Below are 261,484 nucleotides of genomic sequence, written 5' to 3'. Positions count from 1 at the left end.
TGAGCTAGTCTAAAGGTCCTCTGGGCCTCTGTCACCACACCTGCAAAATAGGATAATTACTAAAACCCACGGTAGGCTGTTGGCAGGACGCGGAGGGTCAAGGCGCATGAATGCTTGGCACAGTGTGTGCGTTTAGTAAAGAAAAATGAAAAAAAAAAAGGCCAAAAAACCCAGTCAAGCTTCCTGCCCAGCTCCTCAGGCCAAGGGCTGTCTTCAGGTGGAGGCCCAGGTGACAGAAATAGTGTCTTCCTGCAGCTGTGACAAGCTAACACACACTCTCCTACCTGCTTTGGCAGCTCCTGCCTCTCTGTGTAAGTTTTGCAGGTGGGCAGCTGGGCCCTGTGCCAGCTGGGTCAGAGGTATCTGGAGCCACACCTCACCCACAGCCCTAGGGCAGGCTGGGGCGGGCCCCCACTCATGCCCGGCCCCACTGCCTCATCACCTGGAACCAGGGGACCAGCAGCACTGGCTCCCACACTCACAACACCTGAGTTGAAGGAGCTCAGGGGATGTTGAGTCCTGTGCCTGCCAGGCCCAAGAAGGAAGGTGAGCGCCCCGTGGCAGCCGGACGTCCCAGGCACGCCCTCCACTGTAAGTCCTCAGTGGGGTTCTCTGGGCTGGGAGTCAGGAACCTCGAGAGAGATGCCAGGGGCCTGATGTTTGAGGTGAGCAGTAAGGGGTGGGGGTCGGCCGTGCAGGGGAGTGGGAAGGCCAGTGAGCGAGCAGCGCTGTAGACCAGTTCACTGCTGTTAAGAGTCCCAGGCTGCACAGAGGGACCAGCCCATGCAGCCAGGACCGTGGGGTGTGGAGGAGGCACTGCTCTTCTCCCTGCTTGGAGGTTTCAGATTTGGGGATGTATTGGGGCAATTCCTTCCACTGAAAATGACCTACAGTGTGTAGAAGAGTTCTCCCTTTCCCCCAGGGCAGAGAGAGGGGAGAACCAGAACAAGTAACAGGGAGGGTTATCAGTAAAGATCAGGAGTCTTTGCAAAGGAATCTGACTTATTTGCTCATCCTGATAATCGATTGGCCCTGGAGACTAGAGAGCCCGGAGCCCACAGGCAGCCACCTCCTGCGAGGCCGTGTTGTTCTTGATGCGATCAGAGCGTGTGGGCTTAGGAGGCAGTAAATTACAGGTACCCAGGCCAGGAGCTGTGAGTCATGCCCAGGAAGGATGGAAGCTGCCCTCACGCCCAGCCAGGTGTGACTCACGCTGTGTCTCTGTTGCAGGGCAGATTGGTGGCACTGGGCATCTCTGGGGCGGATGCCGCTCCACCAGGGGACATTGGGACACGCTGTCTGAGGTTCTCATTCTCTCCCAGGCGAGCTCGTGGGGTGTGGCTGCCCCTCAAGGACCATGCTGGAGTTGCTTCTGCTCAGGTCTGCCAGCTCCATCCTGAGGACCGTGTAAGGAACCAGGATCCCACACTCCTCCCACCTCCTGGCCCCCACGCTGCCTCGCAGGGAGAGTACCTGGGCTTGGCAGAGCACCTGGACCCCCACACTTGGGACTGGGACTTGTCACCCTGCTTAGTCACCCTCCTAATCTCATCAGAGAATTTTCTTCTGCTTATTCTCCAAAAGCTCCATGACAGTCCACCAGTAACAGTGATGAGAGCGGACTATGTACTAAGCACTTTATATATATCATCTTATCCTCATAACATCCATAGGATTTAGGCAGAAAACTGAGGCTCAGAGAGGTACAGTGGCTTGTCCACGGTAACACAGCTAGTAAAGTAAGTTGAACCAGGCAGGCCAACTCTGGTGAATCTTGATATGCTACTGTTTCAGGGAGGCATTTATTTTTATTGAAGTCTAGTTGTTTTACAAAGAAAATATTTATTGAGCACCTACTGCATTCAGTGGCCTGGCTGCTGAGGGCTGAATGGGAAGAAAGTTCAACAGAAATAAATAGGAGTTTTATCCCCATCCATGAGGGGTTCACATGAAAAACAAAGTCTCCCGCTTAACTTATGCATCACACACAGTGACAACTTGAGAAGAATTAGATCCAGTCAACATTTACTGAGCTCCAACTGTCTGCTAGCCAGTACTCAGGGCCAGAGGACAGAGTTGAATCAGGTGTGACCCCTGCTTTCAAGAAATCTTCCCAGGCTACCATCAAAGCCCAAACCTGAGTGTCTGAGGGCCACAAAGGGTGAGAGGGTGTTTGGGGATAATCCAGAAGGACTTCCTGAAGGAGGAGCTGAAGGAGGCTTTTGGCAGGCTCTGTCTTCCAAAGGCTCCCATCAGCTCCTCTGGCAAGATGAGAAGTGGAAGGAGAGACAGTTAAGAGAAAGGGGGCGTGCAGGCTCTCCCAGACTCCTCTGCCTGCACCCTACACACCTCACAATATATTCACTCATACATGCCCTTCAGGTATCTCCTTGCTCCCCATGCTGCTGGTCAGGTGCTGAAGAAGTTTGTTGTTTATAGCACGCGCGCGCGTGTGTGTGTGTGTGTGTGTATGAGCTGGGGGTGAGAGCAGACACTGTCCTCATCAAGGGATCCTTTCCAATCTTCCTCCTTGGAGTTGAGGAAAGCAGACAGAGGCAAGTCAGCCTCCGAGGGCCAGTCTCCCAGCATTACTGTCATTCTGCTGCTTAGGAACTTCTGCCATGGGCTCTGAGCCAGCTTCCAGACTGCTGGTTCCAGGAGGAGGCTAAAATTCCAGAATGACGGGGATACTGTTTTAATCACTTTGGACAGGCTCACTGTGTTCAGGACAGGAGTTGCACCTCACCTGCTGAGGTCATTTACAAACCCTTTGTGCCTTCTGGAAAAGCAGCAAGAATCAGAAGGGGCCCAAAGTGCTTTTGAGGAGTAAGAACAGAAGGGATTTCTCACCCAGATCTCAGGTGCTTTTCTTTGAGGAAATCGTTATAAATTCCACCTTGGAAGCCGTCTCCTCTGATTTTTATCGACAATTCTAACACGCTTGGTTGTCTAGCTTGATTATCTTATTTCTTAACCTGCTACCAAAAAATCCTGTGAAGTAGGAGGGAGATGAGTTGCTGGAGGCCAGCACAGTGGCAGCAGCAAGAAGGAACGGCTAGTAACGCAGGTGAGAATTGAAAGCTAAAACCAACCACTACCAGGAGCAATGATGTATGAGGCAGTGGCCACACTGGGACGGGACAGGCGGCCCTCGACATGATGCACGCTGGCTCCCTTTTGTGTTACAAGCCCGGCCAGTAGAGTCTGTTACTAGTGTGACCCTGAGTGAGCAGGAAAAAGTTATAGGGAGGTCCAGTGAATTCTGTTTCAGATGATGGGCATGGGGGCCATCCCCCTAAAAGGACTAAATCTCAAAAGTTCTAGCAAGGGAAAGAGCACACTTCACTCTTTTGGAAAATTAGGTTATGGCATTCTCTTAATCAGGCATCCAATATTTGGCAGGCACAGGGCATAGAAGGTTGGATAAGACCCTCTGTGGGCCATCTACAAGGGTCAGGAATCCATCCTCTCGCTGAAGGAGGGAAAGGACAGAACAGGGGAGTGGACACACCCAATGTCCCAGCCACAAGAGACTTGCTACTGCAGTGGGTGCCAGATGCTTGGGAAAACGCCCCCACGGGGAATTGCTTCCAACAGCTTCTCCTCCCCATAAACAGAAGGTTCTGATCACGATGAGCACGCTTGGCCCTTGGCTTCCTGAGTCATCTTTTCATTTAGTCTTTGTTTAGCTGTTTTAAAGCCAGAACCAGTTTATGCCAATTTTATTAGGTGGCAGAAATGCGGCCCCTACCTTATGATGGTGAGGATTTAAAAACAGGCTTGTTTGTGAGGAAGCAGTGAAGATGGTGGGAGTGTACAACCAAGGATGGCCTCGGCTAATTCGGGGGTGGCTGCCCAGCTGGTGATTTCAAAGGCTGATCAGCTGTAAGTCCTGGGTTGAACCTGCGGGCCACCCCGTCTTTTGAGGACAGGGGCCAAGACAGAGCATGGACATTACACCAAGTTCACAGTCCTCCCCCGGATGCTCACCGCGTGGGACCCTCAGCCTAGTTGTGTGCGTGTCCTCTTGTTTGCCCTGTAATTGTCTGAGCCCAGAGTTCAGGGGCCATTGGTAACATGGCAGTCTTCTTTGTCCCAAAGTGGAGGCAGCTTTTACTCAATGACTCAAGAGAGCAGTGGCAATAACCAATGATCCAAAGTTAGCAGGACAAGTTCCACGGTGTTTGGAACCCTGTGTTTCCCTCTGCCTAGCACAGCAGGCCTCACCCCAGAAGCATGCTTTGTCATTTTTCTGTCCTTCTGTCAGCTCCCCAGAGCAGGTCACCATAGCAACAGAGGGGCTTGCTCCAGCCCTGTGGCCAGGCCTTGTTCACAAAGTTCCCAAGAAGGGGACCAGCCAGCACCCCGCTCATCCCTCTTTTCCCCCTCTCCCTCCCTTCATAACCTCCTGATCTCTTTTGCTTTAAAACCTATCCCAGTTTCTTAAACAGACTGCCGCCAGGTGGGCCTGGGTGCGCTCGCAAACTTAGTTTGAACCTGCGGAACCAGCAAGGAACAAGGCGGAATGTGAAAAGCAGGTAACTGAGGCAGCTGCCTAGGAACTGGGCAGGGGTGGGACCAGCCCCACCCTGACAGACAGGCGGGACTCCCTGGAGCCAGGGTCCTGCTCTCAGGGCTGCCATGACCAGCTGCGCAGGCTGCACAATGCACAACTCCAGTAGGCTCTGTTTATAGAGCCTATGACTGAAATGTGTCCCTGGAGTTGAGTAAGGCTGCTCGGTCCTGATGTGCATACTGCACTCCATCTGCTCATCCACCCGGGAAGTTGAGGTCTGGCCAGTTGAGTCCTGAGGAGGAATCATGCCGAGGAGCAGTGAGGCTGAGTTAATAATGGAGGCCTAATAACCCCTTGGACTGGGTTGGCCAGAGGAGGAGATTCATTGTCCAGGGCCACCGTGCCTAGGAGACAAGGGGGTCTGAGCCAGGGGTGCAGGCAGATGACATGAGTCCTGGGTCTCCCTGGTCCCATGCCTGTTCTCTCCACGGGGAAATAGATACAGGACACACTCACAGGTACCACTGAAGAGGAGAGGTCCTCACTTGGGGACTGCCTAGGACCCTTAAGAGCCGTAGGAATGACCTCCACTCTGAGTTTCTAAGCACAGCCATTCTCAGTACCTAAGGGCTGGTAGGTGTGGGGAGTGAGGGGGTGGGGGCACTTCCCAACCCTTAGAGCCTGCATGCTGCTGGAGTGGTGCTCAGAATCCTCCCATGCCAGACCCCAAGCCTTTCCTTGTCCAGAGGAGGACACTGAGCCCAGAGAGAGGCATGCACTTGCCCAGAGTCACACAGCAAATTACAGCAGAGCAGGACTTGCTTTTTCTTTCTACTGAGCCTTTAGAACCTGCAAGGAGAGGCTGGGGTAGGGGTGAGTTTAGCTCCTGCAACTACTGAGGTCTTCCCCCTGGGTATCCCACACCCTGCCCTGAGAGGGAGGCAGAGATGTCAGGGTCACCCCCAGGGTTCCGGGCCAGCATGGGGAGCCCAGGTCAGTCTACCATGTTCTGACAATTGTTTTCCCCCTCCGCTGCCAGCTTCCTGACTGACGGGCAGACACGCTCCAAAGAGCCCCTAAGCCGTGCTCTCAAGCTCTTGTCCCCAGAGAAGGTGAAGGATCCCCAGCTGGATTCTCCAGGTGAGCCAGCCGGAGACTGCCAGGCAGGACGGGGTGGGGCAGGGCTTGAACGGAGCACTGAGCTGTGCTGGGTGTGCTTGAGGCGGTTGAGGGGACACTGCAAGTCCAGGCTGACACAAGCCCGGGACACACAGAGCAGAACTTTGGGACGGGGAGGGTAGAAATCTCCATGCGCCCAGGGACCCCACCACACCTCTTCTCTCATTGCTGCTATCAGGCCAAGGGTGATGGAAGGTAGTGGGAGGAAGATTTCTTCTTCAGGAAGTTTGCAAAGGAAAGAGGTCAAAGATAGGGAGACCTTGGGGCCTCATCCAGGGCCAGGCTGTGGGTACGAGGGATTCTGCCCAGGGTTGCTAAGGGACAGGAGGCCTAGATAAGCAAGGCCTTGGAGTTTACAAGCGGGTTAACTGGGCTAGGAGGCAGGCAGAGTTCATTTTAAAGGCTTAGGAGGTCACATGCTCTTCTAATGATACTCAGCCCCAGATAAATTGCACCTTAAGGGAAGCAGAGTTATTTACCCTGAAGAGTCATCAGAACAATAATAATAACATAGTTGTGGTTGATTATCATTGGCTGTACAACAATACTGTAGCAACGACTGAAGTTAAAAAAAAAAAAAGTGGAAGCCATAGGTGCCGGGCACAGAGGATCGCTGCCTCCCGTGTTCTGTGCTGTCCTTGGGAAGGTACATTGTAGCCGTCTGGTCGCTGATCTGTGTCACTTCTCAGGGATGAAGAGCTTCCTCTGAGGTGCTGGTTGTCCTGGTTGTGAAGTTTCCCAGCTGCAGCTCCTCAGAGAGGCCAGGCGGTGATGTTGAGACCACCCCCCAACTCCCTCGGGTGTGTGGGTGGGGGCTGGTGGCAGAGATGGCACGCTGACCGCGGGTGGTAGTGTTTGAGCTGGTTGTATGTTCTTTGATTTGGGTGTGCCTCCTCGTGTCCTCCTCGTAACTAGACAGGGATTACGGATTTGGGGAGTGGGTGGCAGCGTTTGAAGTGGGACCAGCCAGGGAGGCCAGTTCCAAGGGTCCCTGGTGGGACAGAAATGAGGGCGGACGTGGGGACAGGAGGAAGGAGGAGAGGCTGGGGCCTTTGTCCTGAGGCCCCTTCCTTCAGAGTTTCTTCTGACTTGGTTTCCTGGTTGGCAGACAGGCCTGGCATGAGGGCAGGAGCAGACTCAGGACCTCTCTGCTCCGTCACAAGCATGCCCTGAGTGGCAGGAGGCAGGGCAAAGGTCACTACGCCCATTGTCCAAGAGGAAGCTGAGGCATAAAGAGGCGTAACTCGGGGAGACACCCGACCAGGGCTCTGGGTGCCCTGCTTCCCAGGCTGCCTGGCTCGTTGGAGACCGAATGCCCGTCCCCTCACCCCGTGGGGTGGGGCTCACCATTGCTGCCAGACAAGCTGCCTCTCTCCCGGGCTGGGTAACTCGGGGTGGCCCTGGCAGGGATCGGGCCTAAGGTGCTGGGGTGCACTTTCCTAGAGTGGACTCTGCCTCTCTGCCCCTGCTCAGAGATAAAGGGACCTGGACCAAGGAGAGGATCTACTGGTTTCTAAGGAGAAGGGTTAGAAAGGCACCAAGCCAGCCAGGAAGGGGGCCAGCTGGGCCCAGGCAGCCTCTCACGTGCTTCCCTGGGAGCAGGGCGCCTCACAGGTGTGCTGTGTTGCCGTGACACCTCTGGCGGGTCCCACCCACTTGCTCAGGCTCACCTTCCTCAGACTGGCTGGTTCCTTCTCCGCAGTGCTCAAAGAGCAGCTGTCAGCACCCAGACATTGTGCACAGCGAGGACCTGGAGGTCACAAGTCCCAGCTGTGGGTGATGGCATTGATGTTTTGTGACTCAGGGGCAGGAAGGGAGCCAGCGTGGGCAAGTTCGGTGTCCTCTGGAGCGGTCGGTGTCCAGAGTGTTTCTGAGGAGGAACAATTAGTCTCCAGCCCTGTGGGCCTCATTGCTTAACCTGAATAGGCATCTGGCAGCCCTACGGCAGTGCGGCACAGAGAGTAGGCAGGTTTCAAACACGCGGGTAGGGAATCCCATGGAGGGTCCCATCAGAGAAGGCTGGCGGCCATGGGCCAGGCCAGGGGCACGGGATGGGGGGGGGGTGGACACTGGCTTTAATGGAGGGGTGGGGAATGGTAAGCAAACGTAGGGAGGCAGCAAGGCCCTTCTGGTTTACCAGGATTTCGGGAAGCTGGTGGGCACAGCCAGGCTGGGGCTGGGGCTTCACCTGGACTCTCCAGCCTATGTGCAGAGTTGGGGCTGCTGGGGACAGTGAGATGGACAGGCTTCTTTTCTGCCCTCAATGAACTCGCAGTCTGAGTGCAGACAGGCTCTGAGGGAAGGGCACACGGAGGCTGAGGGAAGAAGGCCTGCGACCAGGGAGCTGCGTGATCAGGGTGGGCTTCCTGGAAGAGGAGGGCCTCTAGCTGGCCTCAGACTTTTAAGATCCCTCTGGGCTTAGACCTGAGTGGAGCGGTCTGCCCTTGGGAGTTTAACATCTAGAAAGAGTGATCAGGATAAAAGGACAGTCTGGGAGGGGCCGAGGGTACTTCTTGGCACCATCGCTGTCAGTAAACACCCAGAGCAGATGCCACAAGGGACCCCAGGCACTGCCCTGGACAGTGCCAAGCAGGCCTCACTGGCTCCCACAAGCCTGGCTAGTGGGTCACACTCTGCCCAGCCCCACCTCAAGCAGCCTCCAGTGTCCTGAGAGTGGAGGGAGAGGCTCTGGGATGCAGCTGCTGTAAGATCCAGCTTCAGCGTGGCCTGAGTGCCCACTCTGTGCCAGCCTGGCACAGGGGCTTATTTCCATAATTCCCCAGCTGCCACAAGAACCCAAGCTCCAGGCTGTATGGGAGGGGCCTTGAAGCTGCTGTTTCACAAGGCACTTTCCATAAAATTGAGGAAAGGTGACTATCTGTATCAAAGCCTGTTGGGGAGGGGCGATTTGGCGATATATGAAAGGGGTTAAATCCTTCCCTGCACAGCTGCCCCCTTAAAAAGAGCAACTATCACTGAACATTCACCATATGCCAGGCTCTGTGCTAATGGACTGACTTGCATTCCTTCCTTTTATCTTCATAGCAGCAGTAGGGTAGGCACTTTTCTCATTCTCATTCGTTGAAGGAAGCTGAGCCCAGAGAGGTTCAGTGACTTTCTCAGAGTCACACAGCTTGTAAGATGTGGGACTCTTAACTGGCCACACTGCCTCTCTGGGACCTAGATAGCATGTAGGTATAGTCCTCTCTCTTCCAGCCCTGGCCAGCCCCTGCCTTCTAACTGCTGATCTGCAGCCCATCCGGGGAGCTCTTAGAGACTTGCCTTCAGGAATTAGGGTTCACCTGGGTCTCCCTGAGTTCTCAAGAAGCTGGTCCTCAAGCACTTTAAGCTCCCAGATGGCTGCTCTCTCAGGAGGCAGCCCTGCTGAGTCAGGCCACAGAGCTGCCGGGATCTGATCTCCACATAAAGGCAGCCTTGTGCTGGGCTTGGAGATGCATTTCTTTCTAGCCCTTTCTTAGTTGAGCGTGAACCCCAACTGGAGTAAGGCAACATCGAGACCACAAGGAAAGGGAGGGGATCCAGGGAGAGTGGCTGCCAGGGATGGGGCTGGAGGAGGTGCTGGCTGGGCCAGGTCCCCACACCCACTTTCCCTGGGAAATTCTCACACCCAATGGGACGCTTTGAGCTGGAGGTCAGGAGGCTGGGAACTGAGCGCTGCTTGCTCTCCAGCCCAAGGAGGCACCAGGCCTCCTTCTGTCCCACGCTCCTACCCTTCCAAATGTTTCAAGGGCATGCGTGGTGCTTCGACTAGAAGGAGATGGATATGACCCTTGTCCTCCGGGATCTCAGAGCCTGCAGCTAGAGGGTGAGGATAGGCCCTTGGAACACTGGGAGTCAGAGGAACCAATGTCATTTCAGTGTCTGGCAGGAGTGGGGGTCGGGGAAGGTAGGAAGGGCTTCCCAGAAGTCAGATGAAGTTAGTGTTGGGGGGGTCCTCATCTGAGATATGGGAACAGGTGGTAATCCCAGCCCCACCAGTAAAAAAAAAAAAAAAAAAAAAAAAAAAAAAAAAAAAAAGCAGAGTAGGAAAAGTTTCCTGCCTAGTTCTATCAAATCCCAGGTGCGCCACGGGCTGGACAAACTGTTCTGGCCCAGGCAGGCCTTGTCCCTGCCCTTCATCGTGTCCTGAGGCCCCTTAGACACCCCCAGAGTGCCTGGCATGGGGCTGAGCAGGTTCCAAGGACCCTTGTATGAAGAGGGACCCTCCTAGAACTCGTCCTTTCGCAGGGACGACTGACTGTACTGGGCTTTGCAGCAGGGGCTGTGCCCCAAAGAAGAGGGCTCCGTCGCAGGCCTGAGGACGACTTTGCCCAGAACCAGTGTCTCCCTCCGTCTGCATAATAAGCTTCGTTCTGAAGCTGTTCCCACAGATCACAGAAAGCACCCTAGGCTTCTCCTCTCTGCTCTCCGGTTTTTCCCTTTTCCAGCTAATTGAGAGTGACTTCCTCTGCTGTTTAGATGCCTTTATTCCAGAGCCCCAGAGAACACAGCTCCCTGGCTGCCCAGCCATCCCAGCATAATGGGTGATTGATAAGACACAGGCCAGGGTCAGGCCAAGACCAGCTGGGGCAGCGTAAGAGAGGGCGGGGAGGGGGAGCAGAGCTAACCTCCAAGACTCAGTGCTTCGTGGACAAGGGACCCCTCTGCTCTGCCCACCCCACTGATAGCTAAGACTGGCTCTTCTCAGTCACTGTCCAGAGATTTCCCTTCCGGCAGAGATAAGGGTGAGAGAGGGAGCCGCGTAGTAAGGAGCCAGAGGCGGGAATACATGGAGGTGAGAAGGCGAAGACGAGGTGCTGCGGCAGGGAGGCTCCTCTGCCTTCCCTGCTGTCGGTTCCTAAGCCTGAGGTTTGGCTCAGCCGCTGGCACCAGAGGCCAAGGCCACTGAGCTGTGCTGGACTCAGGCCAGAAGGACGCTGAGTGAGGCAAGGTCTTGCCAGGCCCTGCCTGGGGCTCTCAGTGTGCAGGATGGAAGTTCAGCCTGGCATGGCCTACTTGGGCAGACACCTGCTCTGTAGGCCCGTCTCTCTCTGTACTTGGACAGTGATGTGTCCTGCATCACCTTCAGGCCATCCTGGGGGGCAGGAGGGAGGGGAAGGTCCAGGCCCCCTAGATACCCAGTCATTCAGTCCAGGCCTCCTGGGACTGGGATGGGACAGAGGCTGACTGGTGCTTCCTCGAAGGCCCCCTGACCTCTGCTCTGGGCCGGGCTTCTGTGCTCAGGCCCCAGGGAGGAGTCATACCTGCCTTCGAGAGCCTCCAGCCTGGTGGGAGAGGCAGCCCCAACCAGGACTCGGCCCGCAGTGAGGCTCAGGTGCTAAAGTCTTTGATGAGGGGGTAGCACTTGGGACGTGAAGTGCGGGAGAGGTGGGTGTGTGACGGGGAAGGGTGTTCTGGGCAGAAGCACCAGCGGGGGGTGGGGAACTGGGCAGAGCTCAGGCTGGCTGTGAGGAAGGCTGTGTATTGAGGTTGGCAGAGGTTGGGGAGGGCCTTCCTTAGAGGCCATGGTGGGGTCATCACCCTATGGTCAATGGGTGATGTGGGAGGCTTTTCAACAGGTCAAGTCTGGGTTCAGAAAGGTGGCTCCAGAAGCCTCTAGAATGTGGGAAGAGGCAGTGGCCAGGTGTCATGGCTGCCCAAGGTCACCGAGCCTGAGCCCCAGCACAGGACTTGGGCAGGAGGCATGACAGTCCTTTCCCAGAGGAGATGTGTATGTTGGGGTTGGCCTAGAACTCCACCGGGACCCCAGGTGGCCACCTGGAGACGTGTGGAGTTGGGAGTCAGACACTGAGTTGGAATCCCAGCTTTGCCAGCAGCGACTTAGCCTCTGTGAGTCTCAAAGGGTTAGCTAGGTTGTAACATGGACGGCTGTGGGCGTAAAACAAGACAGCACACAGCCGCCCTTGCACAAGGAGAGGCTCAGCGAATGGGAGCTGTGACTATTTTCAATCCCTCACTGAAAGGAGGACAGTTGGGCCTCTAGGAAGGCGGGGACCAAGGGTGGGCCTCTTTCCAGCAAAGTGGCCCACTTCTCTTCTGGCTGGTTTGGGGGCTCAGACAGCTGAGCCTGTGCAGAGAATGTGGAGAGGAAGGGCCGGGCAGGAGCCACACTGCCTGGTCACCTTTCCCGAAGGTCGTGGGTCCTCTGGGGGCCAGGCTCTCATCACTGTCACAAGGCGGCTGGGCTTAGAGGAGACTGAACTCGCAGACCAACTGACTTTCCTTCCCTTGTCAATTCCTTCTTTCCTCCTTTCAAGAAGATTTGAGTTGACAGAATACAGAAGGGTAGACACCATGAGATGAGAATCTAACGGCAGGAAAAGGCAGAGTAGCGAGTGGGAGAGAAGAAATCAGGAGGAAGAACTCTGTCCAAAATATCCCTCCAAATGTTAGAGGCTTTTTTCCTTTGGATGAAGTAAACCCACTTCTAGAAATCTATCCTTTGGAAAGCCTAGAACAGGGCTGAAAGCTGGAAATCATCTGAGTGTCTTTCAGTGGGGCAGTGGTTATGATGTGTACATCATGATGTGGCCAAACAATGGAGTAGTACTCAGCCACATACACACACACACACACACACACACACACACCCCACATGCACACATACACACACAGGCACATGCAACGAGAGAGACATGTTAATGTCACAAAAGTTAAAGACAGATGATTTGGCGAAGGAGGGCATAGCTTATTGGTAGATTGCATGCCCAGCATGCATGAGGTCCAGGATTCAATCCCCAGTACCTCCATGAAAAAATTAATAAACTAACCTAATTACTCCCCCCCAAAAAAAACAAGAACAAAAAAATAAATAAAGACGGATGATTTGGCTATTGGCTGTTTGATTTGGTACACTACTACTTTTTTAAAGTGTGAGTCAACATTTAAAAATCAAGTGATTACACATCAACACTCAGATTTCAGGGAACTCTTAGTTTCCATCCCTACTGGGCCCAAATCCTAGAGCGCAGAGCCCTCTTTAGATGAGGCATGCACTCGCCCACCTCCATGGTCCCAGCCACTCCCCGTTGCCTCCCTGACACAGAAGCCGGGGTTGGCACAGTGATCGTTGCCCCTGTAGCATAGCTTTCCTTAGTGAAATATTGCACTGTTCCTTGTCTCTGTCAAAACAGAGACACAGAAGTTGGCCTGCGAGAGCCATGTGTCTCAAGGCAAGTGAGAGAGAGCCTATTTCTTTGTGGGAATGAAGGCTGTGCCTGTGTGTTTCACATGCAAGTCCTGGGGCACGTCATTCATCCATGATTTACTATTACACATCATTTATCATGATGCTGATACAGAACTACCTGGCCCCTGTGGGTGTTTTGGGTTTGCCACCCTTGATTAATAGAACAGTAACGTGATTCTTTTTTTTCTTTTTTAACTTTGGATAAAAAAATAACAGCAACAAAATAAAACCAAACTCCTTGTGCCTGTATTTGTACAAGCATGACAGACACACACCAAATGTCAACAGTGGCCACCTAGACAGGCAGACTGAGGACGGCCTGTCCCTTTTTATATCATGTCCTTCTAAATCGTTTTCTATTTCTTAGGACAAGTATGTATTGTTTTCTCAGGTTTTTTTGTAAAAAGATGACAGCTTAAAAGATGATAGGTTAAAGTTAGAACTCTTGGCTGAGTGAAGATTTGACAACAGATCATAAGACTTACGTCTGATTTTCTTGGCAATGCTGGGGGGACAGGTGACTGCAGTGGAGCCTGAGCCTCTAAAAATGCGCACAGGAGAAATTTCCCTTTTCTGGTCTAAGCACAAGAGTAATCTGTGCCAGGGGAGGGGCAGGAGCTACCAGGTCCTGGGCAGTGGTGACTCTGCCAGGCTCTGGGCACACTGGCTGGGTAGCCTCACCGAATCCTTGCACCAGTTTGAGGGGAGAGGGGGGCCAGCACTGTTCCTCCCATTTTGAAAGCAGTTTTATTGAGGTGTAATCTATATGCCATCAAATGTACCCATTCTAAGCATAATAACTTTTCACTTTTTCATTGGAAAAAAAACCCACTTTCCCAATGATTTTTAGCAAATTTACAGTTGCACAAACATCACTACAGTCCAATTTTAGGTCATTCCCATCACATCCTAAAGATCCTTAGTGCCTGTCTGTGGTCACACCCCATTCCCACCTCCACCCCCAGCCCCAGGCAACCACTAATCTGCTTTAGCTCATTTCTGCCTTTTCTGGACATTTCGTGCAAACAGAATCAGACAATACGTGGTCCTGGGCTTCTGGCTTCTTTCACCAAACATGGTTCTGAGGTTCATCCATGTTGTTGCTTGTATCAGCACTTTGTTCCTTTTTAGAGCCAAACAGCATTCCATTGTGGGGAGAGCCGCGTGGAGCTTTCAGTCATCAGTTGATGGGTACCTGGCTGTGCCTGCTTTTGGACCACTAGAAATCACGCCGCTATGAACTTTCACATAGAAGTCTTTGTGGAGACGTGTGTTTTCATTTCTCTCGGCTGTCTACCAAAGAGTGGCGTTGCTGGGTTGTACAATAGATTTATATTTAACTTTTTAAAAAGCTGCCAAACTATTTTCCAGTATGGCTGCGCCATCTCAATGCTGCCACCCATGTGAGGGCTCCCGTCTCTCCACAGCCTCGCCAACCCATCACACTTTAAGATGATTAGAATGGAGCTGGGAGGAGGAGAACTTGCCCAGGCCGTGCAGCGCGGAGTGGCAGAGCTGAATTTGAGCCCAGGTTGCCCTGGCTCCACAGCCTCTGTCTTTGCCCCCTGTCTCTGCTCGTGGGAATGAGCTTTCACAAAGTGCAGAGGTGGGAGGCTCTAAAGAGGCTGGTCACTGGGCTCTGCCAGGCTGCAGTCCCAGGATATGGGGAAGGGGCTTGAAGGAGTCTGAGGGGTGATCAGAGAGGGGTCCTTGGTGGCCCCAGCTCACACCTCCACATAAGGGCGCAGGGCTCTGGCAGTGGCTGGTGGCGGGCCTCAGTCTGGGGAGGTGGTGGTGGGAGCCAGCCCGCGTGGCCTTGGCCTCTGTCGGCACACGAGGCCCAGCGCTGGGTAGCCCACTCTCTGCCCGAGCCCACATTCCCTTGGCTGCTGTTCCCTTGCCTTGTACACCCCTTCTCCTGTTGGAGACTAGATCTGCCCCCTCGTCCCTCATCCTTGGCCTCCAGAGGAGGAAAGCTGGGCTCTCTTGTCCCAGCCCCAGGACCTTTACTTCTTTCTGCCAACCTTGGGGTCCACATGAAACCTTAGAGTGTTGGAGGCAGGGAAGAAGCTCACCCAGTCCGTCTGCCTGCCTCGGGGAAGGGCCCATCACAGGGCCCCCTCCTGGTCCTGCCTCAAGATGGACATTTAAGGAGGCGGGGCCTCCCCGCCTCAGCCTGGGCCAAGCCAGCAGGTGCAGGGCACCCCTGTGGTCCTAGTCAGCCCCCACTCCCCCGCCCATGGGCCAGCTTCTTACGATGACTGCCCTGGCCCCAAAAGGCAGCCTCGTAGACAAAAGTTTCCAGAGCAAAGGAAAAGGTTTCCACCCAAACCTCCTTTGCAAACATTCTGGACAACTTGGGAAAAGGAGGTGCATTTATTGAGCACCAACTATATGCCAAGGCTCTTTCACATACACCTTTTTTTGGGACCTTCATATCATGCCTGAGAACTGAACCCTTTACCGTTCCCCTGAGAAAACAGACTCAGAGATTAAACAGCTCACCCCAAATCTCACATATTAAATGGTAAATCTCTGCTTCCACCCACCACAGTAACCTCAAAGGCTAGGTGGTGCCGGGACAGTGTAGCAAGTGTGAGCAGTGGCAGCACGTACCCTTTCCCGCTGTGTGACCTTGGGAAAATGGCTGAGCCTCTCGGAACTGCAGCTGCCCCACCTGTAAAGCAGGGCTACCAGATCCGTGTTGTGCAGACTAGATGAGATCCCTATGTGAAGGATTCACGTGGGGCCTAGCACTAGACAGGAATGAGCAAAGAGATGGTTTGATTATTTCCTGAGGCTGGGAAACTTTCCAGGCTTGTGATCAGTGCCTGCCGGCTTTCAGTCTCCTCCAGCCCCTTGGAAGGGTTGCTCTTTTTGATGCTTTGACCTTCTGTCCAGTTGGGTCTGTCCCCAACCCATTCTCAGGAGGCAGAGGAAAGGTGGAAACCCCAGAGGATGTGACAGTCCTGCTCCCCTGAGGCAGCCCCAAATCCACTGCCAACTGCCCAGCCACTGGGGGCAAACCCCAGCTGTCACAGAGGCAGGAAAAGGTCTAGGGGCCACGGCATCCCCCAGGCCTCCTCCTCCCCTCCAGCCATTCCCTCTCGTCCTTGCTGCATCCCTAAAGCCTTGCCTATCCTTCAAGACTGTTGGGACTCCCTCTCCAGGCAACCTGCATCTACCTCAGTCCTGAGCTTGTCTGCCAGCCCCCATGGCCCAGTGCCCATGGCATTGTAGGGACCAGAGGTCTGGGAGCTCTGCCCAGGGAAGGACCGGGGTTCCCTGGGGACAACCTTGGGCTGGCATGACCCAAGCTGTGGTCTCCTCCACCCTGCAGAGGAGATACTATGGACAACTCGGACCGATGGGCGGGTCCGCCTGCGCAAAGACCCCAGCTGCTCAGAGGTTCCCTACACTGTGCATCAGATGTTCTGCAAGACTCTGGACAAGTACGGGAACCTGAGTGCTATGGTCTACAAGCGCCAGGGCATGTGGGAGCGTATCTCCTATTTCCAGTACTACCTGCTGTCCCGCAAAGTCGCCAAGGGCTTCCTGAAGGTGAGGAGCCCCTTTAAGGTGCGGCCTCTGCTCTCCCTAGTTCTGCCTCCCAGCTCTGGGCCTTCACAGGCCTCCTGATGCCCCACTGGGCAAGCCCTCAGAAAAGATAATGAAAAACCAGCTCATTTACTGAGCTAATGATACGTTCTGGCGTGGTGCTGAGGGTTTATATTCACTGGGCCCTTGCCATGTGCCAGGACTTGCTACAAGCTTTTCCTCTGTCATCCCGTCCAACGTGGGTTGGGAAGCCTGGTGCACTGGGCTGAGGGCCAGACTCCCCAGGAAGGCCCTGGGAGGGTAGCAAGGGCTGTTGAAGGTCTGATCCCCAGGGCACTGTCTGACAAGGGACCTTGGGAGGGTGGTCTCTGAGGTGGGCTGGCAGGGTCCCCCGTGGTCTAGAAGAGGGGCTTGGTGAGAACCAGAGGCCCCTTCCCTGCCGGCTGACCGGCCTGTCTGCCTTTGGCCTGGAGCTCGGACTGGAGCGGGCCCACAGCGTGGCCATCCTCGGCTTCAACTCCCCGGAGTGGTTCTTCTCGGCAGTGGGCACAGTGTTCGCAGGGTGAGTGGCTGAGGGTGGGGCTGAGTCTCCAGGGGGCTGGAGGTGGGCAGAGAGTGGAGAGAGGGCCGTTATCTTTTTTGAGAGGCCCCCACCCCTTCCCCAGCACCCCACCTCTTCCCCGGGGCCCTCTCCAGACCCTCCTTTGGCCCTTCCCTGCCTGGGGTGGCTGTGCTGAGCAGGTGTGGGAGCTCTGCCTGCCCAGTCACAGGAGCTCTCTGGGCCCGGGCACTTTGGGTGTGTCAGGGAGGGGGCTGGGCCGAGGGGGTGGCCGCTGCACCTGCCCACACACGAATCCTCCCGGGTCTCCTGTAGTGGCATCGTCACCGGCCTCTATACCACCAGCTCCCCCAAGGCCTGCCAGTACATCGCCTATGACTCTCGAGCCAACATCATCGTGGTCGACACACAGAAGCAGCTGGAAAAGATCCTCAAGGTTTGGGGGAAAGAGGCAGCGAGCACAGGGGTCAGAGGCTGGGCGTCCTCATAGGTCTCCAGCTTACAAAGGACTTTTCTACCCTCCCTGCCAGAGTCCCCCATCACCCTCAACAGCAGCCCTCCCCCACCACACACACACATAGATCAAGCAGGGCAGTGACCACCAACCCATTTGCCAGGTCTGAAAACTGAGGCCCAGAAAATCCAAGGGACATTCCCCACATCCCCCAGGAAGTAGAGCTTTAAAAAGCCCCCCAACAGATTTTGCCCTGTCCCTCAGGGGGACAACCCCCTCTGCATATAGATGGTTGATCTGATCCAAATGCCCTCCCCCAGCCTCATTTTGCCACTGAAGAAACTGAGGCCCAGACCTACTGAATCAGAAATGTCCACCCTAGGTAATTACTTTAAATTTGTGTAAGGAAACTTTCCAGGCAAACAAAAATAGAAGAGTAGAGTGGACCCTCATATGATGATCATCCAGATTCAATAATCATCCATGTTTTTTCATCACACTCATTTTGTCAGTTTACCTTGTTTTACACTTGAAGGCAAATCTCTGACATCACATCATTTCCTCCCCTGAATATTTCAATGTGCTCCTCTAAAACGTGACATTTTTCTTTAACAGTCACAGTCACTTTGTCACCTCTAACACAAGTCAAATAATTCTCTGATAGCTGCAGTGTCTTTTTACCGTTGGTTCGTTTGAATCAGGATCTAAACCAGGCCCATATGTTGCAATTCGTGGTGTCTCTTAAGAGTCTTTTAATCCAGAACAAAGCCCCCACCTTTTGTTTCCCATGCCATAGGCCAGTGTGGTCCCAGATCAGCAGCCTTACCTGGGTACTTGGTTGCAGAACCCACCCAGACCTCCGATTCCAAACTTCAGGGTGTGGGGCCCAGCACTCTGTTTAACAGGCCTCCTGGTGATTCTAAGACAGGCTCAAGTGTGAGAACCCCTGCCATCAGCGTGCTGCAGAAGCTGGGTCAGCTTGTTTCTGTATCCTCTGCGCCTTCCTATTAGGTCTCGAGGCTTGATACGTTTCAGGTTAAACACTGACTGGCAAGAATGCCCCATAGGTGGCGCTGTGTGCTTCACATTGCACAGCCTGAAGAGGCGCATGTTGGGTGGGACCTCTCGTGGTGATGCAGAGCTTGTCGGTGGATTCCTGTGGCAGCCACCGGCTCGTCCACTGCAATGTTCCCCATCAACCTTTCTCTACTGATGGTCTGTACCTGAATTAATTATTTCATGAGCCGTGGCAAAATGTTGGTTTTCTAATTCATCAGCTGGAATTCTTCTCCAGAGGAAGGATTTTCTCTCATCACCTGGGGCTCTTTGCTACCTGAAGCATCCTATTTATGCAGAGTCTATGTTGGTGAATGTTCCACGCATACTTGAAAGAATGTTCATTCTGCAGTTGCTGGGGAGAATCTTCTACAAATGTTAATAATGCCAACTTGATTGATGGTGTTCCAATGTTTGTCATCTATTTCCCTGTTGATTTTCTGTCTGCTTATTCTAACAAATCCTGAGAAAGGGAGTGATGAAATCTCTGATTATTATTCTGGATTTATCTACTTCTCATTTCATATCAACCAGTTTTTGCTTCGTGTGTTTTGAAGCTCTGTTTTATATATATACGTATTTAGATTGTTGGATCTCTGGATGAATTAAGCCCTTTATCATTAAGAAATGTCCCTCTTTATCTCTGGTCACAGTTCTTGTTCCAAAGCAACTTTGTATTAAGTTAATATAGCCACTCCAGGTTTCTAACGATCAGTGTTTGTACGGTCCACACTTCTGCATTGTTTCACTTTTAACCTGTGTCCTTGTATTTAAAGCAAGTCTTTTATAAACAGCATATAGTTGGGTCTTGCCTTTTATCCAGTCTGACAAAATTGTCTATAAAACTACCAGTTGGCTGTTTCCTGTTTGTCCCATCCATTCTTTGATCCTTTTCTCCTCTTTCCTGGCTTCTTTTGGATGGAGTTTTGTGTTTTTATTTTGTTCTGTTTTTGAGTTTTCCATTCTATCCACAGGCTTATTAGTTCTCCTCTCATGCTTGCCCTGTGGCTTACAATACACGTCTTTAACTCACCACAGTCTACTTTCGAATAACATTAAAATGTAATATTGTACTAATTCACATATAAATGTAGAAATCTTCCAACAGTGTACTTCCATCCCCCTCCCAGCCTTTGTGCTGTCATTCATACTTAAACTAATTTCTGTGTGAGTTATAACCCCTGGGATGCACTATTTTAAACAGTCAGGTATCATTCAAAGAAATTGTAAAAGAAGGAAAAGATGTCTTTTATATTTACCCACATATTTGCCTTCATCTATTTACATAGATCCCAAGTTTTCATCTGGTTCATCTTCTGCCTTAAGCATTTTCTTCAGGAGGGAGGTGCATAGCTCAGTGGTAGAGCACATGACTTGCAAGCATGAGGTCCTGGGTTCAATTCCCAATACCTCCATTAAGAACAAACAAACAAAACAAAAAGATCCCCAAATATAAGAATTTTCTTCAACATGTCTTGCAATACAAAGCAGGAGGGCAAGGCATTCTGTCAGCTTCTCTTTGCCTTAACACATGTTCATTTTTACCTTCATGTTTCAAAAGATATTTTCATTTGGTTTAGAATTCTGGGTTGACAGGGTTTCTTTCTTTCTTTCTTTTTTTTTTCTTTCAGCCCTTTAAAGATTCCATCCCTATGTTTTCTACTTTGCCTTGTCTCTGAGAAGAAGTCTATAATTTCTTATCTTTTCCTCCCCACGTGCTGTATCTCATCTCTCTGGCTGCTTTTAAGATTTTTTTCTTTTATCACTGGTGTTCAGCTGTTTGATTCTGCTGTGTCTTGGTGTGGTTTTTCTTTATGAAATCTTGCTTGGGGTTCATTGGGAGTCTTGAATTTGTGGATTTATAGTTTTAATCAAACTTAGAACTTTCTCAGACTTTTTTCCAGTTAAAAAAAAAAATGTCCTGGGATGCGAATTACATGTATGTTAGGCTTCTTAGTTTTCTCCTGCCAGTTAATTTTTTTTCCAGTTTTTTTTTTCTCTCTCTCTCTCTCTCTCTCTCAATTTCATTTTGAGACGTGTTTAATTAAGCCTATTCGGGGCAAGTTTAGAGAGCCTTTCCTTTATGCCTAATTTAGCCCCACAACTACCCTGACCCTTCTGGGTCCTCTGCTTAATGCCTCCTCAGGTCCCTCCACTCTGGCTAATGGAAACACAAACAGTTCTGGCCATGCACACGCTCTTGTTAGGCTTCTGGCCCCAGTCATTGTTCTTCTGCTGGCTTCATGGGGTTCCCCCTGTACCTGTGCAGATTGGTATTCGGCCAAAGAGATTTCTAGAACCCTTTCTCTGCATAGTTCTCTCCTATCTGGTGTTCTGTCCCACAAACTCTCGGTACCCCAGCTTTCCTGAACTCTGACCTCTATCCCCTCAACTCAGTGAGACACCTGAGTCCTGGTTTCCCTCTGCCCCTCCCTTGCCTCTCTCCTCCACAGGGGCACAGCCCTCTGTTGTGGGGCTAGATCATAGTCCATTCAGCCAGGCCCCAGGTTGTCTGGTTTTCCTTTAATAATAGAGAGTCATCCCCTATCCCCTGCTTATCCCACCTTTGCTGCTACAAAGTTCTCATGATGGGAAACCATGCATGAAGAGTGGCAAGTGTCCTGCTGAGTCAAAGGTCAGAGCTCGGGACCAGCAACCTTTGCCACAAGGTGTTTGCCCAGCCAACTAATACCTGGAGGTGGGGCTCTTCTCAAGGGGTGACTGTTTTTTTAATGAGACCCCTGTATTCTTCCCATCAATACAGATCTGGAAAAACCTGCCACATCTGAAGGCAGTAGTGACATATCGAGAACCTCCTTCCAAGAAGATGCCCAATGTGTACACGGTATGGGTGGAGAGCCTGGGGACAGGTGGGGCCTGTGGGGGCCTGCCCAGCTCACCTGGACTGCCCACGCCCTCCCACCCGGCCACAGATGGAGGAGGTCATGGAACTGGGGAATGAGGTGCCTGAGGAGGCCCTGGACAGCATCATCGAGGCCCAGGAGCCTAACCAGTGCTGCGTGCTGATCTACACATCGGGCACCACTGGGAACCCCAAGGGTGTGATGCTGAGTCAAGACAATGTAGGACAGATGCCCAGATAGGTGGGGGGGTGGGCTGAGGGTGGATCTGGGGAATGGCCCTGCCCCAACAGTCCTAGGAAGGCTCTGTCAGCCCCCCAGCTCAGGACTCTGGGACAAGTAGGACTGCCCTTCAGTCTGGTCCGGACTGAGCCCAGCAAAGTGGAGGGGGACAGGCGGGGAAGACCTGTCCCACGGGGGTTCCTGTAGATTCCCAGGAGGGTGAGCAACCTCGAGGGTATTCAAAGAACACTGCAAAGAAGTAGCCCAAGCCCTGGGTGGCCACAGCGGTGAGCACTCCCAGGGCCGGCCTGTAGCGCTGCTGGGGCTCCTCTGCCTGCCCTCCAGATCACGTGGACAGCACATCACAGCAGCCAGGCTGGTGGCATCAGACCCTCAGAGGTCCAGCAGGAAGTGGTGGTCAGCTACCTGGCCCTCAGCCACATTGCCGCCCAGTTCTATGACTTGTGGACGGGCCTCCAGTGGGGGGCCCAGATCTGCTTTGCCGAGCCTGATGCCCTGAAGGTCAGTCTGCCTCTCTGCCCTTGTCTGTGTCCGAGCAGGTGTGCACGGGCCTGCCCAAGTGTGTGTTCATGTCTGTGGGCCCCAGGTGTGCATTTGGGAGTACATTGATTCCCCGTGCAGTTAGCAGTCAGAATTCTTTCAGCTTCTTTGAGCCCAGCCTGATTCAGATGACCAAACAAGAAAGGAAAGGAAAATCAAGTCAGTGGTTCCATGGGTCCACAGTCCATCAAGGATGGGCCATACTCAGAGAAAGATCACGAGATGGTCACCGATGGCCACAGCCCCGCCCTGCATCCCAGTCTCATAAACTACACCTGTTCTTTGGATCCTTCTTTTAAGCATGAGGAGAGCATCCCCAGAAGCCCCCTTGCAGACCTCCCCCTCCCCCACATTGGCCTGACTGGTGTCCCGTGTCCATTCCTCGACCAGTCACTGTGCAGGGGAATGAGATGACCGTGTTTGAGTTAGACTGATAAAGAGTCCCTGCCCCCAGGACTGGGATGGGACAGAGGTACTTCTGGAGCCTCTGGCCACCCTGGTACCTGAGCAACATCAGATTCCATTAGCAAAGAAGAGCAGGGAGGGGATGGCTGTTGAGGTGCAGCCAACAGCGTGTGACAAGAGTTGCATGCACATGTGTGTGTGCCCCTGAGCAAGCATCTGTGTGCAGGATGCCTGCCGCTTGTGCACGCTGATTCTGGTGACAGGGGCCTCCTGGCCCCCGGCTGGAGCTGAACCACAGGCCTGTCTCTCACTGGTGGCAAACAGGGGAGCCTGCTGGACACACTGCGGGAGGTGGAGCCCACGGCCCACTTCGGGGTGCCTCGGATATGGGAGAAGATCATGGAGCGTATCCAGGAGGTGGTGGCACAGTCTGGCTTCATCCGGCGCAAGATGCTGCTGTGGGCCATGTCGGTGACCTTGGAGCAGAACCTCACCTGCCCGAACAGGTACAGGGGGCGGGGTGGGGGAGGGAGCAGGCCTGGGTCATAACCCAGGACGCAACCTAGGGTCTGATAGGCCAGGCTTGTCTGGGCCCCATAGGCCTGGCAGTTTTGGGGACCCCTATGTGGAGGCCCCATCAGTGGCTGGCCTGAGCCCCTGTGTTCTTCCCAGACCCCACAGGAGAAAGTCACCCATCTTTGGGTTCTGACTGCGAGGACTGACTTGCTCCCTCTGAGGTGGCTTTCGCCTCCCTGGGAGTGGCTCTTGACAGTCTCTTGAGGGGTCTCCTGACCTCAGTATGTGGCTAGAGAAGGGGCCGCAGTGACCGGGGCTTTTCTAGCCTTCCCAGCATCCCAAGGGAGCACTCACCGCTCCCCCAAAGCCTTTTGATTGCTGTGGGAGGGTCAATGGCACAAGTCCGGCCTGTTCCTATGTAGAAATATTTTCCAGTACTAGTGTGTCTGTGAAACTGAATCATGTGTCATGAGACGTGTACCTACGCCTTCATTTGCACAGATATGAATGACCCATTCATGGGCTTCTAATGGGCTCAGACACATGCATGTCCACGCGTGTATACTTCAAGTGTCTGCTCATGTGTATTATGGTGTGTGCAGACTTGCGTGCATTTGTGTTGTTGTCCAGGTACCTGTACACAGCTGAATCTGTCTGATTTCCTGGCTCAAGACATTATTGCACACAACAGCATGTACACCCCTACACATGGGTGCATGTTCATAGGGCTGATATTAAAAATATTTAGCAACGGATTCAGCGTGGGCGCTAACCAATCAGAACAGATAACTGGAATAGCCATTCAGGGCAGGCACTGAACACCCACCCTGTTAATGAGAATGTGTGTGTGTGGTCTTCTGTGAGCCATTCTGCCTCTCCCACCAGCGATCTGAAGCCCTTCACAACACGACTGGCGGATTACCTGGTGCTCGCCAAGGTCCGCCAGGCCCTGGGCTTTGCCAAGTGTCAGAAGTACTTCTACGGAGGCGCGCCCATGACCACAGAATCACAGCACTTCTTCCTGGGCCTCAACATCCGCCTGCTTCCAGCGTACGGCCTCAGCGAGACCTCAGGCCCCCACTTCATAAGCAGCACCTACAACTACCAGCTCTACAGGTGTGCCTCGGTCTCAGTGCCCACCTGCTGATTAGGTCCCTGAGCCTGGGCCACTGGACTATGGATCCCTGAGTTCCACCAGTTCAATCTTGGGCCAAGACCCTTGGCCGGGCCCGATTCTCATGGGTTTGGTCTCTGCTACAGTGTCACATGGGTCCGTGGTTGCAAACAGCCTTGATGCCCAGGGACCACCTCCCCACCCCGGCACCGAGCAGGGTTCTGATGGAGGAATTTCCCTTTGTCTCCTCCCTCCAGTAGGGGGAGCATGTTGGAGAGTGTCCCACCATTGCTGATAGCCTAGGCTCCATTTTGGATGAAAGTTAGGGGCATTGGACCAGTCCTCTGGTGGGTGGGGAGGGCATTCAGTTCTGGGGGGTGAGTTGAGGGATGACCTGCTGTGCTTAAACACTTCCCCTCCTTGCCTGCCTATCACAGTGCTTGAAGTTGTCCCATTAGGACTTCGCCCATTCATTCATTCACTCATTCATTCATTCACCTAAAAACCTTTAATTGGCCCTCCCTCTCAGCTCTGAGTACCCTATTGAAATAGAAAAACCCTGGGAGGGGACATTCCAGCCATCAGTGAAGACTGAGGGTTGGGGACCCCAAGGCTCCCTGTGGGGGCTGATCCAGGTCTTGGAGGAACCTGCACCGTCTGACGACACCTCCCGGCCCCTCTACCCCCAGTGCCGGCAGGTTGGTGCCAGGCTGCCGGGTGAAGCTGGTGAATGAGGACTCAGAGGGCATCGGAGAGATCTGCCTGTGGGGCCGCAACATCTTCATGGGCTACCTGAACATGGAGGACAAGACGCGTGAGGCCGTTGACTCTGACGGCTGGCTGCACACGGGCGACATGGGCCGCATGGATGCCAACGGCTTCCTCTACATCACCGGGCGTCTCAAAGGTGAGCCCCACCAGCTGGGTTCAAGGCTATGGTGAGATGTGGGAGGAATTATACTGCCACCACTATTTATACCCACTGCAAGTGTTGAGCCCTTATTAAGGGCCACGCACCTTGAATGACATCATTTCGCTTGCTATTGTCTCCCATGAGGAAGATACTCTTATTACCCCGACTTACTGATGAGGACACCCAGAGAGTTCAGTAACTCGCCCAAGGTCACCCAGCTAGTAAATGATGGAACTGGGATTCAAACTCCCTAGAAAAACAAGGCAAGTCTTTCCAGAAAATTCAAGGACATATATATGTACTTTTATCCGCCAACGTGGATATGATGTGGAATATGATGTCCACAGATTGGACATAAAATTTAAAATGAAACATGATGTTTCAAAGAAATTTCCCACGAACAACTTGGCTCTCCCAGGGGAGTAAGCTGTGGACACCTCTGTGGAAGAGGAGCTTTGCTGTGTTTGCTTGAGTGGACATAATGCCCACAGCATCCATGTGGGAATCCCACACCCCAGATTCCCAGGGGAAACTGAAGCTCAGTGAGTGAGTACTTTCTGTAAATCATGCAGGCAGGTGTGTGACAGAGCCTGGATTCCACTGGCCACAGAGGGTCAGCTCTCCAGGCAGAGTCTGGGCACACTTGGCCTCAGCACCCAGACTAAAGTCTGTGCTGGGGGGCTGTCCATGCCTCCCCAGAACTGATCATCACGGCCGGCGGGGAGAACGTGCCCCCTGTGCCCATTGAGGATGCTGTGAAGATGGAGCTGCCCATCATCAGCTTCGCCATGCTGATTGGGGACCAAAGGAAGTTCCTGTCCATGCTGCTCACCTTGAAGGTGTGTCTAGGGGGTCTCGCTCGGGAGGAACAGCCGGTGGGTGGTCTGTGGGTCTGGCCCCAGCAGAAGCCATGTTCAGGCAGGACACATCTGGCTCTCATGACTGTTCTGAAATTACTAGTCAGTGCTGCCAGCACTAAGGGGCAGCTGCAGCACATGGAAATTCCTTCTGCGCCCAGTGGTACAATTACTGATATGCTGCTGTGCTGATCTGTTGTGTGTTCCAGCACAGTCCAGGTTACAAAGCGCTGCCCACCTCAGTCCCCTCGGCAGATACTCAGTCTGGTATCTGGTACCAAGATAGTAGACGGGGCTGCAGTTATGGTCCCTGTTTAAATTATGATTTCATTGGCTGAACTCATCTAACTCTCAGGCTGTTGTTCCTTCCACCACACCACGGGGCTTAATACAGTTGGAGGAACGCCCTGCTTATTCCAGAATCGTCCCTTTGAAACAGAGCTCACAGTGATCCACATCCTTAGTGATCAGCAGTGAGACCTCCTCCAAGACCAGGGTGCAGGTCTTGGTGCTGATCTGTCGCTGGCTTTTCAGTGCACTCTGGATCCAGACACCTCTGACCCAACCGACAACCTGACGGAGCAAGCTGTGGAGTTCTGCCAGAGGGTGGGCAGCAGAGCTACCACAGTCTCTGAGATCGTGGACAAGAAGGATGAGGCCGTGTATCAGGCCATCGAAGAGGGGATCCAGAGGGTCAACATGAAGGCAGCAGCCCGACCCTACCACATCCAGAAGTGGACCATTCTCAAGAGGGACTTCTCCATCTCCGGTGAAGAGTTGGGTAGGTGCTTTCTTTCCACTCTTGCAGGAGCTGTGTGGGAGGGCAGAGGCCATGGCAGAGCCTGGGGAGTGCTCATTAGGAAGAAGCCACGGCAAGAAGGGCCCTGATGGATGACACCCACCTCCTTCCTGTGGGAGGATGTTGATTGCTCAGTGCCTGGCCTTAAGGTTGGGTAGAGCCTGTTCAATGTACAAGGTATGTGCTGGAACTCATTAATTTGAATATATAACATTTAACTTTGCTTTGACTAAGGATCTGTTTTCCCTTGAAATCACAACGGGACTGCCAGACACACACCAAGGCCCTGTTAGTGTTTGGGCTGGAGTCACCTGGCTCTAGGGAGTGAGATCACCATAATCTTCTGTAAAGTCAGCTCATGCAACAGGTAAAGGGATGAAGCCCTTCTGGACCATGGTCCACAGAACCAGAAGAGGCATGGCCTCAGTTGGATGGATGCAGCTGCTCTCGGCTGTAGCATCTTGAGGTGTTCATGGCACAGGGGGAGGTGGAAATGGCTTCTTCATTTCAATGAGACTCCCTCCAACCCATCAAGGCTGAACCCAGGTGCAAGTGTCCATAGTAATGCTGAGATGCAGCCTGAAACACTGAGCCTGTCTGGTTGTCTGGTGCTAACAGACTGAATGCAAGGTCATCCAGTTAGAAGATGTCCTCTCTAAGCACTTTATATAAATGACTTTGATTTTGAAGTTTCCAATTACACAGTCAAGTGTGAGTTAGCACCAAACAGAGTTTACACTTCCCAAACCAGAGCCCTTTCAACCTGGCATTAGACGAGGGAACTGAGGCCAGGAAGTGACTTGTGGAAACCTCTCATAAAGACCATGGCAGAGCCCTCCTGCCCAGCCAGGGCTTTCCCCTGTCCCATCGCAGGCAATCAAAGCATAACATCCAACATTGTATGAACTTCCACTGAAATGCAGAGATGATTTGCCTATTAATTAGCATTGTGTAACAAATTATCCCACTTCCTGTTTCTGTGGGTCACTTAGAACAACCCCGGTACAGTGCGGGAAGGGGCTGCACAGAGGGGTGTGACTACCAGGAGCAGGGATTGCTGTGGGCCAACCTGGAGGCTGGCTCCTACTTGGTCGGGCTCAATTCCAGTTACAGGACTCACTGAGTCTCCATCTCTACCACATACCTTCTCAGGCATCTCAGAGTCCGGGCCTCACTCACTTCTTCCAATATCTCTTTTAGGTCCCACAATGAAGCTGAAACGGCACACAGTCCTGGAGAAGTACAAAGATCTCATCGATTCCCTTTATCAAGGGCAAAACAAGTAATCAGGGGTTGTCCTTCCCCGGTTTCTCCTGAAGATGGCAGGCTGAGTGCTTTCCTGACCTCCAGGTCCTCTTCAGTCTGGGTGCGCGGACTCCTGGCCAAGCCTGTTAGGTCTTGGGGTCACGTGCGGTCCTGGCATCTATGTTTGCCAGGTTTTATGCCAACAATAGCTGAGAAGCTTCACGTGTGCATAGTTTTAAAAGTACTCCTTTCTGTTCAGGTGACAAATGAGATCAGCTCTCCTTCCAGAACTAAAGGGCTGACAAGTTTTGGCTTCAGTTCCAGGTAGATTTAACAGGCTGCTTGCTCACTTAACAGTCCAGCCAGCAGCAGGCTGAGCGCTGGGGGGAGGAAGGGGAAGGTGGCTCGTAGAACCAGCGCGTGCTGCCGGGCAGGCGCTCTGTTGTAACTCACCTAGCGGCCCGACTTGCTCAGGAATTGTGCTGGACGTGGCCGACCGTCTCCTCCCATCGCCAGGCGCTCCGCCGTGCACACACCAGCTGCCTTTGATGCTTAATAAACTGTGGCTGCCTTCCTGATTGTATTTAATGTGTGACTTGAAACTAAACTTTCTAACAGAACTGTTAACAAGTACTTGATTTGTCAATTGAGCAGCAGACCAGTCCAGAGCTATGGGTATTTAACCCACAGGATGCTGTGTACTATGCATGAGTGAAGTTCAGGAGGGGGCCAAGTGGAACATTCTAGTGAAAGCAGCCAACTTGTGCTAGTCCGTCACCACACCACCCCTCCCACTCTGAATACTTTAAGCAGCCATTCTTAGGAGTAAGCTGAGCCAAAATGACCAGAGGCATCTAAATGGGAAACAGGTAGAGAATGCGTTCGTCTCCATCAGTTTGGGAATTCTTTATTAGTGTAAACCCAAGAAATACTGATAATTAGCACAATCCAATAAAACAGAAGCAGCCATTTGAACAAAGTAAAATACATATAAGATTGTAAGTCTGGTTACAAGACTAAAAAAGGACCCAGACAGGAATGTTTGTTGTTGTTAAGCCCTTGTGACCAGGGTACGCTATGCAGAGTCACAGGTTTGCAGTGTTACACAAGGGTCAGGGAAGCCAAGAGTCGCCTTTGGTGTGGGGCCAAAGGGTTCATGAAAATAGTGCCTTAGTGTCTGGAGATTAAAGAAAAGACATGCCAGGAGGAGGGAATGGAGAAGGGATGGAGAGGAGATGCCCAAAGGTCAAAAGCTGAGCCAAGCCCCGGTGTGGCAGGATTTTGTGAATCAACTCAGGCTGAATCTGCAACTCATTTCTTACTGGTGCTGAGGCAGAGGGGAGTGACTTGGTGCTTTGGGGAAGGAGTAGCTACTGAAATATAAGATTAATAGCCAGCATCCCAGGTTCCTTAAATGCAGCCAAAATTTATGCGGTCAGGCCTTGTAGCAGTTATCAGCTGGGGTGTGGTCCATTTCCGGACATGCTGCGGAAGTGATCGCACACAGCAGTCAGCTCCCATGTCCAACTCTCTGTCCATACAGGGCTCGAGGGCTGTGTTACACATGATGCTTGATGTACGTCCAGTGAAAAGGAACTACCACCCCTTCACTTCGTTAAAAGCTCTCGCCAAGAATAGTAAATCTCAAGAAAATAATTGAACACCCAATGCATTTGTGTCTTAGTACCCAATATATTGTCCATATCTTATTAACAAAAATTATATCTCTCAGTATATATTCCTCAATTGGGAGTCTTTATTCATACTCAGTAATTCATGTAAAGGACAAATCAGTCTTTACCTTCCATATCACTAAGAAATACACCACATTAACTGTTTTTAATGTAAACTTTCCCAGGAAAGTTGTCTTGTGCCAGTTTAGTTTTATAAGAATATCGTCTTGTGCTATCATGTTAATATTCTGTTTTATTTCCATTATATTTTTCATAAACCAAGGGAATCAAGGTTTTTCTTTAAAAAGTTAGATGTTTTCTCTTATTAACGCTGTATAATGATATTTACAGTTGAAGAAAAACTGTTTTAACTGAAGTGTAAAATGGTTAACAGTGGCAAATGATACAGTCCACATAGAGTTTACAAAAAAAATGTATACCAGATAGATATTTAATAAATAAGCACTTGGAAAAAGTCCTTTGAAAGCAGGTGTTCTAGGGACATTACCTGCATCCTTTGCACAGATTTTGTTAAGAAAAGGCCATGTCTAAAAACGTACTCTGTCAAGAAACAAGCAAAAAATACATACATAATGGGAGGTATCCTAATACAGGCTGATGAGGCGTCCGTTAAAGCGACTGATGCGAATACCGTTTGTAGAAGCCTTAATCTAAATCTTTTACTCGGCGACAGATTTCTTCTGTGAAGTCTGAACATTTTGCATTGCCTCCCAAATCTTTTGTTAAGCTCTAAGAAAAGGAAAAAGCAAAGACAAAAAGGTACCCACGTGTTAAACCCAAGCAAGGATGTTTTTATTTAAAGCCCTCAGTGTGATACCAGCTGAGCGAGTTACCTGGCTGTTCTTTTATTTAGTTTCTCCTTTCAAAGTGAGACCCACCCCACCACCATCTACCCACCCCAGGAGGACCTGGAGAAGCCAGTTCGATCGTGTACCCAAAGACGCTCGGAAAGAGCAAGATGCTCTCGCTACGAAGGGACGCGAGCAGGGGGCAGGGGGGCTTTCTAAAACCTCCCCTCCGCTCATACGACAGACCTTAAGGAAACATTTGATTATGGACATTTAGATGACAGCAAATCTAAACAAGAGGGTTCCTAAATCCCTTGCGGAATTTTTAAAGTTTAAAAAACTTAAGATTTTGACCTATTTTTGGAAGCTGGGAAACAAATACTAAGGAATTATTTAAATCACTAATACTTTTTTCTTTTTTTTAAATTTTAGTATATTCATATCAATTTTCTTTTTTAATTGAAGTACAGTCAATTTGCAATGTTGTATTAATTTCTGGTGTACAGCATAATAGTTCAGTCATATGTACACATACATATATTCCTTTTCATATTCTTTTTCACTATATGTTACTACAAGATATTGAATATAGTTCCCTGTGCTACACAGTATCAACTTGTTGGTTTATCTATTTTATATATAATAGTATCTGCGAATCTAGAACTCCCAATTTATCCCTTCCCACCCACTTCCCCCTGGGTAACCATAAGTTTGTTTTCTATGTCTGTGAGTCTGTTTCTGTTTTGTAAATAAGTTCATTTTGTGGGTTTTTTTTTTTTTTTTTAGATTCCACATCTAAGTTATATCATATGGTATTTTTCTTTCTGGCTTACTTCACTTAGAATGACGATCTCTAGGTCCATCCATGTTGCTGCAAATGGCATTTAAATCAGTAACTCTTAGACTTCCCTCTTTAGGAAAGAAATTCTCCCATTTAGCCACTCTGTTTTCTACCAGCTTATGCTCTCTTTACTCCCAAACAGAACTCAATATATTTAATTCTTTTGTCCCACTGCATCTGACACAATTTAAAGGGCCTACTGTGTAACTTAGGCACCGCTCTGCTGGGCTCTACAGAGTAGCTTCTCAGATACAGCAACAGAATAAAAAAAAATACATAACCATATGCCCTTCAATATGACTATAAGGTTGTTTAAAAAGCAAGCTTAGATTTCTTGTATTTTGTCCATAAGAATTTCAAATTATAGGATTTTTTAGAAAGGAGCCAACCTTGAAGACATTACGCTAAGTGAAATAAGCCAGTTACAAAAGGATAAATATTACATGATTCCATTTATATGGGGTACCTAGAGGAGTCAAATTCACAGAGAAGGATAGTAGAATGATGGTTGCCAGGGGCTGGGAAAATGGGGAATCCTTGAGTGATGGGGACAATTTCAGTTTAGGAAAATGAAAAAGTCTAGGGATGGATGGTGGCGAAGGTTGCATAACAATGTGAAAGTACTGAATACTACTGGACAAGACACTTCCAAATCATTAAAATGGTCGATTTTATATTATGCATTTTACTATAATTTTTTTAAAAAAGGAAGAGACCTCAGATTAGGAATCAGCTTGCAGGCCCAGCCTCATGAAGCCATGACCTCCTCCGATCCCCTCTCACTTTCAGAATAATCCATCACACCCCTTGTGTGGGCCACAACTGCTTATGGTAACAGTGATGCTTGTTGGGTAGGAGCCAGACTGGGTGCGAACCCCAACTTTGCCACTTCGGAGCTGTGAGACCTTGGACAAATTTACTTAATCCCTCTGTGCCTCAACCTCTTCATCTCTAAAGAGGAATTATAGTATCTATTTCACAGAGTAGTAGAGAAGATTTGCTGACATGATATAAAGAACATAAAACCATGTAAGTATTCGATTGCCATCAGTCATTATTGCGTTTATAAAACTCCTGTATTACACCTGTATCACAGATGCACAGTGTCAGCTGTAACACACTGTATGACAGACACATCTGTATCCTCCAGTAGATTCCAAGCTCCTTGAGGCCAGGGACCTTCCTTTATTCCTCATTATACCCTTCATACCTTATAACATACACAACAGATGTCTGTCGGGAGAAAGAGTAATGGACTCGGCGCAGGTCACACGACTGACAGCAGGACGACGAGGCTGGAACTGGTTCTGACGCCCACAGCACTGCCCTTCCGCCCACACTGCTGTGTCTACATCAGCGCTCCCCAACCCTTTTCTGAATAATGTGGTTCCTCCCTTCAGAAAATGGCCACACGCCCCAAGTTCACTCAGGGAGGCCAAGCTCAGAATGCCTGTTTGACATCCAATGCTTCGGCCCCCTTGAGAAGAACCATCATCTGTTCCTTCATAGATAAAACCCAGGAAGGAGCTGCATTTTACCCCACACAAGTATGGCAAGATTACCGATACCTTCCCATCCTTAATCGTAGCAAAACACGCAGTCTCAATCTTTGCCGCATGATCAAAAAGCCCCATGTGGCGCAGCATCATCACAGCGCTGAGCAGCAGGGCCGTGGGGTTGGCCATGTCCTTGCCAGCGATGTCCGGGGCGGTCCCGTGAACCTGCACGGGCGGAGAGCAGAGCGGTCAGGAGGGAGATGGGAACACAGCCATCTTCCAGGGAAGCTGGGGTCTTAATCAGCTTTCCTCACCAATGGAATATACTTAACTTACTGAATAGCTACTAGACACAGATCTTAGGAAAAAAAGCCTCAGAAAAACAAAGAGCTAAAGTAAAAAATTTTTCAAGTGCAAAAATATGGAATAAATCTTATCCAGTCAACTTTCAGTAAAATACTTAAACTGAGAAAGGATACATAATTAATAGTAAGGATACAAAAGAAATAAGAGGAAAATGATTGATTAAACCAAGCTTATATTAAAAAAAAACTCAAAAAAGCATCATTTTCTTTTGACAACTAGAAAACTCAAGAGTCAAAACACGTATCTGCAGATAACCCCTCCTGGAGTCTCAGGCCGTTCTGACTTGAATTCTGCTTCAGGAGTCACGAGGGTCCTTACCGACTCGAAGATCGCAACCCCGTTGGCTCCGATGTTGCCACTTGGTGTCACACCAAGACCTCCAATCAATCCCGCACATAGGTCACTGGGGGCAGAAAAGCATTTTAAAGGACATTTTGAAAAACAAAACACCTCACCTAGCACCAGACGTTCGTCTTTAAATACCATTCTCCACTAAAAGGAACCAGGGCTCCTTGGAGAAGTGGCTGATTCCAGGACTACAGTTAGGAAAATACACGATGAGCCTGAAGCACCGAACGGTGCCAGACAACAAATAGTGGGCTGCATCAAGAGGACACTGAGACAGCTCAGAGGGACCCCGCTGGCCACCTCAGGACATCAATATAATTGTTACATCAATATAAACAGTGATGGATGTAACCACTGAATAAAATAGAAACCACGAATCCAAACTGATACACATAAATAAGTAAACAAGAGAGAAGGGAAAGCTCTTCCTTATAGTGGAATGCCAACTAATAAATTAGAAGGAATGACAGACTTAGAAAAGCACCATCTGGCCACCACCATGTGTATGTGTGTACAGACAGAGAGGAAGATGGACAAAGAAGGAGGGGGAAGCAGGAAGGGAGTGGAAGGGAGAGAAGAGAAAGCAAAAGGGGAATTAAGTGAGTTTAGTAAAATGACACCATCTGGTGAACGTGGGCGCCGAGGACACAGGAATTCTTTGTACTATTCTTGCAACTTTTCTGTAAGTCTGAAATTATGATAAAAGTTATAAAAAATTTGTAAAAATGACCACCCACCTACCTAGTTATACACAACAAACCAGTGAAATCAATCAACCAACCAGTAAAATGGGAAGAGGGAACTAATGGTCAAGAACCAGAGCCAGGTGGGCAAACAGATGAAGGAATAACCCATCCAACACGCAACCATTGGTATCATCATCTGCATTGTTAGAATTCAACTCATACCTTGTAACAAATGCTATATTTTATAACATTTGATTAAAATTCTTAAGCCACAATTTATTTTAGGACATTTGTAAATAACGGGTGCAGCCAGACTGACCTGAGGATGTCTCCATACAAATTTGGCATCACGAGAACATCAAACTGGGATGGATCTTGGACCATCTACAAAAAAAGGCATTTGTGCATTTAGCAATCCAAACCTGTGCCCCACATGTACACACTATACACCACAAAAAGGAGCAGGTGGGTGTGAATATATACTTACATTCAAACATACTGTATCAAGGTACATCTCATTAAATTTAATATCTTTACAGTTTTCTGCAACTTCCCTGCATTTTTGCAGAAAAAGCCCATCTGACATTCGCCTGTATTTAATCAAATAAAAATTATTGAAAGCAAAGACTTGCAGAAAGAAAGGGATCAAATCAGAGAAGTAAAGTCCAAGAAATGTAAGTTCCAGAAGCCAAGACGTCTGATTTCAATTACAGTAAAATTATTTTTTTGGCAGTTAGTAAAATGCAAGTTGAAAATGTTTTAGGATACTCTGGATGCACAAAAGGGTAAAAAAACATAAATAGTTTGATTATAATAAAGACTATATTTTTATAGTGTTATCCAGCAAGAATTAAGAAATACCTCGTAATAAGAAAATGTTAAAATCGCCTTAGAAGGTTAACTTATTCAATTATTTAAGTGGTTTTACTGTTTCACATGCTCAACATTTCTCCCAGGTTGAGAAACCTGCTTCTTTATACATTGAGTTGGCCTTTAATAGATGAAGGAAGAGGAGAATTTAAATCCAGAGTCTCTGGCTTCCTTCTCTCATAATTCTCAGTCCCTCCTCAGACTTCTGGGACCTGAATTCCTGTTCCCTCCAAATTTGCTCCTCACTCACCCAAGTAAAGCACATTAACTAGGAGAAATGCCTGACCCTCTGACTGGCCACAAGGCCATTTTTCAGACCTACCAGGAAACAGTCATTAAGCTGGAGAGAGGAAAGGAAAGCCCTGTCGTTGCGGGCCCCCTACGAAGCCGGACGGCGCGCGCCCCACAGGGACTCACATGATGTTGGCCTTGTGCACGGCCGTGACGTTGCTCCGGTGATTGTTTCGCGCGTACTCGAAGGCAAACTCCGCGATGCGCTTGCTGGCCGCCTCGGTGATGAGCTTGATACTCTGCACAACTCCATCCACGATCTGAAAGACAGGAGTGCTGCCTCGCTGCAAGGGTGTGGCAGCAGCCCGGTCCTACACTACTGGCGGTGTGTAGGCAAATACCAGGCTAGCATGCATCTGGTATGTCAGTGGGGTTAACAGCGTTCCCCTGGGCCCTATGAGCTAGGGATTATAAGTCCCACTGCACTGACGAGGAAAAGCAGGTGCAGAGATGGTCACCTGCCCAAGAGCACACCTGTGAAGCTGAGGATTCAAACTTCAAACAGAGGGCGTGTTCCCAAGCCCGGGTCCTGAACCACCACACTCCTCCCCCTGGGGCCTCTCCATGAGCACTGGCAGCCAGAGCCCGGGACCAGACCAACACCCACAAGTCCTCAGAGTGAATGGGAGACTATCTTTGGGACACATTTTCAACTGGGAATTTGAAGAACTGTCCAAAGTGCACAGAAGGCAACCCAACTAAGAATGAAAAAAAATCTCCAAAATGAACATACCACATGTTCAATTCCACTGTATTCTCCTTCTGTGTTCTCTCGAATGGTGACAATATTTACATCCGTATAAGGGGTTTTATAGCCTTCAATTGAGACACATGGTCGCACATTTGCATAAAGGTCAAATGTTTTACGCAGCAATAAATTCATAGAGGGGTGACCAGCTGCTATTGGGGTCTTTAAAGGGCCTGTAATAAAGAAGGACACCCAGATGACAACAGGATACATTCTGGCCTTTTTTTTTTCTTTATAAACACAAGTAGATAAGGTTTACAGCTGTGCTGAATTTGAATCTGGCACATGCTAGTATTTGTACGAATTAAAATCATAAAAATGTAAAAACTATGCAGAAGATAAATCTAGGTAAAGATAAATATATACACTTTCATTTGACACTGGCCAGTAATACTTTAATGTTTTTTTACTAGAGAAAATATGTCCCAAGATGTAAAACAAAGTATCCTACTATGAGTAAGCTGCTTCATAAAAGGGTGGCTTTTACTTCCATAGTCAGGCCTCATTAAGCTTAAATGCATAAACCTTCAAAACAGATAACACCTGTAGCAGAAATCAGTAAGAACCACCATGCCCCACTTCAGTGCTACCTTTCAAGCCCATCTTGTTCTTATCCATGGACTCTTTGGCTTCTGGAGGGATCATCCACTTTCCTCCTGGTCCTTGAATGGCAGTGACATTCCGCTCCTCCCACTGAATAGGTGCCTAGATGCCACACCACAGAGCACAGTGAACTGGAAAGACTTACACGTGACTGACATTCACACCACAGTTATAAACAAACTTCTTCAACTTTGGATGCAACTGGTGAAAGCATACACAGCACAGGTCCAGAAGGCTCCTGGCACGCAATAAAGAAAGTCATTCTCTAGCATGCCCAGAGGGATTCTCCACACTACCCTGGTCCTAGCCAACACTCCTAGCTGCCACCTGCCCACTTCTTTTCTTCATGACTCTTCATGTTGCTATAATTAGACTATCATAAGGAGCAGAGAAATATTTACAGAGGTGTTACATAGTACTGATACATGGATGAACCTTGAAAATATTTTGCTAAGTGAAAAGAGCCAATCATAAAAGACCACACCACTATTAGATTCTACTTATATGGAATGTCCAGAATAGGCAAATCTACAGAGACAGAAGGGTTAGTGGGTAGGATGAGAGAGATAAGGGCGATGGGGAATGACTGCTAATGAGTACAGGGTTTTTCTTTGGGTGGTGAAAGTGTTCTAAAATTAGACTGTAGTGACGGTTGCACAATCCTGGGAATGTACTACAAACCACTGATTGAAATGTACTTTACATGGGTGAATTGTACAGTATATGAATTAAATCTCAATAAAGCTGTTAAGAAAAAAGACATACATAGCTTATGAAGACAACAGTTTAAAGGTATAAACCAGTGTCATCCTTTCTTTCCACCTCCACCCTACAATGTGTACACACATGCCTGACAGCTGACTGGGCTCGCACTCGGAACAGGCACACAGAGCAAGACTTGGTCCTTGTTCACAAGGAGCCGACAACTGAGTGGGTGATCATATTTCAGTGCACAGGGCAATGCTACTGTCTAAGCATCATTTCCTCTGTAGGGGTTTTAATTAGAAACTCATATAGAAAAGCAATGTATGTTTCATTTAAATAAATTAAATTCCTTGACTTACAGCTGCTGGTATCATAACCACAGCTGATTTGATCTTATGCATTACTTCACCCAGCAGCTAAAAATAGCAACAATAAAGCATCATGTCAAGCAAAATCCAAGTTTCCTAAATTCTCAAAACAAAAGTATTTTAAAATATCTACCTTCATTGAAGGCTGGGCTGTTTGGAAAATAACACCCCATATTTGATATTACTACACCAGAAAAAAAAAAAAGAGAGAGAATCTTTTAAGGTCTCCTATATCATTTCTTGAAATGTCAATTCTATGCTCTTTTTTTGGCAGGAAGGCAGAATGAGGTAGACAGGTGAATTACAAGGGCTTAAAGACCTTAAAACCAAGCAAAGTTCAAATGTTGCCGAAGATCACAGCACTGTTTGGATGACTTTATATCATAACTGATGCCAACACGGTAGCCTAAAAATAGGTCAGACAACGACAGCAGCAAACAGCGCTGTGAACGTCAGGATCTGTGAAGATTAACACCAGACCTTACCAACTTCATGCAAATGTGAACAATGCATCGTAAGAGCTCACAGACTCCAGCTGGCAAAGAAAACTTTCTACAATGATCACAAGTATTTTTTAAGCCCACTTACTTTGGCAGCATCAAAAATCTTCATAACTGCAGCTGAAATTTCTGGGCCAATACCATCTCCTGGAATTAAAGTTACTGTCTTAACCTGAATACAAGAAACCATCAAAGAAGACAGTAAGGATTGATTTTTGAAGGTTAAAAAAAAACATCATAGACAAAGAAATCCAGTTTATGGGGGGTCTCAAGAAGGCCCCAATTCCTTTAAGAAAACAGACCTACCTCCCAAGGGCTCATCAAAGTGGAGGCAAGAAGCAAGAGCCTCCATAACTCTACTCTTTACCTGAGCTCAGAGGTTTTAAAAAGAACTTAAGTGATGCTCTTTAGATAAAACAAAAATAAACTAAGCTACCAAGTACACTTCTGAACTAGTATTTCTTTTCAGATAAACCACAAAGAGACCAACTGATTCAAGTCTGTAAAACCAAAGAGAGCAAAAACCTTCAATAATGTTTTCTTACTAAAATTTAGAGGGTTTCTCGTGAAGGCAAGTGCTTCCTCTCCACCGGCGTCCTGGAGAGTTCGGTTTCTCATGCAACTTGTTCAGTCTTACAAAACACTTTCAGACACTTTCCAGAGTACCACTGAGGTCCGATTTGACACTCAGAGAAAATTAGACTTCATATCAAGGGAGCCTCCATTTTCCTGAGCTCCTCTATAAAACTAGCTGAGTAATGGCAAAAGCGATTTAAATAAGCTCAGTAAAGTTTATTTGGAACCAATAAAAATAGTATTATGTGATCATACCTGCAAAGTCTGAGTCACAGTTAGAATGACAGTACTTACAATGTAATATCAATGATTTATTTCAAATGTTCAAACAAAATTAAGCCAACATTTCAAACAGAAATGAAATGTATAAAGGGAAATGATGAGAGGATTTAAATGAGGACTTCTGTTTGGAAACTACACATGTAATCATTTGGGGACCCTCCCCTACCTAGAAGTTGGGCCCAGACAATGGTCCCTGCACATTTTTAAAAACTCACTGATTCAAGTTTCCCTGGTCCTTCACCTTCCAGCAGTACTCCCTAAGCAGGTGGACTAATTATTTCTGAATTTTTCTGTATGACTGAAGAAATCTTTTTTTTTTTTTAAATGGAGGTACTGGAGATGGAACCCAGGACTTCGTGCATGCTAAGCATGTACTCCACCACTGAGCTATATCCACCCTTCTGAAGAAATATTTTTTGTTTGTTTGTTTGTTTTGGTGGGAGGAGGCAATTAGGTTTACTTATTTATTTATTCTTAGAGGAGGTACTGGGGATTGAACCCAGGACCTCATGCATGCTAAGCACGCACTCTACTACTTGAGCTATACCCTCCCCCCGAAGAAATCTTTTTTAAAATTAGTTTCTCTCCTTATTTCTTTCAAGTATAACCCCCTCCCCACCAGGCTAATATATATATATATATATTTTTTTTTCTAATGGATAGAAAATTAAATAATAGCAGAGAGCAACGATCATCTTGTTAGCTTTCAGAATGTGTTTGAAATGCTAGCTTAATTGTCTTTGAATTTGAAATGCAAGCCTCATTCTGCATCTTCTGCAGCAAAAGCAGAGCCAGAAGAACCTCGTTTGGCTTATTCTTCCTGTCCTCCCAAAATGTAATAACAAATGTCAATCAAGCCACCAGGAAAATCTACTTTACTTTCACAATATAGAAAGTCAATGAAAAATGATGTACTATAGTCTTATAAATCCCTCATAGAATAAGATGTTACATGGGAGTATAGGAATTTTAAAATCCAAATCAGATTCTGTAAGAAGAGGGTAAAATAAAAACATATAGGAAGTCACTGACCCACAGTCTTAGAATGCTCTAACAGTGTGGTATCAGCTTTTAAAGCACAGAACTCTAATGCTGGGAATTCTAAAAGCAGCAGATTTAATGAGAAACACATGATCCGTTAACGTGCCAGCCTACAGACTACGTAAAGAAGGTACAGATAAGCCTACAAGGCTTATAGATGTTTGAGGCGTTCCTAATCGATGATCAATCTACTGTTTTCAGGGAAGCTCACAAAATAAAAATGCAAAGCAGGTTTTGAAGCTTCTCAACAATTTTCTCTCAACTTGTACTACTTTTGAAAAAAACTGTCTTAACCAAATGAGATTGTGAAATAAAGTAACAGGCTCCAGGGTAGTTTCTATCTATTTTTAACAAGTCTCCTTCAAGATATTAATGTGACTGGCTTACTTAGCCAGCTATAACGCAATTCTTTTAAATGTGCAAGCGACCTGGTAGATTTATGCATGTTCACCAATAATTTGAATATACAGTGTAAGTATGGCCAATTTTCCCTAATTTTAAATAAATCTTGATTCAGTGCTATATAATTAATGTGTCAGAGCATCTTTCTTGAGAAACTTCTAAAAGGAAAAATTAAAAGACGTAATTATACTCACACCACCAGCAAAACCTCTGGTCACCTGGTTTTGGTTGTGGAATGCCCCCAGCAGCCGAGAGACCTACATTTAATATCAACAAAGAAATGTTATGCACAGAATTAAGCCACATGTAGTTAAAAGGTAGAACTGAATCCATTTCTGATGGCTGATAACGCTGCAAGCTTGCACAGATGTATTCAGGAACTTCACAGGAATATTTTTCTCGTGTATTAGCTCCATGTAGCAAGCTCTCTCGGATATGAAAACCAAAATATTCAGTTTACCTTTGCTCTGAGAATTGAAGTACTATATATGTACTTTTAAAGTCAGTTTTATGACATCTTTTGACAACTCAAAAGATGTCAAGGTAGAATAAAACTCTACTTTTTTAGTTCAAACACCAGATTTTTCTGAGATGATCTGGAAGGTTTTATGTCAACATTCTTGACCACTAGGTCAATTTGGAAGTAACATACAGTCTAAGAAAACTATCACTAATTTCTTTTAAACTATCACTAATTTTAAGAGCTGGCAGGGTCCTTATAAATCCCAGAGCCCAACTCACTCATTATACTGTGGAGACAGTGGGTCCAAAGAGTAGGGACTTGCCTAAGGTCCAGGGTGACCACACAGAGACCAGAATCCAGGTCTCCTGACTCCTAGTCCAGTGTTCTACAATTACACAGTATGGCCATTCTTCCCCCATGGATATTAAGAAAATACACTTTATAATAAAAATCTAACGAAATTTATTTAATACCATTTTGACACCTGTGTCGTACAAAATGATTTTAAATACATTATCTATTTCTCCCAATAATAGAGGTAACATGGTCATGATTATTAATTGCTGGGACGGGGAAGAAACGTGACCTACTAATCCCACTGCCCCAAGATGTTACCACTGGTAATGTTTTCTTCCCATTTAACACTATCACACACCAGAAATACAAATTTTAAAAGGTTATTTTGAACTTTAATAATTCAGTCCTTGAAAACTGGTACAAAATCATATTACATTATATATAACAAACAGAACATACCAAAGAAATTGGGTACATAGACCAAAGGAATTAAAATTCATCAAAAGTTTTAAAGGTAACTCTTTTTCATGCTAGATACATGAGCAAAGATATACTTGTTATACCCTGTCTTAGTCCTCCTTTTGGGGGACAGTTCTTATAAGTCCGGAACCATTGCTGTAATGCTGGCATCTACTAAAGAGACATCAACCAACAGCCAAGTAGGTATGAACGAAAAGTATCCTTTAACTTGGCATTTAGTCATCTCTCCAAACTGAAAATAAAAGATAGGGCAAGACCCAAAAAAACACACTATGCCAAAAGCACTGGTGAAAAACTTAATCCTAGAATACGATTTATCCACCAGCAAATGGACTATAGGAAGGGAGACCATTTAAGACCACTTAAAGGCTAAGTTATACCCCCCAAAAAAGGGAGAAAAAACATTCACTCAAAACAGGCCCATATCTTTATGACAGAAGACCCAACCAAAATAACTGATTTAAGAAGTAAATCCACAAGGCAAAGATTTTCATGTTTTGTTCATTGTTCTATCTCCAGTACCTAGAACAGTGCCTGGTTCATAGTAGGTGCTCAGAATATTTCTGGAAAAACTGAGAGCAGCCTCAATCATCTCTCTATCAAAGTTCCCACTCCAGCAAATAGCTTTAATCCTTGCAATGATTTTCTCTAACGATCAGTTTTTCCATGTTTGACATCTCTCCTTTGTGATTTTAGAATAAGGTAGTACTGCATCTCAATCACCGGAATGACCCAGAACTTTAAGATTTTTAAAGCACAGATTGTATTCCCCTTTATAATGTATTTGTACATATACTGCATCATTTTATTTTATAAAACCTGTAGAGGTTGTAATAATAGCCCTTTTCAGATAAGGAGATTAAGGCCAGGCTCAGAGAGTAGGGACTGAACTTCTGACTTCAGGTCCTCGGCTGTCTTCATCTATAGCGCCTCATTTCCTTTTTTACCTTCAGACTCCAACTTAAAAACATATAACTACAGTGGTGAATGCATGGCAGGCCCTCATTCAATAAAAGCTTGCTGATGGGGAATTGCCTTATTATAAATATAGTATTTTACAGCCAGAAAGGTCTTTAGAAACCCACTATTTTCTCTAAATGAAGAAATTTTTTTAGGAATTAAAAATTAAGCTGCAGATTTTTTTTTTTTTCAAATAAACCCTTAAATGGAAACCAACAGAGGACGTGCTGTGACTGAAACCCACAGCCAGCCCAGCATTCCCATCATCCTGGGGCCTCAGCCTCAGAAGCACGTTCTGCTCCAGTCCCTAAAAGGAGAAACTAGCCCAGAAGTCAAATGACTGTCAAAGGTCACACAGGGAGTCCATGTCAGAGGAGAACCTCACCCTCTGAATCTACAACCCAACACCTTCTGAATCCCTGCTCGGTGGTTTTTTTTTTTTCTTGTAGACCACATTAAAGGCAAAGAAAATTTACTGGCACATTTGCGAGCTGTTTAATCTCTCATTCTGAAATCTTAATGTACCTACCAAAGATGATTAGGTGTTAAGTGTAAGTTCAGTGATTAAAGTATTGACTTTTGTTTAGACGGTGACACAGACGTTGCTTTACCTTCAGGGGCAAATGTGAAATAAGTTACCATCACACACAAATCCAGATTTAAAGAAGGTAACAAAGCAGAACCCAGTTACTGAATAAAACCCAGCTACTGATGCCCAATTGTCTACTTGAAAAATGCAAGTTAAGTATACCGACAGCTAGGAAAGCTTCCGATTTTTGAGTTCCCTCTGCACGCATTAGATGCTTTCACATTATGTTATTCAATCCTCAAACAACTCTGTGAAGTAAGTATAGTTTACAGATGGGTTTATTAAGGCTCAGCGATGTTAAGTAATTTGCTCAGGGTCACACAACCCATTAGAGGTACAGCCAGGATTTAAACCTAAGACTCCTAAATGCCAGTGTAGAGCTCTTTCCACTAAATAACAGTACGTGTGGACCTTGCTTTAAACTGAAAACAAAGGAGAAATACAGTATCAAGTTTAATAGAAAAAAATCAAATCGCTTATATTAGGTTTCTAGGGGATCATTCTTTAAGAGCAACAGGAGAGCTGAGGGCCTACTTTCCCCTCCGCCTATAATTTGTTGTTTGACCTTGACCACAGAGCAGATAGAATGGGACCTAGAACTGGGAACATCCAGACACCTGGGTTCCTCTTCAGTTTTGGCACCGACTTCCTGTGTGACCTTGAGCAATTACGTTTTCAGGCACTGTTAGTTCCACTGAGGAACCAAGGAATTGCACAGATGGTCTGAAACCCTTTCCAACTTTGGCATCTGAGCTGTCAAGGAAAGCTAAAGCCCCCCAGATCGCAGGATCCTCACCAATAAAAGGTCAAAGGAAGGCGCTGCTGGTCTACCTCTCGGAGGGTTCAAATAGCAATTCCAAGGTGCAAGGGGCCCAGTGTCTTCTGAAGGGGTGACAGCTACAAGAGCAGACTGGGAAGAGCGCCAAGGCGGAAAAAAATCTGGCAGGAAAACGACCTCGGGATTCCCTCACCTGGGTAAACCTCGCAAGCCCAACGCACGTGCCCGACGCCGGGAGGCTTCCCATCCAGGGCCCAAGCTGACCCGGGAGGAGGCGCGGGCCGTGCAGGGGGTACTCTCAGCGCCATCAGCAGGCTGCAGCACCGCAGCCTAGGAAGCGGCCGGGATGGCAGAGCCCGGGCGGCGGCTCCGTGACCTTCCCCAGCTCCGCAAGAGGCCTGGGGTCCGCGGGCGGCAGCACCGAGGTCTCACCGGGAGCAGGACCGGCGCCTGGCGCCTTGACCTTGATGCTATCCCCGCCTCAGGCACGACCTTCCGGGAGCAGGGCTGCCTACACGCAGCACGCGGGCCACGGAGCGAGGCGCACCGGCGGCCAGGACAGGCTCGCTAACTGTCGCAGGCCGGCCGCGCACCGTCGCCTCCCCATCCGGGCCCGCGCGCCTGCCCACCCTCAGCACGCGCGGCCCGCCCGCCACACGCAGGCCTGCGGGGCGCTCACCTTGGAGATCCACGCCGGTCCAGCCATCGCGTCCCCTCCTCTCACCGCGGCGACAGCGACGGCACTAGTGCGCAGCGGCGCGACGGGTGCCCAGAGCCCGCTCCCTCCTGGCCCCGCCCCTCGGAGGCCCCGCCCCGCGGGCCCGCCTAGGGGTTTCTCCCACCTCGCTCCTCCACCGGGCCCTGGACATCCACTGGCTCCGCTGGCCAATCGCCTGGCTCGTCTCGCGGCGGTGGGCGGAGCCCAGCGCAGAGCCGCGACCCGGAAGCCGCCGACCGGGATCTCCGGTAAGGGTCTTTCTTCTCCTCCTTCGTTCATTCATAGAGTCACTGTTCTGGTGGGATGTTTGTCCTGCGCCTACTAGATGTCAATTATTCGTCTGACTTGGGGAACAGAGCTTCTCTCGCGGAGTTTACAGTCTCAGGGCGGGAGATAGGTCATTTACTCGTCCCACAAAGATTTATTTTTTTGAACAGCTTTTTTTATTGAGGTATAACTCATACCATAAAATTAACTCACTAATTTCGATGGTTTAGTTGTACCACCATCACCACAATCCCAGGTCCCAGAGACTACCAATCTGCTTTCCGTCTTTATAGCTCTACAAATATTTTTGAGTGCCAGCTAGGTGCCAGGCACCGTTCTAAGTGCTGGAGCTTACACTCCAGTAGGATAGAAAGGCACCAGTCAAGTATCACATAAACATGTCATTTAAAACTGTGAGAAGTGTCAAGACGCGAAAGTGCAAGGAGCTATGAGAAGGCAAAATCAGGGGACCTGACTCAAATCTAACAGAGAGGCCAGAGAAGGCCTCCCTGAGGAAATAACACCCATTCTCACCTTCCTCCTCATCCTCTCCTCGGCAGCACTGTCCTGAAGCTCTACTGATCACGAGTCCCCTAGCTGAGTTCCAGGGCGATTTAGACCAAGTCTCCCCCACCCCAGCCTGGAAAAGTCTCTGTCCCGAGAGGAGCTATCCCTCCACCCAGAGAGGTGGTGAATTAGGGGCAGAAGTGATGGCTAAGGCTTTCATGAGATAACATAATTAAGTGCAGCTGAGTCTGTGGCCTTGTCAGGATAGAGGGATCTCATCAGTCCCTTCCCCTTGGCCTTTCCTCTCAGTCTCTGGCATTCCCACCCCGAAATGTTCTCCACAGTCCCCCTCCACCCCCTCCCCACTACTGCCCCTTTCCTCCCTCAGGCTTGGCCATTTATTTCGTGCCCAGACATTTGCCTCACCAGCCAACCTGTCCCTTCTAGTCCTTTCTCTACACAGTCCTCTCTGTCACTCACAGCCCTGACCAGGGCCCATCTGGACTCTAAAACCTCCTGGCTCTCTCTTGCATTCATCTCTCACCACTGTCTTTTTTCAGCCATATTTCCTACCTCTCCTTCCAGCCCCAAAGTCCTGGAGCACCAGCCGAATAGGGCTCCTGGCCAGCCCCCAAATGCTCCCCACATGCTGCCCACCCCACACTCATGCCTGAGTGCCCTCTTGCTCCACTTCCACCTGTTGAAATTCCAGCCACTTGTCAAGACTCAGCTCAGATGTTTGTTCCTTTGGGAATCCCCCCAAGACTAATCCTCATGTCCCTTCTCCCTACTCAGAGCCCCCTAGCACCTGGTTCCCACCTCTTCCAGGAACCTTATCATATTTTCTTCTGCTGTGAACCACTGAGATCTCCCTCAAGCCCAGAGACAATCTATTATGTCTTTGTTTCTGGAACATGGACTCATACAACAAGAGTACTTGCTGCTCGGTGATTGCAAAACAAATGCTACGTGGCTTTTTCCAGGGTCCATTTAATCTTCACAAATAACTCCATGAGGAAACTGAGGTACAGCTAGTAAGCAATGATGCCAGCGTTACACTAGGACGCCCCCTAATTACCAGGGCAGTTCTCCCAACTGCTAAGCTTCCCTTGGGGATGGGGGTCAGTCAACTCAAGAAAGGCTTTGCAAGAGGAGTCCCTCTCAGATCCACTGTGCAGATGCACTGTGAGGACAAAGAAATGAGTAAGCCCCAGCCCTGCCCTCCAAGTCTAGTGAGGGAGAAACAAAAGAAAATCAGCCAGTGACAGGTGCTCTAGTTTGGGGTGGGGGTGGTTGGAGGGCACTGATTAGGGAAGATTCCACTATGGAGATGGCATTTGAATCAGTTCTTGAAGAGGTAAAAGAGGGCCATGAGAAGGGACCAGGGCCAGCAAAGACTTTGAGGCAGGGAAGTGTGGAATCCTCAGAAGCTGAAGTTCTTGGGACTGAAAGGATCTCAGAGGTTTCCCAGTCCAACTCCCTCAACAAGGTGCTCCCTGACTCTGGAGCAGCTGGAGGGATGTCAAGGAGAAAGCTACCTTGCCCTCAGCTGGGACCTTTACCCTGAGTCCGTTCACAGGCTCCAGAACCCCCAGGCTCCAGAGTTCCTCCAACATCAGGTCACCCTCCTCTGGAAAGCCTGTTTGTCCTGCCCCTTGCAATTCATAGTGTCCAGAGATCCCATCAGTGAGGGATTTTTGGACCAGATGGTGGGAAGACTTTGCCACTCAGGAGAAGGATCTAGAAGGTAAGCCCTTATTGGTGACTCCAACACTATCCAATCCAGGTGTGCTTCACTCTAAGAAAAAATTTTAATCAAGATGGCAATTTTTAAATTAATGAATCAGCAAAATAGGAATATAATTATTCAGAAACCAAAGGCATTAAAAATTTTTTTACGAAAGAAATACAAATTGATTTCAACAGACGTCCCTTAGTTTATTCCCCTAAATATTAAGACTTTAGTAAATAAATGGGCAAAGGACCTGAACCGTCATTTCACAAAGAAACACAAATACAGAAACTTGTAGAATGTCTAACCTTAACCATTATCAAGTACATGCAAAATTTTTTTAATTATAAGCTTTTACCCCTTTTATTAGAAAGTGTAAATAAAGTGCTAATATCCTATACTATCTAACTTATGGTGAAACTGCCATAGCTTTGACAGACCTTATAAACCGCGACAGTCTTTTTGGAAAGCAGCTTGGCAGCGTTTCTCACAAGCTATTAAACGTTCTTGCTCTTTCACCTAGTAAATCCACTCCTGAGAATCAAATCCCTTGAGAAATCTCCTAAGAAAAATCCACAAAGAAAAAGCCATCCCCACAAAGATATTTATTATAGGATTAGCTATAATTTAAAAAAACAGAAACATAGATAATTAGGAGGAAATGGTTATGTAATTTAGGGTAAATGAATTGAATGGAACACCATAGAATCCTCAAAAGCGATCATGATGAAGACTCTTTAGTATCTTGGTGTTTATGGTTTAATGTTCATGAAACAAATATATCAAAATTTAAAACGTTTTCTATTCTCTGCTATAACTTCTTTCTATATGTGAGCAAAGATTAGCAGGGGAACTACCTCTCGTCATAGTCTTCCTTCACTCAATAAAATCCAGCTCCCATCTCCCAGTTGCTCAGATCACAAGACTTGAAGGTCAGTTTGGTTTTCAAGATAGATAGAGAATTTGAGACTTCTTCCCACCTCCACTGCTTCCACCCTGGTCCAAGCCAGAGGCATCTCTCTGCCTGAATTAATGCAATAACTCTAAACTGGTCTCCCTGCTTCCACCCTTGCCTTCTTACAGTCCACCTCCTCCCTTAGGGATTCTGTTAAAACATAAGACAAATACACCCTCCTTTGCTCAAAATAGTGGTGACATCCCATCTCTCTCCAAGTAAAAGCCAACGTTCTGACACTGGCCCATGAGGCCCTACATCATCTGGTCTTGCTACCCCCTCTCTTTTGCCATCTCTTATCATTGTCCCCTTCATGACTCTCTTCTAGGTACACTTGCCTCCTTGCTGTTCTTTGATCAGACCACACCTGCTCCACCTCAGGGCCTTTGCACTTGCTGTTCCCAATGCTTGGAATGCTCTCCTACATGGCTTTCTCCCTCAGCCACTCCTCTTCCCCCCACCACTCCAGTCCCTGGCAACCACCAATCTACTTTATGTCTCTATGCTTTTGCCTACACTGGGCATTTCATATAAATGGGATTATACAATTTGTGCTCTTTTTGTGACTGGCTTCTTTCACTTCCAAATCAAATGTTTTCAAGATTTATCCATGTGTTTTGGAAAAAGCTCAGTTCTCCTCCTGTGTCTCTCCTTAACTCTCACACTACTACACACTCACAGTACTTCTGACACTTTGGGTCACCAAATTCTCTGTGACATCAGCTAGGGGTCCTACAATTTAACTCAATTCTGATACTATATACGTGGAGATAGCATCAGATCCCACAGGTTAAGGGCTCAGTCCCACAAGACTGCTCCTACCCAACTTGAGATACCAGTCACAAGTCCAGGCGGTCACCTTTGCTTCCGACCCGTGGGCTTTAAATCTCAGGTTCCCACCACCTCCTCCTCAGTTTTAACTAGTTTGCTAGAGCACCTTCTCAGAACTCTGGGAAACACTTCCATACATTTACCACTTTATTAAAGGATACAGGTCCCGAGCACAGGAGATTCTGTCCCTGTGGATTTGGGGTGCTTCATCTTCCTGGTACATGGATGTGGTCACCGACCTGGAAACTGCAAACCCCACACTTTCGGAATTTATATGGAGGCTTCATCACATAGGCATGCTGGATCATAAACTCCTTTTCCAGCCCTTCTCTCTTCCCAAGAGAATGGGGAGCAAGACTGAAAATTCCAAGCTCTAATTTATCATGCCACCAAAATATAAAGTTCAGCTGAGTAAATTTGAAGATCTAGCTGGCTTTCGTCAACGATTCATGAATTGGGCAGCATCCCACCTGGGAAGCAGAAAGGAGTGCCTTGCTGACCACTCTATCAGGTCGGGCCCAGAGATGGGGTCCCATCCCCTACCTCAGAGGAGCCCCACCCTCTGAGCACCCAGGCAGGTACACAAAATCACCCCAAGAGGAGGCACACACTATACTGTGAGGCTCTCGGCCCCTGCTGGTCTGTCCATCCTGCACAGAGACACTTGCAATGTTTACTGACCAAACAGATGAACTGCCACTGACTGTACTTCCCACCCTTCAGTGGCACTGGGAGGGCAGTCTGGGCCTGCAGAGCCACTGCCCCATTCCAGGCCTCTCCAGACTTCCACACTGAAAACCAGACTCATCACTCTCGCCCCTAAACTGCCCTCTCTGCTGTTCCCCACCTTAGCCAAGGGCCCCATCACCTGCCCAGTTGGCTGCCAAAACCTAAACTATGATGTCACCCTCAAAACTCCTTCATCACTCATTCAAAAAAGGTCTTCTGTGCATCTGCTATAGTCCAGGCCCGTGGCTAGGCACAGGGGAGGAAGCAGTGACACAGGGGAGGGGAGGTCCCTGCCCTCTAGGACTTTAGAGTGGTTCTCAACACTGTCAGATAGGAACCGCCCCCCCAACTTTAATAAATATTTTGAATATCCTCTTAGTATTTGAGAGGAAATAATACTCCTCCTTCAAAAAAGATAGACACAGGCTACATATTCATTCATCTACCGAATATTCGTGAAGAATCTATGATACGTAAAATGCTGGAGATATAGGAAAGTTTAAGACAAGCCGTTCAGTGCCAGGACAGAGGCCAGGCCAAATAAGGGGCTGTGAGACATATACATGTGTGTATGAGATGAGGAGACCAGAGTAGAAGCTCCCAGGATATAAACAGCCGCTATGTCAGGGGACAGGCCTAAGATAAGTGCTCTCTAAGCAAAGATAAGACTTCAGGGAGGAATGAGGTTTGAATTGCCCCTAAGATAAGACTCAGATGAGCCAGGAAAGGTAGCAGGTCATACCAGAAGGTGGCCTGAAGCTGAAAAAAAAATAAAGGTAGATTAGCAAAAGATTTGAGGGTGGGACTGGTGAGTGGGCCCGTGGGGCTGCTAGAAGAAAAATTTACTGTAGGAGATGTTCTCGCCCAGGCCTTGGGCCCCGAGCACTACATCTCTACCATCAAGCTTTACTTAGATTCTAAATCCTAGACTAACAACTTGCAGATCAATGACATTTCAGCACAAAGAATAGCAGATAGTGAGGAGGAAGGACCTTGGAAAGAAGGAAAGAAATCAATGTTTTATTATATTTCCTCAGACCCTTTACCTCCTATCCAGTTCACTCCTTGGACATTTTGTAGCATATATCCCTCTTGTTTTCCTTCCAAATTTTGCAAAGTGCCAGGCACCACTGTGGCCTCCTCAAACTACCCCTTGTGATGTTCTGATGTTACATCATTTACAAATCCTGCAACTGACTAGGAGTTGGCCTGCTTTAAACAGTGGTAACCATATGTTCCCTTGCCCCTAGACAGTGTGATCAAAGACAGCCAGGGCCCAGATTTAAATCCGCCCATCACCGTCTGCGTGACGTTGGGCAAGTCACTTTTTCTGAAGCTATTTCTTCATCTGTGAAATGGGACAATAATGTCAAACTCTATTGATATAAGAGGTATTCACGGAATAATCATATTCAGTAAATGTAAAGCATCCCACATAATCCTGGGTGCAGAATGGGTAATCAGTGCTTCTTCTCTGTCTGTCCACTTTCCCCTCAAACAAACACACACCCTGTCTTTCTCAGGGACCACACCCAACATCTGGGAGCAGCAGAAGCATGATTTGGAATCAGAGAATGAAGTGAGAGTCTTGCTTTGCCCCTTCCCAGCTGGGTGGCACTGGGCAAGTCACTTTGCCTCTCTGAGCCCTGGGTTTCTTATCTGAAACTTGGAAATTGCATGCCTATGCTCCTCCTCACAGCACTGTTGTAATAGCGCAAGACAGAAGGCCTCATTTAGGGCAATGACAATAGCGATCAAAGAGGAATTGTTGAGAGAATATTCCAGTCAGGTTGGTTGCTTCTATCTATCACCTGTGAGAGGAGGGACTCCCAGAACTGAAAATCCAGTCCTCTTTGTAGAAGTTCTGGCTTTTCTGCCTGAAACACTTGGCATGCAGATGAGCAGCATGTCAGCATTTGTGAAAGAATGTATCAGAACAGGATCTGAAGGCACAGAACTCTGGCCTGTTCATGGGCAATAGGGGAATCTAAGATGTTTGTTAATAGTGACTATGTGGTTTGGAGAGGATTTCAGTGTCCCCAACTCTAATGTGGGAGAAAGGGGAAGTACACATGGAGAGAATCTTAGAAAGGCCTGTCTCTCCTCTAAAACTCCACATTCTCTGAATTGTCACACATCCTGCATTCTTTCCCATGGCTGTCCACTATAAATGTACAATACAAATGAAGGATGGTGAGGCGGCCTCTGAGGGCTGGTCAGCAGTCCCCTGGGCTTCTGAATTGTTTCCTGCCCATCTGATAGCAATTGATTATGCCTCTGATGACTTGCCGTATCAACAGGGAAGCTTGTCTGTTTAGTTGCTGGCTGCTGTTCTCACCAGAGGGCGGCAGAATGATGTTGGAAAACCCCAGCCAGGAACCTCAGGTACAAAAAAACACCAGGGATCATTTGCCCATTCCTATTGGAACCCCCAACCTCCAGCCTAAGCAACGATTCTCAAAGCATGGCCTGGGGGCCCGCAGCATCAGCATCACTTAGGAACTTGTTGGACATTCACATTCTTGGCCACCCCAAGCCTAAGTCAGAATCTCTGGGGGGTGGAGCCTCCCAAGTGATGGTGATGCACCTCTCAGTGGTTAAATAAACAAACCACCTACTCTAAAGCATGAAGCCCTGGCCTCCTCATCAAAGTCCACGAGTGGGCTGAGCCAGGGCTCAAGTCCAGCTCAGGCTCTTCTCCCTTCCAGCCGTGGAACCCTGGGCAAGTTACTGAAGGACTCTCAGCCTGTTTCCTCCCCCGTAAAATGGAGGTAGTATCTATTGAATCAGCTGTTCTGGGGTTAGAAGCATCAAATGTGTGAGCTGGACCCCTGAGAGGTACTTAGCTGTGGTTCTACTTGCTGCAGTGAATGGCGTTTACTTAAAAGCCCCAGAAAATGCCCTGGCTTTTGTCACAGTTAGTCTCTAGACACAGTGAGTCCTTTAAACCCTCTCAAGTCTCAGTTTGTATCCAAGGGCTCAAAGAAAGGCAAGCAAATCCTGTCCTCCTCCCTAAGAGACCCAGAGGGCTGAGATGCCCTGTCCAGGCCCCAGCCAAAGGCCAGATCATATATAAAACAGATAAGCAAGTTTATACTGTATAGCACAGGCAACTATATTCAGTATCTTGTAGTGATGAAAAAGAATACAAAAAGGAATATGTACGTATATGTATGACTGAACTATTATGTTCTACACCAGAAACTGACACAACACTGTAAACTGACTATACTTCAATTTTTTTTTAAAAAGCAAAGAATGTTGGAGGGGGGAGGCCAGATCAGTTTCCCCGGGGCCTGGCCGGCAGGGGCCTTCAAAGTCATTTCGACTGACCCCACTGCTTGTCCGCCGAGGGACGGGGCCCAACCCAAGGTCCCACGGTGAGAAGCCGGCAGAGCTGGGCACCAGCTGGATCCGCGGTCCAGGGCTCTCCCTCTGCTCCTCGCAGACGTCCCCCGCTCCAAGTCAAGGGGTGCCAATATCACTCCACTCGCCCCGACTACACCCCTCAAATGGATTTGCTCAGGCCCTGAACCCTCACCACCGCGCCACCCGGGCTGCGGGAGGCCGGAAGTTCCTGGGTCCGCCCAGCAGACGCCGGTGCCGGCGCCAGACTGACCGAACAGCGCCTCCCGGGCCAGAGCGCCCCCTGGGGGGCCTGCGGCGCCCTGCAGCTGGGAGCCGAGCGCCCGCCCTCTTCCCGCCGTGGGGCGGAGTCGCCGCTGCTCGGAGTCCGTTCCCCGCCTCCCAGGCCCCCGCCCCGCCCCCTCTGGGTGGGCTGCGGGGCGCGGCAGGGCTGGGCGGCAGGGCTGGGCGGGGCTGCGCGGCCGGCGGCCGTCGGATGCTGCCGGCCGCAGGGCTGGCGAGGGCCGCGGGCTCGGGGCTCCGGCGGCCGCTGATGGGAGGCGGCACCCGAGCGGGCGAGCGACGGCGCCGCGGCCACAATGGGGAACAAGCAGACCATCTTCACCGAAGAGCAGCTGGACAACTACCAGGTGAGCCCGGCCGCCCCGGCCCCCGAAGCGGCGTCTCTCGGCCCCTCCCCTCTTTTTTCCCCACGCTTGCCGAGGCCTCCCGAAAGCCGGTTCACCGGGTTCAACCATGCTTCTGCTTTCAATTCGACCGTGACCTTGGGCCGGTGACTTCTCTGAGCCTCAGTTTCCCCACCCCAGGAATGAGAGCGCTTTCCAGTTAGATTCTCACAGGCATGCCTCGCTCCGGCTTCCCCTTCCTCTAGCTCTCTCATTCAGACTTCTTACTCTTGGCCGCAGACCGGACCCGAACCCTTCCCTAACCACACATCCCAGCGCCCCCTTTGGCGCGGAGAGGGAGTCATTAAACGTGGGCTGGAGGAAGTACCCTCCACCCCCCTAAACCCAAGAAGCAGCTCAGGAGAGTGAGTTTCTGCAAAGCGGAAATGAGCTGGGTATGAGTGAGGTGCTTCAGCCCCCGAATGCGATTGTAGGTTGGGGGTGTCTCGTTATCCACTGAGATCTCTCCCTCCTGCCCCAGCATGGAAATAACTGGAGCAAGAAGACAAGCCAGATACTAGTCTTACGTGGTCACCTCTCCAAGCTCCCTCAGGTTCCCAGCAACCACCCCCTTAGACTGTTCTAGGTCCCTCTGCCTCCAGAGCCAGGGAGCTGTCCACATCAGACCCCAGTGCCCTCCCATCCCTGTACAAACTTTTCCGTGGTTGCAGGATGGAACACAGCCTCCTGTCTTGCCCAGAGCCCTGGCCAGCCTGCACAGGTCCCTTCCCTGCCCTGTGCACTGCAACCACCCCAGAACTACCCGTGTTTGCATGACACCAAGCTCTTTGCTCCCTCTCTCTGCCCATGCTCTGGGGTGCCTAGACTCCAGATGATCTGGCTTATCCTCCCAGGCCCAACTCTGATGCCTCTTTCCCATCTCTGCCAGGCAGAGGGGGCTGGACCGTGTTGTTGCCTGTGTGGAGTGTGCTTGGGAGAGGTGAACACCAGCAGGGCCTCCACAGTCTCCTGTTGCCTTCGTGAATATTTGCTTTAGAATTGAACTTGAAGTGTGGGTTCTCTGATGTGGGCAGAGGTAAAATAAAGTCTCCTTTTCCTCCTAAAATCCCTGATTGTCGATGACACAGATTTCTCAGTTCCGCGTGAGGCCCTGAGAAGGACTGGGGGTGCCATGTAACCTCAGATGCCCTGTGTGCATCAACTCATTGGGTCATCACAGCGAGGTGGATTATTAGCCCCATTTTACAGGAGAGTAAACAAAGGCTGAGGAGCCATTCAGTACCCTGCCCAGGAGGGTTCACATAAGAATTTGGGAATTGTGGATCTAAGTGTCACTCCTTTTGTTGGTGATGGGGCTATGTGTGGTCTTGGTCTCAAAGGCACTCACTGTCTGCGGAGACAGAGGATGAGAGGCAGGCTGTGAGTGTGCCGTAAGGGAGAGCACCAGTGGGCAGTGGGAGGCCAGGAGGGAAGGTGGGCTTGGCTTTGATCAGTTTAGAAATAGTGCCGCACTTGCACAGACCCTTGAAAGATAGAATTTTGCCCATCAGGGCCCAGAAGGCGGCATTCCAAGGCAGAGCGACAGCTTGGGTAAAGGCTTGGAGGTGAGCCCATGCTCAAAAGAGTAGCCCCGTGGGGGTGGGGAGCCTGGGTTCCCACTCAGACCAGCCTGGCATTGGGTTACCCTTCGGAGGCCGGCCCACTGCTGGGTTCTGATCCCTTTGCCAGAAGCAGGGCTCAGTGGGAGAAACAAGAGCTGTGAAACCTAAGAGCCCCACATCTCCCTCCCTGGGACTCTCCAGCTGGTCAGGACCAGCTGGGGGTGACCCCTGAGTAGCAGCTGCCCCTCCCCCAACTGATCCCCAGGGATTCCTGTCCCTTTCCCCGGTCCCCAGGTGCCAGTGATTCCCAAAGTTCAGATTTCTTCCCCGACCACTTCTCTGTCTTCCAGATCCATCCCCCAAACCCCTCAAACTCCCAAGTCCATACCCCAGACCCCTCAAACTCCCCAGGACCCACTGCTGCTCCTCCAGCTGGTCTCTTTGCTTTCGCACAGCCCATGTTTTAGTTAAGAACAAGTCCTGTAACCCGGCCTCTTTGGGGCTCACCTGGGGATCCCCTCCTCCATCTCCACAGCCGGGGCCCTGGGCCTGGCCTCTTCAGTCTCCCTGGGACTGCTGCCTTGCCCACCCCTCTCTCTGCGCCCTCTGGCTACCCGCACGCTTCTGCCACAGTCCCTTAGTTTCCCACTCCGCCCCCTTCCTTCCCTTCTTCCCACTTTCCAGTGTGCATCACCGCTGTGAAGCAACTTTTCCTTTAAAAATAATCCCTGGCCCAGGAATCGCATTGTACGTGTATTAACCAATCCCCTGTTGCTGTGGGTGACCCTGGGGAGTTGCTTGTAAGTAGGTCATGAATGCCCAGGGCAGAAGTGCAGGGTCAAGGATGTGAAGGATCTTTCTCAAACACCGATGTGACCCTCTCCTTTTCCTATAATTCCACGGTGTCTTGGGGTAATAGCCCGAGCGGAGTCCAGAGCAGAGCTCACCCCAGCCTGGTCTGGGCTCAGCCAGCCTCCAGCCTCATTCTTACTCCCCTCCCCTGGCTCCCCTAGTTCCAGGCACACTGAAGGGCTTCTAGCCAAGCATGGCCTCACCTGTGGCCTTGTTCTCCTGACACCCTCCCCTCATCTCTTCACCAGCCCAGTCTGGCCCATTTTTCTGTCCAGGCCAGGCCTCACCTCTTTGGGATAGGCTCTCTGATGCCCTCCTCCCATCCTTCTCGTGGTCACAGAATGGCTTATACCCACTCATCACTGTCTGTTTACACTCCATCCTCCTTCCTGTGTGTCCGTTGTCCAGGCGCAGAAGAGGCAGTGGAGAATATTGTATGAATGAATGGATGAATGAGTATTTATTAAAGCACAGCTCTCAGGAGGGGAAAGAACTCCAGGGATTCTGAAGTCCTGAGTTCAAGTCATGGCTGGGCCATAGATGCTGTAGGCCTCGGTAAGCTCCTGTCCTCTTCTGGTCCTCAGTGTCCCCACCTCCACAATGGGAATCATTACTAGCCCTGCTGTGCTCATGTCACAGGGCTGCTGTGGGGATCAGTTGAGCTGTGTGACAGTCAGCTGGGTGGTGCTGAGGCCTGAGCTGGCAGAGCTGGATGGGGAGTTTACTCCAGCTGGGACTGGCTGTGGCTCAGCTCAGGACCCCTGGCACAGGCACGCCAGGCATGTGGAGATGGGAGGCAGGGTGGCTGCCTGGACAAAGTACTCGAGTTGAGCTCTGGAGCATGGAAAGAATTTGGACCAGGTGGGGAAGGCACTCCAGGTGGAGGATAGGAGGAATACAGGCTTGGAGGAGAAACTCCAGCTTCAACTGGCATAAATCTGAGCTTCTGCTATGAAAGCTCAGCCTGCCCTGTTTTCTGCTGCGAGTCCTGAGGGCCCACGTCTTCTGGACTAGGCTCCCTCCTTCCCTTCTGCCTGCCCCTCGTGACCCTAACCTGAGCCGGGATTCTACCCTCAAGATCTATCCCTGTAAACTGTCAGGGGCCAAGCAGTGACGGGGCATTTGTTCTCGGTGGAGTATAAGAATTCCTACAGACCTATGGCTGTAGCTTCCTGTGCAGCTGAGTATGTGGAGGGGGCTGGGGATTTTGTTTGGTATCAGAGTGGGAGCAGACTCCGAGCTTTGGCCTCTAAAGAGATGCCTTTGGGACATGGGGTAGTGGGTGGAGCTATTGCACACAAGGTGGAGAGAACCCTGCAAGCTGTGGCCCGTAGGCTTCCTGGACGTTATCTCATTTGCTCCTCTCACTGCCCTCTTCAGAGAGGCAGTATCCCCATTTTACAGATGTAGAAACTGAGGCTCCGAAAGGCAAATGATTTGCCTAAGGGTCCAAAACAAGATGAGAATTTGAATCTGACTACTAAACCTTTTCCTCTGCCACACTGCCAGGCTACTCAGAACCCTGAGAAGCTTTTAAGGCACCTGCCATACTCATCTCCCATGAGCTGCCTCCCTGGGGTGAATTCCAGGGAAATAAGTCGACAGAAGAAAAAGCAAAACATCGGTCGATAAGCAGGTTCATGGCAGCTTTATTGGTCATGTTGAAAACTGAGAAACAGCTGTGGCTAAATGTTCAGAAAGAGGAGGAAGGTCAGGTTATGCAGGGCCAATGCTTTCCATGAGATATTCCACAGCCAGTGAAGAGATAATGTAACTGCCTTGGAAGATTTATATGGAAAAATCTGATCACTCATCCCACCAGCCTGTACTGAGCAGGCACCCTCTATCAGATACAGGAATACACAGCGGAAGCAGGACGTGGAGTGGTTGGTGTACAATGGTCCTAGGTGGGCTGTGATTCTGTTTACAGTCAGTGGGCACTGGGCAAGAAGCACGTGGGCCTGAGTTCTAGCCTAGCCCTCTGGTCTGCAAGTGCAACTTAGGGCAAGCTATTCAGCTTTGCTGAACCTCAGTTTTCCCATCTATAAAATGAGGAGATATTGCCTCCCCCCGGCATCTCCCCCGTAGTCTAGTGATGAGAATATTCAGAGCCCCAGTGGACCAGCCCAGTGTAATCATGGACTGGTTGTGGTGTGGTTCTCAACCTGGGCTGCACATTGCAGTCACCTGATGGCTTTAAAACTGCTGATGCCTGGATCCACCTCAGGGATTCTGGTGTAACTGATCTGGGGTCATTTGGAAGAGGGCACAGGGAGTTTAAACAGCTCCCCAGGTGATCTGCTCTAGAGCAGGGCCCTCACACTTTAGCAGGATCAGCATCACCAGCAGTACTTTTAAAATGCAGGTTCCTTGGTCCCACCCTGCAGAGTTTCTGCTTCAGTAGGTCTGGAGAGGAGCTTGAGAATCTGAATTTCCACTGAGTCCCAGGTGATGTTGATGCTGCTGGTCCAGGAACCACACCTTGAGGACCAGTGCTATGGACGGATGTAAGTAACTGTGATAAGGGGCCAGGGTCATGTGAGAAGCTTCTGCATCTGTTGCTGATGGAACCCTCAGTCAGAACCCAGATATTGCCTTTCTAACCCAGGGGATGGGAGAGAGGAGGGGAGAGGGAGGGGGAAGAGGATAGGTCAGTGGAAGGAGAGCAGAAGCCAGACCTCTCCCCATTCCCAGTTACATGCTGGTTGGGAGCGCCGTGGCCCTTCTCGCTGGGCAGCTTCATGCTGTAGAACCGGCCGTGGGGCCGAGAGTGGTCTGTACCTAGAAGGCCCCTGCCTGCTCCAGGTTTCTGGGGTCTGCTGAGAAATCAGCCTACCTGGTCTCCAGCCTGTCTGAGTCTTCGGCCTGCGAGGCAGGGAGTTTTCTGTTTGTGCTGGGTTGAGGGGGTGGCGGGGCACTGCTTGAGCCTCTCCTGGCTCCTACAGAGCAGCTCTCACGGAAGGCAAAGCCTTGCAACCCCAGGAGAAGCCTCTGTGTTTCCAGGAAGGGTAAGGCAGCATGGGGGTCCTCGGTCTAACTCCTGCCCAGCAGCATGTGGCTCCGGACAGACTTGTGCGGCTAACTGGGGCCTGGAAATTGCCATCAATTCTCTCTTCAGCTCTCCCTTGGGGGCCCAGTGGAAATACTGGATGTGCATCCTGCCGGCCTCCTTTCTCGGGTCCTCCTCAGTGTGCAGTCCAGTTGCCCCGGTGCTTGGGGCTCCAGGTCTCATCCAGGGCAAGCCCGGCTGTCTGTGAGCCCAGGCGCAGCCACTAGCCCCTCAGCAGAGCCAGCTCTCGTCCGCACACTGCCCTGGGAGGCCCCACCGGCTCTGGGCTCTGCAGAGCCTCAGGGGCCTCCTCCCTCAGGCTGCCTCCTCCCTCAGGCTGCGACACCAGGCAGACCTCAGGGGATGAGCACAAAAGCCCTTCATGCTCGGGCACTTTCCAGAGTGCTGGGTCCTTTTCCCCTCCCTAATTCCCGTGAAGCTCGGCATAGTAGCCATCGTCACTAGGCAGGCCGAGCTGTGGATGGAGGCGTGACTGTGGGAGGCAGATGAGTTTACAATCTGGGTGGCCTCAGGCTGAGTGCTGCCCCCACCCTGAGTCACACCTGCCTGCGGGCCCCAGCAGCCTCCTCGCTGGCCTCTGTCCAGATGCTGCCAGTCCCCCACTACTCACCTTCCTCCTCCCCTCTCCTCCTCATCTCCTTACTTCCCCCAACCCCAGCCTCTCCACTACCTTCCCCAGGTGACCTCATTGATTCCTGTGGCTTCAGATGCCAGTTAGGCACTGGTGCCTCCTTAGTCTGTGTGCCTGGAATGCTCAGTCTCTGAGCATGGGGCTGCTGCCCGCGGCCACCCAGGACACACACAACTCCAGGAGGCCCCGTTCTCAGGGGCTGTAGCGTGGCCAGAGCCCCCTGCAGCTGGGCAGCACCGTGGCTCTGCCAGTCCTCACTCCTGAGTCTGTCCTCAGTTGTCTGCCAGCCACTTGCCCCTGGTGTCAGTGGCATCCCCCTCTGAACTCTCCATCCGCCTCCCAAATGCCCTCCCTGACACATGCCTCCCAGCTACCCAAGCCACACACTCAGTTCCCTAGGTCAGGCCAAAAGCTTCAGGAGGCAATTTCTAGACCCACTAGACTGCTCCCCGCATTGGGCTGGGGCAAGGAGGGGTGGTGGTGACCCTTCTGCCCCCAGCCCGGGGCTGGCTGTTCGTGTGGCTCTGAGGAAGGGAGGAAGGAGCCCAGGCCCCCTACAAACGACTGTATGTGTGTTTTCCCTCCACAGGACTGCACCTTCTTCAATAAGAAGGACATCCTCAAGTAAGTGTGGTTGGTTCTTCCCTTGGAGCTGGGGCGGGGCTGGGGACCCCCAGGGTGGGAGCTGCTCTAGTGGAGGAAGAGCTTTCGCCTCCATCAGCTGCCATGTGCCGGCTGCTACGTGAACTCAAGAACTTCCCACCTCTCCCTGGCCCAGATCCAGAATTCTGCCAGGAACGGACATCTACTCACTGTGTGCCCGGCTCCGTGGTGGGCGGTTTCAGGAACATTTTCATTTAATCCTCACTGTGCCCTTGTAACAGGAGAACCCTTTTATCCCCACTTTACAGATGGGGCTAGCAACTTGGCCAAAGTCCCCCAGCCAGGGGCTGAAGACCTGGCCTCTGACTCCAGGCTTCATGCTATTTCACTACATCCTGGGACCTGTTAGACTCAGGGTCCCTAAGAGCACTCTGGCTCTGATGTCCTCCCACTCCTGGGAGGTCCAAAAGTCAGGGGCATGGCAGGCAATGCCCCCACTGTCCCTGAGCTGTCCACCAGGGGTCTCTTCCCTTTCCAAGACAGTCCCTATCTTTGGGGAGGGGTGGGCCTAGACAGGAGAGATGAAGGGGGGTGGCAGCCTCAGAGCCCCAGGCCCAGACGGTGAGCAGGATTCACAGAATGCCCGGAAAGCTGCCCCACGGGCCTTGCCACGCCCCCTGCTTGGGCTATCGGGTGGCACTAAAAGCCATGGTCTCAGGATCACTTTCTCTGGAGGTCGATGGCAAGCTGGGGCCAGAGCCTGCTACAGCTTCCCAGGGGAGCTGTGGTTTGTCATTGCCCTTACCACTCTGCTCAGACGGTGTCCCTCAGTCCTTCTTCTCTGTCCAGGCTGCTTGTCCAGCCTGGCCCCTGGGTGAGCAGGGATGCCCGCTTCTACCACCTGGAGAGGCAGGGGGAGGGGCCAGGCCCCAGGCCTTGGCATCAGCAGACCTGGGCTTTACTCCCACTTCCCAGCTCGGGCCTAGGACAAGCTTTAAGCCTCGCTGAGCCTCTGTTTCATCTATGAAATGGAGATAATGATACCTACCCTCATTGCACTGCTGAGAGGCAGCAATGCTGGGGTGTGGTAGCTGATAAATGGGATCTGGTCTATAGCTTGAGTGATGGGCGGGGTAGGGTTCCATTTGGTCAGATGGTCCTCAGAACTGTAATAACGGCCGTCGCCCCCGGCATTCCTGTGGCATCTTACCTTCCAGGGTTCTTGGCACAGATCCTCATTTAAGCCTCACCACACTTACCCTCTGTTGTGGGGAGCTCCCACCCTCCTGACCTCCCACCTTTGTAGATGCCAAGCCCAGGCAGCTTATCCTCTGAGGCCCATGACCACTGCTGTTCTGGCAGCAAAAGCCTGCCCGCAGGCCTTTGCACTGGCTGTCCCGCTGCCCGGAGTGCCCTTTCTCGTCTTCCCACTGCATTGCTGCATGTCCTTCGAGACCCACTCCAGAGTCATCTACCCTGTGAGCCCCTGACTATGCCGTGCCCCCAGCTCTCAGGCAGCTGCTTTTGCAGCCTTTTAGGGGGCTCTGTGGGCTCATGGCTCAAGTGGCCAGCTTCCCCAGAATCGGAGTCAGGCAGGGGGCAGGCTCCCCACGCCTGGCATCGGGCGCGGCACCTGTTAGTCACCAGTGAGCACTCGAAGAGTGTGTGGGCCGAGGGGAGAACATTCCAGGCTAGGAGCAGTGGGTCAAGGGCACAGAGGTGCTTCACCCCTGCCGAGTCCCCAGTGGTCTGACTGAGAGCAGCAGGGTTGCCCATGGGGAAGGAGGGTGGCTCAAAGGCCAGGCCAGGAAGTGGACTCAGGGGGTAACCATGGTCTCTTAGCAAATGGTCATCCCCAGGCAGGGGTGGCGGTCTGTGCGGGGGTAGAGTGATTCCAGCCTCTGTAGTTCAACCCAGGCCTGGGTCCAAAAAGGGGAGAAAGGGCCCCTCCTGGCAACTGGACACCTCTCCTGAGTTGCCCACCGCCTGCTCTGTCACTGGTTCCTCCAGGCCCTACCTCTGTGATGGCACCTACTGGGGACCCAAGGGACTTTGCTTTCTATGCAAAGTGGTCATGTGGAGTGGGGGAGGGGATAAAGCCCCACTGAGAGCAAAGCCCTGAGATCTGCTCCCCACTGTGTAGCACCTGCCACGTCTCAGTTGCCACATCTGCAGCGTGGGGTTACAGTGCTCCCTGGAGCTGCTTTCCCACATCCCAACCCCAATGGTTCTGGGTGAGCTGCACCCTGAGCACTGACCAGATGTCAGGCAGGAAACCTGAGCAGCAGGCTCTTCTTTGCAGCTTGGGGCCCAGCTCTCTGGCCGCCTTAGGGCAGTGAAATCGGGTCACAGACACCCCTTGGGCAGTTCCCCCCTCCCCCTATCCAGTTACTCCCTGAGGCACGGCTCTTCCACCCCCCACGCAGCCCCCATTCAGCCACCTTCTTTTCCAGAGGTAACTCCCCCTGGCCCCCAGTTAGCTTGTGCTCTTCAGAGAGGGGGACTGAAGCCCTTGTCCCTCAGACAGCACCCCCAGGGTGATTAGTGTTTGCCTGTTTGTTACTTTATTGTCTATTTTATTTTCTCAACCATTTAAAACTTACGATCTATTTTAATTACTTCTCATTTTTTATTTTACCTGTGACATGTGATGATTGTAGAAAAGTTAGAAAATAAAGCCAGTCAAGAAAAAACAAAAAATTACCTGTAATCCTACCACCTAGAAATAATAAGCATTCATCTTGCAGTATAACCTTTGGGTATATATCGTGCCAGTATTTTCCCTTTGAGTGTGTTTATTGAAAATTTAGGTCATATTGTTCCGTAATTGGCTTTAAATTGCTTTTTCTTAGGCAGCTTGTAAAAATAGACAAGATTAAATAAACGGTCTCATCACCTCCTCAGTTTATTTAGTTGGATATTTCGGCTTTCATTGTTTCAGTGTTACAGTCAGCACTGCACATCCTCATGACACCATGACACAGAACCCATACCTCTGGGATCATTTCCTTAGAATACATTTCTTACAGAGATTTCTGGATAAAAAGTGTGTACATTTTTAAGGCTTTTCATTTTTATTGCTAAATTGCCCTCCAGGGGTGTTGAGCTGTGTATGAGTCCCCAGCTCCCTACTTTCTCAGTCACACTGGCTGTTATGTCTCTCTTGTCTTCTGTCCCCAAATCAGTTATTGAATTTCTCAAGAGTCTCAAACTCAGCTGCCCGCAGGGGCCAGCATGCACTGCAGCTCAGTGAGGCCACCCAGCCTGGTGGGGGCGCCTCAGGACTGGGATCTGCAGAAGTCCCTGCGCCTGAGCGCCAGCTGCCTGTGTTCTTGGGGAAATCCAGGTTTTCCTTGTAAAATCGTTTAATTTGTAAGTGTTGGCAACTACATTTTAAATCATTATTTTAATTATTTTACATGAAAGTTAGACATGACTCTGGACCACCAACCAGTCTGCGACTTCCAGAAGAATCCATCTTTTCCCCAACGACTTCAGATGCTGCTTGTCATGGATGAATTCTCTTTTAGGTCTGGGTCTGCCTCTTTTACGCCAGTGTCTGTTCCGTATGGTGTTACTTAATAGCTTTAAACTATGTTTTGACATCTGATGGGGCAAACATCTCCCCAGTTACTTTTTTTTCAGGATTTTTACCCCATTCTCCTATATTTACTCTTCCAAACAGACTTCTGAATCTGGTTGGCAAGTTCTCAAATCTTTTGCAGATTTCAATTAAGACTATTCATTTTACAGGAAAATGAAGAGAAGATTGTCATCATTATAGTAATAAGCCTTTCCAATCAGGAAAGTCATCTCCCTCCCTAAATATTTTCCATCCTTTGGTAGAGTTTCATAGTTCTCTCTGTACACATTTCATGTTTTTTATTTATACTTCATTGTTCTGGAGGTTTTGAGGGGAAGGGCTGTATGATGAACTAGATTTAGTTGTATATATTTTTGAATTGACAAATGCTGTATTGTGTAGAAGAGCTCTGTGCTCTTTCTCATTCATACAGTTTTAAAATTGATCATTTTTGGTTTTCTAGCAAATAAAAACTTGCCTCCTCCTTTTTAATATTTAAATACACTGTTTTATTTTCCTGACTAATGACATGGACTGGCACTGACCTTGGGGAGGAAATATTATTTAACGATGGTGACAGTAGGACTTTGGGGGAATGTCTGTAGTATTTTTATCATTTAAGTGTAATGTTGAGTGTTGATTCGAGGAAGAGAGTATCCTTTTGTTACTGTTTTACTAAGGATTTTAAGTTTTTATTGTTTTTTTAAGAATTTTAAGTTTTTAATTGACAAAAATTAGTATATACTTTTAAAATACTTTTTTATTAATAAATACTCTAAAACGTCAAACAATTCAGAGGGAGGTAAAGCAGTAAGTGAAAATTGGCCTCCCTTTTATCACCCCAGTCCCGTCTCACAGGGACCAGCAGTGTAAACATGTGGTGTATACTTTTCAGATATTTTTCTCTGTCCATATAACTACCTAGTCATAAATGGAGCTATCAAGTTGATCAAAAGATTTTTTTCTGCCTATTAATGTGATTTATAGTCATCGATTTCCAAACATTGATCCATCTTTGCATTCCTGGAATAAATCCTGATTGATCCCCATGTGTTACTCTTTCAAATACTATTGGACCTGATTTACTGATGTTATTTTATAAGATTTTTGCGTCTGTCTGTGGAAGTACCTCTGGTCCATTTTGGATGCCACCTACTAGGTTCTGGGGTTCTTACTAACTTCCTAAAATAAACTGGGAGGCTTCGACGTTTTTGCCCCTGCTCTGGAACGATTCAGCTAGCATAGGCATTATTTCTGCTCCTGGAACGCATGATAGGACTAATATGTCAATCTTGAATTCAGTAGTGCCCTTTATTGGGAGAAGAGGATGACAAGAATTCAGTTCTTTGACAGTTTTTGGAGTTTCTACCACGCTGATTCATCTTTCCAAATTCTCCTTGAGTTTTCCTTAAAAAAAAAATTCAGTATCACTTTAGTCATAGAGTCAGAACAGATCTGTGTCCCAGGGCAAGAGCTGGCCTTCCCACCTGTGAAGACACCTCCCCAACTCCACCCGCACCCACGGGCCTTCTCCCAAATCCCCCCTTCCAGTGAGCCCCTGGCCCTGCAGGCGGCACGCTGATAGCTCCCAGCTGAGGGCCAGGTGGTTTACTAGCATCATCCTTTTTAATACTCACGTGTGAGGAGGGTGGGGCAGTCCTCATTCTACTGATAGGGAAATCTATTCTCCAGTGGGTTAGCCCCCTTGCCCAAGGCCACGCAGCTAGTGAGAGGTGTAGACAGGGCTCTAACCTCAGTCTGACTTCAAGCTCCTCCTGCAGCCACCCCACATAATTTTGGAAGTGTAAGCCAGCCACCAGAAACATCCCAACATTACATCCCCATATGTCAAGGTCAAGTGGGAAATGTAACCGTCACAGGTATGATGGGCCTGTCAAAAACACATGAAACCAGATGCACAAATGGTGACACATAGTCCTGGTTCCATGTTTGGGGACAGAAATAAGAAAGGCAAATTTTTCCTCAGTGCCAAAAATGACATCAAACAAAGCCCTCGAATGCCCCCTTGTGGAGAGTCCCGGCGTGATCCCGTCACCCTGGTACCTCCTGACCCACTTCCAACCAAAGGACAGGGTTTGGGTTTTCTCCTTCCAGCTCTGTTTCCAAGCCTTGGAGCTTCCTTGTGGTTTCAGGCCCTTTTACAGGAACACATGACTGGCCAAGTGCGCTCGTGGCATTTGCTCGGCATTTGCCCTGGTGCTCTGAACCAGGTGCTGATGTGCTGGCCTGGGTGGCCTGGCTTGCAAGAGGGGGCCAAGGTTGGAATCCAGAGGGCTGGCTCTGGGAGCTGGGAAGGCCCTTAAGCCCTGAGCTTCAGTTTCCTCACCTGAGAAACAGGGGACTAATAGCTACCTCTTGGGGTGGTTTGGGGATTAAATTGAGAATGGTAATCCACATAGGATTAACCCAAAGCCTGGAGCATACACCAAACGGTGGTGGCAGATGTTACCTGTGTGAGCCGGGCAAGCAGTCACGTGCTCTGCTGGGCAGCTGGGCTTGTGTTCCAGGGCCTCCTGAGCAAGGTGGGAGGGTGGGAGGGAGCTGGGGACCTGACCCATCATCAAGGAGGGCCAGGCCCAGGGCAGCGGGCTGCGTCTGCACCGCTCCCATCTGGAGAGAGGTTATGGATGGCCCATTCTCAGGGGCTTCCCAGGACGTGGGGGCCTCTGGAAGCTCTTCCAGAGACCGAACCCTCAGGCCTACTTTGGGGGCAGGGGCAGCACACTGAGCCAGGGCTTCAACAATGTCAGGAGTGGGGAGTGGCCCAAGCGGCACGGGGAAGAGTGGTTAAGAGTTTCTGCCCTGGGTTTCCAGTGCTAGCTTCCAGCCACGATCCCTGATACTTCCTAGTTGTGCGGTGGTAGGCAAATCAGTCTTAACCTCTTCAGGCCTCAGTTTGCTGAGCTGTGAAGTGGGATCGCAGTGCATCTGTCTGCATAGACCTGAGGAGGAGAATTAAAGAGGTGACATGCCTGGCACATAGAAGACTGTTACGAGAGCCCAAGGAACGACAAATAAGATCTGATTGCAGGCCTTGGAGGGGGAGGGGCAGTGGCGGTGGTGGTGGCAGTGGTGATGGTGGTAAGGACCAGGACACAATCTGGTTATCAGCACTGGAGCCTGGGCAGAACCTGCCTCCCTTACATCCCACCATGCCCTGTGGGCAGAGCAGGTGGGCTCCCCAGGCCTCTGGCCAAAGTGGGTCTATAGTATGGGAGGTGGGGAGCAGGCAGGGCGATTCTGGGCCCCTGGGGGCCTGGGGGTTGTACCCCCACCACCACTTTTTCTCTGTTTCCCTTGCAGGCTCCATGCACGGTTCTATGAGCTGGCCCCCAACCTGGTCCCGATGGACTACAGGAAGAGCCCCATCGTCCACGTGCCCATGAGCCTCATCATCCAGATGCCGGAGCTCCGGGTACGTGAGAGGCCACTGCAGCCGGGCAGAGTAGGGGATGGGCAGAGCAGGGGAAGCAGCTGGAGAAGGCTGGGCAGGTGGGCTGGAGGCTTGGGGAGTCCGCTCCTCTGGATGGGCAGGACCACAGAGGCACCAGACCTGAGTTGAACCCCAGCTCCACCCTTTGTGGCTGTGTTGCCCTGAGCGGATTGCTGAACCTCTCTGTGCCTCAGTTTCCTCATCTGCAGCCTATGAATAAATGAACTGAGTGTGTGGGACTCCGTCAGGGTGCTGTGGTGGGTGCTTCCCCACCGTCTGTGGGGCTGTCGGCCTGTACCCATCTGCTCGCCCCTTTGTGAAGCAGCCAGACTGCTGTCCTTGGCAGACCTTGTTTGTGTCTGCTTTATAAGATAATTTTTCACTCTCCTCCTCGTCTGGCTGTGGCCTCTGACGGTACAGTCATCCATAGCATCACCTCACACTTTAACGGCACAGGAATCACCTGGGGATCTTGCCAACATGACAGTCAGTTTCAGTAGGTCTGGGGCGGGGCCCAAAGCCTGTTTTTCTAACAAGCTCCCAGGTGAGGCTGATGCTGCTGGTCCTCAGACCTCAGACCTCAGACCACACGTGTATGTGATGTGAACGGCCCACTTCACAGCTCCTTACCTACCATACACGTCAGGTGCACGCCAACAGTAAGAAAGCACTTGGGCACTTGGGGCGCAGACCCACATTGCTGTGGGACTTTGCAGACAGTCCCTCGCCAGGCCTCCGACGTGGGACTCTGGGGTCATGGTATCCTCTTGGGATCCACGTGGCCTCCACTTGGGGCCTGAGTCCCGGCGGCGACCTCAGTCCTGAGGGAACCTGCACCCTGGTGACTGCTGGGGTTTTCTTCAGGAGAACCCCTTCAAGGAAAGGATCGTGGAGGCTTTTTCTGAGGATGGGGAGGGGAACCTCACCTTCAACGACTTTGTGGACATGTTTTCCGTGCTCTGCGAGTCGGCTCCCCGCGAGCTCAAGGCAAACTACGCCTTCAAGATCTACGGTAACGAGGGCCTGGAGGAGGGGCAGGGGTGCTGCGGGCGGTGGCGGTCCACAGCCCACCTCGTCACTGCTGGGGACACCAGGAACACCCGGAAGGGTGCCTGTCCAGCGCGGTGGCCAGTGTGGACAAACAGTACATGAGAGACATCTGCAGGGTCCTGAGAGTGGAGGGTGGGTGGTTAATGTGAGAATTCACACGTGGTGACATTCCAGCAGGGCCTGGGTGTCACAAGAGATTGTTGACAGGAGAATGGAGGCAGGCGCACCTGTGAAGACCTCAGGGAGGCACGAAGTGTGGGGCTTGGTGAGAAGGTGGGGAGAGGAAGGTGGTGGGATGAGGGTGGCATGAGTCCGGAGAGGTCACAGGGGCTGGGCTGTGAGGAGCCAGCCAAGGAATTTGGGGTCCACTGCGAGGTGGTGAGGCCGGGTTGGGAGGGAGACTCCCAGACCCCAACCCCTCCCCATGGTGCCAGAGGTCGCGTGGCCTTATTTCACCCCAAGCCCAGGGCCCGCAGTCTCACTGGCCACCAGGGGGCGCCAAGCACCCGCGAAGCCCTTGGTTTCGGCTACAGCAATAGGAGAGACCATCACACAGCGGAGCTCGTATGCTGAGCCCACCGTGAGCCAGGCAGCCGACGGGGACTGTGTCAGACCCTGGGACAGTGCTCAGATGGGAACCCTGAGGCCCAGGGAGGGTCTGGAACTTGTCCTGGACCAGAGGAGCCATGGACAAACCTGTCCCCAGCATCTTTGATCAACCAGGGGATCCAAAGGCAAAAGGGCCTATTGGGCTATTTTTTCATCTTGTAGTTGTCATGTTTATTTCAGGGACTTTGGTCTACATGCAGCTGTACACCCACATTGCGTTTGCACACCAGAAACAGTACCTACCTTGTCTACCCTCCACAAACTGCCCTAAGTTTCAAGTAAAAAGCTTCTTGAATTCCACCCATCACCCCTCTAATCTTGGACCCCATGGCACTGGTCCTGGGAAGGGCTGTAGTCTGCCGGAAAGGGGAGTGCAGACCACACAGCTGGGCAGGCCTGGGGACAAGTGAAGGGAGAAGTGGGGCTCCCCTGCTACCCTGGTTGGGGGTGGAATGGAGAAAGGCACCTGGGACCTGGGGTTTGGTGCTGGGGGTACTGGGGCCTGACCTCTAAGCAGGAATCACCTGTTTCCTGGACCTCAGTTTCCTCTTATAAATTGCGCACAGGAGTCATCTTGCCAACCCAACAGGAATGGAGCCAGCCAGCTAGTCAGCCAGCAGGTCTCTCTAGAGAGCATACTGGGTGCCACTGGGAGGGCAGAGATGAATCCCACCTGGCATTTGCCCGGGGACCTTCACAGGCCAGTGTGAGGATGGGCCCTACGGCGCCATTCAAGAGCTTGGGCTCTGGGGTCCGACAATGACCAGGGATGTGACCTCAGGGCACTTGTTCTTTCCAAGCCTCTGTTTCTTCATCTGTATAGTGGGATTCTGACTGTACCTACCCAACCGGCATGCGTTGAAAATTGAGATGGAGCCTGCAACGCTCACGTTGGCAGTTACGCTCTTCATCACTGCCGTTAATGCCAGGGTTTGACCAGTGGGCAGGGGAAGCCCTTATGTCTACGAAGCACCGCCTTTCCCCCAACCAAGAGGAGATGTTTGAGCCAAAACTTGAAGGATGAATGGACTCTGCTAGACAGATAAATGGGAAGGGCCCTCCTGGCACATGCAAAGATCTGATGTTGGGATGAAAAACAGTCGCATTCCCTGTGATGAGCCTGTTTAGGGCTCGGCCCCCGAACGTCTTGCTGTGCTGTGGGCAGTGGCAGTGCCTTTTGCCAAGTAGAAGGAAACCTTGTTCCCCACTCTTCGTGTATAAAAGCCAGCCCCGGGGCCTCTCTCTAAGGGGCTTCTGAGTCTTCTGACCTGTGTGTCTGGCTTGGGCCAGAGATAATGTGGTACGGTTTAGAAAATGTGAGCCTTGGCATCAAACAGGCCCCGGTCAGAATCCCAGCTTCCCCTCCAAACAGCCGTCTGACCTCCATTCAGTCACGTGGCCCTTCTGGGCCTTGGTTACCTTAGCTGTAGAGGGAACTCAGGGTCCGCCGTGGGGCAAGGCCAGAAGGGCCATTTGGCCTGGGCCTGCAGTTCCCAGGAAGGCCCAGGTCTGAACATCTGAAGTATCTCAGGCTAGGGCTGGGCTTGCTCTCACGCTGGGGGTTTGTGCAGATTGTGAATGTGGATTTGTTGAAGGAGGTGTTTAAGAGGTCCTTGTGGGTGAGCCCCCTGGGTCCCTGTCAGCTGAGGACAAGGGTCCAGTGTCCCCAGAGTGTGTGCATGGAGAGGCCGGCAGGGGTACCTGGTGGGACCAGCTCAGAGGACAGTGGCCTGAGCGTCTCCGCCCCCGCCCCACAGACTTCAACACTGACAATTTCATCTGCAAGGAGGACCTGGAGCTGACGCTGGCCCGGCTCACCAAGTCGGAGCTGGACGAGGACGAGGTGGTGCTCGTGTGCGACAAGGTCATCGAGGAGGCTGACCTGGACGGCGATGGCAAGCTGGGCTTCGCCGACTTTGAGGACATGATCGCCAAGGCCCCTGACTTCCTCAGGTGCCGCCCCTGGGGCCAGCTGGGCAGGGCCGACCTGAGCGGGGGCTGCGGCCGGGAGAACCCGTGGGCACTGGGGCTGTCACCACTCGAGAGCAGTGATGCCTGGCCAGCCTCTGCAGGCCAGGAGGCCATAAGTCACATTCCAGGCCCACTCCCCTCAGTGTGTGACTGGGAAGTCCTCTGTCCTCAGCTGGGCTGGCTCTCACATGAAGGTTAAAGACCTGGGGCCCTTCGGTCATGTTGGGGGTTGGATTCCCTAGGTCCAGCCAGTCCGCCAAGCCTCCCTTCCCTCATGTAGATTTTTGGCGTCCTCTGCATCCTATCCAGGGCCCCTCACCTCCTCTTGCTCTTTCTCTTTTTCCAGCACTTTCCACATCCGGATCTGAGGACAGTGCCAAGGTAGCAGAGGCCCAGAAGCCGACCACCCAGCTCTGCTGCCTACACGAGTGTGACCTCCAGGCTCCCCAGGAGAGGAGCTGTGGCCTCCGGGGTTTACACCCAAGAACATTTCCTTGGCCCTTTGAGCAAAAAATCCTTAACCAGGCAAGGGGGGATGTGAGGAGCAGGGCCCTTCCCAGTCCCCCTGTGGTCCCTTCACAGGCCCTCCCTCTGTCCCCTACCACCTTCCCAACACCCCAGTCCTCTCCCCGTCAGACATGGCCCCACTGGGAGGGAAGGCAGGACACCTAACAGGGCCGGGCTGCTGACTTGCTCAAGTGCTGGGCAGGTGCCCTGGCTGCCCAGGGCAAAGTGAAAAAAGAAAAAGAAGACAAGGGTTTAACGAGCTATGCAATCTTTCTCCAAAACCCACAGCTGGAGTACACCCCGGCCCCTCCTGTCCCTTCTCCCCTGACCCTTCCCAATGTGAAGCTGTGTAAGCAGTCAGTCCAAGGGCTCTGTCCCTGTCTCTGTCCAGGTCCTGAGCATGGTTCATACTCCATATGAACCACTCCATCCACCTTCCCCAGCGACATGGAATCCTCACTGGTGTGTGCTGTCCACAGATTTGTGAATTCCTGGTAGTAAAACACTTTCATGTCACCATGTTCTCTGTGTCTGCCAATGTTAGGAAAGGTCACTGGTCCCTTTTCTCCTTGAAATCCCGCCATTAGCCCTTCACCTCTCTGGGTTAAGCACTGCCTTCCCACTTGAGGCACCAACTTTTATTTCAGTGCTTGTGTCTTAGAAAGGAAGACACACTTGTACTCCAAGTCTTTGAGTGAGCCCCACGAAGAGCAGGTGTTCAGTGAAAATTGTTTCCATTTCCCTCATAACGATAGTCATTCCAGTGAACATTTATGGAGTATCAGCTGGGCATCAGGCACAGCTCGGTGCAGGTTGGCCTGGTAGACAGGGATAGCCAGCAAGCGGCCAGCAGTGCCCAGGCTGCCTTAGGAGGGGTGACTGTGCAACTCTAAGCAGGTTGCTGCTCCTGTCTGGGCCTCAACCACCCTCCCCCTCATCTGCAGCTAAAGAGGTCAAACTAGGGTCTGCCCAGCTTGCATTGTGAGGCTGAGATGAAGGCGGGGGCAGAGAGGCTGAGGTGATGGTCCCTGGGAGCCCAGCTGCCCCAGGGTCAGAACCATCGCCTCTGAGGCTGGGGCTTTGCTGCCATTTCCCTGGTTTCTTGCCCTAACTCCACTGGAGCAGGAGCAGGAGCAGGGATGTGGCCCTGGGCCCTCCCCTCCTTTCTGCTGATAGGGTCACGAGAAGGACTGATTCTGGTCTCAAGGGCAACTGCACGATGTCATTCAGCCACTTAGGAAAATGCCAGGCCTGCCCCATGCTCAGTAAGGGTGGGAGGCTGGCTTGATTCATCTGCCCAGGCCCCAGCTCATTTTGGAAATGGGGATGCTGACCCCTGCCTTTGGCCAGTCCCCACTCCTCTCGGGCCGTGATTTCCTCGGCCTGGGTGGGACGCACTGGGGGAGCGGGACACCACCCTGAGCTGCAGGCAACTCTGTCTCAGCCTGGTTACAGAGCAGGCTGGTTGGATTTTAGGGTTCAGGGGTGCCTTCAGGCAGGCTGAGAGCTGCCCAATAAGTAACCTCTGGTGGCAGGTTCCCAGAAACCCGCTGGTGGGCCGCCGGAAGCCAGGACTCCTCAGGGTTTGTGCTTCTTATCCGTGAAGAAGAGCCTCCGGAGCTTGTCAGGCTGCAAAGAGGAAGAAGATGCTGGAGCCTGGGTCCCTGGATAGGGAGGGGAGAGCCAGGCTCAGATGGTCCCTCAGCAGTGACTGTGGGCTGGGGCCCAAGGCTGGGAAGAGACCAGGTTGGAATAATGACGGCTGCTCCACTGCCCCTCACAGTTCTGGGAATTCCACTCTAGCCTCTGGTTTGGGACAAGGCACTTGCCCTCTCTGGCTCAGGAGGCTAAAGGGGAAGTGGAGACGGAAGGCCGAGCCCCTACTTCCCTCACTGGGTCCCCTGGATCTCCAGACCCCCAGCACTCTCTGTCCCAGCCACGCCCTAAGTAGAATGGGGATGGGGTCATACATGGTGCCACCAGGGACCAGAAGGACTTCGCAGCCAGCGGAAGAGCAGACGTGGGATGTGGCTTCTGTGGTTCTTAGAAGGGCTGTCCGCAGGCAGCATCTGTGGTCTGGGGAGTCAGGACCTAGAGGCTGCCTTGCACCAGTCAAGCTCCCTGTCCCCGGTGCGTGGGCACAGCTCTGCCCTGAGGGAGGAGCTGGCAGAACTTTCGGTGAAGGCCTTTCCGCTGGGAGCTTGGGGTTTCACTGTTCAGGCTTGGGGAGGAGGTTCACATGGGCCCCAATCTGAGGGTGTCCCTTTGGGCAGTTGGCTCTCCCGGCTCATCAGTTCCAGGTATGGGCAAGTGTGCTGGGGCCGAGGGCTCAGGAGGGCTCCTCTGCCTCCCTGAGAACCCCTGACCACCTCCTTCCACCCCCCTGCTCCCTGCTCCCCCTTTTCTCCATTCTTAGCAGAAATCTTCAGGAAGAACAGCTGTTCACTGACAGCCGTCTCTGGGCTGTGTCCTGAGCACGTAAGAATGCCCCGTGTAATCTTTTGGGCTGCTGCCCCTGGACACAGCCATGGGACCAGCCCACTTTACAGATGCGGAAATGGAGATCCTGGGTAAGGTGCTAAATGAGAATACAGGATGCCCAGTTAAATTTGAACTTCAGATAAATAAGGAATAATTATAGTATTGGGGACATACTTACACTAAAAAATATTACTCATTGTTTATCAGAAATTCAAATTAGCTGGATATCCGCTGTTTTATTTTGCTAAATCTGGCAATCTTAGTTGCTGGGGAAACTATATTGCCACATGGCTAGGGAGTGGCTGAGCCATGACAAGGGCCAAGGCAAGTCAGACCTGGTGCCAGGGCCCTTGTCCATCATCTCTCTGAGGCTCTGAGACCCCTGCAGTGGTCAAGAGGGAGGGACAGGAGTCCCAGTCTGCCACAGAGAAAGACCTTAGGAGAGCCTGGAAGCCCCCTTCTTATATCCAACTTAACATCTGCCTCTTCCACCATCTCGAAGCAGAAGTTAGGGCTGAAAAGTTCTGGGCAGTGGTGGTGACCTGCTTTGCCCATGCCTGAGAGCCACAGGTCCCTCTTATCACCAGGTGCCCCCTAAGGGCTGGCCACCACCCCACCCCACCCATAGAGCCTACCTTATGTGTCCGTCCAGGCTCCTTGCTCTTGGCTGCTGGGGTCTGTTCATAGGTGTTCCTGGGCTCTGGGAGCTCCGGGGTCCCTGAGATGCTCTCATAGCCACAGTCTGTGGACCCTGAAAGCCTGCTATATGTGGGACTGGCCCCAGGATAGGGGGGCCTGGCTGGGATCTGCTCGTAGGTACTGCTGCCTTCTTGGTGTGGCACATCCTTGGCTTCCTTTGGGAGGCCTGCTGTCTGGACGAGCTCATAGGTATCTGCACAGCTGCCCAGGGAACAGGGCTGAGCCCTGTGGCTCAGCTTTGGAGACCCCTGGCTCCAGGCAGAGGCTGAGGATCCCAAGGCCTCAGAACTGAGGGGCAGGAGGAGGCCCCGAGAAGTGGGAGACACTCTAGGGCCCTGGTCTGGGCCCACCCCAGACAGGGTAGGTCCTGGGCCATCAGGCTTGCTCTGGCTTCCATCTGAGAGTCTCCTTGGGTCCTCCTTGCCTGAGGAGCAGGCCTGGCTGCCGGCTGGAACTGCGACCAGGCCTAGCCGTGCCTGGTTTATCTTTCTCAGGTCTGCATAGACGATGTCGTTGGGGCCTCCGAAAGACTCGTCCAGAAGGGAGGCCCTCCTCTCCGGGAGGGGAGGCACCCTGATGGGGGCCTGGGGAGAGAGGGACAGACGTCTTAAAGGCTACACTGTGACTAAGCTGCCCTCGGGCAAACTGAAGCTCCCTCACAGAAGCTGAGGCTCTGTGTCTTGGGCTCAGTTTACTTGACTCTTCTGTGCAGGGGTTGGTTGATGTTCAGGGTCCCCGCCAGCTTCATACTCTAGAACCACTGTCTTTATGTCGGCATTCAAGGCCATGAGTCACGAGCTCTACCTCCCACCCAGGATCATCCTGCCCTGCTCCTCTCCCCTCCAGAGTGGTCCGCTGGTCCCTCTGAGCCCCCTGAACCCACTCATTCACTGCTCCCTCCCTCTTCAGAATGGCCCGCCCCCCAAGTCCATCAACTGAGTGTTTATTCAACAAGTATTTAGTAAGGACTGTGTAGACACTGTTCTAGGTGCCAGGGGCTTGATGACAAGACCAACTTTTGGAAGTTTGGATTCTAACCTGGCAACACACTGCTCTGTTACATAACTTAATACAGTTGATGTAACATATCACAAGATAATAATCGGCTCATGATCAGTACTGTGAAGGAGAACAAAGCAGGGTACTGGGACAGGGAGAATGGTAGGTGGCTGAGGAAATATTTTCTATAGTTCAGATGGGCCTTTCTGAGGAGATGACTTTTGAGCAGAGAATGGAATGCAGTGAGAGTATATGCATGCAGATATCTGGTGGGAAGAGCATTCCAGGCAGCAGGTACAGCAAGTGCAAAGGCCCTGGGGTGGGAAGAAGGTTGGTGTGTTCAGGGAAGATCCAAAGACCAATGAGGCTAGAGAAAAGTGAAGAGGGAGAGGTGGCAGGACACCTGGTGAGGCTCCTGGGGACCCTGGTGAAGATTTCAGATTCTATGCTAAGCATGAGGAGACACCCTCAACATTTTGTGACCTGATATATATTAAGAAAAATCTGAGTCTCTCCTGTGAGTCGCTGTGGAGGAGGATAAAGTACTGACTCACAGGCACCCCACTCTGCATGTTACAAAGGGAGTTTTCAGACATTTCACATTCATTCCCTCATTCAAGCCCCAGGAGCCTCAGGATTGATCAACAGAGGCTCAGAGAGGTTATGTGACTTGTCCAAAGTCACTCAGTTAGAAAGGTCAAGCCAAGGTTTGAATCGGATCCAGTTGGCCAGAGGCAGGCCACAGCATGGGTGAAGCCCTGGGTGATTGCCTGCTGGGCTGGCTCCTCCCTAGGCCTGGAGCTCACCCTCTGCAACTGGAGGGGCCAGTCAGTGTGGCTTCTCCAGGCCTGACGGTGGGTGTGGCACCCACATTCCTGGTGTAGCAATCCTGACCCTCAGCAGCCCAGAATCCTCCTCACCTCCATGCTTTCTTCCTTGGAGAGGTCCTGGGGACGTGCATTCAGGCTCTTCTTTTTGTGGAGGAAGGAGACCTGAGGCTTTGGAGAGGGGCGGGGGCTGGCCTTGTCTGGCACCGCTGTGGGGGACACTGCAGCAGGTGGGTTTTCCAGGCCCGGATCGGTCTGATGGAGCCCCACGGTGATGGCGTCATACAGATCATTGTCCTCTGGCTGGGAGGGTGGGGACACAGCAAGTGTGTGGTCATACACCCCTGGCCGGCCTCCAGTTGCCTACCAGGGACTGCTAGCAGGGACTGAAACGTTCCCACCACGTCCCTGACCTCAGGTAGAGTGCTGCCTCAGTCTCCTCTTTTCAAATAGGGACCGTGATGCCGCACTGTGTGCCCCTGGGTGTCAGGAAATAGGGAAGTCAGGGAGAGGCATGTGGCCAAGTGGCGGACGCACCAGGCCCGGGCACACTGCCCGCCGCCCGCCCCCAGGGAAGAGGGAGGGGTGCCTACCCGTGGGCAGGCAGCAGCCAGGGTCTCCCCGAAGGGCTCAAACTGCACCTCCTGGTAATGGCGCACGAGCTCGGCCAGGGTGCCATGGGTCTGGGTGTCCCCTGAGATGAGGTAGCGCCGGTTTTGGAGCTGGTTGATGACAAAGTGCCGGCAGCGATCACTGCCCCTGCAACACAAGCACTTGTGGTCCTGGGGCTGCTGACAGCCGGCAGTCCTGCCCTGGCCCAGGGCTGGAGCTGGCCCGGCCACGCTGCCCACTTGGGCCTTGAAGGGTCCCTCTGTAAAGTGGGACCTGACATCCAATAAGCCCAGCCTTGAAGGTGATGGGGAGCTAGGGAGTGGTTTTCAAACCTGCTGGGGGAGGCAGGGGGCCCCCAGCATCAATCAAGAAGGGCAAGGCCAGGACTGGGGTAGGGGGAGCTCCAAGCTCGGATCCAAAATTTAAGGGGATGCCACAAAACTCAGTAATCAAGATAACTAATAATGCTATATTTTAGAAAATCAAAATTAATACTGAGATATCGACGATGAGCAAAATATCTAAGTCTTAAAGATGAGATTCGACCCCACAGTTGCGCGACTCAGCCTCACTTGCCTCACTCACCTCACTTGCCTCACCTGAATCCTGGCCAGGCTGAAAAGATGGAATTCCAGCTCCAACCTCCCCTCCAGCCTGTAATGTCCCACCCTCTTCATTTTCCTTTTTTATAGAAGAATAACGCAAACACAGTGAATTGCACATGTCCTAAGCGTGCAACTCAATGAATTTCCACATGTGAACACTGCCACGTAACCACCACCTAGGGCAAAACAGAAAATATTGCCGGCTCCCCAGAGGAGTCCCTCATGGCCCCTTCCAGTCTGTGCCCCACAAACGTAGCCACCACTCCGACCCCCATTGCCGCAGCTCAGTTTTGCCTGTTACGGAATTTCATGTAAGAGGATTCATACAGCGTTCCTGTTTTGTGCCTGGCTTGTTCACTCCACTTTATGTCTTTGAGATTGATTCATGTCCATGCAGAATTAGTTTCTTTTCCCTCCCATTGACAGGTAGTATTCCATTTAATAAAAAAAAAAAAAAGTCCACAATTTATCCATTCTGTTGATGGTCATTTAGATTATTTTCAGGTCTGGGTTGTTATAAATAAAGCTGCTGTGAACGTTCTTGTGCGTGGCTTTTGCTGAACGTATGTAGTCATTGCTGTTGAGAATATCCCAAGGAGGAGAATCAGAGGGTCAGGAGCACCCCTATGTTTAGCTTTAGTAGATTATACCAAATAGTTTTCTAAAATTGTTGCCGAGTAGGAGACTTCCCATTGTTCTACGTCCTCACCAACTATTCGGTAGCCACTCGCTAAAGTAGTTTTAGTTTCTATTTCCCTGATTACTAAAGCTACTGAACCCCAACATGCTCACGGTCCTTTTGGACCCTCTTTTATGAAGGGCCTTTATTCTGCCTGTGTCGTCTTTGTCTTATTGATTTGTAGGAGTTCTTTATATATTCTGGAGATGAGTCCTTTATTAGATACATATATTACAGTACAAAACTTATCCAACACTGTGGTTTGTCCATTTAATGGTATCTTTTGATTAACAATTTTTTTTCAAAAATTCTTAATTTTAAGGAAATTCAATTTATCAGTCTTCTCTTTTGTGGTTAGTACTTTTGTGTTTCATTTAAGAAATCTTTGCCTATTTCAAAGTCATGAAAAATGTTTCCTGTGTTTTCTTCGACAAATGTATTGTTTTGCTTTTCTCACTTGGGTCCACGATCCACCTAGAATTAGTGAATTTTTGTGTATAATGTAAGGTGGGGGCTGTTTTTTTCCATTTGAATATCCAATTGCTCCCATACCAGTTATTGAAAAGATCAGCCTTTCTCTCTACTGAATTGCAGTGGCATCTCTGTTGCAAATCTGGTAACCAAATGTGGGGGGCTGTTTCTGGATTCCGTTGGTCTATTTGTGTATCTTTGAGCAGCCCCACTTTGATCTCTTTAATATGCTGGCATTCCACCTAAGATCATGTTTGGGAAAAAAATCTGATGCTGAAAAGACATGAAAACTGCTGAGTTTGTATATTTCAAAGTGCCTAGGACAGTACCTGGCCCATAGACTAACAATACCTTTTAACAACAATAACATTTGTTTAGTCCTTACTATGTTCTGGATACTGTGTCAAGTACTTTTAAAGGTAAAAACTCATCAAAGCCATTCAACAATCATATGAAATAGTCACTGCAGTGTTCCCATTTTACAGATGAGGAAACAGAGGCACAGAGAGGCAAAGTAACTTGCTCAAGGTCAGGATTTGAACTGGGGCAGTCCGAGCAGATGGTCATTTTGAATCTGGCTCTGAGGCCTTTGAGATTTGCCCTGGAGCCCCAACTCCCTCGCTCCCTACCTAACGAGGGGTCAGGGAAACTTCTTCCTTTCTCTGCCTTTCCCCACCCAACCTACTCTGAGGACAGGGCTGACATCACCATCTCTGACTTCACCCTGGCCGTCTTGTCTACACTTCTCTATGCCCACTGCCTTGCCCTGCCCAGACTTCATCATCTAGCCCAGACCTCACCATCTAGCCCAGACCTCACCCCATTGCCTCCATACTCCCAGCATCTGTCTTCCAGTTCCCTCTCCATAGGCTGTCTGAAGGATCCTTGCAAAACCTAAGGCTGACCAGATGACCCTTCACTGTCTGCAGACATAACCAGGCATCCAAGGCCATCCTGAGCTGCTCCCGGCTCTCCTCACCAGGCATTGGAACCGTGGTCCAATGCCTCCAGCAACCTGTGGCTGCCCCAGCACCTTAGTCTGCCAAGCTTCTGTTCCTCTGCACGTGCAGTCCTAACGACTGGAAATACCTTCCTAAACCCCAATCACACCTCCTTTTCTGCCCAGCAAGCTGCTGGTCTTCCTTCTATCCTGGGCTCAAAGTTCACCTCTGTGAAGCCTTCCCCAGCCTCCCATCAGGAGGAGGTTCTCCTCTGCCCCCACTCACCCCTTGAAGGTGGGGGCTTCGTCCTAGCTTACTGATGGTTCTGCCCGGAAAATGTCTGATGGACGTGGACAGATAAGTGAGGGAGTGAGCGAGTCACGGCCCAGGGAAAGCCCAGCAGTGTGGGCTGGTGGGGGTGCCACGTGTATCTGCAAGGCTGGTTTATGGGAGCTGGAGCCTGCCTGCCCTTTGCAGAGGGCTTCCTCTCTTACCTGTAGGACAAGATGTAGCCGGTGGCCCTGTCGCTGAGCCGGATGAGGAAGGAACCAGGAGCTTTGTCCCTGAGCAGCTGCTCTGTCTGCCTGGGCAGAGGACATGCCATTAGCTGGGCCCAGGTCCCCTCAGCAGCAAGAGCAGCCTGACTTAGACCTGCCTCAGAGTCCTGGCCAACCATGCCCTTGGGTGCCAGATCCAGGACGCAGACCTCCAGCCCTTCAGAGAGGACTCCCTCAGACCTTCGGCTGGGTCTGTGCTCTGTCTGGGCCCAGTTAAGCAAGCTCAAGACTCAGTCTGGGGCTGGGTTGGAGTCCTGAGGCCACAGACACCACCCCCCACTACCGCCTCACCAGCAGGCACAACAGCCACTGCCCCTGGTTGCCCACTCCCCACATGAATGGCTCTGTAACAAGAATGAATCCATGTATCTAGAGATTTTTAGGCTTATGGGTTCCTTGCCTCAGGACCACTGTGTACTGTTGTGCAGGATGTGAACTACACAAGAGTGTCTGCAGGGAGAAGTTGCTGTTACGCTTGGAGCCAGACCACAATAGCAACTCATATGTTCTCATCCCCTCCTTGCATATCCCTTTCAGCCCCAGGCAGCCATGAATATTTCTAACTGGTGCCAAGTATTTTGGAGGCATGGTGGAAAACTCCAGCTGTCTTCTGGTTTGGCAGTACATAGATCGGATATTTCCTCACCCATTTCTTCACCAGATACTTACTGGGTGCCTGCTCTATGCAGGATCAACTACAGATTTTGCAGGGCTTGGTACTAAATGAAAACGTGGAGCCCCCTACACAGAAAGTAAGAATTTCAGCATAGTGACAGCAAAGCATTCAGCCAAGAATAGGGCCCTTCTGAGCAGAGGGCCCTGTGTTACAGCACAGGCTGTGGCCCATGAAGCTAGCCTGGGTTCAATGCCAGGTGCTGGGTCAGGAGGACTTAGTGACTGGCTGGGTTTGTCATTCCTTCATCAGTGCTTTGGCAGCTTGGAGATCCAGCCCAGTCAGAGAGCCAACCTCCATATCTTGGCTTTTATTCCTAGAGTAACTGTATATCCAGGTTTGCCTGGGACAGTCCCCACTCAAAACAGTTCTCCCAGCCTATTTACTAACAGCGTTCTGGTTTGGATGACAAATGAAACAGTCCCTCTAGTAATTCATCAAGTTTTTCAGAGCTGGTCTGCACGCATCCTGCTCCTGCCTGCCCCTCACTGTGTTTCTGGCAGCTCAGCAGCCCAGCACCCCCAGCCCTAACCTTAGAGCGGGGGCCGATGCCTTCGCCCACCCTGCCCTCCAAAGCTGCCGCCAGAGAACTTGAACCTTCCCCATCTGTTGCCCTGCCCACCACCTCCCGGGGGCCCTCTCTAGCCCAGGGAGAGGGCAGGAACCAGTCTCGTCCTGGACTGTTTTCCCAGCCTCGGGGGGCTACAGGCCATGCTGGGCATGGGGACAGGAGCAGCCTTACTTGCGGGTGATGAATCCGTGAAACCAGGAGGGCAGGGCTCCATTCTGCAGAATGAGGGGGGCCTGCGTCTCCATGAACCACTTCAGGGCCAGTTCCTGCAACTCAGCCAGGGCCTGGCTGTCCCCAGCCCCCTTGGGCCCCCTGCCCAGGCTGAGCTGCCTTAGGCTGCCCTCCATCCTGGTGAACTCTGAAGTGGAAGCAGCGCCCAGACCACCCGCACGCCTCTATATCTGTGAGCACTCAGGCTCATTTGCCTGAGTTCATGCCCTCTCCAACTGCCCACAGCACACAGGAGCCCTATTGTCACCTCTGAGCTGGTGGCTGGTTCTCCTCTCTGATGCTCTGAGGTGGGGCACCGTGGCTGGCTGGAGACCTCGGGGGAGGGTCACATTAGCAGCCAGAGAGGGACAGGGGAGGGGATCCCTGACTTCCTGGCTGGTAGATGAGCTGCCCCACTGGACTTGGCCCCCCTCCCCCAACCTCCGGTCTTTGTCTCAGCTGAAGAGCAGGATCTGGCTAAAGTCCAGGCACTGCCACTGTTAGCCAAGTGAATTTAAATTCTATTTTTCCTTTCTTTGTGGAGGCCACTTGTATCTTGGTGAAGTTCTGTGCTGATTAGTTCCTCCTTCCACTCAAGATTTATTGAGTGTCGACTGTATGCCATGTACGTCCGAGCCCTGGGAATAAATCAGTGACCAAAACAGCATTTTGCTTCCTGACAAACACAGTCTAGAGGAAGGAGACAGACAATAGACAAATACACGTATAGAATACAGCGTTGGGTGTAATAAGCACTCCAAGAAAAAGGGAGAGGAAGAAGAGTGCGTGGGTTGTGTTGTTGAGATAGGGGTCAGGTCAGAGGTCAGGGCGGGGGAAGCCTTGCCTGGGAGGTGACACTGGAGAAGCAAAGGAGGACGCCAGGCAGGTCCCTGGGGGAAGGGATTCGCTGGCCAGCAGAGGGAACAGCAAGCGCGAGGACCAGGAGGTAGAACTTTGCTGGAGATCCCGAAGAACAACCCGGAAGCTCAAGTGGCTGGAGGAGAGGGCCCTTCGGAGTAGATGGGCTCCCTAGAAAGGCTGCTATAAGGCCTGTGAGAGGAAGTGTTGGGCCAGTTAGGGCCCAGGATATTTGTTCATGCAAACATCCCTGAACCTCTACTGTGTTTCTGAGTTTCAAGCAGAAATCCAGGCTCAACTGACAGTGAGGCAGTGGATGGTGCAGTCAGCCCCCAGGATCTGAGTTAGGATTCCACTTCCATCCCACTGGCATGGGCCTCAGGGAGGTCACCAAGTGGGTGCAGATAGCTCAATTCCTTCATCTGCAAAATAGGAATAATAAGAAAACAGCTACTTTCTAGACCCTAAGGTCATTATGATGACTAAATGAGATAACATAATGGTTGAGAATGAGAAAACAGATATAAACTCAAAAACAGGCAGAACCGATTAATGGCAATAGAAGTTAGGATAATGGTTACCTTGGGGACATAGTGACCAGGGAAGGGTGAGGAGCTCCTGCACGCTGATCACGTTCCATTTCTTGACCTGGGTGGTGGGTTGGATGAGTGCATTCACTTTGTGAAAATTCACTGAGCTCTGCACTCATGATTTACATACGCATTTTTCTATGTATATGTCCCACTTTAACCAAACAGCTCGCTTAAAAAAAAATGAGGAGGCTATTTCCTTGGTACCAATTCCAGCTGACCAGCTATGACCTTGATCAAATGACTTAACTTTTCTGGACTTCACTGACATCATCTTTGAAACAGGGCCAATAACATGACCTGCTGTTTGGAAGATTAAATGGGTTAAGTTTTTAGAACAGTTTGGAATAATGTAAGCTATTAGGATTAGCCATGACTCTGATGGTGATGATGATGATAATGATGATGTCATGCCTCTGAAATACAGTGGGTCCTCCCTGGTGGTAACGATTTTTGTTATTATCATTATAATTTCATCATGGTCACCTCAAATCAAGATAAATATACCAATGGTAGGTGTGTGAGGCATGTGATTCAGAGGAAAGGCAAGGGCATGGGGCAAACCTGCACCCTCAACCTGGACAGCTCACTCCCTGTCTCTGAGACTCATCTTCCACGTCTGGAAAAAGGGTGCAGGGCATTCACTTGCCTCATCTGGCTATGGAGTGAACTACTGAAGGTCATGCTTTTCACACAGGGACAGCCCATGGGCACATTGGAAGTGTTCCCCGGAGGGTCAGCTACTGGGAACACCACTTTTACAAACAATTAACTTCCAGCCGAGACAGGGAGGAGTCAGCTCTGGCCAGGGGACATTGGGAGGGATTCACATACTTGTGAAATGGTCTTCTTGCCACAGATACAAGCCAGGGATATACTTGGGTCAGAATGGAAATCCCAGGCCTAAACTGACAAGGACTAGAATTTCCTAAATTGGGGCGGGGGAGGATGGGGTTGTATTACATCTTCATCCTCCGCAATCTCGAAGTGAAACCCAGCAGTTCTTCCACAGTGAGTGCAGGGAGCAAACCTTATTAGTATTCGTCACACCTGTGACTTTGTCACCAGTAGAAATTGCAGATATTTTCATGTGCAGACATCTTCAGATACCGGTTTTGCTCATCACTTCCTCAGAATTATAATTAGACCCAATGCTGGATCTTGTTATTTAACATGCTAATGAAGAATCACATCGTATTGCTGCATCATAGGTATTTGGATAACCCTATTCCAGTATCACTGATTTCCACTGTAATTCTATGTGTTTTATTTTGTGCTTTTAAAAACACTAGTCTGAGAAGTCCGTGAGTTTCACCAGATACCAAGGAGGTCCATGGCCCAAAAAGAGGCCAGAGAAGCCAGGGTCTAACCCAGAGTTGGTTTGCTGCCAGTGTGAAGTCCTGGAAGTATTCAAATACAAAGAAATGTGTTTCATAATTTTCCATGAAGCATTCTTTCTCCACCTCCCTTTTAGGTGGGGTACTTTTATGAGCAGAACCTGGCCATTTGCATAAGAAGACAAAGGCTTTGTGTACTTGAAGGGGGAGCCCAGGAAGGCTGCGTGCCAGGTGTGAAGATTCCGAAGTCAGGCAAATAAAGGGGAGTCTATATTTATCCTCAGAGGAAATGGTGGGGTGGAGGAAGGGTGAGGTCTGGTCTGGGGGGGGGCATCAGGCGTGTTCTGTGAAAGACCTGGGGTGGGCGGTCTCCGACAGTGCTCTACATCCCACTGTCCAGCTCAGCACTTGTGATCACCTCCTGGGGGCTGGGCCCTGGGACAGAGAGAGGATCCTGGAGCTGCCCTGCCCTCCTTCTCCACTCCAAAGGTGCTCAGAGGTGTAGAGAGAGGAGCTAAGGGGATTCGGGCTCTGCAGTCAGATTAAGTGGCTTGGAATCCTGGTTCCCCCATTTGCTGATTTTGTGACTTTGGGGGTGGTACTTAACCTCATTGTGTCTCAGTTTCTTCATCTGTGAAAATGCAAGGGAGAAAAAGTACTCACCTGGTAGGGTTTGGGATTCAGCGAGCTGCTCCAACGCAGCGAAGTGCCTGGGAGGCAAGGTGCACTAATGTCAGCCTCAGCTCCCAGTCATCGCCGGTCTGGGAAGTCCCCAGAATTCTGTCTCTGCCTGTCTCATCAAAACTTCCCTGTCCTGGGTTCTCGTTCAAGGTCATGCTTCTGTAAGACCAAAAGATGGTAGTGGATTAGCCGATAAATTACTCTCTCCTGAGGGTGCTCAGTCTGGCATGACTTCTTAGGATGAAAGCTCTCAGGTTTCTCCAGAAAGATGCTCAGAGGCAGTGTCCTTTCAGTCACTTTGACTGAGGACCACTGAGGATGGCCAGAACCCCAGCACTAACCCTCCCACTCCTTTCTTGAGCCTGTGCAGTGGGAACCTAGTACGGCCAAGTGCTGCTGGCAGCCAGCCTCCCGGGTAGAATGCCAAAGCGAACTTTTCAGTAAATTCTAGTCATGTGTTCGTTTTAGTTTATGAACACCGCATTTTTGTGCCCCTCAGTTATTCCATTAGAATTTGTTCCACAATAGTAGCGGGTGGAGAATGAATGATCCTATTTCTTTTTTCTCAAATTGTCTGCCTTATTCCCCACTGTATCCTGTGCCTAGAACAGTGCTTGGCACAGTTATATGCTCAATAGGTATATTTAAAATTATCATCCAAATTCATGATATATCCACATGGTTCTTAAAAATAAAAAGTATTAAAAGGTATCTGTAAAAATTCTCTCCCTCCAGGCACTAAACCTCATCTTACCCGGTTCCCATCTCACTCCCACAGGGAACCACTATTACTCATTTCTTGAATGTCCATCCTGGGTTTCTTTGCGCCTGTTCAAGCACATGTGTATATTCTTATTTTCTTCCCTTTTTAATGTAAGTGTAGAATCCTATATAGTGTCTTGCACCTTGCCTTGTAAAACTATTTAATAACATATCTTAGAGTTCCTTGTTAGAGTGCGTGTTTAGATTGCATGAGTTCCTGTGTTCAATCCCCAGTACCTCTAAAAATAAATAAATAAACCAAATTACCTCCCCCACCCCCCAAAAATAAAATAAAACTTTTAAAAAGAGTTCCTTTTGTAGGAGTACATAGAGAGATGCCATTCTGTTTGTTATAGCATGGCTGCACCATAATTTTTGTAACCAGTCCCCTGTTGATGATCATTTGGGTTGTTTCCAGTGTTTTTATGCTTCCAACAATGCAACAATGGATAACCTTATATAGATTTGATTAAGCGTAAGAGTGAGGGCATCCATGGAACACATTCCCAGAAGTGGGATTGCTCAATCAAAAGGGTATTTGCATTTGTCATTTTGATAGATGTTGCCAAATGGCCTTCTTTAGAGGTTGTACTCATTTATGCTCAGTAAATATTGAATGAATGAATAGACAAATGGATAACATATTCAAGCTCAGTCATTTGGAGGCCCCCAGCTTGCAAGAAAAACTGCGAGGGGGCTGATGCTGGTTCAGAGAGGTCACCAATTTTACTGTGACTTTTTTGGCCCCTTGATGTCACTGAGTGAGCTCGTCCTTTCATCTGCAGATCACGGCTATTGGGGAAGGAAGGTCGTACCCCAAGATGCTCCTTACAGTCATCCTCCCACCAGACAGGCAGTTCTGTTTATTCATAGGACAATGGCCAGGTACTGAGACCTTACAAGGGCTGATAAAAATGTCTGAGACCTGAAAAAAGAAAAAAAAAAAAAAAACTTACCAGTATTGGCTCCAAAATTCAAAAGGAGAAAACTGCAAAATTATAACATACATATAAGTAAATGTCCATACAATGTAATATTGCATCAGCTTTATTTAGCATTCATGAAAGTATCATATCTGAAAATGGTTTGGAGGTCAAGTTGTCTTATCTCACAAGAATCCCCAAGTGTGCAGGACAACTGCCAACAACTTGTTATCAATTGTCAATGTAAATGAATTCTCAAAGCAAAATCATAACAGTAATCATTTCCAAAAAGTTCAAAGCAAAGAAAAATTATATACCTATAATATTATGTCACATATAATATACATACATAATCTTAACATTATAATTATATAAGTATAGAATATACATGCATAATATTAATACTATAATTAATATTATATATAATTTTAAAATGTAAAATGTGGCTGTGTCATTAAAATTATTATTTTTTAAATACATTTGCTAGGTAGTGAGATGGGGACTCCAAAGGCAAGAGTGCCTCGGACTTACCAAGGTCTTAAAACACTACCAGCCCCACCTGCTCCACAGAGCAGCCCTGCTCTGGGCCTGTGGACTCCTGACAACCCTGAAGGAAAGGGAAACCACCCTCAGATGAGAGGTGCTCCCTCGCTGGTGTACTTCTTAGTTAGCAGCAAGAAGATGACACACATTTATTTCTCTCTAGATTATCCTGCCTCTCCAGTGAGTAGTTCTGAGTCCCATGTTAAAATGAAAATCTAATTGCATGCCATTTGCTAGTGAGAAATGAAGAAGGAACAGGCACTTAGGGCTCAGTTTAGGGCCTGTTGGGAGGATCAGGGACCCAGGACCCTATGTTGGAACCCCTGTTCTATAGCTTCTTGGAGGCCAGATGGCGGCCATGGTGCCCAGCACACCTGACAACTTGGGCAGCCAGGGCCCCTGGGGTTGCTCCTCACTTAGCCCTGTCCTGGTCTTCCCTCCCGTCACTTCACAGCTGGGAAAATGGAGGCCCACCGTAGATTGCTAATGAAGTTGAGCTCCTACCATGTGACAAGCACTTCAAATACATATTTGTGATTTCCTTTCATCTTTATAGCAGGTTGACAAGGTGGTATGACTGTCTCCACTTGTCCCCATTGTACACAGGGGAAACTGAGACTTAGGACTGGAAGTGGCCTGCTCGAGTCAGAGTAAATGACTGGCAGGGCTGGGACCAGACCCAGGTGTCCCATCCCGCTTCCCCGTGTATATGCTGCATCCGACTTCCATGTCTTTGCTCTTGAGATTTCCCCTACCTGGGGCTCCTTTCCTTGCCACTCAAATTCTTTGAGTATCTTAAAAATGCATTGAATCAAGATAAATAAGTTTTTAGTCAATGTATCCAAACTTCACAATACAAAACAAATCTTAAAACACTCCCCTCTTCACTCTAAGAGCAGCTTTTTCTGGGTCTCCTCACTGTCCATTATCACATCCTGACTGCCTCTGGATCTCCTCCAAGGTCTTGTCCTCTTACTGCTTTGCTTGTGCAAGTACCTTTTAAACTCCTTGAAGACCCCCTTACCCAACCAGAATGATGTCTAAACTTCTACCATTAGAATGGCATCTCTTCAAGCTTTCAGTTAAGGTGCACCCACCTCCCAAACTGGGCTACATACGTTGGAGCGGGTGGCAGGGGGAGCTGCAGTCCTACTGCTTCTGTGAGAAGGCGGGAAGAATGTGAGATCAGGTTTGGCTAAGGGATGGGGTGCTAGGAAGATGATGGCAAGAGGGTCCCTGGGAAAGGTGAGCAGGAAAGGCAGAAGGGCTTATGGTGTCCTAAGCATAGTGCCAGGCCCAGAAACAGGACAGTGGCTGGAAAGGTCAAGGCCTCCACAGCTTCAGCCTCCCCTGCAGCCAGGTCCTCACCTGCTCCCCGGGCCATGTGACTCTCCCTAGCTCCTATGCGGGCCTCACCTGCCTAGTATCCAGCCCCTGCAAACCTCCCACCCTCCAGCAGCTCCTGGAGGCACTCAGGCCTCTAGTCATCTGAACTCTGACTCCCTGGTGCTCAGGGCTGGGAGCTTGGCCAGCACCCCAGATGCCTTCCCTCTAGGAAAGAGAACCATGGGTGTGTGTAGATTTGCCTGCTAGTTTGGTAGGGAAATGAGGCTTCCTGGAAGCCCGAGTCTGCAAATCTAGGCTGAGAGGGTCCCCTGGCGGGACTCTTCTCTCTGAAGCTCCCCAACCCGTGTAGGCTGTGAGCTTCCTGCCGCAGGGGACAGGCCCAGTCCTTCTCAGGAGTTTCAGCATCACTCAACACCAGCGGAGGCAAAGAGCAGACTGGGGATGTTTGTTAAACGAATCAACTGCCATTCTGAGGACTTACCGCCCACACGCATCAGGGGCTGTGCCAAAGCTTTGCGTTTGTTATCTTGTTTAAACCTCACAGCAGCTCTAGGAGGTAAATGCTATTATTATGCCGCATTCTACAGATGAAGAAACTGGGGCACAGGGAGGCTGGGGGACCCGCCCGATGTCACATAGCCCCTCCTTTATTTAGGAGCCCCCCCCCCCCACCGGAACCACTGTTCTCAGCAGCCCCGTCAGTGTGGTGCGGGGCTGTGTGGAAACACATGGACGGCCTTCTCCCTGGCGGTGGTGGGGTCCTCCGTGGGAGCTGTTCATCCTGGTCAATGCAGCCTCTGCTCTGAAGTCGGTCCTGCTCTCCCTCCTCCCTGTCCAACCCTCCAGCACTCAGCCCCCACAGCTCTGGTACTAGCCCCTCTCCGCATGAACTCCATTCCCCTCCCCGTCCAGGCTAACAACCTCCAGATACGTACGCTCCAGGTTTAGCGAGGCCCTACCAAGTTTGCCTTGTGTCCTACACTCCCAAATGTTGGAGCCATCTCTGCTAGCACTCTGCCCCAGGCAGCAGGCCTCCATTTGTGCCGTTTATGGTGGCAGAGTTGGTTAGGGTGGCTTCTCTGGCAGGGCTGGGGAAGATAAAAATATGTTACCCTCAAAATGGTAATGCTTGCACTAACCAGAGTGGGCAGTTAAGCCCACAGGTTGAAATAGAGCCCTGAGGGAAGGGTGAGGTCAGCTGTAATGGCTGGAAAAGTCAAGAGATCTTTGAGTATGGAGCCTGAAAAAAGCAGAGCCTCCACTGGCCTGGGAGCTGTAGGAAGAACCACAGGCCCTCTCAGCTGTGCCTCATGCCGCTGATACACTTCAGAGCAGGCCGGGCAGGGCCTTTGTGTAGATCACCCCACCATCCGTTCCTTCATTGTACAGGTAGGAAACTGCAGCCCAGAGAGGGCACAGACGTGCCTAAGGACACACAGCATATCAGGTGGTAAGGTCTACTTTCCTCTCTGGCCGCCCCTCAGGACTGTAAGTGCCCCCTGTGGTAGGCCAGGGTCTTAGCCACCTCTGTCCTTCTGGGGTCTGACAGACACAAAGGCAGAGGGTGGCTGGGTGCTTCATCAGAGGCCTCTCACCCCGTCTCTCTCTGGGGAAACTGGCCTAGGATGAGTTGCTGGCTCTGTGTCCCTGGGGGGTTTGCACAGAGGCTGGCCATGTGGGAGCAAGTTCACTGCCCAAATTTCCTCTTTTTAGTAAACAGCAGCCACTTCCTCCTGGGTTGGCCACTTCCTTCTGGTCACTGGGTTCCTGAGAGGCTCGAGGGGGCAAGGGCTCACATGGGCAGGCAGGGCAGACCCTTGGGCACCAAGCTCACCCATACTGGAAACGAGGAGGCACACTGGCCGGGTAAAGCTGTCCTCTGACCACAGGACGTTGACCTTTAACCTAAGAGACCTTGGGAACTGCAAAATGTCAGTAAGCCATTGAAGAAGGAGGGGTCCAGGGAATTAGGAGCCACCAGAGGCAGCCCCAGAATTTCTGTGAAGGAGGGTCTTGAAGGGGGTGATCTGGTTAGAAAAGTGGGGGAAACTGAAGATTCATTTGTTTAGCATTTTACATAAACTATAAAAATTGAACAAATTGAACATGGAGGGAGGTGCTAAGAGAGACGAGATAAAGGTCCATCGTGTAGCAGGGCAGTGCAGGGCCGGGGGTGGGAGAGGTCTGGAGGGTCGAGAGGGTATTGGGGTTGGTCCTGGAGGCTCTTGGAAGCTTGGAAGGCTTGGGCCATTTCTGCTTGGCTCAGCCCTCCAGGGGCCCCTGCTGAGATGTTGCTGCTGGCTTCAAGGCCTCCACACTTTGCCCCTCTTGTGGGATCTCAGGGCTTGTGGCTGAGCAGTCTCCTCAGTGGGCCACATTCTGGGCCTGGCCAGAGCCTGGCAAGGGCCAGGAAAGCTAGTTATCCCTTAGATACTGCAGGTCCAGCTTTCAAGGGGCCTAGGAAATGTTTATAGCCTAAGAAAAATGTATTGGCCCCAAAACCTAAGAAAAAGAGGAAAATCAAAATTAATAAACATTTCATTAAAACATCTACAAAGTGTAACATCATGCCAACTTCATAGTCACCATAAAAATGTCCCTCCCTTAGAAAACAATTTACAAGTTGAGTTTTTCTTACTCAGCCAGGCCCCACTCTTGAAGTTGTTGTGAGTTCAAATGAGTTAATATATAAAGCAGGGGTAAGTAATATGTGCTATTTAAGTGGTGATCCTTTTAAAATTTCATCATAGCTTGTACGCAACACAGTATACATTTACCTGATTTTTTCTGTGTGTATTTTCGCTCTCCCTTACTAGACTAGTATCTCCATGAGGGCAGGGAAATGATTGGCTTGTTCACTGCTGTATCCTCCAGTGTCTGGAACTGTACCTGGCACATAGAAGGCGCTCAGTAAATATTTGTTGAATTCAGAGAACAAACCAAAGTCTAGAGAGGTGGGAAATGCTTTGGCTTTCATTCATGCATTCTATAAATATTTACTGAGCACCCACTCAGCTCCAAGCAATAGGCTCTCTCATTTTTGCAATACTAGTCTGTGACTCTGGCAGGGCAGAGATTTAAAAATACAGTTTTGTAATAACTTACATAGACTAAAAATGCACAGTTTTAAGGGGACACTCGATGGGTTTTGAGAAGTGCATTCTCTCGTGTAACCCACACTCCCACAAAGAAAAAGAACGTTTCAGCCCAGCAGCGCAGGGTTTTGAGCCCCTCGTCACAGCAAGGCATTGATAGCATGTGTGACTCGCCCAGGTCTCCTCCGGGGTGTTTTGCGGGGACCCTGGGCCGGGGCGGGAGCTCCCGGGGGCGGGCGGGGGCGGGACTACAAGTCCCAGGCTGCTTTGCGCGTCCGCACAGCCGTGCGGAGCGGGCGGGGCTGAGGGGAGGGGGCGCAGCGGCGGCAGCGCGGAGGCGCGCGGGGCCCGGGCGCCGGCGGTTGGCGTGCGGGCTGGCGATGCCGGGGCCCGGGGCCCGGGCGGAGGAGGGCAGCGGCGGCGAGGGTGCGGCCCCGGGGTCAGCGGCGGAGCCTGGGGCAGGGCCCGGGCGGGAGCCAGCGCGGCTGTGCGGCTACCTGCAGAAGCTGTCGGGCAAGGGCCCGCTGCGCGGCTACCGCAGCCGTTGGTTCGTGTTCGACGCGCGCCGCTGCTACCTCTACTACTTCAAGAGCCCGCAGGACGCTGTGCCTCTCGGCCACCTGGACATCGCGGACGCCTGCTTTAGCTACACGGGCCCCGACGAGGCGGCGGAGACCGGCGCCGAGCCGCCCGCGCACTTCCAGGTGCACAGCGCGGGAGCCGTCACGGTGCTCAAGGTGGGACCCGCCGCCCCTCACCTGCCTCCTACCCGCGGAACCCGCCCACACGTCCCTCCCCGGCTCCCCTCCTTGGCCTCCCGGGATACCCCCGCCGCCAGCTAAGCCTACCTCCTTTGCCCATCGGACTTTCTCCATCCACCCTCCTCTCTCTAAAGCCAATCTGCTCTCCTTTCCCTACTTCCTCGTACTCTGTCCCCGTGTCTCCATCTCAAGCCCTTTACCTGGACTTAGGCTGGAGGGGCTGGGGGCTACTCAGTCCCCTAACCCGTTAACTCCCTCTGCGCCTTCCCTCGGGCCCTTCTCTGCCCTCCCACCCCCATCTCCTGGACGTCCTGTGTACCCCTCCCAGGCATTCATGACTGTAGGCTTCTTGCCCTTGGGTGAGTCATTAACCTCTCTGTGCTTCATCTGCCTCTTCTGTAAAATGCGGATAACAGTAGTATATACTTAATGGGGGTGTTGGAATTACATGAATTATATTCTTATCACTCGTAAATGTTGTTGCATTCAGTGCTATAGTGAGAGAGGCAGAGATGGCAGGGCTCTTAGAGATAATGCGGGGCAACCCCCGCCCAAGTAGGCAGGAACGCCCCAGCTAAGGTCACACAGCCATTAAGTGGCAGAGCCTGTTTGCTTGCTCCGTATTTTGGCTGGGAGAGATGGGAAAGGGTGGCTTCAGCAGCTGTGCCTTGCCCACTGAGGCTTCCTTAATCTTCTAGTGGAGAAACACACTATGTAGAAGCATGGGACTAAAGTCAGGAGTCCTGGCCCTGGTGCTGAGAAGCCTCTCCTGCCCTTGGGGGTCCCATCATCTCCTAGGGGCTCTCTGCTTCCATTGAGGGCCTGGGAGTCTGGGCCTTGGCTTCACTCCCTTGCCTGGTTCCTGTGAGCCTCCACCCTCACTCCTCTTTCTCTCTTCTCTTCCGTATTGCAATCTGGGCTTTCTCCAGAGCAGCAGGGCTGGGCTGGGATGTGTGAAAGCTCTCTGCAGAGCTGGCCAAGTGGAGAGCAGAGTGGGCTGTGCCTAGCGCCCTTGGCCTTGCGAGCAAACGGCTGTTCCCAGCATCTCTGAAGCCAGCAGCAGTTGGAGCTGCTCCCTGAGGTTGTTCTTAGACCTCTGTCAACTCAGCTCTTGCCATTTTGAGCAAAATCTGATTCCTGTGTTCTTTTATGCTCCTCTATCCCTTCTTTAAGTGGGTGCAGACAGCCTGTTTCTCCAAAGGAAGCCAAGGAGAGTTGCAGTTCAACTCGGGCTTACTTAGAAAGCATTTGTATAAACTTGGGAGTGACTCCGGTGAGTGCATAGGGACTTTTGCCAAAGAAAGTCTTGTGCTAACTGTGCACATGGACTGTCCCTGTGTACAGCTGAATTTCCTGTGGAATTGTTTGTTAAAAAAGAAAATGGAGCATCCTGTTTCAGATTTTCTCAGATGGCTTTAGAGCCTTCTATCAGATTTTTAACCTTTTTGAATAATGGAGGTATCTACATAAGTGGGGCTACAAGGTACAGTGTTGGGAATGTGGCTTTAGAACTGGATGGGCTTGAACTTGCAGCCTGAATCTGCCACTCACAAGTGTTGGACAAGTTACACTACCCATCTGTCCCAGTTTCTGCTTTGGTCTAGTGGGAATCCTACCTTCCTCATTAGGTGGTTTTGAGAATTCTGGAATATGTTACGGAAAATGGGTGGCACAGAGTAGGTACTAGGCAGCCATATGAAACACCAAGTAGTGACTTTGGCCAATTATGTAATCCATTCATATAATGGAATATTATGCATCAGTGAACAGAAGGGAATGAGAGCTGTAGGTGTTAACATGGATGACTGTCATAAACATGAAATTGAGCAAGGAAAACAAAGTAATAGATTGGTTGCATTCAAAGTGGTATCACTGATGGAAAGATTAAGAAGATAGTGTAAATGTATATGCTGCGTGGTGCGTGAGAGAGCTGCGTGTGGGTGATGAGCCCTGGATTCAGGAGATTCAGGATTGTGGTTACCACTTGGGAACAGAGGGGAACGTGAGTGGGAGTGGGTGCCCAGGGGCTTCCAGTGTTCTTGCAGTGTTTTATTTCTAGGACTGGGTGGTAGGTACACTGCTGTTTGTTATATTATTTTATCCGTCTTTTTGTATGTTCAGAATATTTCTTTAAAAAAAAAGGAACTCGATCTTCACATGGGTTACTGACTATGGAATATTTTGGCATGTAAAGTTGAATTAGTCACAGAGTAAGACAAAATGCCCGCAGCCAAGGATCTGCTTTATAAAAACAATGGAAATGGAAACACAGGCAAGGCTTTTCCACAGAAAGGAGCAGCCAACGTGTAGGGTTGCAGAGTGGGGGTGCATTTTAAGAAGGTTGGATTTTAGCATATGGTGATTCCTTTCGAACCGTGGGAGTAAATATCGTATGTTGGTAAAAGTGGAAATTAGCAATTTATCTTCCTTTTACACCTTTCAGATCCAAGAATTGATTCACATAAGCTTTAAGGCTGCTCAACGCCCCCACCTCGATTTCTAAGGGGGATTGTAGGTTCGTGAGGATTAAGCCCCCCTCAAGCTTCAGCTAGTTATATATAGCTTTATACGTACCATTTCTTTCGATGGGTTAAAAAGAAAAGAAAAAAAATCAGTGATTTGCTTATTGTATTATCATATGTTTCTTATTTTAAAGCAACTTTCCACCTTCTCTGGAGATGCTGTGGTTTTGTTGAACTTTTCCAAAATGTTTTACTATTTGAGTCTTAATGAAAGCTGATACTGGAATTTCTTGGTAAAGTTCTCTATTCCTAAACTGAGGGATGTGGCCCAGCGCCTTATTTTACAGGAGAGGGGATGGAGGCCAGAGAGGGGATGTGATTTTTCTGAGATCATGAATGTAGTGTCAGACCCTCTTTGGTAGTACAGGCTGGGAACAATGAGTGTCCGAGTATCCGATTTTGTCATCTGTTCTCAAAGTCCACCTTTTTTTGCTTTGGATTCCAGTGGCTTGGAATTAGATAATATGTCATGGTGTTTCGTTTACAGCATTTGATTTCTGTCCTTTTCACACGGAAAAAAAGCACCAGGAACGTTTTACCTACTGATTCTTTACCAGAATGTATGGTACCGAATACTAGACATTGGGAAACTGCTACAACAGTCCGGCAGAGTCTAATACTTCCTGTGTGTGTGGCGGGGGTGGTGCTGGAGGCTTCTCACTGAGCTCAACTGGGATCTGAGGCTCAGGAGACAGTTCTGGAGTGAGCTGGCACTTAGGGAAGGAGAGCATGTGATTGGGGGTAAATCCTGCCCTGCCAGGTCTCTGCAGCCTCCGGAGCAAGGAGTACCATCAGACTGTCAGCAGATGAACCCTGCTCCCTCTGCTCCCTTTCTTGAAGGCATTTGGTGTTCAGATGGACATGTGTGCTGGTTTCTGAGTCACATGTAACTGAACAATCATGTGTCCCTATTCTTAAAACCCACTTTTGTGGGAAGGATGCACATTCTCTGGTGTTGAAACTGCTCTCAGCTTAATGACAAACATTTGTTAGCTTGGCTAATCATAGTGTGTTCAGTACAAAATAGATGTGGTGAACCAGCCTCGCTGGCTAAATGGTTCTGCTAAGCTGTTCTTCCCTGGAGCACCCGCTCAGGGGTCTTGAAGTATTATTTAAATGTTTTATCGAGACATAACTTTTCATTAGTTTGTCATGGCTTCCTAGTGGGTAAGTTCCTTAAAGGCAGGTACAGTCTCTTGTGTGTGATATCCCAGTGACTGTTTCCCACTGCCTGTCACACAGTTCTCATTGTAGTATAAATCTCCACCCTGTTCCCTGCTCTGGAGGACCCCTGCGGACCACTGTTTGTATCCTCAGCTCCAAGAACAGTGCCTGCACAGAGTAGGTACCCAGGTAGACATTTGTTGAATGAATGAGTAGAAGGCTGTTACCTAGCATTGGTTTTGGTGTAAGCGCCGACATTTTAGAAGCAATCAGCCAGAATTCTCAAATGTATTAAATGACAGTCTCACCACATGTCACAGAGTTGGCTGCTCTTCAGTGAATGCTCAAACATAACCGGCATCAGGAGTCCAGGCAGGGATTACTGTCAGTCGTTAACTTCCAGATCTCTTGTGTTTCATGCCCATGGTCTAGACTCTGAGGACACTGGTAGCAGAGAGGGAATGTTGAATGTAAAAGGCCGGGTGTGGATGTTTTAGGTCTTGAGCCTGTGCCGTCTCTGCCACTACTCTGCTGTTCTAGAGAAGGAGTGTAGCTGTGGTCCCCAAATTTTTATTTCTGGGCTCTGAAATTTGAACTTCATGTGATTTTCACAAGTCACAAAATACTATTCTTTTGATTTTTTTTTCAACTGTCTGAAAATGTAAAGACGATTCTTGGTTTCTAGCTACGTAAATATAGGCAGCAGGTTGATACGGCCCTTGGGCTGTAGTTCACTGACTCGTGTTTTAGGAGGGGCTGGGCAATTTTCGTTCATTCATTCATTCACTCACTCACTCATTCTGTGTGCTTAGGCACTAGGGGTACAGACCCAACAAGATGAACACAGTTCCTGTCTGGGGAGCTCTCTGTGTAGCCCAGAGACAGGCATTAATAAAAATGAAACAAACACCAACCAGTGCTGTGAAGTTTCAAAGGAGAGCGATGGGGTGCGTGTGTGATGGGGGTGGTCCTAAGCTAATTTGGAGGGAGGAGGGCCAGGGAGACTTTCTGAGGAAGTGACATTTGACCCGAAGGAAGTGTAAACTGGAGGAATGGAGAGGGGAGTAGAGCATTGCAGGGAGAGGAGATGGCAGGGCAGAGGCCCTGAGGTGTGTGGGGGACTCTGGAGAGCCTGATGGCAGGAGGCATACCCTTTAGAAGGGGAAAGCCTTGGGGCCAGAGTTGTAGGAATGAGTAAAGAATTTTCAGCAGAGCTTGATAAATAGTTGTGCTTTTTTTCCCTCCCAAACTGATGGGTGGGTTATGTCCAGTGTTTTCATCTAATTGTGTTGGAGGGTTATCTTGTGTAGTAAGAGTTGAAATATTAATAGGTTATGCATTGGTAAACAGTTTTAAAGTAGATAAATGCGAAGTTGAAGATCTGGTGGTCTGTTGCTTCTTAAGCACTGTTGTCTCTGAGTAGGGGCTGCTGTGGTCTGTGCCATGGGCCCGGGGGCTGTGTGGCCCAGGCCTGCCCCACCTGGTGGACCGCCTTCCCTGAAGCATTCCTTCTGGCCACCTTCACTGGCTCCTCTCACTGGCTTTGTTCACACGCACATTGCCAATTTCCTTCCTCTTTGGAGATAACTGTTGCTTGAGAAATGGAAGGAGGGGGCGCATGCATTCAGGCTGACACCTGAACACCAGCTCTCCCACCTCACCGGGGCGTCTGAGGGCGGGACAGGTCCCCTTGTTCAGGTGCCTTTACTCCTCAGCCTCTGGGCTGCAGCCTTCCCGTCTCTGGTCAGAACAAAATGTGAATAATAACCCTCCCTCCGGAGAAAGAAAAGAACCCTGTTATTATAGAAATGACTGTCCAGTTAGGGGATTGGAAGGAGTTTTGATTAGGAATTTTCAGTTCTGTTAGAGATGTATGTGGTAGCGTCTTAATGACATTGACTGGGTGTTTACCTGCATCCTAGCAGGCCCAGGCCTCAGTGGATTTTGATGCTTTCCCAGAGTGGATGCAATATGGAATAGTGAATTAGGAAGTAGTGGCGCTTCTGACTAGCATTCTGCTAAGTACTCTACCTGGAGAGCTCGATGGTGTGAACACACCAGGCACTTGTGTGTGTGAGGCCTTCTCAGGGGCAAGAAGCTGAAGTGGTCCCGGGAGAGGCGGCAGGTTTCATGATCACCCAGTGAACAGTAGCTCACTAGGCAGTGCAGGAAACCCCGAATCCACAGATTCAGGATAGTGTTGCTCCTTAAAGTGGGTCTAGTCCTGTTCTGGGTTTTGAGCGTCTGATGCCGTGTGCTACTAGAGCATAAGCTCCCCGAGGTCAGAGTTTTGTCCGGGATTCACCACTTCACCCTTAATGCTTAGAGGAGTGTCAGGCACAGACCAGGTGCTCAGTGTATACTGGTTGACTGAGTGAGCACTTCAGACCCTCACGTCCTCCTGGGGTGGGTGTGTGGTGTGCTCTTGTTGCATAAAAGGAGATTTGAGGGGTCCATTTCTTCATTTAGCATATTTTTGAGCATCCACCATGTTGTAAGCATTATGCCTTTTCTGCAGTTACAGCAGTGGAAATTTTCCATTCATTTAAGAAACTACAGTGTTAAGACTTTAAAAATAGGTTAGCCGCTGATAGCTCTGAAAAAACTTTGGGGAGAAACCATATTTGTCTGTAGTATTCAGTGTTGGAAGTAAATATCAAATATCTGTCCGTTTTTTGATTCCGAGGGAGGTCTGGCATCTTTCCATGGTAAATAAAGAGCCAGGCAGAGAATCTTGAAAGTAAAGCACTGATCTGGATTTTGCCCAGAGCTAGAAATAGTGGTTCGTGTAATAATTTCTGTGGGCATTGTGGAATTGGAGATCCCTATGCCTGATTACTGAGAAGGGCTCCCTGGAGAAATGGGCTGGGGAGTTGGTTGGTTTTGGTATAATTGTGTCGCTGTTCAAAGACTTAGTTCCTCTTCGATCAGCAAGAAGTGTTCCTAGTCTGATGGGAATCAGCGTCTTTTCTTGAGTTTGCAAACTTAACTTTTTGCTTAACTTTTCCAGATTGATTGTGTGGGAGAACTGGAATCTGGGGGTGAAGGGGAGAGTCAGGAGCTGAGGTCCTTTGGCCACCTCTCTGTGCCTGTCCAGGGCCAGCCCTGCTGGAGAGAGCAGACTTCCCCCGAGCAGTCTGTCCTCAGGCAAGAGCTTGTCTGAGCGTCCGTGGGCTGGAGGCGGACGGCCAGAGTTACCAGAGATGTTGATCTTGAATGATAGGAATTATTTCTCGGCAGCAAGCCCAGTTTTCATTTCCTTTTCCATCTTCGTGGTCTCCAGGGGAGATTGTACTTGCAGAGAAGGTGGCCTGACTTGAAATCTGATGCAGCCAGCCAGCCACTCACCTAACAGTCTTTGTTGGGTAAGGCCCCGTGGGCATCTAGCAGCCTCAAGGAGCTTGTTCTTTCTTGTCCTGGGGTGTATTAGGGCATTGTCATTAAGTGGCTGTGTGAGGTGGAGGAAGTCATTCAGTGTGTTTGTTCCAAGGGTCATTATCCCTGAGTCAGAATTGAAGACACCCTCAGATCAGCCCGCCCTGTGTCCTGTATGACACAGTGAGAAACTGAGTCCCACATCTAGTTAGTGACAGCTCTGGCGCTAAACCTCCCCCAGACACATGAGCAATATTTAGCTAATTTAAACCCAGCAGTTTGTGCTGTTTGCTTCATATTTCCATCTTAATCCATTAGTAGGAAATTAGGCTTATTCTGTTTTGACTTGTTGTATATAGGTACTAAAATTGTACATTTATCTCTTTGATGTTGCGGCAGAGATGTAAGACATTTGGTCACAGGAGGATTGGAAATTAACAATGTAAATGATAAACTTCCAGGGGGGTCGATTGATAATGGACATGCGTGGTGTTTCCCTGGCAGGGACAGGGCCTGTGCACCCCTGCTCAGGACCTTTCTCCTGGAGGCGTGCAGAGGAAGACCAGCCTCGGAGTGTTTTCTCCTGCTGCTCTGTAAGCCCTGCCCTCTGGCCTCAGAAGTGAACCAGTTTTTTAAGCTTTACAGTTTACACAGCTCTCTCACGTGTAACTGTCCCAGAGGTAACGTGCTGATAGGCCTTTCTTTCATTTCTGTTGTGTCAAGGGAAGCACCTCCTTGAGAGCTGTGGCTCTCAGGTTTGTTTAGTGTAGGGAATGAGCCTCTTGGGACCCTGTTAACATGCAGATTGGGGGGGTTCCCCGTTGGAGATTCTTATTCGGTGGTAGGTCAGGGTGGACCTCAGTGCTCTGCATCCTTACCCATGGTCCGACCCTTCTGCTGCAGACCTCTGCGGCCCTCTCTGAGCAACACCGCTCTCCAAATGACAAATGACTGTTCTCTTTGGCTGTGAAGTGAAGGCTGGCCTTGTCTGAGGATGGTTGTCTAAGTGGACTAGAAATAACTAAACTGCGTAGGTGGAGAGCAGTGAAGCGTGAGCCCTTATTCTGTAGGTTGACACTCTGTGGTTTACGTCCACTACCTTCTTTGCATTCTGAGTTTCTATGCTCCAGAGCAGTGGTTTGGGGCCGGAGACTCTCTACCCCCAATTTCCCGATGGCCCTGAGGTTTCTGTCTCTGTGCCGATCACTTAGTCCCTGGCACACCACCACATGCTAGGTTTCCTCCAGGGCCATTCAGAGGGGACCTCCTGGTGGGCGATACTGTTTGCTTGGCATACTTAAGGTGTTTATGGGAGAGTGAGTTTTAATGATTTCCACCACCAAATAGCTAGTAAGGACTTTTAGAGCCTCCAGCTTTTCACCGAGAGAGGGGTGAATAACAGAATGATGTGAGGACCGTCTGACACTTTCCTGAGACACCAGCTCTATCTTAAAAGACTGTTAGAAGTCAACATGCTTCCCAGACACCCCTGTAAACTCACTGAAAGTTCAGGCAGACTTCTAGTACCAGGCTCCCTTGTTCCCCGGTCTCTGGTGGGTGGAGCCCGGGAATCTGCCCCTCCCCAACCCCAGTGTGTAAAACTTCATACTAAGTCAGTCATTCCTGTGTCCTACTTTTAAGTTAGAAAACATCAAGTTAGAACATTGCAGTGGTGCACGGCAGAGGGAGCGCCTGCAGGCCAAGGTGGCGGGGGCTGTCCGCCAGTCTGCTGGTTGTCGCTGCAGGAGTTTTCTTTACTCTGAGCTCGTGAAACCCTGGCGCTGCCTAATTGTGCAATGGCAGAGCTGATAGGGAACCACAGGAATGTAGCTTGTGGTCACTCAGAGGCCACGTGCTCTCCTTCTGTCTGAAACAGAAAGCATTTTAACAGGCTTCCACATTGCCTCCAGGGAAGAGCAGGCCCACAGAGTGGCCTGTCCCTGCCCTTGTCTTGGTGAAATCTGTCATTCAGGCCAGGCCCCTCACAAGCCCAGTTATCTTTATTGTCCTCTTTTCTAGAGCACACATTTGCTTGTCTGTGTTCTGCTGGGCTCTTTTCTCTTAGCCGATTGCCCTGAGTTTGTAATCTCCATTAGTTTAAGAGTGGCTAAAGGAATGTCTGTTCTATCCAGGTGTTTGCTTTTTTTGTGGAGGGGCGGGTAATTAGGTTTGTTTGTTTGTTTGTTTGTTTATTTAAATAGAGGGACTGGGGATTGAACCCACTTGAACTAGCCTCTCCCCTCCTCCAGGTGTTTGCTTTTTAAAAGAAGATGCTTGAGTATTAGAGATGGCAGAACTCATCTTCCGGAATGGATGAGAAGTAGGGCACCTCCCCAGGGAAAGGCTGCCCGCCTCCCGCTCAGACTGTCTGGGGAAAATGATTGGCAGGGGGAGCGGTAATGGGGTCTGAGTTCTTACTCAGCTTTTGAAAAGGATTTAGATTATAATTCATGTAATTATTTTGCATAATAAGATATATGAAAATGCTGATGTCAAGATAGCAGTTTAAAAAGATTAAAAACTAAGAACTTGTCATGTTCATTAGAGGCATGGAGGTCCCTGCAGCTGACCTCCATGCTCCAAGGAGCCAGGATGTCCCATGTTATTTCTCTCTCAGCATCTGTTGCTGGGATGAAACAGATTTCAAAACCCTTCCAGGGAAAAATTACTTTTTTTTTTCATTCATTGGTACTGGGCCAGATCCCTTGAGATTGTTTCCAGGCTCATGATTTTGAAATGTTCAGAAGAAAATTTGGAACCAGTGGTTATCAGATATGGGGTTGTAGTCTGTTTTTCATCCGAGTTTTGTTTTGTATTATCAGGCTGTTTACAGTATTCTTGTGCTTTTTATTGCTTATGAAAGAATTACCTTGGAAATCCAGATATCCTTCTTTAGATTTAAGAAGCAAAAATTCCTTCATGATGAACAGGCATTGCATCCTTTTAAGAAATAATGGCTGAGTCAAACTATCCCTGCAGTTTAAGTTGCTTTTTATGATGTGTACAAACTTAACCCGTCTGTATTCTCCTTTTTGTGGCTCTGTTGTAACCGCTGGTTATGCTGTTCTTCTGGCTTATAAACATGGTAGACCTGACCTTTTGGGGAAGAGCCCAGAGTTTCATACTAAGTGGGTGACTGAAGTGCTGTGTCATCACATACAGCATGACTGGTTCTGTAAGGGACATCAGATGGCCTCGTAGATAGGATATTTGAATTGGGTTTTGAGGAGCGAGTGGGATTTTGCAAGTGGGGGTTAGAGCAGTAGGAGCAGGGATCATTGAAGCTGAACTGGCTCCTGTGTGCCTGTTGTGTGGGGGGAAAGGCTATGGTCTTGGAGTGTGGGGCCATGTGGGCCAGATTACCGTGCCAGATTGCTCAGTACTTGGAAGCCATCAGAGAGTTTTAAGCATGGGATATGTATGACTTCACTGGGTAGGTGTAAGAAGAGGGTTTGGACCAGTTAGGATGCTCTTGCCTAGGCCCAAGGCCGATGAACCAGGAGAATGTCAGGGAGCATGAACCTGAGAGACTGACAGGGGGTTCTTTGGACTTGGAGACCTGATGATCCTATTATGCTGGAGAACAGTTTCTCTCTTCTCTGTGTTTGTTTGTATGTGGCCGCCTTACTGGTCACTGCAGTCTACTTTTTAAGAAATGTCCTTAGAGCAGAATTGTGGCTCAGAGCATACAGTGGGAGCACTTTAGAGGCTGATGGACAGTCACGCTTTCTCCTACCCAGTGAAGCTGTGCTGACACCCCTTTGATGTCCAGAGGACCTTCTGTACTGTTGGGGAGACCAGCCTCTGATATGGGAGTTGTCCTTACCAGTGAAGCCAACACACTTATAGGATTTTAAAAATGAACTTGGCTCTTTGTTGGGGTCATCAACATTTCAGTATCTGAGAAAGACCATAGAGGAACTTGTGATTCCTGCTGAAATGCTGAGAGGATGGATTTTGTCTCGGACATGTCCTTCTCATTCTCCCCCTTGAAAACAAATAACACAGACCCAAGTTTGAATTTTGACTGTGCCAAATGGCTGTGAGATCTTGGGGGTGATCATGATAATATGGATAGTTGATGCCTAATGAGTAGTTACTGTGGGCCAAGCACTGTTCTGAGCTTAACACGCATTAACTCACTTAATCCTCATAACAACAGGACACGAAGTAGGTTCCTGTTACTCGCATCTTCCCAACGAGGAATCCAAGGCCCCGACAGGTTAGGTGACTTGCCTAATACAGCCAGCAAGTGGCAGAGCTGGGATTTGAACCCAGACAGTTAGGCTCCAGAGTCCAAGTAGGTAATACTTTGGGTAAATAAATAATACTATTTTGTGAGATTGTTATGAACTTTAAATGATGGTATGTATAAAGTGTTTAACACAATGTCCAGCACACAGTAAGTCAAGACCATCCCTTGCATATCTTCAAAATTTGGCAGAAATCTATGCATCTATTGTCACAAGCTGCAGAAAGAGACAAAATTTTAATTACAAAGGCATCTTCTTTTATTAATTTAAATGGTTCTTATTTTGCATTCAAATTTTGAATCAAATTTGAATTTATTTTCTTTGATATTGTGACCTAGATTTCACACCTAGGTCATAGTTTGTAAATACCTTCTTTCCAAATTTTTAGCCAGTTGCCCTAATGCCGTTGTTTAATAATTAATACCTTTCTCACTGATTTGATTTGAAATGCTACATTTTTTTTATCTACTTAGCCCTGTGTTTTGATTCTCTAGCAGTAGAGCGCTGGTTTAATTATTGTGGCTTTATAATGTGCTTACTTATTTGGTAGGGCAAAGCCTCATCCCTTATTTATTTTTTCAGAATTCTCAAAGGTTAGGCTTAAAATGAAGATTATAATCTCTTTGCCATGCTTTGAAGAACTTCTTAGAATTTTGGCTGGATTTGTTGTTGTTGTTTCTATAATGTATAAGGACTTCTTAAATGTATACCTATGCCTTTTATGCTTTGATTTTAATTGTGAACATGTTTCTAGTTGTCTATTGCTGGTGTAAAGGAAACTGCTCACTGGGAGTGTCTCAGAGGTAAGAATTGACCAGGTCTCACCTAGTTCTGTACCTCTTGCGTTGACTGCTGTGTTGGCCTAGGTCAGGCTCTAAATAAATATTTGCTAAGTGAATGAACAAACGTTTTTATGTACGTGGTGTTTTTCTCTCTTCCTTCTTTTGGGTTTCTTTAGATAAATTCCCAGGAATGGAATTTTGGGTCAAAGGAGATGAGCAGTATTACAACTTATACAATGTGCTGTCTTGATAGATGGAGATTCTTTACCCAAGGGCTGGAGACCCAGGGAGTAAGAGAGCTTGGATCAGTCAGTAGTAGTGAGAGTAGTCAGCAGACGAGGCCTGACTCCCTGTGTATGCTGCTAGATTGCTACTCCAGCCCTTTGCCCCATTAATTCACTTGCCTGCAAGAGTATGCCCTTAATAAATGTATGTTAAGATAAATTAACTTTATTTGGGGAGTTTTCAGAGCACCAAGGAAAGAGCTGGGCTTGGAAGGAAGGAAGTCCCTGGGGTCCAAGAGAAGGGTCAGGTGTCTGGGGCCCATTTTCCCATAAGCAGGCTTCTGGGTTTTGGGCTATTGGAGGTCTGGACACAAAAAGGGTTGTGGAAACAGCTGGGGCATCACATGTTTCTAATCAGCCAGCTGTCAAGGACTGAATTCCACCTCAAGCTGGATGAGCCATGGCCTGGTTTTCATTCTCTGAACTGGCACTTCGTGTCATTGCACCTGAATGCAGCAGATGTCTGCCATATCAAGACTGTGCCCACCTGGTCCTTGTCTGCCCCTAACTCCCCAGAACATCCATGCAGCTGTGTAGGGGACAACCAGAATGGCTTTCCAAGATGTCTGGCTTGTTCTCTCATGTTGGGATTGGTGCTGTATTTGAACTAGAGTGTTAGCAGTCTTGAGGAAGTAGCAGGAGCTGAACGCAGGAGAGAATGAATCAGATACTTGATGCTTAATTAACTATTCGAGGCACTGTGCTGGGCATCTTGGACCTTATTGAGGCCAGCAGGTCTTGCCTGTGCCTTCAAGGAACTTAGACTAGCAAAGAACATGCAGGGAGATCCCCCTCTGCCGTGAGACGCTGTTTTGGGCTACATGGTGCTGTGAGCTCCCCATTCCACAGGTGGATAAGACATGCAGGCTCAGGTCAGGGAGACTTTATTTGGAGGTGGTATTTGCATTGGGCTTTGAAGAATGAATAGGAGTTAGAGAGACAGGTGTTATGGGAGACTCAGGATATGGCCCCAGTGAGCCTTTGGACAGCAGATACTGACACCTGGCCTGCTGGATGCTTGCCTGTCATTGGCGCTCACTCTCTGCTGAGCTTTGAAGCTTTGCCCCGTCTCTGTCCCTTCCAGCATGATTGGAATGTCTGTGTGGCTCTCCAGAATGTGGGACTAAAGCATTTAAAATGGTCATTTAGGGTAGGGTAGGGCAGATACTGGTTCTCTCCTGGTCATGCTGGTGGTGGTGATAAGCTTCAGCACTGACTAGCTAATTTGTCAGCAGCTGGGCTGCAGCTCAGTGGGAGAAGCTCTGGTGATAGATTCCTTGAGGTGCCGTCTATGAAGCCAGATCCTTCGAAGGTCCTACTTGTTCTCCTTTGGGAGCGAGCAGTAATGGTACTGAAACTGTGAGCCATCAGCCACAGCAGCCAGACCCTTTTGGGTCCCTAAAGAATGTTGGCATCTCCATGGACATTCACAGAGCATGAGGTGGTTGGAGATACGGAGGTGCCTAGTTAAAGAAGAAAGATATCTTGAGTCCTAGAGTCCTGTAGTGGGTGAATAATGTTGGCTGCCCCACACTCCCAAGAACCCCACGCCCTTGACCATTCCTAAAGCCATTTCCCACCCAGCCAGATCTCCCACCAACCTTGGCACTCCAAATGAAATTGGTTTGCCATCATGATTGAACAGTGCTAGATACAAATACAGTGTAAGCCAGATATATACTTTTAGGTTTTTGGATAACCCCATTAAACAGGTGAAAGTAATTTTAATATGTTTTGTTTCACCCAGTGCATCTATAGTATTTCATCATGTGGTTCTAAGCCGCACCTCACGTGCTCACAAGCCACGTGTGGCTGGTGGCTACTGTATTGGACGGGGCAGATCTAGACTAGCTTTACGTGACTCACTGAGACTCGGGCGATGAAGGGACTTGTTTGTGATTCTACATCTAATTAGGACTGAACAAGGCCGAATCCCAATTCAGTCTCTATTTAAAACATATCAAATGGAAAACACAGAGGCTTCGTGGATTTCTGCTGATTTTGCTGTGTTTTACTTCGAATCCTGCCCTGCCTTATAGCCTGTGTGTGCTTCTGTCTTTGAGTTTTCAGCTCCCAGAGGGCGATGCCTTTGGGGGCTTTCCTGCCACCTTGATGGTGGCATGTGCCCCAGAGCCATGCCCTTCCAGCAGCCTTTCACAGCTGCTTGGGGATTGAAGTCGTGATGCTTTCAATGATGGCTGTTTTTTTTAAAAGGAAGCGAACCCCAGTTAATCATTGTCTCGAGGCAGTTTTGCCTGCCTTATTGACCAGATTTCTGTAACATGAATAATTTGTCAGACACTGAAAGCATGTGATGTAAAAGTTTTTTTGCCCCAGGAATTTAGTGAGAGATGATTAAGAGGTTACTAATTGTTCCCCAGTTAGATTTAAGACTCAGAGATTTAAAGGGAAAGGGCTTTCTTGTAAAAAGCAGATTTTTCATGTTGCCTGTTTTGCAGGAACAGCTGGAGAGGTTAGTGAAGGATCTGACCCAGTGTGGCCTTCTCCCTGGGACAGGGATGGGGGCCAGGTAGGGGAGCCAGTAGGAGGACCAGAGCACATGCACACGTCTGCACACAGATGCACACACTGCCCAGACACACACTTTCCTCTGAGCTGGAGGTTGGGGGACTGGGGGCTCAGTGTGGACTCTGAAAGGTGGAAGGACGGACCATGTGGGCTTTGGGCTCTGATTTGGCTGTGTCTCCCAGCCTCTTGCTTTTCCAGTCCCCTCTCAGAGTGCTGGGTTCTCTCTGTCCTGCCTGAGAGCTAGGCCAGGCCCCCACCATCCACCCTGCAACCAAACCGCTACTCAGACTCCAGCTGCACTCGAGGGTTCCTGGGCCTGAGTGAATCTCCTCCCCTACCTGAACCCTGCCCCGACCTACCTCTGCCCTCCCTGCTCTTTCAAGAGCGTTGATTTTGCCTAATCTCATCATTGCCCTGCCAAGAATCCAAGAAGGCACATGAGTCCCTTTGGGCGTGGCCCCTGCGTATCTCAGCCCTGCCCCCTTCCATCCCCACCCCTCCTCTGGCCCCTACTTGCTTCTCCTTTAAGATCAAGCTTCTGCATCACTTCATGATTATTTGTTCATTTATTTCTTCACTTATTTATTCAACAAATATGTGTCTGGTACTGAGCTTGATGCTAGAAAAATGGAGACATCTCAGAGTTTATGCTTCTTGGAGAAGACAAACGTTAAGCCAATACTGTGAACCTTTTGAATCTATAGATAGCAGTTTTCCTAAACTCTCAGTACTTTGGCCCTTGCCCCACCTCCTCTGCTTGGTTAGATATCTTTCCTCAGTGCTTTCCAGTCACACCAGCCCCACCTCACACACTCTGGTCCCTGTCATCGCATTTAACACACTCTTGAAACTACTGATTTATTTTTCCAGTCTTTCCCACAAGCCCCGATTCCAGGTACCTGATAGATAAATGTTGATAGTAAACGTTGGTTGATTGGATGAATGGAATGACGGCTTCCTGATGTTTAGAAGAATTTTTTGTAGGATACCCAGAGACCCTGTAGGGAACGGTTATCCTTACCTGGGGCTATGTGTGCAGGTGTTACTAAGAAGACCCTAAGTTGTAGCCAGAGCACCTGGAGGTTGCCCTTTGCTTGTGGACAGTAGAGGATTGGTCTCTGGCTTATCCCTTGCTGTGGGGCCTGCAGAGCAGTTTTCCAGATTGCCTCTGACCCTGGGATTCATTGTGTGTGATGTCTGCACACCTCACTGGATGGCGCTGGTGATGAGATTCCTGTAATTGTGCCATGGCATCCTTCTCCTTGGGACTCCTTTGTGGGGGCAGCCTGGAGACCTGTGACCCACATCTGCCATCTGGTTTCTTTCTTTACAGCTAGGTTCATTGTTTTGGGTTCCCTCCGCGTCGTGGTTGATTTTTTTTTTTTTTAATGGATATGGTGAAACACACTCTTTGTGGTATATAGTTCTTTGAGTTTGGGCAGATGCATAGAATCATGTACCCACCACCACAGTCGTGATGCAGGATAGGTCAGTTACTCAAAAGTCCTCTTGTGTTATCCTTTTGTGGTCAACCACTCCGTTCACCCAAGTCGTGGCCACCACAGATTTGTTTTCTGTCCGTATAATTTTGCCTTTTCAGAATGTCACATACATGGAATTGTATAGTATGTCGCCTTTTGGGACTAGCTTCTTTCGCACGTGCATGTAACGTTCATCCATGTTGTAGGAATCAATGGTTTTCTCCATCTGATTGCTGAATTCCATTGTATGGATGTGCCACATTTTATTTGTTCACCAGATGAAGGACATTTGGCTTGTTTTCAGTTTGGGGCGATTATATAAAGCCTCTGAACATTTGCATGCAGGTTTTTGTGTGACTGTGTTCTTCTTCCTCTTGGGTGAATACCTAGGAGTAAGGTTGCTGGGTCACTTGATAAGTGTATGTTTCTAAGGAACTGCTGAACTGTTTTCCAAAGAGCTGCAGAATTTTACATTCCCACAGCAATGAATGAAAGTTCTAGTTGCTCTGTACCCTTTCCAGCACTTGGTATTATCAATTTTAAAAAGTTTCAGCCATTGCTGTAGATGTTCTATCTAGTTGTTTTTTTTTGTTGTTTTTGTTTTTTTTAATTAAAGTATAGTCAGTTTACAATGTTGTGTTAATTTCTGGTGTCCAGCATATTGATTCAGTAATACATATAGGTATTCCTTTTCATATTATTTTTCATTATAGGGTATTACAAGGTACTGAATATAGTTCCCTGTGCTATACAGTAGGACCTAGTTGTTTCTCTATTTTGTGTATAGTAGGTAGTATCTGCAAATCCCAGACTGCCAATTTATCCCTCCACTCTGCCCCTCTTTGCCTCCTGGTAACCATAAGTTTATTTTCTGTGTGAATCTGTTTTTGCTTGCTTTGTAAGTAAGTTCATTTGTGTCATTTTTTATGATTACCCATATAAGTGATATCATATGGTATTTTTCTTTCTGGCTTACTTCACTTAGTATGGCAACCTCCAGGTCCACCCATGTTGCTGCTGCAAATGCATTATTTTTATTCTTTTTCATGGCTGAGTAGTATTCCATTGTATATATACCACAACTTTATCCAGTCATCCGTCAGTGGCCATTTAGGTTGCTTCCATGTCTTGGCTCTTCAGTCTAATCTCTAATCTGCAGTTTTCTTTGTGCACTCTCCCAGATGCTGACAGAATTTAAACACCATTGATTTGATTTGGCAAGGATGTCATCCATATCCATGTGAGATTGGATTTCTTAGGATAGAGTTTATAGGTGCTCAGAGTGAAAGGGCATAGGAATAACAAGCCTTCCTGAAGCCTTTTGAGAAAAGTGTTATATTGTATCATCCTATAATTTTAGAATTTTAAAAGGTTTCTTATTAGTAAGATTTTCTTTATGTTAAAATTCCTGTTTGCTTGACCAACTCGTAGCAAGCAAAAGCTGCTGATGTTGAAACTGAAATTTCTTTGACCTATTCTTCTTAACTCTCCCTTTCATGTGACAAGGTGTCTACACACAACATAACTTTCTTAAGCTCTTCATCTTGTTGGTGGCAGTAACACTTTTTACCCTTCCCTCTTTTTAGGCTCCTAACCGTCAACTCATGACTTACTGGTTACAAGAGCTTCAGCAGAAGAGATGGGAATATTGCAACAGCCTGGATGTGGTTAAATGGGACAGCAGGACCTCCCCAACTCCTGGGGACTTTTCTAAGGGTCTCGTGGCCAGAGACAACACAGGTAGGACAGAAGTGGAGGGGACCTGTGTCAGTGCTCTGCGTGTCGCTGTTTGACGTAGCAAGTCAGCTTCGCAGAGAAATTGAGAATGAAAATAAAGGCGATGATCCCTTAAGAGTGGGCAGCATTCCATAGTTACTGAGGGCTTCTGCTTCCGTATAGAGAATTGTGCTCAAGCCTAATGACGGCCTTAGGAGTCGGGCAAGGCCAGTGCCAAGCCCCTGGGGAGATGGCACGGCGGAGGTCAGTGGGCCGTCAGTGGTGGTGCTGTCACCACAGTCCCACAGCCCTGCTCGGGCAGGGCTGCTGGTGTCACAGATGTTTGCACACGTGGGCTAGGTGTTCTCAGAGCACTCGCTGTGACTCAGTGATGCTTCCTGGGACGACGTTAACTCTCAGACGTGGATTCCACTTTATCCTGGGTCTATGGCATTTCTACAGCCCTGACCAGTTGCAGTGTGGAGATAATGTGGTTTTAAGTTTGAATATCAAAAGTTAAAACCCCATGATCTTCTCATGTTTGGTTGTGCTGAGCCCTGTTAAGTGGAAGAACAGGACAACAGTTATTCACAGACCACCCTCCTTCCCTGCTCCCTGCAAAGACTACGGAGGTGGCCCTTTTCTTCATACAGGAAGAAGAGCAGGCCCTGAAAAGGCAGACCCTTGAGCCCTGAAGTAAGGTGTGAAAAGGCCAGGCCATCACACTCAGGGGTCAAAGGAGTGCACGCTGGGATTTAGCTGGCACAGGCTAGCTCTCACGCCTGTGAAGAGGGCTGGTCCGAGCTTCATAACCCCTGCGGGAGCTCTGCTTAAGAGAACACAGGCTCCAGTCGAACTTCTTGTAAATCAGCGGTGGCATTGGCACGTGTGCGGCCAACTTCTTTTGGAAATGAATGTCTTCTTGGACTTAAAATTTTTTTTTTCCTCCAAATCTGTTTTCCTGCCAACCTTGTTTTTACCAATCACAATATTTTTCAGCAGGTTAACTCTCTGGTCAGTGAGAAACGACCTGCCAGTGTGTTGTGCTGGGACGGTTCTCACGTCATTGTCATGGGTGTCTTAACCCTCCAGGGACACAAGCCCAGACCCCCTCTATGTTTAGTTCACACGTCTGCTCACTGACGCCTGCGTTTTAAAAAAAGCTGCTGTGATAGTGCTTTTGATCAAAAGAAGCTCTGTAACTTAGTACCAGTCGTTTGGAAGGTTTGGAAACCCTGCAGGGAACCCGGCGGTATTCAAGACGGTAGCTCAGCCGGTGCCTTTGGCACAGAGGACACTCAGTTTGCCTCGACTCCTTCGTTCTGAGGAGGCCACGTGCTTCTCTCTAATGGAGACTCAGGCCTTAGACCAAAAGGAGAGCCAAAGTGGCGCCTAGCCCTATGGTTTCTTTATAATGTGGATCCTTCCTTCTTTTAAAGTCAGAGACAACACCTGCAGCCCACGTCTGGTTCGGGGACTCCAGTGTGGGGGTGAGAGTTTGTGCCCTCTGGCATTTACTCATTCATTCAGCCAGGAGACGCCCATAATGGGCCTGGTTCCTCCCCTCACGGAGCTTCTGGTCAAGCGGAGTGTGAAGTGAGATCCACATGGGAGGAGGGTACAGGGTTCCAGGAGCCCGCGACCGGGCTGAGCACAGCTTTGGGGTGGTTGGGGACCCTCCCTGAGACCCAAAGGCTGAGCAGGAGTCGGGCTGGGTAAGGGGAGTGGAGTGCCCTCCAGGAGCTGAAAGGAGGCTGTGGCTGTGGAGGACGGTGTGCAGTGAGCTGAGCCTGGAGGTTCACCCAGGGCCAGGGCGGACAGGGCCTGGGCCTCTAGGCTTGGGATTTGGGGCTATCCTGAGAGCAGTGGGATGTCTTTGAAGATTTTATGTGCAGAAATGACTGTAATTTTGAACTGCCGCCAATTTTTAGATGGCGTTTAAGAACGAATAATGAAACCCTGGACTAGCAGGCAATTTGCAAGACTTACTGTTTAGGAGGTCAGAACGCCTAAAGGAGGAAGTCGAGACGAAAAGGCTAGATTTTAGCCTCTTTCATTTTTATCATTTTAGATAAAAATCGGTTAACAGATAGTGTGTGAAGGTGTGTGATGGACTCTGTGACGCTCCTGAAGCCATGCTTGTAGTTACCTGCTCAGCTTAGCCTAAGCCCTGCTAACTCTGGCTAGGATTGAAGACAGACGTTTTTGTAACTCTGATTTGCATTAAAAAATAAAACTTTTCCTACTGTTCTCTCCTTGTTATCCAGTATTTGGTAGCAGTTTCATTTGTTGCCTAATGGTGTCACCCATCAGGACCCTCCTAGCACCTAAAGTCAGCCTGGTGAGGGATGTAGGGAATTGGCAACTCCCGCTGACAGGCAGCCCAGTGTGCCGGGAGGAGCCCTGTGGGCCTGGGTCTGAGTCTTAGCTCTGATCTTTACTGTTTGTCAGACTCCGAGTGAGTCATTTTCTCTCTAGTAAAGGGTAGCAAACTGCAGCCTGTAGAATTGAGCTTTTATTGGAGTAAAGTACCACTCATTTATTTGTGTATCATCTGTGGCTGCTTCTGCACACCAGTGGCAGAGTTGAATAGTTGTGACAGAGACATTTGGTTCACAGGTCTGATATCTCCTACTGTGTGGCCCTTTAAGAAGAAGTTTGCTGACCCTTGCTGTAGTGTCTTGAGGGTACCTCTCTTTTTGAGCCTCAGTTTCTTCATCTGTAAGATGGAGCTTGTTCATTTAGTCTTTCACTCCGGGCATTCTTGTATTCTAGGCATTGTGCCAGATGCCTGGGTATAAAGATGAATAAGTCATGGTTCATGTTCTCAAGTAGTGTGTGGTCTAATGAGGGACCCAGACAGGTAAAGAGACCTGTCCAGCACAGTGTGTAAGCACGGGCCGGAGGTGAGCACAGGAACCTTACCTGCGCTTGGATGTGGAAGGAAGCTGGTGCTGTCTGAGAAGGCTTCCTGGACTAGGAGACAGCTGAACTGAGTCCTGAAGGTCAGGTAACAGCTGGCCTTGCGAAGCAGGGAAGCAAAAGGCCTGGAGGCCCTAGAGACCAGGGCCTGGCTCGAAGGTAGCGTGGGTGGGCAGGAGTGACAAAGAGAAAGCTGGAAGGATGATCAGGGACCAGACCTGGAAGGGCTTATAGGATAAGCAAAGGGGTGACTGAGTGATAGGGTCAGATGTGCATTTGAGATGATTAGCCGTAGCCGAGTAGGAGAGAACAGATTCCTCGGCAGGATGAGAAGCAGGGAGACCAGTTATAAGGCTGCTATGGTCATCCAGCCTAGAAGTCATAGTAGCCTTGACTAGGGCTGTGGCAGAGAGGATAGAAAAAAGTGGGCAGAGTTGGGAGAGTGTATGGTAGAAACACTGGAAGATTAAAAGATGGGATTAGCTTTGAGGGAGAGGGATGGCTGAAGGTACCATCCATGCCCCAGGCCCGGGAAGTCATCTGGATGGGAGTAGAAGGAATACTAACAACCTTGTCCACCTGCTGCTGCCCACCCCCCAGTAGTTCTGTTATGAGGATCAGATGGGAAACTGCATCTTTGAGTGTAAAGATATTTATGTATATATAATATACATTATGTATACATACATATGTAATATCATTTTGAATTGGTTAGGATTCTATTCAGCTGCAATTAACAGGAAACTTAATAGGGATTTATGAATAGAGATTTTTCACATGATAGGCAGTTCGTAGCTGGCAAAGATACTCCCCAGTGCCATTGAGGGACCATTCTGTTCTTCATCCTTAGAATATTAGCTTTCCTAATCATGGTAGTTGCCTTTGGGAGTGGCACCTATATGAGAAAGGAGAAAGCTTCCCCAGAAACTCTTGATTTATGCCTCATTAGCTAGAACTGTGTCACAGGGCCATCCATAGCTGGAATGGAGTTTGAGGAGGCAAGTATCTTAAGCTGAGCATGTGGCCACCATCAAAACGAAGGTCTATAAGGAGGAGCTGGAGTGAGTATTGGATAGGCAGCTGGCACTATAGTGTAATTGCCTACATTAAATTTACTTTCTAAACTATAATTTGAAAAGATACATGTACCCCAACTATGTATTCATAGCAGCACTATTTACATTAGCCAAAACAGGAAAGTAACCTAAAGGTCCATCAACGGAAGATTGGATAAAGAAGATGTAGTATATGCACACAATGGAATATTACTCAGCCATAAAAAAAGAATAAAATCATGCCATTTACAGCAACATGTATGGACCCAGAGATGATCATACTAAGTGAAGTAAGTCAGAAAAAGAAAAAGACAAATACCGTGTGATATCACTTACATGTGGAATCTAAAATATAGTGCAAATGAATTTATTTATAAAACAGAAATAGACTCACAGACATTGAAAACAAACCTATGGTTACAAAAGGGAAAAGGAGGCGGGGGAGGGATAAATTGGGAGTTTTGGATTAGCAGATAGAAACTACTATATATAAGACGGATAAACAACGTCCTACTGTATAGCACAGGGAACTATATTCAGTAGCCTGCAGTAGGCCATAGTGGAAAAGATAATGGAATAGAATATATATATATATATATATATATATATTGGAATCACTTTACTATATACCAGAAACTAACACAGCATTGTGAATCCATGATACTTCAATTTTAAAATTTTTAAAAAATTAACAAAGCAAAAAAAATTTTGTTTTCTAGAGATAATGTCTCCAGAATAAGAGTCTGCTCATCTGTGTGATTGGAATTCACGGCTTTACATTAGTTGATCAAGTGTTAGAAAGTGGGATGATTTTGTTGCCTCTTTATCTGATCTGTCTGCCTTCTGCCTGCAGCCTGGCCTCTGAAAGCTTGTTGTGCCTCGGACACCACTCTGCACGTCTTCTGTGTTTGGAGAGATAAAGGCCTAGTTCCAACACAAAGGGATAATTTGCCAAGATAAAATCAGGAGTCTGCAGAACTTCATAGCATTTAGGAGTGAGGTAGCCAGAACCCAAAGGAGGCTTGTTAGCCACATTACAAGATGTTATGTCCAGCACATTCTGTTTACTTCATTTCCCGTACAAGCCAGTAAGCAAACAAGCCAGCGATAACAAGGACTTCTTGAGAGTTCAGGAGTACAGAGGCCCTCAGCATCACAGGTGGCCTCAGTGCCTTAGTACCTGTTTGAGTTAGTGGGTGTACCTCGCAGAAAAGGGTATGGTGAAGACGGTTGAGGGATGACCACACATTTCCTCCTCGGAAGCAGCCGTGTGGCGAGGGTAACTGTTGTGCCCTAGCGGCTGGGGTGGGAGCAGGGGGCGGGGAGGGGAAGTGGCTGCTCGTTTCGGTCCTCCCCGGTCCTCCCCTAGTTTGCACAGGGCTCTTTGTGTGAGTGTTGGAACTGGCTGGAAGAAAACCAGAGGCTGGACGCAGACCCAGCATTAGCAAAGCCACGGGAATCCCACATAGTCATTTAATGTCACAATTCCCTAAAGTCATCAAAGAAGCTGAGTTTTTATGTAATCCTGCTTGTAAAACACCACAAAATATCATGTGTTGTTTTTAAGTGTAAGTCATGGCTATCAGCATCCTATCTGAGAGGCAGCCTGACCTGGTGCAGAAAGCTCACGGAAGCTCCGGCACTCACTGCTTCGCTGTCTGAACAAGGTGCTCTGAGGTTCCTACTGAATCGAAGGTTCTGTGACTCCTGATGTCAGGCTGTGAAAGGAAGAGAGACAGTGAGTGGGGTTAGATCCCGGCTGCACGTGGGGGAGCCTGTGGGGGCCTCCTGAGGAAGATCTGAGGAGACTGTCCCCAGCGGGCCAGAGCGCGGTGCCTGTGGGGACAGCCTGGGCCGGCTCTGGGATGGAGCGTGGTGAGGGGGGTGGGTGTTGCTGTGGAGGCGCTGGGGGCACTGAGCCGGTTGCAGGAGGGCAGGGCGGCGTGAGAGGGGAAGAGAGGGAAGAGATCCGAATTCAGGGATCTCTTGGTACGAGGTGGCAGGAGAGGGGGCAGTCAGGAGCGTAGCCCCTTAGGGAACCACGGGGACCTCCTGCCTGGTTTCCTCACCCGAGGGAAGGCCCTCCCTGCCGACCCACAGCAGTCATCTCTTACTCATTCCTTCAGCCATTTTCCCAGTGTTTACTGATCTCTCCTCTGTGGTGTTGGCTGCACAGCTGTTAGCCCATCAGACTGGAGTCCAGTCTGAGTGAGGCAGAGAGAGAACAGATGGACAAGGAGTTAACCCGACATGGGGACTGGCCCGCCCTGGGGACTCGCAGGACCTGGTGGCTTGCGGCCTCTTCTTTTGGGGGCTTAGATGCACTGTGCCCTCACTTGGAAGATAACTATACTGGATTAAACTCACTTTGATAGAGGGGGGAATAAAAGCCTTTTCAGGATAACCCCACCCTGTCTGCCCCCTCCAGTTTCCAGCAAGGACGTGCAGGCTCTCTTTTGCATTGTTCTTTGACGCCCGTGGGAGTGGCCCTTTCCCAGTGCTCTGCCCTCCTCTCGGACACAGCTGTGTCCGGGACTGGGTTTTATGGGGAGTGTCCTGCAGCACTTGGTTCTGCTCTCCGCGAGGTTGCTGGAGGGGGGCCTGGGCCTGACTGAGGCGGCCAGCAGGCAGGCCGGGAGCAGGAGAGACGGGGAAGACTGACGGAGGCGCCCAGATGTGAGCAGGAGCCTCCCCTGTGTGGGTCCCAGCGGGAGACTTCGGGCCCCGCTGTCAGCATGCATCCAGTGGGAAGGGCTCTGGAGATCTGGGAATGGCCACACTGGAATGAAAGAGGCTGTGCTGGAATCAGAACCCAGGAAATACAAAATTTGTAGCCCAGAACTTGCTCAGAGCTGTCATTTAGGCATTTGAAATTTTACAAAATAATGGAGAAGGTTTAAACCCCAAACTTCTTCCCACTGAAGCTGCAAGATAAAGCAGATGTTCGTGAATCCAGTCCGTCCTCTTAAAGACGTCAAGGAAGTACTGCCCTGGCCTAACTTGCGTCCTTCTAGAGGTGGCTCCCTGAATGCTAAGTTACCACATGAATTGAGAAGCCAGCAGCTCCACTTTTAATTAAGGAAATCTCACATGTTCTTTTAAAAACTGAAAACCAGACAAAATAACAATAATAGCTAAACTTGGGGAATGGCTTCTTTCTTACGTGAAATAATGACTTATAGAAATGGTCTGTTTTGCCAACATCCTCCCTGGCCTCCAGTCTCTTCTGCATCCTACCCCCAGGGCCCAAGTTCCTCAGGAAGCATTTCCAGTGTGGGCCCAGCGTTGCTGCAGCACGTGGGCTTCCCGGTAGCAGGCGCTTGGCCACGCGAGAGCGCTTGACAGTGTCACCCGCAGAGGGGCCGCTCCTCACCTTGCTGCCAGCCCACACAGGAAGAGGGGGCTGCACCAGCTCGCAACAGCCACGGGTGCAGTATGTTGGGCTTATTTCAGGCTTGGCTTAGAGTTGTCATGCTTTGCCTGTGAGGGGTCTGCAAAAGACCAGCCTCTGGGAAGCCTGAGTGTCAGCCCTGCCTTTGTTGGAAATAGAAGAGGTGTACTGTGTCCCCACTGACGGACACACACTGTCAGATGTTGGGTGCCCCCTCCACCAGGTGCAGCCACTGCACCTGCCCTGTGATTGTTGTCCACTGCAGGGGCAGGTGGCTGCCTTCTGGCCCCAGCTATGGGCTTTCGTGTTCTGACAAATGAAGTAGGTAGAGGAGACTGGACCCGATTATTGGTCTTCAAACTTCTTTTTTGTTGTTAGCTCTTTTTCCAAATGAAATCTTGAGGGAAACTCCAACATATAAAAGAGTGAAAAGAGGAACCACTGTGGTTGAAGCTGAGAGTGGGACCCCTTCCTTCTCTCCCTCTGAAAATGCCCGAGGCATCTCCTGGACCCTAAGACTCAGAGGAAGGTCTGGATACCTGGGATTTAATGCGTTCAGTGGTGACTTGGAACTTAACATTTTGTTATTCTGTGTCTCTCCTAGACATGTTCTCCTTTAGGGCAAGAACTCTGTCTCACTGTTTGTTGTACCCCCAGCACCTAGTGCTTCATACATGGTGTTGATTTGAACCAAGAATCGGGAATCGGTGTGGTTTGTGACTTCTGCTTTCTTGACTTAATCTTGTAACCTGCCAAGCCCATAGTTCTTCTGTCTCCCAGCCCACGCTCTTGCTTTTCCTGCTCAGGATCCTGCTATGAGCCAGGTGTTGGCGCTCCTGACCAGGACCCCGTTCCCCTGATGCAGTCACTTCTTTGTGTCACACCCAGCATACCGTTCCCAGTGTTTACCTGGAGCCCTTCCCTGCTGTCAAGTTAGTGACCTTCCAACAAAGTTTGAGCCTGTGGTAAAGTGTTCGTATTCAGAACATCAGTTTTCAAGGGCCCTGAGTCCAGGCTTCCCTGTGCTCTTCCTTCTCTGCCAGTGCTCAGTGACCTGTCCTAAGTGACTCAGGTTGTGTGCTCATCTTATTAGAAAATAATTTTATTCGTAGATATTAGTGTTAAGCATTCCGTTCTGATTCTCTTTCCCTTGAAAGAGTGATGATGGTTAATATTGCCAGTGGAGGGGTGCTTTATTAAAGGGAAGCACAGATCAGATTGATTATTGTGAAACAGTGTTAAATTCTGTTTATAAACATGTATATTCTCAGAGAGATATCATTTGGAAGAATACAAAGTATTTATTGTTGGGTACATTTGTCAAAACTTTAGAAAAGTAAGTTTTTCTTATGGGAAATTTGAAGTCTATGCAGAGAGAATAGCATGATATTACTCACATGTTTATCAGGTAGTTTCAGCAGTTAGTATTTCATGAGCCATCTTGTTTCACTGATGCCCCTACCCACTGAATTTTATTTGGAAGCAAATAACATGTTATTTGAAGCAAATATTATTTATTTTAAAGATACCAAAATATTATTGCTTTGAAGCATATCCTTGGCCTCATACGACTGCAGCCTTAAATATTTCAAATGCTTAAATTTAAAAATATATTTTGAAGTTTTTGTATTCCCTTCATGCTGTGTTAGCACTAATTTTAAAAGAAACTGGTGCAGTATGTGTATCTCTATTTTGTGATAGCTATTGTATTCTGAAATTTTAAAGTATTTCAGAGAAAAAAAATACAACATAGAAATATTTACTAAACACTGAATAAATTTTTAATAGGAAAGAAAAATATATATTCTGAAATTTGATCATATTTTAGCATCAGTGTATTTGCCTGTGAGTTTACTGAACTCCTTTGATATGCAAACTTTTTTTCAGTGTCACTATTTGCAGTTAACAAATATGTATATATTCTGTTCCCTGTACTTTCTCACAGGAAAGAGCAGTAGTATAATCTGGTCTGCCCTTGGTTTTTTTTCCAACCTAATACTTTATCCTGGAAATTGTTCCTTATCGGTACAGGTGAGTGGACTGAGCTCAGCTTAATGCCAGTCTTACTGATCTGCAGGAGAGCAAAGGGGAGCCCAAGCCTCTTCTTTCCCTGGGCCATCCTCTTAACACTTGGTGGTATGAAGCATGCACAGCCTTTTGAGAAACGTGGATCTACTTTGGATGAAAATGGTTGCAGAACACCCTAATCATTCACAGATTGTATTTTTATGTAGTATACATTGAAAATATAATATAATATATATTATATCGTTTTTTACATAGTATATCAAGACAGTATTTAATGTCAGATATCAGGTTCCCTGTGGAAGCTTTGAATAACTGATACTTGTTTGTCTTTCTTTCAGATTTAATTAACCCGCACCAAAATGCTTCTGCTGAAAAAGCCAGAAATGTCCTAGCTGTGGAGACTGCCCCTGGAGAGCTGGTGGGAGAGCAAGCCGCGAATCAGCCCGCCCCAGGGCATCCGAATTCCATTAACTTCTCTTTGAAACAGTGGGGCACTGAGCTTAAGTGAGTCTTTGGAAAGTAACCTGTGAAACTGAAAACCAATTATTTCTGATAATATATGTTATAATTTTATGTATGAAATTATGAAACCACCTGACATTTGTGAAGGTATTTGTCACTTCCAAGGTGCTTTTGCGTACTTCATTATTTTTTTTAGCTTGTATGGAACGCCTGTTATGTGCCTGATACTGTGAAACACTTTCACACTCATGGTTTAATTTAATTGCTTGACTCTGTGAGGTCGGTCATGTGGTTGACATTTTACGGAGACAGCAGTTGGCCCAAGAAGAGTCCCTTTCTAAGGTCACAAGGCTCCCAGGCTGCAGAGCTGAATGATCATCCCCACAGTCAGTTTTAGAACATCTTCATCGCCCCCAAAAGAAGCCGCAGTACCTGTTAGCAGTCCCTTCCCATTTCCCCCAAACCCTTCCCATCCAGCCCTCAGTAACCACTAATCTGCTTCCTGTCTCTGTGAGTCTGCCTGTTCTGGATATTTCATATAAATGGCATCATGCAATATGTGGTCCTTTGTGTTTCGCTTCTTTCACTCTGAGTGTAATGTTTTCAAGGTCCATCCATGTTGTAGCGCATATTATTACTTCATTTCTTTTTATTGTGGAGTAATATTCCACTGTATGGGTGTACCGCATTTTGTTTACCCATTCTTCAGTTCACGGACATTTGGGCTCTTTCCACTATCTGGCTACGATGAGTAAAGGTGCTGTAAACATCCATGTGCAGGTTTTATGTGGACATAATTTTTCAGCTTCTTTGGGTAGATGCCAGGGAACACGATTGCTGAATTTTATGGTAAAAGTGTATTTAACTCAGTAAGAAGCTGCCAAATTGCCTTCCAAAGTGGCTGTACTATTTTCCAGCACCATTTGTTGAAGAGATTATCTTTGCTCCATTGTATTGTCTTTGCTTCTTTGTCAAAGATCAGTTGATGGATTTTATATGGGTCTATTTCTGAGTTCTGTATTCTGTTCCATTAATGTATTTGTCTGTTCTTTTGCCAATAGCACACTGTCTTAATTACCGTTGCTTTATAGGAGGTCTCAGAGTAGAATAGTGTCAGTCTTCCAGCTTTGTTCTTCTCCTTCAATATTGTGTTGGCTGTTCTGTGTCTTTTCCCTCTCCACGTAAACTGTAGAATCAGTTTGTCAATATCCACAAAATAGCTTGTTGGGATTTTTGACTGGGATTGCATTGAATCTGTAGATCAAATTTCTTCCTCTAGTCCTTTGTATCATTGCTGTCATTCACTTCACTTATATATAAAGCATACATAAGCATATATATATACACACACATATGTATCCATAAGCATACACATGTATACATAAGCATATGTAATATATGCATAATATAAGGTCACACATGTGTAAAGCATACATCAGCATAACACATACATAACATGTATACGTAAGTATATATTGTTGGTATTATTTTGAATGAACTATTATTATCTGTTAGATTAATTAGCATAAGAAAAATAAAAGTTTTCACTTTACTTTTACTTATTCCTTCTTCAATACACTTCTTTATGTTGGATCTGAGTCTCTGACCTGCATTATTTTTCCTCTCTCTAAAGTACTTAATATTTGTTGCAAGGCAGGTCTATAGCAACATTCTCAAATTTTTTTTTTGTCTGAGAAAGTTTTTATTTTTTTATTCTTAAGTTTTTTTGGTTGTTGATAACAATAAAATATTTATCTTTTAAGAAAAATTTTAAATATATTTTTATTAAAGTATAGTCAGTTTACCATGTGTCAATTTCTGGTGTACAGCACAATACTTCAGTCATATAGGAACATACATATATACGTTTTCATATTCTTTTTCACCGTAAGTTACTACAAGATATTGAATGTAGTTCCCTGTGCTGCACAGTATAAACTTACTGTTTATCTATTTTATACTCCTTAACTTTTGAAGGATAATTTTGCAGGATACAGAATTCTAGATTGGTGGGATTTTTTTCTCTCACCACTTCAAATATTTCACTCTACTTTTATTTGCATGTTTCTTTCTTTTTTTTTTAACATTTTTTATTGATTTATAATCATTTTACAATATTGTGTCAAATTCCAGTGTAGAGCACAATTTATTTGCATGGTTTCTGAGGTGAGATCAGATATAATTCTTATCTTTGTTCATCTATAGGTAAGGCTTTTTTTTCCTCTGACTTTTTTCAGAATATCTTATCTTTGATTTTGTGTCATTTGAAAATAGTATGCTCTGATCTGATTTCTGTGGTATTTATCCTGCTGGGTGTTCTCTGAGCTTCCTGGAGCTGTGGTTTGGTGTCCAACATTAATTTGGGGAAATAATCCATCCTTAACGTTTCAAATGCTTCTTCTTTCCCTTTGTCTCTTTCTCCTACTTCTGTTGTCCCCGTTATGCGTCTGTGACACCTTTTGTGGTTGTCTCAGTGTCCTTGGATATTCTCTTCTCGTTTTTTTTCCCCAGTCTTTGTTCTCTTTGCCTTTTAGTTTGGGAAGAGTCTAGTGAGATATTCTTAAGTGCAGAGATTCGTTCCTCAGCTGTGTCCAGTCTGCTGATAAGCCCATCAAAGGCATTCTTCATTTCTGATGCAGTGTCTTTGATCTCTAGCATTTCTTTTGGTTCTTCCTTAGGATTTCTGTCTCTCTGCTTACATCACCCGTCTGTTCTTGCATGCTGTTTACTTTATCCATTAAAGCCCTGAACATATTGATCATAGATACTTTAAATTTCCGGTCTGATAATTCCAACATCCCTGCCATCTCTGGTCTGATGCTTGTCTGTCTCTTCATACTGTGGGGGTTTTCCCTTTTGATACGCCTTGTAATTTTTTTCTTGGTAGCTGGACATGATGTTCTAGGTAGAAGGAACTGCTGTAAATAGACTTCTGGTAGCATGGTGATGAGGCATGGGGAGCGGGAAGTGTTGTTCAGCCCCCTGACTAGGTCTCAGCCTTTCAGTGAGCCTGTGCCTCTGGAGTCTGAACTTCACAAGTGGTTCTCAGTTTTTTACTCCCCCTTAGATGGGGCAGGATGACTAGAATGGGGTGGAGTTGAGTATTTCCCTTCCCCCAGGTCAATTAGGCTCTGATAATACCCAGGTTAGGCTGTGGTTAACTAGTTTTCCCTGGAGGCAGGCCTTGTTAAGAACAGAGCACTCTGGAGTATTTAAAAATGGTTCTTCTTCCCCTCTCCCTGCCAGAAGCGAGAGGGGATGTTTCTCTGGTATTCACTGTGGGAGCCTGGCTCCCGGAGGTCAGTCTCAACAATACTGTGGGGCTCCCCGGTGAATAGGTTTTTAACTCTCCGACGTGTCTGCACTAGGCCTCCAGCAATTTGTCAGCCACAGTAAGCGTTCCTGCCCTGGCAGTGGTTCTGCAGGTGCGTCTGCTCCAAGAAGCCGCGACTCCCTGTATTGGCCTCTCTCTCCAGTCTTGCGGGTAGTGGTTTGCCGTGGGTCCTCCCGTCTCTTACGGACCCAAGAAGCTGCTTGTTCCTTAGGCCACCATTTCCCCATATTCTCACTCCCTGAGCCACTGTGTTACAGCCATTCTGTACCTTGCTCTTCAACTGTGACCTTCACTCATGGTGTATCCTTCTGCCGGGGAAGGTGGAGGGGAGGAGATTGGTAGGGCTGCCCACCGAGTGACTGCACCTACGGCATTTCTGTCCTCATGGATTTCAGCCTGGCAGGCTTCTCCTTAAAGAAAGAGTTCTGTCCTCTTGAAATTGTTAGAAAGCCACCAAGAGGCTGTCCCTTTATTACACAGGTTAAAAAGTTGATGCTTAAAGAGGTAAGGTGACTTGCCCAAGAGACATGACGTGTGTGTCAGAGCTGAAAGGCACCCTTGGTCCCTTGACTGGAGCCCAGTGCCCCTTCCACTTCCCATCATAAGAACCTATTTGGGAAACTCTTGCTTTGCCAGATTCTCCTTCCTAACTAGTCTCATCTGCCCTCAGAGTTAGTGATGAAACGAGGAGAGACAGACCTGTAACACTGGGGGCTTTCTGACTGTAGAGCACATCCTGCCTAGGAGAGCGAGCGCATGGCACCTCTGCTTGTAACAACTGACAGTTGAAGGTCAGGATTAGCGGTCGCTGGGAGTTATCTTCCATCAGTTGTGCCTTCCCAGTGCAGCCTAGTCGTTAAGAGCCAGACAGTCGAGTTGAGTTCCCAGCTCTGCGGCCGAGTAGCTGGATAACTTGGGCAAATTACTTGACTTTAATTTGTAAAATGGGGTAATGATCACCTATACTTCAGGAGATGACATGATGTTGATGAGTCAATGAGGATAAACTACTTTGAGCAGCACCTGACCCTCAGTAAGTGTCAGTTGTTGCCAGTGTTGGGGGAGACAGCTCATGGCAAAGCCATCCTCTACAGAGGTCCCTGGGGCCTCTTTCTGTGGGAACCCTGATGCGTGTTGACTGCTATATGCATCTTAGTTGTTTACAGGTTTTGTTTTCTTTTTTTCTTTCTTTTTTTTTTAAACTTATGATATGCTTAATAAAGGTTTAAATGAAATGTGTTAGGTGTGTAGAGAGATTTTAATGACCATAGAAATAGTAAAACAATATTTCTGTATCATAAGTTAATGGCTCAAAGGTTGTTTATATTTTGTATAAATTTTAAATGATGTTTTAATTAGAGTGTAGTCAGGGCTGAAGGGATAATTGAATGCTTGTCTGCTATGCTTTTATTCTGTTTATCAATACAGTTGAAACTCTCTTAACCAGCTTCCACTCCACCGGCATCTCTATTTAACTGGCTTTTTAAATTTCTGATAGAGGTACTGGTTATTGAACCCAGGACCTAGCGTATGCTAAGCATGTGCTCTACCACTGAGCTACCTCCATCCCCAAACTGGCATTTTGAATTCCCTCTATAAAGCCATGGCCCACACTGACTGCACGAGACTGATGGGCTACCTTGGGGCAGCCCACGCCCGTGCTCCCGGCGGCCAGCTGCACACTGACTCACCAGGACCAGCTGGGTTTGCTCCTATCTAGTTAATGCCTGTTGTACTTGTTATTATAATTACGTGATGCAGTGAAATGCGTAGTAAACCTCTGACATTAAAAGAAATTGTTTTTTCTGTGAAAAATAAGTTGAACGCTTGGGGGAAACTTGATAAAGGTGAGTCACTAAAAAATTGCCAGGATGTGGGTGACACAGTGATGAAAGATAGGGAAAAAAAAAGGTTCAAAACCTGTAAAGATTCTGTACTTAGATTGTTTCACAACAGTCCCTAGTCTACTTGTTCGTTTTTTTTAAAAAAAAGCAAAACAAATTTGGAAAAAATTAAATGCCATCTTATCAGTGTGATTTACCCAAGAAAGATACCAGGGAACTGTGGTCAGTAGCCCCGGACTCGAGAAGCCTTGGCTGGTCTGCGTCGCCAGCGCACACTGACCTGTGCCCTTACAGGTACATGTGTTTGTTTTAAGTTACTGTTCAACAGTTTCCTGCCTTAACAATGTTTTCCTTAATCTGCTAACAGTCCACATCACTTTAGGTAAAAGGACTAGCTCTCCTGTGCAATTCTGGCTGGTCTGTGTGAGTGTGCATGCTTGGGGGTGGGGGTGTGAGTGTGTGCCTGGAGTCGGGGCAGAGGTTGTGCGTGGGAGGTGTGCTCAGGCTGCAGCAATGCTGTGGGTTATGTGACAGCAGTGAGCATTGCCCTGTGGTTCTGTGGGCCTGGACTGTGAGTCCACTGCTGGGTGCTCAGCTGAGCCTGACCCGTGCGCGGCAGCTCCCAGGGTCTAGCTCCACCTCTGTTTTGGCGTGGGGGCACGCCGTGACTGGTGCTCTTTGTAGTCAGCTTCGGTTTTGGAATCACAGCCCTGCTACTCATTAGCTGTGTGATGTTGAGCCAGTTACTTAACTTTTCTGAGCTTTGTATTCTCCGTTAGTAAATTGGGGTGTGTGTGTGAATACCCTTCCCCACTGGATGTGTGTGAGTGTTAAGGTTATAAAAACTGCTTCGCTCAGTGTCTGGCTCATTTCAGGTGCTCCGTAAATAGTGCTCATGTGATCGGGCCCTGCTGGTATTCCTGCCACCGTCATTACCCTGCCTCCACTGGGCCAGCAGCGAGGTGGATCTTTGCTTTATTGTCCGTCAGTGGAGAGGGTGCCTTTCTGGAGGATGGGCGTGAAGAGCCAGCTGGCTGGGAGGGTGTGCTCATCTTTCCGGGCTTCCTTCTGATGGGTCTTCTGCTGTTCCTGCCTCTGGGCCTGCATGTCTCGGGCTGTTGTCTCTTCTGTTTGGCCTCCTAGGAAGGGGTTTCCTTCTAATGAAGTGTTGCTCACCTCTTTGACTGAGAAGCTGCCGTACATAATATACATTCATACATAAGTGTATATTGTTTGTCAGCACATAAAACCAAAACAAATTTTGTAAAGATTTTCGCTGTTACATCCAGTAAAGCGAAGTATTTCCTCTTCCAGTGTATTAAAAAAAGTTCTCATCATGACTGTTGAAATTGATTTCATGACTCCTTAGCGTGACCTCTTGGCCCAGTAATGGGTTGCCACCCACAGTTTGAGAAACACGGCTCTGAAGGCTGCCCCTGGCTGTGGAGCCTGGCATTCCTCCCATCACCTCTGCAGCCTCCCCCCCCCCTCCGTGGCATGGGTGCTGAGGGAGTTCCCTTGGATAAGAAGCGGTCCCCTCCCTGCTTTCAAGGTGCTCGCAGTCCTCAGGGGAGACAGGCAGGCAGGTAAGGAGGCCTGTCACAGGGCAGAGTAGGGTGCGGCTGAGGGCCGAACCCCGTGAATCGCTGCCTCCCTGGGTGCACTGAGGCGGGCGGTGGGGGGGAAGGTTGGAGAGGGCAGTCTTTGATGTGAAGATGAGTTTTAACTTAGGACTTGAAGCGCGAGATGGGAACTGCCAGAGGGGAAGGCAAGTGCAGAGACTCACCTGTGCAAAGGTATGGAAGTTTGTGTGGGTTTCACGAGTTCACAAGTTCATGTGCCAGGTGCTTAGGGTACTGAGTGGAGGTGATGATCCAGGAGTTGCTCAAGAGGCCAGGGAGGCCCAGGGTGCAGGGCTGGAGTAGTGTCTGTCCTTTGGGCAACGAGGAAACCAGTACAGCTGAGCTGTACCTGCCTGAAAATTCTGATAAGATTATTTTTACTTTGATTTTTTTTTTGAGGCAGTGAGCGTTTTATTAGATGTTCGTTCTAACGTCTTTGGACTTGGAAGGATGGCAGACTTATTATCCACGTTAAATGTATAGGATATTTTGGAGGGGTTCTTGCCGATGATGCTTCTTTCCCAGGTCATTATGTCAACAGTAAATATATTTAAACTTTAGTCTTGATGCTCCAACCTTGACTGCCTCTTGAACTTTGGACTATAACAAAAAGCAGCCCCGCAAAGCCCACAGTTTGAGGGCAGTAGCTTATTGTAGAGTGGTTGTATTCGTTTGCTCTGGCTGCTGCTACAAATGACCATAAACTTAGTGACTTGGAACAACACAAGGGGTGGAGGGTATAACTCAGGGGTAGAGCGCCTGCTTAGCATGCACGAGGTCCTGGGTTCAATCCCCAGTCCCTCCATTAAAAATAAATAAAGGAGCCTAATTACCTCCCCCCTAAAAATAAAAACATTTTTAAAAAAGCCAACTAACCAAACAAAAAAACAACACATATTCATTCTCTTACAGTTCTGGAGGCCAGAAGTCCGAATCAGTCTTGCTGGGCTGGTTCCTTCTGGAGGCTCCAGGGAAGAATGAGTTTCTGTCCTCTTCCACTGTCTGGTGGCCGCCAGCATCCCTTGGCCTGTGGCCACATCACTCTAATCTGCCCCCCAGTCATGTCACCTGTTCCTCTTCTGTAGTGACATCTCCCTCTGTCCTTTCAGAAGGACACTTGTGAGGACGTTTAGGGCCCACTCAGATAAACCAGGATAATCTCACCATCTCAAGATCTTAATCACATTTACTAGTCCCTCTTGGTTGTTTCTGCTTTTTTTTTTTTTTTAATCATTTCAAATAACATTGTCCTGATATCCTTGTAGGAATATCTCCGTGTCCTGGTGGGAATATATGTGAAGAATTGATTTGTGTCGGAGGAAACATGGCAACATCTTTGTTGAGATAGCTGTTAACAAGCAGAGCACCCCCCCCCCCCCATTTTTGTATCACTCGACAGGGCTTGTGGTCAGGAGGGACGAAGCTGATTGGCCACGATGGAGGTAGCCTGCTTCCTTGTGCCCGTCTTCCCACCGCAGACAAGGTGGTGGCAGAGCCTAGAACGTGGCTGTGCAGGGTGTTTCTGGAGCTGTGAGCTCTTGAAGGATTTGATGGGACATTTCCCAGTAGTTCTATCAACTTCTAAAGTTCTGGGGGATTATCAGAGTTGAAATGAATGTTGAATAAATTATTACTGTTTTAGTTGGACCTCTTAAACTATACGTGGAGAAATTGATCTGAAATATGTAAACCTGGAAACAGGTTTTCTAATTAGTTATATAGACTGCTGGTATGTGTTTTAAAAAGTTCAGGCTGAACACTGAGGCCTCAGGGTGACATCTGGCTGCCTGGTGGTCTCTGACTTTTTATTTCAAATCAGAGTAGCTGAGTATTGAATAGAACAGCAGGCACCTAGCACAGTGCCCTGAAGGACATAGAAGTTCCTCTCAAAGGTTTGTCAAACAACATTGGGTTCTTTAAAGAGCAAGCTCTGTACAGGAACGGCCTCGAGCATCAACCAGGAGAACCCCATTTAAACACAGCAGGATGCCTGGTCAGTGCAGAGGCCTCTGCCAGCCGGAGCGGATAGGGTGAGTGGCTTAAGAAGCGTGTTCTCTAATGACCCTCATGTTGCACAATCACAGAATTGGGTTTCTCCACATAAGATCTGAAGCAGAGATCAGCTCTATAGTGTTTCAGCTTAAAGAGGCTTTCGCTTTGAGTCTGATCCTGTTTCTTCATCACCTAAGTCTTGACAGGTAGTACCTTCCTCAACCAAGGCTTCAGTCCCTCTGCCGCAGGTGGGAGCATGACTTCTGTGCAAGTGGGCCTTGCGACAGAGTAGCAGTGGCAGGTGGGGGGAAGGAGGGCGTGTGGAAGTTCGGAGCCATGTAAATCGCTGTCTTTTCTCCCCTGCTCTCTCATTTGCGCATCCTGCACCCACCCTTCAAGGACCAGACAGAGCCCAGCAGCGCAGCTGGAAGGCCGGGGCGCGCGGCCAGGAGGACTCGGCCCCCAGTCGGCGGTGGCGGCGGTGACCTGCCGCGAGCGTGTGAAGGCTGCCCTGAGGCCCGTGCCGTAAGCAGGGCTGCTGGAACTTTGTACCGCGGTGGGCCCAGCCGTACCCGTACTCGGCCAGTTGTGTCAAAGAAACGAGCAAAAGTGTGTCAGGCATCTGTGAGAGTTTCTTTTTCTTCTGAGCAACTATTTTGAAATAGCTTTTTCTGCAATTCTGTAATTTTTATAAAATCAGACTTCACCACAACATTGCTCATTGTATTATAGTGGGTAACTGACTGGAATTCCTCTGCGCAGTTGTCTGTGGAAATGTGTGGCACTGGTTGCCAGGCACTAGAGGAGACTTAGGAAATACACGGCACGTGTAACATGCCTTACCCTGTTTATTTGCTAACTCACACTTGAGCTCAGGTAAATAAACTGCAAGAAAACATTTATCAGGTATAAATATATAAGCAGGTGCACTTGCTAGATTCCTCGTGACTCCTTGTTAAAACAGTTAGCGAAGGGTTGTGCATTCATTGTGTGTTTTGATAGAGTGATGGGAACATAAGGATATTAATTTCTCTACATTCTTCTAAATTTTTAAGGCACTTTAATGAAATTCAAAGAAGGCCAAAAAATCATGCTTTCTAGAACATAAAACATTGAAAAATGATTATTTTACATAATAATGTCATCTGCCTGATTCACACTAGAGGTGAGACTCCCTCTTCCGCCCTTAACCTTTAATCCACCTCAGGAAACACCAGCTGATGCACGTTTCTCCCTCTTCTTTATTTGTTTATTTTAATAACCTTTTTGAAGTATAATTTACGCATGATAAATTCACTTAGGTGTACAGGCTGATAGAGTTTAGAAATTGTACATAGTCATGTAAACACCTCCATAATCAAGATTTAGGGCATTTCTGCTGCCCTGCAAACTTCTCTCACGCCCCTCTGCAATTGATCCCCTCCCCTAACCTCTGGCCCCCGGCAACCTCTGATCTGCTTTCTTTCACTGTAGCTTTGCCTTTTTAAGAATTTCACATAAGTGGAATCACACTGTGTGTAGTCTCTTTGTATTTGTCGTCTTTTACTTTGCATAATCTTTTTGAGACTCATCCATATTGTTGAGTGTTTCCATTCATCTCCTTCCTTTTTTTATTGCTCAGTGGTATGCAGTAAGTACGGTATATCACAATTTGGTTATCCGTTCGCCGGTTGATGGACTTTTGGTTTATATCCAGTTTGGGACTAGTATGAATAATGCTTGCCCTGAATATTGCCCTGAATATCCAAGTCCTATGTGTAGACATGTTTTCATTTCTTTTGGGTAGATATGTGGGGTTGGGATTGCTGGGTGTGTATTTAATTTTATGAGGTACTGCTGCACTGTCTTCCAGTTCATCTGCACCCCTCTGCGTTCCCATTAGCAGCTCAGGACAATTGCAGTTGCTCCATATCCTTCCCACCACTTAGCATTGCCAGTGTTTTTAACTTGAGCTGTTGTATGGGTGTGGTTCATTTTGGTTTTCTGTTGCATTTCCCTGAGGATTTACAACATTGAGTATCTTTTCTTGTGCTTGTCGGCCATCTGTGTATCTTTGGAGAACTGTCTGTTCAGGTCCTTCACCCACTTTTTAACTGACTTGTTTATTCTCTCATTATTGAGTTGTAAGAGTTCTTTATATCTTTTGGATACAAGCCTTTTGTCAGATTATGCAGACATTCAGAGAAGAAAAACTTTTTTTATCTTGATAAAGTTCATTTTACCATTTTAATCTTTTACAGATTGTGCTTTTTGTGTTCTGTTTAGAAAATCTTTGCCTAACCCAATGTCACAAATATTTTCTTCCATGTTTTCTCTTAAAATTTTAATGGTTTCACTCTTACATTTAGGTAATTTGTATATTTTAAGTTAGTTTTTCTGTATGGTGTGAGGTAAGGGTTGAAGTTCACTTTGTGACATTCAGATAACCAGTTCTAGTACAACTTTTTAAAAAGACTATCTTTTCCACGTTGAATTTCTTGGCACCCTTGTTGAACATTGGTTGACTTTTTTATATGCGTAGCATTGTCCCATGGCCCATTGATTCTTCCTTCATTTCTCTCTTTCTTCTTCTCTCTGTTTCATTTTGGATAGTTCCTACTGCACTGTCATCAAGTTCACTGATCTTTCTTCAATGTCTCATCTGTTCTTAATCCCATCTAATGTATTTTTACCAAAAATGTGGTTTTATCTCTAGAAGTTTTGATTTTGATTTTTTTCAACATTTTCCATGTCTCTGTCCAGTGTGTTCAGCCTTTCTTCTAGCTGCTCAAACATGGGAAACAGTTATAATAACTTTCAAAGTTGTCTGCTAATTTCATCCTTTGTCATCTCTGGGTCTGTTTCTGTCTGCTGATCTTCCTCCTCATAGTGAGTTGTATTTTCCTACTTCTTTGCATGCCTGGTGATGTTCTGTTGGATGCCTGATACTATGAGTTTTACTTTCCTGGTGCTAGATTTTTTTTTGTATTCCTCTACATATTCTTGAGCTTTGTTCTGGAATGTAGTTTACTCAGAAACAGTTTGATACTTTCAAAGTGCACTTTTAAGCTTTTTTAGGTGGTAGGAGAGCAGCCTCTAGTCTCGCGATGATGAGTACATACCTAAGGCCCCATGACGTATGAAGTTTTCCACTCTGGCTGGTGGGACCAGACACTATTCCTGCCCCTGTGTGAGCCTCGGGGATTGTTCCCTGTGCTCCTCTCAGGGAGTTCTTTCCCCACTCTTGGAGCTTTCTTATACACAAGCCTGATCGTGCTCAGCTGGAGACTTGGGGAACCCTGACATCTCTGCAGCCCTTCTGAACAGCTCTCTTGCCTCCAGGGCTGTGCCTGGTGAGCTCCACCTGCCGTGGGGTTCCCAGCTCAGTCTTACCAGGGCTGCACCTGGGTTCCCCCTGCCTGCACCGTGGCCTGGAAACTCTCCACGCAGTAAGCTTGGGCTGGGGGAGGCTCACCTCACCTGTTTTCTGTCTCTCAGGGATCGCTGTGCAACCTGATGTCCAGTATCTGAAAACCAGTGTTTCCTAGGTTTTGTTCAGTTTTTTAGTTGTTTCAGATGACTGTAAATCCAGTCCCTGTTGGTCCATCTTCACTGGAAGTAGAAATCTCAGCTGTGTTTTTTAAAAAGTTTTAATGAAATAATTGTAGTGCACAGGCAAGTATAGAGAATGGTAAATTGATTACCTGGGTAGCCACCACCATTATATAATTCTGTCATATTTCTGCTTCATGTTTTGAAAGCAGATTAAAACATTACATACGCATTTTGGAGTCTCTCTTCTCCACGATCCCATTCTTTTCTTGCCTTTCACAGAGGTAACCAGTATTCTGTACTTGATAATTCTCATTCTCATGTGAATTTTTTAGTTTTACTATGTATGTATCTCTAAATAATTTATGTTAATAGTATTATCTTGAAGTTTTAAAATACCATGTTGCACATGTCATTCTTCAATTTTCTTTCTTTTTTCATTCAGCAGTCAAAAAATATCTGTCCATATGATCCATGTAGTGTTAGAGAGAATGTGCATTCCACAAGGACAAGAACATTTGTTCACTGGCATATCCCAAACACCTAGAATGGTTCCTGGCACATAGAAGGCACTTAATTAATATTTATTGAACGAATGAATTCATGTTAAGTTATGCGTAGTATCGGATTGTATGAATATACTACAGTGTCTTTGTCTCTTTTCCTGCCAACGGATGTTTAGATTTTTGGTTTTTTTGCTAACGTGAACAGCGCTGCAGTGGTGTTCTTGTTTGTGTCTCCTTGTGCACATGGCCAAGAATTTCTTAAAGAAATTCTGGGTTGCTGAGTCTTGGGGTAGATACCTCTTCACCTTAACTGTGTGTTGCTGAGCTGTTCTCCACGGTAATAGTTTCAGTTTACACTCCCCTCAGCAGTGTGTGAGAGTTCCCATTTCTCCATATCTTCACCAACATTTGATGTTATCAGATCCTTAAGTTTTTGCCAATTGTATGCATGTGACATTACATTTTGTTTTACCATTAAAAAATAATATAACACTTCATTTTTCCCAATAGAAATTCAATGTCGTCTTTCCGTCCTGGGAGAGGGCATAATGATAGTCGCAAGAGTGTGTTTTACACCAGTGAGGAGTGGGAGCTGTTGGAGGCGAGCCCTCAGGACCTGGAGGAGTCCCTGGTGCAGGAAGAGAGAAAGAAGCAGATCCCCGAAGGAAACAAAGGTACAGATGAGGTTCCTGTTGCCTGGCATTCTCGCCGCTGCCCCCTGCTAACCACCGGTGGCGTGGCAGACCCTTTGGTAGCAGCTCTCCCTAGAAGGGTCTCCCAGTGGGAGTCATGCTCTCTTTGTGGGAGCTAAAACACAAAGGCTTGAAAAATTTGATGTCATAAGAAATAAATAACTGTCCAGTCCTGTGGTTCTTCAACTTTTTCAGGGGATAGAATATCCACAAGTCATGGTGCTCTTTAAGGAATTACTGATTTTTTTTAAATAAGACTTTTAATTTATAGACATTTGTTACTGCACACAGAAGTAAAATACGTCATATTCCACAGTTTTGGACTTATAGCCTCTCTTACCTCCTCTGAGCTCCTGCCCCTCCCTGCACCCACCGTCAGCTGGATTATTTTAAGTTGCATTCTAGACATTAATCCACTGCATCTGTAGACATTCTAGTATGTATCTCTAAGAGATGACTCTTTTTAAAAAATCATAACCACAGCTTCATTATTTTAGCTAAAAGCAGTTACGGTAAATCCTTATTTTCTACTTCCCCAGTTATTTCACAAACATCTGCTTGCAGGCAGTCTGCTCAGATGAGGCGCTAACACCCCAGGGGGTTTAGTTGTGCGTCTTTTTAGGTCTCTTTTAGTCTGAGCAGCTCTGTCTATTTTTTTGTCTTCTGTTCTATGCTTGATGGAAAAAACAGGGTCTTTGTATCAAGGAATTTCCCGCATTCTGAATTTTGCAGAATTGCATTTCTCTGGGGTCACTTAACATGCTCCTCTGTCCCCGTATTTTCCGCATACTGGTCGCTGGAGCAGAGGCCTGCCCAGATTCAGGGTCGACTGCTAATTACGACAAGAGTGTTTTGGTGGGGGCGGGGGCAGGGGTGCTGTGTATTTCCTGCTGCACCACATGGGGAGCCATGTCGTGTCTGCTTTTCCCTCCTTGTGTGATGTTAAGGTTGATCAGGATTTGCTTTAGGGTGTCAGCCTGACCCTTCGTACTTGTCTCCCCTGGCCTTTTGCCTGATGCATGAAGCAGCCCTTCATGATCCTACACCTGTCGATCCACTGAGGGAACACTGATGTTTTAAATGTAAAATAACAATAAATAATTTTGAATTTCTGCCTTATGCTTAATTCTAGCATGAGCTAGGAGGACCAGGAGGCAGGACTTTAGGAAGTCTTTACCGAGAGCGAGTATTTACCAAAGGAGGTATTTTTTTCTGTCGCCTGGGAAGGGCCCACCATGACTTGCCTTGGTGGGGAGTTTACCTGTGATCCACAGGATGGTAGCGTGGGACCCTGTGGTCCAGTGTGTCGTGGTGAAGATGTGGCCAAGCTGAGCGGGCCTCGTGACCCAGCACGTGGCACAGCTGGTGGGGTCACCCAGGAGAGGGGCTCGTTGTGAACTGGGTGTGCTTTCCGGAGGAACAGGGATTTAGATTGTTTGAGATAAACGGTGTTGGCTCTGATTGCCCGTGGAGACTAGGAACGCAAGGGTGAGTTGGAGTAAGAGTGGGAGGGAAAAATTGGTAAGGCTTAGTGCCGGGCTGGTCAGGAAGCTCCTCACACCCTTGGGGAGCAGCTTCTTGTGGGGAGCAGCCCTCTCGGCCTCTGCCCAGCCCCTGCTCCCTTTGGGAGGGAGCCTGTGTGAAAGGCATGGAGGGACAGAGATGGATCTGGATTTTTATCTTCCTGATTCACAGGTATTTTCTGTAATAGCTCCAAGAATCAGCCCACCAGCTTCTTGTCCATGATACTCATGGGGAGGAAGCTGTTCTTCCTTGTGTTTTCCCCTCTATTTTTAAGTAAAATTTTTAATCAAAGTATTAATAGTAACATGCAGAAAAGTCCCCAATCAGAAATGTGTAGCGTTATTCGTCTCCACCAAGTGAACATACCCATGTAGCCAGCACTTGCTTGAAGAAACAGGACAGAACCAGGAGCCGACCCCTATCCCCAGACCCCTTCCAGTCCCACCGTGCCTGCCCCGCCGCCCCTAGAGCCACTGGCCTGACTGCTGACGACGTAGATTTGTTTCGCCTGTTTTCTAGATTTGTATAAATGAAATCTATAGAGCATGTGTGTCTCCTCTCTATTTTGTATGTGGGTATGTGTGTGTGTGTTTAAAATGCTGCTTCTTAGCACTTGCCCTCCAGAGATCTTTATTCAGTAACGTCTTTATATTTTGAATGTATGTCTGAATCCACTTACGCTGAAGTTTATTTGGATCCATCAACATTTTTAAGTACTCACTTTTAAGGAAGAGAATAAAACGTGTTTACAGTTAAGAAAAGATACATTTGGGGTTTTTTGTTTTGTTTTGTTTTTACTAAGGACAGATTAACAAAAAATAAGAAGCCAAGGATCCCTCGTATGTTTCTGAGTCCTACCCTTGGAACCAACTATCTCATTTGTAGGTGGGGACCCATCTCTGGGGAAGGGACACCTTGTTTTCAGGGTGCTGTAGGAACTCGGAGCAACCATGTTCTTCCGTGGCCTGTGTCTCTGTTCTCATTGGTCCTGAAAGTACCCAAAATGGGAAAATAGTGATGTGAACATAGAGGCTTGGAGCTGATCTTTTGGAAAATTAAACTTAGCATTACAGAAGAATCTTGAGAGGGGTGTAGTACAGTTTTGTCATAAATTCCTCATTAGTGCTGGTATACAGTCTGCCTTTTTCCATCTGTTTTAAGGCAAAGACTGAGCGATCACATAGAGAAAGCTTTCTTTAAAAGCAATCACATGAAGGATCCAGTGGGGGAATCATCTTTGGTTTTAAGCCTAGTTATTATTGAGAATGAGGCGGGGCAGAGAGTGATGAATGCACAACTTCCTGGAAGACGATAGGTGAGATGCTAATGTGTTTTGTTCGAATTTCAGAAAGGAAGATTTGGCCTGCACTTAAAAAAACAAGTTTTGTTTTTACGTAGGGGTAACTGGCTCAGGATTTCCCTTTGATTTTGGACGTATTCCCTACAAAGGAAAGCGTCCTTTGAAAGACATGATTGGATCATACAAAAATCGACACAGTAGTGGTGACCCTTCAGCCGAGGGGACATCGGGCAGTGGTGGCGCCAGCAAGCCGGCCTCTGAGATGCAGTTGCAGGTGCAGAACCAGCAGGAAGAGCTGGAGCGGTTAAAGAAGGACTTATCCAGTCAGAAGGTAATTCTCCCTCCTCACATTTCTATCTCCTGTCACATCAGCAGTCCAGAAACCAGAGGAGCAAAGCCTGGCTTTCATTTTTCTGACTTTTATTTCCCAGAGGTGCTTTCCCCTAAGAGTTGTATGTTGCCAGGGCCGCTGTCCTAGACTCTGCTGCTCTGCTTGATCGTTTGTTCAGAGACATTTGAATTTCCGAGGAAAGTGAAGACCCACCTCAGGGTGGGTCGGGGAGGGTATTGCCTGCCCCTCGCCCACTCCTGCCCTGACGTCCAGTCTCTGAGCCCAGCTTCAGCCCAGGGCCCATGAACAGTTGTTAAAAGAGTTTCCACATCCTGTTAAACAGTTTCCTTCTGAGCTGATCAAACCTAATTATACCAATTCCTCCGCAGATCAGTGAGTTTAGAGCTCAGATTTTTTAATACGGATTTACTGGGAACCATTGCTCATTGCAGTCTGCCTGTCCACTGTTTCCTGTTTCCTATTATTGTTCTCTGCAGACAGCCTTTATGGAATAAGTATTTTTCCTTCTCTATTTTTGAGATCCTTCAAGAGGAAGTTCGATATTCAAATATTTCCAGTAAAGTTTCTGCATTTGCTCAAATTCCAGTGGGGGCTCCGTGTAGGGTTGTCACGATTTCTGCTTTTCCTCCCGTCCCTGCTCCTCACTCCATCCTCCTCGGTTTCCCAGGAGCTGGTGCGGCTGCTGCAGCAGACGGTGCGGTCCTCCCAGTATGACAAGTACTTCACGAGCAGCCGCCTCTGTGAGGGGGTCCCGCAGGACACACTGGGGCTTCTGCACCAGAAGGATGACCAGATTCTGGGCCTCACCAGCCAGCTTGAGAAGTTCAACCTGGAAAAAGAGAGCCTTCAGCAGGAAGTGAGGACGCTGAAGAGCAAAGTGGGCGAGCTCAGCGAGCGGCTGGGGATGCTGATGGAGACCATCCAGGCCAAGGACGAGGTCATCATCAAGCTCTCGCGGCAGCTGAGCGAGTGTGAGGGCAGCGTGTCTTCTCCCACCACCTCGCCCGGCTCGCCCACCGCCGCTCTCGCCAGCAGGGAGCAGCTGGAACTGGACAGGCTGAAAGTAAGAGCAGGATGTGGGCTCCCATCATGAGACAAGAAATCCAAAACCCATTAACAGTCTGTCGATGTCACTCTAGAGCTGCTGGCCTCAGCGAGCTCATTTGATGTGACAGAGCAGCTGTGCTTTTTCTTTTTTCCAAACAAATGTCACAGGACTTACAGTCAGATAACTGTTTTCTAAGAAGCTTCCTTGGAAAATGAAAGTCTGAGTCCACCGATGTCACCATAGCTCAGAACAGTTTCACGTCTTCCCTCCCTTGCTCTCAGGCAGCCGAGACTTCTCTATTTATACACCCTTAGAACTTCATTGTTCCTCGTAATGTCTGGAGGCTTTCTTGCCCCCTCTGTGCACAGATGCTCATACCAGCATCATTGCACAGCCTTCCCCAGGACCTGGTAGAGGCCAGATGAGGGAGCGTTGTTCCCAGCAGCTAGTGTGGGTCTGCTGGGGAAGTGGACCCTGGCTCCCAAGCCCCCCTGGAAAGAGGGTCTGCTCAGAGTTGGTGCTCCCACCCTGCGCCTAAAGCAGGCAGATCCTGACACTCAAGAGGGAAGGCAGAGCTCTCCTCCCTGTGTCCCTCTCTAGGCTGATCCCAGGGATGGGACGCTGGTTCCTGAACACAGGTGACTCTCCCAGTCACACCCAGCGTGGTGACCAGCTGATGAGGTAGGAAGAACACACGGCATCTTGGTTAGAGTTGCCAGTGAAAGTGTTTTTGTTTATATCCACAACCTAGACTGTACCTGACCCTACGTACACACCCCATTGGTAACACACATTTTATGACTGCTTATTTAATGTCAGCTGAATGTTCTGTTTTGCAAGCATGTCTATTTTTATAATATTTAGAGAATAACGCCAGGGTGTTTGGTGTCCGGGTTGCAGTGAGCGGTGTGGGGCAGTGGGGGAAGGCGGGAGCACGCTTTCCAGGGGAGCCAAGCCAGGGTGCACGGGGGAGGGGGGGGGTGGGGAGCGGGCGCTTTGTTGCTGTGGCTCCACGCACTCCTGTTAGAGAAGCTGACAGCTGATCAGAGTTCGACTTCTCGCCCTTTTCTTTGTGCAGCATAGTGGGTGACATTTTTCCTCCCACGTTTCTCAACTTAGTTTATAAAGCCTGTGGCTCCAGAATTCTACAACAGTCAGGTGAAGTGGTGACCTAGCTTGAAAGGAGGCAGGCTGGTTGTGGAGGGACCTCGCTGTGGCCCATGCCTTCTGAGTGAGTCCTGCCTGGCTCAGCCTCCCCCGGTTTTCTGCCACTGCTCTGCCTGGCCGGTTATCGCCAGGCATCTGCATGCCACGCAGACACTCACACCCCCGCTTCCCCTGTGTGGCTCTGGAAGAACGGAAGTGGGGAGTCTCATCGTCCTTCACGTCTGGACACTGTGTGGTTTCCATGTGCTTGCTCCCTTTGTCTAGGTAGGGAAGAAATTGTATGTGTGTATCTGTGGGGGGAAGCCCTCTTTTTTGTTGTTACTGTTACTCTCTGTTTCTTGCTTTAGAGTCAGTGTGTGTGGCCTGTAATGATTTCTGCTTTTTAGGATATTCTAACATTTCTTTTTTGGTCTAATTCATGGTCAGTTTCTGTTCCTGTAGCATGATGAGGCAGGAACAAATATTGGGCTCAGGATTTTACCACCCTAATGATCTAAAGACTTTATTTTTCTCATATTTTCTTCCAGGCCTTTTTCATGTTTACTTAATTCGTTCACTTTTGTGGTAGACAGATTTTTGTCATTCGGCCTTAGAGCCCAGGCACTTTCTATGTTGCTGTCATTAATGATTCCAGAATTGTCCATCTTTTGACTCTGTTATTTACTTAATCAACCTTTGTCATCTTTGCTGCGATTTGCTATTTCATGAACATCTCCATGCACACAGCTTTTCCTTCTTCGGACTCTTTCATTCACTCAGTCAGCCATGCGCCAGGCTTTGTACTCTGCACAAAGTACACGGCCTCTGTCCTCCTGGAGCCCGCAGTTTAGTTTAGAAAGCACAAAGATAAAAGCATAATCACAACTGTAATAAGCACCAGTGTGGAAGGGGATGGAGCCCGTATGGGATGGTGGTTTAGACTGAGCACAGGCTGTGGAGCCAGACCTGGCTGGGTTCAAACCCAGCTTCACCTCTTAGGAACTCTAACATCGGGTGGGCTAGTTCCCCTCTCTGCCTCAGTGTTCATCCATGAAACAGCGCTCACCTCTTAGGGTCTTGTAAGGATTAAAAGAGGTACTCCAGGTAAAGCCCCCACTCAGCACCGGGCACCTCAGAGTCTTCGCTTGCTGTGATCATCATCATCATTCTAGAGAAAGAATCCTTAAGATAAATGATCAGGACTTCCTTAGACGATGACACAAATTTTAACTTAAAGACACAGATGGCAGACTGTGATGTCCTGTCCTCCTGACCCACGTCGTACCGCTGTGTCTCTGGATGCCTCTCCGGGGCGTGGCCGTGGTCTCTGTCCTGGGACAGCCCAGGACTCAGTGCTTCTCTTGACCACCCCTGGTCTGCCTTGGAGCTGTCGTGAGCAGAGTTTCTCCTATGATTGAGGGATCAGAAATTCCTAGGGAACTTCAAACAGAGTAGGGGAAAAACACATCTGTAAATGACTGAATTTGGTAGGGAGGATTCAGAAATCAGTGCCCTAATTGTCTCAGAGATTTCCTTTCACTTTCCTTGTTTGGAGTTTTACGGGCTGAAGCTGACATATGACACCCGCTTCTACCAGACCTGGACTTTTAGTCAGACTTGGCAGAACTTGTCACCAGCTCGTGATGTTCTCTTAAAAACATAAAGCAAATGTGGCAGAAGTTAACATTTGGCAAATGTAGGTGACGGGTGTATTGTGTTTTTTGTACTTTTCTTTCGGTTTTTTCATAAGTTTGAATTTTTTCAACGTAAAAGAGTTGAGGAACATGTCCTTGAAAGTGCCTTATGCACTGTAGGTTATGGGTATTCATTATTAAGTGTCATTCTTTAGTTAAGGGCATTGTTTATGTGTGCAGCCTTTTCTGCATAAACTGGACAAGTGAAAATGAGAATCTACAGGAAACTTGTTTAGTTTCTGTAGTTAAAAAGAAAATGAATGGAGGGTATTGCCTTTTACCACATTAATGAATGTAGATAGATAAAATATTTGCATAGATTTAGGGCATAAGTCCTACTTACATTTCCTAAGATCGGTTGAGAAAAATCACTACCATTAAGTAAATTTATTTCCCCATCTCCTTCATCACAGAAGTAGCCCTGGCCTTCCTTCTGCTGCCAAGGGCGGCCACAGAATTTAATCGGAAAGTGCCCAGTAGTCAGCTTTCAGCTCCTTAGACTCGCTCCAAGTTAGCAGAGTGATTTGATTGATGAGGCAGCAAAATATCGATTATATAGAATAATTAGTCAGCACTCAGCCGATGTGAATTGAGGGACTCCTTTTTTTCTCCAACAGGATAATCTACAGGGGTACAAAACCCAAAATAAATTTCTAAATAAGGAAATCTTGGAACTGTCAGCTCTACGGAGAAATGCAGAAAGAAGAGAGAGGGATCTAATGGCAAAGGTGGGTGAGGATGGGTATATTCTATTACCTGAAACCGTTTAAAAATGGATGTTTTAAAATCAGTTCAGTCCCCATGCTTGGAGGGATGTGGTCGCTGATACCAAAATATATTTAAAATACATATAATCCATAGCTCTGTGTGCTTAGTCTCACTTTCTCTGTGATGAAAACAAATAGAAATGCCCCGAGATGTGGCTTTTATTCACACACGTAGTAAAATTTACAGAAAAACAATTAAATACAGTTCTAAGATCCCCCAGATTATTTGGGGGTATTTGGATTTTGATTTACACGATTGAGTTGTGTGAATCAGTTTCATATCTATAAATGGGGATGGTGAGGATGGCGCTGCCTCTGTGGACCCCATGGTATGAGAGTCAAATGTGATTGTGGCTGGAAGAGGCTTTGCAAAGTGTAAAGACATCACAGGCGTTACAGTTATATCAAATGAAATTCATTGACTCTGTGTCCACAGCTGTTATATCTTGTATAGCTTTTGAACAGTCCTTGAAGCATCTTCCCAAACCTGTTCCTGCATGTTTCCCAGGGTTGTATTGACTTGTCTGATGTAAGGTGGCAGATGGGAGCTAGTCCTGGGTCACAGCATCCTAAGATGGTATTGATGTAACATGGGGTGGCTGCTTCGGGCCCAGGTGCCAAGTGGCACTCAGCTTGACCTCAGTAATTGGCGTGTGGCCTGGTTTCTGCTGGTCATCTCAACCCTGCCGAGAGCTGACACATGCATTGACATCCGGAGGCCTTATTATCAGTATTTCTCCTGTACCAGGCCCCCTTGAAGGAAGAGGGGGGCCCACGCAGGCCATTTTAAACAAAGCAGGGGGCCTGTGGCATGAATTCATCTCTGGTCTTTGATACAGCCTCTTCTGGCTCACTTCCTAGTAGTTTTGGGCTTGTCGTTCACTGGTTGCTTGGGGTACTTAAGGACTGCCTTTCCTGTGTCTCTGTCTGGATGGAGGTAACCACCACGTTCTCTGCAGTATTCTAGCCTGGAAGCCAAGCTCTGCCAGATAGAAAGCAAATACTTGATATTGCTCCAAGAAATGAAGACCCCAGTTTGCTCAGAAGAACAGGGGCCTGCTCGGGATGTCATAGCCCAGCTGCTGGAGGACGCTCTGCAGGTCGAGAGCCAGGAGCACTCGGAGCAGGCATTCGTTAAGCCTCATCTTGTCAGGTAAAGGTGTTAGCAACGGTTGGGGACAGCGCGACCCACTTCTCAAGCTCCTCTTTCAACAGCAGTAGCCGTTCAGAGAGAACTTTACATAGATAGTTGTCTGTGTCTCATTTGATGCTCATGACAAGCACTGCACAGACATCAGAACAGATAATCTCATCATTCTTGCTATAATAATCAAGTAACAGAGCTGGCATTCAGCCCAGGTCTTTGATTCCAAGACCTGTCTCCCGTGGGCCATGCCAGCATGGACGGTAGCCTTGGTTCCAGTCCTGCTGTAAGAGGAGCCAGTCTTCTAGGAGTAGACCCCTCCTGTGAGACACAGCTGCACCCACGGGTAGTGAGAAAGCAGAGGGTCCCCTAAGTGGGGACCCTTCTCCATTTGCGGGAGACACTAGGGTAACCTGATCAGTGGTTCTTAACTCACTGAGGGTCTGATGAGAGCCATGGACACACTTGGCCCCAAAATGCTCTTGGGCACATGCACAGTATTGCTATATTTTTCAGAAAATCATGGAGCCTCTGACTGCTCTTGAATTAAGAACCTTCACATCCTAGTTTCGGAAAAATGAGATTTGTGAAATATTGGAGCGAGGAGAAATCTGCAGGTTCACGCAGCCCAGTCTCCTGTTTCCGCCCCTTTGTGGCTCCCCATAGCCCAGTGTCGAGGGCCCACTTGCTGCTGTGGCCCCGCGTCTGCTCCATCCCGGTCCTGGCAGAGCCTTGTTTCTGCTTGACCCACTCCTTCCCTTCTCCGTGCCTCCAGCACTGGCCTCTTGTTCAGGCTGCTCAGGTGACAGAACTACGCTGTCAGAATACAGCCAACAGCAGCGTTACAGAACTCTGAGGTCTGTGTGCCGGGACTGCGCCCAGGGCTTTACACGTGGGCTCGTATTTCATGCTCAGTGAGGTGGCTGTTGGTATCCTCACTCCGCAAATACAGAAGCTGCGGTTAGAGAGGTGATGTAACTTGCCCAGGGTCGCACGGCCGGTGAGTGGCAAGGACAGGACCCCAGTCTGGGCGGCCAGGTTCCCGGGCACAGAGCGCCCTCTCCACACCGTGCACTCCTGCTTTGTTCACGGAGGCGGGGAGCTGCCGTGAGGGCGGTCTGGCAGTCTGCCCCGAGGCACCTCACCGTCTTCCCAGGTGCGGTGTGGGCTCTCACTGTTTCTGTTCTGTGCTTTCAGACTTCATGTAGAAGTAGACCAATAGATGTGTGTATGGATTTAACTTTTCATTATGGAAAATTCCAAACATACAAAGTAATAGAATCACATAACAACTCCCACATGCAGCTGTTACCCAGTAATTTAGCAATTATTAATGTTTTGCCAATCTTGTTTATTCTTACCCTCTCTCCTCCAAAGTTTTTTTTTTTTTTCCTGGAATGTTTTAGAGCAAGTGTCAGACATATCACTTCACCTTTAAACACTTCAATATGTACTTCTATTTGAAGACATCTTTTAAAATATAGTTTATTTTTTAAGCTGCTTTTGGGGGGAGGGGTGGTAATTACATTTATTAAAAAAAAATTTCTTTTTAAATGAAAGTACCATGGATTCAACCCAGGACCTCGTGCACACTAAGCACACACTCTACCACTGAGCTATGCCCTCCCCTCCAAAAACACTTTAATATGCTAATCCTACCATATTCGGTTTTTTGCAACTTACTTCTTTCAGTATTATTTTCTGAAATTACACGTTAGTACATGTAGCTCCTGAGTATTCTTTTTTACCTGCCTCACACCACTTCATTATATGAGTGTATCACATCTTTATTCCTTTCTCTTGTGGTGGACACTTAGAATAGTTCCATTTTCCCTTCTTACAACCCGCGATGCAGTAAACATCGTGGTACATGTTTCCTTGTTTCCCTGTGTCCACGTGAGAGAGTTTCTCCAGGATGTAGGCTAGAGGTGGAATTCCTGACCTAGAGGGAGTGTGTATCTTCAGCTCTGCTGGATCCAATTTCCAAAGTGTTCAAGTTTACACACTCAGCGGCAGTGTGTGAAAGGCCTTTGTATTGGTTTTCTGTGACTGCCATGACAAATCATCACAAACTTAGTGGCTTATGCGTATTTATTATCTAATAGTTCCATAGGTCAGCAGTCCAACACGGCCTCGCTGGCTGACAGTCAGGGTATCAGCAGTGTTGTGTTCTTTCTGGAGGCTCTAGGAGACAATTTGTGTCCTTGCTCATTCAGGCTGTTGACAGAATACAGTTCCTTCTGGTTGTAGGACTCGGCCTCTGTTTCCTTGCTGGCTGTCAGGTGTGGCCATTCCCAGCTTCAGGAGGCCACCTGCATTCCTTGGCTTGTGGCCCCCTTCTTCCATCCTCAAAGCCAGCAACAGTGGCACCAGGCCCTCTCACACCTCATAACCCCTCTGCCTCTTCTTCCATTGTTGCATCTCTCTGGTCAGATCTTCCGCTTTTAAGGGCTCCTGCGATTAGTGTGGTCCCACCCAGGGAACCCAGGGTAATCTGCCTGTCTTAAGTTCTGTAACCATAATCCATAATTCCACATGCAGCGTTCCTTTTGCCGTGTAACGTCACATATTCACAGGTTCCAGGGATGTCTTTGGGGGCCATTGTTCTGCCTACCACAGCCTTAATTCTTTTTCATCCCTAATATCTTATAAATATTTGTGTTTGCAATACTGCTTGTATTTTCTTCTGTGCTTTTCACATTTAGCCCCTCAGCCATCAAGAATTGACTTTTTTTCTGTATAATATCAAAAAGAGATCTAACATAATTTTTTTCTATATGGATAGCCAGTTATCCTCACCCTGTTTGTTAAGAAGTTTATTATTTCCTCACTGAGTTTCCTCGTATATCAAAGTGCCGTTACACGTGGGTGGATTTCTAGGTTCTCTTTTCTGTTTCATTGGCCTTTTTGCCCAGATTGCATCATTTAACTTTTGCTTTTGTTTTTCTCAACAGTGAATATGACATTTATGGGTTTAGGACTGTCCCAGAGGATGACGAGGAGGAGAAGTTGGTCGCCAAAGTCCGGGCATTGGACCTGAAGACCCTCTACCTCACAGAAAACCAGGAGGTTTCCACAGGGGTCAAGTGGGAAAACTATTTTGCGAGCACGATGAACAGGGAGATGATGTGCTCGCCGGAGTTAAAGAACCTGATCCGGGCGGGCATTCCACACGAGCACCGTTCCAAGGTGTGGAAGTGGTGTGTGGACCTTCACACCAGGAAATTCAAGGACGGCACAAAGCCTGGTTACTTCCAGACCTTGCTTCAGAAGGCGCTGGAAAAGCAGAACCCGGCCTCCAAGCAGATCGAGCTGGACCTGCTGCGGACTCTGCCCAACAACAAGCATTACTCGTGCCCCACCTCGGAAGGCATACAGAAGTTGCGCAACGTCCTGCTCGCCTTCTCCTGGCGGAACCCAGACATCGGCTACTGCCAAGGTCTAAATAGGTGGGTGCTCGGCCCACAGAACGTTCCTGTTTGCTGGTAAGATAGCTTGTAACACCTGACACTGCCCTCCCCTCCTGGAGAGCCAAGAAAGCATGTCTTTTAAGAAAAAGAAGTAGCTGCGGTAAGTGAGTTTTAATTATGCAACATCCCCAATTCTAAAATAACTAAGAGAAACAGACATGCTTTCAGAAAGTATTAAAAACACCACAGTCAAACTGCTTGAAGCAACTAGGCTTCTCATTCTGATTCCTTGTTGTTCCCGCGACCCTCGGGTTTTCATCAGCAGTTTGGTTTCATTAGTTTGTAATGCATGACGTAGAAAGGAGGCTGCTCCTTGTCTGTACAGGAGCTTTGTGACTCAGGACGCTGCCCCAAACACTCCTTCAGCTGGTTGAAACCTAGCCCTTGAAGAGGCCAAACTTGTTTTCTTTTGGACTAGAGCCTCCTGCAGGTCCGCATCCTTCCCCGCTTCCACAGTCAGAAGACGCAGAAAAGCCTCCCACATCCATCCCCTTAATGGCCCAAGCTCCTCACTGTGAGCTGAGTTACACCAGGACGAGCCCGCAGAGGTGCTGAGGGCTCCATCACTGACATGGGGCGCTTGTGGCGGCTTCTTCCTCCGGGTGTCTCTTCCTGGCTAACGTGCTTCTCCCCGCTCACTGCTCACTGCAGTCATGACAGTGTCCGTTTCTGTTCTTCTGTGTAGTCAGAGCAGGTAACCAAGCTTGTTAGGAACAAGGACAGAGTAAGACTGAAGAGGCTCTGTGTGCGTTCTTTAGTGGCTCTCCTGTAAGTCAAGTGCACGCGTGGAGTTTTGAATGCTCATTTGTTCTGGCTGCTCACAGGCCTTTTTAATCCTCATCAGTGTGGGTTACTGACCTCCAGATGAGGGCTGTCTCTGCGTCTGCAATGAGAGGATGGCAGGAAGAAAGGTTTTTAAACTGGAATGTTATTTGGTTAAGACCTGAAGGCAGTGGTTTCTGGAAGTCATTGCCTCTCTGGTGGTCAGGACAGGGTGGCCTCTCTGAGCCCTTGAAGTAAAAGGGTCTTTGGCTACTCCTTGGTGGTCCCCATTTAAAAAAAAAAGGAAAAAGGCCTGTAAATAAGATATTGCCTAACAAAACTGTTTTGTTTTGCTTAAATCCACAATTTACACTGTATACTCAGTCTAAAAATTCCTGGAAGCCGAAAACCTCTGAAACGTACAGGGTTCTGACAAGGACTGGAGCGCGCGCCCCATTTATCTGACCTTGTCACAGCCCCAGTTTTCCGCACAAAAGTACAATTTCCAGAAAGTCAAAGCCTTCTCTGCACCTCCACCCCATCACCATTAGGGCCTCTGAATTTTAACCATTTTATTGGATTGGATTGTTTTCTTCAAAATACTCCATCCACGTATTCTGAGAACCCAAAACTTTAGCAGAACTCTAGCCATTTCTCATTGATTCAGGCCTGTCGCCTTGAACATCGGTTAGTCTAACGTGATGTCCTCAAGGGCTCTGCTGATTTCAGACCCATTACCCCTTCTCCTGGCGTCTCCAGGTTCGGCGCGTGTCCTGGTTTTCTGTGTCCATCTTTCTCCTCTCCATCCCACTCGTGCCTACTCAAGGCATCCCTTCCCACCTACCCCAGGTCTTTTTTTTTAACCTTTTAATTTGAGATTTCACAATAGTTTTATTTAAGGAAAAAAAAAACAAAGACAAACTGAGAAGCAGCTTTAGGGTTTTCCCGTAAGTGATGCGCAGGAACTTCATGTCCCAAGCCAAGGTCTTGGATTTCGGAGGTGTAGAGAGTGTCTTTTCTCTCCCCTCTTCCTTTCCATCCTTCTGCCCTGAATGTCTTTGCATAACCTGGGGTTACTGGATCAGTAATGACAATGTAAGTATCCAGACCTAACGTAACAGTTAATACGTAGGTCCCCTTTCCCACCCCACGTGCCTGCTGTAGCTGCAGTTCTTTCAGAAAGCCCCTCATGGTGGTTCATTTGTCTGAAGCCTCATTTCAAGCAGAATGGTATCAGGAAAGAGGTTTTTAAACTGTCATCTGTTCTCTGCCCCTTACATTCACCCCTGAATGTTTTGTGCATAAAAGGATTAATTGGAACTTCTTGAACAATAAACTCAAAGAATTAGCTTCATTAGCAAAAATCTTACAGTGAAAACATTTTTTTGAATGAGGCTGGCTAATCATTGGGAAACTATTTTGTCATCTTTAGACAAAAACCAAATGAAGGAGAGGCTGGATGCAGCTTTGCTTCTCAAACTAGGAAATACCTCCCTCCCCATGGAACACTTACTTCGTCTTCTTTCTTGGAGAACTATAAGTGGCCATGGCCGTGGCCGTGAGGGAGCCCGGCACACTGCGGAGGCCTCTGTGGAGACAGACCGCACTGCCTGTGTCTGGGCGGGGGGCTGGGCAGGGGCTGGAGCTCACCTTGTTCTCCATTTGCAGATTGGTGGCAGTGGCCCTCCTGTACCTGGAACAAGAAGATGCTTTCTGGTGTCTAGTCACCATCGTGGAAGTTTTCATGCCTCGAGACTATTACACAAAGACTCTTTTAGGATCCCAGGTACTTCTAAAAATATTGTGCTTCAGTCAGCAACTTGAGAATTAGAGCTGAAATGTGACCTGAATTAAGCCTTGGTTGGGGAGGTTCCATGTGCGTGGCTTCAGCGACTGACCCCTGAAGAAGGCGCCCACCAAGGCCAGGCTGAGCTGTCTGCAAGCGAGCAAGTGCCGGGTGGGGGTCACCTGGGGCCCTGGGAGCCAGCAGAGCAGTTACTACATCCAGACAAACAGACCAGGGAGGTGGGCCTGCTCTTGGGTCACTGCTCTCTCCGCACTCTGCCCCTGGGCTCGGCAGCCTGCCTGGCCGGCTAGGCTACCATCCAGAGTGTGTGAGCTCAGGGTCTCCGAGAAGCAGAGGCCAAGGCAGAAGCAGACGTGCCAGAGATTTCTAAGGGGAAACATCTGTGAAGGACTGAGGGGTGGGCCCAGGGAAGACTCCGAAAACCCCAAGACCAGGAGAAGGAAGGAGTTCTGGGTGGGGGGTGGGGGAGAAAGATCTCAGACTGCTGTGCGGCTCTGAGGAAGCTTTGGCCAGGCTAATGCAGAGTCCTCAAGCCAAGGTCACCTGTTAAAGGCGCACATGTCTCATGGGAAAGGGCTGTGTTAGTACCCCTGCCCTGCTCACTGGCTGAAAGCAGCTGGGGACAAGACGGCTTCTGTAAATGAATGCGGTGGTGAGTCCCCAGGGGCAGCTCTGGGGCCCTCAGTCACCGCCCACAGCAGGAGGCCTGGCACTTCCCTGCCTTCCCAAGGCCGGCCTCACGGCCCCTCCCATTCCTGCTGCTCTGGCGCAGCAGGGACCCCAGTGACAGCAGTTACCTTACCGGATTATCCTTGAGTGTCTTCTCGTCTTCCAGCTGCTCAGCTGTGCCTTAAGGGCTGCAGCCCTGTCTTTCATTTGAGCATCCCTCTCGCCCAGCAGAGAGTGTCTGAGCTTACGTGAGCTTCTTTCTGCCCAGGGCGGAGGAGCCCCAGCCTCACGCCAGCAGCTGCACAGCTGCGCAAAGCCGTACGCGTGGAGGTATCGTTACTCCCACTTTTCTTGGGAGAAAACTGAGGATCAAAGCCACTAAGCATCTTCCTGAGGTGCCACTGCTGAGCGCCCGAGTTGGGGTTTGGAGTCAGACCTCTACAGCTCCAGGCCCAAGCTTGTCCCCCGCCCTGCCACTGCCTCTGCCTCTTAGAGCGAGTGCTGAGAGAGGATGGTGGGAGGGTGAGCTCTGCCTTCTGCAGAGCGGCTTTCCTCCTCCGGGTCCCTGTCCCAGCTTCATGGTGTCAGCTGATCCTGGGAGAAGCGCACACATCGGCCTCCCTGTGATCACTTCCCTTTGCTCATTAAACTAGAGATTATTTTTTGTTAAAATAGTGTGTAAACTGGTAGGAAATGAACAGTGATGGGAAGAGGAGGCAGCAGTCACAGTCAGGTGCAAATGAAGAGGCCAGTGAAGAAAGTTTTATGTGTTCTTAGACACCTGGAAGCTCATAGCTTCAAAATCTCAGATGCCTCAATGTTTCAGAATAGAAAAATGAAGCATTGCTCTTTCTCAGTTCCACTGAGGATGGTTGAGCACATTGGTGAGGATCTTGGGTGAGGGGTCACAAGGCTGGGTCACAAGCCACAGCTCTCTCCTGTGAGCAAGCTTGACCACGTCACATAACATCCCCATGCCTCAGTTTCCCCAGGTGCAGGAAAGTGCCATACTCCCTCGAATGGAGTGTTTGAGGTTGAATTCAGGTGATGCATTAAAAAGTATAATATGCTTACATTTGAAAAAACCCAGTAAAATTATTATTGTTATTATAGGCAGAAGGGGAAGACCTATTTTAAGTATGTGAATCTAAGATAAAGTTTGCTTCACATTATTACATAAAGATAAATGTAAACTCTAAGGAGACTTTTCCCCTAACTAAAACAACAGGTGGTCACTGAAGAGAAGTTAGGTAACACAGAAATACATATTCAGAAAATGAAAAATCACCTGTTACCCTACCAGCTCGAGAACCCACAGGTAGAATTTTGATACATCTCCTTCTTACTTTCCCCCTCCAACACATTTAGGTATCCAAACTGAGAACATGGTCATCCTCGCTGGGTCACGCGATAGCACAGCATTTTCCCATGTCATTATGCAGTTTTCAGCCATTACGTCTGGTGGCTATAATAATCCATCGGGTGAATGGAAGTGATGTATTTGACCATTCTCCTCTGATGAATGTTGTGTAGGGCTCCTGTTAAAGTGGAGATAGCTTTGTGTGCACAGTCATTCTCAGCGCTGTGCTTTGCAAAACGCCGTCAGCCGCCTCCTGCCAGAGCCGAGCGCCCGGGCCCCTGGCACACTGCACTGCAGCCCAGATGCTCCACGGCTTTTCCGTCCTTCCCTCGGCTGAATGCACATTGCGCACCAGGACCTCACTAGGCGCTGAGGACACAGAGACTGAAACAGTCATTCCATGTCCTCTTGAGCTCAGAGTGGCTGAACAGAGGCCCGAGCAAGCATCCCCTGGCAGCCTGCTCCACGCCAGCCCTCTGCCAAGCAGTGGGCAGCCTCAAGAACCAGCACCATCTGCAGTCCGATGGGGAGGAGAGGTGTGCGCCTGGGTCTCCTCAGCTTCAAGGCCAGCTGGCCTGCCCCTTCCCCTTAGGCGTCTTCACCCCGGACCCTCCAGGCAGAGTGGGTCACATCGCCATCACTTGGCCTGATGATCAGCTGTCCGTCCCGTCTCCCTGGCCTGTTTATAGCCCTAAAGGCAGCTCATGGTCCCTGTCGTCTCTCATCGCCAGGACTGGCCAGCATCAGGCGTGCCGTGTGTGCAGACGTGTAGTCGTTGCTGGAATGCTGAGGGTGGAGAGGCCCCAGCGCTCACTAGTGCGCGGCGCTGACCCTGCCTTGTGGGGGGCCGGGCCTTCAGGAAAACTGACCTAAGCGGGCATCCAGGAGCGGCTGGCCGCCACGGCTACCTCGCGTGCGATGGGTGCTGCTCTTGCACCTTGCCTCTCGGTGGTTGGTCCTCCTGTCAGAATTTTATGGGTGGGGGGAGTGGATGTGCGTGAGAAGGGGAGAGGCTGATACTTTTTGCGCACTGTCTGCACACCGTGGGATGGTTTTATAACTTTTTATCTACTTCTGTTTTTTAACTTTTCTAAGAAAAATTAATTATTCATTTCAGCCGATTTAGATCTTTGAAATTTTGTTTCTTTTAGTCAGAAAGCAAACTAGTCAAAATTGTATGTTTCCAACCATGATTCCTATATTTTGTTATCCTCTGTGCACCCTAGGGTGACTTTACAGTGCTTTAGAATAATTTCTGTAAAAACAAAAAAAAAGTTTTTTTAGTTTTTTAAACTTTACTTTGCCCTTTAAAGTTTTAAATTTTAACTAATAATACCTATTTAAACCTAGGGTTTTTTTAAAATTTTTAACTGTCAAGTCTTCTAGGTTTAAAAAGAAAAAAAACTTTCCAAAGGATAAACAATTGAGTTTTCCAAAGTTTTGGATTGTCCCAAATAAGGACATTTAAAAATGTCATTTGAACATTATTTATTTATTTATTTAAAACATTTAAAATGTATTTGTTTATTGTGGGGGAGGTAATTAGGTTTATTCGTTTACTTTAAAGGAGGTTCTGGGGATTGAACCCAGGACGAGGTGTTCATGCTAGGCACATACTGTACCACTGAGCTATACCCTCCCCCTGAACATTTATTTAGATTGTTTCTAGTTATTTTAGTGTCCCAGTAATCCCAAGAGTTACCACACGTGTATTTTAACGTGACTGATATGCAGGTGGAAGTTTTGCAAGTTTTTCTGGGATTCTTTCCTAGGAGGAGACTTGCTGTAGGGTGTGAGTGTCTTCATCTTCCAGGTGTTGCCGAATTGCTCTCCCAAATGGTTGTACCAGTTCATACTCCCACGACGGCACAGTTCCGAGAACATGGATGAGGTGGACACACCTCATGGGCACTCGGTTCTTGCTCACCGCTGCCCCTGTTCCTGGGCGGCCTGGCTTTGGCTTGTTGTGCATCTGTGGCTTGCTCTCCTCAGCTGGTCTCTTTCTTTCAGTTTCATTATTCATCTGTGGTGGCCTCTCCCTCCACCCTGGTCTCCCATAGAGCCTCGGCCTCGGTTCTCTGGCGGGCAGCAGTTATCCTGGTAGAGATGCCCTCGGGTACCAGCATGTTCCAGTTCCCCCTAGCCCAGCCCTCATGGCTGTGATCTGGCCCTAAGGGACCACGCTGCCCCCTCCGTGCCCCAGGTGGGAGGCATGTGTATTCTGAGCACCCCTCTTCCTTACCTCTAACACCTGAGGGGTCCGTAGTTTCAACAGACGTTACCTCCACGTAATTCTGATCCATGAGCTCCTCTCCTCCCCACCGCGTTTCCTTGTCAGCTCTTCGTCACCTCTGCCCTGGGTGGGATGGGGTTTCCCCTCCAGCTCAGCCCCCTCCACTGAGGGATGGATCCAAAGTACAAGTCCAACCGCATTGTTCTCCTGCTTAAAGCCTCTAAATGCTTCTCATTCATTGCCTGCTGAGTTCTTCACACATGGGTAGAGAAATTGGTATAGAGGGCTGGCACTAGCTTTTCTTTTTTCCATCAAATTAAATTGAATAGAGTAGAACTGAAGCATCAAAGAGTTTTCTCTGTGAGGTTAAGCATTGTTTGTGAAGCATTTGTTTCTGACTTACGCACACAGACCAGGTGCCCGTTGACGTGTATTTTCTTGTGGGTCACAAAGGCTAGAAAAGCCCTTGGCCTGTGGATGAGATCTCCTGTCAGTGACGTGGTGGCTTCTGCCAGGCAAGGCTGCCTCCCTCATTACCCTCCTGCCTGGAACCCCGGGTTCCCGCCGCAGGTGCTGTTTCCCTCCAGGCTTGGCCGGGACCCACCCGGGGGCCTCTCTAGCGCTCTGTGAACTCATCTTTGCCAAGGCCTGACCACAGCTAGTGGAACAGTCCAGATGTCTGGCTTCCCCCCTCGTCTTTCAGCTCCTCGAGGTCAGGGCAGAGCCTGACTCACCTCTCCGCCCAGCACTGGCCCCAGCCTGACACGGAGTGTGGAGGGCTAACAGCCACCTGTGTTGACAAGTAGTTTACCCACGTCTCATGTAGTCTTCCCGGTAGGCCTGGGAGAGAGTTCACTATTTTCCAAATGAGGCACAGAGCTGCCTGGAACATAATCTGCCCAAGGCCACCCAGCTAGAAAGAGGTAGAGCTGGGATTCAACCTCAGGTCCGTCCAACTCTGGAGTCCTTGCTCCCCTCGCTGCCCCCGCAGCCCAGTAAGTATCTGTTGAATGGATGTGGTGATGTTCCACTTCCTCTACGGCCTGGGACTCGTCCGGGTTTACGGCCCTTTGTTGCAGCCCCCCGGGTTTACGTGCGGGGGAGCGAGGCTGACGTTTGCTGGCCCTGCAGCAGCCTGTTCTCACTGAGTACAGGCGTGGCTTCCAGGCCGTAGACCACCCCCTCGTCCAATGGCCTGGGGAAAGAATGACAGTCAGCAGACACTGGAGGGGCCCCTGCGATGTGCACGGAGCCATCCGCTCTGGGGTGAGCCCCCCACCAGAGCATTTGGAACAGCTGCCCTGGGGCCCCAGGTTGCCTGCTGGCTGCTCAGCGGACCCCATGTACTTCTCCCCTCTGCTGCCTCTCCAGGTGGACCAGCGGGTGTTCAGAGACCTCATGAGCGAGAAGCTGCCGCGGCTGCACGCCCACTTTGAGCAGTACAGAGTCGACTACACCCTCATCACATTCAACTGGTTTCTGGTGGTGTTCGTGGACAGCGTCGTCAGTGACATACTCTTTAAAATATGGGACTCTTTCCTTTACGAGGGACCAAAGGTGGGTCTGCTCACTGGATGACTCTGTGGGTAGTGGCAGTGGCAGCGGAGTGGCCAGCTCACCTGGGACGTGTGAGGTTTACCACGGGGCAGAGCGATCCCAGCACCGGGTGCCGCTGGAGGCCACTCTGGGGTCGCAGGAAACAGCAGTCGTTGCTCGTTCATCAGAGACATTTGAGTCCGTGCCAGGCATGGGGGCTTCGGTGGTTTGCAGTCTGAGCCTCAGCCCCTGTCAGGCAGATGGTGGTCTTATCCCCATTGTGTGGGTGAGGAGGGCGAGGCCCAGAGTAAGCAGGGGCTCAGATCCAGGGCCAGCTTCAGAGCCCGACTGACCACAGGCCTCCCACCCAGTCTGTTTTATGTTTGTTTGTTTTTTTTTAAGTTTGTGAATAAGTGCTATGTGATAAACTCAAGTCATAGAACTGAGAGTGCAGCAGAACTGAAGGTGGGCAGTAGAAAGGGGTCCCCCAGTCTCCTAGTTGCTCTTTTCAACATACACCTCTCTCTCAAGGTGTCTTACATGTATATAAAATACTGTTTCTCTAACGTGTTATTTCTCAAAGATAGTTCCATATCAGGACATATGTAGACCTGGCTTTTTTTTTTATTCTGCATAGTATCTCCTTCTACAGATGAACCAGAAATACATACAGCAGTCCTCTGATGATGGCCACTTCAGACGGCTGCAGGGATTCCTTATAATAATGTCTTTCTACACGTGTGCAAGTGCGTCTGTTGGTTCAGTCCTGGAGATGGAAGTGCTGGGTCAAGGGCAAACTCAGAATCAGAAGGCTAGTTTCCATCGAGAATGTCAAATTCCCCTGCAGAAGGGCCTTACCAATGTCTCCTCCCACCAGCAAAGTGTGTGTATTACCCCACACCCTAACATGGTAGTACGTTATTTTTTTTAAATCTAGTCTGTCATTATTAAAAAGAATTCTCAGGGCTTAAACAGTGCTTCCTCTTGGGCCATAGGTAGGGATGTTAAGAGAAAGAACCCTATTTAAAACTGTAAACACTGCTTTCTAAATAAGAGAAGGTGCAGATCGAGGCAGGCCAGCCAGACGCCCTTAGATGCAGGCAAAGCAGTTTGTTTCAAAACTGCTTGAACTTGCAGGACCACCAGGAGTCCATTCCCTCTGGCCTCAAAACAGTACCCCCAAAAACAAATCAGTAAAAAAAAAAAACTTTATTTTCTTCCACCATATTCAGAAGTCAGTAACTCAGACAGACCCTCGTTTCAAGTAGCTGAGATAAAAAATGTGTCTGGAGGTGGAGCATTTAAGAGTTTCAGAGTCAGAGCAGAGGACACTGGTTTTGATTTCATTTGAAAATTATTTTTGGTTCTGTATAATTATTGGCTAGAAATGTGAGCTGAATGTGGAAGGATTCAACAGAAGTTCTCCTCCATCAAGAAAATTTTGGTTTGGGCTGAAGTGTTGTTGAAAACCACCGGAGAGTTGAAAACGTTTCTCTATAAGAAAGGCGCCAGTGTAAACTGCATCTGAGGTCCAGCGTCTGCCCGGGGCAGGCCGTGCAGGCTGCTCCCCAGGCCCTGGAGGCCTGTGCACCCCTGGAGCTGGCGCCTAGAGCCATAGGGCTTCTCTCCTTACCGATTTCCCTGTCCTTTCCATAGGTTATCTTCCGCTTCGCCCTGGCACTTTTTAAATACAAGGAAGAGGAGATCCTGAAATTGCAGGATTCGATGTCCATATTCAAGTATCTCCGCTACTTCACTCGCACTATCCTTGACGCTAGGTGAGTCCTTGCTGGAATTCCCAGATGTCAAGGAGAGCAGGAATCCTGACCTCTGCCTCCTTGAGAACAGCTTGTCCCGGCTAGCTGCAACCCAGAGCCCTCCCAGGTGTGCAGCAGTGAGAGAGGGCGCTTCCTTCCAGGGACAAGGGGGAGAGGAGCGGGAGCAGCTGGTGGCCTCCAGAGACTAGGGAGGAACTAAGGTGAAGGATGCTTTTGTCCTTCATCCAACAAACATAAGTCCCAGCAACCAAAGCAACATTCTTATTTGTCTAATAGGCACTTTATTTATTTATGAGTTTGTTTTATTTATTTGTTTGTTTATCTATGTATTTATTTATGAGTATTAACCATGTGGCAAGCCCTCTGCCAGGCCCTCTGCCAGGCATTGAGGAACGGGCCCTGTCCTTGAAGAACTTGTGGGGAATTGCTACAGCATGATATGCTCAGAGCTGTGGTGGAGGATGCCCAGGGGTGGGGCAAGTACAGGAGAAAGGCTGGGGGAGTGGGCTGGGCAGGGGCGGCACGGAGCACGCATCCTGGGCAGAGGGAACTTCAGGAGCTACGTGCAGACGTGGGAGCACAGCATGTTCCGGGAGCTGCTGGAGGGGCACAGCCAGGGTGGGGCCGGCATGACAAGGATGGAGGCCAGGCCAGGGCAGAGCTGGACTGTCAAGACCCTTGTAGATTCTGCCCAAGACTTTGGGCTTCAAGAGTGGTGGGAGGTCCCTGCAGGGTTAAACACAAGAAAGCCACGTCAGGTTGGAGCAAGACTGGCAGCAGGAGACCGGGGTGTCTGGGTGAGAGGTGGCAGCCTGCAGTGAGGTGCCTCCAGAGATAGAAAAGAGGGGGCAGACTGAGGAGAGTGGAGGAGGAATTTGAACTTGGAAGACCCCTGGCTTTCTGGCCCGGGCAGCCGAGTGTTCAGGGGTCGTATTGCCCCCCGCTCCCCAGCCACACAGTTACTGCCTGCTGTGGGCCCTTCATTGTCCATGTGTCCCCAGGACCACTGTTGGCGGCTCCTCTTGGCCTGACAGCTGAGACCGCGTTGTCCAGGGGGGTTTCTATGGCCTTGCTGCTGGTCGGGCAAGGACAGTGATGCTTCCCTCTGAATCAGTGAGGCAGCACTAACATTTGCTGTGCCGAGGTGCTGTGAGCCGCCTTTCCTGCAGGGAGTGGATTCCTGCGTCAGCCTCGTGTGCCTTGTGAAAACCACAGGTGTCCTCTTGCTGAGAAACATTTGGAGCTTATTAATGTTTTTCAAACTGTTGACCGCCACCCATCATAAGAACATTTTATCTCACAATACAGGCCACATACTGGAGCATGTATAACTGAAACAAAGGAATTTGTGTGTTGAAATATTTGCATTTTATGCTAAAAATCTGTGCCGTACACTCTGCTGTTTTCAGTTACACTGCATATTGCATGTTTAAAATGCCCAACGTGACTCACTAAATTGATTCCTCGATCCACTGGTGGATCACAACCTACCTGACAAACACCAGTTGCCCCCCTTCATGCTCACTTGACAGGGAGGGCTCCTCATCTTGGCTGATGAAGTGAGAAGCATTTGGGCCACATCCAGACCTCTAGTCAGCCAGGGGGAGCTCCAGGGCCCTGGTGCTGCAGGGGTCTTAGGGCAGGAGAGCTCGTGGGGCCCGAGAGAGGGGAGTGAGGACCACATTGAGATGCCACGCCCCATGGTTCTCTGGAGTGAGAGAGAACTACCAGGCCACCTGGGAGGAGGTGCTGGTGAGGCCATACCTGGCCTCCTTACAAGTCACCACTGTGGTCAGGAGCCTTGGCTGGGGAAGTGGATTTTTAAGATATCTTCAGGCTCATTACTGTATCAGTAATAGTAGGGTCTCCAAGAAGAATGTTTGCCTGTGAAAGGTTGATTCTGTCCTGGTGTGACCCTTGAGAGAGTCCAGTAACTCACACTGGTTCAGGAGGATAAGAACGGCTTGAAGTGAACTTCACTCTGACAGCTGATGCGTGTGGAGGCCCCTGACAGTTTTGTGTGGACTGTCAGAGCTGCCGAGGGGCACAGATTCGAGGGGAGGCGGGCGAGCATCCTCTCCAGTCACCAGCAGAGCTGGGCCGCAGGCAGTCCTGCGTGCTCCTGCAGCGCCACCTGGTGAGTGGCTCCCAGGCAGCTTCCCCGTCAGTTTACGGGAGGAAGTCAAGGCCCACTGGAGGCAGCAGGACCACCTGTGGGTGTTGTTCGGACTGCGATGCCCTGGCTCCACCTCTGGACTGGGGCCCCAGTATTTTAATGAGCTCCCCAGACTAGCGGTTCCAAGGAGCATCAATTCTGCAGCACATTGATTGGTTCTGCAAAGAAGGAGGCAGAGGATTCTGAGTCAGATGTGGTCAGTGGATGTGGGTGAAATAGGATTAGATTGGTCTCTGAATCAGGACTCCTGGGAATCTTGAATGTGCCAAGCACTGTCTTCTGAACTCAGCTGGCCACAGGGCACCTTGACTGGCCACAGGCATCTCTTGGCTGGACCTCCCAGGCCCGAGGCGGAGGCAGTGTGTATCCTGGGCTGACGGGCCTCGGTCAGCAGAGCCTGCCCGAAGGAAGCAGTCAACAACATCATGGTAATTCAGTGCTTCGTCATAGAGAAGAGCTTGGACACTTAGGTTTCAGGTGTATGTGGCCTGTGACTAACAGCTGTCAGAGAAAAGGGGCTGGTCCCCAGGCAGCATTTTGTTCCACAGAGACGCCCCCTGAGTGATGGCTGTGCTCGGGCCTCCTGTTCACGAGCCCTAGAACACGCTCTGGGGAGCTCGGCTTTTAAAGCCTGCCTTTCTGGCCCTTTACTTCACTGCAGGAGCATCCTCTGTTTGGGGTGAGGCCTGTCTGACGACTCCACGTTTAAAACTATGAGAGGAAGGAATGCTGAGGGCGTGTGTGTTCTTTGCAGAGTACACCTTACAGACCAGTAGCCCAAGCGACTGAGGAGTCGCAGGAGCAAATGCTTTGCTTTCTGACAGATGGGGAGGAGGTCCCTGTGACATTTCTGTTTCATCACAGCCTCCCCTGGGGTTTGTAAGTGTATTGAGCCTTTGGTCCCTGCTGCTGGGGCCTGCAGAGGAAGGGGTGGTGGCCTTAGTGTAGGAGGAACCAGAGACAGCTGTGGCCCACGTGATTAGCGCTGCAAGTCCATAGTCAGGCCTCAGCACTTTTTAGTTCTATGTTAATTAAACTGCTGGCCAGTTGTTAGGGGCAAGTTACCATGATTTTTAAATGTTTATTGTAGGTGGGTGCCTTGACCTGGGGATAGTACAAAACCCATAAACTGCACATTTCTCCATATACTGTGTGTCGACACCCAACTGGGTCTAACAGTTTCCACCAAGTTGGCTCGGGTATCCGTACTTCTGTTCATCCCCCGTCAGTCTTCCTGAGCACTCCCCGTGCCAGGCCACGTGCTGGTTCCAAGGCCTCAGAGGCACATGCCCCCCCACCACCACTGAGCAAGTGCTCCTGGGTGGCAAGTCAAGTAACCCAGTGCCTCGGAGGCGGCCCTGCTCTTACCTCAATATACAGAAGTGGAATTGGAGGCGGAAAGGTGGTGACTTAAGCTGTTCCATATCACACAGCAGAGTGCTCGATAGAGCTGGGTCTGAATCCAGGCCGTTGTTCAGGGCCTGCCCCTGCAGCCCCTACATGAGGACTGGCCTCCGAAGGACATACCTGCATCCGGCCCTCAGCCCGGCACCTGCAGGCCTGTGGGCTCAGCCGGAGCGAGGGCTGTGCGTGAGCGCTTGCCTGAGCCCTGCTGATGCTCTGTCTCTGTCCTGTGTCCGGCCAGGAAGCTGATCAGTATCTCCTTTGGAGACCTGAACCCATTCCCCCTGCGACAGATCCGGAACCGGCGCACCTACCACTTGGAGAAGGTCCGGCTGGAGCTGACAGAGCTGGAGGCCATCCGGGAGGACTTCCTGCGTGAACGGGACACCAGCCCCGACAAGGGTGAGCTGGTCAGTGATGAGGAGGAGGACACCTGAATGCCACCCACCCCGCCCCACCCCTGCCCCCTGACGCTGCTCTTCTTGCCTTCACAACCAAAGTGTGCCAAAGGGTGAACTGCAGAGAAGTCTCTGCTTGCTTCAGAGCCAGAATGTAACCTGCATGGCCTCCGGGAGTCTGCTGGGCAGATGTCCGAAGCCACTCTGCACTTTCTCTTTTCCACTCGGGGTGGGGGTCTGATCTGTTTATAGCCATCTTCGTGCCGTGGCATTTGGTTACTCGTATCCCATCATGCTTTCTGCCTGATCGGTGCATCACCAGGCTTACAGGTGGCTATTTTCAGGAACCTGTTTACAGCATCTGTTGGTTGTGTTGGTGTCATTGCACTTAGAAAACCTTACATGGGCCCTCTCCCCACGTGGTGTCTCCTGTCCGTGTGGGCAGTCGTGGGCATCTTTTGAACAGCTGCCGTGGAGGACGCCCACTGTGCTTCAGATACGCCCAGGCCAGAGTCTGACTGCTTTGGGCAGCATAAGGTTGGTGTGGGAAAAAGAATTTCCTTACAAAAGTAAGCACATCCCTTGTTAAGAAACAGCCTATAGAAAGGCCACAGACCTTCTGCTGGTGGCATCAAGCTGCTGGCTGTGCCCCATTTCTGGAATAGCTTTTGCCCTTTCATGCAGTCTTTCAAACTGTGGCTCCCAACCTGCTTGGGGAGAGCCTGCCTCTCCAGATATCCCACACTCACTCCTCTGCCTGCGCGGCTCCGTGAGGTTCTGTGCAAAGTTATTTCCAAATGAGAATTGGCCAAGGTTCTGCATGTGTGGATGGGAGTCCAAGGAAACTGGATCAGCATCCTACAAAGCAGGCCCACCCCTGGGCAGGCCTTGGTAGAGGGGATAGAGGCAGCTTTTCTGGGGGTGCTTTGCAAGGCAGCGGTGCAGCTGCAGAGTGAGGGCTGTCGGACAGCCGGAAACCATGGCTTCTCGGGAGCAGCCAGTGCCCCTGGTCTCCTCTGCCTGCTGGGGCGGCCAGGAGCCTGGCTGCCAGGGCCTGGAGCTGGAAGTGCCTTTGCCTGGGGTCAGAGCTTTGAGCCCTCCCAGACCTGTCCCCTCCCCACTGCCACACAGAAGCTTCCCTGTTCTGGGCAGCGGTCCTCCCTGCGGGGTCACCGTTGCTCTCAGTGTGTCAGGATGCCCAGGGAGTTCTGGGTCTTAGAAGGCCCGGTCTTTTTGAAGGCCTGGAAAGAGGCTCTGCGCAAGGAACATGGTTTTTGCTTAATCACCCTGTGGACCATCGCTGATGTGTAGATGTGAGAGATGTTTCCTGGACAGTATTACTCAAGTATGGAAGGAAACAATTTTAAGCGGATTTTTTACACTATCTGGAAAAAATTGGAAATAATCCTTAGTTGATAGCTATTATTAAACACACTCAGACTATTGAAGCAGTATAATTTGAAAAAGTGCTTTTTTCCGTAAGCCTGGTTTTTCTGTTCATTACTGTCAACCTTCTGGCAGGATCCTAGCTAGGATGGCATTTCAGCAGACCGGACTGAGCTCGGCTTTTGTCTTTGGTTAAGTTGGTTAATTTGATTTTTCACCGTGTAGAGGGAGCTGTCTCTGTATGTAGCCAAAAGCCTTCGTCTCTTTTCAGGTATCAGAAATGTTTTCTCTTTTCTGGTCTTTGGGAGCGGCTGTTTGAGGTCTGCCTTCTTCAGGAAGCTGCCTGTGAGCTAGGTCCCTGCAAGGCAGCTGTTGCAGCCTCACAGCCCTGCAGACTCCGCAGGACCAGTGGGGCTGCTGGAGCCCACCTCCCCGCCCCCCACTTTCCACATCTGCTGTCAGCTGACGGGGTCACAACCCAGGCGGTGCAGCAGGAATGGGGCTGGGGCCCCTGGATCAGCTCCAGCTTCCTTGAGGCTTTAGATTCCAAGTGGGTTTCCCCCTGGAACTGCTACATCCTGGGGGCCTAAAATGCTGCCTTTAGGAATGGGCTTGTTGTGTCTGTTTTGCCTTGAAAAGACTCATCTTAAAAGCACCTGAATTGGGCCCAGGAGGCCTGTGTATCCACAGCCCATGGCGTGGGCCATTCTCTGAGTGGCAGTGTGTTACCAGTGGCCAGGTGGTGGGCGTCGGAGAGCAGAGAGATCGTGGAGGAGCTGGACTGGGGACACTTCCTTGGAGGTTCCCCTCTCTGGGTGTCTGGAGGGTGGGAAAGGGAACGCCTGGCCTGACTCCAGGCTGGGGACAGGACGGAGCCTCCTCCTCCCTCCACAACTGTAGGGTCTGGTCCCACTCACTATTTTGAGCCAGCACTTCCCCTCTCTTGTGCCGCTGAGGAAAGAGCAGCTCTGAACCCTCCGGTGCCTCCCCCAGTGGCTCCCACGGGGAGGGCCCTTCTGACAGGTGCTGCCTCCGCACCCAGCCTGGGGCCCCTGCAGGATGGGCCTTGGGCTGACGCTGGAGGCCCTGGGGGCGGGGCAGCCTCCAGTCTGCTTCCCAAACGCACACACCACGGCCAGGAGAGCTGCCCTCCTCATGCCAGGTGGGAACGGCCAGCTTTCATGTTGGTGGGGTTTTGTTTTTTATGGGTTGAACATTTGTTAATACTTTTGTATATTTTCACTACAGTTTATATTTTTATAGGCTATTTTTATCAAGGTTTTTTAGATATGTACATCTATTTTATATAACAAGTCCTTCTGTGTGTGCGACTCTGTTGTATTTATGTAAACCTGAGCCTCTGGAACTACTCTTCACTTCTGTGCCCTCTTTGACCTTGACCATCACTGCCCTGCCATCTGTATGCATGGGCCTGCTTCTTACCCCAGGTGGCCTCGGGGCTACTTGTCGTCGTGCTGACAGCTGTCTGACAGCAGCAAGACTGGATTTCTGGGAACAATTCTGGTTTCAGCTACATTATATCGATAGAGGAAGTACTCCAGGCAAACAGCCAGTCCTTTTTCTTTTTTAACTAAGTGTTTATATTGTTGCACAAATCCCTCCGCCTCGCCGTGCCCGGCGCTGCCTTCCTGCACGTGTTCTGGGCAGCTGGGCCCGCCGCCGGCCGCCCTCACCGGTGGGCGGGAGGCCGGAGGCCGGCACTGGAGGCCTCGGGGTGTTGCCAAGTGACTCTTTCCTTCTGTGTCACAGCGGCTTCTGTGCTTCTCTTCATTTAAGTTGTGGAATTGTCATACTAAAAGGCAAAATAAACTACTAATCTGTATAACATTCTGGCTTGAAAGGAAGTTCTAGTTACTTGTGACAGGACTCAGCCCTAAGGGCTTGGATGGTGGGGCAGGACTTATGGGAGCATCTCAGCCTTCCAGCTGGGTACTTCTGGGTCCCTGTCCTTGGCTTGCCATGGGGCGAGTGGGACAGAATGCCCTTGTCAGCAGTGGTAGCCCTAGGAGGTCCTTGAAGCCACAGCCAGCCTGCAGGTGAGGGCTGGGGGCCCTGGGGTGGGCCAGGAGCCAGGAGCTGGAGTTCCCTGTGTCCGGAGCAGCCCCCAGCCACAGGGTGGCAGGCACCCCTCCTTCCCCCAGCGATGACGTGCCCTGCCTGAGTCATGGGTTGTTTGCCTCCTGCTCCGGCTCACAGCTCAGGCCCAGCTGCCACTGCGGACACCACTCCCCTCACCCTCATCGTTGGAAAAACACACGAGAATGATTAAGACTAAATGTCTTTCCGGCGGTGGTGGGGGCTCCAGTGAGGATTCCCAGACAGCAGGCGAGGAGCTGGTGAGCCTGTCTCCTCCTGGGACACGGATTCAATGAGCCTGGGGTTTCCTGAGGTCACACAGCACAACAGCAGTGGCACAGCTGGGACTGGGACCCCAGTGCTAGCCCCTGCTCAGTCTCTGAGTCAGTGTGTGTGCTGTAAGCAGAGGCCCTGCTCCCTGTCCCTTGTAAAGGGTTGCCCTTGCGACAGTGGAAAGCCTTGGGAAACCATTACTCAAGTCGTGGGTCCCCAGGGCCTCCTTGGGCCAACTGGGCTGCTGCAAACACAGACAGGAAGCAAGGCTGACACCCCTCCACCCTCAGACGGTGTAGTGATGCCTGGACTCACGCAAGCCCCAGACGGCTCTTTGTGCACAGCTACCGTGGGGCCTGCTCAGAGCCGTCTTCCTCCCTGGTCAGAGGGGTCAGCTGCTGGGGGTGGCCCAAATCTCCGAGCAGGAGATGGGAGCTTGAGGCCTGCATGGTCAGGGCATATGCCCTTGGACTCCTCATCTGAAAATGGGGTACTTACTTGATCCCTACAGAGTGTAGAGAACAGGAAGTTGGAGAGCTGGGCACCCCAGCACCCTAACCACTAGAGCAGCCGGCCAGTCCTAGGATAGACACTTGCTGATTGCTTCAGCCCTCTATACTGTTTCTCGCTCTCAATTCCCCATGGAGTGATTTTCATTGTCCCCTCCACTTGCTTCCAACATACACACCAAGCCACCAGTGGCCATGTGGCCCAGGGCAAGTGCCTTCAGACCAAGATGTACACAGCTCCAGGGCCACCATTCATATCACAGTCTGTGAATGGCATCCACCGTAGAACAGAATGAGTGGTGTTCCCCCGTTTGGAGAAGGGGGACAAACCCCTTCCAGGAGTAGGACTTGTGAGCAGGTTGTAAAACCATCAAGTCCAAGGCCATGGCTAGAGGTAAGGGCTGGGGCCTGCACAGGTCACGTCCTGGAGACAGTGTCTGGCCTTCCCCAGCCTCCCCACCCCTCGCCAGGGCCCAGGACACACTTCAAAGCACCTCACGCCCATCTGCTCCCTGGTGAGTTCAAGTCTGACTCCATGGAACTAGGTTTGGCAGGCAGGGAGGGGCCATGGTGGGCAGGTGCTAGGTAGCGGGACCACAGGTCAACATAGCAAGAGCCAGCACCTGGGATTGGCAGTGAGGAAGGAGTCAGCCTGCCCGGCCCCAGCCATGAGCACAGAGAAGATGAAAGGAAGGGACAGGTGGGGGCTGAGAAGGGTGTGGCTGGCCAGTCTGCTTCTCCCTCCACCCCCATCACCCTCCTGGGGTGGGCACCAACCCCAGGGGTTTACAAAGCCCAGATGGTGCTACCCACTCCACCCCCTTAGTGCAAATGAGTTAGCAGATGAAGCAGAGGTCCAGGCATGTGCCTGTGGGGTTCCCAGACCCCATCACCATCACTCCAGGGAATAGTCCCTGCTGGTGACAGGGTGGGCCTTGCTCCTTAAGGAGGTGTGGCTCAATCCCTGGGAAACATAGGTCTCTGAAGACCCCAGAGTGGGGATGTGGGACAAAGGGCTGGGGGATGACATGAAGGAAGGGGTGTGGAAGGATCGTGAGTAGGGGACCACCACCACGTGGGCCTCTGCCAAGCTGTACCTGGTGCCTAGAAAACCTTCCCTACATGGGTTATCCAGCCCTGTGAGGCCCTGCACACACCTCCTGCAGGAAGCTGTCCTCCGCCCTGACTCCCTCGGCCTTCCTGCCTAGTGGGTTGTCCTCTGCGTGCACTCGTTTGCTCCTCGCGCCCCCGCGGACCTCCCAGAGGAGCAGGTGAAAGGTGCTGTCCGCTGCGGCGGAGGTGGAGTTTCAGACTTGAAATTCCCTCAATCCAAGAGGAAGCCAAGCTGCACTTAGAAACAGCAGATGTTCGTTTATGTATAATAATAATAATAATAATGTTACACAAACTTAGAATAAAAAAATACCTTTTCTCAGGGGGAGAGGTCCCCAGCCTGCCGCTGGCGGGGGCGAGGTTAGCACCATTAGGGCACGAGGGGCGGGGCTCCATCGCAGCCCCGGGTGGGCGCTGAGGTCCGTGCGTCGGTCTGTCTGTGCGTCCTGGCCGGCCAGGGCCGGGCGCGGGTCAGCGGCGGGCGACCCGCTGATGGCCGCGGGAGGGGGCGCCATGGCCGGGAGGGGGACAGGAGCGGCAGCACTGGGTGCGGACGGTGGGCAGCTGGCAGCGGCCCAGGAGGCGCAGCGTCTCGCAGAAACCGAAGGACAGGCGGTCGCGCTCGCAGCCTGGAGGTGGAGGGAGCGGGTCAGGACCCGGGGGACACGGGGAACCAACCCCCTCTTCCTGCCTGCACCCAGGGTGGAGGGTCTTCCCAGAGATTTCATCTGCGCCATCTCTTTGCCCCCAACAGCCTTAAGGAGACCTGCAGCCACCCCCAGAGCACCAGCCTCCTGTTTCTGGAGGTTCCCTGGGCCTCCGTCACAGAACCCCAGCTGTTGTCCTGGCCCACCTGCCCCTGGCCCAGGCCCCCACCCCCAGAACTGGAGACCTGGCACTGCTGGACTCAGGTTTCCTCAGGAAGGGCTCTGACGCTCCAGCCCTGACCACCTCACGTGCTCACGAGAAGCCAAGGTACCTGCCACCCATCTCCATGCCTGCTGACTCTGGGTGACACGACAGGTCCAGGCATACAGTTTTAGTCCCAGGTACCTCTTGCCACTTATAGTGACCTCCGCCGTCCAGCCCTGCCACCTCCCTCTGATCAAATGCACCTGTCCTGCCAGGCCTCCCTGAACCTGTACTCAGCCTCAGCTTCCAGGTCACACACCAGAACAGAGTCCTGTCAGCCAGGCCAAGTATTGAGGCCCAGAGAGAGCAGGTATGACTGGAGCCACACAGCCTGGCGGCAGAACCCAGGGCTCCCGAGGAGGGACGCAGGGACGCTGCAGGCTGTGCTTGTCCGGGGCTGAGGCTTGGCAGGCCCTCCTGTCCTGTGCTTATCGGAGCTATTTTGGGAAGCGGCTTGCTTCCAACCTCCTGGCCTTGCTCCCGCTGCCTCCGACAGCCCCCAGCTGCCGCCTAGCTTTGCTCACTGCAGCAGACATCCCAGGGGAGGAGAAGCTGGAAGGCAGCTGGCAGCCCTGGCCCTGGGACACCCCTGGGGCCTGGCAGAGGGCACGAGGCAGGTGGCGGGCTCTTCCACCCCCGCTCTGGGCAGAGCTCTGACCTACACATCTGTTCCCACTGTGTGACCTCAGGCAAGTTTCCTGGTCTCTCAGGGGGCCCCAGTTCCCTCCTCTGCCAATAGCCCCCACCTCCACAGGAGAACGGATGTGGCTGTGCTATGTCAGCTGCCTCACTGCGGTGACCACACACCGTGGAGTTTCCAGGCTTTCCAAACGTCCTGCCACATAACCCCACAGATCATCAAAACATCCTGGGGACTCCTGGGTCTCAGCATCCTTGGCTGGCCTGCAGGAGGTACTGAGGTGCTTGCTGGATGAATGCCAAGGGCAGGGCATCGGGGTGGGTGGCATTTCTATTGGGCCTCGAGGTAATGGGATTTGGGGCAAGAAGACCATCCTTGCCCATGGCACGGGCAGCAAGGCAGGGCAGTGGCTGGTCTGGGGCTGGCCAAGGGCTGCCAAGGAGCGAGCCGCTGGCATGGAAGGCAGATTGGGGCAGGTCCCTGGAGGCCCTGAATGCCAGTTGAGGGCCAAGGATTCTGTGCTAAGGGGACTCTGTCCTTAAGGCAGGACTCAGACCGCTGATAGGCAGAAGAGCTGCTGGGTTCTCTCGACTGTCACAGGCAGGCAGCTCTAGGCACTCTTCTTGACCTCACCAAGGGGCATGACCGTGGTCACGAGGAAAAGGGAGAAGCCCAGCTTCCCTGAGCACCTCCTGCGCCCTTCACCCTGAGACCTCATTGTGAGGATGGAGGTGGTCTGTCCTTTTATCCATGAGCGGAGGCCCAGACAAGGAAATGGAGCCCAAGGCCACCCAGCTGGAGAGGGGAGGCCAGGTGTGACTCCAGGGCCGTAGTTTCCTGTGCTCAGCACTGCTGGGGGTGGCTGGGCTGCAGGAAGGAAGTGAGTATGTGTTTGTGTGTCCAGCTGCTAGGAGCCTGCAGGACCCCAGGAGGGAAGCCCCTCCTGCAGTTCCATTGCTCACTCTGGGCAGTGCTCCTCTGGCCAGGAAATGGACAGGCGAGAGCCGGGGATAGGGGCTCACCCAGGCCTGTCTCAGGGACATACCTGGCCTCACTCAGGGTGTCGGGGAGGGAGTAGCTGAGACCCAGAGGGAAAAAGAGCTTGGCCAAGGTCACACAGCAGCCTGGGGGCCAAGGCAGCTACCCCAACTCCTCCCTTGAATAGAGACAGCTGCCTGAGGATGACTGCAGGGCTGGACCCCTCCTTGGCCATGACCCCAGCACAGCCTCAGCTTTTGCGAGGCACCCACTCCATCAGCCAGTGCTGTGGGGGCCATGGTTTGCTGATTCTCCATCTCCCACTACCGCCCCCCACCCCCAGCAGAGAGCCAGGTGGGGCACTCACGTGGCGGCTCGGTGAGCTCACAGTCCTGGGCCCCACACGGCCGGGAGCTCTCAGGCCAGGCCTCGTGGTCGCACTGGTCGCTGTCTTCCTCGGGCAGCCCGGTCTGGGTGTTGACGCACTTGACCAGGCGCCGCTGGACACCACCACCACAGGGGGCTGAGCACTGCGGGGAGCAGGGGAGGGGTGAGCATCCCCTTAGCCAGCCCTGCAGGGGGCATCGGGGGATGGGGGCAGCCGCTGCCTTGGCCAGGAAGCCGAGCTCCTCACTCCCAGGCCCACCTCTCATGCCTCCTCAGAAGGTCGGCCCCAAGGCCACTAGGTGTTCACTGGCGCGAGATGCGCCTGCGGAGCAGAGGGGCCGAGGGGGCCTGAGCGGCCTGGGCAGGGGCTCCGGGGCTGGAGGACCTGCTGCAGCCTGTGGGCAGCGGAAGGGATGGCGGGGGGAGCTTCCTGAGCAGGGCCCATCGTCCTGAGCCAGATTTTGTTCTCATCAGGTGGGGTCTGGTGTTTTTATAAAGCTCTAAAAATAGACTTAATCTGTGCCAACTTTGTGCCAGGCCCTGGGCTAAGTTCTCATTGTGACCTCACTGAATCCCCACAACCTCATTTTACAGACAAGACAGAGGCCAGCAAGCCGTAGCAACCTGCCCAGGGTCCCTCAGCAGCCAGGGGGACAAGCAGGCCTGGCAGGAAGGTGTCCTGCTCACCTGAGGCCACACTGGCCACTCCCATACCCCTCCTGCCAGTCTGGCATTTGCTTAGTCCCCTGGACACCCCGAGTCTGTCACTTCTGCCCCAGGACTTTGCACTTGCTGTTCCCTGTATGCCTCTCCACATCACTGACTCCTGTGGGTCTCACTCTAAAGACCCTGAGGTCTCCCTCCTCAGAAGGCCTTCCCTGACATCACAGCGCATGTCTGTTTTTTTCAGTCTGTCTCCCTGGGAGGCCTAAGCTTCAGCAGGGTGGGGACCTCGTCTGGCCACCACTGTATCTGCAGGACCGCAGAGATCCTGGTGCACGGGACACAGTGAACTCCTTAATGTGAACGAAGGACTGATTGGTGCCCACTGAGCACTGGTCCTCCCCAACGCCTGCTTGCTCACCTGGCCCCAGGGCCCCACCACCCACTGCGTACAGGGGTGGGTGTTGCAGGGCCGCGTGCTGTTGGGTCTCAGTGCCTCCTCGCAGAGGCCGGGCTCTGGACAGGTCACCAGACGCTGCTGCTCACCCCCGCCGCAGGCCTCGGAGCACTGTGAGGGCAGGGAAAGGGGTCTGGGCACTGCCAGGGTCTGAGGACAACCCCACTCCCATCCCAGTTCCCCAGGCCTCACCTCCCTCCAGGAAGAGATGTACCAGCTGAGGCAGGGCTGGGCCCCGCAGGGCCGGCGGGCGGGCGGCTTGGGAGGCCCCGGCTGGCAGTGGAAGGGCCGCAGGGGCCGGAGGTCCCGTGTGTCCACACACTGCACGTCCCGCACGGAGGAACCGCCGCCACAGCTGCGGGAGCACTGGAAGCCGAGGGTCGTGTTTGTGGACACAGCGCCCCACGCGCGTGCACATGCAGGACCCGTGAGGAGTGTGACCGGGCAAGCACTGGACCACCCCCCGCCCAGGGCCAGTCCCTTCAGAGTCCCAGGAGAGGCCATGGCTGATGAGCCTCGGGCAGCATGGCCAGGGGCCGCCCCAGGATGGGACAGATGGAGAAAGAAGAACAAAGGAGAAAGTGAAAGCCGGAGGGCAATGGAAAGAACAGAGGAAAGGATACAGCCAACAAGAGAGGGGGCTTGGGGCAGGCCGAACCACACAAAGATGAAACGATTCGAAAGAGACAGAAATTACAGTACAAAGATGTGCAGCACGGAGCCTGTCCCGACCCCCACTGGTGGCTGTGGCTGACCCCAAACACCAGCCGTGGGCCCCGGGGCTCCGCCCGTGCCCCGAGGCTGCCCGCCTCCTCGGTCCTCACGCACCTTACTCCAGTTACCCGTGTGCCAGGCAGCACAGGGCCGCAGGTGGCAGCGGCGGGCGGGCTGGGGCCGGCCAGCGGGGGCGCAGTCCTCCTCCCGGCCGGAGCTGCAGCGCACGGGCCTCCAGACGGCACCCAGGCCGCAGGTGGTGGAGCACTGGGGGCAGGGGGTCACGGGCCATGAGGGTGGGCAGATGCCTACACCTTCCAGGCCCACCGTGAGAGGACTGCTCATCAAGGTGGGTGGGACCTCAGTGGAGTCAGTGCCTCATTTCCTCATCTGCAAAATGGGCTCCTCTACCCACCTCCCAAGGGGACCATGAGGATGAAAAATCAACTCCTCTAGCAATCAGCTGTCCCTACTCACAAGAGACACAGGTGAGGTGGCCCAGCTGTCCTGACAAGGCTTACTGCTTCCCAGGATCACTTGGGAAGGGTTTCTCACTGGGCCTCAGCCTGAACCTCCCGCACCAAAACTAGGGATCTGAACAGAAGCAGTTCACTTCCCCAACAGAGACAACATGGAGATGCTGGGGTGGGGATGGGGGGCACAGGCCAGCATCTTTCCACGCAGTTCAGATCCTCACAGGCCCCTGACAAAGCAGGTGGGGCCACTGAGGGGAGAGCCAGGTGGCAAGAACTGAGCTGCACCTGCTGGAGCCTTGGCTAACCCTGGTGGGCCTTGCTGGGCGGGGCCGGGCCTGGGGGGCATGGAGGGGGCCCTTCCCTGACACAGCTATTTGGAGTAAGCTCCCTGTCCCTGGGAGCACTCAAGCCAGAGAACGAAAGGGCCGTTGTTCCTGGCTGCCCCTCATCTGCGCCTGCCCTGGCTCCCCGGTGGCCCCCTGTGCTACTCAGGAAGGGCCTTCGGGGACTCCAGGGACCCAGGCCCCTGGCTCTACCCTATTGCTCAGAAGAGAGGCTGAGGCCCGATGGGGCAGCCTGGCCCGAGGAGCACATGAGGACAGTATGACTGAGCGGGACCACGCTCCTCCCACCTCAGAGCCTCCACCCACCACGGGCTGTCAGTTTCCAAACCCCAGAATCCCCATCCCCCCGGGAGGCAGGACAGACAAGGCCTGTATACCGCTCTGCTCATTTTCAGATGCGTCTGAGTCAGCGAGGTCCTGCTGGACCCCCAGCCGCCCGACCCCCTCCCAACCACCCCCACCCGCACCACTTGCCTTGCTCCAGTTTCCCACTTCCCAACTGGCATTCTTGGCAGGCGGCAGGTTTGCGGGGGGCCCTTCCTCGGCCAATCTGGGGTCTGGAGGCCCAGGGGCTCTGCTGCTGTTGGCTGGATTGTCCTCGGCTGGTGTGGACAGCCACACAGGGCGTGGGGGTGCCTCAGGACTCGGGGACCCAGGCTGGCCCAAGGGGCCCGGGCTCAGGGTGGTCACCCAAGGCGTGTGCCCTAGGTTGATTGGGGCCCCCAGAAGGAAAGTTCCCGGCACTGCCAGGGTCTGCAGGTCCTGAGGAGCCAGTCCTGGGGTTGAAAGGGTGGGAGTCCCCGGCTCCAGGGGGCTGTCCATGCCCCGAGTGTCTGGCAGAGCGGCTGTGGAAGGAGGAGGGGGAGGAGCGCCCCCCACTGTGGGCCACAGCTCACCGTCCACAGGCACCAGGCTGCCCTCCAGAGCTGGTTCCCAGGCCACAGTCCTGCTTGTCCACAGCTCTATGGGGTCGGGACTAGGAGAGGGGTGGGTGGGGCTGATGGTGGACCCAGCAGGCGACGTGGGGCTGGGTCTTTGGGGGAGGTGAGGCGCTCTGCGGCCTAAGGCTTCCTCGTTGTCCTCGGAAACCTCATTGGTCCTCTCCCACCAGGGAGGGGGTGGCTGGCTCTGGCTGTCCTCCCCTCCCAGGAACTTATTTTGGTCCCCAGGGGCAGCAGGCGTCTCCATGCCGACTGAAGTCGGGGGCCAGGGCAAGCTGGGCAGCCCAAGGTCTGGGGCTCCAATGGGGGCCTCATCCTCAGATAAGAAGTTGGCCCAGGGGTTCCCAGGGGTCTGCTCCGAGGGTGGGGGTGTGGAATGGCCAGTCTGGGTGGGCTGAGGGGCAGGGGACCAATCTCCCAGCGCCCCCTCCTCCTTAGTCCCAGGAGGCTCTGTGGCAGGCATGGGAATGCCCATGGAGGGCTCAGCAGGACTGCTCGGAGGTGGGGGCATCCAATCCCCTGTGCCCGCCAGGTCTGTGTTGGGCTCCTCGAAGGGCCCGTAGGACAGGTCCTCGTGGAAGTTAATGAAATTGTAGTCATAGTAGAAGTCATCAACGAACACAGGCCCCGGCAGGCCCAGCTCGGGGTCCTCCTCCCCGATGGCATTGCCCATGCCAGCCGGCTTGGGTGAGGAGGCAGGTGGAGGGCGTGGGGCCAGGCGGCGGGGGATGAAATCGATCTCATTGAAGAGTTCATGGCTGGAGGAGCCGCTGCCTGAGCCTTCAGGGCCCAGCGTGTCCAGGGCCCATGGGCAGGGGGGCAGAAGGCAGGTGGCCTCGCTTGTTGGCCTCTGGGCTTCATCGCAGGGGACACCAGTGTCATTGGTGCAGAGGATGCTCCGGTGCTGAGTGCCTGGCCCACACGTCACCGAGCACTGAAGGGAAGGCCCGGGTGAGGGACTCAGGCCAGGAGAAGCTGGGGCCCAGCAAGGCACCTTGCCCACAGCTCAGTGTCAGCGTGCGGGGCCTCGGCCAGTCCCCTCTGGCCCTGACCAGAGACCATGGCATGTGGCTGTGGCTCACTAGAACATCCTAGCCCAAGGTTTGGGGTTTGGGGCGGGGCTGGACTTAGAATGCCCCAGCCTCCCTCCCACCATGGTGCCTAGCAGTAAGGGCTCCCTGAAGGCTGTCTGCCTCCCTGTAGCCCAAGACCAATGGGAGAACCAGGGACAGGCCTCCTCCCATTCTGATGCTCACCCGAGACCAGTTCCCCACGGCCCAGGTGGCTGGACAGGGCACATCACGATTGCAAGGGGTTTCAGCAGAGGGCCGGGGCAGGTGCTCACAGGCAGGCAGCTCCAGGGCGCTCTGTTCGTCCAGCCCCACACTGCGGATGCAGAGCACAGCCCGGCGGGAGAGTCCCCCAGGGCCACAGGAGCTGGAGCACGGCTGCCACTCACCTGCCCACCACCTGTGGGGAGCATGCGGGTGGCATCAGCGTGGGGCCGAGGGACTCCCAGGCACTCACGGTTCAGTCAGGGTCAGGTCTAAGCCCAGGGGATGATCTCCGGCCCCCAAAGCCCAGTGACAGGGCATAGCCCCCTTTGCTCCTGCCACATTCACCCCTGGGGTACCTGGGCAAGACCTGAGGCCTGTGTCCACATCCAGGGACCCAAACACAAGTGAACAGGGATGCCCCTGGCTGGTGCTGGCTGCCGAGGGGGATCCCAGGCCCAGGCTGAGGTTGGCAGCAACCAGGGGCTGAGGCTTCAGCCTTGGGAAGAGAGGCCAAGGGCCCAGCTCCTTCTGCTTCTCTCAGGGACCCCAGATGAGGGACAGCTAGGAACCAGGCACCCGGTGGGAGCAGCAGTAGGGGCAGGGGGGCGAAGCTCACCGGGCTGGGCAGGGCTCCTCGCTGCACTTCCTCTGGCGGTCATCCGGCCGGCCCAGGGGGTCACAGTGTCTCTCATCCACAGGCCCCGCCTGCCGTTCAGTGCAGTGCACGCTTTGTCTCTGCATGCCTGGGAGGCCACGGGGGTTTAGCCTAGGCCTGGCACCCAGGGTGCTCCTGCCCAAGCCTTCCTGCACCCAAAGACCCACTCTGCTCAGAACCCTTCCAGAACCGGGCCTCACTGCCTGTCAGGATGAAGGCAGGCCCTGCTGCCCTCTCCTCATTGTCCTCCTGGCCATCACCCCAGCCTGAGAGAGGCAGCCCAGTGTGGAGGTTCAGTAGGACCACAGGGTCCTAGCCGGGAGGTACTGGGCTGCTCCCTTGGCCTCTCTGAACCTCAGTGTCTTCATCTGTAATTGGGTGTAACAATAATACCTGTCATGAAGCCCGGGTGTGAGGACAACACGCGGCCACAGATGTGCAGGCTCAGCCACGATTTGGCAACTAGTGCCAAACCCAACCACGGCCTCACGCCACCGCCACATACAAGGCGGGGCTATTGCTGGCCCCATTTTATAGATGGGGAAACTGAGGCCCAGAAGCAGCATTCCAAGCTCATAGTGGCCCAGCAAATAAGCAATGAACCAGAGGCTGAAGCCGTGCACTGCTGCCCAGAGACAAAGGCCCTGCTGGGCAGCAGCTGTGCCCAACCCTCGCCTTACCTGTGCCACAGGTGACTGTGCACTTGGTCCAGGGCCCATAGTGCCAGGAGAACTCAGGCGGCTGGATCTGGCCGTGGCCATCTGCCTCCCTGTGGATGGTGTACTCGTAGCGCACCCCAGGGTTGCTCTCCTGAAACAGGAGCTGGGGCAGGTGGATAGGGCCCTGTGAGCACAAGGTGTCCTCTTCCTCCGCCTAGGACCTGCTGCCCAGGGTAACCACCCTAAAGGACTGACCCCAGCCACCTCTTGGACCATGGGGCCATTTTAGAGATGAGGAAACAGAGGCAGAGGTGCCAACAGTAGGACCGGGCTCCGTGACTGCCGCGGGGCTCACTCCTGCCATAGGGCAGGGTCCCACGGACTCCACCTCTGCTCCTCCCCTACCTGGGCCCTGGGAAGCAGTCACCTGGATCCAGACAGGCTCGTCGGTGGGACCGGGGGACGTGAGGTTCTCCCAGTTGCCTGTGCGTGCGTATGTGAAGGTGGTGCCTGCCACCTGGTAGTCCCCGTTCCACTGGATGGTCCACCCACCGTTGAGGAAGTACTTATCCGGGTCCTCGCTGCGCAGGGCCAGGAAGTTGGCGGCCTCGGCCACCTCCTCAATGTGGATCTCGCGAGCGCCAGCTGGGATCAGCCCCACGTCCACGTAACCTATTGGCCAGGGGTGGTGGGTAGGTTGGGAACAGAGATAAGAGGTAGCTGTGCCCTGCCCTCACCTCTCTTTCCACTTGCCCCCACCTGCTGATGCCAAAGGTCCCACATTAACTGAAGATTCTGAGTTCCCCACTTAGATCTGTCCTAGGTCACCAAAGCCTCAGAAGGGCCCCTCAGATCCTGCCCTGGTCACTCCTCTCTGGGTGACCCACGCCCCATCACTCCTCTCTGCAAGACCTTAGCTGGTGTTGGCACAAGGTGGGCCTATGTCCTATCTTGGGCCACCACGACCTTTCTAAAAACCCAGTTGACGGGGCCTTTCCCCTGGCCTGTCGTCCTCATGCCTACACGGCCTGTTTCTGTTCACTGAGTGGCACCCATCATGTGTGTGGCATTACCCTGAGGACTTTACACATGTAATGACCCTGTGACATAGGTACTACAGTTAGCCCCATTTTACAGATGAGGAAACTGAGGCAGAGAGGTTAAGTAACTTTCATGAGGGTTCTGCTGGGATGTGAACCAAGCTCTCAGATCAGAGTTTTAACCACCACGCAGGACTGTGTGCATCTCTGGATTATGAAATCTAAGCTTGCTGGCCTAGATTTCAAAGCCCCATGACAGCGCCCCCTTCCTTACAGACAGGTCCCTAGACAGAGCAGGATTCTTCTCGCCTCCTGGCTTTGCTGGGCACAAGCTCTTTCCTCCAAGTATAATGCCTCTCCCTGTCTCTCCTGAGTCTTTTATGATTCAGCTCAACTTCCACCTCCTACAGAAAGTCTTCCCTGACCTCTCCAGGTCAGGACCTCTTCCCCAGCGCTCTCACAGCCCTCTGGGCCTCCCTCCACTGCATCTGCTACAAAAAAAGATCAGACTGTGAGCGCTTCACCTCCAGATCTCCCTCACCTAGCGCAGTTGGCACTTAAGCAATGTGTGCAAAACAGGCCCTGAGGTGAGACAGTGGAGCTGGGGGAGTGTCTGAAGCTTCATAGCCCAGCCTGGGATCCCTGAGGCAGGAGGACTCCCTGTGAGGGCAGGTCTCTGCACCTGGGCCTGGGTGCCCCGGCTCCTGCCAGGATCCGGGGCAAAGCAAGGCAGCTTCCCTGCTTCCCATCTCTAGCCTAGGTGAGGACCGTGGTGGCCACGGGCAGGGGCTCATGGGAGACAAGGAAGGGCCACAGGTCAAGAGCACGCTGCCCCCCACCAGCAGTCCCACTCCATACCCAGGCCCTCGGCCTCCTCGAAGGTCCCGCTCACGGTGTGACAGGTGGAGCCATTGCCATGACACACGCCGCAGCGGTCCTCGACAGCACCCGAGTCAATCTCGAAGTCACAGCCCACATTCTGCAACATATGGGGAGGGGAGGCCCCTGGTGCTGGGCCCCAGCCTCGGGGGCCTGCCGGGGTGGGGAGTGGGGGCACCACCACAGTCATGCCCTCTGACCCCAGGTAAACCCCTCCACCTCCCTGAGCCTCAGCTTCCTCAGGTGTGAAACAGGGAGAACTCGGACCATGAAGGTGTGTTGTGAGATCTCATGAGACACGAGACAGGAGAAGTGTTCTAAGAGGCCACAGCGGCAGCGAGCTGGCACAGACTGGGCTCCTGACCAGTGCGGACTGGAATCTCCCCAAAAAGGGAATCAATGTCAAAGGCACGGGCTTAGCGCCTCCTGCTGGTCCTCCTAGGAGCCCAGGCCTCTACACCCAGGGGCTTCCCTTCCCAGGAGCAGGAAAAGACAGTGGCTGAGAATCCGGGCAGGGGGAGCGGCCGCACCCGCCGCCGCCGCCACTGCTGCTGGAAGTCATTGTCAGCGAACACTGACGCTTTCCCTACCCAGCCCTGAGCCCTCGTGGCCCTACGATGACCTGTTAGATGACCGCATTCAACCCTGTGACGTGGATACAGGGACGGTCTCCTCTCTATCACAGAGGAGCCGCTGCCTGTGTCATCCAGCCAGCAGGTTGAGCCACCGCCCAAGCTCTGGTTTCTGGGCTGGGGCTGGGCCGGTGCAGGCCAGCACTCAGAAGCCGTGGGCAGCCAGCAGGGATGAAGAGGGAAGGCCGTGGTGGAGAGGCTTGGGGGGCAACGCCCGATGGTGTGGGGGCTCCATCCCCAGGAGGAGTGGTGGGGGCTTTGCAGAGAGGTGATGGAAGACCAAAGAGCTTCACTGGCAGAGCTGGGATGCCCCATGGTACAGCCTGGGGAGGGTGGCCTGAGGAGAGGGTTGGGGTGGGCAAGGCCAGAGAACCTCCTCCCAGCCAGACACACCTTGCAGATGCCGTTGATGCAGAGGTCACGGCTGGCCTGGCCCTGGTAGCACGGGGTGCCGTCGACCACAGCGTCCCGCAGCTTCTCGGCAAAGTACTCATTCGAGGGCCGGCAGTGCAGCTCGCAGGGGTTCACTGGGGGCCCGAGCAGAGGAGCCATGAGAGACAACCCAGGCAGGAGTCACGGAGGCCACTGGGAAGACCGCCTCCACGACACGCATCAGCGGCAGGCCGGAGGCTCGGCCGGGCTGGTAGTCTCCGCAGGGCTGCAGACGGGAGCTAAGGGGGAGCGGCAGCCCCGGCAGACAGTGGCTGTATCCCTGGGCAACCCTGGGCCCTCCAGTCCCTACCCCTCCGGACCTTAGTGTCCCCATGGGCAGCCGGACTCACCGTCATTGACCACAGGCACCCACGTGTGCAGCTGGCCCTTGTACAGCATAGCATCGAAGTGGCTGCACTGGACTTGGCGGAAGGAGGGGCGGCCGGTAGGGCAGGCCTGCAGGTTGCACAGGCGGAAGCGCTTCCGCTCGCCCACGCAGTATTTGCCCCTGTATTTGGGCCTGTGGGGAGGGCCGAGGTGGGGGCAGTCAGTGTGCGGTGACAGTGACCGCATACCTGGATCCAGAAGTAGGTGCTCGGAGCGAGCAGCTCCGCCTGCATCCCTAGCACCCGGAGATTCCTGCTGCCCACCCTCTGGCCCAGACACATTCTCCCTGCTTGAAAGGCTCTCAGAGAAGGTGACAGCAGAAAGCCTGGGCTCTGCCCCCAGCCTGCTGCGTGACCTTGGCCAAGTCTTTGCATCCTCTGGGCCTCGGTTTCCTCATCTATCAAATGGGATAGGGGCTGCCTCTACAGAGGGCTGTTGAGAGGCTAGGCCAAGCTGCAGACGTGACTGGCACTCGCCAGAGGGGCTACTCCAAGTGTCCAGCCCATGAAGCCCGGCGTCCTGACAGCCTACATGTCAGCAGACGCTTTCCTGATGGTAGCCCAGGTCAAAAGGAAGCCCACCAGGCCTGGCCCAGCCCAGAGGTCTGTCCCCGAGTAGAGGCTGAACCCCAACCCCACCCCATCTGGGTAGCTGCCCCCAACCCAGCTCAGACCTGGTGGCTGAGAGGCAGGGAGGGGCACAAGCACACAGCCCTAGAAGGACCCAGCTCTGAGTCCCACACCCACCTTAGGGAAGCCTAGTGAAGGGGGCTCATCCAAAGGTGCCGGGCGGCCCCTCAGTCTAGCGCACAGCTGGCCCCCGCATCTCCCTGAATCTTCACATCACCCCTCTTAGATGGGGAACTGAGGCCCAGAGGGATGAAGTCACTCGCCCCAGGTCACAGAGCAACCCTCCCAGGCTGACCAATTCTCCCAGCTACCTCCAGTCTCGTCTTGGACCCACGTGTAGCACTAAGTGGCTCTGTTTACTGAGCACATGCTACAGACTAGCTGCAGGGTGACAGCTTTCCCTGCACGTACTGCATTTAGCCTTGACAACTCCCGGATGGGTACTGCTGTTGCCTCACCACACACTTTGTCTGGAAATTGAGGCCCAGAGAAGGGGTGGAGAGGGGATTTGAACCCTGATCCATCTAAGGTTAAGGGTCTAAGCTCTTAGCCACTGCCCTCTCTTGCCTCCCTCCTGCAGCCATAGCTTGTGTGGCCTCGGAGGAGTCCCTCTAGTCTCTGGGCCTTAGTGTCCCCCTCTCTGCAATGGCAACTCAGTCAGCCTTGGGGGCACTCCTAGAAATGACCAAGGTGGGTCTGAATACTCCAGGCTTGGCTTCCATGGGGACTCTTCTGAGAGTGGGAGGCTGGGACAAAGCCAGGGTCCCGGCAATCGGCTGCTCAGGGTGCTGGACTCCACCTGCCCCAGGCCCCACACTCACACAGGTTGCGTGCACTGCCGCTCGGCGCTCTGCACGCCCACGCCGCAGCTCCGCGAGCAGACGGACCAGGCGCTCCAGCCAGACCAGCCACCGTCCACGGCCTCGGGCCGGAAGCCCACAGGAACGCACTCCCCATTCAGACACCACTATCGAGACAGACAAAGGTAGCACCACCCCACCCCAAGCTCCTCATTCTGGTGAGAATGAGGTGGGTGGAAGGCCTAGGAAGACCCAGAGGGGAAGGACCTAAGGGGTGCGGGAGTCCCCTTCCAGTCACCCAAGACCGAGACCCCACAGTGGAGCCGAGCAAGGAATAAAACAGAGCCCACGTGCTCTCTGGGCTGCAGGTGTCTTGAAGAATCACCCAATCAAGCTCTGGCCCAAAGCCTCCATTCTGCAGATGGGCACTCGGGCCAGAGGGCGCTGAGGGTCTGCTAAGAGCACGGGCAAGCCTGCGAGCCAAGGCCGACCCCAGGCACGAACACAGCAGGGAGGCTCACCTCTCACCCCCTCCACAGCTGGACTGCGGGGCCCCTACCTTGCTCTCCCCACACCTGGTACCGTCCACAGCTGCATCCAGCTTGGAATGACAGGTGGTCCCCACGGAGCACCAGAGTGTGTGGCAGACATTCTGCAAGGAGGACGGCAAGGGCCACAGCCTCACCTCCTCCCCAGCACCGCCGCCTGCCCTGCCCCCTCGCTATTCCCCTCTTTGGGTCTGGCACATGTTGGGGTCTATAGATGGAACCCCCAGAGGTCCCCTCTTGTCTTCTTTTGACCAGGTGGTGTGGGGGACCCTGGGTTGGGCCCCAAGGCTTGGGTTTGCGTCCCCAGCCTGCTGATCCTTCTGGTTGGAAGCTGCAGGGTCCCTGACATGCCTGTGGCCATTGCTTTGGGCCATCCTCCCCAGGACCCTGTGGTAGATTTCCTTTTACCTCTTACGATCCAGATCCAGTAGGTGAGGGGCTTGCCCAAAGTCCCACAGTTGGTAAATGGTCCACCCAGAATTCGACCTGGGTCTGTGGCCACCCAACCCCGCGGCCTCTCCCATGGGCCACTTTATGTCTCATGGGCATCACGTGTGGGCCAAGCACAGGCCAGGTGGGGTCTGCAGGCAGCTGAGGGCTCTCCAACTCTCCCCTGCCCACACGTGCCCCACACTCACGTCCATGTCATCACAGAAGACAGAGTAGGCCCCGTACTGGAGGCGGCACTGGTGGCCCACGTCATAGAGGATGCCAGGTGGCACCGAGGGGAAGTCGATGACATCCTTGGCAGGAGAATCGTCCAGGCAGAGGCCCCACCCACGGCTGCAGAGATGGGACAGGAGTACGGAGTGAGGGGAACCAACAGGGAGGCCTCAGCCTGGCCAGGAGGGCAGGGGAGGTGGGAAGGGACTTAAAGCCCTAAACTTACAAAAGAACACGAGCCTCCTTGCTCATCTGACCTATTCTCTAACCCAAGCTAGCGTGAAAGGCCTCCCCAGCCCCTCCCACCCATCTCCAGGGCCCTCCAGCTGGCTGAACCACTATCCCTGCCCTCCAGTGCCAGGACTCTCCACGGACTGCTCCCTGCACCCACAACACTCTCCCCAGGATCCTGCCCAGAGGCCCCTCCCTCTAAAGCCTCCTGGACCACTAAGCCCTCACATAACCCTGCTCTGAGTTCCTGCAGCTTCCACCCCTCAGCCCGGGATCTGGAGACCATCACGTCACAGCTGATACAGCAGCAGGCCTCTGGTGGCCCTGCTCCGGGCTGAGACCTAGGGTCACCTGTGGGAAGACCAAGGCCTGAAGGCTGCCCCCTGCTCAGCCACCAACCTGGGAGAGAGCCCAGAGGCAGCCCTGCCTGTCAGGCTGTCTGCCTCCATCACTCCCTTATTTACTCCTGCCTTCCTCCTGCCAGGATTCCCCGGCAGTAGAACTTGGGGTCCCAGGCTAAGCAGGGTAGATGGAGGAAGAAATCCCTAAGTTTTCCAGTCTTGGACACTTGAGGGTGACTGGTGCCATGACGAGCCAGGACAAGCAGGGGGTCCTGGTTAGGACTGAGGGACACATGGGAAAGAAGGGCAGAGGCTATGGATGCTGGGTCTGGCTGGGAGGGAACGAGGAGACACCGCGGACTGTGGAGGAGCCGGAGAAAACGGAGGGGCCAAGAAACAGGCCAATGTACAGCCCGTGTGGGGAGAGGCTGGGGGGCAGCCAGCCACTGGGATCCTGGAGTCCAGATTTCAGAGGCAGAGGTCTGGGAGCTGTGACCCCAGGCCAGGTTGGGTGGCTTGTGTGGTCTCCTAAGTCCCCTGGCTGGTGGCAGGGCCCTGCATCCTTGAGAGCTGCAGGGAGCAAAGCCTCAGTGACTAGACTCCTGCTGAGGATCCTGGGGACCCTTCTCCAGCCTGGACCCCCTGTGCTAGCTGGAAATGGACCCTCTAAAACGGGCTTCAGCAAATGAGCAGGCGTGGGACCCAGCCCGCTGCCCTGGGTGAGTGCAGGCCGGGCTGGCCCTGGGCGCTGAGCAAGCTCTCTCACCTGCCCCTCACAGCCCCCTAGGCAGAAAACCCACCTCGGCATCTCCTGACACACCCAGGGCCGGGGCAACCTACCTCTTGCTCCCAATCACTCGTGATGGTCAGGATCTGATGCCAGGCCAGGCTGCCAGTGCCCACATGTGTCTACTCGCCTGGCTGCTCTCGGTGCAGGGCTCCTGCCATCCGACCTCAAGCCTGGCCTCAAATACTTCACCCCAAAAGTAAGTTCAAAATCATGGCAGCTGAGGCCTGACAGGGATAAAGGAGTTTTCTGATTGCTGGCCTCAGCCTGGGGGCACCCTGGGCCTGTACCCCGGGGCAGAGCAGCAGCTGAAGGAAGCTGTCGGGGGTGAGCTGCAGGGTCAGCCTGACCCTGGGGCTCCTTTCCCTCTGGCAGGACACAACTCAAGATGTGGCTGGGGGGCTGGCCCACTCCTCTTACTCAGACCTAGCCAGGGGGCTCTTCCGACTGGAGGTCCAACATGCCTCAGCCCTGCACCGACCGTCCCAGGCCACATCCAGCCCTCCAGTTTCCTAGATAGGACCCAGCGCTGATGTGCTGTGCTGTCAAGCTCTCGTGGGTCTGCTGCTGGGTGGCCAGAGCAACAATCACCTACCAAGGCCGTCAACGGGCATGAGACGCTGCAGGCCTGAAGGGCCCTCGCAGGATAAGGGCCAGGTTCAGGCCCAGATGCTGACTGTGGAGTCAGACCCCAAGTTCCGCTCTGCCCAGCTACGGGTGCTGTGTGGCCTTGGGCCATCCTTCACCCACTCTGGGCCTTCACATCCTTATCTGTAAGGCACTAAGGCAGCCTCTGTGATCCCAAGCAACAGAGGTATAAATAGCAGCATCTACTTGGGAAAAGTCACACGGCCGGCCGGCCGGCAGCCGGCCCTTCCTTCCTACGGTCGGCGCACCGCCAGGCCCCCCTTGCTGCTGGCACATGTCAGCCCTTCCCCTCGGGGCCCGTCCTCGCTCTAATTATAGCGGGGCTGGGCAGCCCCACATGGGGTCAGAGAAGACAACGGTGGCTCCGGTCAGAAGTGTCACTCCCACCTCAAGGACTGCAAAGAGCTTCCCATCGTCTGAGAGGGACCTGTGTGCCCCCTCCCCTCCCACCCCAGGGCCCGCTCATGGAGTCACCGGATGGTGGGGACGGGGGTGAAATGAAGGGCCTGACACACAATCAGGCCTGCCTCTCTCCTGCAGAAGTCCTGGCTGCGAGGGCATGGGCGAGCGGGCCTCCCCTCCCTCGCCCCAGGTCCAAGTAGTGGTTCATGAAACGAGAGGTCCCTCAGGAGACAGCAGGGTCCCTTAAAGCACTCTCAGCTCAGAAAGGCCCTTCAAGTTCTTCAGGTTGACCCTCTTGGACTGGCCAATGCCCACAGGCTCCAGAAACTTTCCTCCAGCCCCACCACCACCTCCTGAAGATTCTCCATTCTCCATTTCAACCCTGCTCACCCCACGCTTCTGCACTGCCAGCCCTTGACCACGCCATGCACCCCACCTAGAACATCCTTCTTCCTCAGGATGCTCCATTAGTCCTCACAGGGCAGTGCCAAGGCTCCTTCTAAGAGATGATGTCCCTGACCCTGGGGGTGCTGGTGCCCCCTCTAGATTCCTACAAACCCCCACAGGGCTGTCTGCCACAGCACTTATCACCCAGCACTGTCACACGTCTGCCCCCCTCCAAGATGGTGAGGGCCCTGAGGACAGCTACACTGTCTCCTCTCCCGCTGTCCCCCAGGGCACAGGACACATTAGTATCTTGGCACAGCAAGAGCGCAAGTTTGAGACCAAGTGACAGTCACTAATGTCTGGATCTGTGCAGCCCGACAAACATCTATTTGCAGGGAGCAGAGGAGCGCTGGGTCCAGTGGGGAGAGAGGACAGTCTGAATGTCTCTGAGACTTACCTCTCTGAGCCCCAGAAACACTGCCTGAGCCCACCTGACACCTTCCTTCTATGAATCTTGCTCATTCTAGCCCCCCACCCTGCCTAGGTAGGGCCTGACCTCTGTCTTCTGCCCCACCCCCAGCAAGGAGACGGAGGGCGCAGGAGTTAGAGGACAGGCTGGTACCACGCTCCCCCTCTGAGCACTCCCCCCGCACCTGTCCTAGGCCTTGTCATCCCCTCCTGCCAGACCCTCCAGGATGGCAAGGTGAGAGTGTGACCACCCTTGGGAAGATGAACTCCCCTCCCTCCCCAGCCCCCTCTGTCGGCCTCACGCATGTGTCTATCTTCCTTCTCCTCTCGGGCCAAGGCTCTGGGAGGCCCTGGCCGGCTCAGGCTCTCACCCTCTCCTCCCACCCTCGCCCCAGGCCTCCAGCCAAGTCCCTCACACATTCCAGCAGCTGAATGAAGACAGAGACGCATCTGTCTGTCTGTCCTGAGGCCAGGGTGCTGGGTGGCACCCTGGGTGGAGGCAGCCTCGAACAAGCCCTGAGCATGTTGCATGGGCGGCTACTCTCCTGATTTCCCAGCCATTCTCTCACTCTCAGCCCCCACATCAGGAAGGAAATAGACCCTGGGGACTATTTCAACCCTGCTCTCCCTGACCGGGCCACTTCCCTGGTTCAGGTCCTTATCACTTATCACTTGGTAGCAGTGATAAGAGTCATGAAGCATTGAATGCTAACCACGTCTCCAGTGCTGTGCTACACACTTCACATGTCTGCTCATTTAATCCTCAGAGCAACCCAGGAGGCACTCCCATCATTATCCCCAGTCTCCCAGGCTTAAGGGCTAATGTAACTTGTCTGTCAACACGGGTAGAAGCCTGGGCGAGAGTCCAGGGTCCTAACTATCAAACTGAACTCCTCTCTGCTTCTAGTCCCATTCTCCACCCAGTAATCCCTCCTCTATTGGAGCCCAGAATCCTTGGTCTCACATCCATAACAGACCTGGTCACATCCTGGCTTCAAACCCAATGAATGAACTCCTAGAAAATACGGCCCATTGAGCAGACACAGATTTATTTCCATTCCCTTCCAGAACCCTACTAAGATGACAGTAAAGGAATAAACAAAGCATAAATCGACAAGGACAAAGGGCAAGGGAGAGGTGATGACGGCAGATGAAAGATGTCAGCAAAATTCTAGAAGCTGAAAAGCAGATGATTGAGCAGCAGCTAACTTAGCAGTGCAGTGAAAGCCAGGAGCCAGTCCTGCAGGGAGAAAACACCCAGAAGTGGGACACTGGAAGGGCTCAGGAATTAGGGCCCCAGGGATCCCTGGAGGCCTGGGTGCCAGTAGACTGAGGACAAGAGCTTGGCTGAAAGTCTGTTAAGACCCCATCAGACCCTAGACCCCCCCCTCCCCCAACTCTGTGTGGCCAGGCGATGGCCACCACCTGGCCTGGTAGAGGGCCGGGGTCGCTCTCTGGCAAGGGTGAGTCAGGAGATCTGGCCCAGGAGCACCTGACGCAGCAGAAAGCCTGAGGAAGAGGGACCTACAGAGAAAAGGGGACAAGTGAACACCTACACAAGGAAGCTGAGATAATGGCCAAGCTCCTTCCCCATTTAGAGGCCAGAATGCTGGAGCCAGACTTATATCTTCCCAGGAAAAGACTAGAGAGTGCCTCTCTGGGAAAACAATCACTCAGAAAAATGACTCGAGATACCAACATCTGACGATCTCCCAAAGAGACAGCCCCGTCCCAGCCAGCCTCAGCAGAGACTTGGAAAAGTGCTGCCCAGTCCACAGACCTCCTGACCGCCATCCCAGAGCCTCCTTCCACAGAGGGAATACAGCCACCATTTTAAGAAAACCTTTAACGTGAAAGAAAGATTCTTTAAAAAAAATAACTCAAAGGAAAGAAAGACACTACAGAGAGCAAAAGAAAAACATTAAATCTCCATAAATAATACCTTCAGAAAGATAAGATGCTGCACCCATGAAACTAGGACAGGATAATAAAAAGGAGTATTTAGCGAATAAGAAAGTTCAGGAAATTAAAAGTACAATTTTAAAAATTTAAAAATTTAATAGAGGGTTGTAAGGTAAAAATCAAGATGTCTTCCAGAAAACAGAATGAGACAAAAAGTTAAAAGTATAAAAATAAGAATGTGAGAGAGAACAGCTGAATATGAACAGTTCCATAAGGAGAAAATAAAAGAAAGATGATTGTCAAATAACTAATATAAGAACAATATGCCACCAAAAAGCTACTACAGCTCAATGAATTCAGTAAAGTTACAAGATACAACATTAATATACGGACATCTGTTGCATTTCTATACACTAACAATGAACTATCAGAAAGAGAAATTAAGGAAGCAATTAGCATTGCATCAAAAAGAATAAAATACCTAGGAATAAACCTGACTGAGAAGGTAAAAGACCTGTACCTGGAAAACTAGAAAACACTGATGAAAGAAACTGAAGATGACACAAACAGATGGAAGCATATACCTTGTCCATGGACTGGAAGAACTAACATTGTTAAAATGATCATACTACCCAAAGCAATCTACAGATTCAATGCAATCCCTATCAGAATATCAATGGCATTTTTCACAGAACCAGAACAGATAATTTAAAAATTTACATGGAAACACAAAAGACCTTGAATAGCCAAAACAATCTTGAGAAAACAGAAAAGAGCTGGCGGTATCATGTTCCCTGGCTTCAGACTATACTACAAAGCTACAGTAATCAAAACAGCATGGTACTGGCACAGAAACAGACACATAGATCAGTAGAACAGAATAGAGAGCCCAGATATAAACACACTTATGGTCAATCTATGACAAAAGAGGCAAGAATAGATTATGGAGAAAAGACAGTCTCTTCAATAAGTGGCACTAGGAAAACTGGACAGCTACATGTAAAAGAATGAAATTAGAATATTTTCTCACACCATGTACAAAAATAAACTCAGAATGGATTAAAGACCTAAACGTAAGACTGGAAACCATAAAACTCCTAGAAAAAAATACATAGGCAGAAAACTCTGACATAAATCGTAGCAATATTTTTTTGGATCTGTCTCCTAAAGCACAGGAAATAAAAGTAAAAATAAACAAATGGGACCTAATTAAACTTAAAATTTTTGCATGGCAAAGGAAACCATCAACAAAACAAAAAGACAACCTACTGAATAGAAGATATTTGTAAATGATATGATCAATAAGGGACTAATATCCAACATATATAAACAGTTTGTACAACTTAACATCAAAAAAACAAACAATCCAGAGGGGAGGGGATAGCTCAAGTGGCAGAGCGCATGCTTAGCACACATAAGGTCCTAGGTTCAATCCCCAGTACCTCCTCTAAAAATAAAGAAATAAACCTAATTACCTCCTCCTCCAACAAACAAAAAAAATTTCTAACTGAAAAAAAAATGGTTCTGCCAATTAAAAAATAGGCAGAAGACCTAAATAGATATTTTTCCAAAGAAGACATACAGATGGCCAACAGGCACATGAAAATGTACCCAACATTGTTAATCATCAGAGAACTGCGAATCAGGAGATACCACCTCACACCTGTCAGAATGGCTATCGTCCAAAAGAGCACAAATAAAAAATGTTGGCAAGGATGTGGAGAAAAGGGAATCCTTGTACACTGCTGATGGGAATGTAAATTGGTACAGCCACTGTGGAAAAAGCACAGAGGCTCCTCAAAAAACTAAAAATAGAACTACCATATGACCCAGCAACTCCTCTCCTAGGTATGTATTCGAAAAAAACAAAAACACTAATTTGAAAAGATACATGCACCCCAATGTTCATAGCAGTATTATTTACAATAGCCAAGATATGGAAGCAACCTAAGTATCCATCAATAGATGAATGGATAAAAAAGATGTGATACATACATACAATGGAATGCTACTCAGCCATTAAAAAAGAATGAAATTTTGCCATTTGCAACAACATGGATGGACTTGGAGGATAGTATGCTAAGTGAAACAAGCCAAAGAAAGACAAATACTATAATCACTTTTACGTAGAATCTGAAAAATAGAAGTAGTTAATATAACAAAAAAGAAAAAGACCCATAGATATAATAGAGAACAAACCACTGGTTACCAGTGGGAAGAGGAAAGAGGGGACAAGATAGGGGTAGAGGATTAAGAGGTACAAAGTACTATGCACAAAACAAACAAACTACAGGGGTATACTGTACAACACAGGGAATATAGCCAATATTGTATAACTGTAAGTGGAGTATAACCTTTGAAAATTGTGAATCACTATTTCCTACATCTAAAACTTCTATAATATTGTACATCAATAATACTTTGATTAAAAACAAAACTTGTGCCAATCATTTAAATGTTTAATTTGTTTTCACTTAGATTGAACAGCAAATAAAAAATACCACGGCAAATCAAGGGGACATGAAAGAAAAGATTTTTTTTTCAGTAACTTTAATGGCACGTCTTCCCTGCTTTTCACTGGACCCTGCGGCCATGTGGCCAGCCGGGCACCGCTTCCGGCTTCCTTTCCTATCCTGTCTAGCTCCCGTAGCCTCACTCAGTATCCCGCTGTTCCCAGAAAATGATCCCACCCCTCACGTCCCGGGCCTTATCCCAGTGCCGCCTCTACCAGGAACACCACTCCTCTCCCGCCTGTACGCTATGAACTCCTGCACATCCTCCAAGGTGTAGCTCAGGTGGCCCTTAGAAGCGGGCATTCGGGACCCCGCCCCATCTTTATGTGGTGCCCCCGTGCTTCCCTCTGCCCTGGCACTGAGGGCTGCTGTCTGCATCTCCCCATCGGACCTTGGCCTCTGGGGCTTGGACAAGGCCCCGGGCTGGGGGCAGGACTTACTCGAGGAACCTGGTGATGTACTCGCGGCTGCAGCGGGACCAGGTGAGCGGAGCGGCGTCGTACAGGAGCTGTGGAGACATGATGAAAGGCCGTTTCCCAACGGGCTCACAGTCATTGCCGCTTCCGTCATGCTGAATGCCAAAACTGCGTGAGAGCACAGGCCCCAGGGGCGGGTGAGCTGCGGGAAGCCGCCGGCCCTCCCCGCCCTCGGACTTCTGCGAGGTGCCAAAACCTGGCTCCCAGGCCTGGCTCTGCCCCCAAACCAGTCTGTGGCCTTGGGAAAATCACGGCCCATCTCGGAGCCTCAGTTTCCTTAAGGTAAAATGTGGGTGTGACAACTAGGATCCCACGGGGCCCTCCTGCAGGTGCGCCAGCCTGAGCCTGAACTGAGTACCGGGGCCGTGGAGCAGCCCTGCCCCTGCAGTGGGCTGGCCAAAAAGGCCACTGTGGCCCCTGCAACCTCACTGGTACCAGGAAAGCAGAGGTCCTCCCACCCCTCAGGTCCTGTCCCAAGGCTGTGCACTGGAGTTAGGGAGTCTGAGCTGCTGTATTCCCCCAGGAAAGGTCTCAGGAGACCATCCTTGGGACAGACATGAGAGAAAGAGCATATCTGCTGAGCACTTGCTACGTGCCAGGTGCCTCACTAAGCACTTTCAGAAACTCTGCCTCGTTCAGTCCTCAGTGATGACCCAACACTGCTGGCCATGGAGCTCTCTGCGAGCCTGCCTTCGTTGGTTCCCAGACCATCTAAGATGCTGCCTTATTCACAGCTAAACAGCCTGGGCACGTGGCTGAGGGCACGGGCCAAGCTTAGGCATAACAGCCACATGTAAAGGTGTCCAATGGAGGGAGCCTTGGACATCACTGAATCCAACCTCCTCGATCAACAGGGAGCACATAGAGGCCCAGAGAGGGTGTGGAACTTGCCTAGGGTCACAGAGCAATTAGGAATAGGGGGGTGGTAGGGACCAAGAGTCAAAAATATAAGCAGTGAGGGCAACAGGAAGGGACAAAGACTATGGTGACTTTCTGACCCATCTCAACTCCACTTCAGATAAGACCCACTCCAGGCCAGGTGGGCCCCTCTCCTATCTAACAGGAAAGCAGCCTGGCTGTGGGGTAGGGACACTTTAGGGACAGCACGTGGTCAGGCTGGGCTCATTCCGCCAAGGCAGGGCTCCCTTCCCTGGGATTTTGCGGGCCATCGGCTTGGCTGTCTGGTGCCCGCAGGTTTGGAGGTGAAACTGGGTTCTTAGTGTGGGGGCAGTGGGGGCAGGGGGTGGGGTACCTGTGCCCGAGCTCGTGGGCCACGGTGAAGGCCAGGGGCAGGCCCGTGTCCTCGTTGATGTTGCAACTGCGGTGCGGCTGGCACATGCCCGCCACGTGGGACAGGCCCAGGGTCTCGCAGGGCCGGTTCATGGCTGCACACAGGTCCTTCCTGCACAGACAGAGAGAAGGGGCCTTTAGGCTGACCTGGCCCGGAGCCAGGCCCATCCAAGCTGAGGGGGGCAGGGAAGGGCCCATGCTGACTCCGAGGAAGCGAGGGAGAGAGATGCGCCTCCCTTTGCTCTGAGACCAGAGCAGGAGCCACTTGGGAAGCAAGTGCCCTCGTTCACACAGGACACCTGTCTGGGCCTGGGAAGCAGACCCACACACATACAATTTGGGTTCCTACCCCAGCGAGGATGCTGACAGAAGCTGCCAGAGCCCAGTAGAGGGAAATAACTACACCTGGAGTTAAAAAATACTGCCTCCTCTGAACAGATCAGTGGTTGTCAGAGGTTGGGGTCGTGCTGGAGGGGCGTGGTACGAGAGTGAGACTTTCCAGTCGTGGGTCAAAGGTGTGCAAACTCTCCTCAAAATACGGCTCCCTGAGAGCAGGGCCGTGTCTCCCCCAATCCCGGGGCTCCTCCCTGAGTCTCAAGGGGCACCTCCCTCCAAGGCAGGCTCTCCCGGCCGCACCCCCGGCCCAGCCCCTCCCAGCTGGCGGCACCTGGTGAGCAGGATGGCGGCGTCGTGGTGCAGCGGGTGGGCGTCCCCCTTCATGTTGATGCTCTTCTGCCACTTGCAGAAGCTCTTCAGGGTGTTGTCTGCGTGGTGAGTGATCTTTAGGTCTTCCTGGGGGCAGAGAGAACGGCCACTCAACCTCCCCCTGAGCTCTGAAGGGCTAAGCCAAATTCTCCTCCACATGAAAGCAGGAGACAGAGACCCAGAGGTGGCAGCGGCGGACAAGCAGCCAAGGTCTGTGGGTCCCAGTCCAGCCTCCAGTCTGACCACCCCTCCCACAGGCACCCCCCAGAGGGGACCTAAAAGAGGGTCAGCCAGGGGCTGGGGGTGACAGATGACACTTGTTGGGCCAAGGAGGCCCTCACTGTGCCCTTCCACACAAGACAGCTCAGGTAAATGGCAGAAGGGCTCTGGCAGACGATGCCTATCCCAGGGGACAGTGTGAGGCCATGTGACTTACCTCCTCATCTTCCAGCAGGATCAGGCGCACAATGGTGATGTGGATGGGGTTCCCAATGCTAGGGTCATGAAACAAGCCGGCCACCTGCACGAGAGATAAGGGTCAGGCTGTCACCCTGGATACAAGATATGAGCAGCTTCTGCCCACCTCCAACCCACCTGGAGGGAGGCACAGCCAAGTTCACAGGCAGGGGAGCTCAGCCAGTACATGCATCCCATACGTGGAAGTGCCCACACCTGTACATACACTTCCTTAACCCTGCATCAGGGGGGACAAGAGGGCCTCCCCGGCCCCTCCCAGGCCCAGGGCAGTCCTGAGCACCAGTTTGGGATCCTATTCCCCAGCTCACACTTCCAAATGCTGGCTTGTTGGCTCATCCTAGGGCCCTGCAGCCCCTTCCTGTCCTGGGAGTGCTGGGTCAGCATTCCAGGAGTGAGCCCTCGCACAAGGGATGACCTGTACAGAGCCTGGGGGAGGGACGGAGGCAGGCACAGGTGCATCTTCCCTGGGGCTGAGAGCCACAGGGCCAAGAGGGCAGGTGTGCACGCTTCTCAGAGGCTCCCACTCAGCTACATAGGTGGCTCCCCACTCAGCCCCAAGACAGAAAGCCACCCCTAAAGATGGACAGTGCTCCAAGGTGCAAGGAAATGGGGGAAAGCGATCTTGTCTTTCAGAGCTCCCTCAGAACGAGGAAGAGGCCAGTCCATGACTAGGGAAGGGTGCTGGGTTCCCAGCAGGCAGAGATGTCCAGACACACCAGCTGAGAGTTGGCTTCTAGCAATTCCATCAAGAAAAATATTATTCAAATAGGAATGGAGAAAACACAGGCTGTTAAGAGGGCACAAAAGCCCCTGATAATGGGGATGAATGGCACTTTCAGAAACGGTGAAGACGGTAATGCAATGTGCCTCCGTCGCCTCCACGCACACACTGGAGCCTGGGAGCCCTTCTGCGCCACCTTCCTCCCCCACATCAACCGATTCTGCCTCCTACATTTTGCCCTTGAGCCCACCTGCAGCCTCGCAGCCCTGTCATCTGTCGTTGAAATGTAAACCCAATCACACTATGCCCTTGCTGAAAGCAATGAGTGGGTCTCCGCTGTCCAGAGGGTAAAGACAGTAGTCCTAGGCCTGGCACATTACATGAACAAGCATCTGCTCCGGAGGGAAAAAGGGGGTAAGTTCTCCTCATCTCCACCACCCCGTCCCTCCATCATTCTAGCACATCCTGGTCACCGTAGCTACCTAGCTGTCCCTCTCTGGGCAGGCTGAGGGGCACTGAGGACAGATGACTTTGGAAGCAGACAAATCTGAGCTCTAGTCCCAACTCTGGCACTTACTAGTCGTGTGATCTTGAGCAAGTCCCTTGGCCTCTCTGAACCTTTGTTCCCTCAACTATAAAATGGGGCTGAGGCTTAGATGAGGCAGTGCATGTGGAACCCTGGACAAGTAGCGGGTGTTCACAAGGCTCCCGCCCTAACACACGGTCCAGCCTTCCTCAGAGGCTGGCTGCATGCCATCCCGTATTACCCCTGCCATCTCCTAGAGTCCCCTTACAGGGTGTCTAGCACTGTTAGACTCGGAGGTGCCCCTACTCTGTCCTGACTGATGCTGGAAAACCTAGTATCATCCAGAGCAGGGAAATGTGAGAGCCAGACATAGCCTCCCTCCTCCAGGGTGGGGCTCACAACAAATGCATGCCTCCTGTGATCCCGGACAGGGAGGCAGGAAGAGGCCAGGCTCTGGGGCCAAATCCTTGACCTGTCACCCAGGGGGGCCTGGAGGGTTCAGTACCTGGCCCACACAGAACACTCAGAAAAGATAAAGCAAATGCACCCAGCTAACCATCGGTGGCTCCAGCCAAGGTCTTGGGCCTCTTTCAGGCTAAGCCCCTGAGCGGGGAGAATGAAAGGAGAGGACTTTGTGGCCTGCGAACCTGGCCCTGCCCACTCCCCAGCCCAGCGGCCAGGCCCTGCTGTCCAGCAACAGTTCCCCCTGAACCCTGGCCTTTAGTGGTCACTCTCCATGGGCAGATGAAGCTAAACGGAGGCCTCAAGTGTCAGGCAGAAGGTCATGGCCTTCATTCCATAAGGAGCAGGGAGCCAACAAGGGTGGCCAAGTCAGGCAGAAATTGGCCCAGAGCTAGGCTTGCCAATGCAGGCTCGAGCAGCGGGGGCACGATGGCCGTGGACGGAGCCCCTTCCTTTCTCTGAGCCCAGGCTTCAAGGCTATAAAAGGCATGGCCAGACCTTGGATCATCCAGAGGCACGTCCTTTATTGTTGCAGGGATGAAAAGCTGGCATGGGGGGGAAGTTGTGGAGTATGACACTGGCCACGTCAGCTGCAGAGCACACACCCCTCACCCTGCCCTCAAGCATCTAGACCAGGAGGGAAACAGCATTGTGCAGTGGGTGGCCTGCTAAGAATGCCAGGGGCAGACATCTTTTCTCTCAGGGTCAGGGCCGCAGGAAGCAGCTTGGCTGCCTGAGGCTGCCCACCTGCACGCCCGGGGCAGTGGCAGGGAGAAGTGGCTGGCACTGCAGGCAACTTGGGGAATCACCAGCTCCACTCAGCCACGGTGACCCAGGGGGATTTAGGAGACCTGGGCTCCTATTGGGCTCTGTCCTGCCTTGCTGTGTGACCGGGGCAAGTCACTCACCCTCTCAGGGGCTAGCTATCTCAACTGTGGGGTCAAGAGCAGTATGCCAACCCCGTAAGGCACTAATGTCACCCCCAGATCACAGACGAGCAAGCTGAGGCTAAGACAGGTAACATGGCTTGTCCAAGATCACCAGCTAGTAGACCCCTGAGCTGAACAGACCCTTCTAATTCTAAGGTGTGCTGACATCCTGGCCCAGAGGAAGGAGGTGTTTGTTCAGAGTGATCTGGATGAGCCAACCAGCCTACAAGCTCCCCCGGGCAGGCACAGGGTTCTGGCTGCCTCAGCCTCCCCTCCCCTAGCCCTGGTCCCGGCAGCAGGTGGAGGCTGCTGAGCCAGTGAAGTGACATGACACCCAACAATGTCCCACAGCAGCCCCAAAGGCCCCACCTCTGCCAGGGCTCTCTCCTAGTGATTCCCTGCGGGGCTTCCCATCTTCTCCTGGACTCAAGAGCTTGGAGCCTGTACCTCCTGCTTGGGGCCTGAACCTGGGGTACACACACCCTTTGTACCTCATCAACACCACCCCCTGGCAGCCCTCACCACCCACCACTGCCCACCGCCCGCAGCAGCCTCACCATGTTCATGATGGTCAGCACGTAGTTCTCGACATTTGGCTGCCCGTGGTACTCCACCATTTTGGTATCAGCTACCACCAGGGTCTCCACCCACTTCTCTTTGCTGACTGAGCGCTGGTGTAGACGCCTCGGCCGCTGCCGTCGCCACTGCTGCCGCTGCTCCCAACGCTCCCGCCGGGTCTCCAGATCTGGGGACTCTGTGGGCCCCAGACGGGGTAGGGGTTAGCTGCCAGCAGACTGGGTTCAGGACCCGCAACTCCAGGGCTTCTTCATAGCGAGTTCTCTCTGGGTCAGCGGGAACAGTGCTGGGATCAAAGGCAGGAGGCCTGGCTTCCCATCATGACTTTGCCTCGGACCCATGCCATGTGACCCTGACCTGCTCACTTCCCTTCTCTGGCCCTGGGGATCCCTGACTATAAATAGAAAAGCTGATCAGCCGATGAAATGGTGGCTATGAACACAGTAAATCACTGTGCCCGTGAGCGAGCTCCTGGGACCCTAACTCCCCACGTTGCTCCCTCCCCCACTGTGGTGAGTATGTGCCAGCACATGCAGACCCCCTGGCCTAACCCCCAGCCTGGGGACGCTGGCCAAGACCCAACCCAGCTGACCCCACTGGAGACCCGCCCCACTGGCCGAGGCTGCCCCCAGATCAGAAGAAGCAGCACATCTATGAAGCTGGGGAAACTGAGGCCAAGAAGCGTGCCTCTGTGGGTGTCTGTTCCAGCAAATAGAGTCCCCAAGCTGTTGGCAGCTTGTGAAGCTGGAACAGCTCCCAAACCCCAGTAGCCCTTAGCAAGCAGCTCCTTACCTGGACTGGCCAGGGCTGTGGCCACTCTGCAGAAGAGGCACTGGTGGTACCACACTCTAGGTCCCCAACAATTGAAGTCAGTTACTCTGGGGTGGGACCAGACTGGGGAGGGGAGGGAGGTTCCTGGCTAACTGTCCTGCTGGGGTTGGGTATGACCCGGCCCTGCCTGGACACTTGAGGAAGAATGGTTGGCAGAACTGGAGGTCCACAGACAGTGAGTGGGGAAGGGGGCAGGGATGATGGAGCCCTGAGGTAGAGGGAGTAGATGAGGTAGCAGTGAGAGGGGTCAGTCCAGGGATGAGCTGGGGCAGGCCTGACAGGCAGAGGCCTCAAGCCCGTGACACATATGGAGGGCACAGGCTGTGATGATGTTGTTTCTTGGTCTGTCTGTGTCCCTTTGGTCCAACAGAAGCTGGACATGGGGTTATTGAGAGAAGTTTCTAGAAAGGACCCTCCATGCCCCCAGTCCCATCCCCTTACCCCAGAGCTGGCCACAGAGGAGCATACCTTTCACCCCACAGGTGCCTGCAGCCCTGGATTCCCCCAGCTCTGCCCGCCTGTCAGGGGCTTGGCGCTTGTATACCACGTGGGGCTGGGCACGGCCAGGCCGGGCTAGGACACCATCCAGGGGCTCAATGAAGTAGTCCTCGTGGGAGAGCTGGAACACCCCTTTCTGGGGAAGAAGCACGAGGGGCACACAGCAGGGCTGGCGCTCAGCTGCTCTTCCTGACGATCTGAGGCCCGCCCTGCCCAGCGGAGCCCACAACCCCTGACTGACCCCAGGTACACTGCATTTTCCTCCCTCTGGGCTTTTGTTCACTTTGCACCTTCTGCCTGGAATCTTCCTCCCTGCCATTTCACACAGCCAAGGGCTTCTAGGCTGAGCTCAGAAGCCACCACTCCCAGGAAGCTGCTCCATATACCCACCCCACCCCTTAGTCCATGAGAAGCAAGAAATCCCCGGAGATAAGCAGGAATTACAATTAAAAGCTTAACATCAAAAATGAAAAAAAAAAAAGCCCCGGGGATGTAATGTACAGCATGGTGACCATAGTCAGTAATACTGTACTGTATGTTTGAAAGTTGCTGAGAGATTTTAAAAGTTCTCACCACAAGGAAAAAAGTCTGTAACTCTATGTACACAAAAATTTGTAACTAGACTTATTGTATCATTTCACAATATACACAGCTGTCAAATCATTGCTTGAAACTAATATGTCAATTATATCTCAATAAAAAGAAAAATTTGATAACAGAGAGAAAGGAAGAAAGAAAGGAAGAAAGGAAGAAAGAAAGAAAGAAAGAAAGAAAGAAAGAAAGAAAGAAAGAAAGAAAGAAAGAAAGAAAGAAAGAAAAGAAAGAAAGAAAAGAAAGAAAGAAAGAAAGAAAGAAAGAAAGAAAGAAAGAAAGAAAGAAAGAAAGAAAGAAAGGAAGGAAGGAAGGAAGGAAGGAAGGAAGGAAGGAAGGAAGAGGTCTGCACCCAAATCTAACAAGATGGCCATGGAGATGCCCACTGCCACCAGGACATCCTCTTCCCTGGTCCCAGGGTCTGCCAGAGAAAGAAAGTTGGCAGGGATGTCTTGGGCATGTCCTATGGCACTGAGAGAGGCCAGGGGAGGAAGGGGTCTTGGGAAGTATCTTTGAACAATCCACCATCTCCTAAGGAGGCTCAGGACTCCAACAAAGAAGAAGGAGTAACCTCCCTTGGACCTCCCGCATTGGCTCCAAGTCCACCTGCCAGTTGGGTCATGCAGGGCTGGAGCGTTAGAAAGTGATCATCAGCTCTAGGGGCTGGAAACCTGGGCTGAATGCAGATGCCACCACTAGATAACTGAGCTATCTTGGGCAAGCTCCTCTCTGAGCCTGCTTCTTCATCTGGAAAATGGGAACCATGCCCGTGGGTGCAGCTGTCACACAGGCTCAACAAGATTAACTAACTGTATGGAAAGGGAGGAGGACAGGTTCCTTTCCAAGACAGATGGGCTGTTAAAGGCGCAGATATCCTGCAGCCTGTGATGGGAGCTGTCTGTCATTAGGCCTTGTCCTGCCACCGCCCACAGCTTCTCCTGAGCAATCTGAGCTGAGGCTCCCTCCTGGGAACAGTGGATGGCTGAGAATGTGCACCCATCGCCCCCTAGTCTTCCCATACCCCACCCTCTGCAGCTGGAAGGGCAGGGCCGGTCACCTAATCCAGAGCAGAAAGGAGCCCTACCTGCCTGCAATGGAGCTACTCTAACTCCGCACTCTCGCAGAGGGGGGCAATTAGGGCTGCACGCAGTAACCAGCATCACCTCAGTCCAGAAAAACTCGGGAAAATGAGGCCTGCAGCTGGGAGGTAGCCTCAACACCCCCTGAGGCAAGAAAAAGGCCGGACGCCTGTCCTGGAGAAAAGCAGCCAAAAGGAGTCTGGGGGTGGGGAGAACAAAGTCATAAGTGACCCCTCAAAGAGGGACTCAGCTGCTTTCTGAGTTATTTAGTCTACACACACCACAAAGTAGGGTGTCTGAACCTGCAGCTTCAACACTGAGAAATTGTCAGAAACGCAAGTTTTGCTCCCCGCTACCCCCATGGGACACTCGGTTTTAACAAGACACACGTGATTCTGGCTCTAACATGAAAGTTTGAGAGACGCTGTCGTTGAGAACGAGGCCTGTGTTGTCCACCCATTTTACAGGTGTGACTGCTGAGACTGGGAGAGGAAAAGCAGATGGGTCAGATCCAGCAGGCAGGGCCGTGGCCAGGCCGCGGGGCGGGTGGGGGCAGCCCCGCGTCCCGCCGACTCACCGCGCTGACACTCACCAGGCCGTCGCAGGCGCTGATGGCCGCTAGGCCGCCCTCGAGCTCGGGGTCTTGCACCTCGCCCAGCAGGTGGCAGGCGGGGGCGCGGGCCCGGATTTGCGCGTGGCCCAGGCCTCCGCGCCTCCGCGTCTCGCTCACGAAGCCGGGCGCCAGCAGGTGCGGGTTAGCGGTCAGGTTGAAGCGCAGCTCGCGGCCGCGGTACTGCAGCTCGTAGAAGGCGGGAGCCCCGCGGCGCGCGGACACGTCTCGCTTGCGCAGCGCGCGCGGCCACAGCTCGTAGGACAGGAAGGAGCCCCCTGCGTCCACGCGCACCGGGTGCACGATGTCCAGCGCCGCCCGGCCCTTGGCAGCGTGCCCTGCAGGGAGGAGACCCAGGGACCGGAGTGGGGAGCGGCCAGGCGAGGGCGGCTGAGGTCACAGTGCCGGGATTCAAATCCTCACCGCGCCGCCCGCCACCAGCTCTGCTACTTGACCTCTCGGCGCCTCGGTTGCTCCATCTAGGTTATAGGGATAACTTGTTAACAGGCCCTGCTGCTTCCACTCTTGCCCACCTGGCGTCCCTCTCCCCTGGTCGGCTTTCAACAGAGCACTCACAGGGACTTATTACAGGGATCAGTCAGATCATGGCCCTTGTCTGCTCAAAACTCTGCAGTGGCTCTCAGCTCTCACACAGCCGAAGTCAAGAGTTCTGGCAACGGCCTGTGGGACCCCAGGCAGTGTTACCTCTCCAATCTCATCTCTGCTACACCTGCCGCCCCCTGGCCTCCTTGCTATTCTTCAAACAAGTCAGACATGCTCCTGCCTCAGATTTTGCATCACTGTTCCCTCTACCTGGAACACACTTCCCTCAGTTATCCACGTAACTAAACCCCTCACCTCCCTCAAGTCCTTCCTCAAAGCTCTCCTCACTTTATTTTAAAATTGCAACTCCCGGGGTCTCACTATCCCCCTTCCCTGCTTTATTTTTCCCCATAGCACTTTGGACATACTGTATCACTTAAAATCTTCATTATTTTTTCCATTTTTCTATCTCTATCTCCTCCGAATATGAACTCTAGGAGGGCAAGAATTTTTATAGTCTTTGTTGAAGATTTTAAGTGCCAGAAGAATGGCTGGAAACTGGTAATTTCCCAGTAGATATTTGTGTAAAATTTGTAGGATGGGGATAATATCTTACACTCTTGGAGCTGTTGTGAGGGTTATCCACGTAACAATGCCTGACCCACTGACTGAATGTGATGGCAGTTATGATTATCATGACTATTATTAGCCTGATGGGTTTTTTAAGTGCCTGAAGATTCTGCATGCATCTCCTGGCCTTCTGACATGGGGAGTCAGAGCAGGACCACCCAGGTAGGGCTCCCTGGCCGCTCACCACTACCACTTCAGCAGAGCAGCTCTGGTTTCTTTCTTTCACATGCAAGAGTTCATTTGAAGAAAAGGTTCCAGGGCTGGGAAATTTTTGTGGACTTCTGTTCAGGCCCTTGCCATTTGCTGAATCATTTCCTAGTCATTCTGTCTGCTTGGATTTCCCAGTAAGGCTTGATTCTTACTTTTTTTTTTTTTTTTTTTTTTGCCCCATGGATTCTGCTCCTCAGAATATTGTTTTAAATGCATAAGAGAAAATATATAGGAATACGAAGAAAATTGATTATATTGAAATACAGTTATCAAAATAATTTAAAAAGTAGATGTGGAATTATGTGCTCCTTTATTAATGCATTAAAGATCTAACAGCAGATTTAACCACTATGGTGATTTTGAAGTACTGATGAGCATCAACCTTATTTCAAGATACCTGCAACTGTATTGAGAGTAAAAAATTTGCTTTTTTTCCTGTTCATAGCAAAATCACAGATGCTGCTAATACTGTTGTGATTTGTTGCTAGTATTTATAATTGAAGGAAATGCTAAATTTCACTTCAAGGTTAGAAAAATTAAAGATGTAATATATTCCCATCCAAGTTCATGGATCCTCTGAATCCTACCCGTGTCCCTGTGGCTGCGGATCCCAGGTTAGGACACCTGCAGTAAAGTCTCCAGATTGCCTCTGGAGAAAGCAAAGGGACATTCAGAGAAGTGCTGAGACTGGACTAAAGCCATGCAGCGAGAGTAGTTAAATCTCCCAAATGGCTTCAGTTTCTTCAGTAACACTGTTCTACATTCTCAGCAGCTGGGCCTGTTTCCCCATCGCCAACATAAAGGAGTTGGACTAGATCAAGTTTTTCAAACTATTTTGGCCACCAGACCTAGTCCTCAAAAGAAATCTCACGTGGACATATACACACATCAGAGCAGCACTGCCAGGGGTGGGCAGGACCCAGGACCCCCAGAGCTGATGCTCTTGTCTCCCCTTTTCCTTCTCTGCAGCTCTCAGGCTCTGAGGAGCAGGAAAGAAAGTGGCCCACCTGCAGTTTCTCCCAGCCCCAGGGCCTGCCCAGACCAACTGGCTTGAAGCTCAGCTCAGATCGTGGCTGCCCATGACAATGACCCCTTGGGCCCACAAGAATGCCTGGGTGCCGTGCAGCTGTCCCACCAGGGCTCTCTGTGTGGCTGCCAAGTCCAGCCTGAAGTTCCGTACGAGCCAGGCTGCACAAACGCAACTCACCCTCCCTGTCTCCTGCCAAGCTATATGTAGAGTGCCCTGCCTGCACCAGTGGTGTGCCCCTCTGCTGAGGACATCCCCTACCACCCACACAGCCCCAGCGGGTGGGCCATCAGAGCATGCTCTGAGAGGCAGAAGGCAGTGTGGCTGGGGTAACTTGCTATGTGGTTCTGGACAAATCTTCCCTGGCTCTGAGTTTCAGGAGGGCACCAGTGCAAGGATTTTCCAGACTTCTCAGATGAGAATTTGTTAAAAAACAAATTCCCAGGCCCTGTCTCAGACCAACTGAATCAGCATCTCCAGGAAATGGGACTGGGAAGCTGTGTTTTTATCAGGAGCCTCAGGGGACTGTGATCATCAGGGAAGTTTGGAAATTACTCATGATGTGAACCTGGCTTAACATCAGCAGTACCTGGAGAGCTCTGAGGAACTGCAGCCGCCCAGGTCTCAGCTCAGAGACTCTGATCCCATAGACCCAGGGCTCTGAAGCCCCAGAATCTGTGTTTTTTCTGTATTTTTCTAAACCTTCTAGGGATTCTGATGTAACCATTTTCCGGGGCTGGCATTTAGAAGCCACTGGGCTGTATAATTTAAGAGCTCTTGCTCTGACATCCTAATAAGGCATTTGGGATAGCAACTTCACAACTTCAGCCTGCAGACTTGTTTCTTGTCAGTTTATTGATTTTTTTGGGGTGGGGGGAGATGTGGTTTGTTGGGTTGGCACAAATATTTAAAATATTTAATCAATTGCCTATTTTAAAAAAATCACATGATCAAGTACAAAACCCTTAATTTTCAGCTTTCCTTGAAAAGTTTTATCATCTATCCATGTGAGGCCTAAATTCCCACTTGTCAGAAGCGACCCTTTAGAGAAGGACTGTGCTCCCCCTCCACCTCAGTCTCCACCACTCCCTATGCTGTTCCCAAAGCTTTAGCTAAATATACGTTGCCCTCAGCTTCACACTTGTCTTGTTTTTCATTCAGTAAAGAATTGAATCTCTAACAAAACTGAGAAAACAAGAGATGGGCCAAGAGGCCCTATGTTTTAAGAAAAATGTCTTCTTCCCACCAGCCCTATGTTAACCTACCTGGTCCATGGCATTTGGTGTTGGGAGGGAGAGTTCGGTGCCCCCAAGTCCAGGAAAATGTATAAGACACCATCCTTGCCCTCAGAGAAATGGTGCAAGGCCCTTGTGATCCTTCCCCCAGCACAGTGCTGAGAAGGTCCAAGCAAGGGGAGGGGCTACCCCACAGACAGACAGGGTTGAAGGAAAGCTTTGTCAAAAGGGGCACATGTGAAATGTCCTTGGACATGTGGGCACATGTTTAACTACGAAGATGAAGAGGGCATGTTGGTGGTAGACACCAGATGGTGGGTCCCCAGAGAACCAGGAAGAAGCCAGTAGTGCCGGGAACAAGCAGCAAGAAGTTAAGCTGGGCCCAGGCATGTGTTTTGGGAAATGAGAGACAATGGACTGAGAAAATAATGCACTGTCAAAAGCATGGGCTTTGAACACTGGAAGACCCAGTTGGGGTCCCAACTCAGCCATTTAATAATTGTATGGCCTGGACAGTCATTTCACCTTGATGAGCCTCAGTCTCCTCACCTTCTCAGAGAATATAAGGAGGTCAGAAAACATCAGGAGGATCACAGGGCAAAGAGATGGAGAATAACATCTACACTCCAAGGCTTTGTTTTAACTGAGTATTACCAGCAGTTCCCAGGGCGTGAACAGTCACAGCCAAGGCTGCTAAAGATGAGCTGAAGGTATGGGGGCTGCTGATGCCAACCAGCCCTGAAGTGCTCAGTACACTAGAAAAACTGAAACTACCCAACACACTTCTAGGTGACAGCAGTGTCCTCAAACACAGGTAGGTGGAAGAAGTCAGTATGCGTGTGACTTGGCAATCTGAACCACTGAGGAGAAACGGCTCCAAAAGCTAGAAAGTGTCCCTGGGGAGGGATCCATGATCTCGGGGATGTGCAGTCCTGTTGAGAATCCCTGCTCTAGACCTTGGGAAATTACTGCAAGACAGAAATTAAAGAGAGTTATAAAGAAGCATCTTCTTAAGTTCAAAAATATGATGGGGCCAGGCAGAAACATGCTGCAGGTGAAAGGCATTCGAATTAGTATGCTCCAGAGTCAGAGGGCCTGGGTTTCAGTCTCAGCTCAGCCACCCACAGCTATGAGGCCGTGGGTAAATTACTCTACCACTCAGTCTCAGTCTCTCTGTCTGTAAAATGGATCTGACGATAGCTGTTCCTTAGGTTGTTTGAGAATTCAATGAGTTAATATGGAAGGGCTTAGAAGAGTAGATAGCACATAGAAAATGTAAACTAAGTTATTGAAAATTAGCAAGAGAAGTTCTAAAGAATACTTAACTATTTCTTTCAAAACCTATTTTTATCTCTTTGCCTAATGGCTTAATAAAATGTTTTTCTAATCAAAAAGAAAAAAAGATTTACAGGATGTTACCACTTTTACTGCAATAATTTTAATTTTGTTTTGTTCTACCTTCTTTTTTTAATAATATGTATTGTTTTGCCATTAAAATATTTTTAAAGGAGAACAGAATGAGTTAAAAATAACCAACTCTTTCAACATCTCTTACAGCTGACCCCTGCAGAGACCTTGGTGGCTGAAGTTACCACCACCCAGTGCCAGCAAAGGGTAATTGCAGTTCGTCTCTGGCTCGTGGGTGCATCAGAGCTGAGCCAGCGGGGCTAAAGCCGCAGTGGGATGGGAGCAGGTACTATTCCAGTGGTTCACAGCTGAGCCTGTTCTGCCAGAGAGGAAGGTCAGTTGTGATTGGGCGGAGATCCAGCCACACCAGGTGTTAAATACTTTGAATATCATCCCTAGGTGACAGAACTGTCACTTTGGAGCTTCCACCAGAGAAATGCCAACATGGTGTTTACCCTCACCTCCTTATCAAGTACCTGAGTTACAATCCAGCCCTTCAAACGACCCATAGCTCATGCCAAAGAGAAAAAATAACCACAGTGTGTGTGTGTGACACACACCCTCCTCCTCAAGCCCGTCTGCACTTGCCTGCAGGCACGTGTGCACGCACACACTGAGAGCTCACATGTGCGAGGGTTTGGGTGGGTCCCTGCCCTACCAAAACATCAATCCCAACAAGTCCTTTGGTTTGTCTCATTTTCTTAAAAGGGAGCCCAAGATGCACTCTTTGGCCTCAAAGAAGGCAGTGTTCGGTAGGCTGAGCCCCAGCCTAAGTCCCCCAGGAAACTCCAAAGAAAACAGAGCTCAGCAGCTCGGGGTTGGGGATCCTGGGTGCAAGCAGACCGGGGAGGGCCCAGGCCCCTGGGTATCTATGGGGACGCTGGAGACAGACACTCACCCTGAAGGGGGGATCCAGGGTAGATAGGAGGGGTGCCTAACCTGCCTCCACCCCAAATGGCAGGTCCAAGTTAAAGGATGCACCAAGGACTCTCTGATCCTACTGGGTCTGCCTGGCAGATTAATAAATATAATGGCCACCAAATGGCAGTCTCTGCCCAGTGCTAAGCAGTCACATTCAGCATCTCACTTAATTCTTAAAAAAAAAACCCTGTGAAGTGGATACCATTATCCCCATTTAACAAATGGGTGGGCTCATATCTGTGTCTGGCCTGCAGTGGAAATGAAAGGGAGCCTGACCACAGGGAACTCCCTCCACTAGCTTTATCCCACAGCTATCAGGGGGCCTGGGCCCAAGTTCGGGCAATTTCTTGGGGAAACCACTTGCCTGCTGCCTCATTCCCTTCACCTGGTTCATCCTCATGGGTCCCCAGCTCTGAGCAGTGGGAAAACACAGGCTTCACCCAGGTAGCCCGGATGTCCAAACTAGCAGGTCAGTCTCCTCTCTCAGCCTGTTCCCTCACCCATAAAAGGACTTTCCTTCATGCACCTTGCAGAGTTGTTGTGGAGATGATGAGAAATAAGAATTAGGGAGGCTGGCACATAGTAGGTCTTATTAAATGTTTGCTCTACTCCCTATGCATTGTTGCTAGAGCCTCCCTAAAACACTGCTTTCATCAGCTCCTCCTCTCAACACTCCCCAAACCTCTAAGATCTGGTTTAAATCCCCTCCATTCCCAGCCAGATGCTTTTCTAGCCTCACAACCACAATCCCTCTGCTGGAGAGGCAGGTCTCCCCCATCCCCAGCACGCAAGCCTAGTTCAGCCAAATCCACACCCCTCCCACGCCCCAACGCCCTGCCGGGATGCACCCCCGCCCCTACACACACACTTCCAGCCCATCCAAAGTTCATCCATCCTTCCAATCCCTCCAAGCTCAGGCCCCTCCTCCCCTACAAAGCCTTCCCGACTGCCTCGCCTGCAAGGCTCTCCCCACCGTCCGACCCGCCCCCATCAGACCAGGAGCTCCCTGAGCCGCAGGCCAGGGGTCCCCTACACCCTCTGTTCCTAAATTCCCAGGCCGGCTGCTCCGGACACTACAGGAGCTCCGCTGACCGGCCGACGGCGGCCGAGCAAGATTCTGGCCCCGGGCCAGAGGCTCGTCGGAGGCCGGCCGGGCGGGGCGGGGAGAGCCAAGCCCAGGGCTGGGGAAAGAAGCTACTTCTCCCCGCTCCACTCCCGGCGCCTTCACACTAGGGGGAGGGGGAGGCAGGAAGTCCAAGGGCCGCGCGAGACCCGGCCCCGGGAGCCGCCGAGGGCCGGGCGGGCAGCCCAGAGGCGGTGGGCAGGGGCGGCGGCGGGGGACCGCGTAGACCTGCGACCCTGCGCCCTTGCCCGCAGAGTCTTGGCCAGGCTGCTTTTCACACGAGGCACACTGATGAAGGCAAGACACCGAATCATCGTGTGTAAGCCACGCTCCGTCCAGCCCTTCTAACGATAGATCCCTGGCAGAGACAGATGCGGTCTGCTGCACGGGAGATGGGTAATCTGGAGCCCGAAGAGCGTATGGGGTTTTATTCTGGCTACAGCCCGGGTAGGTAGCGGAGTCGGTGGCTGGAGAAGGCTCCACGGCGAAGCGGTTTCGCTGCCCCGACCCCACCCCTGTCCCTATCCCCAGGGGAGCGGGGTACGCGACAGCTCCAGGCAGAGCCGGGAGGGCGCGGGGTCTGCGGAGGTGAGAAGGGGCTAAACCGAGGCTGGGAAAGCGGGAAAGGGTGGTAGGGCCGACCGTGACGGGGCAGCCGCTCACCTGGTGAGGATCCGTGGGCGCCGGGCGCCAGAGCGCAGAGGAGCAGGAGGAGGGGGCGCAGCAGCGGCGCGGGGCTGCGGGGACTCAGGCCGCCGTGCATGGCCGGGGCCAGGCGGCCGCCTGGCGACCCTGAACGCACACTCTCGTCCGTCCCGTCTGCTCGCTGCCCGGTCCCGGGTCCGGCTCAGGACATGCCCGACCCGTGTGCAGTTCCCGGCGTCCTGGGGCCCGAACTCCGGCCCGGCAGGCGGCTGCGCTCGGACCGCAGGCAACAAAGGCTGCAGGGCCCGCCCCCTCGGCCGGCTGCGGAGGCAAAGAAAAGACCAGAGTACGAAGGAGAGAAAGAAAGGGAGGGAGAGAGGGAGGGCGCGCGGCGGCGGGTCCGCGCCCCGCCCCTCGGACTCCTTCCCCCGCCCCCGGCCCGGCCCTCCAGCCCCAGCCTGGCCTCGCCCCGCCCTCGCCCCGCCTTCGCGGGCCTCCCGGGCCCAGACGGCGGCCCACTGCTCGGGGGCTGGGCCCAGGGCAGGGCGCGGACAGCGCCCCCCGACGGCCGCCCGGCCGCCCACCGGGCCGAGGACGCCCTCTGGCGGTGGAGCCGAGCCGGGCCCTCCCGACCTCAGCCCACCAAGGCCCCTCAAAGAATCTGGAATTTCAGGAATTTCAGCCCTGTCCCTAAACTGTGCTAGAGGACGAGCCCTTCGGTGTGCTTCCTGGGCTAGGCAGGCCTGTCCCTCTGGGGAAAAGGGACACGGAGGCATCCTGAGAGTCCAGGGTCTCGCAGCCGGGCTCAGGAGCCCTGGGGGTCCCTAGGTAATGTCTGATCCAAAGTCAGCTGGGGAGAGAGGCCAAGACTCTTCCTGAGTGGGCAGCCGTTTCCCACACGGGGCGGAGTCCCTTAAGTCCTCATGTTCAGACTCCTTTCCAAGTGTGTTTGTCTGCAGTGAAGCACAGTGGCCCACGGGCTGGGGCCCACAGACTCTCAGCAGGGACCCCTGGGAGCTTGGAGGCCAGCCAACCCCAGCCTCACATCCTCCCTCTCAAACACTGGCCATCTGTCCTTCCATGGCCCCAGCCCTGATCTGGCTTCCTGCTCCCTCCCTCTGTGCTCCCAGGAGCCCCCATCAAGGAACACTCCCACCAGCCACCTCCTGCCTTCACTAAACCTGACCCTATCTCAAGACTGCCCCCCTCTTCTTCCTCAAGACAATGGTGGTCAGCCTCCTCCCCCTGGCCAGCCTTTGTGTGGCCCCCCCTGCCTTCTGCCACCCACACACCTCCTCTTTGCCCCATCTTACATGCACTTTCCCTCATTTCTGGAAGCTCCCTTCTGGCTCCTTCACCTCAAGCCCTGCTACCCTCCTGGGGGACCCATATAGCACATGGCTACACAGTTTCTTGACCTCCTTGTCTCCAATGACCTTTCCCTCCACCTTAGCCACCAGCTCTCATGGCCACAGCCTAGGCTATGTCATCCCCACCTGCCCCACTCTGAAGTCTGAAGACCAGATGCCCCGATGCCCCACTCTCAGACCACACCCTGCTGTCTCTCCCACCCTCCCTAAATCTTCACAATCACCAGATATCTTTCGTCCTCCAGTCTCTTGTCACCGTCGTCTTCTCCCCACCCATCAGCCCCTCCTGGCTTCACCTACTTCCCTCCCTAGCTACACTCACTGCTTGGTCCCTGGCCCCTACCCAACCACCTTCCATTTCTCCCCTGCCCTTAACACCAAATGGCCTTGCTGCAGTGAGAGGACAGTTCAGACACCGCATTGTGCCCCTGCTCTCAGGGCACCAAGCATCTGTAACTGGCACCCATGCCTTTTCCCTCCCTCTGGACACAATGGAGTAGGCACCATCCAGTAGTCAGAGACAAACGCTTCCTCCAGGCCTCTGTGCTGCTGTCCTCTCTTCTTTGCTCTGGGTGGCCCCCTCTTTCCTTGGTCTCCATTGGCTCCTGACCCTTAGTCTACAAACATTCTGGCCCCCTCCTATTAAAGATACCGATTATGCCCCTGCATGGATGGGTGGTCCCTCTACTTCCCACCCCATATCTCTGCTCCCTTTCTCCATCTAACTTCTCCAGGGAGTTATCTAGATTTGTCCTCCCGTTTGCACCTCAGGCTCATCCCCTCCACCATCTTGCATCCTGGTGCCAGAGCCACAGGACCCTTTTCAGTCCTCCTCACCTTGACCTGCCCAATGCATTCTAGAGGTACCCCCTACCTCAACTCCACCCTCCACCTGGCAAATCTCTTCACCCCACAGGTGTTGGGTATTCACAGGGCCACAGCAGTGGTGAAAGAGACATGGTCTCTGATCCCTTGAACTCTCACTCTGGAGGAGGGCCACTAGCAACAAGCTAGTAAACGGACATATCAACAAGACCAGCTGCTGAGAAGGGCTATGAAGAAAATAAAACTAGGAGATTAGATGGTCTGCTTTCCATTGCGTTGATCAAGGAGAACCTTCCTGAAGAGGTGACATTTGAGCTGAGAGACCAGAATGACAAAGAGGACCACCAGCCATGTGAAGGTGAAAGGGAAGAATGGGCACAAACCTGGTGCATCGGAGACCTGTCCTTTCAGGCTCAGCTTATATGTCGCCTATCCCCGAAAGCCGTTCCCCAGTCCCTTCCCAGGGTTCCTAAAACACCCTTTGCCACCCGTATCAGGGCAAGAATCACACTGCATTGCTGTGTGTGCGTGCGCCATACTGTAAGATGCTCAGGTCATGTCTTCTTTGTTTTGTGATCTCAGCCCCCAGCACAGTAAGCCCCAGAGATGGAGAGGATCCAGGGAGAGGCCCACAGCCCTCCCTGGCCAGCACCACAACCTGCTGTCCTCGCTCCTATGGTGAGCTGCCAAGGCCAAACACAGATTAGAGGCTTTTCTGAAAGGCAGCCTAGGAGTTTGTGTTTTCAAACCCATCAGCTGACAACAGTCCCCACCTGTTTCCATTTGTGTCCCAAGTCCTGGCCTTTACTCTGTCCACATCCTGCTGGGATGCCTTCATTTTAAACGTCCTTGGGAACCATGCTGGACGCCACAGGATACAAAAGAATTGCGAAGTTTAGTCCTGCCCTCATGACACAAATAATAAACCAACTGGAAAAATAAGGCCGGCCAACTCCAGATTTGGGAGGTAAAGCGTACATTTGGAAGAAAACAAGAGATCTGATATTTCAACATGTTTGATGTAGTCGTTCAGAACGTCAGGTATCCAATTAGAGAGTCCCCCCCCAAAATCTTAATGGAGATTATTTTGTTTATTTTTTAATTGATTGTTATGCTATGTAGCCCAACATCTCCAGCAAGATTTAACTTAGCTAAAACACTAGTTTTAGAAACTGGTTAAACTAAGTAAGAAACTGGATTCATTCTGCTCTTGTATATCCACTCACATACTAATAGATTGCTTAAAAACTACAAGCAGAGGACTGTGTATTTAAAATTATAAATGAATAGATAACAATGAAAAAAACGAAGCATACAATTTTTGAAGATAATATAAAACCTCTTTGGGCTTCAACTTTCTTATTTGTCTAATGGAGACAGTGATTCCCATTGCCCTGTTTCACAGTTTCTCTAGAGCAGTGGTTCTCAACCAGGGGTGATTTTGCCTCCGTGGAATTTTGCAATCTCTAGAGGCATCTTTTGTTTGTCACAACTAGGGGATGGGTGCTACTGGTATCGGGTGGGTAGAGGCCAGGGATGCTGTTAAACATCCTACAATGGACAGGTCAGCTCCCCACAACAAAGAATCATCCAGCCCGAAATGTCTATAGTGCCGAGGCTGAGAAACTGGTCTAGATGATTAAATAGTTTGAAGGCACCTGGCAGAGTAAAAGGCCTTTTGTTTTAGCATTTTGTTTTATTTTGGGTTTTTTGGTAAGGCAAGCATGGGATAAACAGTTAAACTTTACAAAGAATGAAAAGTGACTCTTTCTTCCCAAAGCTGACCTCTAGTCCCTCAGTGCTCCTTCCCGAGAGCCATTACTCTTTCAGTTTCTCCTGAATCCTTTTAGAAAAATTCTGTGTAAACACAAAGTTACATTGTACACACGTGGTGGCACGTATACACACTATTCCTGGCTTTTTTTCATTTAATGATAAATACAGTTTGGAGATGGTCGGTGGATGGGTATCCTTACTTATGGACCTGCTGCAGCCTTTTAATAGCTTTTTAGCGTGTGACACATAAACCAGAATGTAAGCTCCACGAGGGCAGGAAATCTTTGTTTTGTTCACTAATATATCCTAGGCACTAACAACAGGAGCTGGCATGTAAAACACGTTCAGCAGGCATTTTCACTTATTCAAAAAATGTTGGATGACTGATATTCCATTATGCATATATGCCGTTACACCCATCTCCTACTGGTGGGTGTTTAGATTGTTTCCAGTCTCCTGTTACGACTATCCTCTGTGCATATGAGCGAGTATATCTGTAGGATAAAGCCCTGGAACTGGGATTGCTGTCAAGGGCGTGTGCATTTGTAGCTTTGATAGATAAGTATTGCCAAATTAAGGTCATTATTTTTGATGGTTCCCTTCCACCCCAGTAAATTGTAGAATTGCAAAAATAATTTTCAATGCTTAAATTTTAAATTTTAATGTAGGGTACAGATTGCTAAACAAGGATGCCCAAAAAAAGCCACCACAGTGGGACAGGAACTGGGCTAAGTGCTGGCCTTGGAAATGCACAAGATCATTGACTTGGAAAGGGGTGCGGAGCTGCTACCATGGGCCTGATTAGCCATTGTTCTGGAGCCCTGGAGACACGGGTGTCCTCAATATATTCCCATAACTTGAAGCACTGTGGCCTTCGCCTGCCAACTGCCTAGCCTCGGGAGGGGGGCCTGTCCCCACACCTCCATGAGGGACAACACCACAGGAGTCATGCACATTATCCACATGGAGATTTCAGAGCCATCAGTCAGCTGAGAGGACAAAGTTCCATGACTGGCTTCCACTGTCTTGCCAGCAGCCACTTGGGCAGTGAGAACGATGATTAAACAGAGGCGAATTGTGACACTGAATGATTGCTGTATCCCATGTGCTGGCACGGTGCTTTACATGCCAGTATCTCACACAGTCCTCCTCCCAACATGAAGTGGACACCACTATTATCCCCATCATGCAGACGGAGAAACTGAAGCACAGAGAGGTTAAGTAATTTGCCAAAGGTCCCATCACCTGGATCCCTGAACGCTACACTCCTCTGCATCCCAGATTGCCGGGTTTGGCTTCGATGTTTCGGAGGATGTGTTTGTTCCCGGCTGCTCCTTTTGGAGCTGTTTCTAAGTCTGTTGGACTGCTAGATGTGTGGGAAATGGGCCACTTCCCCCTCCCATTGAGGCTTTCATTTAGGAATACCTCCCAAGTGCCAAGAGCCATGCTGATTGCCAAAGGGACCCTTTGTAATGGCTATCACATTATTTCCTGCTGTCAGATCTTACCTTCACATCCAACCTATGAACTCACAGAGGGCCAGGGCCATGTCTGATGGGCAGGAGCCTAGTTGAATCTCAGAAGGCTGTGGTGTGGGAGCCTGTTCAGCCAGCCTAACTCTGGAACAAACCTAACCATCCTTACATCTCTTACTGCCCCACACTCTGCAGCCTGATGATTGCCTTTGTTGTCTTTTTTTTTGTTTTGTTTCTTTTTCATGATATTGTTTCAGCCATGGGTGTTCCATAGCCTTGTATCTGGAAATAACTTGAAAACTTGTTATGCTTTTTCTATGGTATTCACTGTGTGTTTGGGAGTTCTTTCTGCTCACTATTTATCCCTTAACAGTTTTTGTCATATATTTTATTAAGTTTTGTAAAGAAAATACTTGTTTCAACATTTAGAAACCAGAATCTTTGCTGGTGATAAGATCCTGGATAAAATAAATTACATGGGTCATTTTTCTTTTTCTCAATCAATAAATCATTTCACTCCTTTGTTTATCTGACAAACACTCACTTGTGCTGCCTGCAGTGGAGCGTAAATGAGTAAAAACAGCATGAACCTCATTATGAAATTGCCGTTCCCAACATTAAAAACGGAGTTGGCTATATAATTTGGGGGTAGGGAAGGATATTTTAAAGATGAAATCAACAGCAAAATATGTAGAAAAAAAGTTAAGAGATATGCCTACATAAAAATGAAAAGTAAACACTTATTATTGTAAAACTCCATAAATCGTACATTCAAAAAATAAGACCTAAAGAGAGCAGAGAAAACAGAAAATTATCATTCTTAATAAATAATACAAGAATCTTTCTCAGAACTGAAGCACATGAATTTCTAGATTGAAAGAGTTTATTGGCATCCAGCATAATGGATAAAAAAGACCCACACCAAAACACAACAAATGACTTACCAGAACGCTTAGGTACTTGATAAAATTGTTTCCAGGATTTCCAGAGAAGGGGAGAAAATGGTCACAAAGACTCTGTAATCAGAATGGCACCAGAATTGTCTTCAGCAACCCTATAAGCTAGAAGCCAAAAAGAGCGATGCCTTCAAAATTCCAAGGAAGTGGTTTCCAATGTAGAATTCAATTCTCAGACTCTCGATGAAGTGTGAGGGTAGAATAAGGTCACTTTAAGATATGTAAGGCCTAAAACATTTACTTTCTATGCTCCTTTTCTCAGAAAGTGACTGGAGGATGTGCCCCACCAAAATTAGGAAGTAAGCTACGAGAAAGACCTGGGAACTAAGAAATAGGTGTTCAATCACAAATGTAACATAAAGGGAGTCCCCAAAATAATAATAGAAGAAAATTTCAGCAGCAAAACTGTTTAGAAGGACAAGAGCCACCAGTCCACATCGGAGCAGGAAGTCAGAGATCCAGAGGGAAGGTCTCAAAAGAAATGAACAAAAACCAAAAAAATAGAAATTAACTGATGTACATACAGGAACCCACAAAGGCCTAATTGCAAACCAATTCTAACACTTAGTGGTAAAGATAAGACCCACAAGCTTGGCTCAGCTTAGCTGTTACTCTGGGCTGACTGGGCTCAGGACCTAGAGGTGTTCTCCAGGTGAGCTCTACATAGTGATGGAGTGGGTGAAAGGCTCTGGAGGCAGATGTGGTTGGGTGTAAGTCCCAGCTCTACCTAGAACTAGCTTCAAGCCCTTGGGCAAATTGCTTGATCCTTCTGAGTCTTATAACCTCAGTAAATAGGAGATTAAATAATGGTCCATGATACTGTGAAGATTTATTAAGATGATGTAAGCTAACATTAGTCACAGTGGAAGTTATCCAGCAACCTCTGCCAGCCCAGCTCACCAAAACTTTGCCATTGCTATGGTCTGAATGTTTGCATCCCTGCAAAATTCCTATACTGAAATCCTAACCCCCAAACGTGATGGTGTTAGGAGGTGGAGCCTTTGGGAGGTGATCAGGTCCTAAGAGTGGAGCCTCATGAATGCACTTTATAAAAGAGGCCCCAGAGAGCTCCCTTGTCCCTTCCACTGAGTGAGGACACAAGTCTGTCACCTGGAGGAAGGCCTCCCCTGACCAGATGGCACTCTGATTCTAGGCATCTAGCCTCCAGAGCTGTGAGAAATAAATTTTTGTTGTTTATAAGCTACCCAGTCTGTGACATTTTGTTTCAGTAGTTCAACTGGACTAAGACAGCCATTCTCCTGGTAAAACGTATGGACTAGTGCCCACAGCATGCTGGCCTTTTGTACCAGTATAATACACTCCCCCATCCTACATAAAGTGTGGCCCTCTGGACCAACAGCATGGGCGTCAGCTGAGAGCTTGTGAGAAATGCGACATCTCAGCCTGCCCGCCCCAGACCTGCTGAATCAGAATCTGCATTTTTGCCAGATCCCTAGGGGATGGGTGGGCACCTTAAACACTGGTCTAGCAGGCCCCAAGTATTTCTCTCCCCACCAAATAATCTGCAGGCTTCCCAGGAGCTACTTGGATTTGGTCCCAAACCAATTTATACACTGTTTCTGCTATTATATTATGAAACATAATTAAATAGATGAGCCCAAATCTGAGTACCAAGGGAGAGGTGTTGTTTCTATTAAAACTAAGTTGCATGCTTTTAAAAGACATGATAAAAGAGAGCAGCCTAGAATTAGAGTTCAGCATAGGAGGCTTCTGGGAAGGGTCTGATACCTATTGCCGGCCAGGGTGCCCTGGGGGCCAGGCCTGAGGACAGCACGTCCTCCCCATTTACCCTGGGTCAGCCTGTGCCTCCCTCGCTACCACCACTCCCGGCATCACAGCTATTCCTTGTCCAATCCAAGTTTTCTTTGCTCCTGAGCTAACAGTGGCATGCTTACATGCTTTACACGAATTTTCTAATTAACCCTTGAGCAACCCTATGAGGGAAGCTATTACTATCCAATTTGCAGGCAATAAAAATGGAGATTAAGTCACACAGTAACTGGCAGAGGAGGACTTGAAAGTAGGTCTGCCCTCAGGTGCCAGGCTCCAACCATGACACTGTTCCTGGCAGCAGACACCAAGTTTAGAGAAAAGACGGATGGCACAGAAGCATTTGAGAAATGTACATCCCTGCCAGCAGTTCAAGGGACGTCGAGCCGAGCAACCGCGGAGCACTTCTCACCTGTCAGATCTGCAAAGCCTTTTGTTCGTTTGCAATTTAATTTGCATTTTGATCAAAGTAATATGCTTTCATGGTTTAAAAGAGTCAAACGGCACTGCAGACATGCAAGCTGGAAAACAGCCCACTCAGCCCTGGCCTGCAAAACACATGCACAGCAACACGCACACAGTTACACTCGTGGGAGGAGGGGATGCGATTCCAAGAGGGTGCCTGAGCCAGGCCTGGTCCCCCGCCATGGCCTCCACCTTCTGTCCACTGCTTTCCAACGTCTGCACTTCCTCCGGGCTCTCCAGGGCCTCCAGGAAATGTTGTCCTGATATTCCTGTGATCTTCCTAGTACAGCGAAGCGAGGGGCTGAGTGGCCCAGACTGGGAGTGGAAACGGGGAATTGGAGGACGGATACACAGCAAGAACCTCAAACGACCCACACCCCTTGGCACAGACACCTGTAATCTCACTGCGGGGAAATCACCCCAAAGGGAAAAACCAACACTGGCCACATCATCTGTAGACCACTGTCTGTGGAAGTGCCATATTTTCATTGTAGTGACAATATTAAAGAATTTTTTTCCGAAAAGAAAAATAAATATATCTCCAACCTGTCACCCTGTCCCACCGATAACCGCTTTCTCTCGGGTGGGTCCCCAAACGTGCAGCTTTTCAGAGAGTTGTCCTCAGAGTGCCACAGGGAAGACAACGGGCTCTTCAGAGGGAGGCTTGGGTTCAATCCTGGTTCCGCTGTGGGACATGGGGCGAAATCCCCTCTCTGAGCCTCAGTTCCCTCCTGTGTAAATGAGGGTCACATTTCCTGCCTCACAGAGGAGACGGAAGATTGGAGAGATGACACTTGCAAAAGGCCTGGCACTGGGCCAGGCACATAGTAGCTGCTAAAACAAGGAGAGGGTAGCTATCTCCCAGAAAGTGTCTTGGCACCCTGGTCTCAGTGCTGTCCCCTCCCCTGGTTCCAACTGCCCTCCCTTGGACACTCCCGGGGCCCCTGTCTTGGTGAATCCACTTTCCAGCACTTGTCACTCACTGCTTTCTGAAGGCCCAGACAAGGTCTCCCCATAACCAGAACCACCCTACAAGGTGTACTCACAAGTGTTCACAGAATGAATCCTTATGGCCCTGCTCAGAGCTCACAGCCCCCAGCCCTTCCTGCTTGCCCCTCCTGGAGACTTCTGCCCCCCACACTGTCCCGGTGGGCCTCAGTCAGCGCCGGCCCTCCCTGTCTGAGCTCTCCCATGACCTGTGAGCTCCCCGGGGTAGGACTGATGCTGGTCCAGCTCTGTCTCCATTGCAAGGCCTATCAAATGCTGCGCCCAGGATGGCAACGTCCTGCAGGCCTTCATGCCATGGTTCTTTGTTGACCACCCACCACAGGGGATGAATACGAGAAACACGTCCCCGCTTTCATCAAACTAACTTTCTGGTGGAGGCAGATTTAAAAAATGCCAACAAATACGTAAATTCTAACTGTGACAAGTGCTAAGAGTAAAACAGAGTGATCATACAGCAGTGAGGACTAATGAGCTACTGTCACACTCTACAGTATGGCTGAACATCACAGGCACACGCAGCCAGACACTAAAGTGCACACGTGTGTTTCCATTCAGCTGAAATACAAAAACAGGCCAAACTAATCTGTGCTATTAGAAGTGAGGGTAGTGATTACCTTGGGAGGAGGCAGGCCGGCTAAAGGGACATGAGGGGGCTTCTGAGGATGCTGCTCATGTTCTGTTTCTTGATATGGGTGCTGGTTACATGGGTGTGTTTGGTCTGTGAAAACTCATCAAGCTGGACACTTACGCTACATGGGCATGTGCGTATGGACTGCATTAAGCCCAGGGAGTATTGTGAACAGCTCAAAAGCCACCTCCTCTGAGAGGCTTCCAGCTCCACTCCCCACCCCCTCACCCCGCCCTGCCCCCCTAGCTTTAGACCCTACTCCATGCAAGCTCAGGAGGGGCCCCGGCCTGGCCATGGACTCACAACGCTGGTCATCCGTTAGGATATCTCCCCTGGCTGCTCCTGACTTAAGTGCCTCTCAGTCCCCAGCCCAGGTGCAGGCTCCTGGCCTTGCAAAGGTCTCAGGCATTTAGAGAACATTAAGAACAAAGTGGGACTGGGGATAAGGGGTACCCAACTCCAAAGCCTTTCTCTGTGGGAAGAGAAATGCCCTTACCAAAAGAAGGTAGGAGTGCGGGTCGGGGGCGGGTCGCGATTCAAGGGAGAAGGGTTGGAGGCCAGAGGGTCTGCCAGGCCCTGACGTCTGGTCTTGAGCAACCCTCTGCGGTCTCCTGTTGGCTATCTCGGAGGTGGAGGAGTTCGCTGCTTCCTGAGGCGAAATTTGTCTGATCCCCCTTCTCCAGCCCCAAGTGTTCGGAGCCGCTGCGAGAGGCGTTCTGTTGCTAGGGCTGCGTCTTCACACAGCCACCCGCAGTCGCAGCCCTGCGCCCACGTGAATCGCAGAAGCCATTTCCCGGGTCGCGATTTCCTGGCCCCCATCCTGGCGGAGGGTCCTCAGTTCACAGAGAAATCAAAGGTGAAGAAGCAGCCCATAGAAATAAGCTGGGAAAGTCTTAGGGCGGGGCACGAGTGCAGCTGGCCAATCGCCGACCACTGGGGCGGCCTCCTCGGCCCTTTAAAAGTGCTGCCACCAGGTACCGAACATCCCTAGTCCTCTCAGCCCGGCCGCTAGCGTCGGAGCGGACCTGTGCGGACCACTGCGCACCACCGAGGCCGATGGCATCAGACACAGGCAGCTGCCGCATCGCCCGCGTCGTCGGAGCCGTGCTCTCCCTGAACTGGCTGGGAGGCGCGTCGTCCCGGCTGCCCTCTAACAGTTCCGTGGGCAACGGATCCGAGAGCACTAGCCAGGTCTGGGGTCCCCGCAGCCTGGACGGCCTGGAAGGGGTGGCAGGAGCGGCCGCGGCGCTGGCGCCGCGCACGCTAATCGCGGGCACCTACCTGGCCCTGTGCACTATCGGGCTGGTGGGCAACGTGTTGGTGCTGGTCCTGGTGCGGTCTCAGCAGCGGCGCCGCGGGTCGCTGCTCAATTGCTTCCTCCTCAACCTTGCAGCCACCGACCTGCAGTTCGTGCTGACGCTGCCCTTCTGGGCCGTGGGCGTGGTGCGCGACTTCAGCTGGCCCTTTGGGGGTGCCATGTGCAAGGTGGTGCTGACGCTCACAGTGCTAAACATGTATGCCAGCAGCTTCTTCCTCAGCGCCATGAGCGTGGAGCCTACTGCGCGGTGGCGAGCGCTGCTCCCCAGCCGGCCCGGCACCCCATGGGCTGTCTGCGTGTGCTGCCTGCTCTGGGCCACGGCAGTCCTGGCCACAGCGCCCACCGCCCTGTTCGCCACAGCGGCCAGCGTGGGGGGCGAACGCTTGTGCCTGCTGCGCTTCCCCGACGGCTGTCCCAACTGGCTGGCCTTATACCATCTGCAAAAGATCGCGGTGGCCTTTGTGCTGCCGCTGGCCACGCTGGGCACCTGCTCGCTGCTGCTTCTGCGCTTCCTGCGGGGTGGCGCGCACGCTAGCCGTCGGGGGTCAGGCCCCGAAGACGTTCCCAGGTTACCCGCGTGCTGGCCTGTGTGCTGCTGGCCTTCGTGCCCTGCTGGCTGCCCAGCCAAGCGCTCACGCTCTGGGGGGTGCTGATTAAGCTGAACGCAATGCCCTGGGACCGCGCCTACTTCCTGGCCCAGGTCTACCTCTTCCCGGTGTCCATCGGCCTGGCACACTTCAACAGCTGCCTCAACCCGCTGCTCTACTGCCTGCTGCGCCGCGACTTCCGCCAGGGCCTACGAGAGCTGTGCGGCCGGGCCAAGCGCCCTGCGGATCTCGGACCTGGCTCCGACAGCCGCGCCCCAGTTACCGCGCTCTTTGACTAGGCCTGAACCTGGAGAAGCACATCTCTCAGTAAGGACCACCCGTCGCTACCAAGAGTGATGGGGCAGATTATGGCACTTGGGATGGGGGTGATGATGTCAAGGAGCAATGCCTGACTTCAGGGCCTCTGTTCTGGGTTCAATTGGAGGGGCAGGGTTGGCCTGTTGGCGGTGGAGATTACTTAAGACTTAGAGTTGGCCACCAACCTTCTGTGTGACTCAGAGTGCCTTCCCCCCTGGCCTCAGTTTCCTCATTTCTACAAGGGGAGGTGAGGATTAGATGAGCCCTGGGAACCCTGTGACATCCAGCCCTTTGATCCTCCTGGCACAACCTCTGTAAAAAGTGTGAGCTCCATTCATTGCCCTTCGAAGGACTTAATCTGACTCCTGCTTTGTGTTTCCCTTCTGTTTCTATAAAGGGGTTGTGAGAGGGGGGTCTGAGCCATTTTTCAAAACCTAGAGTGTTGGGAGTTTGGGCGTAATGGTAGCCCTTCATGGCTCAAGATTTCTGAACTTTCATCCGCAAGTCCTGCCTCCTTCTTGTTCTCTCTAGATCCTGGGGGCTTGGCTGACCTTAACGTCACTCATCCAACAGTATGTTATGGCTCTGGGTGTGCTAGCTGTTGCATGAAAACTGGCTGCAAGGAGCAGCCAGAAGGCCTGAAGCTGTGCAGCTTGGTGGGGGGAAGAGAGCAACAACAGTGGCCTGAGTGGCCACATAGGGCAGAACTGGGACCTGTGGGTGAGAAGTCATGGGAAGCAGATTTCCATCCCTCCTTATGACAGACCTTTCCTGTTTTTGAGCACCTGAGCTTCATGAGGTAGTGAGCTTTCTATCCTTGGAGATATTCCAGCAGAGACTGATGGAGACAGAATTGAGGCATCAGGCAGGAGTGTGGAGTTGCTAGATGATTTCAGCAATCCCTTGTAGCCTGGAGGCCCTGTAACTGATACGGGACAGGTGGGAGTACATCGTAAGCGTTTGCATGATGTAAGCCTTAGCAATCAGCATCTTCTCCCCAAATGCATCCCGAAGGTAAATCAAAAGGCAGCTGACTTAAATCCCTTCTCTGGTGAGCAGCATTTGATTCTCATATTGTTACAGAGCCACCATAAAGCATTCTCAGCACACATCAATTGAGATTAGGTGGTCAGAGGTCAGAATTTGTATCTGCATCCTTGCAAAGACTTGCTCATAAGTTTCATGCCTGATGCTTCTGATGGAGGAAGACTTGATGCTTGAAGGTAGAGGAAGAAACCTATTCCCCCTGCCTGGTGTCAAGCCAGGAGCCCACGCAGGACGTCGGGTCAACTCAAATGTCTACAGATTTATCATCCCAGAGCAGCCGGAAGTTGAGGGGGTGGCCCACAGCCAGTGCCTGATGGAATGAGAGTCCCTGGGCCTCATGGTATGGGACAGTGACAAGTATTATTCCTCCAAAGTACAATACAGGAGAATCTATATTCCTTGGGACACTTGCCCACTTAAAAAGAAAACAATATTTTGGAAAGTAAAGATCTGCAGTGATTCATTGGTAGCTCCAAGCCTTGATTATTTTTCTCGGTGTTATTTTAAAAAATGGGTCATTTGCAGCTCGTTTCTCTTTCATCTGCAGAGGACTGTGTTTTGTGGGGGCAACAGGAGAGAGAAGGAGCCCCTACTGCAGTTTTCTCCTGTCTTCCTGCAGCCCATCCATGGCAGCAGCCCTAAGAACTAACAGGGTGGGAACACAGGGTGCTCCCCCAAGAGGACACGAGACCTGTGTGGGAGCTGCAAGTGCTCTGAATCAGAAACAATGGCTTACTGAATAGAACCTGAGAGCAATAGTCATCTCTAAACTCATTCTGTTCAAAGAATATTGTAGAAAGTTACACTAATGACCCCACAAATACCATGTAGTGGACCCCAGGGTGTAGGAGGCAAAGACATTCAACTTGGAGTCAGCCTGGTCAGAAGTCCTTGCTCTGCCTTGCTGTGTGACCTTAAACAAGTCACTTTGTCTCTCTGAATCTCGGGTTTTTCATCTATAAAATGAGCAGGTTGTGCATTTCCCAGATCAATGATTAATTTTTACCCCTCTGTGTTCTCTTCTAATTGCTCTTCACTTGCAAACTATCTTTAGGGTCATTTCTCACCACAAAATAGTTCCTTTAACTCTCATTCTTGTGAACTATTTCCTTTATTGAGGACAGGGTGAACTTTTACTGGTTCTTATTATAAAAGGATCATGTTGCTCACCCAGAAGAGGACTGAGGCTCCTGTGGAGGGAGGGTCAGATCAAATATTCATATTGGGAGTCTCAGACCGTGTGTTCCACTCTGAGCAGGCACTCTTGAGGCTTTTTATTTTGCAGCTGCCTTGTGTGTGGAAACAGGACCCAGTCAAGACAGCGACCAGTCAAGGATGCATTCAGCACGGTCCTGACCCTAGCACTGGGGGGGACAGTGAGGAGGAAGGCACGGGGGACAGGGCATTCTGAGAAGACTGCCTGGAAAGGGTGAGCTAGAAAAGTGAATTGTCAGTCGATGTCGAGAAGAGGGACATGAGGGAAATGAATACACAGATGTGCAGACTAAATGAGATTTCTAGGGGAAAGAACAAACCCCAGTGCTCGTAGAGCAAGGAGAGCAACAAGCTGGCATTTGCTGAGCACGTGACAGTGAGGCAGGCACAGCGCTTTGTGTATGCTCGGTCCTCACAAAGGATTTTGAGGTGTGCAGTATTATTCACACTGTTCAGAGGAAATGAAGGCTCAGAGAGGTTAGAGAATTGCCTGAGGTCACACAGCTTGTGAAGTGGTATAGCAAGCATTTCAGACTGCAGCTTCCTAATTCCAAAGTCCAAGCTTTTTTTTTTTTTAAAGTATAATTTCCATTTTATTTAGTCTTTTCTTTTTCAAAGAACAGTATTTCTTCAGTCATTAAGGACTTAGTTCCTTACATGGGCTTTGGTGGAGGTCATGGGGCAGCACCTGCAGGTCTAAATCTGGGCGGAGGTGTTCGGTCCTTCCCGGCTTCGCAAGAACGATCCCTGACTACCTTGCTGTGAATGGCACAGCTCACGCAGTAATGTAGTTTCACACACAGCTTGGGAAGCACATAGGCGTCGAAAACGCTTGCTTCGGAAATATCCCTGATGGCTGCGGCTTCTACTATGTTTCGAATAATGAACTTCTTAATGGCCTTGTCCTTGGGCACACATCTGGCACAGCTGGTGCAGCGAATAGGCTGCACATGGCCACGGCCCTTTTTGGCGCAACCATTGTTCCTTCTTTTCTTGGTCATTTTGGAAGCGAGAACGCAAGAGAGCCAAAGTCCAAGCTTTTAATCGCTATTGGCTCATCTGCCAGGTGTCAAGAAGGGGGGTAAAATGCTCAAAGAGGCCAAATGACAACTTGTGTCCTGGGAACAGAGGTGACAGAGGAACCAAATGCCTGCAAAAGAACAGGTGGTCTGAATGAGTGAATGGAGGCTGGGGTGACCAGGTGTTGGATGCTGCAGGGGAGGGGAGGGGAAGGGAGGGTGACAGCCTGAATGAATAACAAGGACATCTGATATTGTCATTATCCCAGCACACTGCAGCCCTCTCAGTGGCCTGTGGGAGAGAGGTGTGAGGGGATGCTCGGGCTTGGGCGGGGGAATATAGCTGTGGATCCTGCACCAGGTGCGAGTGGGTGCATGGCTGGAAGACATTTCAGGCTGCAGAGAGGACAGCCCCTCAGCCTCGGCAAGCTTTCTCTCCTGAAGAGGGCAGGACACTTCCCTGCGCCCCCACCCTGAGCCAAACAGCTTCCCTTCTGACCCTTGCCACTTCTGTCTTCTCCCCTCAGGACAGAGTGGCAGGTGAGCCTTTCTTTATCTTACAAGTCACCTCACTCCCAGGTCCTCCATGGAGACTTCCAGGTGTTGGAACCTCAGGCAGATGTTCTAGACTTTGCCCCCATCCCAGCCTGCCCTCTGCCACTCCCTCGTCCTACCCTGTGCCCCTCCCTTGTGTGCGCTGAGCCCTGTCTCTACTTTGGCTCTTAGCTCTCCAGGCTGCTGGCTTCCCTGCAGTTCCTCTGCCCACCTTGGAGGACAAGGGCAGGCACACAGGTCCTCCTGGTCCCCTACACAGTGCTCTGTTTGTGAAGGATAGCAAACTGAATGCTGAGTGGGTCTCCATTTCTTCTTCAGTTAAAAACTGTAAATATCTGTGTCTGATTCTTGCTTGTATTGCTTCCAAGGTAGACTCTCAATAAACGTTTGATGAATGAGTGAACACAGTGTGTATGTCCTCACTCTCCTGTCAGCCTGTGTATGATGTGGTCTTTCGTCTCTTTTTCCCTTCCTTCAGCCTGAGCAGGGTCTTCTAAAGCCTCCCCCTGGTTCCATAAGACTGTTCCTAAAATCCAAGCTCCTGTGGCCCAGGCCAGCTGGCCTAGGCCTTCTCTGGAGCCCACCTTTGTTCAGCCTGTTACAGTCTTCAGACCTCCTTTATGTCATCATCTCCATTCATCCTCACAGCATCCCTGGGAACCAAGACACATTATTCCCATTTCATGGAGGAGCAAACTGAGGCTCCAAGCAGAGAAGTAGCATATAGCCAACCAGCAATAGAACAGACACAGTCCCAGGCCCGCCACCCTGCCTGCCTCTAATAGGAGTTGTCAGCTAGAGTTAATCAAGACAGAAATGAGATGAGTGAACGTGGAGACGGCTCATGGCTTGCTACCTTCCACAGCTGTTTTATCTTAATAGGAGCTGAGAGGGTGACTGTCCCAGAGGCCCCTGTAGATGTGGGGGTTGCAAGAGGAGGGTGGCCTTGGGCTAAAAGCAGACTTCAAGACACTGTCTAAGAAATGGAGTCTGACCATTGAACTATACGAGGCCACCCTTGGCTGAATTCTAACCTCCTGGGAAATGGTGGGAGAGGCTAGATGGGGAAAGTCAGATTCTAGCAGCTGGAGGAAAGGAGGGGAGGAGAGAAGCTAGATACTGCCAACGTAGTCTGCTCTTGCAAAGGGCCTCGTGATGGAGGTGAGAGGGTGGGAGGTCACAAAGGGCTGTGAGGGAAGCCAGTGGTCCTTTAGATGTTGGTGGGAGGGAGCCAGAAGAGCAGTGGAGGAGAGAGGAGGTAATGGAGGAGTGAGAGCTTGTGGGGGTGACAGGGTCCAGAGTCACTGTGGGGTGGTGATTGGCTGCAGACAGCATGACCCTCAAGGTCGACAATCATATTTGAAAGCAAATGCTGCTATGAATTGTGTCCCCGCAAGAAGGTATGCTGAAATCCAACTCCAGGTACCTGTGAATGTGACCTTATTTGGAAATAGGGTCCTTGCAGAGGTGATCGAGCTAAGATGAGGTCACTCTGGATTAGGCCTGGCTCTAAATCCAGTGCCTGGTATCCTTATCAGAGGGTCACATGAAGACAGAGAGACACACAGATAGGAGAATGGCATATGAAGATGGAAACAGAGATTGGAGTGATACATGCACAAGCCAGGGACAGGCAGCAATGCCCACATGCTGGAAGGGGCAAGGAGGGAGCCTTCCCTGGAGCCTTCCAAAGGAGGTGGCCCTTCGACACCTTGATCTCAGACTTCTAGCCTCCAGAACTGTGAGAGAACACATTTCTGTTGTTTTAAGCCACCCCAGTTGTGCTAATTTGTTATGGCAGCCCTAGGGAACTAAAGCAGATGTCCTATGGGCTGAGCTTGCAGACGGAGGGGGGTTGGGGGGAGGTGCTCAGCCTCTGGCTGAAGTCTGCAGCCCTCGCTCCTTCCTTCCTGCCTCCCTGGTGACCAGTGGCCTGGGCAGGTTAGCAGCATGGGACCCACCCCACATGGTCTAACAAGGAGCCGCAATAGAGGTTTGGGGGTTAGGGGGGCTGGCATTGAGTTGGGGAGGACAGGCAGTGTGAAGGTGAAGGGGGCACTGGTTACAACAGAGGTAGAGTGACATGCAGGAAAAAACACAGGGGCATTTCTGGGCTGTGTGACCTCTGAGCAGGTCATCTGACCTCCCTGGGCCTCAACCGCCCTCAACGATAATTGAGACCATGCTCTTGCATCACTGGCACTGAGCCTCCCATGTGGTACGTTCCCAATAAATGGTAGTTCTTATTACCTTATGTTCTCATTCTGGCCGTGAGGATCAGTTTCACATTCAGCAAACATTTCTTGAAGGCTGACTGTGTGTCAGGCCCTGTGCCAGCTCCAGGAACAAGGACAGACACACGCACACACAGACACACACAAGCAATTTCTGGCCAGAGGTTGTCAGACTGGATTTTTAAAATAACCCCACAATCCAGCTTTATGCTGTTGACACAGCCACACCTAAACATAAGGGCAAAAGCAGGTTAAAAGTAAAAAGGATAGAAAATGGCACACCAAGCAAATATGAATCCAAGCAAACACAAGTGCTGTACTGTTCCACTGGTGCAGCATTGTTAACATCAGAAACAGGTGTCTGAAGGAATAAAAGCATTATTAGAGATAAAGAAGATTGTTATATAATGATATAAAATTACAATTCTCCAGCAAGATATTTGAAAACGTTTAGTTTATATTCACTAAATGGAAGAGCCTCAAATTATGTAATGTAAAAACTGATAGAATCAAAAGGGAGAAATGGATAAATCCATGATCATGGTGGTAGATTTTTAACACACTTCTCTCAGTAATTGAGAGTTCAATAGATTAAAAACGATTAGGGTATAGAAAATGCCAACAACACAATTAACAAGCTTGACCAAATGGATATGTATAAAACCCTGCACCCACCAGTAAGAGAATATATATTCTTTCCAATGTTCATGAAATATTTTTTAAAAATTGACCATGAACTACCATAGGACAACTTTCAACAACAACTAATGAATCCCTACTATATAGACCTATAGTTTCCAGTCAGTCCAATTAAGTTGGAAGTCAATAACTAAATTAAGAAAACAAAATCCTCACGTTTGAAGAAAAGTTTCTAAATAATGCAAAAACTACATCACAATGGAAGCTGGAAAACATTTAAAATCGAGTCACGAAAATATGAATAGCTAACGTTCTTTGTTTGCTGTGAGTCAGGCCTAAGCCAGATGCCTGTTTTTAGGATCCCTTTGTTTCTTATGTTCTGCAGTTTTAGTGCAATGTGTCTAGGTATGGATTTCTTTTGTTTATCTTCTTGTTTATCTCTTTACCATTGATTCTGCTTCTTGAAGCTGAGAATTCATGTCTGCAATACATTCTGAACAATTATTGGTAATGATCTCTTCACATACTGCTTCTCTCCATTTTCTCTTTACATCTTCTGGAACTCTGATCAAATGTGGGTTATACCTTCTCATTCTATTCTCCCTATTTCATAATCTCTTTATTATATCTTCTATCATTCTTCTTTTTGAACTATATTCTGCGTAATTTCTTCAGACCTATCTTCCAGTTCACTTATTCTCTATTTAGCTGTATTTAACCTGCTGTTTAACTCTTCATTGACTTTTTAAAATTCTTTAGTGTTTTTTATCTTTTATGGTTGTTCTATTTTTTTTTGTTTTTCCAACTTTCCTGATAATTTGTGATAGTCTTTTGCCCCTCACTCATACTTTCAAGTAGGTTTTTTATTTCTTTATTAAACAAAATTATTTTATAGTTTGTATTATCATTAAACAAAATTATTTAATAGTTTGTATCTTATAATGATTATAGCTTAAGTATTTGTAGGCATTTGTGTCTCCTGATTTTTTACTTAAGGTGCCTTTTTATGTCCTGTATTATGTCATTTCCGATTGTGAGCTCATTTCAGAGACACTGCACATGTAGGAATTCCTTGCAATCTGGATTGAAAATGCTCTTCTCTAGACAGATTTGTATTTGCTGTGCCAACTAAAATTAAAATATTCCTTGAATTGTTTTGGACCATATGTTTAGTATATGAAGTATATATTTTAGGCCCCCAAAACCATGAAGAAAGCCATACTGCCATTATGAATTCTCAGAAGGAGATATTCTCTCACTCCGCCCAGAGTTAAGATTGAAAAAACACATTTACGTGCTCTCTGCCTTTGCAGGTTGGGTTTTCCTTAGTTACCTTTTCACTGAGGGTATGATATTATAGCAGTTCCAGTCTTGTTCCTTGACTACACTTTGCCCTGGCCCTAGGCTTTGCTTCCCCAGACCAGCCATGATTTTAAGAGGATATTTTTAGAGTTTTATAGCAAAGGGATTTTTTTCAGACTATCTGCTCTACCTTGACAGAAAGGGAAGCACATTTCCAGTTTTTAGCACAGCATTTAACATATAATAGATCAACAAATATTTAAGTGACTAAATAAGTTTTAGATATTAGGAGGCTGTGGGTATAAGAAGGGATATGACTTGAACGAGAGCACAAAGGAAAACTGTTTGGGGGCAGGGAAGATGGCAGCTGGTCTCCTTGTTCTTCTCTCTGAATTGTGCTAGCTTTGCCATGTTTGCCACACTCAACCATGTGGCTTTCGGGAGAGATGGTAGTGTGTGCTGGAAAGTGCACTGGCCTGAAGGGGCTCTGAGTTCTGAGTCCTAAATCTGCCAAGTCCAACCTTCTGTGAGAAATGTGGGCACTTTCCATTGTTTCTCCAGATTAGGGACATTTTGTCCTTTAGACACAGTGCCAAGTCCTTTAGACATATTGCAAGAATGCTTAAAAAAAAAAGAAGCTTATGAATGGATGTGTGAGTACATAAACATCTAAAGGCATAACACTACATCAATTCAACTCATATAGGATTTTTGATGAACTTTTGTATTAAAATATAACATTAACATAAAAAAGCACAAAATCATTAAGTGTTTGATTCAGATTTTCACAAAGTGTATACACTAAGCCAGCACCCAAATTAAGAAAGAGAAAGTGACCAATGTCTCTGAAGGCCCTCTCATGCCCTCTTCCATTGCTACTTTCCCCAGATGTGACCACTATTCTGTCTTCTATCTCAGATGCTTTTTGTATTTTATCCAGCTTTCCTAGTAGATCTTGGCAGGATAGTTGGTCTGCTACAAGATAGCACAACATAGCCAGAAATAGGAATCTTTGCCTTCCTCAACTCGTACAGTTTTCTAAAATGTTAACATGTTTGATATGGGGTTTGGGTGCAGACTCCAATAATAAGTGTATTGATAGCTTCAGATATTTTTTTACTGTGGTAAAATATATATAAAATAGTATTTATTGCTTTTACCATTTACTAGTATACCATTCAGAGACAATAAATATACTCACAATGTTGTGTAACTGTTATAACAGTTTATACCCAAAACTTTTTCATCATCCCCAACCAAAGCTCCATACTCATTAAACAGTACCTCTCCCTTCCCTGCTCCCCCAAGCCCCTGGTAACCTCTTTCTGTCTATGAATTTGACTATTCTAGAGAATATAAGTGGAATCATACAATATTTACAGTATTGCTTCTGTGTCTGGCTTATTTCACTTAGCATAATTTTTTTTTCTTTTTTTTCACTTAGCATAATTTTTTAAGGTCCATCTACGCTGTAGCATATGTCAAAATTTCATTCCTTTTTATGATTGAATACTATTCCACTGTATGCATATACTATATTTTGTTCATCCACTGATCTGTTGCTAGGCAATTAAGTTGTTTTCATCTTTTGGCTATTGTGAATAATGTTGCTATGAACACTGGTGTGCAAGTGTCTGTTCAAGTCTGAGATTTTAAAATGGCCCTATAGGGACCTATTTCCTCCTTTGTAAATGAGCAATTGGGCGACTTCCAGCTCTAAGGCTCCATGCAATGAACTGTCTCCCAAAAGGACTTAGAGGGCTGGGAGGTCAAAGGTACATACATGCCAGTGACCTGCCTTCCACCCCCAAGAATGTCAGGGCTTCTCATGTGCCCACTGCCTTGGGCCCATGGCACTGTGTGTGGTATGGCTGGAGCCCCTCCCTCCACAGCTGCAGTCCTAGGGAGACAGGACAGTTTCTGGGGAAGAAGTGTTCCAATGGAGCCTGGCAGCCTGGTCTGATCCACCAGATCAGGTGCTAATTCCTTGAGGACTGGGGGTCTCAGGGTAGGGGGTTCCTAGCCAGGGGCTGGCACAGGAGGGGATGTCTTTGGGAGAGAGGCATGGGCACCTGCTCTCACCCTTGGTGGCAGGAGCCTCAGAACCCAGCTAATCCCCACCAAGCCTGAGATGGCAGGAGGGCAGGGAGGCCTGTCCCCACCACTGACCCAAACCTGGGAGGTTCAGTGACTGACTCCCTCTGTTCCAGTTTTTGCTTGAAGTCCAGATTTCTGGTTCTTTTTAAAATAAAATTAGAAGAACTGGCGGTCCTCGGCCTGCATGCCTGGCAGTGGCTGCCCCTTTAAGGCACAAAGCCTCAGACGTAAAACCTGTAGTCTCACAGGCATCCCCAGGCCCTTCACTTATCTGACTGGCCCTGTAGTCTCAGTCAAAGTCAGACTTGGTCACCGGAGCCCTTTCAACTATACTTTGATCCCTTTTCAACCAACCAAGGAATGCTTCCTAAGCCCCAGGAAATGAAAGGTCAGATTTAAGAACATAGCTGACTGGTGCATGATGGCTAAAGCAGGGGTGCTGAAGCCAGACTTCCTTATCCAAGTTCCAGCTCTATGATTTGGTGGGCTGCACCCCACAGGCCTGCAAGCCTTGTAATTGCCCAGCTGCAAGACCAAGTAAAGAGCCCAGAGACACAGACAGAGATATCAGACATAGGGAATCTCACACGTCTGAAGCAAAGGTCCTAGAGCTACACCCCACTGTGCACTGCAGACAGGGCATGGCAGAGGTCTTCACAACTCGGGGGAGAAGGAGGCTGCCATTTAAAGTGGGAACCATGTCAGGTCGGCTCATCAGTTACCAGGGAAACCAGCGGGTGGGGCAGGGAGGCAAGCATGTAGGTAGTTACTGATTAAACCCTATGATGAAGAGTATTGGATAGTCATGTGAGTAAGCAGGGACCAATCAAGCAGGGGATGTATAGGGAGCAAGAGAACAGCCATCTTGAATGGCCTGACCATACAGATTCATTAGCTGTCAGTCTTTGAGCAAGTTACTTAACTACTCTGTGCCTCAGTTTCCTTTTCCTTATGATGATAATAACAAAGACACTTTCCTCCTAGGATTGTTATGAGGCTGAAATGAGTCAACACAAATATAGTGCTTAGGAAAGTGTCTGGGTCATGGAAAATGAGAAGGGGTGCAAACATAGCAGTTATGGCACGTGTAACCAGAGGCCTTGAAGGTTCCCCAGCACCAGCTTGCAGCACAGGTATGTGTCAAGCCCAGCTCTCCTACTTGTTAGTTGTGTGGTCTTGGACAAGTTGTTTAACCCAGCAGAAGGTCTTTTCAGAACTTGGAAGCGCTCCACAGAGTGGAGACTCCTTAAGTGGCAGATATTACCATGAAGGGCTTGCTAAATGCTCTTGGCTCACTTCCACAGCATTCACGAGCCCCTCTGCCCACTCCTTTCGGGGTTGGGGGATGGATATTGATCTGGAAGACTGGGAGATTTAGCTGAAAAGAACAAAGAGGCTCTGCTGGGTACAATGGCACCACTGTGAGCACGCGGGGCTCACAATTTCCTTTCTGTCCTTTCAACCTGCAAGGATGCCATTTGGGGCCTGGGTGGGAAGGGCGTGGGAGCCCATCCAGAGTCTACCAGCTGGCCTCAGGGAAGGTCAGGGAAGGTCAGGGAAGCACAGGACGCCAGAGGAGCCACAGCCCTGCAAGGTCTTTGTGTGTCAGCCTCCTTGTTATGTAGATGAAGAATCTAGAGCCCAGAGCAGGAAAGAGACTTGCTGACAACACTGAGCAAATCACAGGCAGGAACCAGGCCTCATACAAGGGGCAGCAGAAGCCCCACTGCTCTGGGTCTTATATACCCAGGGGCATTTTAGACAGTGTTCAGACATTTGACCTTTTCTCCAAATGAAGTTGTATATTCTATCATTAAACACACTGACAAGATGCCAAAAGCAAACATTTATCCTGTAACTTAAATATTTAGAAGAAGTGCTCTTGGCATCCTGGAAATCTAAAAGTCCATGGCTTTGCTCTTTCTAGCTCAGCGTGGCTGGAACATCTAGTACAGGTGGGGGTCGCAGTGGAGGCCGGAGAGATAGGTTGAAGCAAGATCAGGCAAGACCAGGCAGGCCTTATTAAGGAGTATGTACTTTGGGCTTCATCCTGAGGCAGTGGATGACCTTGGAGAGTTTTAAGGGAAATAACTGAAAGATCAGGCTGGCTGCAAGGATCTCCCTAGATGACTGAGGAGTGTGGTTTAGTTTCTGCTGGTACCCAGAGGGAGGAGGGAAGGAGATGGGAGTACCAAGGTCTTCACCATTCGTATCTTAGCCATCTCCATGGTAACACTGGAAGATGGTACAATTCCTTTCAAGGAGATTTCCTTACTAAAATTTCAATTGTTTTTGTGTTTCAGGCTGGCCTAGACCCTGGCTTCATCCCTTCTTCCTGGACACTGAGTAGTTGAGGGAGTGGAGAAGGAAATGCTGGGGTAAGATGGTATAGGGCAGAGAAGCCCCATTTGTGCCACCAGCCTGTGCAGCCTTGGACACCCATCCTTCATCCTCTACCCCAGGGCCTCCCCAGGCCCAACATCTAGTGGATATCAAGTTGTGCTTTTGGAGAATAATAAAAGATTTTCTCCTTGTACTCTCTCAGTGAGACTCTCAGGAAGGGACCAGCACTTTTGTACACTGATTCATGAGCTCCTTAGAGACCTCCTTAAGCCCTCCCTTTCTTAGCCTTCGCTCTCTGCCCCCTTCTCTCCCTGCCCCCATCCCATATTTTGTAGATGAAGAAAAAGAGGCCTGCATTATGGAGGTGACTTACATAAAGGTTAAAATTCCAAAGGAACTTCCTCAAAAAATTACACATACAATTACCATATGATCCAGCAATTCCATTTCTGGATAAACATCCAAAAGAACTGAAAGCAGGGAATTGATATTTGTATATCAACATTCAGAGCAGGATTATTAACAATAGCCAAAAGGTGCAAGCAACTCAAATGCCTATCAACTGATGAATGGATAAACAAATTGTGGTATATTCATAAAATGGAGCATTTATTCAGCCATAAAAAGAGAGGAAATTCTGATACATGCTACAACATGAATGAACTTTGAATACATTATGCTAAGTGAAATCAGCTAGACACAAAAAGACAAATATTGTACAATTACACTTACATGAGGCACCTAGAGTAGTCAAAAATATAAAGAAAAAACACAGAATGGTGGTTACTAGGGGCTAAAGGGAGGAGAATAAGGAGGTGTTTAATGGGGACAGAGTTTCAATTTGGGAAGATGAAATAATTCTGGATTTGAATGGTGGTGATGGTTGCATAACAATATGAATGTACTAATGTCACTGAACTGTGCACTTAAGAATGGTTGAAATAGTAAATTTTATGCTATGTATATTTTATCACAATTTAAAAGAAAGAAGGATTCATAAAGACACACACACTCTTTTAAAAACTGTTTATCCAGAATGGTATCCAGTCCAGGATCACCTACTGCATCTGATTATTATGGCCCCTGTGTCTCTTTTAATCTAGCAAAAGTCATTTTAAAAAATATTATACTTACTTGTTGAAGACCCCAGGTCAGTTGTCCTGCAGAATTTCCCACTTTCTGATTTTGCATTATTGCTTCCTTGTGGTGTCACTCACCTGGTTCCTCATCCCTCTTTCTTTCCTGTAAACTGGAGTTAATAGCTAATGGTTGATAGATCCAAGTAAAATATTTTCGGCTAGAATAAATAATTACCGTTGATCTTCATAGTAGATCACTACTGAGGACATAATCTTGTTGAAAATTAGTAAACTACTAGCAAAACTCGGATTAATTTCTCAGTTCGGGTGGTGACAGCCTGATAACTCCTTTACACGGTTAGATTGCCCCCCTTGCATCTAGGAAGTAACCTGTATAGTGCTGCTTTGCCCCTGTGTGAATATCCAGTTCCTTACCCGCTATTAACGTAATGGTTTACCACAGTGGATAATCCTTCTTATAAAGGTTTGCCGATTTATGCTTTTCATAATCCTACATTTTTAGGCACTCTCTCATGAACTGGGACTATTTGGTCACTGGGAACTACAGTTCCTACTAGAAAAGCAGAATAAATCTTTAACTTTTTTCATTTTAGTGGGGAAAGGCTTGAAATAATGATCCCTTCCCACAAAGAGGTGCTATCAATATAATAAACGTCTTTAACTTTCAGTGTGTGAGCAAACGGCATATGGCGTTTTCAATTAATTTCTGAGACTGCATGAGCTTTTTACTTTTTTTTTTAAACTGGCTTTTTGCTAATCTTCTGTTGTCCGCACAATGGGACATGGCTTAGTGGAACCACCGTCGTGCCATAGAATAATGGCCAGAAAACTCAAACCACACGGGGCCGCGAGAGGCCAGCTGGCTGAACAGCTGTGCTTTGGATTCTGATCTTTTCTAGGGGGTACGCAGGACTCCGAAGCCTGCGTTCTAGTCGGCCGCGCAGGTGTCGAGAACATCCCCGGGCCCCTGAGCCGCAGTGGGTGAGCGCTCTGCCAAAGGGAATTTGGGAATAAAAAAGAGGCTCCCCGACGCTCACTTCCGTTCTCCCGGCGGGAGTTGGGGATCGCCTGCAGCAGCTCGATTTACCACTGACCACTAGAGGGCCATTTGTACATTTTACTAAGCAGTTAAAGTTTGTGCGCACAGAATCAGAAATGAAACACAATTTTGAGAGTAGTAGAGAAGAAAAGAAAACTTTACCCAAAAAATTCTGAGAAAAAATTTAAAGGTAAAATACATCTTGGAACAAGTTAGAATAATCTTATTACTTTGAGAAGACCTAGAAAAAAGGGATGCTTTCAGCAGCCCGGCTAGCTCAGTCGGTAGAGCATGGGACTCTTAATCCCAGGGTCGTGGGTTCGATCCCCACGTTGGGCGGCTTGAGAAATTATCTGTTTTCACTCTATTTGCTATTTTTATCTACGTTCATTAATTTTGATCCAGAAGTTCTTATTTTCAAACAGTTCAACACATTAAAAACTACTAGGACCCAACAAGTTACAAAAGGAATAGGGAACTATATTCGATATCTTGTAATCTTTAATGAAAACGAATATATGTATATACATACATGATTGGAACATTATGCTGTACACCAGAAATTGACACATTGTAACTGACTATACTTAAATTAAAAAAAAAATGTTTAAATGGAGCAATCAAACTAGAAAACAATTTCGTATTATAAATACACAATTAACGGTTATCAGTGTAGAAAATTATTTGTTACTGAATGGTCTATTTGAAAGGCAGTGGAATGCCGAAGGTTAGGAGATAGAAGGCATGAAAAATTAATGAAATTGTACTGTTCATAAATATTGCTGAAGTGATCTCTGTTGAAATGTTTGAAATGTGTATTTTTAACTTAAGGCTTTGCAATATTGAAAATCAGTTTGGAGATCAGCTCTGATTCACAGGGTTTACTATGCACATTAATTTCATACCCTTGAATTCCACGAAGTAAATTCATTTACTTTGTGCCTTTGGGAAGGGCTAGTGATTATTACAGGTTGTTAAAACCACTGTTAAGATTGTTTTAGTGATTGGCTAATGAGGTAGCTATTGTGAACAGACACAGGACTTTATATCCTTTTTTTCTAAGTTTGTGATTCAAATTGAAAATTCTTCTTGCATCCGTTTTGAAATCTCACAACATATCTCAAAGCAAATAAGTATCTTTTCTATCATATGTTTTCCTAAAATAACTCAATTTCTCAAGGCAAAACTGCTTTTATGTTCACAGCTACAAATTCTTTCCTTGTCATAAATATTTTCTGTCATTCCCAGCAATTCTCAAACATTCTCCACAATTACCATGTGTTATCATCACCAATTCAAGACACAATTTCAGACTTTGGAAGAAACACATGGAAAATTTCAGAATCAGAAATGAAGATCCCTAAATACTCCTATTATTACAAAGGAATAATCTCTGGTGATGAGAGGTAAAGTAGAATTTTTCAGAAAGCAAACTGCTGGAGGAAAAGCAAACTGGTAAATTGATGAGAAGTCAATGAAGATGCATTTACTTTTAAATACATATTCCATTTTAAATTGAAGATCAGTGTCATGGGTTGAATTTGTGTCCCCCTGAAATTCATATGTTGATGTCCTAACCCCTAGTACTTCACAATGTGAACTTATTTGGAAATAGGGTTGTTGCAGATGTAATCAGTTAAGATAAGGCCTTATCAGAGTAGAATGGGCTCTTAATCCAGTATGACTGGTGTCTTTTATAAAAAGGGGAAATACAGACACAGGCATGCACCGAGAAATGCACATTTGAACACATGGGAGAATGCCATGTGAAGAGAAGGCAGAGATCAGGGTGATGTGTTTATAAGCCAAGGAATGCCAAAGATTGCAGCAAACAACCAAAAGCTAGAGGAAAGCCCTAGAACAGATTCTCCCTCGCGGCATACAGAAAGAACCAACCCGACCAACACCTTGATCTTGGATGCCTAGCCTCCATGAGACAATACATTCGTCAAGCCATCCAGTTTACGGTACTTTGTTATGGTAGTGAGACAGACTGGGACCAGGGCTCTGGGACTCTTTGCTGCAATGATTGCAGCTGGACAAGTGTGTCTCCTCGAACAACAGCATACAAAGAACAACAAGATACAAAAAGGGTAACAACCCAGCTGCCACTTCTGAGCTGTCAGGAGCAAAAGCGGGGTGTTGGGCATGAACACTGCACCACAGCACAACCAAGCAGGTGGACCAACCTCCTAAGCCACCCCTCTGGCCTGACCCATAGATCTGCCCCTACCCTCACCCCATTTAAGGGACCAGTTCACCCCCATTCAGGGGCAAGGAAACTTGTTAACTTATTTTCACTCCTTTGTGGTGTAGCATGAGCCCAGTAAAGCTTTGCCTGAACTTCTTTTCTGGCCTGTCACCAATTTCTGTTAACTAAGGAGTTCAAGAACCCAGGTCAGTATCAATAGCCCCAGGAAATGATCAGTGTTCTATTGGGAGGTGATTTTGATTTTAAGTTTATTTTAGTATACCTTATATTAAGTAGTCGCCATCATCTTCATTTCATTTCAGAAGCCATAGGAAAAGCACTGGTTTGTTTAGATGGGCATCTAATTCAGCTCAAGTGAGGGCATTACAATCACAGCTCCTTCAGAAGTAACATTTAGAAAAGAGTATGATCTCAAAGGGTATTTTCTTTTCATTGTTAACTGGTGATTTATGTTGGCCATTGATTCATCACTATTTGTACTAAAAGAATATATTCAAAGATACATTAAGTTAAACAAATAAACTCATACTCAGAGACTTTACATTAAGTTATTCTATAAATAAATCATCTGAAGAAAGTGTGCTAATTCTCAGTGGTCCAGTTTCTTCAATAAGTAAATGGCAAGAAAAAGAGAGAGACAGATAGAGTGAACTCAATCAAATGAATCATGTGTGGATCATGTCTGGATTCTGATTTGAACCAAACAATCATAAGATTATATTGTGACAGACATGCACAATACAATCATGAGATTATATGAGACAATCCTGGGAATCTGAATACTGACTGGATAGTTGAAGATATTAAGGAATTATTTTTTAAATGTAATATAATGGTATTATGTTGATTAAAAAGCTCTTATCTTTCAGAGATATGTACTCACTTGTTTAGAAATGAAATGGACATGATACCTGGGATTTTTGTGTATGTATTTTGGTGAGGGAGGAGTGAGTGATTGGGTACCAAAGACACAAGATTGGCCATATATCAATAACTATGGAGGCTGAGTGATGAGTTTACCATGGTTCACTGTACTGCCCCCTTTACTGTTGTACATAGTTTAAATTTTCCATAAATTTAAATACTATTTGATTATGCAAACCCCAAAAGTATTTTAACCTCCTTGGCCCAGTGATCAAATTCAGCATCACTAATGAGACAGCCAGATATTATGTGCTTCCTGATGTGATGCAATGAGAAGTACATAGCATCACCTATAAAATATTCTTGTCAAAAACACTCAACTTTAGAGCTAATCAAGTCTATAGATAGATGCAACTTTAAGTTTATAGGCAATATAGGGAAAAGAGAAATGAGTTAAGTAACACCATGAGTAAACCATCAAATGTAGAGTGTCAGACATTCAAAAGAATCAGGTTCTTCAAAAAGCAAACGTCATGAACCAATACTAACACTACTAATAATGAAGTGTATGTGTGTGGGTGGACTGTTTGTGCCAAGGGCATCCCTCCCACCCCTGTGGCAGTCTGGTGAAGCCAATACACTGTTTTTCCAGAATTTTTATAAATGTATAAAATGAAAAGCAAAGGATTATAAAGGAATATAATTATATTGAATCACAGCTATCAAAATATCTTAAAATATGCTTCATTTTTAACGCATTAAATAAGATCTAGCAACAGGCCCAATGAGTACAGTGATTTCAAGTACTGATGACTGTAAATGAGATCTGAGATATATGTAAACACTGTAACGTGATGTGAAAACATCTAATTTTTATTGAGACAAAACCCCAGGTGCTGCTGATATATCAGTTTTACCTTTATAATGAAAGGTAATGCTAAATTTCACTTTGAATTTGTGGAAAATAAAGATGTAATCTTTTTACCCCATCCAAGTTCATGGACCCTTTGAATTACATCCATGGACTCCTACCTTAAGAACTTCATGTCTAGGTTTAAAACAACCAAATGCAACACACTGTCATTTAATGGATTCTGTTTTGAAAAAAACAAGCAACAGGCATACGGAGATAAACAATATTTTAGGAACAAGGGAGGAAATGTGAAATGGGAATTATACGATTTTAGGGAATTATTGTTAATTGTACCGGGTGTGATAATGGTATTTTGGTATGTAGGAGAATGCCTTTCTATTTTGGAAGTACATAGTAAAGAAATCAGGCACAATAGGTCCTGATGTCTACACACACATACACACACACACCACACACAAGACACACACACACATATGTATACACACGGCAAATATGGGAAAATATTCATAATTGTTGAATTGAGATGTATTGGTCTTTCTACTTTTCCATATGTTTGAAATTTGCAGAATAAAATCTAAAATAAAGTAACTTTAAAGATTTTTTATGGTATAGTATAGTTATGATAAAGTGCATTAGTCATAAGTGTACAACTTGATGAATTTTTACATTTGTAAACAGCCATACAACCACACCAGATTAAGGTTACAGAACATTTCCAGCACCCTGAAGTTCCCTAATGCCCCTTTCCTGTCAATTTCCCCCTTTTACCACAGTTAAGCACTATCCTGACTTCTAACACCATTGTTAAAGTATATTCTTTTTGGTGTCTGGCTTTCTTTACATAACATGACTTCTTATGTTAAAACAAATTTTTAGAGACTGATAATATCATATTTGGCAAGGATGTGGGAAAACAAGCCCTCTCTTAAATTGCTGGTTAAAATGTAAGTTTATGAAGCCTTTCATAAGTTTAAAATGCCCAGTCTTTGACTCAGTACTTCTACAACTAGGGTCCTAAAAATAAAAAAGCAATATGCAGAAAGGTTTAGGTTGAAAGACAGTGTTTCTAACAGTGAAAGTTTCTAACAGTGAAAAATTGAAAGCAATCTAAATGTCCAGCATCAGAACCAAGGTTAGATAAATATAGTCTATTTTTAATACAGTATGTCATGCACCAAACGTAATTGGAATGACCTCTAAGCCATATCATTAAGTTAAAAAAGAAAAAGAACAATATGTAGTCTATTTACAGTAAAAGAAAAAAAACAATTAGGGAGTATAGAAAAATGTCCATGCCAAAGGATGGGGGAGGTAAAAAAGGAAAATAAAAAGATTCCTCAAGTTTTGTCCTGTATTTTATACCTCTGAATTGTGGCATCATGAACAACCCAAATATTTGAATATTACTTATATAATTAAAAAATAAGGCAAAAAATTGAGTTTAATGGAAATGGAGAAAGAACACAAAAAGGGCGCTAGAATAAAGAGACTTTGCAAGGATACTCAAAACAGCTATAATAGTAGCAACTGTTGGGCACAGATGAGGGACTGAGGTGGGAAAGGGACTTTTCACTATCTTCATTTTATTAAGATTTTTTGGAATTATTGAATTAGTTTTAAGTATTACGTGTTTAAAACGTTAAAAAAAAAAAAGACGTGTACTTTGGAGTTTTAGTGTGGTGGTGGGGTCACAAAGAGGCGCTTGCCCCTTTCTTTGGCACTCTAATTAGTAGTACAGACCAGATGATGTACAGATAAATAGAATGAGGGTTCTTTGTGGTTTTCTGTGGTCAACGAAGGGGTTGTGTTAAACGAAGATTGCATTAGAAATTGGAGTCAGACAACGGGAGAGGGGTCTGGAATTGTCGGGGTGCATATATACCACGTTCAACGGGGGGTTTAGAAAAGGTATGGAGACAAGAGTAAAGCCTGGAAGATGGCTGGAGACTGTGGAAGGCCTTTAAAATACCAAGCTAAGGACTGTGGGATTTATCCTCCCCTACGTGTGCTGAACAGTAATTCACTGTCCAACACTGCACTAAGCCTTTCCATGAAATTCTCACAGTAAACCAATGGAAAGGTGCTATTAATTTTGCAGCTGAGGAAACTACGGGCTTTTTCAACAGGGGAGAGGATGCGAGTAAATTCATTTAACAGTGTGTATATTCAATAAAAGCTCAAAGAAATTAGGTTACAAAAAATTGCACGAATAGGGCAGGTGCAGAACCCCGACTTTGGTATTACGTGGTATTCATGCTGGCCTCTTTCACGGGGGGCAGAACTCCATCACCTCAAAATGCCAAGGCTCGACCCCTCGGCCTGCCTAGTGTCTCCCTCCTTCGTCCTCAGAGGCCAGGCTGGGGAAGGAAGGAGTAGGAGACGACAAAGGGCCATCAGTCCCACCAAATGAATTGGCAGCCAGCTTGCTACACAAAGAAATTTTCAGACGCAGACTCCATTACCCCCCCCCCCCCCCTTTGCCAGATTGCTGGCCCTAAAGCTTTCCCCGGGCGGAAACTACTCCAGAGTCTCTTGAAAATACGCTTCAAAGGCAGCCTTTACCGCTCAGACCAGTCCAAAGCCCACGTCATTGTTGCTCTATACTGCCCAATGGGCCTCCGCAACTGGGCCTTTCCCATTCTTTTATCCCAGTGATGCACCGCTTCCCTTCCCCTGGCCGCCAACAACACGGAGAATCAAATCTAGGCTTTAAAAACCCTAGGCGGTCGGGGCGTGGGGGTGGGGGTGGGGGATGGGAAGAGGTCGCCGCCCCTCCCCCACCCCCGCCGGCCTCAACCGCCCTGGAACTACCAATCCCGGCGTGCCCCGCGGCGGCGCGGGCGCAGAGGCGCGTGCGCGGCGGGCAGCCGTTGGCTGGGTCGGCGGCTGCGCGGGTCGCGGTGCTGTGAGGTCTGCGGGCGCTGGCAAATCGGGCCCAGGATGTAGAGCTGGCGGTGCCTGACGGCGTGTCTGACGCGGAGTTGGGTGGGGTAGAGAGTAGGGGGCGGTAGTCGGGGGTGGTGGGAGAAGGAGGAGGCGGCGGCGAATCACTTATAAATGGCGCCGAAGCAGGACCCGAAGCCTAAATTCCAGGAGGGTAAGTCTGAGCCCGTGGGGAGAAGGTATCTAACGGCGCAGGAGAGAGAGGGGGGCTCGGGGTGGTTGAGGTTTGGGCGCCATGGGTGGCAAGGGCTGCTCCCCGAGAAGGCGGCGGGCAGGGCTTTGTGCGGGGAAAGCGCATTGCGGCGGGTTGTTTCGGTGCGTCACGAGGAGAAAATACTTGTGAAGTGAAAGGGTTACGCAGGCGTTAGAGTGGGAGAGGAAGCCCTTACCGCGTGGCACAGCCTTCGTGCAGTGTTTGTTATTGTTCTGAGGAAAAGGGCGCCGAGAAAGCAGCCTATTGTAGGGAGGCGACGGGTGCGCCATGGCGGCCGTTAGGGGAAGTGATGTGGCGTGGGGGAGGGGAGGGAGCGGCGGCGGCGGTTTCTGGAGCGGGTGTGGAGGCCCCTGGCCGCGTGGGCGGTCAACGCCTGGGACTCGGGGGCGGTTTCGAGCCCCGAGGTGGTCGCGCTCTGTGGAGCCGCCGGGCTGCGGCTGCGGTGGGCTTCGCGCCTTGTGGCGGGAGAACTGCGTTGTAAAATGGTCGCCGCAAGATGGCCTCCCCATCATGGCCGCCGGCGCCTCGGTCCCCAGCCGCAGACGCCGCTTTAGGGCAGATGCAGCGCCCCCTTCTTCCACCCCTACTGTACGTAAACCGGTTCCCCGGCGCTTTCCCGGGAAAAGTGGGTGGGGTCAGGAGAAAAAAACACCAGCGTCTTGGTTGGCTTTGTGTTGCCTGAAGGCATCCCTTTGCTTTACAGAAAGCGGAATGCTGCGATCTTCTGGGAATGTGAGTGCACTCTTGCTGTGCGGTTGCTCGTAAAAAAATAAACTACCTAGCTGCAGAATTAAGTTTTCCATTTATTAGTCTCATTTCCTTGATGCCATCTTTTAAATACAGTAGTTGTTTGGCTAATTGCAATAACGTTGGATTAACTGATTTGAAAGTTGAGTTTTTATTGTGTTTGATCGACGTTTTGACTGATGGTAGAACCTGACTTCAGTGGAAGACAGCTCTTTAATTTCCACAATTAAAATATCTATTAATTTAAAGTGGAGGCTTAAATTAAAGTGGAAGAAAAATTCTGTTAGGCAAGCAAGAACACTTTAAAATTCCCTTTCATTAATATGGATGTATGTTAGTTAGCATAATGTCGAGGGTCTGCAAAAAATGTTCTAGGGATTTTTAAGTTTGATTACTTTTAGACTCACATACACAAACCCCAAGTATGTGGAATATTTAAGAGGTTTCCAAGGGTGTTTCTGATATAACTGACCCTTAATACCTGCTTTCTCCCACCCGGAGAAGCTGTATGACTACTTTCTGTGGATTCCTTGTTTTAAAAACCCTGTGTTTCAGAGATTGTTAATGTGGGGTCAGTGGGTATAATTCAGAAGATTCGTGAACTTGGACGGGCAAGTTATTTTTCTATTATCCAACCGAAATTTAGTATTTCAGGAGACTGGCTGATGCTGGGCTTTGAGTAGGTCTCCTCCACCGCAGAAAAGCAGAACAAAACAAAAAAACCTTGTGGTATTATTAGCTTTATGTTTTCACATCCCAGCATTACCATTGTGGGAAATACATTCAGAGATAATGTATGCTCTTTACTTCAAAATTGTGGCAGTTAATTGGATCAGTAGTTTACTAAGTGTTTACATCATTAAGGAGCTCATAATACCATAGAATATGATATTTTACATGTTTTGATAACTTTTAATATAGTGGGTTTTTTTTTTTTTCTGTAGTACTGTATGTTTTCTGTTTTTATAGAACCATTCTAGGAAAAGGCCCTTAGGCTTAACCAGACTGTCAAGGGTACATGGCACAAAAATTAATCCCCACTGTAGAATGTTGAAGAAAAATCATCCAGGTTTGGGACAGTTAAGAATGGCTTTCTGGAGGAAGTGCTTTAATTCTAAATTAGGGGGGCGGTAGAGTGAGAAGGGATAATAAAGAAGAATACATGTGCCGCTGTAGTGGTGAATGAGAGAAGAGGAGGAACCAAGGTTATCTGTAAGGTTTTGGCAGCTACCAAACAATCTACCATTACCATCACTTTCTAGGCATGTTTTCTACTCTAGTGTCAAAGTTGAGTTGAATAACCATCTTTAAGAAATTGTAATTATTTAGAAACACTTTCACAGAATAGGTAAGGAAAAAGGAATATTTTGTCGGAGCTAACAATTACATAAAACTGCAGAAGAACTGAGCTTTTGTATGGTAGAAATAGGAATTATCAGAAATAGTATTTTTTCAAGATTCCTTTAAACATGAAAGTTTTTCTTATTTAATAATGGTACAGTGTATGTTATAAGCAACTTTTCAGCACAGTGACTGTTTTGCACTGGACTTGCTTTTTCCACTTGAAATTTGTTAAAGCATATGGTAAAGAAAACTGTTGGGCATCTAGCTCATTGTCTAGGAGTGGACCCTTTTGGCTTGTCAGGAGACTGGCTGATGCTGGGCTTTTAGTAATGTTCCAGGTAAGCAAACCAGTGGGAGGATGGGGAAATCAAATCTCATCACCCTTAAATTTAAGAGCCTTGGGCAAAATTATTTTTGTAGTTTGATACTAGAAAGGATTAAGAGTGGAGAAAGGTTAAAAAAAAAAACCTGGAACAATAGTTTTCCCATTCCCCAATTAACAGTCTTTCCACTTCTCAATTTAGCTGTATGTTTTTTCAACAAGATAATAGGGCCAGGTAACTAGAATGGAGGTCAAAGGGCCTTAGCCTCAGTGCAGTTGTCTTTGGTGGCAGCAGCCAAAAGGACGGGGTGAATAAGGCCATTTTCAGGGTGCTTTTAAACAGAACCTGGAGAGTTAAATTAGGAGACACAGGTCTGATTTTTGGTGCTTTTTTGTTTTTGCTTTTTTTATTTTGTTTTTTGGGGGAGTAATTAGGTTTTTTTGTTGTTGTTTTTGTTTTTTTTAATGAAGGTATTGGAGATTGAACCCAGGACCTCGTGGATGCTAAGTTTGCCCTCTACCACTGAGCTATACCTCCCCCCAATCCCCGCTGGTTTTTGGTGCTATTTATTAGCCCTATGCTTTATATCACCCTGGTCTTATTCTTACCCAGACTGGTACTCAACTGCTTACTAGATGGCTCCAGTTTGGATGTCCTAGAGCCACTGTAACATTCCAAAATTGATCTGAAAAAGCCTTCCTCAATTTCCTGTTCTGGTTAATGCTCCCACCATACTGGAGGTCAGTTTAAGTTGTTCATACTTTGGCTGAGCTGTCTGACTGCTTTTGGTTCACAAGTATTTCTGCTCTTATTCCTGGCTTTTGGAAGAAGTCTTCCGTCTCTGTTTCTAGTCTCCACTTTTAAGTTTTGCATAGGCCAAGCATCCTTTGGCAGTGGTTCCTCAGAAGGGACCACTGCACAAGAATTTATATCATGTTTCTTCTATGCTTTTATACCAGTTGTTTCTCTCAGCTTGGGCCCCTCCCTGTGACCTTCCCAGATAGCTCATCAATCATTTGTCATACTGCTTATGAAGATAGTTATATGAAATCCAGTAAATTGTGCAAAACCATTTTGTTACATATCAGTGTCGCCCATACTGCTCTGTATAGTTTCTTCAGAATTGAGCTAGTAGGCTTATTTTAATTTAATTTTAGAACTAAAGGAGCTGACTGTGTTGGCACTTTTGTTACCTCTGAATCTGTTGAAACCTAAAAGGACCTAAAATAACATTTGAGAAATCTATTTCTTCTACAATCAAGTGATACTTTGAGGTACTGCCTGAAATTGCCTGCCTGATTTGTCTAATGAGCAAGCATTTTATTTAGTCTTGTAAGTCTTAATGGTAGGTTCAACACAGAGTGTAAGTTCCATGTTTTGTTCGTTGAAGCAGTTTAACACTCAGAACGTCATTGAACACAGAAGACATAAACATAGTGGGACCTTAAAAAAAATCCAGGCATCTCTGATGCACTTTGAAGTTTTCATGTATTTAGAATATTTTAATTAGTTTAATCAGTAAAAGGGCTGGAAGAATAGAGAGATAACAGAGCATAAGGTCCTAAACTTAAATTTTCTTTAAAATCCCAAATATACACCGCAAAACAAAACAACCCTGCCAATAGCTAGCCGTAGATTTTATTTGCTTAGCAGGTGGTGATGATGTAAATAGATTGACATCCTAATAAGTTGGTTTTCATTGTTTATGTCAGTTACCTAGGTGTTTTTGTTGAAGTTTGAGCTGAAGTGTTGATTGATCCTTACCCACTTAACCTAATTTTTTGAGAAATTACAAAAGTACAAATAGTACAAGTGTGATGGCTTTCTCAGATGTGAATATTCTTATATATGAAGAGAGATCACAGTTAACCCAGTACTTTAAATTTTTTAATTTTTACAGGTGAGCGAGTGCTGTGCTTTCATGGGCCTCTTCTATATGAAGCAAAGGTATGAAACCCATTTTCTTTTGAAAAGTTAGCCAAAACTACTGGTTAGATCTGACTTTTTGATACCAAATTTCAGTGGTTGTTTTCTTTAGTAAGAGGGCTACCTTATTCACAGGTTTTCATAGATTCATACTTCCTCCTCTTCTGTTTTTGAGTGTCTTACTGCTTGCTTAGTGGGTCACATAAAGCATTGGTATCTTGCCATTCATCTTAACTGACCTGCTAAGTCCAGTAGTTGGAAAGAGCATCTGAGGGGGAAAGATAGAATTCTGTTTATGGGAGCAAAATAGCATTGTGTAGTTAATGACTTGTGAGAAAATACTGTCAAAGTCATTTTACTTACAAATAAAACATGCTAAGTAAGCACTGAGCCAACTATATTACGCTGAAGATAAAAGCTAACATTTAAAATGAGTACATTTAACTTTTATTTGTTGCATTGTTTGCCAGAGTTTGAATTCTGGGGCCTTTTCCTCTGTATCAGTGTTGTGCTCAGGTTATAAACACTGATTTTACTTTTAGCCAAAGATAAGTAGAATAATGCATTCTAAAGTCGAAAATGTTTTTAGTATTTTGTTTCTGGTAACTTTTAGCACAAATATTTAAGATGTGTCTTTTTTAAAAGGTAGTTTCTTAAAAAATGAACATGGTATACTGAACAGTATTAATAGTTAAAAGCAGTTTCTACATATGTTCTTGGTGAATAGTTTATATGTGTCTGTGAAAATAGTCTTAACAGTTGTAAAGTGTCAGTGTGACTAAACCATTTTCTCTACTTTTTACTTGTTTAAATGCGTAGTAGGTATATGTTTTTAAAGTTCTAAAATAACAATTTGGATTCATGGAGATGCTCAGGAACTATTACGTACATATGTCTTAATGGTATATTCAGTATAATTTGGTTGGATTTAAGAAGAACACAAAATGTTTTTTAATCTGTCACTTTGCTAATTGGTGATAATCTGTAGCAAAACAGCTACTGCCTTACATAAACCAAAGAAATTTTAAAATAATATGGTATAAGTATTTTTCTTCAGCTGAATTTGTTTTTGAAATAAAGCTTTAACTAGTTGGACTCTGAGGAAGCACAAATACAGCTTTCATTAGCTGTTGTTGGATAGCTTATCTAGCTCATTGATTGAAGATTTCAGGTGGCCTTTTATGCTTATGGTTCTTAAATGTAGAGCATGTCTTTAAAAGCTTGGCTACTTCTGAATTACCCAGCTAGTCTTTTTTTTTCCTTCAGTATTTCTAAAGTTTTTTTCTTCTTCATTTCAGTGTGTAAAGGTTGCCATAAAGGATAAACAAGTGAAATACTTTATACATTACAGTGGTTGGAATAAAAAGTGAGTATTAGATTTAAAAGCAGTTTTTGTAATTAATAGGGTAGCTTTGTGTCATAGACTGACAGAAGCATATGCTTCTTAATTCTTGTACAGTTTTAATGTAATATATATTGAAGGAAGGGGGAACCATTTGTAGTATGATGAAAATATAATAGAAATTAGAGTGTACAGCCATTTGATTTTATGTTTTTGGAGTATTTCTTATGTTCTGGTATAATGTCTAATCATTAGTCAGACCGGCTGTTTTCTGGTTTTGGTACGTTTTAGGACAGCTTGAGTATTTTGCCTTAACACAAACTTAGTAGCTACCTACATTGTTTCAAGTAGTCATACCCAAAGCTGGTTGGGCTTTTCTACCTAGAAAAAGGAAAAAGATAAAAGATTGCCTGATTTGGAAGTATAGACCAACTCATGTTTGAACTTTGGAAACGTAATTATATGCTTACAAAGTGGATTCATGTGGTTCACTTTTTACCATATGGTTTAACGCAGGTACAGAAATTTAATTACAGAACCTAATTTTTAACCCCAAAGAGTTAAACTTTTTTTTTTTTTTTTAAGTAGTGATGTATTTGATGTTGCTGGGAATGGACGATGGTTATAGATTGAACACATTCTAGAATATCCAGCCAGTGGAGATCAGTGATGGGTCTTTTTCCTTGGGGCCCATAAGTACCACATCTGACACCTTACTAATTTTTGGTTCCTGTAATTTAATAGCCTAATAATTTTTATTTTGACAGATTCTTAATTACTTTTGTTAATGGTGTTTTGTCCTTCAAAGATAGCACTGCCAGAAAGTGTAGTTCTTTAAGAGTGGTTTTCTAGCAGCTTTTAAAGCTTTGTGTTTACCTGAGCCATTCTCTGGTACCTGCCTCTTCATGTGAACAGTGCCATCTGATTTGTTGAGTACTCTTGCTTTGGAAGGAGGTTTTTTCCTTTATGTTTACTGACCTTGTTACCTTGGTTGTCTTTTGTACAGTCCCCTAGCCAGGTGACCAATCCAGTTTTATTAGTTAGAAATTTTTTTCATGAAATTGTTTTAGCTAAGAAGAAATCAGACATTATCTTTCCTTTCGTTAGTATAATTGTGGAAAGGTAGAGGGCTAAAGTTTGTAAAAACCCTTTGTGGCACCTTGCGACCCCCCCCCCCCCCCGTTAATAATACTTAAAATATTTCTAGTAATGATTGGTAGGTAATACAGTAACTCAAAATGACCCCATGGGCTTTTCAATTTTTGGTCTTATAAAAGCAAACTTGTCCATGATTTTAAGTGGGATTTTAGGATTAATGCTGAATTGATTCTGGTATCCAGGAAAGTTTATCTTCTAGATTGCAGTGTGTGTTACAGTTTTTTCTTCCTTATTAAAAACAATGTTAAAGACTTTCATTATTAGGTTTATGTTATACATATTGATATTCGATTAATATCAGATAAAGAGTATATATTAAGATATAATGAGAATCTCGATTCTCTATAGGAAATGGGTATCTTATTTTATGCATATCATGTATAAGAAAGTTTAAATCTATACAGGAAATTTAAGCAAATAGCAAATTTATGGGATAAGTCTGTCCCCCACCCCATGTACACTTATAAATAATTTTTAGGATTTCATCTTAGCTGTGAACACAGCTTTTGTTATTAACTGTTTCATGGTTTTAAGTGGCATTTGTAGCCTATAAGAACTTGTGGAAATACATTTATATAAAATGTTTGTATTTTCTGATAGTACTGCTTGAAAATAAATGTTTTTTCCTTTGTTGTATTATCTAGTAACAAATAAATGATAGGGTGCATAAGTTTTTTTTGCTTTGGTTTTTTTGCCTTATTGTATATATTACTCCTTGGGAAAAGAAAGAAAAAATTGTACTACATATTGGAGATCTTTAATAATACCTTTGTAGATGTATTAACAAGGATGTGTTTTTTTGTACTTGATATGGTATATAGATAAATACATGTAATTTTGAAAAAAAATCATCTTTACTATTTAGAGAAGCCTTTAAATAAACCCATTCTGAAAGGTGGAGGAGTTATTCAAATACCCAGCAAGTGTGTTACATTTTTATTTAGTGTTGTATAAATAGTGCCATGGATCACTGTGACTGTGGGAGTTAATGACAAGCTTTCTTTAGATAATTATTAAATTCTTTTATGTTTGACCTATATATAAAAATTTCTGAATGTTTAGCCTTCAGTTACTGTCCTAATAGTGATGTTTCTTAGAGCAAAAGATGTTCCTGTGGTTCAGCATGAGTTTTAAGCTCCTGATATGAAAAAGAAACTCTAGAATTGACATGGTGTTTAGATCAAAGTCCTTATTTAAATTAATTTTATACCAAGGGGAAAGAATTTACAAGGTTCTGAAATGGAACTTTGTGGTAAGTGAAGATTTGCTGGCTCCCTTTAATAGAGAATTGGAACAGATGTAAATAGATATGTAAATAAAAATAAGATCCTCATTTTGAAAATGGTTCATAGGATACTATACTTTTATACTTCATACAAAAGCCCATCTCCAAACCGGAATTTTCTTCAACTTCAGTAAATACTATATATTTTTTTTTTTTCAAAAGGGCAGTAGATAATAAGATACTTCTAAATTTTCAAAAACCTTATTGGAATTTGTTGACACAAACATTTAAATATTCCATTTGTAAATAAATCTAAATAAAGCTTAAGCCAAATTCTACACCTAGTTACTGAGATTACTTTGTACTATGCTGTCTGTATCAGAAGTGCTGTGAGGCCCAGGCGCTCTGAAAAAACTTTGAAGACACGTGAGGATATTGTAGCCCTTTTTCCTGTTCCTGAAGGAGCTCCCTCAGTACACCACCCCCTCCTGACCTCTAGGTAAATGCATGTTTTAAAGTTTTCTCTAGGAAATCATGTTGAAGGAAGTTTTCTATTATTTATTCTTTTGGCTATCTTATGTAAGAGGTCAGAGGTGGAAAATTATTAAATAAAAAACTTCGAGGATACATTTAATTGTGTCACTAAAGGAGCTCCATCAGCAGGAGAAAAGAATCACTTTGCATGAAAAATTAAGCATTCCCTGAGAAAGACCCTACCTTTGTCTTCCCCTTTGGAAAAAAACATCCAGAAATCTTGTTTTGAAGGAGCTTTTCTAAGTGTTAGAAAGCAGGTATTTTAAGAGTGTTTGGTTCTACCTTTTGATGTTTAGAAAGCTATTTCTTTGGTGATGCCTTGAAAGTTGGTGTATTCATTTGTGAATGAGTAAAGGTTTAAGGTGATACAGTCTAACGACCATTACAGCACTTTAATTTACAGCCTCAGTTGAGTTGATCTAGATGGTATTTGAGTATTGTGGACCTCCTAATATATTTCTGACACACTTTGAGTGTTCATTTTTTGTGTGTCAAACTCAAGTGTTTTACATGTATTATTTAATTTTCATAACAATCCTATGACATAGGTATTATTACTGCCATTTTACAGATAATGAAACTAAGTCACGGAGAGTTCTATAACTTTGTAACACAGTTAACCAGCTAATTAGTGTTAGGTCTTTAAGAAGTAAGCTTATGGACTCCTGTGCCTCATTTTTTGGAAATTAAAAATCTTTTAGGTGGCTTTATTCTGTAAGGATACTTGCTTGGGATATTTTATGTTAAATGCCATACTCTTGCCATTTTACAAAACAATATGAAAACAAGTTTATACAGATAGCACAGTATCTTGTAGTAACTTATATTCAGTATCTTGTAGTAACTTATAATGAAAAAGAGTATGAAAATGAGTACATGTATGTATATGGATGACTGGAACACTAAGCTGTACACCAGAAATTAACATTGTAAACTGGCTATACTTCAATTAAAAATAATAAAATAAAAAATTAATGATTTAATAATCTGCTTTTTGGACTCTGGCAGTTAAGATTTAGAATGCTGCTTTTGAGAATATGTTTATTACCTTTTTATAGAACATATTTTCACTATATTTTCATTTTAGTTGAGAATGGATTTGTAATGCCTGTTTATCAAATTAGTTCAGAGCAGTCAAAAGTCTTGCCTCTTGGATCTCTAAAAAAATAATTGGAGGACAGAGTCTTAATAGTAATACAATATGTTTGAATGATATTTTAACTTTTCTCCTTTTCAGTTGGGATGAATGGGTTCCAGAAAGCAGAGTACTCAAATATGTGGACACCAATCTGCAGAAACAACGAGAACTTCAAAAAGCCAATCAGTAAGTTTGTTTTGCAACATATTGAATATGAGGAGAAATGTTTGGAAGTTAATTTTTGGAAATGGAATCTACAATGGAAATCATGGGCTTTCTGCCCTATAAAATGATTTTTGGTACCTGTCAGCTACTGTGTTTTGGCTTTTGACTTTGGGTGATAAGAGAAGTCCTTCTTGGGGAAAGGAAGTAGCATACGTATCATTTTTTGAGCCTGTCCTTAGAGATGGGTAGAAAACAAAGCAAGATGTTGTTAGAATTTCAGTAGTTGCAAGTTCATTGTTATGTTCTTATCTCCTGGGCTCTTTTTAAGGTACATCTTCTTTTCTTTAATTGATTTTTCTTTAGATACATTATCTTTGTCCAACTTGTTAAAACTTTGTACCAGAATATAAATAGGTTTGGGACTTCAATTTGAATATAAACTTCAAAAGGAAATCAAGCTATTAATTTATTTTTCCACATAAATAACTTATTTTATGATGATTTTATTAACATTATTTTTGAAGGGAGCAGTATGCAGAGGGGAAGATGAGAGGGGCTGCCCCTGGAAAGAAGACATCTGGTCTGCAACAGAAAAATGTTGAAGTGTAAGAAATTCATATCTTTGTTTTAATTTTGCATACTATTTGTGAAATTCAAACTTAATATCCACTATCTTGTATTAGGCTTTATTGAAAATGGAAACTGGAATATTGTAATTCGAAACTGGCCAGTGAGAATCCCGTTAGTGTTGGGTTGTTGAAAATACATATCAATTACATATTGATTCTGTAATTTTCCTTAGCAGGTTTTCTTACCCTCCCCCCTTACTGTGGCAAAACATACATAACATGAAATTTACCACTTATTTTTAAGTGTATAATTCAGTGGCAGTATATTCACAACCCTTATTTTATTTTTAAGTTGTATGTGTAAATGTGCACGTAATGTGTTTTCTTTTACAAGCATAGTATTGAATTAATTGGGGCATAAGTTTTGAGATTTTTGCGGTTTTTACAAATTGCTCTTTCAATAATGCTTAACGTATATGTTAATTTTAATTCCCCTCTTGAAATCCATAGTAAAAATATGTGAGACATTTAAGATTTCAGATCACCCCCTAAGAAAAAGAAAACCATTCCTTGTTAACTCTTAAGATTTAGAACACCTTGGTAATAATAATAAGCCTGTGTGTGGAAGTCATATACATACATTGGTGTAATAAGTTTATGTATCTGAAAACCAGTGTAGAATGGTAACTTGATAAAAGAAAGCATAAAGAATCATAACTTTTATTAAAATACCATTTTTTCTTTCAACTTGAATATTTTAAGGACATAGTTTTAATGAGTGGTTATGTGCTTGTCAGAGGATCAAAAATAACATGCTCTAAAATAGGGTTTATCTAAGAGAAGTATGTTTTTCCTTGAAACCAAGTTCTATTGCTTTTAGACTTAACTAGTTTGATTTTACTACCGAAAACTTAGGTGATAGTTATGAAGATAATTATGCATTTTGAAATGTTTGAAGTTTCACCTTTTTGGTGAGAAGATAATTGATTTGGCAAGGATTACTATTTGAGGTTGGCTCATAGCTTTTGTTAATAAGTAGTAACACACTCCCGTGACTTAGTTCTTTGGAAAACTATTATATAGTAGAATTTGAAAGGATTTAAGAGTAATTGAATCTTTTTGGGGGGTGGGTAATTAGAGTTACTTATTTTTTAATGGGGGTGCTGGAGATTAAACCCAGGATCTCGTGCATGCTAAGCACACACTCTGCCACTGAGCTATAACCCCCCTAGAGTAGCTGAATCTTAAAGCCAGCAACTTTTTCATTGTATGGAAAAATGGATTTTTGTCAATAAAGCTGTATTTGCTAAAAGTTCGTATAGATAATGAATATAGAAAGTAGTAGGCCTAAAAATTATTTGTATCTGAGTTCAAAAACATTTGAATTCATAGAGTTGCATAGTTTTGACTACAGAAACAATGGCTGAGTAAGTATATGAGGTAAAGCTTTAAAACTCAAGTTTTCTGTCCTTGGACAAGGGGGACCACTTCAGATTAATTGGCTCATGAGTCTTTTAAGATATCTTGAGTCTTGGATCTTCTTGTCTCTCAGTAGATAGGACAGAATGTTCTAGGATTACCTTGTACATTTTCTGCCCTGAGACAGTGGAACTTAATGTTTCTCCAGGAGCCATCCTTTTAATGGGAAAATAGCATTTTGAAAAGGTCATAATCTGAGTGCTTAGGAAGGCATCATACAATTTTAAGTACTGCTTTGCTCTGGTAGACTCAGAGATTAAAAAACGGTAATTAAATCTTTTTTTTTTTTTTTAACTTTTGATTTCAAAACGATTTTGAATGTTTAATTTTTAGTTTTATGCCCTACATCATCTTTAGTGTTTGGTAATTGTTCTTTAGCTTTCTCTGAATATACATAAATATAAATGCATCGGGCTAGAGTGTATCATAAGAACCAGATATACCTTTTACTTTGTTGACATCTAGGTCCTTAAGGATGGGGGTTTCTGCTTTCTAAACTAGCAAATACATGTGAATTTTGTAAGCACTTTGGCTTCAAAGGTTTACTTCGGTGGTTCATTATTTAGTGAAATGACTTCTCAAGAATGACTTAGGACTTCAGTTATTCTTTTAAGTAAGTTGCATCAGACAGCTTATATTTTGATTATAACAGTCATAAAGCTTAGAAATAGGAAGACAAACAAAGCATCAGTCTATTGTACGAAATCTGTTGCATACTTTGAGAAACTAGGTTGCATGTTAATTTAATACAAAGCAAGAAGTTTGAAGCAAATCTTTACCACTGGGGTTCATTGAAGTATAGTTTATAGATCTTTAGAGTTGAGATCAGTTGTCAGTATTTTTTTTTTTTTTTTTTTTTTTTTTTTTTACTTTATGGTATAGACTGAGTGGGTAAGAAATGAATATAAGATCTCTTGACTTCTCTTGGTCCCCATGTGTTCTTGACATGTATAAGTAAAAGTTAATGATTTAATCTGACCCAGAAATAGTGTCCAGCAAATATTTGTGTTACAGAAGTTAACCTTAGAGAAGGAGGGGAAAATCTGTACTTTGAGATGGCCAGATATTTGTGTTCATAGCCAACGTAAGTTAATTAGAGATGTCAAATAAACTCCAAGCTCTAAATTAAGTAAATACAGGTAATTAACAGCATTTATAAGTATTTAAGATGTAGAAAAGTAAAAATAATCAGTTGTTCTGTTACGGTCCCACTGGCATAATCCATAATCATGGGCTTTGTAAACTTGTTTTCCTTACAGTCTAGAAAGAATTTATAAAGTCAAAATTGGTAATTTACTGCTTTGCAGTATGTATGTAAATAGATATGAGTTAAATTGCTGTTGCAGATAATAACCAAGACATTAGCTCTGTTCTACAAATGGGAGAAGAGAGTATTTGTTGTTGTAAAGGGGAGAATATAGTTTAGAGAAGAAATAAGCGAAACAGAATTTGGATCAGTGAGACTGGAGTTAGAGGTTGGCCTGAAAACATGCAAATCCAAAATCAAATTACGCTAGTACTAAAGTAGTTGGGAAAAATATTTTAACCTTTGGAGCTTTTTGTGTGTTTGTAACACTTCTCTTATAAAGTATATTTTTACAACTTACATGCTATAAACTTACAAATGAGTAATATAATCCTGGAAGGAAGTTTCCTGATGTGTTTTTGGTTTATTTTTCCCCATGTGGAGGGAAATGTGAATTTACCCAACTATTAGTAAAAATCCTTGTGTCTGAGCAGGGAAAAAGATCACTGCGTGGTCTTACCAAACAAGGCAGTATTTCTCTATGAATTTAACCCTGGTAAAAGGGAATTTAAAGAGGCAGTTTTACTAAAAATAATTATTTTTCTTTTTCTTCCCTCCTTTCAGGAAAACAAAAAAGAACAAACAGAAAAGTAAGAATATTAACTTTTTTGTTAAAATCGATTATTCTACCTTTATAACATTTGCATTTTGCCTTCACTGTTAAGTTTTAAAAGTTACGAAGTTTTAGAGTAAACTTATGTTGATGGTCTCAAATATGATTCACAGCAGTTACAGAATTAGATACGTAGTAGTAGAGAACTAAATGATCCTTTTTCTACCACAGAGAAACCTGTAAGCATTTATTATTTTCATATTGTTTAGTCTTAATGACTGGCCCTGAGAAGATATATTGTAAAAATAAATGTAAAATGGTAATAGTAAATTTTACCATGTACTAAATGTTTGGTAGGGCTGTTCATAAAAGTTATGTTTTTAGTAGGAATGCTATCTTTAATATAGATTTAAGTAACACCTATGTAGTGAGAAAAATCAAAAGTATGTCATGAAACTATTTAGAGTTTCTCATTTGTTAAGCTAAAAATCTCCCCTCACCCCCAAATTTTTATAGCACCTGGAAATGGAGATGGTGGCAGTACCAGTGAGACACCTCAGCCTCCTCGCAAGAAAAGGGCCCGAGTAGATCCTACTGTTGAAAACGTGAGTTTTTCCCTAAGTTAATGTATAGTATGTTAGAAATTTTAGTCTGTCATGTTACACAACACAATAAAATAGTCAGAACTTTGAGCCTTCAGAAGCATCCATTGGTAACGTAGTCAACTACTGAATTGAAAAATTTCCCTTTTGAATAAAGGATACACTTGTATACATTGTTTTTTATTTCACTTGTAGCTCTAGATACGTTCCTGCTAAATTTTACCCCGCAACTCATCAGATATTTGCTGTAAAGCTCTGTGTTCTTGTATAAGACCCAGTATTTCTTTGGTATTAGACTGAATAGACTTAATTAGGTCACATTAAATGGTTTAGTGTGTCCCAAGATGATTTAATAAACAAAAAAATACCAGGAAAGCCTATCAGTTTCACATATATATGTGTGTATATAATAGTTTAGAAATCATACATAAGTGAATAAAATGTCTTATTTCTAATTATGTTTATAATTTCCAAAGTTATGAATTTAAAAATAAGGTTTTTAAAGTTTTAACTGACATAGTTTACATTTCTGAAGCTGAGGTTATAATAAAGCAATGATATACTTAGAAACAGTGGTATGTTCTGAAAACCAGGCATTTTTAGGCAGCTATTGAAGACAAATTAGAAGACAGTATGGGGGGGGGGTATAGCTCAAGTGACAAGAGCGCATGCTTAGCAAACACAAAGCCCTAGGTTCAATCCCCAGTACCCTCTCTAAAAATAAAGAAATAAATAAACCTAATTACCTCTCCCTCCCCCCCCAAACTAAACAAATAAATTGCCCTTCAAAAAATATTAAAAAAAAGAAGACAGTACATTTAGTTTTATGTATTAGAATTGTGTTTTGGCTAGTTGTTGATGATACGACTATTCAAAATCAATGAATTTGAAAAATACAAGTTAAAAAGCATCAAGTCGGAGTGGTCATTTACAGAAGAAAAGATTTGCTAAAGCGTATTTGCCTTCACATGAAGAGGCACTGAATAGACTTACCAGGATTCTTTTCTCCCCAGAGCTAGCTATATGATGCTTTACCATTTTTGAAATGACAATTCCAGCAGCCTGTGTGAGTAAATAATTTATACCCAATGCCTCTAAAGGTCCAGAAAAGCCTTTAGAAAACTCTTTTAGAGCTGTTACTCAGCAAGAAAAGACAGATGTTTAATGCCCTTTTTCTATTTAGGAGGAAACATTCATGAACAGAGTTGAGGTTAAAGTAAAGATTCCTGAAGAACTAAAACCATGGCTTGTTGATGATTGGGACTTAATTACCCGACAAAAACAGGTAACTTGAAAGCTATACAGATTGTAATCTGTATATGTTGTTGCTCGTTTAAAAAAAAAATTTTAAAGAACAGGTTGTGTAGATTTGAATATTGACAGTATGAGCATTTTAATTGAGGGACTGAATAATTTGATTGCCAGAAAGGACTTTGAAGGGAATGAAATAAAAAAGTACATATATAAAAGTCCGTGGATTTTTAATGATTTAAAAAAGAATTGGCAGTTGCTAGGGCAGGAAGTCATTCTGAAAATTGATGAAAAGAAGCATGTATTTCTTGCCTTAACAATGGGACATCATCACATATGTTACTGCTAGTGGAGTGTAATAGGAAGCACACAATACTGTCTGCAGGGTATTTGTGACCTTCAGAAGAACCTGAGTCTAATCAAGGTCCTTTGTCTAATTACCAGTCTACAGGAAATAGGAATATTATGAGGTATGTGTGAAACATCATAAAAATAAAGTCATAAAAGTCCAGAATGAGGCACTCTGGAGAACAAAGGAACCGATTTCTTAAATGGTACAGGCAGGATTGAGGGGGGAAATAGGGACTGCATGAGGATTATGAAACTTAATAGACATCTCATACACTGTACAATGCGTTTGCTTCTTGGTTTGGCTTTGGAGCTAAACTGCTAGGTTTAACTTGGTTCTACCACTTACTGAGTTTGAGCAAGTTACTTGGGCCTTTTTGTGTTTTAGTTTTTACATGTAGTGGAATAATGGGTCCCTACCTCATAGTATTGATGTGAGGATGAAAAGAGCATTCGGGTGCTTCAGACAGGGTCTGGCCCATCATACAATACAGTAAATGATGATTTAATAATATCACGGAGGTATATGTGCAGGACCATTCCATATGTAGCGATAGTATAGTGTGTTCAACAGGTTACCAGTGTTTAGAGCTGTCTGGTATGGCAGCTACTAGCCACATTTGGCTTTTGAAATTAAATAAAATTAAATTCTTAGTTCCTCAGCCATGTTAACTATGTTTTAAGTGAACAGTTTCCTTTGCTGTTTTGTAATACTATTAGGTGATATTTTATTGCATTAAAAGTTCCAGTATACCTTTTTATTGAAAAACAGTATTAGTATTCAAGTATTTTTTTGTTTTCTTAGCTCTTTTATCTTCCTGCCAAGAAGAATGTGGATTCCATTCTAGAGGATTATGCAAATTATAAGAAATCTCGAGGAAACACAGATAATAAGTAAGAATATACATATCTTTGAAGTATACCCATACATTTCAAACATTATTGCCAAAGAAATTATCTGAAATACGTACTCTTAAAGTAGTACCATCAGAAACTAGCAAAGTAGAATTTCATTGCTTTAACACAGGGGGTTTGGCTGGCAAACTTTTTCTTAAAGAGCCAAATAAATGTTCTAGGTAAAATTGAATCTATTTTATGTAAGTACATATATAACCATTTAGAGTACAACTAGTTGAAAGTGTAAAAATCATCCTTAGCCTGAGGGCTGTAGTTTGCTTACCACTGGTTTATTTTTAGAATTGATTCCTTGTGCTCTTACTAAATCTCTTCTTTTAAAAAAAAACCTGTTCAGTAGAGGTTCATTGTCAATTAGTTTAGCCTTTAACTTAATCCCTTACCCTTATGTTGGTTGACCTAATCCTTATCTCTCAGTTCTTTTCAATGGCCTGCTTTGAAGGTAAATATTTTTATTTATCAGGGAGTATGCTGTTAATGAAGTCGTGGCAGGGATAAAGGAATACTTCAATGTAATGTTGGGCACTCAACTACTCTACAAATTTGAGAGACCACAGTATGCTGAAATCCTTGCCGATCATCCTGACGCGCCCATGTCCCAGGTGTATGGAGCACCACATCTACTGAGATTATTTGGTAATATGCCATTTAGAAAACAAAATTTTACTTTTTTTCCTTTGGGCCTTTTGTCTTTCCTAATTTATATGAAGGGGGCTAACAAAGTAATGTTTAAAAACATTCAGTTCAAATTCAAAATTTTATTTAATACATTAAAACCTGTTTAAAGTCAATTTCTAAAATGGTGTACTTCAGAGGAATCAGTAATGGTTGCAATTGCTCACACAATGGAAATATATGGCTATAGCGCTACCTTGGATGTAACTTTGACTAAATTCTTTTGTTTAAATAGTACGAATTGGAGCAATGTTGGCCTATACGCCTCTGGATGAGAAGAGCCTTGCTTTATTACTGAATTATCTTCATGATTTCCTAAAGTAAGTCTAAAAATGTGCTTGAAATTAAACATGGATTAGTTCAGTGTACTGAAAATTGCTCTGTGATGGATTGACAGTATAAATACTATAATACAACTAAAATTATGTGGTATTGGTACAGGGGTAGATACATAATGTTAAGCAAACAATACAAGTACAGGTATGTGGGAATAACACAAATGACAGGATTGCATATCAACAAGAGGAGGAAATGATGGAGTGCTTAGTAGATGGTGATGGGAACAGCGGTCTAGCTAGTCTTTGGAAGAAAACAAAATTAGATCCAGACTTACTGTCATTCACCAAAACTAGATGAATCAAAATTTTAAATCCAAAATTAAAACTGTTAAGGTAATGAAGGAAAAATGTAAAGTAATATTTTTATGATTTTTGTAGTAAGAAAGGTCTTTAAAAGTTAAGCTCAATACAGGAAATTCATACAAGTTTAAACTGTGATTAAAAATATGTGCTTAAAAGATGAAGGGAATACATGTTACATATATGCTAAAGTATCTTTATACAAAAAAGTTCTCATTCAGTAAGAAAAAGATGAATGAAAAGGAGGTCATTGGAAATTTACAGAAAGGTCAGTACAAAAGCCATTAAAGTATGTTTAATATTAAAATTAAAATATCATCACATTGGCTTAGATTAAAAGATTGAAGAAACGGAGGAAAAGGCAGTCCTGGTTTCTACAGCTTTTTGGAGGGCTTTTTGGCAGTGTATATAAAAGTTTTAAATGTACTTTTACCCTTTGACAGTTACAGTTCTGGGAACTTATCCTGTGGAAATGCTTAAATGCACAAAGATTTCCAAGCATGTATTTTTCATTAAAAAAAAAGTAATGGTGAAGAATTTTTAACTATTAATGGCTGAGGTAGGCCCAAATTACTGATCAGGAAAGGTGTCCATGTTGTGTGAATTTAAAAAAATTAAATTCCAATAGAGTTTGGTATGATTCCTCTCATTTGTAGAGAAACATTTTCAATCTTTGGAAAAGTATGGATCATACTTAGTGGGTTATTTCTTGGGCATGATGTTGGGAGGGAAGGTTTAAGTTTTCTGTTTCTATATTATGTAGTTCTGTAGTTGAATTTTCTTAAGCGGCATCATGTATTTTATAATTAAAAAACCAACATGTGCGTGGGAATGTAAACAGCCTTTTATAGTCTGTGCTCTGCCAGTGATGAATAAATATCCTCTCTTTACCCCAATTTCTTTATGAAAGAGAAGTCTGCTACTTGACATTTCTGCTACTGGTCTCTGATTTTTATAGTGTTAATTTTGTTTAAATTTGAAATTTACTCATTAATTTGTTTTTTTTTTTTCTTAAAAAAAATTTTTTTTGTGAGGGGAGGTAACTGGGTTTAGTTAGTGGAGGTAATGGGGATTGAACCCAAACCCAGGACCTCGTACATGGTAAGCATGTGCTCTACACCCCCCCGTCAATTTCTGAATCTATGTAATATGATGGATTTCATAGAGGTAAAGAAAACAATTAGATGTTATTCTTTTAGGATGACAATACCTGTTTCTTAAAGGTGGTCTAAGTAAGTGCTTAGCTTGGTATGCTGGTGGCTCCTGTTCTTTGCTTATTTGAAATAAAGGGAGTAACCCTGGACTTCATTCCTTTATGCATTGTTGTCTGGTATATAATAACCCTATTTGTCTGAGTTGTAATTACATGGTTTTACTGTGAGGTTGCAATTGTTTTAGTATATTTTAAAGTGCTTTGTGTGGCTTCTGTGTATAATTGAGAAGAGATTAGGTTCAAAATATGATTCTTTTTCCATACTTGTAATGAATAACGTTTCATTTTTAGATACCTGGCAAAGAACTCTGCAACTTTGTTTAGTGCCAGCGATTATGAAGTGGCCCCTCCTGAGTACCATCGGAAAGCTGTGTGAGGCTCTTACACTCACTTATGTTTGGATCTCTGTAAACACATTTTTGTTTCAGTCATTCTCTTGTACAAATGATGTACTTTGGAAATGTTAGTGTATAACAGAATTGATGTTTGTTTTTTCTGTTTGATTTTAAACAGAGAAAATAAAAGGGGTTACAGCTCCTTTTTTCTTCTTTTTTTTTCATTTCAAAGTTGCTACCAGTGTATTCAGTGATGGACAACAGAGAGACATACTGTAGAGTGTTTTATTGCTTAGTTGACAAAGCTGCTTTTGAATGCTGGTGGTTCTATTCCTTTGACACTACGCACTTTTATAATATGTGTTAATGCTATATGACAGAATGCTCTGATTCCTAGTGCCAAAGGTTCAATTCAGTGTATATAACTGAACACACTCATCCATTTGTGCTCCCCTCTTTTTTTTATGGTGCTTAAAGTAAAGAGCCCATCCTTTGCAAGTCATCCATGTTGTTCCTTAGGCATTTTATCTTTGCTCAGATTGTTGAAGAATGGTGGCTTGTTTCATGGTTTTTGTATTTGTGTCTAATGCACGTTTTAACATGATAGACGCAATGCATTGTGTAGCTACAGTTTTCTGGAAAAGTCAGTCTTTTAGAAATTGTTTTTC

At 48.8% G+C, this 261,484-nt stretch overlaps 8 protein-coding genes, 2 non-coding genes and 1 pseudogene across 22 annotated transcripts; 7 read left to right on the top strand and 4 right to left on the bottom strand.

Moving 5' to 3' along the window:
• Positions 1-316: 316 nt before the first annotated feature.
• On the top strand, positions 317-28,608 carry ACSBG1 (acyl-CoA synthetase bubblegum family member 1). Its single transcript, XM_045516803.2, has 16 exons — positions 317-591; positions 1,323-1,407; positions 4,440-4,538; positions 5,556-5,656; positions 16,246-16,466; positions 16,937-17,025; positions 17,338-17,458; positions 21,297-21,377; positions 21,466-21,615; positions 21,961-22,137; positions 22,906-23,087; positions 23,983-24,213; positions 24,901-25,118; positions 25,824-25,963; positions 26,516-26,762; positions 27,981-28,608. The coding sequence occupies exons 1-16, from the start codon at positions 510-512 to the stop codon at positions 28,064-28,066; spliced, it is 2,310 nt and encodes a 769-aa protein (XP_045372759.1). The 5' UTR covers positions 317-509; the 3' UTR covers positions 28,067-28,608.
• Positions 19,874-19,947, top strand: TRNAA-UGC (transfer RNA alanine (anticodon UGC)). Its single transcript has one exon. It is a non-coding gene; the product is annotated as a tRNA-Ala (tRNA).
• A 1,153-nt stretch (positions 28,609-29,761) lies between the features above and the next one.
• IDH3A (isocitrate dehydrogenase (NAD(+)) 3 catalytic subunit alpha) lies at positions 29,762-45,019 on the bottom strand. The gene is made up of 11 exons (XM_074354220.1): positions 44,877-45,019; positions 40,825-40,887; positions 38,418-38,501; positions 36,744-36,858; positions 36,139-36,326; positions 35,532-35,665; positions 34,732-34,834; positions 34,564-34,628; positions 33,529-33,613; positions 32,917-33,069; positions 29,762-30,448 (listed from the first exon to the last, which is right to left on the bottom strand). The coding sequence occupies exons 1-11, from the start codon at positions 44,901-44,903 to the stop codon at positions 30,365-30,367; spliced, it is 1,101 nt and encodes a 366-aa protein (XP_074210321.1). The 5' UTR covers positions 44,904-45,019; the 3' UTR covers positions 29,762-30,364.
• A 90-nt stretch (positions 45,020-45,109) lies between these two features.
• On the top strand, positions 45,110-72,375 carry CIB2 (calcium and integrin binding family member 2). Of its 9 annotated transcripts, none has more exons than XM_010955184.2 (7): positions 53,808-53,931; positions 58,769-58,888; positions 60,672-60,706; positions 67,593-67,704; positions 68,587-68,734; positions 71,139-71,334; positions 71,699-72,375. In XM_010955184.2, exons 4-7 carry the CDS (start codon positions 67,636-67,638, stop codon positions 71,718-71,720), a joined length of 435 nt encoding a protein of 144 aa, XP_010953486.1. In that variant the 5' UTR covers positions 53,808-53,931; positions 58,769-58,888; positions 60,672-60,706; positions 67,593-67,635; the 3' UTR covers positions 71,721-72,375. The 9 variants fall into 9 exon arrangements, with proteins under 9 accessions (XP_045372757.1, XP_045372758.1, XP_010953485.1 ...); XM_074354222.1 differs by lacking the exon at positions 53,808-53,931 and adding an exon at positions 56,790-56,936; XM_045516801.2 differs by lacking the exons at positions 53,808-53,931; positions 58,769-58,888 and adding an exon at positions 45,110-45,163.
• A 53-nt stretch (positions 72,376-72,428) lies between these two features.
• On the bottom strand, positions 72,429-82,466 carry SH2D7 (SH2 domain containing 7). The gene is made up of 6 exons (XM_010955352.3): positions 82,146-82,466; positions 80,668-80,757; positions 77,459-77,624; positions 76,959-77,168; positions 74,976-75,623; positions 72,429-73,488 (listed from the first exon to the last, which is right to left on the bottom strand). Exons 1-6 carry the CDS (start codon positions 82,319-82,321, stop codon positions 73,438-73,440), a joined length of 1,341 nt encoding a protein of 446 aa, XP_010953654.1. The 5' UTR covers positions 82,322-82,466; the 3' UTR covers positions 72,429-73,437.
• Positions 82,467-92,647: 10,181 nt separating this feature from the next.
• Positions 92,648-164,368, top strand: TBC1D2B (TBC1 domain family member 2B). 3 transcript variants are annotated; one of them, XM_045516794.2, is made up of 13 exons: positions 92,648-93,057; positions 111,058-111,211; positions 120,922-121,087; positions 134,385-134,548; positions 137,540-137,721; positions 138,410-138,805; positions 142,248-142,358; positions 143,357-143,550; positions 146,496-146,990; positions 149,442-149,559; positions 155,214-155,399; positions 157,035-157,156; positions 160,978-164,368. In XM_045516794.2, exons 1-13 carry the CDS (start codon positions 92,701-92,703, stop codon positions 161,171-161,173), a joined length of 2,841 nt encoding a protein of 946 aa, XP_045372750.2. In that variant the 5' UTR covers positions 92,648-92,700; the 3' UTR covers positions 161,174-164,368. The 3 variants fall into 3 exon arrangements, with proteins under 3 accessions (XP_045372750.2, XP_045372751.2, XP_010953484.2); XM_045516795.2 differs by having other exon boundaries at positions 137,489-137,721; positions 161,030-164,368; XM_010955182.3 differs by having other exon boundaries at positions 137,489-137,721.
• A 2,382-nt stretch (positions 164,369-166,750) lies between these two features.
• ADAMTS7 (ADAM metallopeptidase with thrombospondin type 1 motif 7) lies at positions 166,751-207,210 on the bottom strand. 2 transcript variants are annotated; one of them, XM_074354158.1, is made up of 25 exons: positions 206,835-207,210; positions 199,058-199,413; positions 196,766-196,931; positions 196,259-196,360; positions 195,448-195,644; positions 192,212-192,295; positions 191,738-191,862; positions 191,033-191,182; positions 189,745-189,888; positions 181,601-181,745; positions 180,974-181,066; positions 180,436-180,581; positions 178,949-179,118; positions 178,560-178,693; positions 177,514-177,634; positions 176,043-176,287; positions 175,637-175,778; positions 174,918-175,044; positions 174,281-174,494; positions 172,558-173,958; positions 171,378-171,530; positions 170,742-170,915; positions 170,514-170,660; positions 169,410-169,572; positions 166,751-167,141 (listed from the first exon to the last, which is right to left on the bottom strand). In XM_074354158.1, the coding sequence occupies exons 1-25, from the start codon at positions 206,932-206,934 to the stop codon at positions 166,984-166,986; spliced, it is 5,157 nt and encodes a 1,718-aa protein (XP_074210259.1). In that variant the 5' UTR covers positions 206,935-207,210; the 3' UTR covers positions 166,751-166,983. The 2 variants fall into 2 exon arrangements, with proteins under 2 accessions (XP_074210259.1, XP_074210260.1); XM_074354159.1 differs by lacking the exon at positions 196,259-196,360 and having other exon boundaries at positions 206,835-207,208.
• Positions 207,211-218,166: 10,956 nt separating this feature from the next.
• On the top strand, positions 218,167-219,314 carry LOC105069254 (relaxin-3 receptor 1-like). The gene is made up of 2 exons (XM_045516701.1): positions 218,167-218,972; positions 219,053-219,314. Exons 1-2 carry the CDS (start codon positions 218,167-218,169, stop codon positions 219,312-219,314), a joined length of 1,068 nt encoding a protein of 355 aa, XP_045372657.1.
• Positions 219,315-222,158: 2,844 nt separating this feature from the next.
• LOC105069142 (small ribosomal subunit protein eS26 pseudogene) lies at positions 222,159-222,875 on the bottom strand (annotated as a pseudogene).
• Positions 222,876-234,189: 11,314 nt separating this feature from the next.
• On the top strand, positions 234,190-234,262 carry TRNAK-CUU (transfer RNA lysine (anticodon CUU)). Its single transcript has one exon. It is a non-coding gene; the product is annotated as a tRNA-Lys (tRNA).
• A 6,545-nt stretch (positions 234,263-240,807) lies between these two features.
• MORF4L1 (mortality factor 4 like 1) lies at positions 240,808-261,018 on the top strand. 2 transcript variants are annotated; one of them, XM_074354232.1, is made up of 13 exons: positions 240,808-240,970; positions 245,345-245,391; positions 246,669-246,736; positions 249,478-249,594; positions 250,867-250,953; positions 251,457-251,537; positions 254,851-254,876; positions 255,356-255,444; positions 256,625-256,726; positions 257,846-257,934; positions 258,419-258,591; positions 258,866-258,950; positions 260,773-261,018. In XM_074354232.1, exons 1-13 carry the CDS (start codon positions 240,931-240,933, stop codon positions 260,855-260,857), a joined length of 1,089 nt encoding a protein of 362 aa, XP_074210333.1. In that variant the 5' UTR covers positions 240,808-240,930; the 3' UTR covers positions 260,858-261,018. The 2 variants fall into 2 exon arrangements, with proteins under 2 accessions (XP_074210333.1, XP_074210334.1); XM_074354233.1 differs by lacking the exon at positions 249,478-249,594 and having other exon boundaries at positions 240,814-240,970.
• The last annotated feature ends 466 nt before the right edge of the window (positions 261,019-261,484 follow it).

Source organism: Camelus bactrianus, chromosome 27, assembly GCF_048773025.1.
Source record: "Camelus bactrianus isolate YW-2024 breed Bactrian camel chromosome 27, ASM4877302v1, whole genome shotgun sequence".
Classification (NCBI taxonomy): Eukaryota; Metazoa; Chordata; class Mammalia; order Artiodactyla; family Camelidae; genus Camelus; species Camelus bactrianus.
The sequence above is the reverse complement of the archived record's forward strand: the minus strand, read 5'-3'. Positions and strand labels throughout refer to the sequence as shown.

Coding starts and splice junctions, on each gene's coding strand:
- ACSBG1 (XM_045516803.2), top strand. CDS start 510: ATGTTGAGTCCTGTGCCTGCCAGGCCCAAGAAGGAAGGTGAGCGCCCC. Junction 592..1,322: donor TCCCAGGCACGCCCTCCACT/GTAAGTCCTCAG, acceptor ATTCTCTCCCAG/GCGAGCTCGTGGGGTGTGGC. Junction 4,539..5,555: donor AGGCGGAATGTGAAAAGCAG/GTAACTGAGGCA, acceptor CTCCGCTGCCAG/CTTCCTGACTGACGGGCAGA.
- IDH3A (XM_074354220.1), bottom strand. CDS start 44,903: ATGGCTGGACCGGCGTGGATCTCCAAG. Junction 40,888..44,876: donor GACCGGCGTGGATCTCCAAG/GTGAGCGCCCCG, acceptor TATTAAATGTAG/GTCTCTCGGCTGCTGGGGGC. Junction 36,859..38,417: donor AGATTTTTGATGCTGCCAAA/GTAAGTGGGCTT, acceptor TGTGGCATCTAG/GCACCTATTCAGTGGGAGGA.
- CIB2 (XM_010955183.3), top strand. CDS start 53,881: ATGGGGAACAAGCAGACCATCTTCACCGAAGAGCAGCTGGACAACTAC. Junction 67,705..68,586: donor TCCAGATGCCGGAGCTCCGG/GTACGTGAGAGG, acceptor GGTTTTCTTCAG/GAGAACCCCTTCAAGGAAAG. Junction 68,735..71,138: donor CTACGCCTTCAAGATCTACG/GTAACGAGGGCC, acceptor CCCGCCCCACAG/ACTTCAACACTGACAATTTC.
- SH2D7 (XM_010955352.3), bottom strand. CDS start 82,321: ATGGAGGGCAGCCTAAGGCAGCTCAGCCTGGGCAGGGGGCCCAAGGGG. Junction 80,758..82,145: donor CACGGATTCATCACCCGCAA/GTAAGGCTGCTC, acceptor TCCTCTGCCCAG/GCAGACAGAGCAGCTGCTCA. Junction 75,624..76,958: donor CCAAGGAAGAAAGCATGGAG/GTGAGGAGGATT, acceptor CTCTCTCCCCAG/GCCCCCATCAGGGTGCCTCC.
- TBC1D2B (XM_010955182.3), top strand. CDS start 92,701: ATGCCGGGGCCCGGGGCCCGGGCGGAGGAGGGCAGCGGCGGCGAGGGT. Junction 149,560..155,213: donor AGACTCTTTTAGGATCCCAG/GTACTTCTAAAA, acceptor CTGCCTCTCCAG/GTGGACCAGCGGGTGTTCAG. Junction 155,400..157,034: donor TCCTTTACGAGGGACCAAAG/GTGGGTCTGCTC, acceptor TCCTTTCCATAG/GTTATCTTCCGCTTCGCCCT.
- ADAMTS7 (XM_074354158.1), bottom strand. CDS start 206,934: ATGCACGGCGGCCTGAGTCCCCGCAGCCCCGCGCCGCTGCTGCGCCCC. Junction 196,932..199,057: donor TCAGCGCCTGCGACGGCCTG/GTGAGTGTCAGC, acceptor CTTCTTCCCCAG/AAAGGGGTGTTCCAGCTCTC. Junction 176,288..177,513: donor CGAGGAGGCCGAGGGCCTGG/GTATGGAGTGGG, acceptor CCTGGCCAATAG/GTTACGTGGACGTGGGGCTG.
- LOC105069254 (XM_045516701.1), top strand. CDS start 218,167: ATGGCATCAGACACAGGCAGCTGCCGCATCGCCCGCGTCGTCGGAGCC. Junction 218,973..219,052: donor GCGCACGCTAGCCGTCGGGG/GTCAGGCCCCGA, acceptor CTGGCTGCCCAG/CCAAGCGCTCACGCTCTGGG.
- MORF4L1 (XM_074354232.1), top strand. CDS start 240,931: ATGGCGCCGAAGCAGGACCCGAAGCCTAAATTCCAGGAGG. Junction 251,538..254,850: donor CAACAGAAAAATGTTGAAGT/GTAAGAAATTCA, acceptor CCCTCCTTTCAG/GAAAACAAAAAAGAACAAAC. Junction 256,727..257,845: donor TAATTACCCGACAAAAACAG/GTAACTTGAAAG, acceptor TTGTTTTCTTAG/CTCTTTTATCTTCCTGCCAA.